Genomic DNA, 288,358 nt, shown 5'->3' on the forward strand with positions numbered 1-288,358 from the left:
GTAGGACAATAGTTTGTTCTTTTTTTCACTAGTGTACTGCCTCTCAATTCAGCTGCTGTTAATAGACTTCTCATTCATGAATTTTCTATTCTTGTGGGTTCTGCCTTGTATAGCACTGAATGGAATGTTTTTAATTGCTCATTGATTGCCTTCTGAGCTATGTAAAGACTAACTTACAGTGAGGATTTACTTCAGCCTTTTGGAACAGAATGTGAATGGTTTATCAGACTTCTCCCAATGATTTCATTGTGTTTGTCTGACACAGGATAGAATAAATTCTGCTTGATCTTAATGTAGTCTATTAACCTGATGCAGACATTACTTATAGTCAATGGCTACCACTCTCCAAAAGACAGAATATCCAAATTTGTCTATTAAACTGAGATCTTAATTTAACCCAGAGTTGGCTAAACACTTCCCGGCATAAGAGGTGGGATGCCACATTTGCCTCTGTTACTCCCCTAGTGCCGGTCACTTCTCCTCCTCCCCCCACTCTTTGGATTTGGAAAGAATGAGGGGAATGGAGAGGAAGTGTGGATGAATATAGAGTGGTGGGTGCAGTACGTTGTAGCCCACCTTTATCTAATTCTCCATACTACTGCTTCATTTCTCACTTTCTTTTAGAAGTCAGAGAGTGGGAGAAGGAGGAGTGATGGAAGTGGGTGGATGGATGGAGGTGGGCACTTTCCATCAATCCATGGCCTGAAATGACTGTAGACTGAGTTGGCCTCAAAGATGGGCTTGGCCTACTTAACCCAAGCCTCAGTGTTCAGACATTGCTGATTTATCATATAGGGTAAGGGATTGACTAACAGCTCAATCCTATACACCTTTACTCCAAAGAAAATCCTACTCTATTAAATGGGGGTTAATTCCAGAAAAGTGTGTATAGGTTTGCAGCCTAATGGCCCAATTCTAATCAACTTTCCATTGCTAATGCAGCTGCAATGTAGCAACAAGGTAAGGGAACAAAAATTCCCTTACCTTGAGGAGGCCTCCATCCCCCCTCCCCCGAATGCATCATGTGCCCTATTGGCACACCATCAGTGCTGGAATTTTGGTTTGGATTGGGCTGTAAGTTTGGTTTCTAGAATGATTATTTTTTCTAGCCTGACTTTTCCCCCAAAATGAGCAGTGTAGGAAATGTAAATCTGTTTATGCTTTTAGCAAGATTCCCATTTTATTCTTTACTAGAGGTAGATATCTTTTTTTTCTTGAAAGTGACTAATGTATTTGTCATGACAGTCATTTAATACTTGTCAGCCACCAATAATCTCTAATCTCAAAGACAACAGAAAATTGTTCTGAAATCACTGTCAACATAGTAGAGTTTATAATTTCATTGTAGGACTAATTAAATTAAAAGGAAGTCAACACAATAAAAATCTGCTGTTTTATGGTATGGCTTGCTCTTCAGCTGTCGAAACATGTAAAAGATACACATATGAATTATCATCAATGCTGACTGACAAGCTTTCAGTGGGCATGACGTTCCTGTTTAGTACTATTTAAAATATGCCTGTTGAACTGAATTTAGTCAGCTACTAATGTTAGCAAATAAGTGGCGGAAAGGTATAAAAGAGGTAGACCACATTCTCAAATGAGACCTTAGCCGTTTCTGCAGCCGTGTCACTTGATAATAGAAGACTAGAAAGGAATAGCAAACATCAGTACTAAAGAGTTCAGGTCCTTTTCCATTCCACACCCCTAGGTTCACAGGCCCATAGAAGTACCCACGTGCAACAATATTCTTCATACTGAATGATGGGGAAGTTTTTGCACATGTCATGGGCTTTCTTTATCATTATAAAACAGAGGAATGGTGTGGAGGACAGACTGGAGGTAGGAGGAAACAAGAATTGAAAGTGCATTTATTTCCGATGCAGTAGAACAGCAGAACTAGGGACAAGTCAGAACAGCCCCACTGGATCAGGCCACAGGCCCATCTAGTCCAGATTCCTATATCTCACAGTAGCCAACCAAATGCCCCAGGGAGCACACCAGATAACAAGAGACCTGCATCCTGGTGCCCTCCCTTGCATCTGGCATTCTGACATAGCCCATTTCTATAATCAGGAGGTTGCACATACACATTATGGCTTGTAACCTATAATGGATTTTTCCTCCAGAAACTTGTCCAATCCCCTTTTAAGGGCATCCAGGCCAGATGCCATCACCACATCCTGCAGCAAGGAGTTCCACCGACTGACCACACGCTGAGGAAAGAAATATTTTCTTTTGTCTGTCCTAACCCTCCCAACACTCAATTTTAGTGAATGTCACCTGGTTCTGGTGTTAAGTGAGAGAGTAAAGAGCATCTCTCTATCCACTTTATCCTTCCCATGCATAATTTTGTATGTCTCAATCATTTCCCCCATGAGGCGTCTCTTTTCTAGGCTGAAGAGGCCCAAACGCCGTAGCCTTTCCTCATAAGGAAGGTGCCCCAGCCCAGTAATCATCTTATTCACTCTCTTTTGCACCTTTTCCATTTCTACTATGTCCTTCTTCAGAAATAAAAGTGAGTTTTGAGAAGGGATTTGAAAGAAATGAGAGAGATGGTATCATACAGATGTTTTGGGATGCATTTCATGCATAAGGGGCAACAAGGGAGAAAATGGAGAGATATTTGAGGGAACTGGAGACTTTTGTCTCCGGGCAAAAGGTCATGGGGGATGTGTATCAGGATATGAGATTTGGAATGGGAGAGCAGGGGATCACTGGGAGCTTGTACTGGACCCAAGAGCACAGAGGAAACAGCACTGAGATTTATGGAAAGACATCACATGATCATTGAGACAAGAAAGATGAATTCTGGGTCGGGCACAGGGACTCAAGAGAACTAGAGAGAAAATTGCTCCAAGAAAGACAACTTAGGCTGCATTCCTAACCACACTTTCCTGAGAGTAAGCCCCACTGAACAAAACAGGACTTATTTCTGAGTAGACCTGGTTAGGATTGTGCCCTTACTCCAGTAACTGCCCATTACGAACAATATATGTTGGTGCAGGCACAAATGACCTGTCTACCCCTACTGAGAAGCAGCTTTTTAAATAGGCCACCCTCTTGCTTCAATGTTCTGTAATTCTGGCATCTCCTCCAGTATCTGAGGAAAGGATGACTGGGTGAATATAGAGTCCTGAGTACTGATTTCTTGAATTCAGTAACAAGGCAGCTAGCTGCTCAGTGAGGGAGCAAGACAGGCTTGACTTGCAGGACCTTGGATAGCTCCGTGTGAGCAGCCTGTTTCAGTCATGTCCACAATTTGACTGAGGCCTTAAAGGCCGTCAGGCATTTCCTACAGTTCCGATACTTCCAGGTTTCCTGGTCACCAGGACTGGAATTCAAGTTTATGCAGGAGTCATGACACTTTCTTACCAATTTCATCCTTCTTGGAGTTAGATGGTCATTGCTAGTCTTAAGGGTTGATGTGGCTCTGTCTTGATTGATGGTGTCTTCTGACTTGATGCCAAGAATATTGGCACAGGCTATGGTTCAAAATACCAAACACTATATGTTTTTATTCTGAAGTGGGGTAATATAACATAGCAATGTTCAATATGTATCAAATTTAGAAATTTTAAAATGAAGTTTTCATGGGGCGGAAAGACCTTCAGTCCCTGAGTATAACTGAATACAAACCTGTGAAAGGTTTGAAATTTTAAAATATGGAAGCATAATTTAAATGAAAGTATCTGGAATTAAACATGGCATTGTACTAATCAGTACTGCTAATTACTTCTTCAGTAATTCCAATATTAACTGAGCAAAGAGGCAGTTTTTTAAATTGGTGTCCTCTTTTATTTAGCAAGAGGAGAACAACTGTCTTTTCACCCCAAAATGGTTTCTTTTCTACTGGTTTGCTATGTAAACCACTTTGTGAGCTACTGTTTGTTGAAAAGCGGTATGTAAATAGCTTATTATTATTATTATTATTATTATTATTATTATTATTATTATTATTATAATATCCGGAGTTCATGGCTGAACACAGTCATGTTCTGGCAACTCCTGCGACGCCGCTGCAACCAACTGTATTGGCCTCTGCCTTTCCATTGGACCATTTCAGCGACTTGGAGAGGGGGGATTTGCTGCATGGGTAACAGCCTATCCTCCATACCTACTTTACCCAGGCTTCGCGCACTGGAGAGGACACTCTGTTCCAGAACCACCATTCAGAGTGTGACATCATAGTCTTCCGAGACTGAAGGATGCCAACAACATATTATTATTATTATTATTATTATTATTATTATTATTATTATTATTATTATTATTATTATTATTAAATAATTATAAAATTATAAAATAATTATAAAATAATAGGCTTGACAGGCTATAATAAGGTGCACTACCTTTTCATGGTGAGGGGTTAGAGTGCTTCAATGAGCCAAAAGGCTGTGTTGGCAATAGCTTTGCTACTGGTAGGATGACCCATGCCAAACAGGCTCTTGCTGAGAAGACAGACTTTAACCCATTTCTACCCAGCCCACAGGTGTACAAATTTGATCCCTGTTGCATATATGCAATGTTGGGCAGAAATGGCTTAAAGTGATCAATACCCATTCAATATGCTGAATTGAAAAAGGAAGTAATCTATACAAGATCAGTTGTTGCTCAGGTAACAAGGACCATGCAGAATGCTGGAGTCCTTGAGTGTCAGACAATAAACGGGCTATGGGACTCAGTACCCTCTGCCAGGCAACTAAAGGCAAGACACTGTAAAGTTACTAGAAGGCCAACTACAACAACAGCAAAAGAAATGGACAATGGACAACAGCAGAAGACAGAGCAATAATGGCTTGCTATGAAAACTGGAACATGACACGCCAGATTTAACTGTAGTTGAGAACAAATGATGCTTATTGATGTGGCCTTTGCAGGAGATCATCAAATTGAGGAGGAACAATTGGAAAAGATCACAAAAGACCTAGAAAATGAAATACAATACCTATGGGGAGAGAAAACAATAACAATCCCTATTGTCATAGGTGCACTAGGTGCAATCCCCAAGGGCTTTAAGAAACATCTGGCCAATGTAGACATTGACAAGATGACAGTTGAACAATTGCTATGAGCTACACTACTAGGAACAGCAAACATTATACAGCTATATCTCACCAGTTCATAATCTCTTGGGAAGATGAACAAGTGAGCACCCAAAAATCCCAGTCCAAACATCTGGTGGGCTGTAACACTGATGATGAGGTTGATAAGTAATCAGGTCCTTTTAACACAATTATTTGCTCACCTGTGATCTCTGTAGGAAAAATGTATTTTCTAGATTGGTACTGTGAGAGAGATGCTCAACTGTCAGTCTGACCAGCATTTTCTTCCCATAAGAAAGCAGTCTGCTGAAATTAATAGCTCTATTGAAATATCTATCCTTTGGGAGCAAGTGTGACTCATGTTTATAGTTCACAGCCAAGTAAAATGTTGTTCATCATCAGAATAGCCAGGTACTATATTGATGTACACATTTATGTCATGAGGAAAATGAAAACATCCAATAAAAAGTGGCCTTCTCCCATTGGTGGAATTTCTTCAGGGATGAATGTTGGGATGCGTTTTCCTACATCGTTTTTCTATCAACTGATTAATATCAATTCACTTTTATACCATCAAGCATATTTTAAGGATAACAGAAGTGTGACTTTATCCTTTTAAAGCAGAAGTGGGCAGCAAGGTATTGCAGAGCCATTGGTAGCTCCAACAGGTGACCTACAGAACAATTCTGTGCTTGTCTACTGTGGAAGACATTAATCTTTGCAACTCATTGTCATAGTATGTTGTGATGGTACCTGTTCTAGATGTTTTTAAAAGTGGATTTTACAGATTTATGAAGGTCCATCATAGGTTACAAGTCATGATGACTATATGCAACCTCAGGGTTTAAGAGGTAGTCTCTCTCTGAATGCCAGATGCAAGGGAGTGACAACAGGATATGGGTATCTTGTTGTCTTGAGTGCTTCCTGAGTCATCTGGTGGACTACTGTGAGATTCAGGAAACTGGACTAGATGGGCCCTTGGCCTGATCCAGCGCGGCCCTTCTTATGTTCTTCTTAAAGTAAGCACTCTTGAGTTCAATGGGACTTGTTCCCTGGTAAGTGTGTAGGATTGCAGCCTTCAAGTCACATAGACCTTTTGTGTGTCTGTGTCTCTTAGTGGTTTGATATTTTTTTTCCTGTGTCTTTCCTAGCAACCAACCCTATCCAGTTCAAATCCTATTCAACCTTGTTTGGAGTATGGGCAGGGAGCATGTTTGGAGAATACGGAACAAAGTGTACTACTGAGTGTGTGTGCATACGTGTGTAACAATTTCAATGTGAAAGTGTGAAATTCAATGTGAAAATAAGGCTTTCAGCAAGTGCCTCATTCTAGCAGGAAATTTTTATATATCTCTCCCTTCCCCCAGCTATTATCACTTACAACCATGAACCAAATTTCCATAGGTATTCTGTTAGCATTATCTGGTCGCTTGATATTCAAAGTTAATTATAAATGGCTTTTTTCATCTTGTATAGTATGGAAGTTAGTTAGTTAGCAATAACAAAGCTGTCATATATTATATATGATGGATTTAAGACCATGTGTGTTGAATACATCATATATTTCAGTTCACTTTTTTCTCTGCCAATAACTATTCTATTGGATACTAGATGAAGCTTGACAAAAATTTGCCATGTTATCCAGAAGAAGAGAATAATGTTGCTGTTCAATGATAAAGTTCCAATTAGTCCTACACATTGAAAGAAAGAAGCACTGCACAGACTGCAGGATCTAAATTTTATGTCCATGTGGAATATACCGTCATATGAAATGCTCTGCTATAATGAGACAAAAGAAACAAAGGTCAGGGATTCAGTGTAGTTGTGAAAGTTCAGGGCTCAGAAGGTCAAACCAAAAAGGAACACATTAACTTGTTTTGGACTGAGGTTTGATACTGCTTTTATAGATTTGTGAATGTGTGTATATATTGTGTATGTATGTATGTACACACACACACACACACACACACACACACACACACACACATACCTATGGGATGAGTCAGGCTGTCTGATTACATTGCGCTCAAGATTTCTGAGTCATGGCTTCAGCTAATCTACTTCCAGGAAATAGTGATCAATGCTTTATCTGCTTGATTTTTGCTGCTTGACCGCCAGGTTATGAATTATTAACTAATTATCAAAAAAGTATGCTTAATTTTGAAAATGAAGGGAGCCAAGGCTCAAATTTACCTGAATATCGCTTTGCCCCAGAAACCTTCCCATAACCCTACTGCTCACTGTATAATTTCCAGCATTTTTAATTTATAATTTATTATACATTTTTAATGTATAATATGCAGCATTTTTCACCAGTGGTTTGATAAAAATCTCAGCATTCCATGCTGGGGAAATACAAAATATAGAGGGATCAAATATTTTTCTTGGGGAAAAATAACAGACTTCAGGCAATTTCCCAGCTAGGAACACAGAGATAACAGATGATTCACCAGCAAACCACCAGTGAATTGAGGCGACATATTCTTAAGGGCCCTTGTAATTCCCTTGGGGGTGTGTGTGCATGTACAACACATGCACATTGTGAAGGTTACCACTGAACATGCCAAATATATAAATACTGTATTTATATAGAAAGCATTTATAATGGGAAGCATAGGAGGCTGTGAGTGATGAACAGATACTATAAGAACATAAGAAGAGCCCTGCTGGGCCAGGCCAAAGGCTCGTCTAGCTTCCTATATCTTGCAGTGGCCCACCAAATTCCCCAGGGAACACACAAGACAACAGGCACAACCTGCGTCCCGGTGCCTACCCCTGCATCTGGCAATCAGAGGCAACCTACCTCTAAAACCAAGAGTTTGCACACACCTACTATGACTTGTAACCTGTAAGATCTATCTGTTCTCCAAAATGTTCCCAATGATATCCTTTCCAAAGAGGATATTCAAGGGCTGGGGGATTGGATCCAGTATTCCAACTGAGATAAATAAGCACCACTTAGGACTCTGTGGATGGGACATTGGAGAATTGAACTAAGATCAAGGTTGGATGCCAACTAGGAAATTTATTCATTGGATGATACTTTCTGCTCTGAAGCGCTCCTTTCTCATAGCTGAACTAAGGAAATCATCAAGGCTGAGCATTGTGGCTGAAATTTGGCTTCAAGTTTTGGGCATTGAAAACTTTCTTTGAGAACTAGCTGCCACTTCTCTTGAAACCAAAGCTCCATCTCAGCTCAGTGTCAGCTTTGAGGATGATGGTTAGCAATGTAGGTGTTTGTGGTGGCCATTCCACAAAGTGAACCTGGTGTAGAAATGGTTTCGAGACAATATCAAAAAGTGGAATATACCTAACCCTAGCATCTGACAACCAGCCATCTCACACTGTCACTACAACTGCCACATCATTTTCTAGAGTCAAATGTTTCCAGCTTCTGCTCAACATCCATCACCAGGTGACAAGGCTGCCAAAAAGATCCTATGCTTTACCTGCCAGAATGTTGTAGAAATTCATCAAATGTCTGCCAATAGGCGTGTGTTCTTTTGCTGACATATAGCTGTTCTTTAGGCTTTGTGCTACTCACCAAAGGGAAATTTATATGCTGCCCAGTGCTGCTTCCTCTAATTTTGTAAAATAAATCAAAAACATCAGCAAAAGGATCAAGATAAGTGCTAGGTATGATTCTTATTCAGGGAAGAGTGTGGGCAGTTTTTTTGAAGTGCCTCACCTGAGCTTGGTTGCCACCAGGCCCAAGGAACTCAAAAAACCAATTTGCTTCTGCAGGTGGCTGCAGCTTAGAATTGAATTCTAAGTGCAGATGCTACTAATTGGTTGTTTATTCAGTTTGTCTGGAAGTGGGAAAAGACTGTGGTTTTGCTTCTGATAGATTGATTCACCACTTCCACAGGAAATGAAGAAGTATCCCCACTTTGCTTTTAGGTAAAAAAGTTTGCAACTCAATTAATGTTGCATCATGTGATGCTGCCTTATAGCACTGGTCCATCCAGCTCAGTATTGTCTATACTAGTGTTTCGTGGGTCGGGACCCAATAGGTGGGTCGCAAGCCAATTTCAGGTGGGTTCCCATTCATTTCAATATTTTATTTTTTATATATTAGACTTGATGCGTACTGTCCAGATCTGTACTTTGAACAGGCTACTCTGTATATGCTTTTAACAATGATAGTCAATAGGGCTTACTCCTGGGTAAGTGTAGGTAGGATTGCAGCCTAGGATTGTTAGAAATTTCCCTGCCTGATGATGTCACTTCCAGTCATGACATCACTTCCAGTGGGTCCTTGCAGATTCTCATTCTAAAATGTGGGTCCCAGTGCTAAAAGTGTGAGAACGACTGGTCTATAACAGTGGTTCTCAAACATTTTTCAGGACCCACTGGAAGTGATGTCATGACCGGAAGGGACATCATCAAGCAGGAACATTTTTTTACAATCATAGGCTGCAAACCTACCCAGTAGTAAGTCCCATTTACTATCATTGTTGAAAGTATACACACAGTAGCCTGTTCAAAGTACAGATCTGTAACATTTCCCCAAATGCAGTCAACATACAATGGTAGAAAATAAAATATTTCCCCAAATGCAGTCACATACCATGGTGGCATCTAGTCTAATATATGAAAAATAAAATATTGAAATGAATGGGGACCCACCTGAAATTGGCTCATGACCCACCTAGTGAGTCCTGACCCACAGTTTGAGAAACTAGTCTTTACTGACTGGCAGTGGCTCTCTAGGGCAGTACTCTTCAGCCTGTAAGTTGCACCCCTGTCCCAGTCACAACACTTCATATGGAGACATGGGGGCTGGGAGGAAAAAGTACCTGCACTTCCCAAAAGCTACTCTGAGGACTTCCCACCAGGGAGCCAATCAAATGAGGTGATACCACCTTCACTTGGCTGGAGCGTGACCCCACCTCTAGCAATGGGAAGTAATTGGTCAGTGCAATGGTTCTGCAATTCATTAGCAGAATTGAAGACATCACATCTTCTTCTCAGTCAGTTGCCAAGAGTATGGATGCACTGTTTCAGTTCTGCTAATGAGCATGCACCAACCAGTCACTTCCTTTGCCTGATCGCTCTAGCACAGTGGTTCTCAAAGTTTTTGCACCAGTGTCCACTTTTTAAAACAACACTCTTTTGGAACCCACCTAAGTTTACCAGACTTTAAAAAGTAGACCTGGAAAGAAATATTTTATTTATAAGTAATAATAGCTTGAAAGATCAACAAACATTTATCTCCCTATATTTACACATGCTTGCAAACTCAACTCCTTGTAGGGCAGTTAGCAGCTACAGTATCTGATTTTAAAATCGCTTCAGTTTCAATTAGTTATCTGATCATTCCATCACTCTTTGTCAACTCACCAAAAATCAGGCTTTGTGGTGGGGGACAATGGAGATAGAGCTTGCACAGCCTAGGGCAGTGGTTCTCAAACTGTGGGTCGGGACCCACGTGGTGGGTTGCGACCCAATTTCTGGTGGGTTGTGAGAAGCTGGCAGCAGCCATCTTGGAAGATGGCAAAAGACCTAGGCGGCGCCATTTCGGAAGTGGGCAAAGCCTGGGCATCACCCATTTTAAACTTCCCGGCATTGAGACGTAACTAAGAGCAGCTTGCACATGTGCAAAGAAAGCAGCGTGCTGCTTTTCCCCAGAAAGCATGCTGCTGCCTTCCAGCTGGACCTCCCTCTGCACTTGGAGGCTTCCCTCAGGGGGGCCAATCGCGGAGTGCAGGCTTGGATTGCAGGCAAAGAAGGACCGGGAGAGACGTGGACGAGACAGCCAGGCTTTTCTCCACCAACCTTTGTCAGCTTGGCTGCCTTGATGGGATGGGCTGCCTTGGGATTGCAAGACAAAGCAGCTCCCCCCCCCACATCTGGACTGGGCTGGAGAGTGTAGGCGGAGACCTGGCTTGGGTGAGTAGGGGCAGACCCGCGTGATCTCCCCTCTTGTGAACCTGCTTTGAAAGCAGCATCGGTGCTGCCACCACCCCACTGCCGTTCTCGTCCTCTGCATCACAACCTCTCTCCCTCTCTGAAATCACCTGGAAGCCACGATCCTTTTCTGCCCTGGCTAGCATGCCCTCTCTTTATATCTTTGCTGGGGTGAGGGGGGATCCCTGGTTGCCTGGCTGCCAAGAGAGCACCCAGGTGGTGGGGGAGGAGGGAGGGCAAGCCTGGCATGTGGGGGGGGGGAGCACCCAGGGAGAATGCTGCTCCCCCAGCTGCTTCTCTGATGTGCACCCTTCCCCTCTTCTTACTTCTCTCTTAGGCTGCAATTCTGTCTACTCTTACCTGCCCCATTGCCAATAATGGGAGTCAATTCTGAGTAGACGTGCTTAGGCTTGGGGGAGATGAGGAAAAGCTTATCTTCCTTCTGAGGGGGATACTACCGTTTTTATTTCCTTTATTTACAAAAGCTCAAGCTACTTCTTGTATTGAGGTGCATGAATAGGGTGCACTTGTTTCTGGCTAGTGCTGACACAGTATCAATAGCCACATCAATGTTGTTAGTTTCAAGCGCAATACAAGAAGTAGCTTGAGATTTTGTAAATAAAGACAGGAATAAAAACAGTAGTAAATAAATACACAAACATTTTGTTCCAGATGTTTTATTTTTTACTTGATAGCAATGGTAGTGAAGGCAGGGAGAATTGGAAGAAGCTTCTGAGCTGGAATACTGTCTCTTGTCATTTACAGTTTGAGTTTCTAGGCAAGAACTTCCTGCTTGATGACATCATTTCTGGCTCTGACATCACAGTGATGTCACTTCCTGCTTGATGACATCATTTCTGGCTCTGACATCACAGTGATGTCACTTCCTGTTTGATGATGTCATTTCTGGCTATGACATCACTTCCAGGTTGCTGACATCACTTCCGGTGGGCCCCAGACAGATTTTCTCAGAAGTGGGTCCTGGGCTAAAAAGGGTGAGAACCATTGGCCTAGGGGTTTAAAACCACAGTTGAAGACCCATGATGGGGAGCATAGCTAGGCATAAAGCTGGGGTCTCCAGAAGCCACCAGAAGCTGGGAGGACTGGCTAGCCCAGGAAAGCTGCCCACAAATGAGGAAGATTACTTTTGTGAACATTAACCTACTCCCCTCCTTAGTTGATGGAGACTCTAAGGTCCAATCAAGCAAAGACAAGGATTGTTTCACTCTCCCTTTTTCCCCCTCCCAGAATAAGAGTGGGGATGCCCCAAAAGAGGAGACCGAAGGGTGCTAGCCTAGTAGGAGCACAGCAACACAGAAAAATGCAGGGATAACAGGTCTGTTTAAGAATTTGCCTTGACAAATATATGACAAATAGTGTTACTGACACAGAGGACAAAGGATTGCCACAGGAGAAGATATAGATGCATCTAGCCTGAAAATGTTAAACATGCAAAGTATGCGACACATAAATTGTTCCCACATATTAAAGAAATTAAGCAGTTAGGTCTAATTATAAATTTTGAAGACAGTTATCTGGACTTAGATCACTGAACTTTATGGTTACTGTTGGGGGCAGAGAATGGGATGCCATAACTCAGTCTCATGAGAAGCACGAACATCACCGCTGCTTAACTAGGCAAAGAAACACTTTCCAAAGTGGTGATCCCCTTACTGTCTCTCTTCACCCCAGCGTAGTGCAAGCCTATGAATATCTATTCAGAAGTAAAGGTCCAATCCAGAGCAGTGCGTGCTGGCTCAACGCTGGCATGCACTGTTGCAAACGTGGCACAAAGACAGGTTTTTGGGCCCAGACCCGGAGCTGGACCAGCACGAACCCACACTGGGACAGCACTGGTCGGAGGACGGCGCTCCACTGCCCAGGGCTTGCTTGCAGCACCTGGTGGCAGAGAGATAAGTTGGGGTGGGGAGGAGGCAGGGAGGAGGTGTTCCCGGGCGGGTGGAGGGTGGGGGAAGGCGCAGAGGGGAAGCAAGCGGGGTGGGAAGGAGGCAGGACTAGCAGCACCCAGCTCCACTGAATCTGAAGCCTAGTGTTGGGCCTCGCAGCCTGACATGAGGAGTCCTTACTCTGTTTTCCTTACCCAGGGTTTGTTGACGAATGTCCCCTTCTCCTGAGGAGCTGCCGCTGGTTGTCTAGTGCGCTCAGGATGCCCTGGCAGCCGTTTTGGTGTTGTGGCAGTCTTATATATTGGGCAGCTTAGGATAGGACTGCCCATCTCATTGTGTTTGGTAGGGCTAAGTAAATGTGTATAGGATTGCAACCTTAGTGACTGCTTGCTGGCGTTTCTTTTGCATCTTTTGTAGATTTTGGGTGGGTGGAGAACCATTTTTCTGTTTATTTAGTGATGTCAATAGCTTTGTGATTTTTTGGGGTGGGTGGAACAGCAGCAAATAAATATTCTTCTTAATATTAAGAAAAGTATTTTTCATCTTATCCTCCCATTAAAAATAATAATCCACTAGTGAGGATTCACACTATCTTGGGTCAAGAAGGAATTGTGAGTAATATAATTCACCAGATGGGCATAATCAGATTTCAGTTTCTCCCAACGTATCAAAGAGCAATTCCTTTCTACTTATTCCGGAAATAATGTATTTTCCTTCTGCATGTTTTTCCTTCCCTTCCTCGGAGGAGCCTCAAGGCACTGAACCACTGTATTCTCAGAACAATCCTAGAAATAGGTTGTGATAGAAATGGATTACCCTAACCTAGAGGGTATAATGACTGAGGGAGGATTAGGACCCGGTTCCTAGTCTGACATTAGGAGCACAATCCTATGTGTGTCTACTCGGAAGAAAGTTTCATTGAGTTCAATGGGATTTACTTCCAGGTAAGTGTGTGTAGAATTGCAGCTTCATTCTCTGAAAGCACACTAGCTCTCAGGAATTGCCATGGTCTAAACATGAGATACAAGAAACACCTTGTGAAGCAATATTGACTGAAAATAATCAAAGAGCTAAATTAATCTACATTATTGAGATAAATTTAATTACAGTTAACACAAAGTATTGAGTGGGGTAGTTAGTTGCAAATAATGGGCAACAGTTGAAAACATGGGCATTTTTTATTTCCAGATCAAATCTGGCCCTAGAAAGGAGTGTACTGCATTGACATTTTATAAAGATGTTCCAATAAATTTGAGGTCTCAGTTGCATGTTTTCCGATCCTTGAGTTTTTAGGTAATGGTAACAATTTTGAATGATTGCCGAGTACATCATAATGTAAACCAAACCTGGCTATTTGATTATTTCTTATTGCATCACAATGTGAACTATTTATATGTGTGCAAGATGTCTGAGAATTTCTCACTGAAAAGTCCAAGCACTGTGAATATCCTAGAGCAGGGCTCCTCAGCCTTTTGGGTTTTTTTGCAAGTACTGCTGAGTATTGCTTTTGCAAGAACCACCTCATCCAGGAACCGCTGCCATGTGCAAGAATGCACAGCTCACTGCACAATCATTTCTGAAGCAAGGGAGAAGCTTCTCCAGTCGTTGCTGCCTCCTGGCAGGGCTGGCCCATCTGTGAGAACAGTTGAAACAGTTGCTTCAGGTAGCAGACTGATGGGAGGCATCATCTCTGTCCTCACACTTTGCTTCCACTCCGCCTCTTTTCTTTCCCAGGATTGAAAACAAAGAGGGGGACAGAGAAGAAGAGGAAATGTTGAGGGGAGGAGAGAGAGAACATTGGAGACTGGGAAAAGCCAAAGATGTCACATCATGAGGTAAGGAAGGAAGCTCTTGGTATGCTGCTTCAGGTGCCAAGAGATCTTGGGCCAGCCCTGCCTCCTGGTCTCTGTTCTCCTTTCCCAACCTGTTGTCTTCTGCAGGGCAGCGTCCAGTTCATACCTTATTACTGTGGCAGCCTCCTGCCCCAGCACTCCCACTTCTGATAAGTTGGACCAGACAGAGCAAAGGTACATGGTTCCATGGCAGCAAGTGGCACTACACCCATGCAGAAGAATTCTATATGGTCAAGTACCTCCAGGCATACTGTAAAGCACAACTTAGTGGTACTCATACCATTGGCTGAAACATACTGTTCCAGAGCAGGGGTGTTCAAACCCTGGCCCTGGGGCCACTTGCGGCCCTCGAAGTCTCTCAATGCAGCCCTCAGGGAGCCCCCAGTCTCCAATGAGCCTCTGGCCCTCCGGAGATTTGTTGGAGCCCACATTGGCCCGATGCAACTGCTCTCAGCGTGAGGGTGACTGTTTGACCTTTCGCGTGAGCTGTGGGATGAGGGCTCCCTCCGCTGCTTGTTGTTTCACATCTGTGATGCAGCAGTGGCAGCAAAGGAAAGGCTGGCCTTGCTTTGTGCAAGGCCTTTTATAGGCCTTGAGCTATTGCAAGACCTTAATTCATTCATATAAGTTCATCTTTAATATATTCATTTATGTGAACCTATGTAAATTTATTCAAATTTTAAATGTAAATTAATTCTTTTTTTCCCCGGCCCCCCGACACTGTGGCAGAGAGATGATGTGGCCCTCCTGCCAAAAATTTTGGACACTTCTGCTCTAGAGTTTTGGATAGGGTTGGTTTCTCCCTTGATTGGAAGAACAGGCATTTCTTCATCTTCTGGCAGAAAGACTGTGGTGTGTATTTTTATTTTGTTTATTTAATATCACATATATCCTGCTTTCTGCATACAAAACAATATATTCAGGCATTCCTCTCCCCACAGAGACAAACATGTAAAACCTTTCTCAGGCACCAATCATGTGTGTGGTTAGTCCTGCCCCCGATCAGTGTTTGCCTGTAGCAACAAGTGCTAAACACACGGACAAATTCAGGGTGTCCTACTCTTCCAGAGTGGCAGGCAAAGGAAAGATATCTCCTTGGGTTCAGTGATTTTTGCTGCTGGCCAGGACTGATCACTGGAAGTGCAGGGGTCAGACTAAGTGCAATATCATCAGCAAGCTCCCAGGAAGCGGGGAACAAATGGCCAAAAAAGACTAATGAGTTGACTTGTTATGTAATTTGGTAAGCAGTCATATGCATAATAAGAATTTTCCTTCTCCACATTAGTTTTCATAAATCTTAGAGACAATCTGTAAATCTATTCCAAATAGTGCTTAGAATAAATTTATGTTCCAAAGTCCTCAACATGCAGACTTAGAAAGCTGTTCCCAAATGTTATATAAATTGTTTTCCTTATGTATGCCAAAAAAAAAGTGTCAAACTTTTTTTTTTTTGCATCTTCCCTCCTTCATGACATAGTATCTTTAAAAGCCAGGAAACCTCACGGAGTTGCCACTGTCACCTTTTGGACTTTCCTATGACTAGCAGTTTGATCTGAACAGTATTGAACCTGCCCCGCAATGTGCTCAGGGCAGAGGTCTGCGATGGGCAAAGGTCTGCACCATGCCCCCCCCCTCCATACTCACCCAGCACAATGGAGCCTCGTGCAGTGTTCCTGAAACCCTTCTGAGGCTTCTGAGAAATTGGAAGTACTGCTTAAGACAGCGTCAGGAGCCTCAGAAGATTTCCCATGTGGTCCGAAACGCTGCACAGATGCATTTGCCCCCCTGCCCCCTTCCAGGCCTGCCATTGAATCTGAAGCAGTCATGAGGTTAATAGCTCTATATTAGAAAAAGCTTCATTTTTGCCTCTCAAGCCTCTGTTAACCGATTTCTGCCCAGCCCACAGGTTTACACATTTGGTCCCTGTTGTGTATATGCAACTTTGGGCAGAAAAGGCTTAAGGGTACTAGAGCAGACCAGTCAATTTTTTTTCTGGTGAGCGGACAATTCTAGCAACTGGGAAAAGCATATGGGTTTAGCTCTTTTGCAACTGGAACTAACGGTGCCAGAATAGGAATGTTGTAGATTCCCATCTCTGGTGCCAACTTTGCCACTAACCTCAATAAACAATTTCCTGATAATGTGAAGCATATCATGACCTACATAAAGTCTTGTTGAACCCTAAAGGCATGGTCCCTTAAACAAATCGAAATTAGCATAACTAAATGCAGGGCTGCCAAAGAACACCTGGCTGGTATGAGGCAGAAATATTGTCCCACCTTCCTTGATGATGTACCAGCCTCTGCTCCTCCTACTCTCCAATATTCTAGCTCAGCACTCTTCTCCACTCCATATTCTCCATTTCTCTCTGTCACCCTCTTCCTTTTCTAATCCAAAGAGTGAAAGAAGAAGGAGTAGGCAGACCAAGGTGGGTGATCCCCACCAATCAACGAGGCAAATGCTTCAGTTGACATCATGGATGGGCCAGTCCTGACTGCTGCCACATCTTATGCACCTTGGGCAGCCACAGGTGGCACCTCGGGAGAAGGGGACTTTTGTCCCTTTCCCCCAGGTAAGGGAAGTAGCCCCGCAATGGGGCTACTTGATTCACTGCCGACCAAAAGGCCGGCAGTGAGGTAAAAGCGTTCGTGTCGGGAGGCGAGCCCCACATGAACACTCGGGATCCAGTGGAGCAGAGCTTCACTGGTCCCGCCTCTCTCCCTCCCTGCTCCCTCCACCCAACACGCCTCCTTCCTGTCTCCTCCCCGTCGGGAGGCACTAGGCTACCACCGGCGTTTGCCCCAGCGGTAAGCCCCACAAATGTGCCTTATGGCATGTTTGTGACAGTGCGTACCAGTGGTGAGCCAGTATGCCGAGCCCAGGATTGGACTCTAAACCTGTGCTTGGGTTTAATCATTTTTGAGTACATATACTTGGCCCTCAGAAGACAAGGCTTGGCCCTGGAATAACATGCATAGTATTCAATATTTTGACATAGTTTTAGATGCATTTTTAGAGACAGTTAAACAGAATTTGTTCTACATCAACTGCCAATGAACATCAAGAGAAAAGCATTTTAGAGGGCAGAGTCTTTTTCTTCCAGCCCCAGCCTAAATTCTGTGGCTGAAACCATGCCACTATGCCAGTTCCCAGTAAGTATGACAAACTGCTCTCATTAAGCCAATTTAAAATAACAGCTTTATGGGAAACATATGTGAAACCAAATGTGTTTTAAAATTAATTTTCTATTGCTCTTTTGTGCAAATGAGCACGTTTTAATCAATGCAAATGTGATTCAGGAAAATTAGAATGCTTAAGACCTGCTACTTTTTGCAACAACTAAAGAATATGGATGGGTGATTCAGGGGTGCTACAACAGCTATGTTATTACACCAACAATCATAGCTATTTTGACTAGAGTACTCTGCAACTTTTTAAAGAAGGGAGAATAGCTTGGCAACTTCATTCTATGCTATTCAAACACAAACCATTCATTTCCTTGATATTATGAGAGGCTATTGATTGATTTCCTTGATATTATGACAGGATGATGCTCCAGCTGGTCTGTCAGCTCTGGTCAGTTCGTGACCAATGCAAGGATGAGACAGGGCTCAAAAGAGTCTCCTCATCCTCAGTAATGTGACAGGGGCCTTTAGTCCTCCCTTCTTTGCTTGGGCATGCTGCCTGCTCAGATGCAGAGCCAGTGACGTCAGTGAAGCTAGCTACTAACTGGAAAATGGAGGAGTCGTCGTAATTGCCAGGACCTGCTAATTACAGGTGTGCATCAATTAACGACAGGGATAGGTTCACAAATCCCTGTCATTGTGTGATTCCATTGTTAAATGAACATTCAGCCCCATCTAGTGATATGAGTGTGGTATAGCAACAGGAGCCCCAATTTAAGCTCCTCAAGGCTGCAGTCCCACTTGCCATAATGGGGATTACTTCTGAGTAAGCTTTGCCTCCGTGCCCAAAACTGGAATCCTGATCTCCTTGTTTAGCTCCCCAGGCTCTTAAGCAGAGGCAGCGCCAGCAACCCAAACCCCATCTAAGCTTCTCAAGGCTGCAATCCTCCTGTGCTTCCTTTCCTGGGAGTCAGCCCCACTAGCTGTAATGGGGTTCTGAGTAGGCTTCGCCTACATGCCAGCAACAACTTGTTAAGCAATCAGATTAGGCAATCAGCTATGCATGCTCATTGCATAGTTCATTAAGTGGAACAGCAGAAGCGATCTGGGCAGAGGGGAAGCAGTTCAGAGGCTTGTGAGCAGGGAGAAGAGAGCACTTTCCCTAAATTAAGGAAGGAAAATATCTGAAAGATTCTTGCAAGGTGTATGGGGCCAGTTTCTCGCTACAGCCTCTTCAAGCTTTGATCTCAGGCAACCACAGTTGTATATGCGGTCAGTTGTTAAGTGGACCGTTGCTAAGTGATGCATGCCTGTATGTGTTTTATCTTTCACAGGGGTTGCTTTGAATCTGGAAAAGGTGGTCTCAATTAACTTGGTGACATTAGACCAGGTTTTGGCACTTTATCCCAATGCGCAGGATGTTTCGTTCCCCTCTTTCTTTTCAGAGCCAGGGAGCTCCAAGAAGAAGGGGAGAGCCTGAGATGGCTGGTACTGCTACTGCTGGCTAAGGAGGTAGCAACTTTTGGTGTGGAAATACACTGTGTAAAGTGGGGGTGTGCCACTGCATGCACTGGGAGATCCTGGGCCATTCTTGAGACATTGCATCAGTTCAAATGCTCCCTTATTGGTATTTTCATTCTGAATTCTCTCTTAACCCATTTTTGCCTGGCCCACAGGTGTATTTGGTCCTTGTTGCATATATGCCACGTTGAGCAAAAATGGCTTACAGATTTGAAAATTTGTAGACCAAAATTTGCTTGACAGGCACACATGCAAGACACCATCCTTACTTGACCTATAAAGAAAAATGTCCTCACCCCAATTTTACATTGGATACTCTAAATCTGGAAAGAAACAAATGTTTGACAATTTTGTTTTAGCCTCATGTCAACCTAATTAGAAAGCTTGCAGAAATTCAAAGAAATAGTTTAGACTTAAAAAGATGTTTTATTATATCATGAGAATATTTCATTGAACATCTGTTTTTATATAAAAATTATTCTCTATATATTTTGACTCACTATACAAGATACTGTAAGAATTCAGCCATTGAAAAAAAAAATACATGGAGAAAATTCTGTTGACTAATGTCAGCATTTCTATGGTAGGGACATTGGTCATTTGGCTGATGCATGTGGAAGATGAAGCAAATGTCCATCAAATTTCATAGATTCAAGCTGGCGTCCTGACAATTTGCATTTCTGTGCAACCATTACATATAAAAGGTCAGGTGCCCTTGGTACATGATACATGGGAGGTCTGTGGGTGCTTTTCTTACCATTCTTCTTATTACTTCAGTGCAGCTGCAGCCAATTTGAATTTTTATCAGAGCATCAGTGCTGTGGAAAGGGGGGTTGAATCTTTTTCCTCAGACCACTTTCCCCAATTTAAAAACTGATATAGCTTCTAAGTGCCTTGTGGGGCAAAGGAAACCAGGGCCCATGAGAGGAGGGTGCAGGGAGCAAATTGTACCTGGCATCAAAAAGTGGAACCAGGAGCCAAAGAAGGCGCCCCAAAATTTTGCCGGGATCTTACATTTTGCACCCCCTGCACCCTCCACTCATGGGCCCGGGTGCGCTTACATTTTCCGATCGCACCCGGCCCCATGGGTGGGGGGTGCAGGGGGTACACTGTACCTGGGTACAGGGTCAAAAAGGGGGCCCAGGAGCCAAAGGACAGGAGCCACAATTTTCTGGGATCTCAGAAAATGCTTGCAATGTATTGTGTGAAGACCAGCATTCACATTTTGTGTAAGCTTACATCGTTTTATACTGCATATTGTAAATTTGTAGAAAATATGATCCAATGGAGAAGGGAAGGGTCCCAAAAGAAACTTTGCACCCTCTGACAAAATTTCTCTCAGCGCGCTGTACTTTTCCGTTCCCAAGTAGGACGGCCTTTTATAGGTCAGTGGGGAAAGACCTGGAGACAAGTGGGAAGCAAGTAGGCTGATCTGGGGTGACTGGTAAAAAAAGCCAGTACTATCCTTGTTTTTTTTCTTCATGGTGCAGAGCATTCAGGTGGCCAGCCTTGTGCCCAGCCCCCCCCCCCCCCCCCGCCACTCCTGGAATCCTCTAACTAGATTTCTTAGGGGAAAGACAGGGCTGAATGGGACCAGGGCTGACCTACAGCTTTCCCAAATCCAAACCCTCCAGCCCCTCGTGAGAAACCCCTTGTAAATAGGGACGTAACTGAACCCAGTGCCTGGCAGCAGGCTCAGAGATGCCCTTGCCAGAGGGGGGAGAAGTGCTTTGAAACTCCTGGGCTGCGCAAAGGACAATGAGGGTTTGTGCAGGAGGGGAGGAATTGTTAGTGGGTCTGCTGGGCCTGGGGACTACATTTCCCCACAGGACCTGCTGTGCCCTGGGACTCTGACCCCAAAGGGGGAGGAGGCCTTGCTGCAGGCTGGGAAAAGGAGGGCGTCAGAAGGCCTGAGCCCCGGGAGAGAGGGAAGCCCTGCCTGGGAGCAGGTGGGTGAAGAAGGCCCAGCGAGGAGTGGAAGTGGCAGGTTCTTGACTGCAGGGAGAGAAGGGAGCAAACAGTGCTGTGGCCTGTGGTTGCCCAGGCTGTGCGAGGGAAGCCCAGGAGAGAAGGGCCTGCTGGACTCTCCTGTGAAGTGAGGCCTGTGTTGGACTGGCAGCCACAGGCGCCTAGTTAAGGACCTTAGGCAGCCCCCTCTGGGGATCTTGTTCTGTGCCCCTCTGGTGATTGCAAGACCTCCCCAGGCCTCCCCTAAGAAATAATCTGTTCTGGTTCACCAGGTATTGGGGTGATTGCTGGACTCCCCTAGTAGTGCAGAGAGGTAAAGCTCCTCTCCCAACACTCCTCCGACCAAGGCAGCCTCTTCCTTCAAAGAAAGTTACCATATAGCCATCAGGACCAAGAGCCATGATGTTCCTGCATGAATCTGCCCAATCCCCTCTTCAGGCATCACCCAAAGCCTGGAAAGGAATTCAAGCACGTACATGAAGCAGGTATGCCGGGCCGAAAAACTCAAGGTTTCCTTTCTTTTCCAGATAGTAGAGAATCAAAGCAGACCAAACCTCATGGAGGAACAGAAATGGCAGGCCAGGTAAGGGAGATTTTCTCCCCAACTCTGTGCTATTCCTTCAAAGGAGTTTCTCTTCTCATTTCCACCTGCTGGCTGCTTTCCTTATGACTCCATTGAGTGTGCCTGTTGGTGGTGAGAGTCCCCCTGTAGAGTTTCAAAGTGAGTGTGTCAGAATAGTAAGCCCGAGCTGAAACCCCATTTTGGTTCTTATGCACTTTATGTAAACTTTGGTGCACCGTAATTCTTGCCAAAGTATCTACAACACAGGGTCCTTGCCATTATCTTCAACACAGAATCCCTGTGCACCATTGCTTTCCCTCTTGTGTGTGCATGTTACACGTGTTTTTAAAAAGTACTGCTGGTAATATACTGTAGTGCAGGGGCTAAAGTGAGTGAGTGAGTACCCACCTGGACAAGTCTCTGTCACAGTCGAGCAGCAATGTTTTTGAAAGTGGGAAAAGCAATGTGGATTATAGTGCATGAAAGCAGCTATACAATGTGCATGGTTCTCAGTCCTGGGTATGCTTTCCTGCAAATATACCTTGTTGAAAGCAGTGGGGCTTGCTTCTGGGCTTGCATGCATAGGATTGTGGTGTCAATTTGGGGATAGTAATGGAAGGAAAGGATCCTCTGAGCCTCCTTTCAGGAATCTTGGGAATCTTCATTGGAGCTGGAAACCCAAAAGGTGGAAATGGAAATGGAAATGCAAAGTTGAGAGAGAATGTATGTGAGAAGGGGCTGATGACTTGCTAAGAGGATATTTCTTCTTTTTCTTTCAGAGCCCATTTTCATTCACAGAGGTAGCTTTGTTTTTCAGCAGTGAAGAGTGGATTCTGCTGATTCCATACCAAAGGCAACTCTATGAAGCAGTGATGATTGAAAACTATGAAAATGTGACCTTTGTAGGTAAGGAGGATCCTTTGGCCCTTAATTGATAGATGTCCCAGGTAAGAACCACTGTACTAATGGATATTGCCAAGGAGCTGGTGGCCAGGCTGCATGGCTGCTGGTGACCTGGGTATGGCTGCTGGTATGCCTAGCAGCTCCATATCCAACCCAGATCTGGGACTCCTGATGAGGAGAGTAGCACCAACCTGATAACATGGTGCTGAAAATTAGCTGAAATTCCCTTGGCTGCCCTTTGTAGGAGGTGGACATGTTTTGGAGGGCACTTCCCCCTATGATTGGGCTCTCGTTTGGTGTACGAGGACGTGTGCGAGAGAGAAGTATCTGCAAGTAATGACTGATTCTTCAAGTCCCAAGTTGTCTGATGAAACCCAGGCCAGTAGCATGACTTTGAAACTGGACTGATGGTAGGATGCCTCAGATCCAAGAGGCCTAGACCATGCCTCCCTGTATAGACCCTGAGCCCTGTGTTACCAAAAGAACTGATTCTTAGGGAATACAATATGTATCGTACAGCCCTTTGGAAATGTAGGATCTTAGGCTGGATAACAGATGGCGTAATGCAGAGAAATATCCTTTTACGAGGAAACTCAGAGAATGATAACTTCCAATAAGATATCTTTGTTTTATTATGAAAGAGCAAAGATTGAAGTAATGCACATGGAGAGATAATAAGAATTCATTTCTTTGTCCTCCTAATAATTGAATACAGTGTACCTAGCTTTCATGATGGTTGCATGTGAAGTGTATTTGGTATATGTGGAAGAGATCAGGAAAAGGAAGGGGGTTATAGGGAAATATTTTAGAGGTTCCTGTTCTTCCACCCCAGCCACTAGCCACTAAAGACAGAGAGTATAGGAAAATGGTGGGGGGGGGGGGGAGAAAGAGAGATAGTAAAAGCAATTATAGCTACCTGTCCTGTAGAGAATCACCTTCCAGAGAGAGGGTCTTGTCAGCAGTGGACACTCTGACACAAGTGTGTTGGGTCTTGGAGTGATAAAGTTCTAATGAAAAATAGTCTACCTTATAAAGGTTTAGGAACATTGTGTTTATGTGTAGAGTTGGAAATAGGCAAGAGTTTCTGTGACTGTCAGATACTAAATGGAGTTTGGGGGATTCTGCTTTCATGTGTAGCTGTATACCTGAAGTTTGAATGGTATGTATACCTGGTATGTATAGCTGTATACCTGAAGTTTGAATGGACACAAGTAAGAATTCCTCCCAGAATGTGTGACTATGGGGGAAAAGGGGGGATTATGTAAAGCAACAAGAGTAAAGCAACAAAAGGGGGGATTATGTAAAGCAACAAGAGTTTATGGCTTGAACAAAGTCTAGGGAATGTGGCCTGTATACCAAGATTCCTGGGAGAATAGTTCAGCTCATATGTTGGCATCCAATGTGAAATAATACTGCTTGATATTAAAGTCCATAATAGAGCATAACCAAGTATAGAAAGAGAAAATCAAAGACAGAAGGGGGATTTTTCATGTAGCACCTGTGCTGGGACAACTAGACAATCAAGTGTTGTACTGTTACAAACCAGTACTAACTCCACAGTGAGCACTGCTGCCCATAGGTGGAGACCACCTGTGCCTCTCCCAAGGCAGGATACCTAATTGCCTGGTTGGCTGGGACACTACTGAGATGGGCTGGAAAGGGGGTGGGACCACACATGCCTATAAGGCAGACCCCATTATAAGGGATTTAATCAATGCCATAATGAGATTGTAATGGCAGGATACAAGGCTGAGGGCTCTGTCTTCATAGCCACTGGAGGACATACTAACCCAAGGAAGCTGTCCTTTTCAGAGGAGGGAGAAGGGGGCACTATATAACCCCCCTCCCCTCTCAATGCCCATCTTGGGCCACAGGAGAAGCCTTTCAAACCAGGTAGCAGCGTCCCTCACAGGTGGATGGAGAGGGATGACCCAGAGGCCCAGCATAAAAAACAATATTTGGTAACATTAAGACAGACCTTGTTCACATGACCAAAATTAAGGACCCAAACAGAATCCCCAAGGCCTCTAATGTCAGCATAAAAAACAGAGGCCAGCAGGAAGCATCAGTCCAACACAGGGGAAACCCCCGTCCAACCTAGGCCTGGGGCTTATTAATTAAAATAATTACAATGTTAATAAACATTTTAATAATAATAAAATAATGAAAATGAATAATTAAATTAATAATTATATTATTTAAAAATTAAATGCAACTTTGGTATCCGCAGATTTGACTTACCACAGATAGCAACGGATACTGGGGCCCACACTGAAAGTGTTTTAAAAAACAAAAACAAAAAAACAATGCCAAAACCAGTAAACCGGCTTTCCTACTTTTGCACTGCAAAACCATGCTGTTTCTCAGTCTTTAGAGTTATTTGTAGGGCTTAATTACCCACTTCTGTGTTGCGCAGAAGTTCCTTGCTCCTCCCCGTGGCACTCCAGAATTCATTGTATTGCATTCTGAAGCAACACTGGGAAAAGCAAGGAACCTCCGCACGACCTGAAAGTGGGTCATTAAGTCCTAAAAATAACTCTAAATGCTTGGAAACAGAACGTTTTTGCAGTGCAAAGTTAGCAAAACTGGTTTTGGTATGCTTTTTAAAACCACTTTCAATGTGAACTCTGATATCTACAGATTTCAGTATCCACGTGGGGTTCCAGAACAGAACCCATGTGGATACCGAGGTCACATGTAATATAATTTTATTGCTTTTAGTTTGTGTATTAGTGTCAGTAAATTATATCTTTGGAACCGGATGGCCTTCAAGTAATGTCCTATCCCCTTTTATTCTTATGGTAACAGTTTGAGGGTCTGTGTATCATAACCAAAGATGGCAAGATTCCTAGACTTGCATGTTTTTGGCATATGTAAATGTGCTGTGTCAGCTGCTATCTGTATCTCGGAACAGAGCTGGAGCCAGTAGTCGTTAGCACATCTCCTGGCAGTCTGTTGGACTTTGCTGCGAGCAGTTCGGAGGACCTGCAGGTTGCGCTCACTGGGACAGACCTTGTATGCTGCTTGAGCTCTCCTCTTTTCCTCAATGACTGGTGTCAACTCCTCAGAGTGGGCTTCAAACCAGTCTGCCGCCTTGTTGGTCTTCTTGCCGAATATGGACAAGGCGGTGTTGTAAACGGTATTCTTGAAATGTTCCCATCTGTTGGCTGCGTTTGCGTCGGCCGGGCCTGGAAGAGATTCCTCAAGCGCTTGTGCAAATTCCTCCACTTTTCTCTGATCCCGGGTCTTGCTGGTATCAATGCGAGGTCTTCCTTCCTTTTTCGTGTGATACAATCGCTTTGTTTGCAGTTTCACTCTGCTGCACACCAGGGAGTGGTCAGTGTCGCAGGCAGCACCATGATAACTGCGTGTGATCTTGATGCTGGGAAGGCTGGAGCGTCTGGTGAGGATCAGGTCGAGCTGGTGCCAGTGCTTTGATCTTGGATGTCTCCAAGAGACTCTATGTTGGGGCTTTGTGTTGAAGAACGTGTTGCTGACACAGAGACCGTGATGACAGCAAAACTCTAGCAGGCGTTGGCCATTTTCGTTCATCCTCCCAGTGCCAAACTGACCTAAGCAAGTGGGCCATGAACTGTTATCAGCACCAACTCTAGCATTGAAATCGCCGAGGATGAACAATGGCTCTTTTACAGGGATTTTCTTGACAGTGGTGGCCAGGTCATCATAGAATTTGTCTTTGGCTTCTGCTGGAGACGACAGAGTCGGTGCATAAGCACTGATGAGAGTGATAGGTCCTGCTGATGACTGGAGCTGCAGGGACAAAATTCTTTCACTTCCCACAGTAGGTGGGATGATGGATTTCAGCAGGGTATTTCTGACCGCAAAGCCAACGCCATGTTCCCTGGTTTCGTTTGGTGGTTTTCCCTGCCAGAAAAATGAGAAATTTCTCTCCTTGTTTGGGATTTTCTTGGGACCAACCTTGTTTGGGATTTTCTTCGCTGTCCTGCTGAAGCAGGCCTTTGGAACTGCAACAGAAGGCATCTATCTCCGGACCAGATCAGACGGAAAGCTCTTCAACCTCTCCAGACTGAGAGCAAAATCCAAAGTCCAGCTGAAATGTCTGCGTGACTTCCTCTTTGCCGACGATGCAGCTCTCACTACCCACTCTGCCAAAGATCTCCAGCAGCTCATGGATCGTTTTAGCAAGGCCTGCCAAGATTTTGGACTGACAATCAGCCTGAAGAAAACACAGGTCATGGTTCAGGATGTGGACTCACCTCCCTGCATTACAATCTCTGAGCATGAACTGGAGGTTGTCCATGACTTTGTGTACCTTGGCTCAACGATCTCCGACACTCATTCTCTCGATGCCGAGCTAAACAGGCGCATCGGTAAAGCAGCTACCACGTTTTCCAGACTCACAAAGAGAGTCTGGTCCAACAAGAAGCTGACGGAACATACCAAGATCCAGGTCTACAGAGCTTGCGTCCTGAGTACACTTCTGTACTGCAGCGAGTCATGGACTCTTCGCCCACAACAGGAGAGGAAACTGAGCGCTTTCCACATGCGCTGCCTCCGACGCATCCTCGGCATCACCTGGCAGGACAAAGTTCCAAACAACACAGTCCTGGAACGTGCTGGAATCCCTAGCATGTATTCACTGCTGAAACAGAGACGCCTGCGTTGGCTTGGTCATGTCGTGAGAATGGATGATGGCCGGATCCCAAAGGATCTCCTCTATGGAGAACTCGTGCAAGGAAAGCGCCCTACAGGTAGACCACAGCTGCGATACAAGGACATCTGCAAGAGGGATCTGAAGGCCTTAGGGATGGACCTCAACAAGTGGGAAACCCTGGCCTCTGAGCGGCCCGCTTGGAGGCAGGCTGTGCAGCATGGCCTTTCCCAGTTTGAAGAGACACTTTGCCAACAGTCTGAGGCTAAGAGGCAAAGAAGGAAGGCCCATAGCGAGGGAGACAGACCAGGGACAGACTGCACTTGCTCCCGGTGTGGAAGGGATTGTCACTCCCGGATTGGCCTTTTCAGCCACACTAGACGCTGTGCCAGAACCACCTTTCAGAGCGCGATACCATAGTCTTTCGAGACTGAAGGTTGCCAATACAATACAAATGTGCTGTGCACGTCTCCAAAGCATGCGTGTGAACAGATTGGTGGAAAATGCACAGGCAGTCATTAGTGAATTCCCATGGTCCCATTAGTGAATAAGCATGTGACTAAAGAACTGGTAACAATCAAGTATCCCTGTTCCTTTTGTCCTCATAGTGCATATGTCTCGTGAGCACTATCCTATACTCGTTAACAGTATCCTATGGAAGCAAAATACTATAAAAAACTGAGTTACCTGACCCTTTTGTCTTCTTTCTCCTTTCCTCCTCTGCCTTGTTGCTGCTGTGATCTTTCATTTGACCCATTGGCACCTTATTAAGTCATTGCCAAAGGGCCTGTGTGCCAAACCAGCACCCAGGTCTGGTAACCACTTGCTGCCCTTTTCCTTTCCAGCCGTCTTCCCTGTTTTTCTTATAAAGCATAACCAAAAGCACAACCAGGGGTCTGAACAGTTATCTTTGGCAGAGTGCCTTGCAGTTCTCTTCTTCTCTTAGGAAAGCAGCTCCATCTTTCTTGTCCTGCTTCCCTGCTTGAATCACTGAAGCCCCTTCTGCCTAGTTACATCTTGCTTTCAGACAGGGGGGACACTGGGCAATCTAGCCTTGCAACTCCTGCAACAGCAGAAAGAGACTGGGTTTTTTGTGTAGCCTCAGCATCAACCCACAAAACCCCCCTTAGCTTTCCTACTTTTTTGCTCATCCGAAGTGACATACTTAGTACAGTGGATCATGCTTATTCGTAGATCTGGCACCTGCAGATTTCACTATCCACTGATGTGGGAGTCTCCTTTGAAAAACGTTTCAAAAAGTAACAGTGAGTAAGGAAGCAGCCTTTCCTACTGTTGTGCTGGAAAATTGTGCCATTTGCAGGACTTTAGATCAGTCTTCTGAGCTCCTGTAAGTCGGGTCATGTGATGCGTTCTGGGACAAGCCAAGACCTGAGAGTGGCTTTCAGGACCTCAGAAGGCTGCTCTGCAATCCTGCAAAAGGTGCAGTTTTGCAGTGTGATGGTAAAGAAGGCTATTTTCTTACTCATTTATACTTGAAAATGGTATTCAAAGGGACTCCAGTATTGGCGAAACTGAACCCCTGTGGATACTGAGGGTGCAATCCTAACTTGCACTGGAAGCAGGCAGGCCAGTGAGCCTGCGCTGCATCCAGCACAAGTTTGGGGCCAAAAGCGGTGCAGCCTGAGGCGAAACATTTCCCCTTACCCTGTGCCGTGCTGTAGCAGCCCTAGTGGATCTACATGGATTTGCACCAAGGGACTTGCGCCGGCCCAAGTCCTCCTCAGAATTGCACCCTGAGGGACTACTGTACCTCTGTCTCTTCTTCCTGTGTGTGGGGAAAAAGGAGTATCTCCTTTTAGAAAACAGCTTTCATTCTATTTTACAATCTGTTTTAGGGTTATTTTCATTCTATTTTAAAAACTGTTTTAGGGGAGACTCATGTTCAGTTCCAGACCCCCTTCTGAGCAGATTCCCTTAACCAACACAGCAGCTGCTCAGTTATATAAAGAGTTCTGTTTGAGCAGCCAAAGCCTACACCATGGCTTCCTCATGAGGAAGCTGCTTGAACCATTCACTAACACTATACTATATCTCCAAAACTAGGCTATACTATATCTCCAAAACTAGATGTGATAGGGCAAAACGGATGCCATTTTTGGAATCGGCACCCCATATTCATATCAAACCACCATAAAGGTTGGGAAAAACCTTTCTGACCCTCAATTTTGTAGGCCTGTGTTATCAAGAACCATAATTCAGTCACAGTCTTTTGCTGCAGCCGGAACCTCAGATGCCTTTTGCACTTCTTTCTTTTCCCATTCCCCTTCCCACCATGCCACTTCCTTAGCCTCAGTTCCCCCTGGGTAAGCCTCTGAATTTTCCTACATCCTTCTGTCTCCTGTTTTTAGGTCACCATGGTTGCGCCAGTATGCTCTTTTTCTCTCCTTTTAAGGATTTCCTCACCACTCTCTTCTCTGAGCCTAGCCTAGCCTTACAAATGGCTAAGAAACATTGAACTGCTTTTGGATTTTTGATTCCCCTCCTCTGCTTTTGTAACATTATCGTCACAGTAAACGTTTGTTTGCCACCCCTTCACCTCCCTTCCTTCCCTCTTCCTTCTGAACCATTGAGCTGTGCCACTAGCCACTGCACAGGGCCTTGGATGCAAAAGGAATTTCCCCTGTGCACACAAGATTAGGTGGGTCTGAAAAGCACACCTGGTAATAGGCTGCACTGGTGCATGGAGGAGACAGTAATGGGCTAGGTCTAGAATGAAGAAACAGAATCTTAATTGATACAGTGTTCAGGTTGTTTTGCTCTGGAGAAGAGCCCATCTGGGAAGAGAAGTTCATCCTTTTGTAGATAGGTTTGCCCTCCCTCTGAAGGACCCAGTGCACAGTTCAGGCATGCTTTTGGACCCAGGGTGCTCCTTAAAGTCAGGAGTTATTTATATTCTGGATTCACTTTGGATGGTTCATCAGCTGTACTCTTTCTGGAGAACATTCAACAGTTTTCTATCATTCATTCCTAAATCTGAAATTTCAGAGTTTTTTCTTTTCTTTGTTCTTTTACAATTTTCATATTCATCCTTTCTAGTTGTGGCCTTTGTTTCTCCGAGATTCCTTCAGAAGTAAAGAAGCAAAATGTAATATTGACAAAGCCACTTACCGTTTAAGGTTGCTGTGGCTCTTTTGCACCCTAGTACTGGTCAGACAGAAAAAGTTTATGACTTTCTGTCACCTGGCCCTGGGCTGGAGCTTGGGCCTGGTCAGAGAAATCTTGCTGGGCTGATAGTTGGGAAGCCCTGTGGCCAGCAGGACAGTTGGGAGCACTGCCATTGGTGGCTGAGCTGCTACGGGCTGAGGAGCACACAGGAGGAGGCAGTGCCACGGATGCCAGCATTTGGCCAGATGAGCTGTCTTCTTGGAGGGCACTGGGAGGTCTACGTCACACTGGTGAGACTGGAAGGGCGGGGCTGGGTGCTGTGGCTGCCTGCTTCAAATGGGGCTGAGGGGCTGCCATGGGTGGTCACTCCTCAGGCAGTGACTACCGCAGGAAAGGCAGAGCCGCTCAGGAGCAAGCCATGGCATGTCCCTCACCCAGAGAAGGTCTCAGGGGGGCTCCAGGGATCAGAGGAGAGGCCAACACAGCCTCCAGACAAGCCCTAGAAAGCGCCACGCCTGCTGACCTAGTAGCAGTGAGGCTGATCCTAGGGGCAGCTCTGGGGCCCCAAACCAGATCCTGTGAGGGCTAATTCCAACCCTGGGGGAAAACCCGAGCTCAGGTTTTCTGTAGCACCCCCTCAATCCAGGGCCAATACAAGTAGCCTGACCAACCTATGCTGCTGCCAGAGGGCCTTGTTCCTGGGGAAAGAAAGCACAGCAATTCCTGTTAACATTTAAGATGGGCCCTTTGAAGTAACAGAGACCTGCATCTGGATGAATGGAAATTTACTGAAAAGATTAAATTACCTTTGAGTATCTGCTACCTGGCCTGGATCCTTATCCTGACAATGAGGGGGACCTCAGGAGGGCACAGCCATGCTTCACAGATTCCCATTAGACAACCTGCTCCCCCCTGACTTGGACCCTGGAGATCATGGACATCACTTCACCAACGAACTGCAGTTTCTTCCTTTGGTCTCTTACTGCATTTATTTCACCAGTATCAGTTTGGGACCAGATTGGAAGAAAAAGGGAGCAGACTCAGCCTTCACAGCAAAGAGTCCACAGAGCGGAGAAGCCCTATAAGTACCAAGAGTGTGGAATGACCTTCAATCAGAGTGGGAAACTTAAGCACCACCAGAGAACCCACACAGGGGAGAAACCCTATAAGATAAGTGCTGGGAGTGTAAAATGACCTTCATTTGGAGTGGTAATCTCATACACCACCAGAGAACCCACACAGGGGAGAAACCCTATAAGTGTCAGGAGTGTGGAATGGCTTTTAATCAGCATGGTCATCTTATAACCCACCAGAGAACTCACACAGGGGAGAAATCCTATAAGTGCCAGGAGTGTGAAATGACCTTCAGTCGGAGTAGTGTACTTAAGATCCACCAGAGAACCCATAAAGGAGAGAAACCTTATGAGTGCCAGGAGTGTAGAAAAAATTTCAATACCAGCAACAGCCTTATTCTCCATCACAGAGCCCACACAGGAGAGAAAATCTATAAGTGCCAGAAGTGTGGAAAGTTCTTCAGTCAGAGTGATTGTCTTATTTGCTACCAGACAACCCCCTCAGGAGAGAAACCCTATACAACTGAGGAGTGTTAGAATTGGTTTTGTGCTCAGGCAGGCAACAAAAATTGAGTCCCTTGTTTTCATCAGATACTGATCTCTGAAAAATTCCTGCTATTTCTGCAGTGTTTGTTGGAAAGGCAGATGAAGTACCTTGTTAGTTCTTGTTTTTCAAAAAATAAAATTTGTCATAATTGTCCTGTTATTATTTCCTCCAGTCTACAGACTGGGCTATGCTCAATCATTGTCCAAATTGGGGTTCAGCACCAATCACTATGACCCCTCAGTTTAGAATGCCTGGATTATATAGACTTCAGAAGTTGATTTCACAGATTTCAGAAATTGATACTTTCTGCTCCACTGTAAATTAGTTATATACAGTTTGCAGATGTGTGTCTCTATTGACTTCAGTGCATTTGGATTTAATGGACTTTCAGCATTAACGGGACCCTATTATTCCAGTAAATTGAGGGTTCAGTGTACTACCATCTTCATTTTCCATCATCAGGAAATGTTATAACCCAGTGGATCTCAAACTTTTTAGCTCGGGACCCAATTTTTAGAATGACAGGACCTATCAGGACCCCCCAGAAGTGATGTCATGGCTGGAAGCCAGATAATCAAGCAAATTAAAATGAATAAATAATTGTAAATAATTACATTAAAGTAAAACAAATAATTAAATAAGAGGAGATGAGATGGGGAAGCCAGCCATGTTCCACCAAGTGAATTATCTCTGTAGCTTGCCTACAATAACTTCAATGCCTTCCCCCCCCCCCCAAAAAAAAATCAGTAAGATTTTTAAACCTGCCCTATGCCCAGTTCAATTTAAGTTCTTATATTTAAGCCAGTTAAGTGTGATTTGGGATGAAATCAGTTTTAAATCCAGTGTGTTTTTTGTGAGTGCCAGATTGATCTTCCAAGCTTCCCTCCAAACAACATTAAAACCCCAGAGTGATGAAGAGAGAAAATTATGCTCCACTGAGGGGTGGGGAGAGGAGTTTGGACTTTCAGGACCTACCTGGCTATACAAGTCTAAAAAAGAAAAAAAATTACCTGCTAAAGCCTCTGTATTTATCCTTTTTAGTGTGGAGGTGGTGGCTGCCTTCTGGAGCTTTTGCTGAGCTCCACTTCCATCAGATCAGGATGATTCTGGTGGCCATGCATTCCCCTTTGCCTGACCTCCAACACCAGCCAAGGCATGTTTGCTTACTCGCAAATAAACATGAATGTGAAGCTTAGTTCTGCTTTCTGTATGGCTCAATACATTCATTAGCTTGGAGGGAGGGACTTATTGGGTTTTTTGGTAGGCTGTGTTCATTGGATCCCGACCATTCTAGTGGCACTGGATTCCTATCGGTCTGTCCTTTGCAGTGAACTAAGGCACACTTGCCTATTCATGAGTAAATGTGTGAAATGGCTCAGTTTCACTTAACATTGGGCTCCATACATGTCTTCTCAGCTATCAGCTTATCAGCTAAAGCTTCATGACCCACCAACAATCAGGTCTTGACCTACCAAGTGGGTCATGACCCACAGTTTGAGAAACCCTGTTATAACTAGGGGCAGTCTAAAATAATTTTTTTTTTTTGGTGAATTTCTGTGTTATCCTCAAAAAAAGAGAAAAGGCTGAAAGCAATGTTATTTGTTTTTATTCCAAATTAACATTTTAATCAATTTAAATTTATAACATCCTAATATGAGGGGACCCCAAAAAATTCTTACTCTCACCATGTATGTGTGCTAGAGAGCTGTAATTTTATATAACTATAGATGGGGGCCTTTATAATATTCATGCAAGTTTTTGGCATTATAGGTCCTGTTAAACCGAAGTTAGAACCACGAAAGTAAGAGAAGGTGTCAGACTGAACAAAATAGAGTATCGAGCCATGATGTGGTTCCTTCATCTTCAAGGGAAATCTGGGTAAACAATCCATGAGGAGATGTCAGCTGTGTGTGGTGAGATTGTCAAATGATGGAAATAGCAATTCAAATGTGATTGTACCAGGCTACAGGATGACCCACGAGAAGGCAGTCCATCGACAGCCACAGAACCAAGTGTGGTGGCAAAAATTGAGCAGCTGCTGCTTGAAGACAGGCATGTGACTGTTAATTTCTTAATGAGGGAGGTGAATGTTAATAGGGAGTCAGTCTACAGCACTTTGCATGACATCTCACACATGGGCAAGGTGGCTGCACAGTAGGTTCCCGGGTTGCTGGCACCTTTCCAAAAACAGCACTGTGTGGAATGCGCACAAAGCATTTTGAATCTCTACCATAAGAATGAGGAGGACTTTTAAAACCAATTAGGGGCCATGGAAGGATGCTGGATATATCTATATGACCCTGAAACCAAAGAAATGAGCAGAACATGGAAACATGCTTCGTCATTCACCCTCCAAAAAGGCGAAGGTGCAGTGGTCAACCAGCAAGGTCATGTTGTCCATGTTTTGGTCAACAAAGCTGCAATATTGACAGATTACAGGCGGCCTCTCTATCCACAGATCCTGTACCTGTGGTTTCACTTATTCACAGATTAAATCCACAGCTCCCCTGTGTGCATACCCTCCTGACGCACCCACTCAGGAGGCAAAGGGAGCAGAGCTCCTCTCACCTCTAGAGTGTCCTGAACCCAACAGAGGCTGCATGCTTCCATCTGCAGCCTTTGCTGAACTCAGAATGATAATTAAAGGCCAAAAAACACACCTTCTGAAAAACGCACTCCCTTCCTGGCCTCAAAATGCCCACTTCCCCACCTGGTCTCTGTCTCATTCCTCCCCCTACCTGCCCTGTTCCATCCACTTGCACCTCCCACCCGCCCCTGTGCTGCCCCAGACCAGCGCCAGGGATTGTTGCAGGGCCACTGGCCTTGCAAGGCATTCTGGCCTCACAAAATGGATTGTTGCATCCAAGTTATATCTGCATGCCATATATCTGCACGTGAATGAAATAAGCAGTTCAGTGTCTTGCCTTCATCTGAATCTCAGCCTATCGTATTGCCCAGAGAACACATATTGCCATGTAAAGTTCACATCCTGAATGAAGTGATTTTCCCCACAACAAAGCCGAAGCAGATTTCTAAGTAATTACATAAAGCTGGACTGATTCCTTATAATTAGTTTTGCTGCATGTCATCCAAGGACAGATTCTGTGCCTTTAAGGTCTCGGACGGCTTATCTTGCCAATCTTTTTTTGAATCTCAAAATCCAAAGAACAGGACAGATCATTAGGTATAGTATGGTGGCTAAGAGACTGGATACAAATCATGAAGTCTACAGATTGAATTTCCTTTTTTCTGTGAGCTCACGAGGTGCCGTTAGGGAAGCCACTTCCTAGCTAGCCTCCCTTCTGCACTATGGAAATAAAAGCATTCTCTTACCTTACAGCATTGGGTTGTAAGTATTTCAACAAGACAGTGCATGTGTTCTGAACAATCAAACACATGTTTGCCAAGTATCATTACCATGACCCTTCAGTCTTGACTCCAGTCATCCTTTTGAAAGGACTTCCACACCTGACTTGCAGTGATTTCCCAGGCTTCATTTCCTAGCACTGCATATGAACTTCAGAAGCAGGTACAATTGCCAGGCAGCTCTATGAAGAACAGTGCCATCACTTAAGATTTGCATCACCTGGTGCAGGAGGCCAGTGAATCACCCCTATGGGTAGACCTCCTCCCATGCAGTGGGCAGGGTAACACCTTGGGTGGTGGGCATGGTGATGTACCATCACTCTGCTCCTGCTAGTTTTTTGGCTATAACTTTTGATAGAATAGAGATATTCTGACAAGGTTTGTTTCATTGCATTCTGCTTGAAATTACACATTGAGTGATACGTAACATAATAGCATGTGAAAATAGTATTACATTACATTTGAAAATAGTATTATAAAAGCTGATAGCATCGGCCAAGGTGCGCAATTATCATGTGCAGTAGGTTGCGCACATTCCAGTTGTTGTGTACAAGTGTCTTGGATCAGGCCTGAGGCCTTTACAGTGACTGCTTGCTCAAGGTACCCAGAGCAACTTGCATATTTTCTGTAAGTAGTATTTTTTTTTCAATTTGAAGTTCTTAAGTGCAGATATTTAAACACCCTGATTTTGGGATGCAACTGACTAATGACATGAAAGCAGGGAACTGTTATCTTTACACAATTCTGCAGAAAACAGAATTTTTGAATTTGAGAGGTTTTGCACCTGCCACAATATTGGAATAATAACACAAGAAACAGTACTATGTTTTATCCAGCAGCATTCTAGTAGGCAATTAGGAATAACCAACTGTTACTATAAGCTATAACTTAATAGTTATTTTTTGCTTTGTTTAAATATATCTGAAGATATGCTTACTTTGCTCTCATTATTTACGTATCTTAACACTTACATATAAATACTTGTTGATCAAAGGGCAGATCTTCAGACAATGCAAACTAGATCAAATGCACCAAATGTAATAAGCCAAACTAATTTGCTTTGCATCTTTATCAGGTCTTTGTTTGTTTGTGTATAACTTGGGTTAGTCATGCTTCAGGCAGAGACAAGATTAGCTGGGCAAACCCAAATGAACTTAAATCCAATTAAAGAGTTACAGTTGTTTGTAGGTAGCTACTCTTGCAGTTGAAAGCACTACAGGAAGAACAATGTACATCTGAGACTTGCAGAACAGAAATATTCCATCACCCCTCACCCTTCAGAAACAACCCCTGCCACTCAGAAGAGCCAGGAGAAATAAATTATCCCACTGTGGGGGCAATGCTCCCTAGAGACAAACATATCTGATGTTACCTGGTCTTGACTTGAGATGTGAAGGCATAGAAGACCAATTTTCAGGCTTTTTCATCTCATGGCACACTGACAAGGCACTAAAATTGTTAAGGTACACCATCAGTTTTATGAAAAGGCACACAGCACTGTCGGCCAGGGCTCACATCCCCCAAAGGCCCTACTAAGAGCCTTAGTAGAGTCTCCCCAGAGACCCACGGCACACCTGCAGACCATTCGTGGCACACCAGTATGAAAAGTCTAGAAAAACCTTTTTTCTGTTTTTTTCAAGGCTTTAAAAAAATTTTTCCTATGGAAAAATATTGAAATTGTATGCATGGGAAAAAAATTATTATGAAATATTTTCTCTTTTGGACTGGTGAATGAAACGTTTCTTTTATTATAAGTTTTTATTACATATTGTTGCTGTCTGACCTTTACTCCTTTAAAACACTTTCTAATAACTTCTACAATATTAGGCAATTACTATTCATTTATCCTGCAGATATGTACAAGTCTCAAATCCTCTCACCTGCTCTAGATTCTTCCATCTTCTACAGCATGTGAAGAAAATTGATCTATGTTTGTAAATATACAATTGGCCATGAATATTAACATTGCCCTGGGACCCACCATAAATGACGCAAGACAAGATCAGCTCATTGGTAGGAATGGGTCATTTTATTAATTGCACTTCAAATTCACATTAAATCCTGCAGCAGTTCTTGACTAGTAGACTCCTCCCTTTTAGTGCAAGCACCTACTCTAGGGGAGACAGACCCCCATAGGGCATGAGCACTCTGGCTGCAATCAGAGATCACTTCTCACTGACCCCTGATTTTCCCCAACAATCCCTGATATGTGGGGGTCAAGGCAGCCAAATTGCTCTGCTCATTCCAAGCCATACAGCCTGGGGTCATTACTCAGCTTCCCCAAGCCAGAAAACCTCTTGAGATTGGTATTGGCTTCCTCTCTGATTTAAATAAGCAAAGGATATCAAAAGCAGATCTATCAGCAGTTTATATCCTGACAATACAGTATTTTTGTTCCCAAAATTGTGTTACCTTTGGGCATGTCCACCAAATATGACAGAAGTCAGCATTTGGATAAGAACACTATGGCCTGTTATTTTAATGTTTAAAAAAATAGAAGCTTTAATGAGAACATCTAGTGTGATGTATGACTTGACCCTGACATGGTGCAGTGGATGCAGCACAAAGTTGCAATTCAGCTGATCTGCAGCATTTGGGCTTTGCTGAGGCAGATGACGCCTGGGCTTTCATCTGTTACCCCCACCCCACAGCTTTATTATGAAGTCGCTAGGCATGATGGCATACTATACATTGGATAAAGCTAACAACAACAGCACCCCTATTCAGTCAGGGATTTGAGAGACCCTATCAGCTGAGGCCATTTCCTGTGGCAAACTGAATATCAGCAATGAAACTTTGGGCTAACCAGCTTTCCAGCACTAAGGTAAGGGCAATGCAGCTCCAAGGCAAAGGAACAAACATTCCCTTACCTTGAGGAGGCCTCTGTGACTGCCCCCTAAAACCATAAGAAGAGCCCTGCTGGATCAGGACAAAGGCCCATCTAGTCCAGCTTCCTGTATCTCACAGAGGCCTACCAAATGCCTCAGGGAACACACTAGACAACAGACACAACCTGCATCCTGGGACCCTCCCCTGCATCTGGAAATCAGAGGCAGCCTATCTCTACCTTTCACATACCTACCATGACTTGCAACCCATGATGAACGTTTCCTCCAGAAATTTGTCCAATCCCCCCTTAAAGGCATCTAGGCAAGATGCCATCAATACTTCCTGTGGCAAGGGGTTCCACAGACTAATTACACACTGGGTAAAGAAATATTTTCTTTTGTCCTAACTCTCCCAACACTCAACTTTCGTGGATGTCCCCTGGTTCTGCTGTTATGTGAAAGGGAAAAGAGTGTCTCTCTATCAACAACAACAACAGTATTTATATACCGCTTTTCAACAAAAAGTTCACAAAGCGGTTTACAGAGAAAATCAAATATCTAATGGCTCCCTGTCCCAAAAGGGCTCACAATCTAAAAAGATGCAATACCAGCAGACAGCCACTAGAAAAGACACTGCTGGGGTGAGGTGGGCCAGTTACTCTCCCCGTGCTAAATAAAAGAGGAGCACCCACTTGAAAAAGTGCCTCTTAACCAGTTAGCAGGGTTAAGTCATACATCACACTAGATGTTCTCATTAAAGCTTCTATTTTTTTAAACATTAAAATAACAGGCCATAGTGTTCTTATCCAAATGCTGACTTCTGTCATATTTGGTGGACATGCCCAAAGGTAACACAGTTCTCTCTATCTGCTCTATCCAGCCCCTGCATAATTTTGTTTGTCTCAATCTTGTTCCCCCTCAGGCGTCTCTTTTCTAGGCTGAAGAAGCCCAAATGCTATAGCTTTAATTCATAAGGAAGGTGCTCCAGCCCAGTTATCATTTTAGTCGCTCTCTTTTGCACCTTTTCCATTTCCACTATGTCCTTTTCGAGATGTGGTGGCCAGAACTGGACACAGTACTCCAGGTGCGGCCTTACCATTGATTTGTACAACGGTATTGTAATATTAGCTGTTTTACTCTCAAGACCTTTTCTAATGATCCCAAGCATAGAATTGGCCTCCTTCACTGCTGCCTTTGGGTCAACACTTTTATTGAGCTGTCCACAACCACCCCAAGATCTCTCTCCTGTTCTGTCACAAATAGCTCAGAACCCATTAGCCTATATGTAAAGTGCAGGATGCAATTTATATAGTGCAGGATGCAGCTTATATAGCCTTATATAAAGTGCAGCTTATAAAGCACAGGATGCAGCTTATATAACCTCTCTCTATATAAAGTAGTAAAGTAAGTAAAATAGCTTATATAGCCTATATATATAAAGTGCAGGATGCCGCTTAGCCTATATGTAAAGTGCAGGATGCAGCACACGCCCCAATGGCATTGCTGTGTCAGTGCTGGAAAGTTGGTTAGGATTGGGCCTTTGTGGCACTCAGTGCTCCCACATTGTGGCGTTCAGTCACAACAGAAAAAAGGTGCTACATCTCTGCATGGCAAGACCAATTGCATTTTGTGGGAGCACCAATGTAATTGATTTTATGTGGAAGCTGTATAATTCACAAAATTAGGCCCCAGTGCTATGGCGCCTTCCACAGATGGAACTAACTATCAGCAGAAGGTCATTCACTGCTGCATGTGTAGTGTCAATGTGCACAAAGTTGTGCCAGTTATATACCTGGTATAGGTTTGAGGAGACCCACAGGCCATCAGGTGGCCTATCCATAGGTAAGGGAACACTATCATTCCATGTCTTCTGCACATCAACTTATATCAGTGGTGGGCAAACATTTTGGCAGGAGCGCCACATCATCTCTCTGACACTGTTGGGGGGCTGGGAAAAAGGGAATTAATTTACATTTCAGTTTTGAATAAATGTCCATAAATTTCCATAAATGAATACATTAGAGACAGAACTTATATGAATGAATGAATTTTACTGAGCTTATTTATAATACACATGAGAACGATAATACATGCATGTAGAACCACATGAGAACCATGAACTATGAAGCAGAAAACACACAGAGACTATAAAAATTCATGCTCTAATTTGGCCACAGCTAACGCAGCCCGATAGTTGCAGGCCAGCATGGGCTCCAGCAGTCTCTGTTGGGCCAGAGGCTCATTGGAGACTGGGGGCTCCCTGCAGGCTGGATTGGGTGTCCCCAAGAGCCATAAACGGCCCCCAGCTGGGGTTTGTCCACCCCTACCTTATTTGATTGAGAGATATATTCTGTCATGTTTCTGTTGATAGGAAAACTTGTTTAAATAAAAATGGCAATTGTAATCCCACATCAGTCCAACTGGCACTGTGTATTTTGGAACACATGCAGGGCAGGGAACCTGGATGTGTGGTATCATTATTACATTTTTTGGAGGTCTGTTTTTGCAGAAGAACTTCTGACATTAAGTCTAGACAAGTGCCTGGAGAACTTGTTCCAGCACATTGTTCTCAGTGAGCTGGCTGTGAGAATATCTCTTTCTGTGCACTCTCCTGGTGTGGGTTTGGAACCCACATTGGGCCAAAGCTGCTGGTTCTAAACTCATGGAAAAGTACGGGCCACTGTATTGTAAGTAGCTTTGTGCCCGATTGCAATGGTGACAGGACCATTGTGTGCTGGACAACTGTGTCCTGAGCAAACGTGTGCTGGTTATTGGTGTCCCTGAATATTTGCACCCATTTTTTTGCATTCTGGTGTTGGTGCTGCAGGGGCAGAGTGCAACTGATATTGGGGTGTCACGAGAGGTCACAGCTGGAGCTGGAGAACTGGGCTCCCTCCAATTTCCCAACCTATTAAGGGATCCAGTAGCCTCAGAGATAGGCAGGGGAAGGGGGTTCCTTTACCCACTGGTCTTCCTCTCTGCCAGCAGCTTTGTTCAGGTTCACTGAATGGCCAGCATCCTACCTGCTAGCCAACCTCCTCCAGATTGCCCTCATCACTGGCTAGCCTGGGGTTATATGAAGCATCTCCACTCCCTTGCTCCACCTCTTCCTTCCAGCCAGGCTGCATAAGCCTGGTTTGACAGCCTTCCAGGCCCCAATTCTGTGAGCACTTGCTGCCTCTGCTTCTCTGGAACCTGCTGACAGTGACTTGACTCCCCTTGCCCCAGATATCAGTTGCCCGACTGGGCTTCTCCCTCATTCACAGTGGGACTGACTCAACTATGATCAAGGAGGAAGGGGTAGGTCTCCCGTGCCTCTTGCTTTGTTGGACCTGGCCCCACTGATCTGGTGGGAAGGCCACATGTTGCTGCTACTACCCCCATGGAAAAGCCAGCTGGCAGGGAGCTCAGCCATGTCAGGTGACCCGAATGAGTGAGGTCCTGGGCCGAATCCCAAACACCTAGACATTTGTATCTCAATGTATGTATATTTATATTAGATGTATTTTTTATTTTTTAAATGAAAAGTTAGGGTTATGGTTAGGGCTGGGATAAAAGGCTTTGGATATATAACATAGCGTTCTAGTGAGATGCAAATGACTGGGGAAAAACAAAAACCAGATGTGAATGACCAGGGACACAAATGACTGGGACACAATTATCCAGGACACAATATCCTAGTACTGATTGTAACATTTGATTATGACAAAATCACAAACCGCTTTCACTTTTACAATGAATAGGTTTGCCCCATTCTACTGTGACATTTAACTCAAAGTTAGGAACATGTATTAACCCTGCTGAAGAAATGAAAAACAAAAGTGTTCAAGGCAGAAAAAAAGGGCTATGATTTGCAGGTCTATGTTGACATCTACCACTTTATAGTACATTAAATTCCATTAACTTTATGAGTTTCTGCTCTTGCATTAACGTCAATGATCCTGCTGTACATTCATACCTGCAATTTAAGCCCTCTTGGCCTTCCCCTTGTTTGCCCTCCATTCATCTTTTGCAGGGGAAAAAAATGCTTCTGACATTCCCTTGCAGGAGAGCTCATTAGAAGCTAGAGTGGGCCAACAATCTTGCAGTCCAGCTATTTCTGTCTAGGTGAAAAGGAGCAGTTATTTGGTAGCACAGAAAGGGTCTCAGAAACAGATTGGCTCAGAAGGGTATAAAACTGATTGGTGACTAAACAGAGCTCAACCAGCATTGATCTAACACAGCTGGATAGGGAATTAATTAAATAGTTGTTAGCAACACCAACAGCATTAATAAAATAAGTAGCATTTATGTAGTTCATTTAAAGAGTAGAAAGAACTTCACACATACAATATTTATCCTCTACAGAGAATGAATATTACTATAGCAGAAGCAGCACCTTTGGTAAACTTGGAATTTCAATATATCATTATTGTAGTTATTATGGAGCCAAATGTAGTTCTCTGTGAAATAATCACATTCTGTGTGAAAATGCAGCTACAGTGCTGATGCCAGATTGCTGCAGGTCCTAGTGCAAAACCCTCTCTATTAGGCTGCCATAGGCTTACTACTGATGGGCAAAAGAAAGCAGCAATTCATCCCATGAGGAAATGGCAGAAAACCTGCAGTTACTCACCAGTATTAAGAAACTGAGGTCAGCCCAGCTGACCCTCTGAACAGCCTTTGGTAAGTGGCCAACATGGCCAGCTCCAGTACCATATCTGTGCAATTGGATTATGCCCAAGTTCTGATACCTGTCATTACAGTCCTTGTTATCTTCTAGAGTCAGGTTCCTGGAAAAACTAGTGGTTACCAAATTAGGGCCCAATCCTATCCAGTTTTCCAGTGTCTGTGCTGCTGTGCCAATGGGGCATGCACTGCATCTTGTGGTGAGGCAGCAGTCACAGACAACTTCTTAAAGTATGGGGTCATTTGTTCCCTTACCATGGAGCTGCATTGTGGCTGTACTGGGGGTGGAAAGTGGATAGGATTGGGCCCTTAGGAGATATTGAATCATTGAACCTATGGGGGAAATGGGGTTAGGTTCCATATGCTCTATGAACTTCATGAATCTTAACTTGAAGTATATGGGGCTGGGTAATAGCGAGCACTTATCAATATCACTAACATCTGATAACTTCCTCCTCTGTGCTGGATATCTCTCAACTTGTTGAAGGTTGCTGGTCCACCAACAAGAACTCAGAGTTCAGTAGTGGAGAGGGGACTGCTTCATCCACCCTCCTCTTCCACCTTTCTCTTGGCCCCTTGGCTTGCCCCAGGCCCAGAGAAGCCCTGAGGTAGCCTTCCAGAGGCCTCTGACAGGGCTGTGAAGGTTCAACTGGAGTCACTGAGATAGTATCCAAGATGGTGGGGCAAGTCTGGAAGTGGACACAAATGTGTCTGACGATTTCCACGGGCCAATACCAATGCCCATTTGATGTTGCACTGGCACAGTATTTGCAGGTAACAGAATCACAGATAACAGGAGTGAGCAGAACCTATATGTTAGAACCCTCTTCTTATAGAGTACATTTTCCCAAATGTCTGCTACAGAATGTTCTACAATAAATGATATAAAAGGGAGTGGTTACTATCACTAACTGAAGACAAGAATTCATTTGGATGTATATTTAGAATGGTTGTTAAAGGAAAACAAACACCATTTATTCTACCATACTTAATAACAATTCAATATTTTACCTTTCATTTCCAGATTCCCTGTTTTTAGCCAATTCCTATTCCCCCCTTTCTTTCTTTTTCTTTCTTTATTTTCTTCTTCTTTAAACACGCACACACCGCAGCCTGCCCTGATTGTGCTGCTTTTGGAAAGAATCCAGGCTGTGTTTCTCTGCAATGCTCCAGATGTTTGCAATAATGTATGACTGAAGTGAATGCCGGTGGTAAACAGATCCTTTTTCACAGGAAATACTTTGCATCTGACCCAACCGATTGTTCTTTGGGCAAAAAGAAAAAAAGAAGAAAGATATCTTTTTGCAGTTACCCAGCAAAGCTACAAACAAGTTATAAGATCTAGAAGCTTATTTTCAACTCATAGGTCCTATTCAGAATGACTTTGGAAACTATCCCTGGGAAGTTTTCCCCTGCCTTCTCCAGCTGCAATAAATGAGAGCCTTCCACAGCTGTCAGTCATTTGAATAAAGCTCATGCTGAACGTCCCAGTGCATTGTGAACATCAAAAGAGCCCTGGAAGTTCATCTTTGATTTTCCAGTTGCCAACTGGATGGCTCTTGAAAGCCCACAAGCAAGGTATGAAAGTGATGATAGCTATCTTCCATTGCTACCTCTGGTATCCAGTGGTATTCAGATATATTTAAGATACATAATGGATGGCTTTAAATGTTACCCGTAGCATGAACTCAGAGCAGCTACATATGTTTTTCAGGCACTATTCAAACCTAGACTGGCTTAGCTTTAGCAGGGTGGCATTTGCACATATCCTCAGATTCACACACAGTGCTTCTCAAACATCTCTGAGCAGGTATAAATTGAAATATTTGCAACTGAAATTAGAGTAAAGAACAACATTTTACAATTTAAAAAAAGACATGAAGAAAATTAATGACAAATGAAGTAAGTATTCTAAAGGTTATGGATCTGATGCTTTTTGAGAAAAAGAGGTAGAGAAGTGATAATCTGGAATGACAGATTATGCGACTGTACATTTGCATTTCACCTTCAACAGGAACAGCTCTGTAGCAATTAAAAACAAAAACAAAAAGTCACCTCCTATGTTGTTAAAAATGTGCAAATCAATTCTAATTTAATACAGATGTATTTGTATTACATCTGCAGAGGTTCCATTCTGAAACCCCCACGAACATTAATCCATGGATACAAGGGAACACCCTCTGACCCTCCAGATGCAAGGGGAGCTGAGCTACCTTCACTTCTGGCACTTCTGTTTTGAGCCCAGCAGATTCCACGTGTATCAGCCCCTGGCCTCAGAATGACAATTAGAGGTCAAAAAAATACTTCCTGTTTCTGGCTGAAAAATGGAAATGACATTTTTATGCCTTTAAAAGGCATTAGGAGGGCCAGGGAAGTCTTTTAAAGGCACAATAAGCCTAGTTTTAGGCTGAAAACTAGAAGTAGCTTTTTCAGTCTCTAATAGTAATCCTGAGTCCTGCAGAGCGGTTGGACATGCGTGGCCTCTGCAGAACACCCTCTGGAGGCACATGTGGGGGGCCCCATTGACTCAATGTAATTAAGTGAAACCATGAATACGGGATCTGTGGATATGTCCCCACCCCCAAATTTCTCTTTTAAAGTACTGAATAGGTCTGTTGCAAGGTGATCCCAGATGTTGCAGGGTAATCCCAAGCGTCAAAAGCAAACTCAGTAGGCAGTAGTGATCAAATCCAGGCCTTTATTGTAAATCCAAAGGTTGTATTCCAAAACACGGCGTCTCAAGGGAACATTTCCAAGCATTGAGAGAGTGGCAGAGTCCAAAGTGGGAAGCAGAGAAGCCTGTGTGTGAGAGGTGAGAGTGAGTGAAGTAGAGAAGCCTGTGTGAGAGGTGGGAAGAAGAAAAGCTGAGAATGCCCTCTCCAGCTTACTTTTATTACAATGTGGGTTCCATCCTTGAAACACATACATTTCTCATTGGAGACATTCCATTGGTGGGTTACAGATCACCAGTTGTTCAGATTAGGCGATCCCATACATACATCATATACAATTCACAGATTTTGAGCAGTCGGTAGGTGGTACTGCACTTTCAATTTTGCTCAGAATGACCTCATCTCATCATGACTTTCTTTTGGCCTTCGAAATGCAACTTACTTGCAGCTGAGAAAAAGGTTTTGCGGGCTCAGCTAAAAAAATTGCAGCCTTATGGGTTTTCTCTGGGAACCTGACCTTTGATGTTAACCCGGAAATACCTTTGATGTGAACCAGAAATGGCTTCTTAAACCCCTTTAATGCAGTTAGACCACTAAAACTTACTTAAAATAGTATTAGTTACACTTGTTTATGCACCAAAACTGGTTTTAAAATGAAGAATAAGAAAAATAAGAAAAACTAAGAAACATAAGTTGACTAATGTTCTTCTATATGGTATGGCTATAAGATGTAGTGTAAATACTGGCCATAATACTTTTTCCAGCATGTGTGTGCAATCTGTAGCTCTCAAAAAACCTCCAGACCGAAAATTCAAAACTGCAAACAATTTTGGGGTTTTTTTTTTCTCTTCTCCGGAAAACAAAGGACTGTTGATTCAAATGCATTCTTATCTACTGTGCCAAGAACATCTGCGGCACGTGGCCAAGTCCAGCCAAACGCTTGACTTTTAAACCGAAACTGTTTTTTTTCCTTTACTCTAACTTGCTTGGACATTTCTTCTTTACTCTAACTTACACATACAGACCGATCAGAAACATACGTTTCAGGTAAGCATACTATAACATAACTATGCCTTCTATCAGGTCAAGAACACAAAAACCATTTGTGTATGATTTGCAAGTCATATATAGTGTACTATTAGAAGGTACTCGTGCATGAAATAAACTATTTCAATCAGATGAATAAGTTCAGCAAAGACACAAGAACTAGCTAATAAAATACAGCAGTGTTTCTCAAACTGGTGGATCATGACCCACCAACTTGAGAATGAGTGCCCCTGGCACTTTGAGGGGTGGGGAAGCCTAATGTCACTGCAGGGCTAGCAGGGACTTTTAAAAAACTTACTCCTGCCCTCAGCAGCCTCTTGGGGGTGCAGGGAGCCCTGTGGAGCCCTCTGTAAGACTTCCGTGCCTCAAAATAATTAAAAAATGCAATTGCAACCCACTTCTGGGTCAGAATCACAAAACTGGAAGTGGGTTGCAATTGGAATTTTTTATTATTTTGAGGTGCGGGAAGCCTTGCAGAGGGCTCTGCAGGGCTCCCTGCACCCCCAGGAGGCTGCTGCAGGCAGGGGTAAGTTTTTAAAAAACCCCTGTGAGCTTGGCAGCAATGTGATCCTGTGGATTGTGTCGCTGCCTTCCCCCTGACCCCTTCAAGACTTACCTGCGGTCTCAAACTCCCTGTGAGTATGAGAACCACTGAAATATAGGGTACAACTCAGGGCCCAATCTTATCCAATTTTTCAGTGCCAGTGCAGCCATGCCAATGGGGCATGCGCTGCATCCTGTGGTGGAGTGGCAGTCTCTAGGGCCTTCTCAAGGTATGGGAACGTGTTCCCTTACCACGGGGCTGCATTGTGGCTACACCAGAGCTGGAAAGTTGGATAGGATTGGGCCCTCATTCTCATATAAATATGTATCTTCTATATTTTCTTATGGATTTTTTCTTATGCATACACACACACACACACATCCCTTAGCTTTTGAACACAATTGTTTGAACATGAAAAGCATTTCATGTGTATTACCTTGTGGAATCCCTACAGGAACTCTAGGGTGAGTATTATTATCCCCATATTAACCCCGGCTAACTGGTTAAGTCAAGTGGGTGCTCCTCTTTTTAGCAGGGGGAGAATAACTGGTCCACCTCACCCCAGCAGTGTCTTTTCTAGTGACTGTCTGCTGGTGTTTTTTTGCATCTTTTTAAATTGTGAGCCCTTTTGGGACAGGGAGCCATTAGTTATTTGATTTTTCTCTGTAAACCACTTTGTGAACTTTTTTGTTGAAAAGTGGTATATAAATACTGTTAATAATAATTAATAATAATATTGCGGCCAGGGCTGAGAAGGATTAGCTTGCCTGAGGTCACCAGGAGAGTTCATGACTAAGACTTGACTTGAGGAACATTTAAGCAATCAGGAGTGGGGCGGTAGATCAATGAAAGATCCAGAGTCTGTAGCTCAATTCATGTGGAAGGTCCCAGATTTAATAGCTGGTATCTCCAGCTGGGCTGGGAAAGATTGCTGTCTGAAACCCTGGAGAGTCACTGTCAATCAGTAAAGGTTAGTAACTCAAAACCTGATGGAGTCTGTGGGTTCTGTTGTAATTCTGAGAAGTACAGCAGGGCACTACCACAAAATGGCTGCTGAGGGTTATGGAGCCAGTCACAAAATGTATGTAATTCACTATGAAAGCTAAGGGGCGCCTCCATGTACAGTATATCTCTGAATACCAGTTGGAATTGTTGGAACCTCTGTGCATCAGATCCATCTAGATCAGGGGTGTCAAACAGAAGGCCCGGGGGCTGGATGTGGACCGCAGAAGCTTTTTATCCAGCCCTCAGGCTCTCAGCTGCTGAGCAGTGCTGAGATGTTACTGCTGAAAGGGCAGCCCCCACAAAAATTGGGCTCTCCCATACCTTGAAATATGATAAAGATTTGTGTGTTTTCTCTTCTGTCTTTTGCAGCTAATGAATTCCTAAGTAAGAAAAAGTACTTATTTTTGGTTATTACCTGTTCAGTGACAATACTTCCTGCCTAACGGCATCACTTCCGACCCTCGACAGGCATCATGAATGCCATTCAGCCCTCGATATGAAATGAGTTTGACACCCCTGATCTAGATAAATGTTTCTCAACCAGTGGTACTCATACCACTGGTGGTACTTGAGGGACCCTGGTATCTGGTGGCACTTGTGGGACCTCTTAGATCCCCATTGCCTGGCAACGAGATCAGCAATGCAATGCAACAAGCAGTAGTAAGAGTCTCAGCTCCTGTCTGCCCTTTTCCTGGTGTTTGTTCTGTTCCATCTGGTCTCCCAATCTAGAAGTAACTGGTGATGATATCATTACCAGTTACTTCAGGTGGTACTTCCAATAGGTGGACCGTACAAAGTGGTAAGTGGGGGAAAAACATTGAGAAACACTGATCTAGATAGACCAGTGGCCAAATTTAGTATAAGGTAGTGTCATCTGTTCACTTTCAGAACTATTCATGATACGAAAAGCTTGACTTCTCTTTGCCCAAGTTCACATGAGGTTCAGAGACAGCTTCCAGCAACAACATAAGAAACATAAGAACAGCCCCACCGGATCAGGCCATAGGCCCATCTAGTCCAACTTCCTGTATCTCACAGCAGCCCACCAAATGCCCCAGGAGCCCACCAGATAACAAGAGACCTGCATCCTGGTGCTCTCCCTTGCATCTGGCATTCTGACATAGGCCATTTCTAAAATCAGGAGGTTGCATATACACATCATGGCTTGTAACCCATAATGGATTTTTCCTCCAGAAACTTGTCCAATCCCCTTTTAAAGGAATCCAGGCCAGATGCCGTCACCACATCCTGAGGCAAGGAGTTCCACAGACGGACCACACGCTGAGGAAAGAAATATTTTCTTTTGTCTGTCCTAACCCTCCCAACACTCAATTTTAGTGGATGTCCCCTGGTTCTGGGGTTATGTGAGAGTGTAAAGAGTGTAACTTGATCCACCAGCATTACTCTAAGGCATGTTGATTTTTTCATTTGAAAAAGTAAGTAAAATGAAAAGAAGCCACTGAAACAAACACTTGGCCACCATACCAGTGTCTCAATCATCCAATTACTGATGGGCACCAACTTTGCTTAGCTTATCTTGTAAGAGTTAATGAGATCACAGTTGTTAATGATATGTTGTGTATCAGATATAGTTAATGAGTATTCATTAAACAGGTCTAACTATTTAATGAGTGTTCATTAAATAGCTTATTTGGATGAACTTTATTGTTTTGATCTGTTCAGCTGCTTTTTCACAGACTATCAGCAGGAAGTAACAATTGTGGGTGCTTTTCCATTTATGGCCCTCAGATTTCTCTAGAAACTGTCAGCTAAACAGTAGAGTGTTTAACTTTTTTTTCTGTATAAATTATCTTTTAAACAGAAAAATTTAAAATTATCTAAAAATGAAATGTGTAATTTGTGTCAGAAGGGTGTACAATACTTGTTCTTTTTCCTTATTCAATGTTTGAAGGCACAATCCTAACCAACTTTCCAGCACTGAAAGGCAGGATAATGCTGCTCTGTGGTAAAGGAACAAACATTTCCTTACCTTGAGGAGTCCTCTGTGATTGCCACACAGCTGCAGGATGCAGCACACACCCCATTGACACAGCTATGCCAGTGCTGGAAAGTCGGTTAGGAGTTGAGCCTGAGAGGCTTCATAATGACAGCTCAATTAACAGCTTGAGTTAATTTTATGCTCCTGTATGCTCAGGAGTAAGCCCAACTGAGTAGAATAAGGACCCAGTCCTACCCAACTTTCTGCAATTGATGCAGAAATGCATATGGGACATATGCTGCATCCTGTGATGATGGTGGGGTTAGTCACAGAGATCTTCTTAAGGTAAGGGAACATTTATTCCCTTACCAGCATTGTGGCGACATTTGCACTAGAAAGTTGGATAGGATTGGGCCCTCAATGAGCTACTGCTGATGAAACTAGCCTTCTGTCAGTGGAAAGCCCTCTCTGTCGGTGCTAGAGGCACAGTGATGACATGTGCAACAGGTCTAAGTACATAAACCCTGCTGGATCAGGCCATAGGCCCATCTAATTCAGCTTCCTATATCTCACAGTGGCCTACCAGATGCCTGAGAGACCACACAAGACAACAAGAGATCTGTGTCCTTATGCCCTCCCTTGCATCCAGCAAAGGTCTGCCATTGCAAATGGCTGGTCACCTCGTGTGTTCCACTGGAGCACCAGCCATTGCCAGAGGATGTATGTTGGCAGGGGTGGGAAGAAAGAGGGGGTAATGGGACATTTTGGGGGAGGAATTGGGGGAAGTGTTAGGGGAGGGACGGGTGGATCTGATGGCAGTTGCATATCTCTTTTTTGGGCTGCCCCACCTCACCCCATCCCACCCCCTGGCTCTCCTTGGATTTACTAGGTCTAAGGAGACCTATAAGAGAAAATATTTTCCCTTCTCACAAGCCACCTGATCACACCCCCCCCCCCACCCAGCTTGCAGTGGCAGGAGCATGGCAGCATGGCAGAAGTTAGGACTGGGCTATAAGACTTCCTTCTAAATATGTTTCCTTAAGATTGTAACCTCAGGCTGCAGCTTTATGTATACTTCCTTTATCAATTTACTTCTGAGTGAACATTCATGTTGCGTAGGGTAGCACTCCTTCTGAGATCAAATGAAGATAATTCTGAGTTCTATTCAACAACAATAGCATTGACTAATTTGGGAAGGCAGATGCAAGTAGAATGATTTGAAGATGACAGTGGATACAGACAAATTATGCCGTTTTTACCCCTCCACAATCCTCAGTGTAATTGTGGAAGGGAGTGCCTTTACGCTAACTTTACTGCTGATCAATAAAAGCCACCGTTCTTCACAACTCCTCCGGGAATTGTGCAAGAGTTAAGGACGAAAAAGCTCTGAAGAAGCTGGCTCTAAATGTTCTATTGTTTATCATCCCTTTAAGTATGTCTTTCAGAAGTCAACTGTTCATCAGAATAGCTCCAGTTTGTTGGACTACATCAGTTTGGTAGAACAGAGCTGCTTGCCTCTTAGGAATTCATAGTAAAACCAAAGGCAGCCGCTTGTAATGTAATTCTCTGAATAGCTTGGGCACATCTTATTATGGGAAATAATGGAGAAAGAAGGAAATGCTGCAAATTTGTAATTAAATTAATCTACTTGAATGAATTATTTGAGACGGCCTTCTTGCTTTCCCTTGAAGTTCCAATGAGTTGGCACTTGACAAACAAAAATGCACTCCTCCATAATTGTTTCCTAGTGCTGCAATAACAGCTCCTCCTAATTTGTTCTTGTTTCCTCACCTCTTGAAAAGTGTCCCAGGGACCTCTCGTTTCCTGTTGGCATTTTGACCATGTCCTAGAAGTTGCCACCCAGTTGTCCATTTGTACTCTTAGGATTGTGGTACTCTTAGGCCGCAATCCTAACCAACTTTCCAGCACTGACATAAGGGCAATGCAACTTATGGGTAAGGGAACAAACATTGTCATACCTTGAGGAGGCCTCTGTAACTGCCTCCCAACTGCAGGATGCAGCACATGCCCCAGTGGCACTGCTATGCCAGTGCTGGAAAATTGGTTAGGACTGTGCCCTTAGTTGCCAGAGCTCCCTCTAGGTCAGCATTCCTTAATCTTGGGATTGGGACCCCAATGGGGTAGAAAAGCCACAGTTGTGGGGTCACAGCAATTTACAGGATTGAAAAAGGTTGAAGACCACTGGACTAGAGCACCACCAGTTAAAGAGGGAGGCATCTGATGTACCCCTTCAAGTACCAAGAGATTGTCCCAGACCTGCTCAGCTTCACAGCAATTGTGCTAAAATAGCTTTTTCACTCATTCCAGGCTTCTAGTAACTTTTTCTGTTCTCCCTAATAAATGCTTCCAGTGAACAGTGCTGGGAGGGCACTGTTATGAAGGCATGTTAGGTGCGGGATCAGTAGTGGGGTCCCCTATCTATCTATCTATCTATCTATCTATCTATCTATCTATCTATCTATCTATCTATCTATCTATCTATCTATCTATCTATAGTTGTGGCATGAAAAGGGTGGAAGACTACTGCTCTAGGTATTCTTGTCACTCTCAATGAGTATTCCAGATGTACTCTATAGTTCCTTGATGACATGTCATTTAAGAGTCCTTAAATGTGCATTATTGCCTAGGGAACAATTATTTCCTCTTCCTGTAAGCCAGTAATACAGTGTACATCACCAATTTGTAATGATTCCTCATCCCCTCCCCCCATTTTGGATCACATACGACCCTCACTATGGGTTCCTATGAAAATACTAGTTGCCTACCATTGAGACAACCCTCATTCCTTTCACCCTCTGAGCCATAACGTTCCCTAGTGCTGATTATATGAAGGAACAGAGACTATATTAGCCATAGCATTACATATGATTAAAATTCACGGATGGCTACTGTCTGGGCTCAAGCCGCACATCTTCTCTAAGATTAAGTTCCTTTAAGTTCATTTAAATATTTTCTAATTCTATTGCAACATCCCCCCCCCCCGCTTTTCCAGGCTTTATTCTGTCCAGCTGGAATAAATCACCCCCGATCCCTGCGTAGAGGCTGCACCATAACTGACTCTTTTCTGTTTTTTCGCTCAAGCGCGAAAAGATCCCATAAAGGTGTCGCTGGAGAAGTTCAGAGGCAGTCCTTTCCACCACCCAAGGGCGATTTGATGGCCTCTCTGTCTGGAAATTTGCAGTCAGCCAGAAATCTGGGTGGGCAAAAAATAAGCCTACATCTCTCCGGGGATAAAATCATGGAAGTGGCTGGAAGCATCGCCCTCTTTTGGCTTTCTTTCCTTTCCCCTGACCTCGAAAACCACCGGAGGAGGAAAAGGCGTCCCGATCTGTTGCGTACAGCGGGGGATTAGCGGCAGCACGAGCCGATCGCCTTCAATCAGCATCCAATGGCATCATTTTCTGGTCTAAGTGGGGACTGCGCGCTGCAAAGAAGCCCAGAGCCAGGGAGGGAGGATGAGGAAAGCCAGTCTTGGGGAGGAACGATGCTTCCCACCTACTTTCTCCGCCTCCCTTGGCTCTTGCTCCCTCACACCTCTTTTTGCAGCACCCCGGTCACAGTCAACAGAGAAAAATAAACATTCTTCCTCTGCTTTCCCAGAACGGGGGGGGGGGGGCGGAACTACCCCCGGAGTATGGACATACGGTGCGTGGGGAGGCAGATGAGGCAGAGCCTCTCCACTAGAGTCCTTTGAAAGCGCCACCTCGGAGTGAGGTTCGCAAGCACACAGGACCCACGCGCATAGCATCGCGCATGGGTTGTGTATGCTTGCGCACCTCACACAGCGACGTGGGCACTTTTCAAAGGACAGAGGTGGGGAGGCTCTGCCCCTCACAGTGCAGCAGAGCTTTCCAAAGGTGGACTCATCTCCAGTCGGGAAGCTCTGCCTCACCTGGCGCTTTTCAAAGGACTCCGGTGGGGAGGCTCTGCCTCCCCATCCACCCACCCCACGCCCCGCCCTGGAGAAGCTGGGGAGGCCAAGCGGTGAATGCAGGACGGGGCTGGCTGGGGAAAGTTTCTGGAGGAGCGGCTGCTGCTCTCCTGCGTCTCCATCCCCTCCACGGCTTGTAAACACCGCTTGCTATCCGGGGATTAGAAGGGATTGCGGGGCTTAGGCGGACCATGTGGCGAGGGCTGTGAGGCGAGGCACGCGTGCCGCCGGCCGCTGCGCCCTCTGTGGGGGTTGGCGAGCCCGGCGCCCTGCCTGGTGCGTGTGTGTCGCCGTGCGAGCGAGCGAGCGAGGGAGGGAGGCAGGCAGGGAAGGCAGCGCAGGCGCAGCGCCCGCCCGTCTGCTCGCCTGCCTGCAGCCCGGGCTCCCTCGCTCCGCGCAGTTGCCGGGGAGTTGGATGGCAGCGCCACAGCGCGCCCGGAACGCAGCGCCGCCACGGGGACCCGCGCCCAAGATGCGCAGCCGGGACGGAGGCAGCAGCGGCCGCAGCAGCTCCGGGCGGCCCCAAAGGGGCGGCGACGGGCGTCCTGCCGCGGTGGTCCGCCAGCTCCCCTGACCTGCCTGCCTGCCGCCGCCCTCCTCCTCCTCCTCGCCCCCGAAGAATGTCCGCCAAGTCCAAGGGGACCACATCCTCCTCCTCCGCCACCTCCTCGTCCGTGTCCTCTCCGGCCGAAGGGCTGCCGGCAGCCTCCAAAGCCCAGGTGAAGGAGCAGATCAAGATCATCGTGGACGACCTGGAGTTGGTGCTGGGGGACCTGAAGGACGTGGCCAAGGAGCTCAAGGAGGTGAGTCGTGCTGGGGAGGCAGAGTCTCCCCACGTCGAAAAGCGCAGCCACCCTGTGAGGTGAGGCAGAGCCTCCCCACCGGAGTCCTTTGACAAGCGGCACTGCTGGGTGAGGTGGGTGCTTGGGCACCCCACACGCGTGAGGTGGGTGCTTGGGTGCTCCCCGCGTGGGTTGGGAGTGTTTGGGCGCCTCACAAGGCGGTGGCGCTTTTCCAAGGACTCCGGTGGGGAGGCACTGCCTCACCTGCCTCCCCACCCACCGGGGAGGCAGAGGGGCGCGGGAGAACCTCTTGCGCAGGCCCAACTCTTGGGGAACTAGGAGGAGGAGCGGCTGCCCGCGCGTCCGGCTGCTCCAGACTTGTTCCACTTCGGGCCAGAAATCAACTAGTGGCTCCCTCTCCGGGAGCGCGGGGTGGAAGAAGCCGGGCCAGGGCCAGTGCCCGGGAGTGGGTGGGCTGCTGCGCCCCACTGGGTGCCCGCTGGGCTGGCTCTCCCGGTGCCTCTCGTTCCAGCCCTCCGGGGAGGATGTGAGGGAGACGCGGCGGAGGCGGCGCAGCCTGGAGATGACTAATGGCAGAGTCGGAGGACTCTTTCCTCGCCCCCCTTCCCGATCCCCAGCAGGCTGGCTGGAGGCTGCGGAGGGGCGGCGGGAGGGGGCTCTCCAGTGCTTGTCCTGCGCTCCCCATTCCCGCCCACTCAGGAGTTTGGTGCGTAAAGAGGGGGGGGGAGGGGGAGGAGTTGTGTCTCCATCTCTTCTGTGTCAAGGGGCTGTGTGGGCATTTCTCCCCCTCCCCCCGCTCCAGGATCTGGGGAGCCAGATTTAGCGTTTAGTCATGGCTTGAGCGAGGAGACGCTTCCTTCTCCTTCCGAGGGTGGTGGTGATTCTAGTTCTGGCTGCGGAGGTTATTTTTAGGGAGGCTGGGGGGAGGTCGCCGCTTGGAGCCTGTCAAACTCATTAAAGTTCCTGTGCTGAGCCAAAGGGGGCATTCCCGGGGGGGGGGCGGAGAAGGCAGGCAGGCAGCGTCTCCGAGAGGCCAGCCAAGACTGCTCAGGCAGATGGATCTGTACTCGACCCAAATACTACTACTGAGTACAAGGTGCTACTTTGATTCCATGCACAAATTCTAGGACCGGGATCATAAACCTTTCAAAATGAAGGTGCAAGCCACGGTTATATTGTGCACAAGACTTAGGCTGCACTTACCTGGGAGTAAGTCCCATTCACTAAAATGGAACTTGGTTCTGAGTAGACATGCATAGGATTGGGCTGTCAGGGTACAATCCTAGCCACATTTTCCTGGGAGTAAGTCCCACTGGTTATAATGGGACTTAATGTGAGTAGACATGGATAGAATTGGGCTTCTGGAGCACAATCCTTTTCATGTCTACTCAGGAGTAAGACCCATTATAGTCAATGGCGCTTACTCTCAGGTAAGGGTGGCTAGGACTGCAGCCTTTGTTCCTCCATAAGTGGCTAACAACCCAGTCCTAGGCATGTCTGCTCAGGAGTAAGTCCCATTAGAGTCAATGGGGCTTTCTGCCAGGAAAGTGTGGATAAGATTGGGCTGTAACTTCATTAACCCCGTCACCTAAACGAATTTGTACCAGCTCTTCTATTGCATCAGTTGTCACTCTTTCTTTCCTGGTTTCCAGTGGTTCCTCGTGCCTGAATGATTTGATGTGATCTTTGCTGAGTTTGGAGGTGTGCCTGTAACAAAATAAAATCAGACATCTTGTTTTGCTGTGATGGTTGCAGGAAGTGACAGACTGTGGAGTCTTGAATGCAACAGAAGTGGGCAAATATCTGTGCAGGTTGTCAGCATAAGGGTTTCATTTCAGAAGGGTGTATCCTTTTTCTTCTTCAATTTTATCCAATTTTGACATTCTGAATTGGGATCCAGGGAACTCCCATGAGAAAGAGGATGGAAAGTAATGGCCCATTCTCTCCCTTTCACATTTTAATTTTACTTTGTAACAACATTTAACCTGCAACTCCCATCTGAACTGGAGAGCTGTGAATGACAAGAACAATTCAACCAGTAATGAGTTACTGCTCTGACTCTAAACCTTCTTACATGGAAATAAACGGAGGTTAACTTCCTAAAGGGATTCATCTGTAAATGTTCTGGGCTGGGGAAAAGAGTGTCAGCGGATGCTCACGTATGTGGAATATCAGTTCTGGAAAAAAAGTCTGGGTTTTCCTTTCAGGCATGAATTGCAGAATACATGCATCTATTTGTTTTAGGCATCTTAGAAACCAATATAATATTTCCTTAGCCTGTGGCAAGTGTCAGCTCCTGTAACTTAATTTGCAGACAGAATGCAGTTGCGGCGGAGATGCTCTGAATTAGCAGAATGTTGTGTTCAAATAATGTAACTTGTCTGTCCTCTTAGGAGCGTCCTCACATCTTCATTAGATTTTTGTGGCGCAACTGGTGGACAGATGGTTGGATTACATACTGCAGTGCCAGCCCAAAGTGTGTATATTGCTTTATAATCCTTCATATTATATTATACAAGTCCTAATCGCCCCCAACATTTGTTTTCTAGTTTCATTGTTTAACAGGTTTTTTTTTCCTGAGCAACTTTAGAAGGAATTTTTCATTTCCTGGCAAAAGTTGGCTTAGAGGTTCACAGACATCTTTTGTTACAGCTCAGTTATTCTTTCAGTACACTTTTTCTTGAAATATGTCAGTAGCTTTCGTGATATCTTAATGCACGTATTCTCCTGTGTGTGTTTCTGCAATTTCATGTGAACACTTATTCAAACAGTTACTCTTTAGTGTTCATATGAACTTATTCAAAAAATAATCAAAGTCGGCCTCTTGGAAAATTTTCAACTTGAACCAGAAAAATGACAGTGAATGAGCCAGTCACATCTCATGTGGCAAACAATTCCACATGATGACGGCTGCCACTTGAAAGGCCATCTTGCAGGCTGCCACCAGTGGAGCTTCAGAAAGTGCTGGATGGGTAGGGCCTTCGCATTTCTTCAGGTATCATGACCCTAAACCAGCAATTCCCAAACTGTGGGTCCAAGACCCACTAGTGGGTTGGTGATTTGTGAAACTGACAGAGCAGGTTAGGCTATGTGCAGCAAGTGTTATTCAAGCTGCACTGATGCCTAATCACCATTATAGCCACACCCCTTGGTATTTATAAATCAGGCAGCAGCCTCTGGCCTCTAAAAAGTTTGGGAACCACTGCCCTAAGCCATTTCTTGGCCCAATCCTATAGACCAAGGGTGTCCAAACCCTGGCCCGGGGGCCACTTGTAGCCCTCGAGGCCTCTCAATGCGGCCCTCAGCGAGCCCCCAGTCTCCAATGAGCCTCTGGCCCTCCGAAGATTTGTTGAAGCCTGCACTGGCCCAATGCAACTTCTCTCAGCGTGAGGGCGACTGTTTGACCTCTCGTGTGAGCTGTGGGATGAGAGCTCCCTTCACTGCTTGCTCTTTCACATCTGTGAATCAGCAGCAGCAGCAAAGGAAAGGCCAGCCTTGCTTTGTACAAGGCCTTTTATAGGAATTGAGCTATTGCAAGACCTTCATCATTCATATAAGTTCATCTTTAATATATTCATTTATGTAAACTTATGTAAATTTATGCAAATTTTAAATGTAAATTAATTCTTTTTTCCCCCAGTGTCAGAGAGCTGATGTGGCCCTCCTGCCAAAAACTTTGGACACCCCTGCTATAGACCCACTGCACTGGAGGAACATGAGTTCCGCTGGTGCACAGTCGCAAAAGTACACTTTGTCTTTTTGTAGTGAGAATAATGGAGTGAAATTATATCAGAGCTAAATAGGTGATATGAAAACATTTTGAGAGAATTGTAGTTCTCAAAAGGCAATTGGCTGCTAATGATTTACAAATACTATTTGGCTTTTAAGAATTTGTTTTAAAAACTAGGCTTGTATATTTCATGTGTTCTTTGTTACTCTCTTCATTTTAACGTTGATTTGCATGATTTGAACTCTAGAAGATGGGACAATTCTTTCTCTTGCCCATGCTATTAGCAAATCAGCAGGAAAGCCCCTTCTAAGATATGTGAGTAGATTTAATGCTTAGTATTCCTTCCTTCCTTTTCACTCTGATGTTGCCAGGCAATTCTAGTCTCTCCTTGCTCCACACATCCATTCCTAATGTACACACCAGAAAAAGCACACAAAAGCAAAGCAAGTGGGTGAGATGCCTTAAAAAAAAATCAAAGTTTACTGAGCAGCAAGATTTATAATGTGAACATCTTTGCAGTGCTGTATGAGAACTGGGCCCTGTATAATAAAGTTTCCCATTCCAGAAAGGGGAAAAAAAAACCCAGATTTTAGAGCATTTCTTCCATGTTTTCTTCTCAAGGTTGATTAAAGAAGCTCTCAAATAATGGAGCTGAATGGCTCAGCTGGCTCAAACCTGGAGTAGTATATTTTTTGGTGGGAAAGATTGTGCACATTGGCCTTCTTAGGCCTGGTGATGAGAAACAGATTTTTGTTAAACACAAATGAAACCTTGTGACTGGGTGGCTGCAGAAAATAAAGACCCTGCCTATGGCAAGAGAGAATAGGAAAAAACAGTATTTTAATTAAGAAGAACTTCTGGATGAGTAGGAAAAATTTGACTCATGGCCCAATCCTGTCCAGCATAGGAACCTCAGCTCCAAACAGCTACTGTTGGCATCCTGTGTTGGAATTGAGCAGTCTGGAGGTCTTCTCAGGGTAAGAGGACATTTGTTCCCTTGCCCCAAGTAATGCCCCAGCCTTCTCAGTGGGGCTTCTCATGTCTGTGTCAGCTATTTCTCTGGCTCATAGTTGAGAAGCCTCATTTCAGGCTTTCCAAAACCTGACATGGGGGATAAGATACAGTGGAGGAGGCCTCCACTTGTCCCACTTCCTTCCTGGGCCTGTCCCTACTCCCGTTCCACCCTCTGACTGCCCAGGAAAGCCTCCCACCAACGCCCTCCCACCACTTTCTCAATGCCCCCATGCTGCTCAGGACATACCAGCTCTCCACCAGTAGCCAAGACTTCAGCATCAACGGGGTAGTGCAGACCTTCCCACTAGCACTGTTTACTCCCCGGGTGGCACAAATGTTCCTTATAGCACATGTTCATCACCCAGCGCTAGTGCTGAGGCAGCATTGGTTTGGGCTGCCCATTTTATTATTATGGTGGAGCACTGCAATTTATTCTATAATCGCTTCTCCTTAATTCTGTGTTGATAGAACAGGTTGCACTTGCTCAGTGGAAGGGAATGGCACTCTCCATGTGCTCAGAGGCATTCTCACTGGAGTGAATCAAGTCGAAAGATGTGGTTGCGAATGTGCTTTGGCAACAGTTTGGTGTGTGGATGTACATTATTGTTATTATTGTTATTATTATTAATAACAACAACAACAACAGTATTTATATACCACTTTTCAACAAAAGTTCACAAAGCGGTTTACAGAGAAAAATCCAATAACTAATGGCTCCCTGTCCCAAAAGGGCTCACAATCTAAAAGAAGCAAAACACCAGCAGGCAGCCACTAGAAAAGACACTGCTGGGGTGAGGAGGACCACTTTCTCTCCCCCTGCTAAATAAAAGAGGAGCACCCACTTGAAAAATTGCCTCTTACCCAATTAGCAAGGGTTGCTCTTACCCAATTAGTTTGTGCATGGGGGTGATGGGAGGTTTTTGAAGGGGGGATTCTTTACAATTTGAAGAATATGTGTATGTTTTTATGTACATATTTTTTTTTGGGGGGGGGGGGCGGGTGTTAGAGGACAGATCAATGCATGGTTAGAAAGCCAAGAGCCTTGGTTAGTAAGCTTGGAGGATATTAGTGGACCCTTGTAATTATACAAGTCTTTCTTCAACTAAAATTTCTAGACTTTTTTTTTTTTTTAAAGGACACTATATAGCACCTGTATTGTAATGTTCCATGAGTAATATCAAAGCTTCTGTTCTGTTAAGCTTTGGATGAACTGGTATAATATCAACATCTATCTTATGAGAGAACAAAGTTATGAATAGAATATGCACAACAGTTCACCTTCTATGAAGGAAATAAAAAGTCAAATTGGGAAGATCCCTACAATTCCTAGGGACAGGGAGAGCTGTGTTGACAAGACTCGGGACTGAAATTTGGATGTAAGCAGTTCCAGAAGGCAGGGTAGCTAAAGGAAGAGAGTTTGGAGCTAGAGGATTGAAGGAAGTGATACAATAGGCAGTAGGTTAGATTGAGAAAATGAACTTGTGATGGAAGAGACGTAGACCTCAAAAAGACAGGAAGGAAAGAAATAAATGGAAGGCGAGACCAGTAAGAGGGAGGATTGAACCTAGATATTTGGAAGGCAGCTGATGTAAATCTTGAGTAGGATTGCTTTGGGCAGAGTCCATCAGAGAGAATGAAACACGGAATACTAGCATGGCAAGAAATGGAACAAGACTTTTTAAACTTCCCTTTGCAATGGTGTCAACTCACTCTTTGAACAGGCACAGCACTGTCATTGAGGGAAACTGGGATTCCTTCAGGTCTTGTCTCATCTTCCTCAGGTTTATAGCTCACATGTTGTCCACATCGGTAGCATTGGACTTCTGATAAATAAAGAAATGATATAAGTTAAGAATCTTTATATATGATGTCACCAATATGGAATTGGTATTTTATGGAAATCAAAGTCTAATTCTCAACTGTAAGCATGTTTACTAGGATGTAAGGCCCGTCAACTTCAATGGATGTAATTCTAGCTAGATGTATTTAGGACTGTAGCCTAATGGATTTTTTTTCTGAAGGAATTGAGTTGTTTGGAAATCATTATATAAAGCAACTCCTAAGTTCCTGAGTGAGACCATTGATCCATCTAGCTCAGGATTGTCAAGACTGACTGGCAGTACCTCCAAAGCAATTGTCAGGGGTTCTTCCCTGCTGCACTTGGAAATGTCAGGGATTGAACTGCAGACCTCCTATACCACTGAACTGTATGTAGCTCCTCCATTACAACCTCATCAAATTAGCATTGGTGTTTTGTTTTTTTCTTACAACTTCTTTTTTTTTATCTAAAGGGTCATCATAATAATTCAGGCATGTACTTCCTTTGTTTTCAGTTGAGGAATAAAGGCATTGAAATTAGACAGTACATTTTTTTTTCTCTTCCAGGTTCAAACTAGTTCCTACACTTTCCCCCCTCCTAAAGAATGTATACGTTATTCTTGTAAAGTGGAAACATATGTATAGCTCCACTGAACATTTTTGAGAATAACCAAACAGGACCTACACATGAAAGACACAGTATGCATAGTTTCTCTGTTAGAAATTTCACATTGCTTTGCCACATGACATGATTCTGTTAAATCAGGTAGCTGTATTATAATGATGCCCTGCATGTTTCTAGTGTAAGGCTAGAAGAATCAGCACAATATAGCAGCTAGTCACAACCCTAGTTCTGCAAGCTTCAGAATGATTGTTTTGTGCTATGTCATGTGGTCATTGAGTGCACAGGTCCAAACTTTGCCATGCTTGGATTAGTTTCTGACAAGCTGTCTTGTAAGTCTCCTCGCCTCCAGCTGCAGACTACAATAGTACAATTGAGGCACAAGTCTTAGTACCATATGAATTCCAAATAAGAAATAACTGTGAAAAGGCCAACTTTTTGGATGGGTAGTTATGGAACTCCATATGAAGCAGATAGAAATGAATATGATAAGATCTTATGCTCTTACAGCCCAATCCTATCCCCCCCCCCCCGCGCTGGTACAGCTATACCAAAATTGATGCTCTGTACCCAGGGCGGTGCTCATCAGGGAAAAGGGTAATCCCCTTACTCCTGTGTGAGCCTCCTTCTCTGCAGTGGGTTTCGTCAGACCTCCTCAGACTTGCGCTAGTGATTTTGCAAGTCCGAAGGGAGAAAGAGGGTGGGGAGGCTGCTTCTAGAGGGGATAGGATCCAACCCACTCCTTCGCTGCTGGCTTACCTCTCCTGAGGGCAGCATCTCCAATTGCTGACAACTTGTGCAGGAAGGCTCTGACCCTCCTACCAGCATCCTGGCAGTGCACTACTCAGTCTCCCCTGTGTTGAATTTTATGTTCATTGATGGTGCTAAATACTTAGTAGTAATAGTAGTACAATAGTATAATAGTAACTAAAATTTTGTACGTTTTCAAATATGACCTATGTGATGTCAGAAGTCATATAATACTATATAGAAAATAGCTGAAATTCTTGTTGGAATGGCACATTACTAAGTTCTGATTTATAGCTGTGGTTCTTCCAGATTGGCTGGGGATTTGATTGGTCCAGAAGGCTTTTTAAAGTACCCTTTTGAAGTGTAATTCCAGTCTCTGTTTTCCTTTTTCAATTCACTTCAAAAATGTTCAGATAACCTAAGCTCATTTTTGGGAGTTGCATGTAGAACAGTTGGGCTTGTGGATCCTTTCCTTTAATGCAGGGCTTTTCAAACTGGGGCGTTGCAACTTCCCAAGCGGAGGGTGCTGGCCATTTTCCCCTTAAGGGGTGGGGGCAGGGGCAGGGGGGAGGCAGTGACGCAATCCCCAGGATTGCATCGCTAAGGGGGGGGCGCATGTACTCACCAGTCCCTGCAGCAGCCTCCCGAGGGTGTGGGGAGCCCTGTGTGACCCTCCACAGGGCTCCCCAGCCTGCTGAAAGTGAAAGCGCAGCAATCGTGCTCCACTTCTGTTTTTGTGGAGGCAGTACGCAATCGCTGTTCTTTCACTTTTAGCAGATTGGGGAGCCCGGTGGTGGGTCGCACAGGGCTCCCCGCACCCCCGGGAGGCTGCTGCAGGGACTGGTGAATACATCCCAGTTCCTGCAGCCCCCTTAGCAATGCGATCCTGGGGAATCCTGGGGATCGTGTTGCCGCCTGCCCCCCCCCCCGCAAGAACTAACAGGCTGTCAAACTCTCCCTGAGAGTTTGAGAACCACTGCTTTAATGAATATACAGTATTATGTAGCGAGAACTAAGTTTATGGAAGTCTAGTTGTGAGAAAGCTATATGTTCAGTCACAGGAACTGAATCTTGGATGGGTTATGTAAGTTCAAAGGAATGCTAATACTAAATGTTCAACCATCACTTGTTGTTTTTATCTGTTGGCTGTTTGAACTCCATCTTGTTTGATTGGCCAGTGGCAATTGTTCTCAAATATTGTTCCTAGTCAGTCCTTACGATTAGAAATACCTGGACAGTTTTTAAGCTTTGTGTCTCTGCACCTTGCATGCAGGTTGAATCCTGGCAGCTCCAAGTAGGGCTGGGAAAGATCCCTGCCTGAAAAGCTGGAGAGTCACTGATCATTAGAGTTGACAGTAGTGACCTGGATGGACCTATGGTCTGACTTGGTATAAAACAACTTCCAATATATCTCAGGACCTTATAGGACCATGTCTAGGCTTGTGACCTGTATGGGATCATACTGAAATGTCACAGGTGTTTGCATATATATCATGCATGCATAGCATATCATGCATTATGATGGCAGCAGCAAGATTTTTTTTGTGTGTGTAAATTTTAATGGACACAATTGCAGCCATGTGGTGGCTGCATGCACGTTATTCTAACAGAGTTCAGCCAGGCCGCACGCATAGTGCTGCCCATTTGTTATTCCAGAAGTGAATTCATGAGAGTTGACATGTTCCTAAAACCTACAAGTTAAAGCAGGGGTGCCCAAACCTCGGCCCTGGGGCCACTTGCAGCCCTTGAGGGCTCCCAATCCTGCCCTCAGGAAGGCCCCAGTCTCCAATGAGCCTCTGGCCCTCCAGAGACTTGCTGGAGCCCACGCTAGCCTGATGCAACTGCTGTCAGCGTGACAGCCAACTGTTCGACCTCTTGCATGAGCTGTGGGACGAGGGCTCCCTCCACTGCTTGCTGTCTCACGTCTGTGATGCAATAGCGGCAGCAAAGGAAAGGTCAGCCTTGCTTTGTGCAAGGCCTTTTATAGGCCTTGAGCTATTGCAAGACCTTCATTCATTCATATAATTTCCATCTCTAATATATTCATTTATGTAAATTTATTCAGATTTGAAATGTAAATTAATCCCCCCCAGCCCCAATACAGTGTCAGAGAGATGGTGTGGCCCTCTTGCCAAAACGCCCCTGAGTTAAAGCATTGAATGTTGCAAGAAATGTAGCAAGGTAGGAAGTTGTAGCATTAAGAAAATCAATAGATAGTGAGCAGAGTCCCATGGGCTCTTCTATACTGCTAGGTCTCGAAGGCAAGGGAAAAAAGGTGACCCTTCTTATCCTTTTTGTCTTTCTATATATGCAAAGTATATATGGAAAAGTGAAAGTTCATCTTGGGCTTGTCAGGAGGTTTTAGGTTGGTAGTTTGGTGCTCTTCCGCTTCACCCAGTGAAGAAACGTCTTCAGCCTATCTCCCAATTTTAGAGCAGCAGAAACTGGGAACTGTTTCTGCTATCCCTGTGGACTGATTATAAAGTGTGTTTGAAATTCTTCAGAAATGTGAACTTGTAGCTGAAAGCAAATGACTAAAGTCAGAAGTAATATTTTGGTTCATATTAATGTCTAGTTTCTCTGAAAATTTTTCACCTGCAAGGCTTTCTTCTTTCTATCCAGAATTTGCAGCTAATACCATGCGTATTTTAGCTTTGCAGTTGATTGCACTGGAGAATTTTCTTACATTGCATAAATACTTTTTGGATATAAAACCTCATCAGCTAGAACAAATTCTGAAAGTTGTTTGTGAAACATTTGCATAACTTTTAATAAGCAAATGAATGAACCTTCCCTTTTTATCAAAAGGGAGCAGACATGGTAGCTGTTGCCAATAATCTGAAGAAATCAATTCAAAATGGAGAATATCTACGTTGTGTGGTATGCAGGGAAAATAATGGCTTCTGTGCATAATTATTTTGGCTTCATGTAAGCGTTGCCTACACTAGCAATTTGTTCAGTTGACTGCCTGCCATTAAATTTGTGGCTTTTGTGCCTCACTGGATTTTCCATTTCTACCTCAAACTTGCTATGTTTTGATTTAGTGAATCATTTTCAGTGTCTTAAAGTACTGACTATTCTACCTCAATAACCATTTGCAACAGGAAACGCGGGTGTCAGCTGAGGTTGAGGAACAGATAATATGCTCAGCTTCATATGAGAAAACTAGGATATGTTGTTCAGATGTGTGCTCTTTCCTTAACCAGTATATTTATATGGGTTATATAAAGAGGTTCTGTGGACCGCAGTGGTGGAAATAAAAATAAAAAGGGGAAGGGAACCATTGGGGAGACTGAGAGGAAAGATAAAAGAGCTCTGAAACTTGTTAGAGCTATTCCTAGAAATGGTGGTTCTTCTCTCCCAGCAGAGTTTTATGTACACAGACACATACATACATAGACACATAGTATGTTGCTCACGCTGACAGTAGTGCCACTTGTAGAGCTGAAATCATTTCACTATTGACATTGGCTAAGGAGGTAATAAAGTACTTTTTATAATGGGATAATATGAATAAAGATAGTTGCAAATCTAATTGCCTGTCTTGAAATACCATCTTCATGCTCCCTCAAGTACGAAATGAGCACTGCATCCTCTAAAAACTTATGTCGTTCAGATTTAAATCTTAAACTGAGGAAGACTTCCAGACTTTCTTATCTCATCAGGTGTTAGCCCCTCCCACTTGCTCACCACAATCTTCCAAACCTCCTCCTCACTTCTTTCCCATTTGCATCTCCTGGTATCTGTGGATTTGGTGTCCGCGGTTTCAGTTATCCATGGTTCCCATGGATGCAGGAGGTTCATTAGTGTAGAACGTGTAGAAAGTAAAGAAAGAAGGCCAAAATGGCTCTCTCTATCATCATGTAGCAAAACTGCTGGGTTTTTTGGGGGGTTCCTGGCAGTCTTCTGCGCTCCCCGCAGCCTCTTCCAGGTCAAGCAGAGACCCCTCCCTTTGCCCAGGCTTGCCCCAGAATGGAAACTTCATGTGGGAAGGAGGGGGGGAAAGGAGGAATTGGGATTTGGTGAGACTTGGAGACTCATAGGTCCTGGGCACATGTTTACATTTATGGATATTCCATTGTTCAATGTTTTTACATTCCTCTCTGGCATACTACACTATGTACAGTATAACAGCATTAGGTAACAGGCTACCATGGTGTCTTAACTTTCAGGTGTTATTTTGGGAGAAGTTTTCTGTGAAGGAAATGTCTTGGTAAGCCTATACAACTTGCAGGCTACAAATTGGTTATGGGTCATGGGTCAGAAGCCATGCCACTAAGTGTGGGAAGCTGTGGTTACATTATGTAGACCAGATGTTTCAAATGCATTTCATGGAGTGGTCCAAATAGCATGTATGGTGCCTGGTGAGCGTTTATTAAGCAGGTGATGGCCAGAAATAAGCACTTACTCACCTAGGAATCCATTAGCTGCAAATGACAGAAGAGAAAATTTGCAAATCTTGAACATAGAGAGACAGCCCAATTATCATGTGGGCTGCCCTTTCAGCTGTGCTGCTTCTGCTGAGCAGCACATAACCATCCACCTGACCTGAGCGGTACATAATCACTGTCATCTTAATGGGCAGTGGCCAGCCTGACTTAATTATAATGGCCACACCATCCACATCCTCCAATCCTCCCTCAACCAGCACTCACCCTCTAGTGCTCCTTCCCTCAGACACCACACCCTGGCACTAAGTTACTGACTTACTTAGAAGCATCACTTCTATCAGTAATCTGCACACCTTGCCTGCCTGGGGAGATTAGACAACAAAGGAAAGAGAAATGTTGGCATTAACGTCTTTCAGCTGCTATTACAATCAGGAGTCCAGGCATCATTTTGTGGCTCTTTGCAGCTTAATTATCAGAAGTCCAATTAGAATGCAGGTCAGATAAGGAGCTTGCTCCAAGCCTATAAGGTCCTTGTGCCTTATGTTCGACACCCCTGATATAGTCCGACTGAGCAACAGGTACATAAAGTTGTTGGTTAAAAACCCGATTCCAGGTCAAGGCCACTGCTTTTTTATGTCTGTGTGGAGACATTCTCCGCATGTCTGCACGGGCTGTCTTTATACCTGATTTGAAACTGTGGTGCCAGTTGTAACTGAACAGTGTGAATTGCGCAAAGGTAGTGTATATTTGGCATGGTTTTCATATATTGTGAATTTCAAGTGGATTCTATGATGGGTTTGTGTTAATTTCAGTGTGGAGTGGGCTTGCCATTTGTCTAGGTCAGGGGTGCCCAAACCCTGGCCCAAGGCCATTTGCAGCCCTCGGGGACCCCCGATCCAGCCTGCGGAGAGCCCCTAGTCTCCACTGAGCCTCTGGCCCACCAAAGACTTGCTGGAGCCCACACTTGTCTGACGCAGCTGCTCTCAGCACAAAGGATAATTGTGCGACCTCTTGCGCAAGCTGCAGGCCAAGAGCTCCCTCCACTGCTTGCTGTTTCACATCTGTAAAGCAGCCGCAAAGGAAAGGCCAGTCTTGCTTTGTACAAGGTCTTTTATAGGCCTTAAGCTATCGTGAGACCCTTATTCATTCATGGTTCCATCTCTAATAGTATTCATTTGTGTAAACTTATTCAAATTTTAAATGTAAAGTACTTATTTTCCCAGCCCCTGACACAGTGTCAGAGAGATAATGTGGTCCTCCTGCCAAAAAGTTTGGACACCCGTGATCTGGGTACTTGAAACCCAGTTGTGAATTTCTTGCTTGTCAGAACATTACTCAAAGTTGATAGCATGCATGGTCCAAGCAAGGTTATCTTTTCTGCTCTAAGTTCATCAATTGCATGTAGACAGTTTCATGATGGACTCCGAGTCTTTGATCATGATCTTTCTGTTAGCTGAAGCTCTTTTAAATTTATGACTGCGCTACTAAAATTATCGTTCTGCTCTGCATGCCTTCTGCTTGTCAGACCTTTCATTCTCCTGTTCATTCTGCTAGGAATATATCTGACAGATGTCTGTGTGCTATATCTTTTGATGAATGAATACTTTCTGGGTTTAGCTGAGTTCACACATCATGAAATCTGTTCTGGGCTCCCCCTGCCACCTAGAGCCAGTTTCACTGCACAGTATGTGAAAGTATGCTAAAAGTTCAGCAATGTACAGCTCTTCCAGATGTGTGGTGGTTGTAAGATAGAGCTAAGAAGATCATGCGCAACCCCTGAACTTTGCATGCATAGTTTATGATAACACATTTGTGGCTAAAGTGAAGCTGGATAAAATCTCTTTTGCCTGTAAAATGAAGCAAACTGTCAGGATTTTTGATTCCAGTAAAATGCCATCCTGAAAAGAAAGACCAGCATATATGTTTGGTGTAGCTCCGTGAGCTTCATGTAACCCGACAGAATGGTGCATGCTGTCACATTTCTGCTAGCTGTTTTGTTTTCTAAACATTTGTGTCAGCTGCAGTCAACCCTTCTGTGCAATGCTAGACTACCTCGAAGTGTAGTATATGGTACAACTGTGAGTTAATTAGAGCATATATAAATTTTGCTTTTCAAACAGAGTAATATTGTACAGTAGTGGCAAGAAATCCTTCTGCGCTGAAATGTCCTGTGTTCATGCAGTCTGGCAGTTGCCAGTATTGAAACAGAATACAAACAGTGGCAAAACATAGGAATGGCTGTGTTCTCCGTGGAGCCTATGGAAGTTCTGCTTTAACTGTGTTATGGTCCTATCTGCATTTGTCAGGAAACCAAGCTGAAATCAGTGGTGATCTAGCAGTACAAATGTGCTTAGAGATCAGAGTAGTAATTGAAAATGCTCAAGTCTAAACAACTGATAAAGCTGTTGTTTAATTGTGTGTGTGTCTGTGTGCATGCCTGTGTAGGCTTAAAAATGAAATTGGCTGGACTTTTTGCTGCTACATCCAGTCTTCTCATGGCAAAAAAAGAGAGAGCTGCATGCCTGCACAGCAAATGATAGTGTTGATCACTGAAGGAAAACCTATATACTGTATATGTAATTGGTGGGTATGTATCTATTCATCCAGCTGTACGATTTGTATACATAATCAAGTAGCTGATGTATGAAATATGGCTTCTAAGACCTTTAAAAAATTGTTATGTTTCAATCCTGACTCCTGGAGAACTATCAGTGATACAAATGTTTAAGCTATCAAGAACATGCAAGTGAGAACGCTGATTTAGTGGTTGTTTTTAGCTTTGTCATTTATGTGTGCTGATTGGCTCCTGTGCCATCGATCTGGGAGGCATGAAAGAATTGCTTTAAGAAGACAGGTGCATCTCCAAGAGATTTGGCAGAGCTGACAGTCACACAGTGCTAGGCAGAACATATGACTGTAAAAAGGCCCTGAGATTGATGTATGTAGGCCCCGAGAATGATGCATGTCTTGTTAAGACTCTTTGGTTGAATAGAAGGGTCTGGTTAATGTTGACTTGTCTAGTAGATATTACCAAATCTCATTCTGTAACTGTGCCCAGTTTAAAAGGACGAAATAAAACACTCCCCAGTTGATGAGGGAAGTCCTAGTTTTTAATTACTGTTTACTGTGCAGTCCATGGTTTGAGAGCAGATCTGTTTTTAGAGAGCAGCACAGAAGACTTCCACAGAAGTAGATACAGTAATACAACTTGAAAATGTTGTTGTTGGCAACCTTCAGTCTCGAAAGACTATGGTATCGTGCTCTGAAAGGTGGTTCTGGAACAGCGTCTAGTGTGGCTGAAAAGGGCAATTCGGGAGTGACAATCCCTTCCACACTGGGAGCAAGTGCAGTCTGTCCCTGGTCTGTCTCCCTGGCTATGGGCCTTCCTTCTTTGCCTCTTAGCCTCAGACTGTTGGCCAAGTGTCTCTTCAAACTGAGAAAGGCCATGTTGCACAGCCTGCCTCCAAGCGGGCCGCTCAGAGGCCAGGGTTTCCCACCTGTTGAGGTCCACTCCTAAGGCCTTCAGATCCCTCTTGCAGATGTCCTTGTATCGCAGCTGTGGTCTACCTGTAGGGCGCTTTCCTTGCACGAGTTCTCCATAGAGGAGATCCTTTGGGATCCGACCATCATCCATTCTCACGACATGACTGAGCCAACGCAGGCGTCTCTGTTTCAGCAGTGCATACATGCTAGGGATTCCAGCACGTCCCAGGACTGTGTTGTTTGGAACTTTGTCCTGCCAGGTGATGCCAAGAATGCATCGGAGGCAGCGCACGTGGAAAGCGTTCAGTTTCCTCTCCTGTTGTGAGCGAAGAGTCCATGACTCGCTGCAGTACAGAAGTGTACTCAGGACGCAAGCTCTGTAGACCTGGATCTTGGTATGTTCCGTCAGCTTCTTGTTGGACCAGACTCTCTTTGTGAGTCTGGAAAATGTGGTAGCTGCTTTACCGAAGCGTTTGTTTAGCTCGGTATTGAGAGAAAGAGTGTTGGAAGCGGTGCGCATTCGCCTCACTTTTCCTGACCCGAGGAGCCCTGCAGGCGCTCGCGCCCAGCTCACCGCAGCCAGGGTAGGCTGCTGCAGGGAATGGAGGGTGCACCCCAGTCCCTGCAGCCTGGCCAAAAGGGGAAGTGGGGCGATTGTGCAGTGCTTCCGGTTTAGCAGAGCGGGGCACGATTGCTCTGCTGTCACCTTCCCTGACCCGGGGAGCCCTGCCGAAGGTCACGCAGGGCTCCCCGCACCCCTGGGGGACTGCAGGGGGCTTGGGCAAGTGCACCAAGCCCTGCAGCCCCCCTGAGTGATGCGATTCTGGGGATCGCACCACTGCCTCCCCCCGCCCCCACAAAGACTTTCTGCGGGATTCAAACTCCCTGCAAGTTTGAAACCCGCAGAGTTAGGGGTATGCTTAGCCCATTGATTTCAGTGGGCTTTAGTGTGTTTAAGGGCACAAACCTAGCTTGCCCTTGGGTGGGTGCAAGTCCCTTGCGCCAGACCAGGAGGGTCATAAACATGTCATAAGGCACGTTTGCTCCTCCTCGAGAGTCTGCTGGGCCAGCCTGCAGAGGCGCACTGGTCTGCAGCGGCTGCGTCCCGCCTCTGCACCAACTCTTCTGAGTAGCCTTGTGTCGGCTGAGCTTGGCCAATGCAAGGCTCTGGGGTGGGGGGGGGTGTTCTGGGGCGGGGGAGGATGGGCAGAGGGCGGTCCCAGGAGTGGGTGGGGAGCTGGAGGTGGGACTGGGACTTGGCTCTTATGCCAGATCCCAACCCCTATTCCCAAGCAACGTGGAGTGGCTTCAAGCCCTTCCACTCTGCTCGGACTTATGAAATCTCTTGAGGTGGCGCAAATCCGAGGAGACACATAGGAGTTGCAGTGGCTTACCTGGTGGTAAGTGGAAGAGTTTCCCCTTACCTCTGGCTGAGCGACTTTGGTACCCTATCTTGCTCTAGGTACAGCGCAAGCCTTCTGGCTTACCTGTTCCAGCGCAAGATAGAATTGTGCTGCATACCTGTGCTGGATCATGACCACACTCTATTATTTTTCTCTGCTCGGCATTCAGATGCTTTCATTCCCTCCCCCCACAGAGCCGCTGGCAGCTGCCCTGTTGCACAAAGGATGCTGTGGCAGCCGTTTCGGCACTGCGGCAAACCCAGTTCAGGTTTGGGCTGTTGGAGCCCAATCCTATGCACATCTACTCTGATTTAAGTCTCACTCTAGTCAATGGGGCTTTCTCCCAGTTAAGTGTGAATAGGATTGTATCCTTAATGCTTCTTTGTGCAGATTGTGACAAATCACAGTTACTCAGTATCTTATAGGCTGCAATCCTAGTATACACCATGTGGTTTGGGGACCACAGGTGGTCCACGAGACTCTGAGAAGTGGTCAGCAAAGTCTCTGGAAAAAATACTGCTTTTGATCGCTTCCAGTGTCTTGCTGAGCAAGCAGTTTCCACCAAAGACCACCAAAGAGGGTGGAAACTGCCCGCAGCCACAACCACTTGCTAGCTGCAGCTGTGGGCAGTCCATTCTCTGTCCTCCCTGATAGTCTGTAGGGCAGTTCTTTGAAGACAGACCACCAGAGAGGGCAGAGGCCACCCACAGCCACATGTGTTCCATGCGATTCCAATTTTTGCCTCGGTGGGTCGCAGGCTCCTAAAGGTTGGGATCCACTGCTATTCACACTTACCTAGGAGTCAATCTATTCATTTATTTGCTTGTTAGTAGACAAACCGAATTGCAATGAGAACTGCTTAAAACAGGATCTGACACTGGGAAGGGGATGGAAGTGGAAAACACGGTTCGTTATTCTTTGTATTTGAACCAAGTTATTATAAGAAGATTAGCAGTTCTGAAATAATAACATTTTCTAATTTGATTGGTTAATTTGACTTGGTGATGTGATCTGAAGGTTTCACATAATCCTACATATGATAGTGTGGAAATTGTGCGTGATATGATATTGAAACTGTTGGCTTCCAGCATTTTATAGGCTACCCTGGGTCTGCTAATGAGATGACTCGTCAGTGAGCCTGCATGCAGGAGAGTAATTGCCAACTTCTGGCAGTTGCACAGCCGCTAATTATTTTTAATAGAACCCAAAGAAGAGATTTTTTCTATGCAGCATTTATGAATAATTGTTACAGTTTTTTCCTCAAATGCTTGTTTAAACATTGCTGTTCAGCTCTCAGTGAAATCTCTGGGCAGTAGGAAACTTTTACAAATAATAATAGGTTGTATAAAATCATTAAAAGTTGGTTCTTATTGCTTCATATTGGTTTTTGCACAATTTGAGCAATGTGTTAATCTTTATTAAACTTCTAACTTGTGAAATAATTGATGATTGTGGAAGTATCCCATATTACTGTTCAGGTCATCCCTATTATAAAGTTTCCCCACATTTATGTCCTCCACTTTTTGCAGACAAGACATAAAAATTCCCTGAACTCACAACCTTTGCCACCATCACCATTCCTGCATGATGCTTTTTTCTCCTTTCTACCAGCTCTCCTCCAAGCTCTTCCAAAGGGACAGCACTAGATTTTGCCATCACTGTGCTTGCACAATCTTTTATGCAATAAAGGGGTTGCACTGGATATTTAGATTTTGCCATTGCTCTGCTGTGTGATTTTATACAGTACAGTATCAAACAACATGGGCTCTATCCTGCAATAATGAGTAGCTCAAGAAATGCTAGTGGTATACTGGATCTGAAAGTAAGAGGAAGTGCCAAATATTACTTTGGACATAAAATTAGCAATAATTCAGGGAAGCAAGTGAGATGAGCATCCTTCTCTTATTGCTGGCATTCTCCATCATGCGCCGACAAATGTGTGTGCCATATGAATAATGCTGAACAGGTAGAATCCTAGACATGTATTAAACCATTCAGAGGTAAAGATTACACAGCCAAGAGGAGAATTAATGGAGAGGATGGAGTGTTTGCCAGCTTCATGACTTGAGGATCTGTATGCAAATGATACTGAAATCAGCTTAGCCCTCATACAAGAGAAGGCCATGACCTTACATGAGCACTTGAAAAACAGAGTTGGGAGAGGAAGAAACTGGAAAAGAAAAGCCATTCAAAGCAGTAGTAGTGTGGTTTCTTGACTTTAGGAAAGGGTATGGCTTCAAAGATGTAGAAATTCATGGAGATGATGTTGTCATTATGGTATATAATGTGGCAAGTTCTGCTTATGATGCCCTTTTAACAGAATTTTAAAAACAAAGATTTCAGTGCAGAAAGTAGAATTTGGTTTTGAAGTGTTTTGTATGTAAAATGTGATATTTCCTGGAATCCTTCTATGGAAAACAATGAGGAAATATTACTGTACATTTAAACATGACACCTTTTGTGTATCTCACACAACACACACATTTGAGTCCATGTGATTTCAAACTTAGTATTAAAAAATTTGAGCATAATGGTCAAAACATATGCCAGTTGCATCATTTATTTTATATAACTGAAAATTCCTGTGCAGGAGAAGGTCACTAATGTGATGATGCTAAAAAAACTATCTTGTTCTTATTATTTGTTGTTCCATATATCTACTATGTGGATTTGATTTTTTTCACTGAGAGAATAGAGTGTTAGGTTTCACATTACTGGGGAATAAGATTTTTCTAGAGTAACTTTTTGTTTTATATATATAAAGCTATTTTGCAGGCTGCAGTCCTACACACACTTGCCTGTTAGTATGTCCCATTGACATCAAGGGGACTTGCATATGAATAGACATGCCTAGAACTGAGCTGGAAGACTAGATTTTGTAGAGCAGGCTTGTTCTACGTTTGAAAATAAGAAGCCAAATGAAGTTCTGCATGAACACTATTGTGCATCTGTATAGCACTTTTTGAGGTTTGCGAAGCATTTCACATGGCTTATCAATGAATCTTTACAGTAACAATGGGGTCAAGTTAGTAGGTATTATTATTTCCATAATGCAGCTGGAGAGCTGAGGCTGAAATGGAGTGACTTGCCTAAGGCCACCTTGTGAGTTCATGGCAACGGTGAGATTTGAACCAGGGAAGTCCTGTCGTGCAAGTCAGGGTGCAATCCTAACTGCGCCTAGTTTTGCATCTTAGCCACTGCACTTTGAACCAGCCCAGCCATGAAATGAAAAATGTGGCTGATGTTAGTAGTGGTTGGTAAGGAAAGTGGCAAATTCAGAGTGCCCTCCACTTCAAGCCTGCTGCTGCCTCCATTTGGCCTACTGCAGACAGAGCCACATCAATTTGTTTTATGCTCACTAAAGATGAGTGGGAGGCAGAGCACCACTTCTTTCTCATGCCATCCCTTAAATGACATGAAGAAGGAGCAATGTGAGGGGGTAGGTAAGTCGATAACTGTTGCCTGCGCGACTGTTTTTTTTTGTGTGTGTGTGTTTTTGCTATGGCTTCTTTCCTACCTCAGTAACTTCTTCCTTGTGTGGCCTCTTGAAGTTTAAAGGGACTGTGCAAGGAAGGAGTGATGTGAGGGAGTGGGAATGCAGCCTTACATGGCTCCTTCATTGTTGTTCTCTACATACAACAAGAAGTGCAGGATCTGCTGGGAGCTCCCAGTATTGCCCACACTTTCTGTTTCCTCAAGAGGATCACATGAGAAGGTGGAAAGTAAGTAGCTCCATTTTTGTTATTGTTTTTTGTGCCAGCAGGTTGGCATCGGGCACCAGCTGTGACTTCTGTTAGGCTGTCCCTCACTATACTGCAACAGATCTTTAACTGAAATGACCAACTGGAAGGCCTAGAACAGAAGAGGTTTTGCTTGTGATGTGACTGACTAGGATATTTTTTTTAATTGATGAATAGACTGCTGACAGAGAAAATTACCATCCTGAAACGTGTAATTCTCTACTAATTTCTGAATGTTTAAAGCAAGTATGCAATGAGAAAATTTTAATCAAACTAATCTGTAAGAAAGAGCAAGAACTCAAGGTGGATTCATTTCCAAGATTATTTTTTTTTTAGCTTTGATGACCCAGTTTGAAAGATAGTGATCTGTTCTGAAAGAGTCTGTTGTCAGCAGCTGAAGACTGAGAAGCATCTGGAGGGGAAAAACTAAAGTTAAAGCAAAATCTCCTAAAAGCTCAATGCATAGATTTTAGAAGTATACAAGGAATGTTATGAACCCTTACATGACTTTGTTTCTAGTCCTTTACCTTGTAAAAGGTGCAGAACGAAATTCATTTTCAACCACATATGCTTTCCTGCTATTCATTAGCCTTTTGTATCTTTGAAAAAAAAAATGGTGATTTCCTTGTTGGATCCTTGGGGAATATGCATCTCTCATTTAGCTTAGATCAAGGGCTTGAAGTGTGCTTAAGAAGCATGGGATAGAACAACCTGCAAAATATCAGAACTCTAGAGAAAAGAAAATCAGCAAAAAACCATTTTATGAAGAGTTCTTTGTACTGACCTGGTAGGCTGTTGAATGGGTTTATTTTTTCACTTTGCATCATTAATCTGAAATGTTGATTTGTTAGACAGAGTAGTGCTGGGTAATAGTTAAGTGGGAAAAAAGCTAGGAAAAGCTACACAGTTGTAGTACAAAGCATTAGCAACCTGTCTAATTGGGTGATCTCCTGAGGAGGGGTCTGCTTTGCTTTTGAATTAAAAGTAATAAAGCACTTGGAAGAGGCAAACTTATCTTAGCTGAGACTTTAATACACGATGTCAGAAGTGGCTGAATCCTGCCACTAACAGAACCAGATTCAGCAAGTTAAAAGAAAGCCCTTAAACTCTTAAAAGCATCAGAACATGACAGGAAGAGCATAGAATTGATGAGTGCAGATTAAGGACCAGTGAAGGCATTATAAAAGAACCATACTGGGATGACTGAACAAGCTTCAGCAGGTCTTAACTCCACAACACAACACACTCCAGCCCCAGACAGAAAGGAACCATTCCAGTTTACCAGAGCAGTTTGATTTCCAGACCCCTGGAACATGGCTTAAGTGGATTAGGCACTTTAACTGAAGTAAATAAGTCCCTGGTTTGCATATAAAACCTGAGACATAACATGTGAGTAATTTATTGTATGAGGGATCAAGGTGATGACACTGTAATGTCAATACTGCTTGTGAAGAGCAATAAGCTCAGTACAGTATACTAAAGTGGTGGAAACTATTCCAGATCATTTTGTGAGGAAGAAAAATGTGTTTTATGAGCAAGCCAGATTTAACCACTGAAGTCAAGGACACTTGGAAGCAGCAGGCTACTTTATCAGTCTCTACATATGCTAGCAGAATCTTGTGAGCACAGTATTCTCAAAAACCACCTCATCAGAGTCCATCTTCCAGTTTATCTTCAGATGATGAACTGTCATAGCAATTATAATTGGGTTCTGCTTTAAGTTTTCTAAAGGCCAGTACGCAAGCTCATCAGTCTGAGTTGGTCAAGTAGTAGCAAAGAAAAACTGGAAGTGCTCTGAACCCTAATCAGAAGATTAGTCTCTCTGCATTTTGCAGACTGAAGGCAACAAAAAGAAAAAAAATGACACAGGGATAGCAAGCGCAAGTCATTGGCAGCAATTTTATTTCTGCAATGGATGCTACATTCTTTGCACGAAGTAGCTTTATTTCAGACTTATCGCTATTTGTGGGTACCACCACTATCATCTGAGATGGCAGTTGTGCACAAAGTGGGTAGTTAGCTCCCATAGTCCTGCGACAGTGGAGAACTTCTTCAGTTGTTGCTGTCTCCAGATCTTTTTTTCTCTTTACACCCTCCTTCCCAAGGAGTTATTCTTTTGAAGACAACCATACAGGAGCTCCCTGACTTATGTAAGCCTTGACGTACATGATTTTGAATTTTTATGAAGTCTGGGCTGTGTAAGAGGAGCCACCTGCACTTTCTGCTCTGTAAAGCTCTCCACTCACTTTGCTGTCTCAGCTGAGAAAGTTCCCAGTGCATTTTGTCTTTTGTTTAAACAGCCCCTTGCCAAGGGAGAGACAAGGTTGCTGTGCTCTGAGGATTGGAATGGAGCGATTTCTCCCCTTTCTCAGGAGAAAGGCTCTTAAAAAAACAAAACATGGAGTGCTCTCGGAAAGATACCAGTTTGTAGAGCAAAGTGAGTGGTGAACTTTTTAGAGTGGTGAGCATGGGAGGCCTGGAGGTAAACTTCTGTTGGGGTAGGAGATCAGTAGGGTGGCATGCTTGACAGGTTTTTGTGGATTATAATTTGTTGACAATGGAAAAGAAGATGCAGTGCTGAGGAAGGAATTTGTGTGTGTATGTGTACTTCTTGGTTGCATGTTCATTGCATTGCCTGTGAGCAGTGGGGTTGGGACGTGTGTTTCTTTGAGAATTAGTGAACCTGAGCACTGCAGTTTGTAGAGTGGAAAGACAGTATGGCAGTGAAAGAAGAACGAGCTGTTGCAGTGGGAAGGGAAGTTAGCTATCTTAAGATCTATTCTCTCTCCCAGTGCCTCTCTCAACCTGAAGAATTCTGGTTGTTATGGTAACATTCTTCTGAGTCTGGAGGCTCTGCTGTGAAATGCCAAGTGATGCAGTGGTAACACTTGATCCTGGATGAGTGGACCAAGCTAGCCTGCATCATGGAAGCTTGGTGCATAAGGTCAATCTCGTCAATCATTATTCTCTTGGTTTCTTGAGTTATCAACAGCCTAGACAGGGGACAGAGAGAGGAAGTTGTGGTTATTTTGTGTGAATCAATCACTGTTACAATCCAGAACCGAACTATTATATCTCTTCCATGACTAGTCCCTAGGTTCCTGCTGTTTCTGTGTGTGTTAATTCAGATCAATGCAGCAGGCAACCAACATGACTGCCAAATTAAGAACCAGTTACTTCATTGTCATGTCTGCCCAAAATGGACCTGCAAACACAAACCACTAAGGGAGTGTATACTGAAGTTCCCAAGACCAACAGTGTTACAACACTGGATCTGAGTTGGATTGGGTGTTACAATGGTTGGAGTTAACAACAGCTGCTGTTACAAGTATATGGGACTATCTCAAATGGTATCTCATGCCATGCATTATATAGGTCATACTCTTAATTTATCTGGTCATAACAAAGGAGTATCTAATAACTCTGCCACACCTAGAACACCATCATCCTGATTATTCTGGTCAGTAGCATAATCACCACGTGGGAACATGATCACCACGTGGTTGGGGTTTACCTTGACTGGGACATCTAAACTCCTTACAATGGTGAGGAGGTCACCCAATAAATTTCTTGGCTGCTTTGGCACACTATCCTCCCACACTATCCACTCTGGCATTTTTTTGTACTTAGACTAATCTGTGTTCCATCTGTTCCTTATTCCATAGCTATTTTAAATCTGAATTCATAAAATTCATGCTGAGACAAGACAAGACACCTTCATTGACATGTTTAAAATACAAACAGTGTAAAGCAAAAAATTAGCTGGAGGGCAACATAAATCAAAGAGTTCACCTTCAACCAGGCCTTGCTGCATCAATTCAGCCATTTGGGACCAACATAGTAATGCATCTCTTAATAATCATTTTTATATGTTTGGCCCCCCCCCCCAGAAAGCTCTTCATTAACCCCACCGAGTACGTATGTAGTTGTGTTCTGGTCATCCCAACCCCACATAGTGGCCAAGATTGGTGCTAAGTAGCATATACGAAGATCTTGGTGTAGTGTGCAATGTAATAACATGTGGTAAAGAGTTTCTAAATTTCCTATCCTACATGGGCAAACTCTATCTGCAGCTGGAATGCCTCTATATCAGCCAAAATAACTGCTCGGATGGGATGACATTGCATCTCGCTAGGGTAAACGCCCTCTATTCTTGGGGTCATTCCAAGAAGTCAAAATATTTAGGCCTTCTTCCAGGTAGAATAGCAAGGTGGAGATGTACTGGAGAGCAGGTTTTGTGGGCATTGCTATAAAGGTCCTGTTGCTCGATGTCAAGGAGCCTTTGTTTCAGGGTTTTGTAGGCCTGCTCTGCATCTAGAGCGCCTAGCAAGTCTAAGGAGAGCCCCATAGAACAGATTTTCTTACTCAAAAGAGCTGAGCCTGGAAAGAGAGAAGGATCGGGTAAGAGGCCCCAAATCAGGCTGCCTTGATCTGACAGGTGATACACTCTGAGCCAATATCTAAAAGACCTAAGCCATGCCAGGGTATCCACTCTGTGTTGGCCAGTTTCCAAACAAAGAGTTGCATAGGCTACATAATGTGGCACCCCTAGTATCTTATGTAAGAACATCACCTGCACTCTCTCAATTGTGCAGTCGAAGGCCAATGACAGGACGGGACTTCCATATAAGAGCTGGGAGATAGTTTTTGCGTTAAAGGCCAACAGTGCAGCAGGAATGTAGGAGTTACCCCTGGTGAAATGGAAATGCAAGATCGCTTGGGTTGAAACTTTGGCTAGATTTACTGCCATTTTACAATGCGTCACCCAAGAATGCTTGTGATGGAAATAGATCCCTAAATATTTAAACTCTCTTACCTGTTCAATGACCTTCCCTTTGAAAGACCAATAGAGAAATTTCCAAGATTTGCCAAATACTACTATCTTAGATTTATCAAAATTTAGAAATAGCTCATTTTTCTTTAGGTAGTCAATATATCCAGTTATCAAACGTTTCAGACCTGCCCTCGAAGTTGACAGTAAAACCATATCGTCAGCATATAGTAAGAGCGGGATATGATTGGGGCCTAATTTAGGGCTGTGAGCATTGTTAACAGACATTGGCTCTGAGAGGTTGCCTCTAAGGGAGACTCTAACCTGGCAGCTATTATCTCTATATAGCTTCCTAATTAGGATGAGGAGTTGTCTGTCCATCCCCATATGTGAAAGTTTACGCCACAGAATGTCTCTTACCACTCTTAGGTCACAGAATGTCTCTTACCACTGTGTCAAAAGCGCCCTTTAGGTCCAAAAAGGCAACAAAGAGCTGTCTATTAGCCTGGGCTAGCTGTTTGTTAATGAGATGAGAAAGAACCATACGGTGATCTAAAATGGATTTACCCTTTCTGAAACCTTCTGTTCCGGGCCCAGAATATTGTTCACCTTGATCCAATCCAATAATCTTGATAATAAATGTTTTGCGTACATTTTACTGATAATTGAGAGAAAACCTAACTGGCCTGTAACTTCCTGGTGTTCTTGTATCGGCCTTTTTATAAATTGGTACTATAATAGCTTTGGACCAGTCCTTCGGTATTTGGGCTGTTTTATCCACCATGGTGAAGAGTTGGGCAAGAAGAGGAGCCCACAAATCCGGCTGGACATCTAAACTCCTTACAATGGTGAGGAGGTCACCCAATAAGTTTCATGGCTGCTTTGGCACACGATCCTCCCACACTATCCTTTCCGGCATTTTTTTTGTACTTAGACTAATCTGTGTTCCATCTGTTCCTTATTCCATAGCTATTTTAAATCTGAATTCATAAAATTCATGCTGAGTCTTTAATGGTGCTAAAATATCATTTGTGTTACATGCTCATCAGATTTGGCTTACCTGTTTTGAATATGGAGAAATTAGATCAGTGATCTCATATTTCAGACACTTGAATTTTGTGTTTTGTTTTGTAAGGCATAGGATCAGGCTGTTAACTCTAGTATGTGTGTGAATTAACTGTGACTGACACCACCTGATGCGACTTATCACAACATGATTTTTCATGTCTAATGGAACCACAGTTCTGAAATGTAAATGATGAGGAAACCACTGCTAAAGGCAGACCATGGTGAAAAAAACCCTATGCATTGAAGAGAATAGTCACTCTTCTGCATACATTATAAACAGAAAAGGGCTAGTTACCCTGCAGATGCCTGATCTTGTCTGATCTTGGAAGCTAAGCAGGTTCAGGCCTGGTTAGTACTTGGATGGGAGACTGCCTGGGAATACTGGGTGCTGTAGGCTTATACCATAGTCTTTCGAGACTAAAGGTTGCCAACCATAGCTACTAAGAGCTGTGAAGGCAATAAACACCTTCCTTAGATTTTTCTTCAAAGACCTGGAAGATACAAAATATTACAAAGTTCATCTTTTAACTCAATAAAGAAAAATAAAAGAATGATAGCAAGATAAGAGGCACTGATTTGATCAGAATGACCGTCCCCATATTAAGCTCCTGAACAGAGGGCCTGACTGTGTCTGCAATCCTATGCCTCATTGACTATAATGGGACTTGCTTCTGAGTAGACATGCATTGACTTTGGGTTTTTCATGTTACACATGTATGAAACACATGCCCTGAAATGTTGGGAGGTGGATTAGAATAGAGAGGTGGGGAAAGGTTCAGGTATCTTTATCTCGTTGAAACTTTTCTGTTCCAAATTCCCCCCCCCCCATGATATTTTTCTGGAAGTGTAGCTACATGCATCTACTAAACATTGAATTCTTGTTTGTAAGGGTTTTATTTTTCAATTCTATTTAAAGAAAGTTCTCAAACATGCTGCAAAAAAGAAAAGGAAAAAAAAGAAAAGAAAAAGAAAAGAAATCAGTAGAGATGTCCTTCTCTCCATAATAAGCCTCCCTCACCTTTCATGCTGACAGATAGGCATCAAATTGCTACATATGATGGATATGATAAGCAGTTTGTAGGAATCAAACAACTTGAGGCAGTTTTCCCTAGGATGATGCAGATATCTCAACATTACGTTTGTACTACAATGAACCCTATGCAGACAGCAGACATTCCTAAAGGTGCGTCTCCACACCTCCACACATCAGAGGAGATGGAGGTGGCTTGATTCCAGGCCCCTCCAATGGTTCTAAATAGATTATAGGATGTATCAAGAGGATCATGGGGAAAAATTATATCATTTACATGGTGAAAAATTCTATAGAAGCTACTAACTATAGCCTTAACCATAACAGATGGCACATAAGACAATTTGAAATTCCTTCCCTGTGGCAGACTGGAATCTTTAATAGTGGCATGGTAGACCAACTCTTGAGGATTGTTAAAGAGAAAAGCCAGTGTGCAACTCACAAATGAAGGGGCACAGAACTCTTTGGATGGTCATCATGCTGCCAGTAATGGATGTTAAGAATCATTGTTCAAGTCTTGAGTCTTGAGTCTCCCTGAGTAAATATGGAAACTGTCTATTAAATATTTTAAGAAGACTTTACATAAAGTGACCACCTCAGAGTTTGTGGGCAGCCTATAAAAAAGGTAAGGATATCCTTTCCATGAGCCTTCAACCTTTCAATGAGCATGAGGTGATATTTCGCTCATGGACTTTTTTTGCAGACCTGCTAAAGATCACCTTGATTTATCAAGGGTGACCTGCACAAATAAGAAGGCTTCTATGCATGTATGTCCTGAATTCAATATCTGTGTGCAAAAGCTCTCTGTGTAGAATTTAAAATTCCAATCTTTCCATGTGATCATGAGCACAGAGATCCTTGTTAAACTGTGAAAAAAGAATATTTTGAGATGGAAGTGTTTGGAAAGACTTCATCTGATCATTCTGATAATGTATTTTTGATTGAAAGCATGGATGGTAAAGCTATACAAATCCCATGAGCCTCATTAATATTGTTGATTTTTATTATAACTTAATAAAGAAAACTTTTTTTTAAGTGGCTGCTGTTGAGTGCCTTCTTAAAAAATGAAAATCTGGCAAATCTCCCAGATAATACATCTGCTTTTATAATTAACACCTCAGGCTGAGGCTGGCCGTGATGGCGTTGAAGACAAATGTGATCGTTCGCAGCAGGTGTTCATCTCTAGCCGACAGTATATACAGAATCCTCTACAAATATGGCTGCTGGCCGGCTAGTTAGCAGATAAACTTGAATGAAAACATTGATGGCAGACTCAGATATGTTTCACTTTATTGTTCAGCTGACATCGCCATTGTTAATTCCTCAGCAAAATGTGCCACATGTCTACTGCTTTGTTATCCATTTTAGGGAACAAGCTGGAGAAAAATGAAGGTGACTTCATTTAGCTTTTGAGCAGTGCAATTATTTTCATCCTTGTTAAGTCTCTGGTTCAAATCTTGATAATACATATAAGTAGGTTTTAGGACATCCTTGAGAACTCTTAGAATCTGAAGGATTGGGGGGGGAGTGTGGGGGAGAGATTGCAACACAGATGTACAGAGACATAACATATCCCTCTAATCAACAGCTACTTTTTATGGCAGATCACTTTGTGCTAAGTTTAGCACTTCCACTAAATATGGCTGCCTTCAAAGCCCTGCTGCTACTCCTTTCTCTCCCATTCTTTTTATTTCTACCTTAACTAGGTCAACGTATGTGATACAAATTCCAAGAGAACAGAACTCATCAGGGGCTGAAGGAACCTTCCTCCCTCATGGCCAGTGCTGCTGTTTCAAATCTTGGTTTGCTATCTGAGTTTCTTCTTCTAGTTAAAAAGCTGAAGTTTGTCAACGAAGTTTTTTTTTCATAATACAAAGTATTAATTTATTATTATATTGAAAGCAACTTTCACTGTTGTGCGTAAGTCCATGTCTCTCTCAAGCTAGATCATGTCATGTTAACCATGGGCTAGCAGTGTCTTTGAACCAAGCCATAGTAAACTGAAATCAGTCACCCAGGCCTATGCAAGTTTACTCAGAAGTAAGTTCCATTAAGTTCAATTAAGCTTATTCCTAGAATAGGTTTATGGGATTGCAGACTCAGTTTATCTTTCTTTTTAAATATCATTAATGAACAGAACTTGCCATGACTATCTAAATATCGGAGGGGCTGTCACATGGAAGATGGAGCAGCCAACCTTAGTCAGAACCATATCTAGTGAAAGAAGTTAGTTATATTTTAAGTATAAGTAGTTATATGGGATGATTTTTTTTTTTAAGAGAAGCCCTGCAATTAGGGACAAAGAGTTACTCTACTTTAGTGCTGGCAGTGGTCATGGTGATATTTCTGGTGAGAAGAACCACAGCTCCTACCGTGTGTTGTGGCAGTTTTACTTCTTTGGCTGAATTACTCTAGTCATTTATGAGGACAGAAGATATTGCCTATTCTCTGGTGCCATTAAAGGAAGACATAGTGCCAAGCAAATGACAGAGAGAAAGCAATCACTGCCTGGATGTTAAACATATAGTGAAAAAGAACTTTTAAGCCATTTTTGTCATAAGCCAAATCAGATGTTCATTTTGGAATGAACAGCTTTATTTTTAATGTAAACGATTTGGGTATATTTACTTGAACCAATGCACAGAGATGTTTTCAGTTATATGTCAGCAGTTCAGATACTTTCCTGCTCATGGTTCTGATGCTCTAATATTAAGTGGAATGGTATGAATAAGCATTAAGTATCACAGCAAGTGCCATAAGAAGAGTAGATATTTGAGTGCTGGACACTAAATTAGTGCTTCTGACTCCAACAATAAAGACAATGAAACTCTAAAAGCACTTTTAGATATTATAGTTCCTAGCTAAACTAATGGCTTTGAGGTTTGATTACATGGGTTATTTAATTTTTTAAAAAAAGAACTAGAGACAACCACTTTTTCATCTTGACCCAGAAAAATACTGGAATCTGACAGTGTTGAAGTTTTTATGCAAACCCATGTACAAAAAATGTGTTTAGAGTGAACTGTAAAAATTTTAAAATAGAAGACTGCATGAATCATGTACAAAATTACAATGTGTTTGGAGCGAATTATTGAGGAAGGATGTAGCGTCTGCAAAGTAAAGCTCACTTAACCTGAAAATCACTCAAGAACTGGAATGTATTTTCATTTAAATTACATAGTTGATTAATTTTTGCAGTTTCCGTTGTGTCTTACTGTTTGTAGTAGGATGGGATCACCATTCCAGCTGAATATGGTTTGAGCGGTATAGCAACCATATACAACATTTTGAGGAGGCAACGTCTTTTATAGACTAAAGCAGGGGTCTCCAAGTTTTTTGGCCAAAGGGTTGCATCAAATACCTGGCACAGTGTCAAGGGCTGGAAAAAAAATTAAATATAAAATATAAATAAATACATAAGAGATGGAACTTAGATGAATGACTGAAATGAAAGAATGAATGGGCTCAAATGTCCAGGATTTCTCCAAGCACCAACATAGCCCAAGAAATAAAGCATACACACTTAAATGGATCCCCATTCCCCCACCCCACAAGCACAGCTCTGGTTGTGTTTGGTCAACTGGGCCAGAGGCTCTCAGGGGATCAGAGACTGGCCACGGGCTGGATAGAGGCTGGCCACCAGGCTGGGTTTTGGAGACCCCTGGACTAAAGGCTGAATGCTCCTTGTCTGCACTTCCCTACCCTAGGCATTGGTTGAGCTACTTTGATGTCAAGTAATGGTGATGGATACTCAGCTGTAGAGAAGAAATGTGATAGAATCTCTACTGTTTTTGCACATTCTATTAGGGAAGTGGGATTTGTTTGGCTAGAAAAAACCCTATGGAGATTAAAGATAAGAAGGGAAATGTCTGATGGCAGGAAGGAATGACTAGCAGGAAAGGTTGACCTGCATTGTAAAACAGAGTTGGAGCAGGGCTCTGGAGATATGGGGAAAAGTAAAGATTGGTAACTAGAAAGGTAAAATCATTTATAGCTCATGCTGTTAGCTGGAGAATGACAAGCTTCTGCTGCAGATCAGGCATGTGTTGGAGAGGGTCTGATGAGCTTTCCAGATTGCACTGTGAATGTGGGCAGCAAAAGCACAGATGCTACTCCAGCCATTTCCAACCGCTGTGCTGTGGCACACTGGTGTACTGAGAATGATCTGCAGGTGTGCCATGGGAGTTTGGGGGAGGGTCATTTATTAGTAGGGCCATTGGGGGACCACTAACAGCATGGTGTGCCTTGTCAATTGTCAAAAAACTGATGGTGTGCCTCGAAAATTTTAGTACCTTGTCAGTGTGCTGTGAGAGTGATAGTGGCCTCAGTGCTTCTAATGCCTCACTCTTGCAGTGCTCTGTAGAGGTAGAATGTCTGATTGGACTTGAAGGCTGAGTACTTTGCCTCATTTTCTAGATTTTAGGAGGTTTGTATCAATCGGATTATCTGTATTGGACAAAATGTAATACTTTTGTTCTGTTTGGAAGCTTTGTACATTGCTTTTCTCCTGCTTGTGCCTGTTTGAGTCTTCACATTTATATCTTTATAGCAGTAACATTTACATGAAAATCTTTAGTGACGCTCAAGCTCCATTCTGTTTTCAGTGTCTGTTTGAGAAGTAATTAATAATTGGTAGTTAGTTAGTTAGTAATAGCCAGATTACTTTTTAGCCATACAAGGTCCATTGTTCTGGCAGTCTGGATTGATTATCTCAAGTTTGGTATAATTTACACATAAACACTTTCTTGCTTGTACTTGGCAAAAAATCTTGAATTTTTCATAAAGGAAGCTAAAGCAAATCTAACTTCCTCAGGCTGTAGTTAAGTAATCAGTCTGTGTGCATGTTTTTTTTTTAAGTCCACATTCGAATTTTGCAAATAAACATGGTTTAATGTGTCATTCTAGATCTGAATGTGTAGGCATAATAGGCTGCTGAAAATCCTAAAAATAACGATTAAAATATGTTAAACAAAATAACATTCACCAAATCTTAAGCATGACGTGTGCTGTATTTTAAATAGATGCTTTTGCTGCTATTCTCGTACCAACTTCTGGGTGACAGTTGTATCTTTAGACGTAAAGATTGCCCACATACCCCAAAAAGAACATGAAACAAAATGGTGTGGGCTAAATGGGCCACAATTTATTAATGTAATTAAATCTGCAACAGGAACTAATTTGAAACTCCATTCCCTTTAGTGGTAGTTCCTATACTGGGAACAGCAGCCACTGTCTTTGTTCTTTTGGGGCATCCCCACCCAAATTCAAAGTCAAGGATGTCCTACTGACCAATCTCCAGCATTTCACCATCTACCTCCAAGACAACGATGGGAAGGGGGGTGTTTCAGAAGATATGAAATGCAGTCTTCTCCAATCCATGAAGCCTTTGTAAACTCTGCAATTCTAGCTCAAATTCACCCAGCACCTTGAGCTACAATGACTTCAGGGGTCGGTCTTGGGTCCCCTTTAACTAATCAGTTAACATCAAGATGCATGGCAATATGTTCCTGATAAAATATGAACCTGTCATCCATTCTTATCCATAGAAGGTTGTCATAGAATATCTAGGTGGTAGTCTAAATCACCCCCAGCCCCTCCCCCCCTGAACTCCCAAAATTTGGTGCAAATTGGTTGAGAAATGACAGAGATACAGCAGTTTTAACATGTATCTGAATCTGGAGGACCTTTCCCTAATACAGATGTCCCCCACATCTGTGGATTCACTTATCTGTGGTTCTTCAAACCCCTTTCACATCCCTGTGTACTCATTGTACTTATTTATCTTCATTTGCTTCCTGTTACAGAATGCTAGAGGAGGGACATGAGATGTAGCCAACCAGAACACTAGAGGAGGGAAATTTGAGGCCCAATCCTGTCCAGTTTTCTAGTGCCAATGCAGCTGCAATGCAGCCCAGATGTGTGGGAACAAATGTTCCCTCACCTTGAGGAGGCCTCCATGACTGCACCCCCACCAGAGGATGCAGCACACACTCTGTTGGCATGGCTGCATCAGTGCTAGAAAGTGGGATGGGTTTGGGCTCTAAGAGAATGCACAGGAATGTTTCCTGTTAGTATTCTGGTTGTTTCCCTCTTCTAGTGTTCTGGCTGGGTACTTCTTGCATTCCTCCTTTAGTATTCTGTAGCAGGAAGGGCTGCAAAGAAAGGCAAATGAGAAACAAAGCTAACAAGAAGGGCCTGCAGTGCCTTTCTTTGCAGCTCTTCCTATTACCAAATGCTAGAGGTGGGAGACATTCAGAGTGCTAAGAGGAAACAGGAAATTTAGGGACAAAACAGAGATTAATCTTGTTGTTTGCCCTTATGTGGTTTTTTTTTTTTTTTTTTTTGTGAAATAGCAACCGCAGGGACATGTAGCGAGTAGGGAATGGATTGGAGTGGATGTCCATGGTTGCAGTCTGGATTGGTACACTTTGGTACTAATTTTCATGGGAGAGAAGCTTCTCTTGGTGCCCGTGGCTCTTGGGCAAATGGCAGCCATGTGTTTGCATAACTAGTGATTTAGGCAGCAATCCTGCAACCTGCTGATGTTGAGAGGACAGTGTGGACTGTCCCTAGGTTTGTAGTAACTTGTCCTCCAACAGAGTGCAATCTGACAGGCCAATGAATGAATAAACCTTTATTAGGCATAGAAACAGGCCAATTACCTTCCCACACTTCACCTTATAGAATCCAATACAGTAATTTGTTTTTGCTTTCCTATGAGGGCACCTTCCACACTTACTCTCTTTCTACTAATGGTATAGGATATCTGTATAATAATAATAGCATATGAATAGTGCTTTTTGAGTGTGTGAAGTGCTTCGCATGCAGTATCTTGATGTCCTTAGAACAACGCTGTAAGGCTGAGGTTCTCAGTCTCCTTGAGAGAATGAGAATCAAGGTAAGTGTGTGCCGGGGAGAGGGTAAGGCAGCAATGTGATCCCCAGGATTGCACTGCTGCTGAGGACAGGAGGGTTTTTTTAAAATAAAAAACTTATCAGCCTCCAGTGCCAGTGTCCTGGGGGAGTCCAGGGGGTCTGAGGAGCTTTCTGCAGGGCTCTCCATGTCTCCAAATGTCCAAAAAAAGGGGGGGGGAAACCCCTGGCACTTCCGGTTTCGTGATAAAAATGGAAATGCCCAATTTTTTGCTTTTTAGACATTTGGAGGTGTAGGGAACACTACGGAGGGCTCCCTGGACCCCCTGGGATGCTGGTGCTGAAGGCTGGTAAGTAAAAACAAAAACAAACCCACCTGTCCCCAGCAGCAGCACAATCCTGGGGATTGCGTTGCTGCCTTCCCCTGCCCCTTAAAAAGACAGGGCTTTCCTGGCTCGGGTGTCACAACACCTCAGTTTGGGAAGCTCTGCTGTAAGGTGAGTAAGTATTATCGCAGTAAAGGTGCTGAAGCTGAGGAGGAGTGGTTTCTAGTGAGAATTCATGGCAGGCACAAATTTGAACTGGGAAAGTCCTGATTTGTAGTTTATGGCCCAATACTACCTACCTCTCCATGCTGGCATGGCTTCCACTGCATTCTGCATGGGAGTTTTGGCTGCAGAAGGTCTCCATGGGGTAAGCCTCAGCTGCCCTTTTGGGTCGACTTGAACCTGCGCCAGCAATATTGCTGGCGCAAGTTCAGATTGATACATGCCAACAGATCAGGTCCCAGAAGGAGTGCATTGCTACATCTGATCCTACCATTCTCCTGGGCCTGATCTGCCCTCCTCTGCCCCATCACTGTCCTGTTCCACCAATGGCCACCCCATTTAACCCCCTTCCCACCCTCCCCACCCACTGCACAGGCTTATTTCTGCTGGTGTTCTCTGTTGATCCGTTAGCCTACACAGGAAGACTCCAGCCTTTCTGACCGCATGCCAGCAGCTGGCACTACTGTAAAGCATGTTATGGCTGCTTTTCAGCAGCCTGTGCTGGTGGAATGTGCATTCCACTGGCACACATTTTAGATAGAATTGGGCTGTTAGACTTTTATTCATTCTTTAGGCTGGTATATAGACCATTATTTCCATCAGGGTTCAGTTGTTTCCATCTGTTTTCACCTTGTGAAAACATCTGTGTACTCCTGAATCTTGCATACCCTTGACCAACAGAACTTGGGTCAGTAGAATATACTTCTTTGGAGCATAGTACAAGCAAGAAAGCAAAAAGTCTTCTACATTAACAATTGCTAAAACAAAACAAAACAAAAAACAAGATCAGAACTACACATGATACATGTTATGAATTACACTGTGAAATGATAAATCATATGCTATTTAGACACTAACGTGGTAATGTCATGAGATATGAATTCAGTCACACTTGGCAAATAATAGAACTGACGTATGCATGTTCTTATTAATAGATTATTTAGAATTTGATTGTTTAAACTTTCATATTCTTTATCTTGCACCTGCCAGGATATTTCTGTCACATTCCACTTGATCACAGTATCTCAGTACTCAAAGAATAATTGTTGAACTGTTCATCCTCACACTTGCCGTGCTTGTCTTAAAAAATGAGCAAGCTAGCATGACAGAAATGTTAAAATATTAATTTTTGTGAGTAAATGACAGCAGGTGCCTGTCACCTTGTCTAAACCTGATATGCATTTAATAGGAATAAATGTGTTTGTACATGAATGCTTTTGTGTTGCAGTGATCACAAGGTGGTTGGAAAGTTTGTAGTTCATAAAAGTCAGCTAAGATAGCAGATGAAGGCAACAATTCTAACCACACTTTCCTGAGAGTAAGCCCCATTGAACAAAATAGGACTTACTTTGAGTAGACCTGGTTAGAATTGTGCCTGAAAACAGTCATTTTATGCTGGAAGTAGTTTGCTCCATTGAGTATTGATGTCACCTGGTCGAGGAAGTCACAGAAATAGCATGGTTCACACTGGCTACTATCTGTGTGACAGTGCTCATTCTACTTATCAGCACATTACTGCAATGGTGTCTGGAGTAAATATATGACCTAGTGATGCCTGCTTTGCAAGACTCTGTTTTCATGGTTAATCAGCAAGTTTGACATACTGTTTTCACAATGGTTAAAACAAAATGTGGGCAAATAAGTAAAGGTTGATATCAAAGAATCACTGGTTGGATTTTTGATTGACTGGGAAGCAGGATATGGCCTCTTCAGTAATGATGATTAGGTTATGAAGTTCCTCCCCCAGGAGTCAGAGAGCACTCTAGCTACAGGTCCTCGGGTTGGTGATTAAAACTAACCAGCTCATTGTGCTTTCAGTTAGTTTTGGGGTTGGTGATACTGGCTCTGTTCCATAATGATTTCTTGTCTCTGTGTATTTGTCTCCATGTGTTCCATATATTTTGTTTGTTGTTTGTATTTTAACACTTGTTGTAATCACCTTTGGGGTGGTCCCTTAAATGAGACTGAAAGGTAGGGTATACGTATTTTGAATAATTAAGTGTGAGGGTGAGGCAGGAAGAAGATGTATGGTGCTCCTTTCCATGTATGGTATTTAACAACAAAGTTCCACAATTCCCTTGTGCCAATTAATAGTTTATTGCTTTGTGTGCTGAAACAGTTAGCATCTGTGGTGCATTTATAATCTTGACAACTAATTTGCATATTTATGACATTTGTGTTCCCTCTGAGACAAAATCTGAAATGCTTGGAAAGTTATTCAGAGGAAGTTGAGCGTCTCTCTTTTATGCTATAAAAGGAGTACAATGATACTTTTGCGCAGGGCTTTTTTTGTAACAGAACGCACCAGAACGGTGTTCCTGCACCTTTTTTAATGCAGTCCCCTGCAGGAAAAAATGAATGGAGCCCTATGGAAAGTGAAAGTGAGCCGTATCGCATGTTTACTCATGAGTAGGTGTACTTGCCATAGTCCATCAGAAAGGGCAGGCTGAGAGGAATCCAACGGCACCAGAATGGCCCCAATCCAATGAATGCAGCCTCCCAAAAACACCGAGAAGGTCCCATCCCTCCCAGCTTCTAGCCTGAGCCAGGAAGGAAGCCACATGGCCGCGTTTACTCGCTAGTAGTCTGTCAGAAAGGGCAGCTGAGAGGACTCCGTCAGAATGGTCCTGATCCAATGAATGCAGCCCCCAAAAACACAAAAGGGAGAAGGAGGTCCCTGCCTTCCTCCCAGCTGCAGTCTATTGAGCCCTATGGAAAGCAAGCAGCCTCACATCACGTTTACTCATGAGTAGGCAGACATGCCTTGGCTGTTGGTCAGGCCAGGCAAAGGGGAATGTGAGGACACCAGAATGGTCCCGATCCCAAAGGACAAAAAAGAGGCTTCAGGTTGGTAAGGAGAAAGTTTTCCATTTTGCACTTGCAAAGCCAGGAGGGTCTTTTTCTTGATATGCCTGAAATAGAAGAACTTTAAACTGGGCACTGGGGAGGACTGGAAATCTCACTGATTCTTTTTTTTTGGGGGGGGGGGGTTATTGCAGGCAGGCTACAGAGTAAGCTCCATTGACCACTGTGGGACTTACTTCAGAGTAGACATGCATAGGATTGGGCTCACAGGCTGCAATCCTACCCACACTTTCCTGAGAGTAAGCCCCATTGACCATAGTAGGACTTACTTCAGAGTAGATTCACTTGGTGGAACAGGACTGGCTCCCCCTTATTTAATTATTTCTTTTAATTTAATTATTTATAATTATTTATTTTAATTTGCTTGATGATGTCACTTCTGGCCATGACATCACTTCCAGTGGGTCCTGGACAGATTGTCATTCTAAAAAGTGGGTCCCGGTGTGTATTGGAATCTCAATAGATCTGGAAAGGAGGTAGGCGGTGGTGTCAGCAGTGGCCCCTTTAAGGGTAAGGCCTGGGCTTCCAGGGAGTGTGCTGCACAGCTGCAGCCACTTGAAGGCAATAGGGCCCTTAATCTTTGACATAAGAAGATACAATTCAGGATGATAATTTCAAACAGATTAGCTAAAATAATTTACCCTTCCCACTGTGAATGCTATTATTAATTCAAATGGCCCAGAAAAAGATCCACAGACTTAATCAGATTATTCAGTTTCCCAAACAAGCACATTGTTCTTATGCAGGAAAGAATTATGGCTATCCCATAATTTCATCTTGTGCATTTTGTCGAAATTCTAGCTTTCTGCTTAAGCAAAATTCATAATAACCTGTTATAAAATGAGAATTAGAACATATGTAATTATGATTCATATCATTGGTGGTTGGCAACCTTCAGTCTCGAAATACTATGGTATATGCCTACAGCACCCGGTATTCCCAGGCGGTCTCCCATCCAAGTACTAACCAGGCCTGACCCTGCTTAGCTTCCAAGATCAGACGAGATCGGGCATGTATATGATATGAATCATATCATTAGAACATATGTAATGCTAGTTCTTTGAAGAGATATGGGCAACCCAATCATAACCTGCACTGGAACAGGCAGGCCAACTGGCCCGCGCTATATCCAGCACAGGTTAGGAGGTGGTTGTGGCGCAATTAGGAGTAAAGGGATATATATCTGCTTACCCCGTGTTGCATGCCAGCCACCCCTATGGGGCTACTCGGATCTATGCCAGCAGAATTGTTGGTTCAAATCTGAAAGGCCTGTGTATGGCTGACTAGAATGAGAACAGGATCCTGGTTAAGTTCTGGTCTTTGTTGCCCAGGATGGTCCCACCTCCCTCCCAGGCCTGGTCCACCCACTGGGCCGCCCTCTCCTGCCCCAAAATGCCCCTGTTCTATCCTCCTGCCACCGTCTCCATTCCCCCACGTTGGTCTCCCTAGGCCAGTGTGAACTTTCCCATTGCCGGTCTGGATCTGGCACCAGGAGGCCAGCACATGTCCTTGCTGCAACCTACCTGACTTGCAAGGAGGTGCAAATTTGCTTTCTGGTATGTTTATGACACTCCTTTAAGACGCCTGCAGCTCTGAATTGCTCTCTAAGTCATAATATTTTTCAATTTGGAGATTCTAAGCAAAAGCATCTTCTTCAGTATTTGTGACTCATATATTTGCGCTCTCTCGTTCTCTCTCTCGCTCTCTCTTTCACAATCTCTTCATTTTCATGAGTTCAGCCAAAATGCACGTTTCAGGTTTCCTGAGGTATTGCAAGCTTTCCTGAGGAGAACTTACTGTGCATGTGGGTCTGTGCAGCAGAAAAAAACTCAGGGAAGAAAGAAAAGGTGGTGGTGGTTTAGTTTTGGACCTGTGGGATTCCACTCAGTCATCCAGCAGGTTATATCGGTGTTACCTTCTGTCACTCACAATTTCTTGGTAATGACATTCTCTGTTGGCTGCCAGGGAAGAAAAGGGTTTCTTAGATTCCCTTCAGGTTTTAACTCCCAAGCAAATAACTGCTGTGATGATACGTCTCTTAGAAAGCCCTATCACAGCGTGTTGTCTTTCAGAACTGACACTCTATCTATTCTGCAATCTCCCATCAGCATCTCAGCGTGTTTTGGATTGAGCTTCAGCTTCTTGACCCCAGCTCATATCACGAGACTCACAGTCAGAAAATGTTACAAATATTGGAATGCTGTTATTTTTCAAATGTCAAGACCTTTTTTCTTTGGATTTAAAGCAGTGGTTCTCAAATTGTGGGTCGGGATCCACCAGTGGGCCACAAGTCAAATTTTGGTGGGTTATGAAACTGACAAGCTGAGAGTTGACAAGGAAAATGTATTGAACCCTATTGAATCTGAAATAGAGCACCATGCACATGTTTACTTCTGATTTGGCAAACATACCTCGCAGTCCAATTCTGAGCTGCCTGGGGATGGTGGCTGCAGTGGTGCCAAGAATGTCTCCCGCTGCATCCTGCGCGCCTCAGCCTGCCGTGGGCGGCACCTCGGGACTTTTGTCCCCTTCTCCCAGGTAAGGGAAGCAGCCCTGCAATGGGGCTACTCACTTTACCACCAAAAGGTTGGCAGTAAGGTAAAGGCATTTGTGTAGGCGCTGAACCCCACACGAATGCCTTGGGTCCGGTGGAGTAGAGGTCCACGGGACCAGCTTCCCTCCCTGGTATGCCTCCCACCCGCCCTTTCTCCGCCCCCTGTCTCCCTGTCACGCCTCCCGCCCAACCTCTCTTTGCCCTCCCCACACCTTTCCCCTCCCCGGAACACCTCCTCCCTGTCCCGCCCCCGCTTACTGTGCCACGGCTTGGCAGTCCGTGAGACTGCCGAGCAGTGGAGGATGGGCGCCCACCTGGCGCAAGCCCAGCACCGGCCAGTGCTGGTTAGCATGGGCGCTGGCCCAGCAGTAAGCCTCGCAGTTGTGCCTTATGGCACGTTTGTGACAGTGCACTCTGGGGGAAAGCCGGAGCGCTGAGCTCAGGTTTAGGCTCTCAGTCTGCTTCGAAGAGCAGACTGGGGGAAATGCAAGGCCACCAGAATTATCCCAATCCAATGAACTTGGAACTAACAAATGCTCCAGAAGGCAGTCTCCCCTCCCCCCACAATAGTAAAAAGAATGAAAACAGAGGCTTGAACAGCTGGTAAAGTGAATCCTTCCCCCCTTTTTAAAGTCTCATAAAGCTAGGTGGGTTCCAATAGTCATTTTATAAAGGGGTCCCAGTGCTACAGAGTTTGGGAACTACTGCTTTAGAGCATGTTTCAGAAGTGTACTAAGGAAAGATATGTAAGGAGGAAGTCTTCCAAAAGGCATAAAGGGCACTAAAGTAGACAGAAGAAATTAACTGCATAACTCATAACTTTGAGTTAGGAGTCTGTGCATTAAAAGCACTTTCCACTCTGATGGAGAATAAAGTTCTGTCTTTGCCATTGACTGAAAAAACTTTCACACAAAAAAGAAAGTTAGGGAAGGAATGTTCTTCCGTGATTGTTCTCATAGTGAAAAACTGTGGTTTCCTTCATTTGAACCAGGTCACTGTCCTCACTGAGTCTTAAGGAAGAATTAATTTTGATTTTTTTCTCATTTTTTTTAAACTGGTTTACATTACAGTTTTAAAACATCCAGACAGAGCAGAACTGGCCTTACATTTTAAAATGTTCGCGCTTGAGAAATTCAAGTTCAAAAAAGCCTTTGCTGTAACCATCAAATTATTATGTCCTCTCAAAGGATTCCCATTGATCTGATGTGACCAGCAGTTTCATAACAGTGACATTAAAGATGACACATTGAAGATTGTCATCATGGATTTAAACATATCAAATTGATTGTAAAAAAAAATCAAATAATGTGTATAGATTATGTCTAAAATCTCCTTTAGCTAATGTGTTCTGTGATATTTGCGATGATATGTTGCTAGAGTGAATGTTGTAAAAATGCTGTCTTTCTTGAATTATTAACTCACTGAATTGTAGAACTGAAATGAGAGGAAGTTTAGTTCTGTAGTTCTGATTTAAGATATCTGATAGATGTTCTTAATTGAGAAATTTGAACACACTTTGAAAGATCTACCCTTCCACTGTATCCCATTTGCAGACAGTTTCACTTCTGCAAATCCTATTGTGGATTTCACTATATTTCACTATTTCACCACAATCCTATTGTGGTTCTTCCCCCCCCCTCCGCTAGTACAGCTGCACTGAAAAGGTACATGTAGTATCCAGTGTGTGTGGGGGGGGGGGGCAGAGTGGGAAGCTTTGTAAGGGAAAGGGAATTTCTCCTCCATAAGCCTCCTGTCCTGCCGTGGCCTTGGACCTGCACGAGCTCTTTAGCTGTTGCAAGTCCAAGGAGACAATTGGGGTGGAAAGGTTGCTGCCAGAGGGGATAGGATCTGGTGCATACCATTGCTACTGAATCCACCCCATCCCACAGCTTCTCTGTTCCTCCCCATCCAGTTTCAACTATTTCTCGCATCCATTCTGCCCTCCCCCCACTCTGTGCTGCCTCCCATGGCTGGGTTACCTACTCTGGCAGGTGGCCAGCACTCTAGTGACATGTATTGGAAGGCTCTGGCCTTCCTGTCAACAAACCAGCAGCGCTGATTGCTGGAACATGCTTTACAACTGATTTTTGGCAGCCAGTGCAAATAATGAAAGGACCAAACAAAAAACAAAATGTAGATGAGGCAGTAAGAAGCAGTGATGGACCTGCTATTAAATCAAAGGGGCAAATGCCCCAGGCACGGAGTCTCATGCGCCTCTAGGACTATACGGAAGCCTCTCCGAGGTTCCAGACACAGTTGAAAATTGTGCTTCTGGTTTGCTGGAAGCACATTTTAAAACATCGGGGAAGCTCCAGGAGGCTTCCCTGACATGTTTGGGAGTTGTGCAAGGCTCTGTGCACCCCAGTTAAGTGGGGGGAGCGGATTTGCACTCAGGGGTGGCGGCATCCCACAGGGGATGCCATTGCGGACCTTTGCCGCAGGGTAAGAAGTCTTCCAGTGATGACAGTTTGAAAGTAGATTGAGCTGTGTGGCAGTCGTGACAATAAGTAATGGTGGCCAGTTCACACAAATGTCTAGGAAATCTGCCAAATATTTTCAGTTATTGCATTTGCAAAGGGTTCCTAGCTTATGTCCTGCCAAGACCAATAGGTCCCTAAAATACTGATTATTTTGAAGAGTGTACATTACAACATCCCTGAAAGATGCTTATCACTTCCTTTTTAAACCTTCACGACAATTATGTTCTCCTGTAGCATTGCTGATTTTTTCTTATATGTACTCTTTTGTCTTGAATTTATTTTCCCAAGACTTTCATTTTCAATTATTTTGGAAATTATGCTGCCCTATTCTCTTTTTAAAAAACAAGAACAGTCTAATATTTACATTTAGAACAATGTGATAGAAATCATACAAAGGAAAAAGAACTTGACTCCAGCATGTTTTTTTTTTTCCTGGTGGAGCTTTTTTGTTTGTTTTTTTATTTGAATTCTAGTTGACTTTAAAGTTGTGCTTTGGATTTTTGGTTTCCTCCGAGCTAATGGAAATGTGATTTAAAGCAACTTTTCTGAACTGTGTCTTACGACTGTGTCCCTAGACAGAGGAGATAGTTTTGGAATGGCATTGTGTTCTTGTGATCTGCAGGGCTTCAGAACTATATAGGTTTTGTTTGCAACAGCTCTAGGGAATCAGTGTACTTTTACATGACTGTGATTCTGCTATTAAAGTGGAAAGTTGTCCCCATGTCCACATGCTGTTTTCAAGTCTGTTTTACACTGAATAAGAAGGCAACACGAACATTTTAATCCCTGGATTCTTATTAGCATTGTCCCTAGTATTTGGCCAGAAGGTACTTTCACGTAGATTCACCTGATCTTATAGTGGCTACAAAATGTCATGATAAAGAAAGATTCTACAGTCTGGGCAAACAATGACACCAGCTTAATAAGAATGGTATTCTGAATTGTTTTGGAGAGGCTACACTTTTTACTTCCAAAAACTAGAATAATGTGTGGGTTCTTCCAGAAACCTTCTTTTGCAACTGGTTGCTGAGTGACTGAGCTGTGAATATGACCGATGGGTAAGGGTCCCAGCTATGAATCCCTGGTTCATATTGCACTTTTACCATGAACTCACAGGGTGGCCTTAGGCAAGCCTCTTACTTGCAGCATCAGCCCCTACCTGTAATAAAAATTAATGCTTTCCTTGCAGTGGTTCTCAAACTTTTTAGCGTTGGGCCCCACCTTAAAAAAAGGTTTCACTTTACCAGCCTCTCAAGCCTCTGTGACTATAATGGTGATTGGGCTGCAGTGCTTCTCCCCCCTCCACACAGTAGCAGGTTGTTTAACCCTTGATGCACATAGCCTAATCTGCCCTGTCAGTTTTGCAAACCACTAAAAATTTAGTCATGACCACATGACTTCAAAACCTGTCTGGGGACACTGTCCTAAGACGCAGTTCATAAAAGCTGCTTTAAATCACATTTCCATTAAACCCAAAATCCACATGATACATGGCCACAGATCCACTGTTTGAGAACTACTGCCTTATAGGTTTGTTGTTGTAAAGATTACCAAAAGAGCATCCAATGTAATGTGCTTTGAACCCCTGAAAGGACTATGTTGGTGATGGATGATGATGATGATAATAACAATAAAGTGTGAAAGGAAGGCAACAACCTTGTAAAATGTAGGGTAAACGAGCCTGTTCCTGAATGTTCTAAAGCAGTCTGGGTAGTCTCCTGTTTCCCATACTTTTTGCATGACAAGTGTTCACAAATGATAAATGTGTTAGAATTGGTGCAACTCCATCTACAGTCCAGAGAGAGCAGCGTACTGTCTGGGCAATGTCCTGTTTGGTGACCGAGACTTCTTGGGCAGGGAGGCTGCTTTCTGAGGGGACAGGATCCAGCATGTGCTATCAATGCTGAGACCACCTCTTCTCACAGCCTCCCTCCCTGCCCCCTGTTCCCCCTCTTCCCAGCCCAGTTTTGCACCCTGTCCCAATTCTGTCCTACTCCACCCCTACTGCCTCCCATGTTGGTTTACTTGCTCCGGCAGGTAGCCCATGCTCTAGCAGTGTGTGTGGGAAGGCTCTGACCTTCCTACAGGCGCTACAGCTGCATGTACTGCTGGAATGCACTACGGTTGCTTTATGGCAACCAGAGCTTGTGAAACGCTAGTTCTGCCAGTGGGGCAGCAGCCCAATAGGATTTGGCTGTTAGTTTTTTGCAAAACACATGCATGGAATTGCATTTTTTGAAATGTGATATCTGAATATGAAATGCCTAACTACGTTGTGCCATAATAGGCACTCAGTTTACTACAAGCTCACAGAATTGGCTTGCTTTCCTTCCACAGAACACAATGTTATCTTCTTTTTTGGCAAACTACACTAGAATTGTGTAACGGGTCACTCTACAACATCACCTCTATGCATCACACTTAATTTAAGCAATCTGCTTTGTCCCACAGGACAAGATTGTGCAAATTTTCTGGGGCAGAATGACTGCAAGATCCCTGAGAATTGGAGCTAATGCAGAATGATGTCTGTTAATTTTATCAGAATGATTATATAGCATATAGGTGTTATCCTATCTCCTTTAATTTAAATCTATACTGACAAGGGTTTATAAAGCAGCTATAAAATCTTGGCTCTGAAAAATAAATAATTGACTTATGAGCCAGTGCATTTAGAGGTTTGTTTTTAAGAATACTGGCTGAGGTGCAGAATATGTATCAATAATTATGTACTTAAGAGGATAGTATCAAGGATTGCTTCCACATGTTGTTTTAATGTAGGATAAGAATGCTCCAGCATGCTAGACCCATTTCTAAAAACATTATATGTGAATGTGTTTATAAGTTTGACTGCCTACATGAAATGCCTTCATATTGGGCAGGAATATGGGCAGGAGGTCTGGCTCAGTTGGTAGAGCTGCCGCCTTGTATGCCTGAAGATCTGAGGCTGCCAGTTCGAAACAACCGGAAGTACCTGAGAACTGAGGACACGCTGATATACTGATGAGCTGACCCTCAGTGGCAGAGAGGAGTTGCCGTCAAGTGGAGTGCGGGAGGCGAAGGACCAGAGAGAGACCAGACCGGGAAGGAATCCAGCTGGAACAAGGAGTTCTATGAAAGACTAGAACTAGTCAATTGTAAAAATCCCTACGGGGGGGGGGGGGGGGGTTAGAACAGTCTGCCTATGCAAACCGCCTTGGATTAAAGTCTGAGGAGAAATCTGATAACCAAAGAAAGGCAGTATATAAATACCTGTATAAATAAATAAATATATTAAGTGCTTGGGCAGGGCCCAGGTCTGATTTCAGAGGTGGTAACTTGAAAAAATCCTTCAAGCAAACAAATTCTCGCACTGCAGCTGTTGAGCTGTTAGAGCAACTGGTGCATTTCTACAACCTAAAAAGCAATGAGAGTGAATCCTAGAAAAGGTTCTAGGATTTTTGTTTTAATTACATTCAAAAGATGATTTAAAGAAGGGTAATTATTTGAGTGGCTAGCCCTCTTGTCTTTCAAATGAAGCAATTAACATTTCCACTGCCCAGAAGCTTGCCAGCATGTGTATGGGAGATAGAAAAAAGGAGGGCTTACAGTGAAGATCAAGGCTATAAAGAGTGGCTGTCATTGTTCCCTGCATTTCTCCTGCAGTTGTCTAAGGGAGAATACCATATCAGTGGTGGACCTGTTGGCTCGGAATCCGCACTGTGATTCTGGATAAACGCTCTCTGCAAGTACCTGGAGCCTCTTTAGTGCAACTTGGGCAAACAACTTTCCTACAACGCTAAGGAGAGAGATGCCACGGAAGTTGTTGCAGTCACCCCTGTCGCCTTTGTTCTTGTACAGCATGATGATGTTTGCATCCCTCATGTCTTGAGGTACTCCACCTGCTCTCCTGCTGAGACAGAGGATTTCATGCAGCTCAGTAACAATGATCTCTTTGCAGTACTTTAGGACTTCAGCAGGGATGCTGTCTTTTCCAGGTGCCTTGCCAAAGGCAAGGGAGTTCAGGGCCACGTGAAATTATTTTAGGGTTGGTTCACTGTCAAGCTCCTCCAGCACAGGCAGGCACTCAATGTTGTTCAGCGCTTCTTCGGTGACTACATTTTCTCTGGAATATAGCTCAGAGTAGTGCTGCACCCAGCATTCCATCTCCTGCGCCCTATGCTGGATGACTTCGCCTGTGGCAAACTTCAGAGGGGTAATTTTCTTCTGCGTTGGACCTAGGGCCTGCTTGATACCGTCATACATCCCCTTGATGTTGCCCGTGTCAGCTGCTATCTGTATCTGGGAGCAGAGCTGGAGCCAGTAGTCGTTAGCACATCTCCTGGCAGTCTGCTGGACTTTGCTGCAAGCAGCTCGGAGGACCTGCAGGTTGCGCTCACTGGGACAGGCCTTGTATGCTGCTTGAGCTCTCCTCTTTTCCTCAATGACTGGTGTCAACTCCTCAGAGTGGGCTTCAAACCAGTCTGCCGTCTTGTTGGTCTTCTTGCCAAATATGGACAAGGCCTTGTTGTAAACGGCATTCTTGAAATGTTCCCATCCCTTCATAGATCTCACAAAGGCTTTCGACCTGGTCAGCAGGGACGGCCTCTTTAAGATTCTCCCCAAGATCGGATGTCCACCCAGGCTCCTCAGCATCATCAGATCTTTCCACAAGGACATGAAGGGCACTGTTGTCTTCGATGGCTCCACATCAGACCCCTTTGACATCCGAAGCAGCGTGAAGCAGGGCTGTGTTCTTGCACCAACCTTGTTTGGGATTTTCTTCTCTGTCCTGCTGAAGCATGCCTTTGGAACTGCAACAGAAGGCATCTATCTCTGGACCAGATCAGGCAGAAAGCTCTTCAACCTCTCCAGACTGAGAGCAAAGTCCAAAGTCCAGCTGAAATGTCTGCGTGACTTCCTCTTTGCCGACGATGCAGCTGTCACTACCCACTCTGCCGAAGATCTCCAGCAGCTCATGGATCGTTTTAGCAAGGCCTGCCAAGATTTTGGACTGATGATCAGCCTGAAGAAAACACAGGTCATGGTTCAGGATGTGGACTCACCTCCCTGCATTACAATCTCTGCGCATGAACTGGAGGTTGTCCATGACTTTGTGTACCTTGGCTCAATGATCTCCGACACTCTTTCTCTTGATACTGAGCTAAACAAACACATCAGTAAAGCAGCTACCACGTTTTCCAGACTCACAAAGAAGCTGGTCCAACAAGAAGCTGACGGAACATACCAAGATCCAGGTCTACAGAGCTTGAGTCCTGAGTACACTTCTGTACTGCAGCGAGTCATGGACTCTTCGCTCACAACAGGAGAGGAAACTGAACGCTTTCCATGTGCGCTGCCTCCGATGCATTCTCGGCATCACCTGGCAGGACAAAGTTCCAAACAACACAGTCCTGGAACGAGCTGGAATCCCTAGCATGTATGCACTGCTGAAACAGAGACGCCTGTGTTGGCTCAGTCACGTCGTGAGAATGGATGATGGCTGGATCCCAAAGGATCTCCTCTATGGAGAACTCGTGCAAGGAAAGCGCCCTACAGGTAGACCACAGCTGCGACACAAGGACATCTGCAAGAGGGATCTGAAGGCCTTAGGAGTGGACCTCAACAGGTGAGAAACCCTGGCCTCTGAGCAGCCCACTTGGAGGCAGGCTGTGCAGCATGGCCTTTCCCAGTTTGAAGTGACCCTTGGCCAACAGACTGAGGCAAAGAGGCAAAGAAGGAAGGCCCATAGCCAGGGAGACAGACCAGGGACAGACTGCACTTGCTCCCAGTGTAGAAGGGATTGTCACTCCCGAATTGGCCTTTTCAGCCACGCTAGACGCTGTTCCAGAACCACCATTCAGAGCGCGATACCATAGTCTTTCGAGACTGAAGGTTGCCAAGGTTACAGTGAAGATGGAAACACTGCAAAGATGGAAGTACAGGAATACTGACAGGAGCTGCAGTCGCCTTCCTTCGTTTGTGTAGATGCATCTCTTTAGTACTGTTAAGAAGCAGTTACCACTAAGTAATCCCCCAGGTTCAAATACAGATTTTGTAGTTCCACTGGTGTAGCTAGTGGAAGAAAGGAAAGACTCTTTTCTTTTCATTTCAATTTCTGTTTGGTGTGGAAGATGTTGACGGCTACATGTGCGTACTTTATTCATGCTGGTTGTGAGAAAAAAATGGCCTATGCTGGAGAGAGAGAGAGAGAGAGCGCCAGATGTAGTTGAATGTGCAACACCTGAGAACAAAGACTGCAAACAAAGTTGTGAAACGGACGATCTTCCTCTCATCTCCCTTTGTCTCTGCGGTTAGTTCATCCCCCCCCCCCCCAAAAAAAACCCACCCTTAATTGATCCTATGTTATAATGTTACCTCTTGCAAAGGGGTTTCTGAGATTCACTGCAAAGGTGGGGAGTGGAAGCATGAAGTTTATTGGCTACTGTATGCAGTCTGTACAATTATAGCATGAGAAACCAATCATTTTGCACATGCAAAATGCTACCACAAGTATACCAGCTCAGCAGCTCAGTGCACATCTATTTGCACAATGGCTGCTTAGGAATCGTTGGGAAAAATGCTCCATGTGGCTTTCTGTGGCTGTGAAAATACAAGAATGTAGAACTCTACAGAAAGAAAATAAGTGCTTTGCACATCCCAAACAATGAAGACCACAAGGAAAGGTAGTTTAAGTAATTGGGAACTTAGAACAGAGTATTATACGACCTAATTTTGATAAGTATAGAACCTTAGGGTGTCTGAGGTGTAATGAAAACTGTCTTAAAGGAACTTGCTACAAGGAAAAGAAAAGACTTGGCTCTTCGTAACTACTCAAGTTCTATTTTGATGTGTTGGACTTCCTCCTCTACAACCATGTGAAATGTTTTTATATTAAATTTTTGGCATGAAAATTGAGTATGTAGATATATGTTGCTAGATTTTGCATTTCTTCATACTAATATTAATATGCAAAACATAATCATGGAAGCTGTTCAGGGAAGCATGAATAACAAGACAGCCTTAAGCAAATGTCTCTTTTTTATTATTTTAAAAGAAACATCTCTGGAATTGAGATAGGCTTAGCAGAAGGTATCAAAGAAATCTTGAAGAGGACTGTGCTTATATTTATAAAATATCTAGATAGAAAATCAGGTACACTGGATTCTGGCAACCTGAAGCTAGACAAATCTAGCTGCCAGTATGGTTTGGTAAACAGGAAGCTGTTCTTTGTTCCATAGTGTTGGGTTAAAACTTAGTTTTAGTTCATAACCAATTTCTGATGTCTCTACATCTAAAACTGAGTTTGAGTTAAAACAAAAAGGAATCGAACCTCTGCACAGAGTAAAGGGAAACAAAGGAAAAGAATGAGAGAGAGCGAGAGAGAGAGAGAGCGAGAGAGAGAGAGAGAGAGAGAGCAGAAGATTCAAGTGCCAAAATAGTCCCAGTTCTTTCTTTTTATATTTTCTATATATTTTATATTATATTTTGGTTAACCACATACTGCTGTTCTAAATGTAGCATTGCCAGACCTTCTTCATTTCCAGTTGCCTTAATTATAGGAATGTGCCTTCTTCTATAACGTGTCCATCGGACTAGTCATCAGATCAGCAACCATGGCATCTTTGAAGTGTGGCATTATTAGGGACAGAGTGGGAGGGAATAACTCCTTTTAGCCTGCATTCACTAATTGTGAATTGTGAAAAACGATGGTGTTTCTCTTCATTTGGGGTTGCCCCTGCTTTGCTATAATCTTAGAAGACCTTTTCAGTGGCACTGGTTTATTATATCCAAGCAGGATTCCAGTATTACAATTTTGCAATTTCACAGCTCTGTGAACTAATGGGAAGGTGTCTTTCTTTTTTTGTTTTTCCTGTGAGCTGGGGCTTCTGCTATAGGCTCCAGAGAGAACTTGATGCTGCCTCCTGAACAAACATAAGAGGAAGGAAAGAAAACCACCAGACATTCTTTGTGAAGGAAATACTTTCAGTCTGTTACCATTAGATTTTTGCAGAAGGCAGCATTGAGATGGTCCTAGCACCTTTGCAAAGTCTAACCAGGGCCTATGAGAGGAATTTATCAGGGGGTACAAAGTTTCTTCTGGGACCCTTCCCAAAGCGGAACAGGCAAACTGGGGGCAAAATAAGGCAGAGGGAGGGTGCTGACAGCCACAATAGTCTTTGGAGCCCAGGTCCACTAGGCTTCTTGATGCAGAGCCCAGGTCTACCCAACCATTTGGCACTGGCAGCTAGATAAAGTAATATTACAAACTAAACACACTCCTAAGTCTCTGTAAAATCTTTGAAATATAGAAAATCCATTGCAGAAAATTAGCCATCATCGTATTTAGGCTCACACTAGAATGGACCAAAATGAACTTCTACAGCAGCTGTAGCCCCACAGCTGGGTCCCTGAGCTTCTATACACTCCTTCATGGTTATGGAATCCACAAGCCAAAGAACTACTGTGGCAGGCCAGTTTCCTCCCAGGTTTGACACTGTGTAAAGGAGGGTCATGGATGCATTCCTGGGTCTGGTGTGCATGGCTTGCAGCAGCAGTTTACACTGCATGCACATGGTTGTGCCCTGGCATCATGTGCAGGCAGCGAGTTCAGGTGAGATGGGAAATTGTCAGATCCCAGGAACTTTCTGGGCCCCCTCCTTTGGTTCCTGGGCCCCCTTTCTGTCCCTGGGCCTGGGTACAAATTACCCTGTTTACCCCCCTCTCCTAGGCCCTGAGTCTAACAGTCCAATCCTGCGCTGCACAGGGAAAGGCTGCTGCCACATCCTGCATGCTCTGGGCAGCCACCAGTGGCTCCTCGGGAGGAGGGGACTGGGGACTTTTATCCCCTTCCCGCAGGTAAAGAGAGGTCAGCGGTGAATCAAGAGCCTCTGTGTCGGGTGGTGAGCCCAACACAGAGGCTCTGGATCTGGTGGAGTGAAGCTCCCACCAGTCCTGGCTCCCTCTCTCCCTGCTCCCTCCCCCCAGCATGCTTCCTCCCTACCCTCTCCCCGCTTCCCCCCTCCCTGTAATGCCGCCTCTTCCCACACACCCCCTTACCTCTCCACTGCTCGGCGGTCCGTGTGACCACCAAGTGATAGAGCATCAGGGGCTGCCCGGCAGTAGCCCAGCACAGCCCAGTAGCCCAGCTACCGCCTGCGCTCGCCTGGTGCTAGGGGGCCCACAAACCTGCCTTAAGGCATGTTTGTGACTGTGTATCAGTGGTAAGCCAGCACACACTGTTTAGGATTGGGCCCTAAGTCATGAGAATTCAACCACCTCTCTTTTTCTCTGTGGAGAATGGGGAGGAAAAGAATTTTCTCTCCTGTGTGGTTGTCTTTTGCCTCACTGCTGCCATTGCCACGTCCTGCAGAATTCCAATAGGGAAGGGAAAGGAACTACTTCATCTTCCTTCTATAGATAGCCATCTCCTATCCCTTTCTTCTTCTTTCTGCACAATCCCAACTGGCAACAGTGAAATGGTAGAACTCTCTCTCTCTCCCCCCTCCCTCTCGTCCTTAGAGAAATGGATGGGTAGTTTATATCTTTTACCTTTGGAATTTTGTGGGTGGGAGCTTGCGTCTGCTTCAAAAACCGAGCAAGAGCAAACACACTTTGATTTCTAGTTTCTTGGGAAAGGGAAGGGGAGGTTAATCAGGATTTGGCTTCATCCAAGTCCCCTGTCTCCAAGGTGGGATTACTGTTTCCTTGTAATATTTGATCAGAAATGTTGCATAAGAGCACAATGTAGTGACGTTTTAGAAGAAAATATCCTTGTTTGCAGCTGTTGAACTAGTTTGCCGCTATGTCAGTGAAAACTGAAACTACCATTTGGATTTTTAAAAAATCCATTAATTCACTGAGGATTTTGAGTAAACATGCCATACAAACACTATGCAGAGTGATTTGCTATCTCTGCTGCGTAAGCCAACAATTAGAAAATACCCTCTCCATCTCCTAGCCAAAGAAATTTATTTGTGTATTTAAAAGGGATGGAATGAAGTTCACCAGTCTTCCAGCATACAAAGCCTAATGTCTCAAAAAACAATAGCAGTTCAGTTTGAGCTCAAGGACATTTCCTATCAAATGCGTATAATAAATTTACCCTTTTGCTGAATGCTGTATACATTTGAATATGCAATAGTTGCTGAAGGCTTATTTCTGGGAAAAATCTATTAGGCTTTCATCACTGCACAAGCTAAGGGGATGCTGGTTTTTCAAGGATGCTGATGCCTTGCAGAACATAAAAAGAAACGGAGACCTTTGAAAAAGATTATACTTATTCGGGTTCTGGTGTTCTTTAGTAAACACATTTATTGAATATTGTCTCTAAAGCCTGAAAATTATTTCAGAGCAGAAGCAGCAACAAATTGTGTACAAGTCAATCTTTACTTAAGTGTACAATATGCTTATTTCACCTTGGAGGAAAGCTGCAAGGACAATGTGGACATAAGAGAAGACCTATGTTGCATAATTTGTTTCCAATCAAGATAAATTTGACTCTTTAGTATAACTCATGAAAGGCGGAAGTCATACTCCAGTGTTTTCTAGGTTGCTATAGATGATACTGTACATTAATGTCCACCATTATGGAACTCCTAAATATTGCTTAGCAGGACTACTTTTCTGCTTGTGTATAGCATTTGACTTCCTCCAGTGCTGTTTGAAGGCATATTGGGTGTTGTCATTCAGTCTCCATTATTGGAGTGGTTGGATGCCATTCAAAAATTTTGGATTATCTAGAACAGTGGTTCTCAAACGCTCTGGGAGTCTGAGAACCCGAGGTAAGTACTTGCAGGGACAGGAACTGGGATGTGGGGGATGTCCTGACTGCACCGCAGCGATCGCAGCACTGTGGGCACCCAGGTGCATTTAAGCATACCTGGGGGGGGGACTGTGCAGCCTCCCAGAGGGTCCTGGGGGCTCTCAGCCCCCTCCATGAGCCACTCCTTTGCTGCAGTGTGCTCCAGTCTGCAGTCAGAGCCCACTTCCGGTTTGTGGTCAGAGCTACGGGGCGTGAAACTTTCTAAACTGGAAGTGGGTTCCAACTGCAGATCGGAGTCCACTGCAGTGGATGGGAGGCTTGCAGAGGGGGCGATGAGCCTCCAGGATCCTCTGGGAGGCTGCACAGTCTCCCTGAGTATGTGTAATTGTGCCTGGGCATCCGCGGCACCGTAAGGGCATCCATTTATGAGTCACTCCCCTTAAGGGGAAAGTGAACCTTTTAGATTCCAGTGGTCAGTTGTGACCCATCACTTTGAGAACCATTGATCTAGAAAGTTGCTTGGTCCAAGACCCTGCCTCTAAACTTCATTCAGTTTTTAGAAATTGGTCTCATATGTAATCCAACTTTGGAACCTGATTTTTTTAATCATGATAGCAAACCTTGGGCCAGGATCCTAAAACAATTACTGTGAAGATACAACCATCTATGCAGTTGAGGAGAGGCTTGCTGTGCTTTGTGCAAGCATTCCCTTTGCCAGTGAGACATCATACTCTTCCGATTTAAAGATGGCGTGTCTCTTCAGCAGTAAGAATATCTGCAATGAACATGTGATGGAAAACGCCAAGTGTACAATAAAAATCTCAGGTTCACTTTTTATGTCATTCGTTTGAATCCCAAGCTATATTTCTACATTGTTCTAGTGATTTCACTGGCTTAGGTCCATAGCGACCCACTGTGGTGTGGGATGCTTACGGAGGTGTAAGGGAATTTAAATCTCCTTCTGCTTCCAAATCCTCCCAATCCACCCTGTATCTCTGGATACAGCATACCTGTTTTTGGCATGGCTGCACCAGCGGAGGGGAAAAAGACACACTCTCTCTCTCTTATATACAGGGTGAACCAAAAGTAGATGGACAGTAGGTGGAATAGGGTTTGTGTTAGGGTTATAACGATGGTGTTCATTATAACTATGGTGTTTGTGTTATATTATATTAAATTTTATAGCTAAATTTATTTAAATTTAATATTTTTTCCTTTTCAGATAGTTCAGATAACCCATAATGGCAAATAATTTAAATACTGATGCAAGAAAATGTGATCATTTACTGTCCACCTACTTTTGGTTCACCCTGTATATTTCTACTGGGGGATACCAAGGTTCTAGTCTCTGTAGGGTAGGCAATGTTTTTTTCTTTTGACAAAACTTTAGTTTTTCTTTTCTTTTTTAGTTTTTTCTTTTTTTATTCTTATGTACTGTTTTCCTCTGCTTCTGTACCTTATTATATATTTGCACTGGCTTACTCACAGATGCTGATGGCAGATGACTAGTTGAATCAGCATATAAGGTGGCTATGCCACATCTCCAAAACTAGAGCTGGTAGGGCAAAACTGATGCCATTTTTTGAATCAGCACCTCAAATATATCCAAGGTATAGCTTTTAAAGCACTAAAATTTGTGTTGGGCTGTGTAATTTTTCATCTCTGTCTGTCAATGGTAACTAAAACTCATTTAAGGTGCCTTACAGCAAACTTTCCCCATCAAAATATCAGTGCCCTGCTCATGCATGGATTGTAACATAGATAATGTATGAATGTAACATAGATTGCTCTATTTTGGATGGCGAATTGTGGGTAGTTTACAATCAGAAAGTGATCGTTGCAGCTATGTAATGGATACTGGTAAAGGCACAATTAAACATGCTTTTAAATCAAACGCAGTCTATAAGTGAGGATTTAATATGACCCCTTACATTTTTTAGCACAAATCTTCATGCTTTGCAAACAAAAAACTTTGTAGACTGTTTTCCTGCCACTTTGAAACCTAGGATATTCCTGCATTGTCTATTGTTAATTGTAAGTAGAGTGGTATCGACATAAAAGTATCAACATAAGACTCATTCACTTAATTTTCATTAGAATTCTGTTCTGGAAATTCAGCTGTACAATTTCCTGCTGTTGTTGGCACAAAGTAAGTAGGTGGGAAGACTTTGATTTCCTGCACAATTACTTGTGGGTAAAAACACACACACAACCAAAAACCAAATGTAATTAGGTCAAAGGGACACTAACTGCTTGGCATTCCTTGCTCTTATTTATCATTTTTTAAGTGCCTTCGGATGTTTCTGTTTGCAATTTGCAATACTTTCCGCTCCGATTTAGAGCCTGATGAGGCTTTTTGAAATAGATTTAGGTGTTTCCAGGCAGTATCCTGTGCTGGCCTTTCCCATGGGAACCCCAGCCTCTGCTGGCAGTTTGGGCACTGCCACCAGTACTGGGGGTTCAGGGATTGATCTGACCAAAAAGGCTTCCTGTTGGGCATAAGACCATTACCAGTCCCTGACTTGGCTTTCACATCCCCTCTGTTTCTAGATCTCTGGTGGGGTCTTGCAGCCCTGCCATCATTTGCACTGCCCTCCCACTTTGCGTGTGAGGCAGAGGCGGGAAAATGTAGGGAAACAATTGGCTGCCCATTGGAGCTGGGGGCATGGCATGGCTGTTGCGGGGGCTGTCAAGCTGCCTGGCTTCAGGCCACACTGATTTGGCAAGCCAGAAACGGGGGCCTGCTGACATACATGCTGAGGTCGGCAAGGCCAAGGGGTAAGCCAGGACTGCTCTGACAACACTTGTCCAGTTTGGTGAGTCTGGGTGGCGAGCCCCTTGACTTGTTCGAGCAAAGGCTTACACAAGGTTTTCCGATGTGGGTCTGAGTTGGCTGGATGCCTTGACACTTTGAGGTTGGCCGTGATAGGATAACTCAGTCCTTGATTGATTGACACTCTGAGCCAGAATGTGATACCTGATTGGGATCCGGGGGACATAGATGGCCAGCGCCATTTCCCCCAGGCAATTAAATGCCAGCATGCTGGGGAGTTAGATAGGTTATATCCCTGCTGCAGGTCTGTTGTTTATCAATAATGTTTAATTCATTCCAAGCCTATGCCTCGCATTTTTCTTTGAGGGGTACCAGTGTAAATCAGTCTGATTGGTAACAGTAGTACCCCAAATATGAAGCACTCCAGGAATGGATGGCAACCTTCAGTCTTGAAAGACTATGGTAGAAGCCTACAGCACCCGGTATTCCCAGGTGGTCTCCCATCCAAGAACTAACCAGGCCTGACCCTGCTTAGCATCTGTAGGGTAACAGCTGCTGCACTCCAGGAAGTATTTCAAAGAAGATAACATTTCCTATTACAGAGATTGAATGTACCATCACTGTTTGTTACAGTGTTACCGCTGTTTCTGGTAAGCTTGCTAGTATGTCTAGTCTAGCAGTTCTTGAAACAGGGATTACGACCATTCCACCCATATTATTTTTTAATTATGTTTTCATAATTTTTTTATGTTGTAAACTGCCTTGGTTGCCTTTTTTCAAACTGGAAAATGTGAGGAGCAAATGCGCTAAAATAAAAATAATTAAATAAAACCCTTCCCCCAAATTTGGAATTTAAACCTGGGTATCCCTTGGTCAAGCGAGCACCACATCTACTGTGTCACGTGGTTTATTTAGGACCCAGTCCTAACCAACTTTCCAGTGCTGATGTAAGTGCAATGCAGCCTAGAGGTAACAGAACAAATGTTCCCTTAACTTGTGGAGGCATTCCTGACTCCCTCCCACCCCCACCACAGGATGCAGTGTATGTTGGCATGGCTGCATCAGTGTTGGAAAGTTGGATAGGACTGGGCCATTAGGCATAATCTCTGTATTAATGGGACCAGTTCATTCACCTGTAGATCCTGCATAAATCCCATGCATACATACATGAAAGTATTCTCTGATACCTTTGGGCAACACCTTCTGTGAGATCCATAATCACTGTTTGAATCAGAAATTGCTTTTGACTGTATATTATTTTTAGAAGAACTGTGGTTGCAGTCTGATTGCATTCCAATCAGTTTTCTAAGTGCTCCACATTTTGTTCAGCCTGTACTCTAAAACTGGCCTTTTGTAAACTGGTAAAAGCAGGGCCACTCTACAGACTAGACAATGTGTCTGAGATCAGCGTTTTTGAGAAAACAAATGACCAAACCAGGCACTGTAGCCATAAAAAATGTGTCTGGAGAAAGCAATGCTGAATAATTCACAAAGGTACCCCAGAATTCTTTTGGGACATTGCTAATAGTATTCAGCAAATTTCTGCTCCTGTGTAAATAGAATGCATTTGGATAGCATAGTGAAAAATGAAATATGCTGTTAATTATTTCAGAAGAAATATGCATTCCTTGTGAATTGCTTGCTGAATTCAAATGAGTTATGCAGGTTCTTCTTCATTTTGGTAGCATCACCACTCCTCTTCCCAGAACGGCATGAACAATTTACTGTATAGTGATCTCAATATCAAAATGTTACTTTCAAGAAGAGTAAGTTTTAAAAAGGAAAAAAAAAAACTATTATGGTAGCTAGCAATTAATGATAGCCAGAGGGCTTCTGTATGTGCTGGAAATGTCTATGTCTAGGAGGGTCAAATTTTGACCAGTCGTGTAAAGAATCAGGTCCCAAGAAAGGATGATGCAGACACCAAGGCAAAGCATGATTGATTGTGTGCCCATAATAACCCCAGAGAGGAAAGATTAGGCATACAGAAGATTATACATTCTTTTACCATATGAAAAAAATGACTTTGTAGTAGTTCCACATTTTAGCAATGCCTATTAAATTCTCTCCGTCAGAATTTCTTTTGTGCTACAGAAACAGTTTCCTAGTTTCAAGTGCAATAAGAACATAAGAAGAGGATCAGGTCCAGAGCCCATGTAGTCCAGCTTCGTTCATCTCACAGTAGCCCACCAGATGCCTCAGGGAGCACACAAGATACTTGCCTCTTGCTGCCACTCCCCTGCATCTGGTATTCTCTTTACCCTTACACCCCCTGATGAGGGCACCAGACTGTGGTTTGGGCTTAACTAGTGCCATTTTATTAAACACAGGTGACCAATTTTTAGAACATGAAACCTACTGAACACAGTGAGACCAGTGAGAAAGGGAGAGAGTGTCACCATCACAGGCTCACGCTCAGTTTCGGTCTCCAGCCTGGGCTCCAAGGTTGCTGCAGTTTACATGTGGAAATCATGACCAAATGGGACTTTAGTCATTTGTTTGAAGTGAATGTTGGAAATGCACCTGAGCGTAGGTTCTGTGCTTATACTGGAGCCCCTACCCTTGTAGATGATTGTTGGGTTGACAGAGACATCATATCCACCACTCCCTCTTCTTTCACCCTGCCATTGGAGGGATGTGATCTTTTTCATCATGTTTCTTGACCTGTCCATTTAATATAGTTCATTAACTATGCAAACATATTCACCTATGTTTTGCTGACTCAGAACATTCTATTGTCAGTGTCTCTGGGTTTACAGGTACTTTCCCAGTGTTACCAAGTGCTCTAAGACACACATATTAGCATTACCAGGTGTGTGTGTGTGTGTGTGTGTGAGAGAGAGAGAGAGAGAGAGAGCACATCCTGAGGAAAGTGGAAGGGACAGTACTGTGCTCTGAAACTGACTTTAGCCTTTCTTTGGAAAGGGAAGGAGGGTGAGAGAAATAGATCAGGTGTCACTTTCATGACCTCAGAGAGAGGAAGATGTATGTGTAGATCAGCCTGAGAAGATAGTGGAGATATGTGAAATATTTTTCTTCAGGCTGGCTATTTGGCATGGCCGCTAAGGAGACTGGGTGAGTGGAGATGCATTAGCATTGGATGGTGGGAATTTCATGTTTTTTCAAGTACAGAAGGAAGCAAGAATTTGAAGTGAGTCTCAAAACCAAAACAGTTGTAACTTTCCTGCACAGGAGGTGGTGAGGCCTGAATGGGTCAGGGTATAAATCCTTTCCAGGAATCTTCCCATTCTCCAATGTTCTGATAATACCTCACCCCACAATGCCCTGCTTCACTGGATCCTGAACTCTGTGTCAGGCCCAACATGGAGTCTTTCAAGTCCATGCCAGCAAAAGAGCTGGGGCAGACTTGAGAAGATTCATTGCAGGGCTTGGGGCTTTCCCCAGAGGAAGGGGATGAAAATCCCCTTTCCCCGAGGAGACCTCCCGCTGCTTCTCGACACCTTCTGGATGCAGTGGTAGCCGCATTGGCACTGCTACTCCAGCAGGCGCCAGGAAGGTCAAGATTAGACTGTCAGTTATCCATGGATTGGCACCCCCCTGTGCCTATTGCAATACCTTTGTTTTCCTTTAAAAGCACTTAACTGAAGAACACAAAATGCAGGCAACCAGCGTGCATGCTAGAGGGAGATTAACCAAACATTAACAGGAAGCAGGAACTGTCTTAATTTCTGTTAACAGGCAGGAGGCAGGAGGTCTGGTCTAGAGGGTAGAGCCTCCATTTGCCTGAAGATAACATCCACAAGGTCGCCAGTTCGAGGCCACCGTGCGACCTTGAAGCAGCTGACAAGCTGAGCCGAGTTATTCCATCTGCTCTGAGCGTGGGAGGATGGAGGCCGGGATGAGGCCAGATCAGAACGAAACATCTGAATTGTTGTGGCTCTTGAAAAATAGAGCCTTCTTTCAATTGTAAAAATCCCTACAGGGATTTAAATTAGCCTGCCTATGTAAACCGCCTTGAATAAAGTCTTGAATAAAGACCAAGAAAGGCGGTATATAAATACCTGTATTATTATTTATATTATTATTATTATTAACATTCAGTTAGTCTCCTGCCTGAATAGTGGAAGCAGCCTGCATGTCATATTTTCAGTTAAGCAAGAATGTTCCATTGTTAATCAGGAAACACCCTTACTTCAAGCACTACTAAAGGAAAACGAAGGTAATGGGCACTGTGTGGGAGATGTTACTGGGCTGCTATTTACATGGGGCTCTCTCATATCTGCAGTTTCCATATCCATGGATTGGGTCCCTGAATGGAACCTCCTTGCATGTGGGGAATGCCTGTAGACTTTTCAGGAAGAAAAGGAGAAGAAAGAAGCCTTAAAAAAGAAAATTGTTTCCTTAACCATGTCTGGGTTTCATGCTCTTCTGGGTCAAACCTTGGCTCAAAAGATACTTATCTAGCATTCGTTATGAATAGAGGAGTTCTGCAATGTCAGTCTTGTCATAAGACACCAGGGATTGAACCTGGAACTTTCTGTATACAAAGTATTTGTTCTACCACTGAACTAAACAAGGTTGAGGATGCACTGAAAACTTGAAATCAGGATTGTATATACCCCATGTTGAAATCTTTGGCAGCACAATAGATGTCATGTATATAACAGGAAAGAAGAATATGGAGTTTGCAAACACTGGCATAAGGTCATACTGAGAATCAGTGGTTGATACTAACAAAATATATTTATTTTCCATACTTCTTAAAATTCCCATCCTTTGCTCTTTATTTGCAATCTTGACAACAGTTGTCAAGTTAGTATCAAAACAGATACTAAATCTAGGCCGCAGTCCTAACCAACTTTCTAGCACTGACATAAGGGCAATGCAACTCCGAGGTAAGGGAACAAACATTGCCTTACCTTGAGGAGGTTTCCGTGACTGTCCCCCAACTGCAGGATGCAGCACACGTCCCATTGACACAGATATGCCAGTGCTGGAAAGTGGGTTAGCATTGTGCCCATAGTCAAGCCCCATTCTCATTGCAATGAAAGATATTGTTAAAGTCTGTATTTTGGTTCAGTTGGTATTGGTCCAAGACCACCAATACTTGAGATGGCAAGCTAGAGATGCATATTCTTCTGATGCATATTCTTCTTTGTATATAGAAACCATTTTTCTTTTTTTAAAAAAAGCCAACAGATTCAGCTGAATAGAGTGCAAATTCAGGTCCAGTTTCTATCTCTAAAAGATCTGAGTAAGCGCAAATTAAGTTATAGCAGCCACTTGCACTACTGGGAACCACTCAACTCTTATAGTATGCAAGCACTGTTTATCACCCTCATTGAATGAAGAGTCTCCATGCTATCCATCATAAGAAATGTAGAAACTTGATAACCCTGGTCTATGCAGATAAGTGGTTTTTGTATGTTAAGGCAACCGAATGGAGCTTCTGCCACATGAAAACACTTCCAGAGCTTCAACATGACTGTTATTTAAAGCAAACTAGAGAGAAACTTGAAAATGTGTGGTAGACCTCATGATTTCCTGACAACTAACATAAAGAATGTTCTCAGATCCACAAAATTTGTGAAATATCCGTCCTTTTTCCTGGAGGTAACACATGTTCCAAAACCATAATTTAGATCTATGGTCAACATTTATGACTACCCAAACAAGGTTTCCCGTGACTCACTCCAAACCAAAGGAGGGGATGAGGAAGGAGATGGAAAGGAGGTTGGGGAATGATGGGGACTGGGAGAGCGAAGAGGGTAACCTCCCTTCTGTTCCATTGTCCCCTTACCTGTTTATAACATGTTCTAGATTTCTACTTTTTATTAGTCTATGGTTAATTTTGTAGAATTTTTCAATAACACAATATGATATGATGGATTGTGCTGTATAGTGTACAAAATGTATTCATTAAGGAGGTTTGACAGTAGAATTTGCAGAAAGACAGCCATAGCTCTAAGGATCTGTTCTCAACAGCAACCTCTACTTCCTAGGCTTTGAAAGGTTGAAAATTATATTTGTGTCATAAAAACCTTGATCTTTCTGACCTAACAGCAACAGGAGTTCATAGCCAAAGAAATTAGTTACAAACTGTGCTCCCTAATCATGTCTTAAGGCTATCTCTCCATGCTTGTGTCTGTAAAGGGCAGTGATATAAATTAAGCACTGATCAGTAAGCATTATCTTTGGGTTTCTATTTCTTGGTTAAAACTCAGCATGCAAATGAAACATAATAAATTCAGACATTTATCATTGAGAGCACCCCATCATTTTTCTCTATTAGTGATGCTGTGGATCAGGGGTGGAAAGAAAGGGCACTAAATATCCTGTAATATCTTGAATACAAATACATACCACTTGCACTAACCAATGGCATTTAATTGACTGAATAACAAAATGTTATAGTGGAGCTATTTGTTAAGAATTAGAATCTCCTCTGTGGTAGGCATTACTATAAAATCATTTAGCCCATGTATATATGTAAACTAGGAACATGGAAGGCACAAAAGATAATTTTAAATTTCACGCAGTTTTAGCCATCAGCTTAACTGAGATTGAAATATGTTTTCAGCTCTGTCCTAAACCAGTAAATCTCTTACAGAAACACAAGGTAATAAAGCGAAGTAGGGTTGTTGTCTGTTAACAAATTAAGCTTCAGAAAACTGATTACTGACCCATTTCCACCAGGCCAAACAATCAACTATACAGAAAAGGACATATCACACTCCCAGCAGAAAGTGAATTTTTTCAAGTGGTGATCCAAACTATTATTTCATTCCTATTTGTTCAGTAAGACCTTTATTGGCATAAAATACAGAGAAAGAACAGAACAAGACAGGAATGTACAAAGACAACACAACATAAGCATAAACATCAGTCACTGCCCAGAGTCCCAGGGCTCTGCCTGGCTATTACCCCAGATAAAAAGGAAGCAACATTATCCAGAGTCTCAGGATCAGGAGTGGAAAGGAGAGACTGAAGCATGGTTGAATCCTCCCAGCCCTGCATCCTAGCTAGCAATGGACCTAGAAATTTCTTGCGTGACACAACATGTAGCGGGCAGTAAAAAAAGGTATGCATTAAAGTCTCAACGCAATCCCTACCACACTTGCATTTCCTCTCTAAGTAGGGGATACTGCTGAACCTGCCCGTTAACAAGGCTGATGGAAGAGCGTTACACCTTGCCAGTGTGAAAGCTCTCCGGGCCTGTGGGCACACCAGGTGGTAAAAGAAGGAGGCCGGTTTCCCAAAACTGACTGGAATATGAAGATGGAGTGGAGAACGTGGTTCTGGCGGCACTAAACAGCTCTTGTTGTTCAATATCTAGAATTCTTCCTTTGACAATTCTGCAAGCTGCATCACAACCAATCATACCTAACTCTTCAGTGTCCAGCCCTATTGACTTAATTTTAGTTAGAAGATCAGTGATCTCAATAGGCAGGACTGGATTCGATAATAATTGTTGCATTAGATCAGAAGAGGTGGGGTTAAATAAAATCCTAAACCAAAATTTCAGAAGTCTTAACCATCCAGTAGTCATTCCTATTTGGCAAGACTTGGCAGACAAAGGGGAGGCTTGGGAGGGCACAACACATGTTAATTTTTTCCAATGAAGTGGAACATTTCTGAATTTTGGGGGGGGAGGGGTGAAATGTCTTAGCAGTGCTGGCGCCCCTTTTGTCTTTTTAAGAGTTACTTAATTCCTTTCCCTCACATCCTTGAATTGCCTAATGAAACCAGGAAAGCCAACACCGAAATAATGTTCGTTTTTTAAAAACTGGCAAAAACCAAGCTTCCCATGATGTTTTCAGCACAGTTCTCAAACAGCAAAGTGTTTTTGTTCTTCAGTTTAGTGCAGTGATTTTCAACCTTTTTCATCTCATGGCACACTGACAAGGCACTAAAATTGTCAAGACACACAATCAGTTTTTTTGACAATTGGCAAGGCACACCACAATGCTGGTGGGGGGCTCACATCTGCCAATGGCCCTACTAATAAAGGACCCTTCCCCAAATTTCTGTGGCACACCTGTGGACCATTTGCAGGACACCAATGTGCTGCAGCATACTATTTAAAAATCCTGAGCTGCCAGGCACACAGGGTTAGGGCTAGCACCAAAATGGATGCTGCAGCATCTTGAGTGTGCCACGAAGCTGCTGGTGGCTCCTCGAGGGAAGGGGACATTTCCCCCGGATAAGGAAAGTAGCCCTGCAATGGGGCTACTCTGTGCGCTGGCAATTAAGCCAATGCAGAGTAAGGGAGTCCCTTGTTGGGCTGGGAGGCCTGATGCAGGGCTTTTGATCTAGCAGAGCTGAACTTCGCCAGTCCTGCCGCCTCCTTCCGCCATACCTTCTCCCTGCTCTCTCTCTGCTCCGGAACTCCTCCCCTCATACCCCCACTCATCCCTCCATTGCCTGGCGCTCGCCAGGAGCTCCAAACGGCAGTTGCCAATCCTCTGCCTGGCACTGGCTCAGCACAGGCTCACGCTGAGCCAGCACCCATGCTGGCCAGGCAGTATGTGTCACAGGCATGCCTTACGGCATGTTTGTGATAGTGTGCACTGGTGCTGAGCAGGCACACTGTGTTCAGGATCAGGTCCTTAGTGAGTGTATCAGGCTGACTCAGACACAGTTCAGAATATGTTGCTCAAGCTACTGTGTCAGTAAATGAATAATTGTAGATCATGTTATACAAAATATCAGTAGAAAGTGCAATATCCCTCATTTTCATTGTCAAGTGGTTAATGGAAAACAGTGCTTGCATGTACATTGGGCAGAAAAAAGTCAGTGATAATCTGTTAACTGTGATTTTTTGAGTTGAGGAGAAATTCGATGTTAGAGAATGTTAAAATTCACATTTTAATTCCATTTGCGTTTTGAAAAGTTTATAATGTTTCTTGTTCCTAAGGAATAACCCTGTGACTCACCTGGTTTACATTAGGGTCAGAAGTCCATTCGTCTTAAAGTGTATTTGAACATTAACATATAACAGTTGAATAGAAGATCTTGTATAAGAGATCTTTCAAAGATTGATTTATAGAGCATGGAACTAATTCAGGATCCACACTGTTTAAGATGACATTAAATGCAAATTTAACAAGGATCATTGCTTTCAACTGTAATGAATGCTGAGTAAAGCTAATGCAAGAAGTAGACAAATCAGTGTCTGTGTTTTGGATGGTTCCATTTGTTTACTTTGTGGAGAAAAAATTCTGCTTAAGTGTCATGCTTAAGTGTCTGGGAGTTAACAGAAGAGGTAAGCCAAAGTAGTCACATCCCTTAGGCCAAGGCAGTCTTCTCAGGCTGCAGATGTGTGGGTGCACCCACCATCACCCACCCACTCTCCTCTACTGCTGCTTCTCTTCTGCCTGCTCCCTGGATTGGGAAATGAAGAGGAAGTATGGAGGAGAGGAGAGCTGTGGGCTAGCTAGAGCATCTCCAGTGCCCAAGTCCACAACTCTCATCTCCTCCACACTTCCTCTTTCACTCCATTCCCCACTTCCATTTCCAGTCTAGGATATGAGAGGAAACAGTGGAACATCGCCAAGTAAAAGGGGGCAACTTTTGGCAAGTCACCTCAGGTACCAGGAAGTCTTGGGCCAACCCTGAGAAACTCTTACTGTTACTGTGGAAAGTACCCTCCTGCATCTAACTCTCCCCACCATAATTCTCATTTCAAGACGTCTCGCATTTCAAAAGTTTCTTATCCAATTCCCTCAAAGGCTAATCAATAAAGAAAAATGTGCAATTTGATTGCATGCTGCATGATTTAATTTATTAGGCGTTATGGGGAGAGAAGAGGAGAAAGCAAGAGATCACTGCTTTTGGTGCCAGCCATGTGGTCTTATGACTAGTTTCAGCAGGAGTGCGTAAGAGGAAAATAAACTCTTTTTAAAGTACAGAAGAATTACAAAACATCTGTGGTGAAATGGCAACATCGAAAACACAAAAGTATTCAGCTGCGCGCGCACACAAAAGAACTGAATTGCTAGGATTTTACAACAAAAGTATTTGTTCAGCCTTTGTTATGCAACTTCAGTTAAGAACATAAGAACAGCCCCACTGGATCAGGCCATAGGCCCATCTAGTCCGGCTTCCTGTATCTCACAGCGGCCCACCAAATGCCCCAGGGAGCACACCAGATAACAAGAGACCTCATTCTGGTGCCCTCCCTTGCATCTGACCTTCTGACATAGCCCATTTCTAAAATCAGGAGGTTGCGCATACACATCATGGCTTGTACCCCATAATGGGTTTTTCCTCCAGAAACTTCTGTATTTTGCCATTTCATGCACTGAAGCTGTATTTTGGAATCCGTCAGTACTTTAAAATAGGCTACTGCAACTAATGCATACTAGAGCAGGCTGTAACAACAGGTGTGTTCTAAAAATTTTCACATTTTAACAGTCCAAAAAACTAAGTGGCAGGCTATCCAGTGCTGGCTCAGCAGGGCTGCATGCTGTATCCCACGCCGGGATCTGAGAAGGCTGGAGGTCTTTTCATGGTGACATTTGTTCCCTTATCCCATGTCAAGCCCCAGCCTGCCCAATAGGGCTACTTAGTTCTGTGCCAGCAAATCACTGGCACAAATCTGAGAAGCCCCTTGTCAGGAGGGGGGAAAGCTTAGGGAAGGGGAATAGGATTCGTCGGAGTTGTCCTCTGTAGATCCCAACCCATCCCGGGTCTGATCAGCCCCCTCTCTGCCTGCCTAGCACCCTGAAACACCCCCTCCACCTCCATTTTGCCCTCTCCTGCTCCTGTACTGCTTGGCACTGTACTCACCAGTGCTGGTGGCCGTTGGTCTGGATTCATCACAGTGGGGTAGTGCAGGCATTTTCACGGGTGCAGCCTACTCACGCACAAATGTGCATTATGGCACATTTTCAACACCCACTGCCAGTGCAGCGCAAGATTAGGATTGGGCCATTAAGCACTTAGAAGACCCACTGGTTAACAAAAGTGATTTTAAGCATATTGAAAGCAATATTCATTGTAGAAAGTTGCCTGGATTGTACCCTACATTACTTGTGTATTCTGTCTGTCTACTACTGAGGACTTAAGTTACACTGTTCACTGGAGAGGGTTTTTCTTCCATGAAACTGCTGGGCTTTGATACTTCATTGCTCTTTTGTCATTAATAAGACTTTCAGTCATTTGTCACAGCTGGTGGCATTATTGTATTTCATTCTTTGTGAATATTTCTGTCAAATACCAATTGAATTTTGCCATCTTATCAATGTAATTAATTGCCTTGGCTGCTGCTATGGATTCTTTGCTCTTATCCATTTCAAAGCTAATAGTTCACTTCTAGTGTGCCCTGCAAATGGAAGTGCACATTTTGTTTTAATCTTGCCTTTTTCCTTTGCGCTGATAGCACTCTTGACATTCAGGGACGTATGGTGTGGCAGCATGAGCACTAGGCCTTCAGAGGAACGAGGAAGGATATGATTAACTTCACATTTTGTTTCTATGGAATTAATTCATGCTTCTCAGATGGAACTTTTTAATGCTAAAGTCATTTGCCTGCAAAGCTTCCCAGAAGTTTTCTGGCGAGAAGAGACACAGCTGCTTTCAGGCATGCGAGAGCTGCCCTTGTATAATTTTCAATGTGCTGCTACAACTTCAGCAGGGAGTGCAGCTTGAAAACCTGGGCTGCTTCTTCTGAACTACCATAGATACCTATAGTATATGAAATTTTTGCCAAGTAATCAAGCTTGCACACTCCCAGTTATTGCACACTCCCAGTTATGTGTTATGGGTTGTATGTTGTACGCAGAGCTTCTGGCTTAACATGCCAGACACCTTAAAGGTGGATTTGATTCATGGTTCAACCTTTTTCACTTGCATATCCCTTGGCAGCCCATTTCTATAAATTGTACTCTTCATATTAGCAAAATGTTTGTAATTAATAATACAAGCCCTCATCTCCTCCATATGAAAGCCCGGACTTCGTGTATTTATCGCAGTGTTTCCTCTTTTTATCTGTTTGAAGAACAGAAGACTCTGCCTTTGCACTGTTTTGCACCAGAAGTGTGCTGAGAAATTCTGGGTGACTGACCACTTTTCATATTATGTTTCAGCTTTTTTACTGTGCTGGTTTTCAATCACTGGTGCATACATGAATTGATGACCAAAAACTAGCTTTTGGTGGGGCTTTCACAGCCAACTAACTACCTCCCTTCCTGCCTTGCTGGTCCTTACAAGGCATTCTGGAGCATGACCTGCCTTTTTCTGCCATTATTCCATTCTTTTTCAAGTACCCCTAAAGGTCCTGTTTTGTGCTCCTGGGAGTACATGAATCCCAGGTTGGGAACCACTGTTCTACTGGTATGTTGTTTACAGTGCACAGATAGTGTTTAAAAAAGGTGGTGAAGACCAGTATTTAAAAAAGAATAAAAATGTATCTTATGATCTTTTACGATGTTTTTAATAAATTAGTGACTGTACAGTTCTTAGGTAACAATTAGTGGTAGGTTATTTTTCAGGATCTGGCCTGGGGTAAAATCAGACAAAACTATAGTCAGACGGCCCCCTAAGTTTAACCCCCAACTTATCCAAGGGTAAAAGAAAATTCCATGATTGTTGGCTCAAAATCTGCCCTCAGCTTATCTGTGGAGTCGACTTATAGGAGAGTATCTTCAGTGGGCCTGTGCTCGTGGTCAAGAGATTAACTTTTCCTGTTATCCTCTTTTCTCCCATCTGATTTTGTTCAGCTGCAAGCTGAAAGTGTGACTGGGATGCTTTTCTACTTTGTTTCTATTTTAAGCATGTTTCTGTTGCTATTTCAATATACTTTAAAGCAGGGGTGTCAAGCATAAGGCCCCCGAGCCAGATGCACCCCCTAGAAGCTATTCTCTGCCCCTTTTATAATTGGGTTCTCTCATATCTTGAAATTATGAACAAGATTTGTATATTTCCTCTTCTGTCATTTTCAGCTAATGAGTATCTGTGTGAGAACAAAGTGCTTATTTCTGGCCATCATCTTCCTAACAGTGCCACTTCCTGCTTAATGATATCACTTTTGACCCTCAGCAGGTGCCTTGAATGCTGTTTGGCCCACTATATGAAATGAGTGTGACACCCCTGCTTTAAAGGCTCTCCTTTGTTTTGGCGTTTGGATTTGGATTTTAAAACCTAACAATTGCCTTTCTCTAAGGAGGCTGCTTTAATTAAAGGGCAGTCACCTGGAAAAGCATGGTCTGTCACTGAATATATACTTGAGCTCTACTTGAGCAGGGTGATGTGGGACAGAATAAGAAAAATGTACATTTTTGGTTGAAATTTTAAGATACTTTATAGGCATTTTAAATACATTATTATATTTATAGTCCTAAGTACCCTGGAACTCTAATAGCTTAAGAACTTCCTTCTTCCATTTGAGTCTGTTTCCAAGACATCCTCAAATCCATTCATTAGCTCACCAAGGACTGGTGCTCTCCCCCCAGTCCTCTGATGAGCAGGACACTTGCCACCACACAGGTCCCTTTGTTTCCACTGACATTTTTGAGAAGGTAAGAAAGCATAAGAGTCAAGCAATAGAGGAAACTCTTCTGCATATGCCAGTGCTTATGAGAGGAGAAGGACTCTCTCTCTCTCTCTCTCAGGCCCTTTGAGCATGCTAGATGATGTGGTGGAGGGGTGGGTGTGTTGTACTAGCTGTTGGTAATGGCTGGCTCCTAAGGGCCCAATCCCAAACCCTCCCAGCGCCAGCACTGAGCTGTAGCTCTAGCACCGCGCTGGGTGCTCTAAACGTGCCATAAAGCATGTTTACAGCACTGGGAGCACAGTGAGCAAAAGCCAGTTGGCGCTGGGCCCAGCACTGGGTGGCCAACACAGAGGGAGCACCTGCAGTAAGGGTTTCTGGGCAGGAGCGGAGATGTTCTGGGGCAGGGAAAGACTGGGTGGGGGAGGAATTGGGGTGGGAATGCTCCATGTTGGGCTGAAAAGCTGGACACAGAGCTCCTTTGCAAAATAGCTGGTGCAGATTGGAGGAGACCACTGCGGGGCCTGCACCCTTACCCAGGGAAGGGGACAAATGTCCCTTTCCCCGAGGAAACTCCACCACTGCCTTGGTGCTCAGAGGATGCAGTGGTAGCCATTTCAGTGCCTTTGCTCTTCAGTTGCACTGAAGTTTAGGATTGAGCTGCCTGCTATTTGTGAATCCCTGCTGCCTGATCTCAGACTTGAGATCGAGTCAGCTGATGATCTCAAATCATCACCTGAAGTCAACTCAGCATTGCTCCTGTCCTTGGAGGTTTGGAAGCTGGGTAGAATGGGAGGGTCTTCTTGATTGACTGGTGCTCTTTCTGAAAGCTTTGCTCCTGGGTTTATGAGATGAAACTGAAAGCTTCTTATTTCAGTCCTTGCTTGCTTATTTATTTCAGCAGTCATTGCAGTGGTGAGGATTAATTTTTTAAAAAATCTCTTGTTCTCTTCCACCTGTTGTATGATGGCTATGATTATTATACTATTTCTTCATATTCTATGTTGGGCTGGTTATATTCTACAATTCAGGATCTAGCCAAGATCCTAGGAATCACAGAGATATCGTTGTAGGATTCTTGCTGCTTCAAGCAATGTTGTTTTCTGAGCTGGTGTAATTTGCTCAAGGCCAAGAATGTCAATGTGTTTCTTCAGACTTCTAGGCACTGCTCCAAGGGCTCGGATGAGGATGACTACCATTATTCAGCTGTTTGATTTAAGATGATGGTGATTGTTTTAGATATGTATGTTTGGTTTTGGTATATTTCTGCTTTGTTGTGGGTCATTATGGCTGTTTTATTCCAAACAGTATGAATATTGCTTTGATAAATTCAGAGTGTTGGTATAGCATAGTGGCCAAAGTCTCCATCTCACAACTTACCTTTGCTGTGAACCCATGAGATCCTTGGGTAAGCCTGCCAGCCTCAGCTCCCAAGCTGCAGTGTGGGGATCAGAATACAGTCAGTCTATATTATATGCAAGGGTTACTGTTTGAGGTCAATATGTAAGCCATAATCTTGTATAGTCAAAACTCCCTTAAAGCCTTTCCTGCCTTGAATCCTTTGATGTGTACAGAGAACTTGAGGGGAAGGGAAAAAAGTTTTTTTTTTTTGCCTCTACTCTGTACTTTCTAGCAAAGCTCTGTTTATGTCTTCTTTAGAAACCAAACATGAAGGGAAGGCAACAGTTCCTTCTCTTAACTGAATTCTCTGTGATCTGTAAAGAACTCATTGCAAAGAAGTACTTCTGCTTCTGCAGAAGTAGCATAGGTCTTTAAAATCATGGTTTTAAAAAGAAAAAAAATTCTAGAATTCCTAGAGAAGGTGTTTTTAAATGAAAAAATATAAGGAGGGCTGGGAGACATTTCTGGAATCTTATTTTTCCCTGAGTCTCTTCAAAGGAACAATCTCTATTCTTCACAAAAGAAGGGTAAGAAAAAAAAAGAGCCATGCTTATGTAGGAATCTTGCATTATTGGCAGTTCTCTACATTTTAGAGCTGAACAATACAAACTGCACCAGAATTTGTTTTCACTGCCAGCACTTGACCCAAGAACGGTAAGGAAGGTTATCAGAGCATGGACAAAGAGCAAAGATTCCAGGCAACTGTACAAGCATCCTCCAGTAACTGTGGGGGATACATCCCTGATTCCCCATGGATACTGGAAACCGCATATAAGAGGGGACCCTATCTCCGCGGCCCATTATGTTTATGTGGATTACATTCTCTCGAAGGGATAAGATGTCTTGCTCGAACAAACGCTATAAGCAAAAAGCTTATAGCCAGATGAGCAGGCAAGCAGCGTGTGGCCTAGAAGGAAGACGAAAAGTGAACGTTCACTTCCTGCTTCCTGTTTTCTTTTAGTCAAACAGATTAGTCATGATGGGTGCAGGGAACCATGGATAACCAGAACTGTGGATACTGGATCTGCAGATACCGGGGGATACCTATAATTGTTTTTCAGAAATGTCTATAATCAATTCAAAGATAACACACAAATTTTGCAGACCTCAGTGTCTAACAGAAAGAAATGTTAAGTCGTTTTGAGGAACAAACGTACGTGTGAAGCTAAACAGCCTTGTATATTCAGTCTGACTTGGGACTGCAGCACGTAGGAGGGGGTTAACCCTTGCTCCATGACATAGCTGCAGTTCTGACAAAAATGTTTGTGTTGGTGCTAGTGGCAGTGTCCCTTCCAGTGAAATAGCATCTGAGGATAACCATTTTTATTGTAACAAGTCTTCATTAGTTGTGATAAGGATACACGGTTTTGGGAGCTTGTGTAGTGTAGTGGCTATGAGACTAAGGGCGCAATCCTAACCAACTTTCCAGCAGTGACTTAGCTGTGCCAATGTGGCATGTACTGCATCCTGTAGTAGGGAGGTAGTCAAGGAGGGCTCCTCAAGGTAAGGGCATGTTTGTTACCTTACCTTGGGGCTGCACTGTGGCTAGGCCAATGCTGGATAGTTGGTTAGGATTGCACCCTAAACGATGAATCTGGGCTTCCCTGGTTTGAAACTTGCCCACTCATTAGGTGGGCAAGTCAGTCTCTCTTAACTCAGCCGCAATCTGGGGGTGGCAGTACTTCTTAATTACCTTTAAAAGTTGTAAGGATCATATTGTGGTATTACAAGTGTAATTTATCATTTCCAGACTCCTTATGAATTCATAAGAAGCTGTAATACTTCCTCCTCTACCTACTGGCCAGTGGGAACAGGTTGCTCCCAAGCAGGGGCATCTGACCAGAGTCATCTGTTTGAATTTGCAGTATTTGTTCTTGCAACAGCTGTTTGCTATTGATAGAGGGGGGCAGCCCAATCTAAACATGTTGCTGCACCAGCACAGGCCCCCTGCGCCGCAAATGTGCCATGAAGCAAGATTGCTCCAACTTGGGAGCAGGCTGTGCTGGTGTAATGACATGCGCTGGCCTGCTGGCACCTGTTCAGATTCCCATGCAGGTGAGTGTTGTGACAGGCAGTGCAGGGAGTGGGAGAGGGTGGCAGGAGGGTGTTTTGAGGTGGGGAGGGGTGTTTCTGGGCAACAGGGGGGTGGAGCAGGGGAGACTTGGGCCCAGGAAGGGATGGGATCAGCAGCGGCAGCACATGCCTTACCTAACTCCTGCTTCTGGGCCTTGGAGTCTTACATGGTTTGCTAAGAATTGTGCCAGATAAATAGCTAGTGAACATGTGTCTAGCCTAGGGTTTTCAGACTTCACAGGAGTAGAACTCCCAAGATAAGTTCTTGTGAGGGGAGGGGGAAATGGAGTGATATGATCCCCAGGATTGCATCGCTGTTGGGGGGCAGGGACTGCCTTTTACTTATATAACGAAGCAGCAGGCTCCACGGGGGTGCGGGGAGCCCCATGGAAGCCTCTGCAGGCCTCCCCAAGCCTCAGAAAATGTAAAAATAACTATCACGATCCAGTTCTGCTTTTGTGATCACAAACCTCAAGTGAGTCGCAATCATTATTTTTACATTTTCTGATGCTTAGGGAGCCCTGCGGAGGTTTCTGCGGGGCTCCTCACACGCCTGGGAGCCTGTTGCTTCATTATGTAAGTAAAAGACAGCTCCTGCACCCCCAACAGTGGTGCGATTCTGGGGATTGTGTCACTCCATTCCCCCCTCCCTGCCCCTTAAAGGTGTAAAGGCAGAGGGACTCAGTCTGGTGTGTCTCAACACCCTGGTTTGAGAACCTCTGGTCTAACCCCATAGGGCAGGCTAGGGTGTTACATGAAGTAAGGGGAAAAATATCCCCTTACCCCAATGTAGTCTCTAGCAGACTCCCAACCTTCTTAGGATACAGCACAGGCCACTACGGCCTGGCTGTACCAGTGCAGGTTAGGTTTGTTCCCTTAGAAATTTAGTTGAAATTGTTCATATGCAGTGATATAATTTTGACTGCAGTAACTAGATGAATTGAGTAATTGATTTTTCTTTTGAAGCATAAACAGTTCCTGAAGAATTGACAGAACGGTGAGTCAGGATAACTCTGGGAATGGGAATCTGATCAAATATAGGAAATAGAAGAGTAAAAAAAAAAGTTCTATTCTCACTAGTTTCTCTCTCTCTCTCTCTCTCTCTCTCTCTCTCTCTCTCTCTCTCTCTCTCTCTCTCTCACTCACTCTCACTTGGGGTGGGTGGGTAAGCAAGCAAGAGCACCTTCAAATGCACTGGAACTAATCCTATGGAAGCTGAACTGAAATTATTTATGTGCTTGTGAAAAATGTTCTTGTGGACAGATCCATCATTTCTTATGCTTCTTAGCCACTAGATGCTCTTTTAACCTGAATTAGAATATATCAGAATGACTGATCTGCAATAAAAAGAATCCTGTGCTCCAGGACAGGTTTTTTTTCCCCCCTGCAATATCCCTTTGCCTAGTCAGCAACCTTCTTTTCTGAAATTGGCTTTGCTAAAGTAAATGTTGTGTTACATGGAGAGCTTGTTGCAAATACACCTTTGTGAATGGCAGATATTTCTCAGGTACCGTTGGTTTGTGAGATTTCTATAGAATGCTTATTGAATTACATTAACAGAGAAATGGATTTAACTTCAAATTCTATTTTAACTTCTTTGAGATTAGGTTGGAATAAGTGTGTCCCAAAGGACTGTAGTTTAGATATGTAGTCTGTCATTAGGATGCACTTACTGGGACACCCCCAACTGTGAGAAAGCAAGCAGTACCTAAGGTGTCATTTACAAACCATAGGCCTGTGACTTGCACATTGATTTCAGCAATAAATTACCTTCAGACATCTTAGAATGCCTTTGTTAAAATTAAGTTTTTATTCTGTTATCACAGCAGTGATCCTCGCTCTTTGAATTTTAAGTTCTCAGATTTTATGTTTACCCCAGTAACTGGGCAATGGGACATCTTTCAAAGTGGCCAGTGAGGCAGCTTTCTTATATTTAGCATGGGAAAAGCAACTTTCCTTACAGCCCAATCCTATACATGTCTACTCAGAAGTAAGTCCCATTAGAGTCAATGGGGCTTATTCCCAGGAAAGTGTGGATAGGATTAGGCTGTCATTCAGTTCAACGCAGGGTCCTTCGCTGTGGGTCTTGCCAGTGTATCCCTTGTATCTTGTGTTTTAGGTTGTGAGACTCTTTAGGACAGACAGCATTTTTCTTCTTTCATTGCTATGTAAACCATTCATTTAGTATTTCTGTTTTGAGATTTAAAATACCATTTATACTGTATGGCCATGAAGACAGCTTAAAAGGCTCTGCAGAGAATTTTTTATTATCTTGGTAGTCAAATCAAGACAGAAGTGGAAGAAATTAGGTTGTGATGCTGTCTGAATGATCATGGGATTTAATTGAGAATGTTGGCATCCCTATATGATCAAAAATGTACAGTATTTCTTGCCCTTACATCCCCCAATAAATGCATGAGACAAGTTTTTTGGCATATGAATTGGGTCATATCTTTAAATAAAAACAATCGTAAATCTAATTCAGAAGTGGTTTCTGTCTCCCAACTCCTCCTCCTTTCAATGTAATCATCTGTCCTAGAAGAGACAGCAGACATCACCTTTTTCCCCTTACAGGCATTTCCACCCTGATTCTAAGCTGCAGACAGTTAATTGACCGTCTGAGCTTATCAACAGCAACCTTTCAGGATTGAACTGCATCGTCTTCCCCAAACTGGAAAGCGTTTGAGGTCAACTTTGAAATCCAAGTCTGAGAGATTACCAGCCACCCTCTCTGAGTCAGGTAGCATCTAGGGATTGGTTCTGATCCCCCATCTAACCCTACTTACCTTAGAATGCCCACTGAAATCCCTCTTCCCACTCTCTGGACCACACTATACCTGCCAGGTATGGCCCACCTGCCTAAGGAAAGAACTCAACCCAAGAAACAATCCAGGGTAGGTAGAATAACCACTCACCAGGGCCACTAAGGAAGATGGCAAAAAATACCCACTCAATTCCAATAGGCAACCAGCTACCAGTCTCAGACTACCTGAGGGCAGATGGGTGGGAACAAAATGCTGAGGCACTCTCAGGGAAGAGGGAAGCATATAGCAAACAACGAACAAGTCATGCCCCTCTCCTTGAAAGCTTCCAATAAGATATCACCAGCATCAGCCTGCCCTTGCCTCACATGAAGGCAGGGCAAGGCATGAATGCCCTTGCCCCCAAAGGGGCAGTATGCGTTCATTATTTGCACATCTTCAATCACAGGCATAGCATCTTAGTTGTGACCCATAAATTTCCCTCACTAATTCTGCAAAGGTTGATGTAATTGCGTTGTCTGTATTACACTAGTACTGAGAAAATTACCTATAGCCATTCTCTGCTCTTTGAAGAGAACAGTTGCATAGCCTTGAAGGTCTGTGAAATGGCAAGTAATGCAGGGTGTTCGCTTTCAGATTATGGTAATGTAAATAATTTAGAAGCTTCAGAAGTCTGGATTGCCATTATGTTTCTTCTTACATGAATGCCAACAATGTGCTATACTTTGCAGTATGATAAATACTTTTGCCCCTCCCTTTAATATCATCAGCTTTTTGGGTACATCACAGGGATGCATCACAAAGAAATTGTGAATTCTGATATCTTGGATTCTGTCATTAACAGTAAATAGGCATGCTCAGAATTTCATAAATGCAACAAGTTCTGAGCAGAGGAGTAAAAGCCCCATGAAAAGAAAATTAATCTCCTGTTACTATGCATGTCCATGCAGAGACTCTGATTACTACTGCACTGAAGCTCACCTAGTTGTAAATGCCATAGAAAAATACCAGTTTTTAAAGGAGTAGCATAATTTTAAAATGTGTGTTGGGCTTTTATTGCCAGTGATAGGGCACATAATGGTATCCAAACTCATAAAAAGAACCATGTAGTGAGAAACATGTAGTGAAAAAGTTAACTTCTATTTTATTTTTTAAGCGAGAGATGCAGGGTTTGTTTTATTCACATAAACTTTAACTGAAAGTAAAGGCAGTGCAGCACAGAAGAGATCCAGGTGATCCGACAGGCTAGATTTTTGTCTTCATGTCTCAGCCAATGGCTAATCAAACATCATGTCCATTAAATACTGCTGTAGTGGTATGCGAACTACTGCCAGAATGCAAACAGTTGTCTGTGCCTTCTGTTGTAAATGTTCCAGTATTGGTCCTTGTGAGAATGTCACTAAGCCCAATCCTGAGCTCTGCGCACTGGCTTACCAACGGTGTGTGCTGTTGCAAACATGGCGTAAGGCACGTTTGCGAGCCCTAATGCCGGGCATGCGCCCATGCTAGCACAGTTTAAGGGCAGGCAATCATAATTCACTCTTAAATAGAATGCAAGCTGCCAGTCATCAATACTCTGTGACAAGAAACTGAGCTGTGCTTTAAATGATGTAAGCAACTTTTTCAAACTAGTCCAGTTTTATTCCTCACTCAAGACTTGGTGATATTATCTTTGTCTGGTGCTGGTAGAAAACCCTGATTCAATTTAATGTAATACAGCAGAATGTCATCCAACATAAGAGGTAAAATCTATTTTGTTGCAATCTAAGGCAAATATTGACTTTTTTTTTTGTCCTCTGTACACATCTATCTCTATTGAGCATTTGTGGGTCTAAAGGTGATGCACTGCAGACAAGAAAAGATCTTTTTAAGTGTGTTTGAAATTCTTTGATGTTAGCTTATGTGTAAGTGCCTGTCTTTACTTTCAGGCTGGCCTGTTCATTATTCACATACTCAATATTTGTTTTTCCCTGACCGGTCTTTCCCATCTGTATACAATGGCAATATCTCCAGTTTATTTTTTTAATTCTCTGCACGAACTAACCTTTGCACACAAGGTGGAAACCTCAGCTTTTTTAAAAGTCTGGAGAGAATTAAGTGTGCTGCAGAACACTGGTAAGGAGCTCTACAGCTCTGCCCAAATTCTTCTAAACATCAATATGTTTCATACAGCGTATACTTGAATAACTTTCTTCTACTCCTGGAATTTTAATTATGATCTCAAGGGTTTTGTAAGCTTCTTGCAAACTATAATCCAATCGTTAGTGTATATTACCTCTTTTTCCATGCACAGTTAATGGCAAGCATCTTGACAATTGCATGGCAATCTACACCTCAGATTTAGAGCCCAATCCTACCCTACCCTCCCCCGCTGATACAGGCACACCAAAAAACTGCCACATTGTATCTAGCGGGGAGGGGGATTAGGAGATTTCAGCAGGGAGGGCATTTAAACTCCCTTACCCCTGTGTAAGCCTCCTGTCACACAATGGATCTCCTTGAACCTGTGCCAGTGATGTGCCTGTCACATGCTGAAAGAGCTTGGTTTTTTAACATCTGAGTTATAGATACATTTGTCTATATGCGCATGCTAGCTCAGGGGTGTCAAACATAAGGTCCACAGGCTGAATGCAGTCCCTGGAACCAATTTATCTGACCCCCATTATATTTGGGTTCTCCCAGCTTGATTATTGGGCTCTCTCATATCTTGAAAGTAAGAACAAGATTTGCGCATTTTCTCTTCTGTCATTTGCAGCTAATGAGTTCCTATGTGAGAACAAAGTGCTAATTTCTGGCCCATCAACTGCTTGATGATGTCACGTTCTACTTAACGATGTCACTTTCGGCCCTCAGCAGACACCATGAACACTAACTTCAACCCTCTGTTTGAAACAAGTTAGACATCCCTGTGCTAGCTCATGTATGTGTCGTACTTTCATTAATTACAGTTTTGTCAAGTCTTAATTGGATTTCTTTGTTAATTAAGTAATATAGGAAATGTGCGACTTTTTGCCCAAACCAGGTAAAAGCCCAGGTAGGTAAAAGTAGGTACAATCTGTGACTACTTGGTATAGGCACTGATAAAATATTGCATGTAACTAGTACCCAAAGGCTTTGAAAACTATTGTTCTCATACTGAAGAGACAATACTAGCATTGATTTTTGTTTAAATAATCTTGTTTGTAGAGATCACATTATAACCAGGCAAGGTGTAAAGTTTCCTGAATACACCTCACGGAAATGGCAGCAACTACAGGGCTCAGTAGGACTACCTCAAGCCCAGAGATGCAATGAAATTTGAGCACCTTCAACTGAAATGACTTTGTGTGTGTTGTGATGCATATTTCAGCTGCTTTTTGATGGCAAAAGGTTCTGGTTCTTATAATTTGTAGGATTTTTGTCTCAAATGTATTACTACACACCCAAGGTTTGGAGAAACTCCATTTGGAGCCTTGTTTTATGTAGAACAAATAAGGTGAACCCCTGCTAATTGGGTAAGAGGCACTTTTTCAAGTGGGTGCTCCTTTTTTTAGCAGGGGGAGAGTAACTGGCCCACCTCACCCCAGCAGTGTCTGTTCTAGTGGCTGTCTGCTGGTATTCCTTGGCATCTGTTTAGATTGTGAGCCCTTTTGGGACAGGGAGCCATTTAGTTATTTGATTTTTCTCTGTAAACCGCTTTGTGAACTTTTAGTTGAAAAGCGGTATATAAATACTGTTAATAATAATAATAATAATAATAATAATAATAATAATAACAACTGCCTTCATTGTGTCTACTGAAACCAATGATAGGCCATGGTTTGCCTGAATGGTTTTGTTCTGTTATGGAAAGCCCTGGGTTACAGTCAAAGTTCTGAAGAGCTGATGGTGTGCTTTGTTGGAATAGCACTGAAATAGAATTTTTTTTTTAGTACTGAAGCTCACAATAAATATTACACTTGCCACATGGTTGCCACCAGACTCCTTGACCACTTGGGTGCCACAGCTTGTTTGAAGCACCACCCAGGAAGTTTACACTGTTTTGAATCCATTAGAAAATTATCGTGGTATGGTTAAAATTGGCCCAAACTGCTTGGTTGTGCTCCACAAAGCACCTGAGTGGAGACATTCACATAGTTTGTGTTTCCAGCAGTCGTCATTTCCAGGATATCACATGAAGCTGACCTGGGAACACGATGGTTCCCAGGTTTGCCTTAGAAGGTTTGCCTGCTGCTGTAATTATTCTTCCTTGTGATGTCTTCCATAGAGGCAGAAAACATTTTTGCTCTGTATTTTATTGAAAATAAAACAAGAACCTACAAAGATTTTTCCAGCCCACTTGCCCACATATGCACGTGGTAGTTATTTATGGCACGTTGACAGCTTCTTTGGTTTTTGCAGAAAGTTTTCTGCCTTGTTGCCTGGAGATGACTTTTTCTGGTTGCTGCATCCCTGCATCCACTAGTTGAGCAGCTGTTTGGTCTGTGCGGGCAACTAATTGTGAGTTAGATCCATGATGGTTCTGATAAGTGAAAACTAGTGAGGAGAAGTGGAGTACACGTACCTCTCATTTTACATGTGTTTGATTTAAATGTTTTTGGAAGAAAGTGCTTGTTTAATTAATACCAACATCTAATTTATACTCAGAAATGTTTGGTCAATACAAATAATATGGACAAACTTACCATGTGCTCCCATATGTCCGACTGGCAGCCATCCCTGTCAATGATGTCACCAGCTGATGCCAATCCCCCAAATCCCAGTAAGCCTCCCTCCTCAATATTCCACCTATGCCATCTTGGGCAAGTAGAAGGCACCAGGTGTCAACATAAGTGTTAGCTTTTACAGTCAAAGGTATTTTAAAGAAACAATGTTTTTGTCTTTACTGTTTTTTGTTTATTTGAGAGATTTATATCTTGCCTTTCCCATGCCGAAGCAAATGCCCAAGGCAGCTTACAAAGCTCCATAGTAGAGTACAAATTAGTTTATTATAATAATTGTTCTGTGGGCAGCTCATAGAACCCTTTTCCTCTAGATGGAATCCTTCATGGTGTGGTCATGATATCTGGCATCTAGGTATGCCTTCCAGACTTCCAGCACTTTAACTGTTTTTTTCTTTATTAATGAGTAAGATAAGTTAATAATGGCAGTCATAAATGAACTGTAATGTGTGATGTAGACAGGTGACTTTTTCCCCTCACCTGTTTTAATGGAAATGTGTAAAATCCCTCAAGGGAATAGGGTGTGGTGTCAGCAGTGGCCCCTTGCTCTGGCAGGCAAGCACAGGGTTAACACCAGGGCCTCAGATTGCAGTGAGTGTGCTGCACAGCTGCAGCCACTAGAGGCAACCAGATCATTGAGAGATAAAAGCAGCACCTGATGAAAGGAGAGTTGTGTGGCTGTAGAAGGGAAGGAGCTTGGAGGAGAGAGAACTAAGCAGATTGATTAATGGACTGGCTGATGGACTACTGGACCTGCTGACTTACTGATAGACTAACTGACTAATGAACAGATGGGTGAATGGACTTCTGAGGATTGCAGGAACAGAGACTGCTGGAGACCTTAGAGATTGGTGTGTGGCTGCCATGCCTAATATCTGCTGAGGACCAAGTTGTTGCTGTGGTAGCTGTAGCTGCTGGCAGGAGAGGGGAGGAAGGAGGAACTCCGCAGGTTGAACAGGCAAACTACCCTGGTGGTGGGCTCCAGCAGTACTGCAGTGCAGAACCATTGCTGGGGAACACGGGAGCGAATTAGCTTAGAGTGGGCATAGGTTCTCTAGGCGAAGCTTGGACTGGGAATCTGGCAAAACACCTGTACTATTTACTTACATTCTTATGTAGGTAAAAATATTTTTAATATAGATGTTTGAGATACATACTGTTTTTCAACAACATAACCATAATGTAAAATGAGAAGTACCTGTACTCTACTATTCAGATCAATGCAGGGCTGGCCACCCAATGGCTTTTAAATAACACAGGCCAACACACATTTTGCTTCCTTAAACGTTACACCAATTCCTGGGTATATTTGGAGTGCCAATTCCAAAAATGGCATCTGTTTTGCCCTATTACGTCTAGTTTTAGAGACATGGCATAGCCTCATTAGTGAATGGTTCAAGCAGCTTTCTTATGAGGAGAAGCCTACACCATGGCTTCCTCATGTGGAAGCTGCTTGAACCATTCACTAATGAGGCTATACTATATCTCCAAGTATATATATATATATATATATATATATATATATATATATATATATATATATATATATACTATATATCCCTGGCCCATAGCCAGGGAGATAGACCAGGGACAGACTGCACTTGCTCCCGGTGTGGAAGGGATTGTCACTCCCGGATTGGCCTTTTCAGCCACACTAGACACTGTGCCAGAACCACCTTTCAGAGCGCGATACCATAGTCTTTCGAGACTGAAGGTTGCCAATACAAATATCTCCAAAACTAGATGTGATAGGGCAAAATGGATGCCATTTTTGGAATTGGCACCCCAAATTCATATCAAACCACCATGAAGTTTGGGAAAAACTTTTCTGACCCTCAGTTTTGTGGGCCTGTGTAATTAAAGATAATTGGATATCCCTATGCTGTTTTTGGCCTTCACTGATGTGTTTACATCCCATTCTGTTACTGATACTACTGGTGCCAAGGTGAGGTCTGCCACTGCTGTCTATGAAAATAGTTTGCAGAATGACCTCTTAGCTTCAACACTGCAAGCTGCAGGCTTCAGATTTGTATGCCTCCTTGTTTTGGATTCAGGATAAGATTTTAACCTCCACTTGCTTGTATTCCTCTATACCAGTTGTTGTCAAACTGTGAGTCTGGGACCAACCGGTGAGTTGTGACCCAATTTTTCGTGGCAGGGCAAATTAGGCTATGTGCATCATGGGTTAAATAAGCTGCTACTTGGGAGGGCGCACTGCTGCCTAATCTCCATTATAGGAGCAACATTTATCAATCAGGCAGTAGCCTCTATGGCCTCTAAAAAATTGAGAACCACTGCCTATGCTATGTTGTAGATATCAAAACTATAACTAGTACTGCTTGCCTTCATTACCACAGCCAGTGATCACAGGCACCCACACACATTGTTCTCCCCACCCCCCAATTATTTCCATAATATCATTGGTTTATGTCACACAAGAAGTTTTATGGTGGAATGAGGAATTGAACCCAGATTGCTCATGTCCTCATTGGATATTCTAACTTATATACCACTGACCCCTTTAAAAAAGGAAAAAGAAAAAACTTTAAAGATTTAAAAGTGAAGACTTTATAAAATCTTCTAAGCCCCCAACAGACATACAGACACAAGTACTATCACACTTACCTACTTCATTGGTGGGCTGGCTCTGGTAGACATGGCTTGTGGGAACAGAAGACAATGAATTGCGATTGGAAAAGATTCTCCATTATTATTTGCAAGCATTCACCACTATGTAGGTGAGTAGGGAGAGAAATTGTGTCACTTTGTGGCTGACAAGGAGACCTGCAGTTGATTGGGTCAGAATGGATGATAAATGATTTGGAGAACATTATCAAAGGCATGGTGGATTGGATGGATTTTTCTACAGTTTTTGTCAAAGTCATAACATCAGAAATTTCTTCAGTGGTGTCACTAATCTTTGCTGTCCAAGGGGCTAAATAGTCCATCACAATGCCTTTTTGGCCATATTCACAGAAATTGTTGTAATGCATTAACTGTAATTTAATGGTTTGAGCACTCTGTTGTAGGCAGATTTGCAAAGTCTCGCCTGAACTTCAGTTTCCAGTGTGTACAACTGCAGTTCAGGGGCCAGTAGCTTATTTTACAAAGAACTTTTTTGTGAGTGTCAAAGTAGTACTTAGAACAAATAACTTGTACCATGGCTAGAACTGATAAAGGAGAAAATGGTCCAAGAGGGATAGTGTGTGTGTGTTTTTTTAAGCAAGATACTGAAGGCAGAATTGAAAATAGTTCCCATGACAAGGAAATTTGGGAAATGTTTAAGGAAATGAGTGTAGCTACACAAAGAGCTTTCTTGAAAAACTGAGCAGCAAGAGGAACACGAAGCAGGACAGTTAAAGCAACAACACACAAGCATAGCACACTAGCAGGAATTATGTCAGAGACGTTAAAGCACAGAAGGATCTGAAGCCAGTGAGAGTTGTCAAAAACAGCAAAAGGTATTTGTTGTTCTTGTTACATCTGAGAGAAGAAGAAAGTCGAGGAAGGCCTGTTGTATGGAGAAAATGGACTAGAGATGGAGAGAAGGCAGAGCTGCTCACGTTTTATTTTGCATGTGCCTTCCAGCACAAGGGGAAGTTGGCCCCACCTAACAGCTTTGGAAGTCAGGATACATAAAGAGATTGTTAGGGAACGCCTAGTTACTTGAAAGAAATATAAAACCAAGGGCCCAATCCTATCCAAGTGTTGATGCAGCCATGCCAATGGTTGTGTGCTACATCCTGCAGTGGGGGGGGGGGGGGGAGATCAGAGGCCTCCTCAAGATAAAGGAATGTTCCTTTACCTCGGGGCTTTGTCAGTATTCGAAAGTTGGATAGGATTAGGCACCAAATGAACTACACCCCAGGGTACTGCAGGAACTTTTGGGTGTGATATTCTTTGAGAAATCTGAAGAACAAGTGAGGTGCCCAAGGACTGGAGAAAAAGAAATGAAATTCCAATTTTTTATTGAGGGTTACCCCTGCTAACTGGGTAAGAGGCACTTTTTAAGTGGGTGCTCTTCTTTTATTTAGCGGGGGGGGGGGGGAAGTAACTGGCCCTCCTCACCCCAGCAATGTTTTCTTCTAGTGGCTGTTTGCTGGTGTTCTTTTGCATCCTTTTAAATTGTGAGCCCTTTTGGGACAGGGAGCCATTAGTTGTTTGTTTGATTTTCTCTGTAAACCGCTTTGTGAACTTTCTGTTGAAAAGTGGTATATAAATACTGTTATAAATAAATATAAATAAATAATAATAAAAAAGGAAGATCCGATAAACAACGGACTGTCCTGCCTAATGTCAGCACCTGGAAAGATCCTGGAACAGTTCATTAAGCAGAATGTCTGTGAGCATTTAGAAAATAATGGGGTGATTTCTAAAAGGCAGCATAGGTTTGTCAAAAATGAAGTTGCGCCAGACTAATTTCATTTTCTTCTATGATAGAGGAACTAGTCTGGTAGACTGTAAGAATGCCACGATCATGGTTGTAACTACATTTCAACAAGGCATTGAACAAAGCCTCCCTTGATATCCTTGTGGATAAAATGGAAAAATGTGAATTAGATGGTACTACTGTTAGGTAGATTCAAAACTGGTTAAACAATTGTTCCCAGCAACTCCTATTAAATTACTCTATGTCAGCCTGAAGGAATGTATTGAATGGACTGCCACAGGGCTCTGTCTTGTGCCCTGTGCTGTTCAACATTTTTATAAATTAACTGGATGAGGTGGTAGAGGGAATGCTTATGAGATTTGTAGATAATACAAAGCAGGGTTGAGATAGCTAGCATCCTGGAAGACTGAATTAGGATTCAAAATGATCTTGACATACTACACCAGTGAGCCCATATCAACAAGCTGAAGTTCAACAGAGACAAATGTAGACTCCTGCACATTGTTACAAAAAAACCCAGAGGCATACATAACATGATTTGCAGAAACCTGGCTTGGCGGCAGCATTTGTAAGAAAGATCCAGATGTATTAGACCCAATTCTATCCTCCCCCACCCCAAAACTGATGCAGCTGCATCAAGAAAAGGACAAAAGATAGGAGAGTATGTTGACTCCATTTTTATATATCTCCCCCCCCCCAATAGAATCCCATGGGCTGTTTTGTGGGGTGAGCTAATCAAGGAATCTGTTGTGGCTTGATGGTCTTTGATGGTTCATCCCTGGTCCTAAATGGGTACTGCTATTTTTCTGCCCCTTGCCAAAGATGCAGCAGTGAACTTCTGATGAATTCTGGAGGCTGACTGCTTCATTAGCATCGACTCCTTGATTGAATTTGGTGAGCGGCAGTTAAGGTTGGAGACCTTTCTTTTGTTAACAACTTTGTTTACTGGGAAGCTCCCAGCATGTGGATTTTCTTCACAAGGTCAAATGTGCTGGTCAAGCAAGGTGTAGCTGCCTATCAGATCTTCAAAGATCGAAGTGAGGCTTTCTTCAAGCCAGGCTAATAGAGTGGGTGATTGTTCTGAGAATTAAAACTTGGCTTCTTCCTGGCCTATGGGATTGAGGCCTCTTGCCACCAGTCCTGCTTCTAAAGACATTGTACTTCTGGTAAGTATGCAGTGCCACATTTGTATGCCATGATCCTGTATTAAAAAAGAAAAAGTATGCTTGTCAGGCAACAAGGGCTACCCATCAGGGAGACTATAGTTGCCTGCACCGACCCTAACATTCTAGGATGTGTTTCATTTCATATTGTATCCTGCAGGATAATTATTTTTTGTTTAGAATTTGTTGCTTTATTCTTTAAATTTGAGTAATTAGGTTTATGGATTTTGGAATTATATAGTTAAGGCTATAAGAGTGGTCACTTTTTTGCAATTTATTTTCAGTATAGCAAACAAATGGTTAAAACAAAGCTAGGTTTCTGTTGATATTAAATTGAGTTATATGTGGTTCCAAGTAATGTCAGAATGATTGGACTATAGATCAATGTCAATCCAATTCAATACACTCCAGAAGATATAAAACATGGATCATTTTAAGCCTTGAAAACGACAGGATAACTTAAATCACCCTTTGTTTTATATTTGTTTTCTTATGAAATGTATGCCTTAAACATTTTTCATATTAGCATTGACATTTTTAATACTATATAGTACTTACATAATGAAACACATATATGTATGAAAAAGGTATGCTTTAAAAATCAATTTATCACGCCTAGGTAACCTTTGCATCTTATTCTCCCTCTTTCATCTTTTGGGCTATATATTTGTTATTGCGACTGCAACAATTGCACAGTATAAGAAACATGTATGAATTTCAGGACCTATTCAACCCTAAAATTTAAAGTATAACTGTTATATAATAATTGTGACTGGAATAGTAGTGTTCAACCCATAATTTGCTTTGTCAGAACTGAAAGGAAGACTGACACGTACTGCTTTGGTAATTTATCTGGCCACAGGTTTATTCTAAGTTCTGCAAAAAGTTAACAAAGGCAAGCAAGAAAGTAACAATCAGGCAGATATCCAACAGAGTCAGTACTTGTTCCAGACAGTGTTCCAAAGACAAGTTCAGACTGAGCTTGTGAGCCCCTGTCCAATCTCAAACGTCATGGATATAAGAGCTTCACTTTAGAATTTGTAAAGACTTATGTGGATGGCTGTGGAGTATCTTTACTCTGGAATGGAGAATTATCAAATATAAAACTAATTCCAGAACCAGAATAGATCAATGCCAACAATTTTGGGAAATAGAGCCATCTGATCTAGTTCAGAATGCAATTCAAGTGTATTAGGTAATTGGGTAAGAGGCACTTTTTCAAGTGGGTGCTCCTTTTTATAGCAGGGGGAGAGTAACTGGCCCACCTCACCCCAGCACTGTCTGTTCTAGTGGCTGTCTGCTGGTATTCCTTGGCATCTGTTTAGATTGTGAGCCCTTTTGGGACAGGGAGCCATTTAGTTATTTGATTTTTCTCTGTAAACCGCTTTGTGAACTTTTAGTTGAAAAGCGGTATATAAATACTGTTAATAATAATAATAATAATAATAATATTAATATCCAAATTCAAGACCGACCTTCCTTTCTTTCTCCATCCCTTATTGTACCTAGGCTGTGAATAAGTGAGTGAAGTGCATTTGGGACCGAATGTCCCCGTCCCCCCCAAAAAAACCCCTTTCCAACCATAGTCTTCCAAAGAACTCAGAATGATCTTTCCGCATGTTCAAAATAAATGTCATATTCAGTTCATGCATACTACTTGGGGAATAATATTTAGGGAAGGGTCAAATTCAGCAGCAGCACACATTCTTTGCATGTAAGATTTCATCTCCTTGCAGGAAAGAGAAAAATTTTGTCTGAAACATGGGTGAGTCATTGCTACTCAGAACTGACAATACTGAGCTAGATGAGCCAGAGCCCAATCCTATGCAACTTTCCAGCACTGGTGCAGCCACAATGCAGCCCCAAGGTAAGGCAACAAATGCTCCCATACTTCTGTGACTGCCTCCCCAACACAGGAAGCATTGCATACAGCATTGGCACAGCAGAACTGGAAGTGGGAAAATTAGATAGGATTGGGCCCCCAATCATCTGAGTTTGCATAAAGCAGCTTCCACCTGTACCATTCATTTTTCTTATAAGAAACACATGGGTATTTACAACCACTCTACCATGTTCTATAACCTATAGGCTGTTGCACATATGGCTTTTATTTTTTACTCTATCCACATTAGCAGAGTGTCTCACAACACTGGCATCGCTAGGGGGTGCGGGGTGTGTGTGTGTGCGCCGCACTGGGTGACGTACCGGGGGGTGCTGCGCCCTGGGGGAGGACTGCTAACTATGCAGAGTTAGGAGCTACTGCGTCTTGCCATACACCATTGGATGTGGAATGGCCAGCAGAGTGCGGTGCAAAAAACAGAATTGAAATCACTCCTTTCGTTCAAACGTTACGGCCAAAAAACCGGAAGGAAAAAATACATGGAGCCGTATGGAAAGTGAAAGTGAGCTGTAGCGCGTGTTTACTCGTGAGTAGGCGTACTTGCCATAGTCCGTCGGAAAGGGCAGGCTGAGAGGAATCCAACAACACCAGAATGGTCCCGATCCAGTGAATGCAGCCCCCCAAAAACACCCGAGAAGCTCCCCCCTCCCAGCTGCGAGTCTGAGCCCGAAACAAAGCCACATGGCTGCATTTACTTGCAAGTAGGTGGACTTGCCTTAGTCAAGGCAGGCTGAGAGGCAGGCTGAGAGAACTCCAAAGAGGTCAGAATGGTCCTGATCCAATGAATGCAACCCCCAAAAACATGGAGAAGGAGGTCCCCCCTCCCAGCTGTGAGTCTATGGAGCTCTATGGAAAGTGAAGCAGCCTCACATCGCGTTTACTCGCAGGTAGGCAGACATGCCTTGACTGGTGGTCAGGCCAGGCAAAGGGGGGAATGTGAGGACACCAGAATGGTCCCAATCCTATGGAGCTGGAGTGCAACAAATGTCCAGAGGCAGCCCTCCCCCGCCCACTAAAAAAGGACAAAAAAGTGCCTTGAACTGGTAAGGGGAAAGTTTTCTATTTTGCACTTGCAAAGGCAGGTGGGTCTTTATCATGATATGCCTGAAATAAAAGAACTTTAAACTGGGCACTGGGGTGGCTGGAAATCTCACGGATTCTTTTGGGGGGTTGTTATTGCAGGCAGGCTACAGAGTAAGCCCCATTGACCACTATGGGACTTACTTCAGAGGAGACATGCATAGGATTGGGCTCAAAGGCTGCAATCCTACCCACACTTTCCTGAGAGTAAGCCCCATTGACCACAATAGGACTTACTTCAGAGTAGATTCACTTGGTGGAATAGGGCTGGCTTCCCCTTATTTAATTATTTTATTTTAATTTAATTATTTATAATTTATTTTAATTTGCTTGATGATGTCACTTCTGGCCATGATATCACTTCCAATGGGTCCTGGACAGATTGTCATTCTAAAAAGTGGGTCCCAGTGCTAAAAGTTTGAGAACTGCTGCAATAAGGTGTTAGTAAGTTGACACAGGGTGTGTGTGTGTGAGACTCTACAAGTTTTCAAAATCACTAAAATCAGAGTTTGGAGGAATAAGACCATCATGTTATATATCAATCAATGCGTAATTTCATGCAGAATGCAATGAAACAAACCACATTGAAATATCTGTGTTATAACAAAACGTACAGCCATAAACTGGAGGGGCAGGGCAATGGTACATCACCACACCCACCTGGGGCGTTGCCCTGCCCACTGCATGGGGCACGTACAGGCGTTGCCCTGCCCACTGCATGACGTACAGGCCTCCTGCACTGGGTGACTCGAATCCTAATGACTGATTCACAATTTTCCACTTTTCTTACATCTCTGAGTACAGTAGATGAATCCTGGAGAATGCAGCACTAATGAATGTCAAATTCCTTGGAGTCCGTTCAGATTGCAGTTTTCGAGGAAATAGAATGAGCAAAGGATTTCACTGAATGGGAGGAGCAAAGTTCTGCCTGCCAGAAGTTTGGCTTGGTTCCTTCCTTGCAGGCACACACAAAAGCCATTTTAGCAGAATTCTGTGTGCCAAGCAACGGCAGAAGAGAGCATGAGGTTTAAAGTGGAAGGAAAGCCATGGGGTCTGTAAAAATAGTGAGATGAGGTTTGTTGGTTTGTGTTTGTTAACAATGTCAGACTCCTTTTTGTTGAACAAAAAGTATATTTAAATAAAACACCCCAGAATCTCCAACCAAAGTATTTTTTTTAACCACATGCTGCTCTAATTAAACAGACTAGTTATGTTCTTGTTTTCTACACAGGCAGTGGAGTGTGGCAGAAGGGTTGTAACCAGCTTGTATATGTGTACACACATGGAGCTGGGTGAAAACAACGTGAGCTAATGTAGGCAATCCTCCTTATTAAATTTTTCTTAAGAATAATATCACCTTTTGGATTTCTGTTAAAGAGGAAAATCTGTGAAGCTCACAACATAATCTCATGTATGCCTACTCAGAAGTTTCACAGCCCAGTCCTGAGCTGCTCAGCGACAGGGTTGCAGTGGCGCTGAAAATGGCTGCCGTTGCAGCCAGCATGCCCCAGGCAGCCGCCACCACTCCTCAGGGAGAGGGAACTTTCCCTTTTCCCCTGGGTAAAGTGAATAGCCCTGCAGTGGTGCTACTCGATTCTACGAGTACCTGAGCGTCAGCATAGAATTCAGAGCCTCTGTGTTGGGCGAACAACCTGACACGGAGGCTCAGGATCCAGTGGAATAAAGCTCCACCGGCCCCACCTCCCTCCTGCCCTGCTCCCTACCCTGGCAGCCTCCTCCTTGCCCTCCCTCTGCCTCCCCTGCCCCAGAACATCTCCTCCCCACCTACCTTTCCGCTGCCTGGCAGTCCATGCGACCGCTGAGCAGCAGAGCTCTGGTGCTCCGTTAGTGCTCCACTGGCGCTAGGGACTGCAAACGTGCCTTATAGCACATTTGTAACAGGGCTGGTGAGCTGGCGCACAGTGGTTAGGATTGGACCCTCATTCATTTCAGTGGGACTTACGCCCAAGCAAATGCATAGGACTGCAATCTCATTCCAGTGAGAATTATAAAGTGGGACTGGATGGTAGGGATTTTACAGAACACATTTCAGAAACCACATTCATATAGTAAAGGTCATAGATAAATGCTAGTTGCTTTCTATGCAGCTGTGGAACCATTAAACTTGGAACAATTGATCTCTTCCTGTCAAAATGCTGCTAAAACAACAAAAAATTATTATGAGTATTTAATATTTGTTGTATCAGTCATAGTATTGTGAAAATGAAGTCCATTTTCCCCCTTCCAGAAAAGTCATAGGTCAGAAAAGCTAGAACACCAGTAACTACTGTATCTTTCTAACTCAACTATAATGATGATGTTTATCTGTATGCATTAGGCAGGAGGAATACAGGAAAATGGTAGCACTGTAAATATGTCGTGAAAGTCGTATTGTTTCAGTCTTTGTAAAATTTACACATCACAAGAAGAGTACACTCAGAATGCTTCTATGTCATTGTAAATCACTGCCTCCTTTGAAAATATAGACTGAAATTAAAAAAAATAGACATGCTCAGTGGTGTTTTTTTTTTTTTTTGGTCTTAGTCCAGCGGTTTTCAAATTCTCAGGGAGAGTTTTAACAGAGGCGGGGTGCGATCACTCCGCTTTCGCTTTCAAAGCTGTGGGGAGCCCTGCAGAAGGTCACGCAGGGCTCCCCGCACCCTTGGGAAGCGGCAGAAGGCTCAGGTAAGTGGACCCAAGCCCCTGCAGTCCCCCTGAGCGATGTGATCCTGGTGATTGCGCCACTGCCTCCTCCCTGCCTCCAGTCTGCCCCTGCCCCTTAAGGGGAAACAGACCAGGGCCCACACGCTCCAGTTTTAAAAGCCCTGCCTTAGTCTCTCCTCTCCCCAGGCTGGTGACTCGGTGCTATTGTATTCTTGATTGCTAAGTGGTGTCATGCAGTTTTAGCTCAAGCAGGGAGCAGACCCAACCACACACCAAGGCCTCTGCAGCAGAACTATAAAACAATTAGGCCTGCAGCTCCTCTTCCAGCCTGGCTGTTAAAGCTACCGTACATAACCTATGTGAGTCCTATGTGACATATCATTGTGGATATATCGTGCAATACTGTATTACTGTTGTATATATTTTGATTTGGGGTGCATTAATTTCATTGCGGTTTGTTTCCTATTTAATGTGTTTAGTATGGATAAGTGAATAGTTCTCTGTGTCTTTGTTTTCTCTGTTTAACTCAAGTTATTTGGATATGAATCACAGTTTTGGTATGTGAGGCATTTAATCTGCATTTTTCATTCAGCATTAGATGCTCAGGAGCAGCCTTTAAAGCAGCAAAGCTTGTGCTGTCTGTTGAGCATCTGCTCCTTAATTTTCTTTTAATGTGAAGGAGTTATAAATCTATATATAGATAGTACATATGTTTCCATTTTGCAAAGGATAAGATTTGGGGTGCAAGCTGATTTGCCCATGAACATGGGGGGGGGGGAATGTTCACATTATTACTGTTGCAGCTATGAGAAGATAGCTTTTTGAATTAGTCGGTAGGGTTCTAGGCCTGCTTCTTCCTCTTATAGACTCTGCACATTAGCAGTTGTGTGGTGCTATGGTTTGGGGAGTTTGTTGTAGATTTGCTCCATCTCCCCGTTCATTCACGTTTTAATTTGTTTCCCCCTTTCGTTCCCAGTCATTGGGACTTGGTCTGCATGAAGCTGCCTGTTTGCAAATTTGAGCCTTCTGTTGTTGGCTTTAAGCCCTTTTTTGGCCAGCAGTGGCTGCTGGGAATATTTCCATGCACTGTAATGAGGGTTGAAACTGTGGTTCAGTGGTGGAGCAACAGCTCTGCATGCACCTGGTCCCAGAGTCATTCCCTGAAATTCTTAGATAGCATAGGGAAGACCACAGCAGAAACTCAGAAGGGCTGCTGCTAGGCATGGTAGACAGCACTGAGCTCATGGTTACAGCATTTAACTAAACAAGTGGTAGCTTTATATGTTAATTTTGCGTTTTTTCCTACCTGTGTGATTTCTCTGGAAAAAGTGAGTTTCATCTTGCATATGGTAGGCTGTTCACATTAGCCAGCCCATCAGTTATGACCACAGTTATCACTGACTTTCAGTTGACATAGGGCGCAATCCTAACCCCTTATGTCAATGTTTTCCAGCACTGGCATAGCGGTGCCCATGGGACATGTGCTGCAATCCTGCAGTTGAGTGTCACTCACGGAGGCCTCCTCAAAGTAAGGGAATGTTTGTTCCCTTACCTCAGAGCTGCATTGCCCTTATGTCAGTGCTGGAAAGCACTGACATAAGGGGTTAGGATTGCGCCCATAGTATGTTTTCACTGTTGGTCTGTCTGCGCTGATGCTCGCAGTCCAAAATATTAATGGACCTTTCTAGGCTGGAATGGGGGAGAAGTGAAAAATGTAAGCAATAAGGAGCTGATTTTAAATCAAGGATGCATGTGTAATATTAAGCTGGGTGTATGGCCTCTACTGGACATGCACGGCAGAATTTTTTTGGGCCCTGTGAAGCTGCCATAGGAGAGTTGTCAGAGGTGTTTTGAGAAGGTTCAGGGAAGATATTGGTGAGCCAGGCTGCTTTGAGTCTGTAGTTGGCATTCAGGGTTAATACAGCAAGAACAGTGGTCTGTTCTGCTCTTTGTTCACGAAGGCCTGAGCCTGGCACCCATTGTGCAGCAACTTCCAGATGTACATAAATAGGCTTAGTCTTAACCAATTTAAACAAATTACCCCACCTTTCTCAGGCCACTAAGGGTAACCGCAGGTACATTTATTCGGGCACCAGCCAAGTTGTAATCCTTTGCCCTGATGCACTTTAGGTCTAATACCTTCAGTGTGGGTGACTTTAATATAGATAAATGCTGCTAACTTGCAGACCTCAAGAAAGCTTGTGTGCCTGGATACTTTCACAGACTCTTTAATTTTACCCTGAGCTTGGCATCCATATTAGAGCAATAGTTAGAAACACACAAGAAGAGCGAACAGCTCAGTTTTGACTAACTTGAATAAATCACCCCACCTTTTTCCGGCCACTAGCTGGCAACTGCAGGACCATATGTTTATGTGTAACATCCAAGAACTTCTGCTGTATGCACTCGTATGCTATTTGGTCTTGTAGCAGCAGTGAAAGACGCTTTAAATACAAGTAAATATAGCTCTGCCTCCCATGTGGCAGGCATAGTGCAGGACAGGGAGAGGGAGTGGGATTTGGTGTCCAGCTTGGATTTGGCTACCTTGTTTAGGGTAGATGAAGCAATTTGGTTTCCTTCACCCCTTTTCAGGGCATTGTGGTTTTAAAGAAACAACAAAACCTTAATAGACTGTGTACCAGAAGGTTTTTAAAGATGACATTGATGACTTCTGACATGGTTTATGTATTTTTTTGAATTGTTCTAAGATGGCAGGCATGGTGGAAATATGAATCTGCTTGTGTAGAGTAGAAAAACTTGTTCCCTGTTTCTGCTGTCCTTCCCACATACTTCTGTCCCATGCATCAAGTTGATCTGCCATGCTGTATGTATCTAATACGTTATTAATACCAAAAAGAAATGTGTGATTCTTTATAAGTTACCCTTCAAATTATTTTTGCAAGGGATGCTTCAAAACGCTCTTCATATGAATTTCTGCCTAGTTCCTGAATTACCAGTTTGTGCATCTACATTCAGTTTTTTCATTGTTGGCTTAGGGCAGTGGTTTTCAAACTCTCTTGGAGAGTTCGCGCTGCTGTAAGTCCTTGCGGAGGCGGGAGGGAGACAGCGGGGGTGGGGGGAAGATGTGATCCTCAGGAGGGCTGCAGGGACTGGGATGCACTCACCAATCCCTGCAGCAGCCTATAGGGGGAGCGGGGAGCTCAATCGCTCCACTTTCACTTCTAATGAGCTGGGGAGCCCTGCAGACGCTCACGCAGGGCTCCTCGCACTCCTGACAGGCTGCTGCAGGGACTGGTGAGTGCATCCCAATCCCTGCAGCCCTCCAGAGCAGTGCGATCCTGGGGATCGCGACGCTGCCTCCTCCCTGCCTCCCCTGCCCCCGTCCTGAAAGGGGAAAGAGACCAGGGCCTTCAGGCTGGGGCACCGCAATGCCCCAGTCTGAAAACCACTGGCTTAGGGCCAGATGGCTGCACTTCTAAAGTTTTCCACTATTTTCAGTTTTTATCTCTCTTTTTATGTTTGATAAGTTAGTGATGGACATGAGTGCATAAGCGTTTTGTTTAAAATGCTATGCAAAAAGGAATGTGGATGTTATTGCATGATGGCAGTACATATTGAGTGTGGCAAATCATGGATGCACCAGAGACAAACTTAATTGTAAAAATTTTCCAAGTTTAATTGGAAAATACACAGAGTGTAAAGTAGGACATGTACAACCCATGAGAAAATGACACAGAATGGGGGACACTTATCTTTAATTCTCAATAATAATGTCTAGTGACACTTTTAAATGTTTCCCTTTCATTTTATTCAAAACAGTACCCTAGTGTTTAATCTTTAAAAAAAAAAAGTTAGAAAACTTATTTTTTATCTAAAGAGATGGGCAACAGCAAACGAATAATTTCTTAAAACTGTTTTGATAGAAATGTCAGCTTTCTCAGATTTACTTGGAACGTTCTCTAACCCCACCTCTGGTTCCTTGTTTTTAAATTTAGCAAAAGTGTGTGGATGCTGTTTCTTGGAATCTTGAACCAACTGATGTGAAAGAGCACAGAGGAGTCATCAACCCATGGGGCAAAGATGACAGTTCTCAGAACCAGCATGATATAATGGCTAGGTTGTTGGACTATGACCAGAAAAACCCAGGTTCAAATCCACCCTCAACCATGGTTCATATTGGGTCATCCTAAGCTAGTCACACAGTCTCAGTCCAGCCTACCAGCAAACAATTTATGCAACCCTGCACTCTTTGAAGGAAGGTAGAATAAAAATAAATAGGGTATTCTAGTCCAGGTATGAGATCCAATTTACATATTGCACATGAGTGTGATGGAAGAATTCTGGACTGCTCCACTGACAAACAGTATTCTCAACTCCATTGTTACCTTGGAGGGGAGATCCTGCTAATTTTCCCGAGTTTCCTAAAGCAATTACCTTTCTCAGCTCACAATGGAATATCCTAGTAAGGCCCAAGATAAACAAAAAGCCATCAAGAGGCATGTAGATTCAAAAGCTTGGATTAGTCTAAAGCAGTAGTTCTCAAACATTTTAGCACCGAGACCCAATTTTAGAATGACAATCTGTTAGGACTCATTGAGAGTGAGTCATTAACCTGGAAGTGAGGTCATGGAAATGATGTCATTAACCTGGAAGTGACATCAAGCAGGAAAATTTTAAATAGCCCCTGTATGACAAAATCAAATCAATCAATCAAGTAAATTAAAAGTTTAACAATAATTTTAAATTATTTAAAATAAAGAACCCCCTCCCCAAACCCCTAACAGTTGCTGATCTGTTTTTAAAAATTCCCCAAACATCCCAAAGGCTGCAATCCTTTCCACACTTACCCGGGAGTAAGTCCCATAACACTGGATTAAAGGTTCAAAAGAATTATTTTCTCTCATAACAAAAATTTACCTTAAAAGGGACTTAAAAATGGGCCCATTGAACATCCTCCTTATGAACTTCTCCCTAGGAAGTTATTCTTGACTCCCTTGCTTCACTTCTCTCTGCCGCCCCACCCCCGCCTATGTATCGCTCATATTGATGACACAACTTAGTGTTTACTTCTCTGGCTCTTTAACAGTCTTTATCCACTTCCTAAAAGTGTATGTTCCCATCTGTAGATTATGTATTTTACTTCTGCATATGTAGTTTATTTTTCACTAGTACAAACTCTCCTTTCCCCTTGCCAATACTCGTCTACTTGTTTCTTCATGTTTCATACCTGCCCTATAGGAAGTTAGGTTTTTCTCTGATCCATTTCTTTGTTTAGCAGAGATGCGGGAAAAGATGAGCCCGGTCACAGCAGAGTTGAGTTACACAAAGCATTTGTGCTGCAAAATAAAGCAAGAGACGCAACTAATCATGGCCCCTTAGGTAGAGAGATGGAAAAGCTAATGAAGAAGCTGATGAGAAGTTTCATCAAAATAGGAGAGAGCAATCTACAAGTATTTAAATTAGAAACTAAACATGTGACTGCTTCCCCTACTTGTAGGGATTAACATATACCCATCCACACACACACTGTTGTTGTATAGCAATCTAGTTCATATGCCATTGCTCTTCCAGCATTCACCCAAACAACAAATACCGCTTTAGTTGTAGCTGTATTGTGTGTGTGTGTGAACTCTTTTATTGCATTTACATTCTATTTCCCTCTCATTTTACATTTACTCCCTCAATAAATACTGCTTCTTTTACCCATAACCCCGTCTCTCTCATCCTTGGAAAATGCCAAGCTCTGTTGAAATGTACCATTAACCTTTGGTTACAGTCCTTGCGCATGTGTTTATTCCCCCATGTGCGCATGTTATTACACAAGTTCTAAAGCATGTCTGGTAACACTTGTTCTACATAATCAGCTTGCCCTGCATAATGTGTAGGTTGTTTTTCCCAAATGTCATACCCTAAACATTTTGCATATCGATATGTGCACTAAAGGTAACTTCCATGTTATTTTGGCAAGCCCAGATACTTGCTTCCTAAAAGACTGAAGTGGTTTTCCGATTTTAAATGCCAGTGTAATGTTAGGAAGATAGTATTTTCTGTCCATTTCAAATAGTGTGCTTTTGGAATCTGTGCTATGGTAAATTTATGCCTATGCATTCTACAAGATTTTTTTTTTTTTAATATTGTGAACCATCTGGACATAAGTAATACTTTGGAACTGCTCAGTTTTTTTCCCTCCTGTAAAGCAGTTCTACATTGGATTCTTTTGGAAATTACATAGCTTCATTGCCATGCTTCTTAAGAGAACGATATTTGAATATTGCTTGCCAGTTGATTTAAGTGGTTAACCTTTTTTTCCTATTTAGGTTTATATTGCTTTGTATATAAAATTTGTCTTGTACTCCATTGTCCAGTTCAGATTATCATTTATACATTCATGGTTTGCTCATCTCCTCTTAAAACTCCCTCCCTTTTGAGCTGCATAGTGCATCGTCAGTGTCACCGTTCCAGTTAGCCCTTTTGGTTTCCCTCTGCGCTTTCAGTCTTAAGCCCTTTTGATTTCTCTCTCTGTTTTCATTTGGATTGTATTTGTTGGGTTCTTTGCTGCTTTTTCTGTTACTGTTTTTGTAGTATTATATTTCATTGCCATTTATTGTGGGTTTAATATTTAAGCTACCTTCAGTGCCTTTTGCTTAAAAAGAGAAGATACAAATGTTTTAAAATAAATACATACATTTTCATTTTTATATTTTTTAGTGCCATCTCTTAAAAGATCTTCTGCAATAAACCTGCTTTCAAAAATCATTCTATCCAAGCCAAGAGAAAAAAATCATTTAGCTTACAATTTCACTGTGACTGTAAACCTGGAAAGATAGACTCAGAATTTGTTACTGAGAAGTTTAAAATTTTGTTCCTGTGGAATATAGAAAGAAAAGGATATGCACAGATTTAGGGGACAGAATAAAGGAAATTTAGTATGCGGAACTAAATGTTAAAAAGAAATATGCGTATTAGCAAAGGTCCTTGTCGGTTGGCTCCCTTTCTTCCTCCCATTGTTACCAATCTGTATCACAATTTTCGTTTCGTTTTCATGCAGGTGGTCAGTCAGATTGATACACTGACTTCGGACCTCCAGCTAGAGGATGAGATGACTGACAGTTCTAAAACTGACACATTGAACAGCAGCTCAAGTAGCACAACGGCATCCAGTTTGGAAAAAGTCAAGGTGCGAGCCCATGCACAGCTCATTAAACCCCCAGCTCATCCGTCTGCCATTCTGACAGTACTAAGGAAGCCCAATCCACCACCACCACCTCCGCGGCTGACTCCTGTGAAGTGTGAAGATCCTCACAGACCAGTTACCCCTGCCAACCCCGTAAAGACTAATGGAACTCTACTGAGAAATGGAGGTTTACCAGGAGGACCAAATAAAATTCCAAATGGGGATATATGTTGTATACCTAACAGTAACTTGGACAAAGTTCCAATGCAGCCTCTGATACACAGATCTGAAAAAGACAGGTGTCCACAGCCTGGAACACGGGAACGGGTACGATTTAATGAAAAGGTGCAGTACCATGGCTATTGTGCCGACTGTGACGTTCGGTATAATATCAAAAACAGGGAGGTTCACTTGCACAGCGAACCAGTGCAATTGCCGGGAAAGCTTCCTCACCAATGTCCTCCCTTGCCACCACCACCTCCTCCACTACCTCCTTTTCCACTAGAAAATGGAGGGGTGGGAATAAGCCCCAGTAGTAGCTTTCCACCTCTCAGACCTGCAACTGTGCCTCCACAAACTGCACCAAAACCCCAGAAAACCATCTTGAGGAAGTCAACCACTACAACAGTGTGATGTATCCCACTTGGAAAAACTGTTTTGTTTTTTCTTATGTATAAACGTAAAAAAGGTAATGAGCACTTTCTACTCAAGCAATAAAAGCCCAAATATATTACACCCTTTCTTCTACAAAGTGGCATAAAAGAATGACATGGTAAGTAGGAACAAGACTGTTTAATGATGTTGAATGCACAAACCAATTTTCACTTTTGTAGAATAACAACAATAATTATTATAATAATAATTGTATAACAGTAACAATAATAATTGTGCAATAATCCATGCTGCAGGTATCACTGCCATCAGTGATTACAGCAGATACCTTTATAGCTTAAAATGATGTTAAAATTTCATTTGGGAAGCCTTCTATGTGCTGTAGCAATGATGAAGTGTAATTTTGTTAGAAATAATGTGTACTGCAGGATAGGCTTTATAATATGTTATACTTTCAAAATACATTTTTAGAGAGGTAATATCAGGGATTCGCAAACTTTGTTACTGCAGCCCCCCCCCCAAATATACAGGTGCATGTATATATGTATACATGGTTTTTTTAATCTGTGGATGTATCTCAGTGTGAATGGGGGGATTCAATTCGCACACACCTTTGCCGCCTTTGCCCCGCACTAATGTCTCCCTCTGTTTCTAGGCAGCCCAAAACATTGTAAAAAAGCTGTGCCTTGTGCAGGCACAGAAGTAGCCCTGGAGCCATGAAAGAGGCTCTGGAAGATTGTGCACCTTGCACAGGAAGACTCCTTGGAGCCCCTGAGCCATCAAAGAGGCAAGCACAGAAGACTGCAAGAATCCATGAGAATCTTGTGGGGAGAGGGGAAGCCAAGAGAAAAACCTCTGCAGCCAGAATGGGTGCAGCAAAGAGGAGCTGTCTGTCTGTCTTACTCTCACTCAGTAGTAACAGAGGGGGATTGCTTTAATAAACCCACAGAGCGTTTTCCTCCAGCTTGTTTGATTTGCCTTTCTCAAAAATGAGAAGGAAAACTAGGCATCCTCTGCCGAATTCCCCGCTCCTTCAGACCGAGATGCTGCAAGCTCTCTGTGCTCCAGCCTACACAAGCAAAACAGCCCAGCAAGCAAGTCTTCTGAGCAATCCCAAGCATTAGATTTAGGCTACATTCCTCTCCACATTTTCCTGGGAGTAAGCCCCATTGACTAGAATGGACTTCTGAGTAGACACGCAGAGGCTTCATCTCTGAGGCTGCAATCCTCCACACTTTTCTGGGAGTAAGCACCATTGACTACAATGGGACTTACTTCTAAGTAGAATGCAAAGGACTAGCTTCTTAAAAGCTCAGCATCCCGCCTGCGAAACAAACAGGGACAGCTAACAACAGGGAGGGCTGAGTACGGGAGCGGGGACGTGGTGAGGGGGGAGGCAATTGGGAACCGCTGCTTTACTTTTCTTTCATCCCCAAGTGTCAGGCTGTAGCACTGTTTGCTTAACTGTACGCAATTTGCATAACTCCATGCAATTTATGTAAAATCACATGTTTCTGGTTGATTTGGCACAACACAGATTTTCCCAATTGCGGAAGTTTCAGGGAAAGAAAATCCCCTGCATTAAAAGGTTCCACCTGTATACATTTATGCAAACCCCCCCCCATTACAGCTATTGATTTAATTAGGATTAGGTAGGCTGGTAGTTGTTAAATAAAACTCACACTTACCTTTCCTGCAGTTCCCACCCAAAGCTTAACTTTCTCTGTCTAGCCCCCAGATGAAAAGATCAGCCCTTCTGCACTCCTTCAGAAATGCCATATTTGAGAGTGGGTGCACTGAAATCATGATGTGTTGCTAGAAGGGTAAAAGGGAAGGGAGGTGATGGAGAGGAGGGGAGTTGCTTTGCAGACATAGTGTTCCTATACCTGTTCTCATACAGGTCCAGAGGAGGAAAAGCCCTCCCTATTAAGTGCAAAATGGACAACTCTGAGCTAAGCCTTGTGCTGCAGAACAGTGCATCCTCACAAGGTGTACAAAGACTCTCTTACCACTGCTGCAACTCACTTTTGCTTCTTACACCTCAACATAGGGAGCCTGATCTGGTTCAGGGCACTCCAGCAGTGTTTCTGTTCCTCCCAAAGCCCTCCTCTAATTCTTGGACTTCCTTCTATGACCCTTCTGAGGATTGCAACACACACTTTGACATATCTGGTTATGGGATTATACAGAATGATACGATACTGCAAAGATTTTGGATGTAGAGAAGAACAGAAATGAATAGAATGTATAGCAACAGCAAAGGCATGTTCTGAAATATTGTAGCTGTAGCAAGTTATTGTTTTCTCAACACGAAATAAGCGTGTATTATAATTCGTGTTGAGAATAAGCGGCGCCTTATTCTCAACACGAATTCTCAAAAATGCGGAGGCTGCTGTTTGACAACCCAGCTGTTCCTCAAGATCATTTATTTTAAGGCCTCAAAGAGCAACTGGTGAAAACTACAATATTTCCCTAGAAATAAAATATATGATAGAATTACATATTGACATAAAAGGACCAAATACAGATATGTGCCCCTTAGCGACATTCCGGCCAATGCTGGATCGCATATGCAACTACCACCACTGGTCATGTGGTCGTCGCGGGGCATGTGCCCCAAGTCTCCAATGGCAAGGGGAGCTCCCACCAGAGCTTCCCAGAGGCAGCGCACATATGCTCGCTGCCTCTGCAAGGCTCTGACTGCCCCAATCACGCAAGAGACGTGATTTCCGGTTTCCTCCGTGAAACCAGAAGTCGTGTCTCTCGTGTGATTCTGGCAGTCTGAGCTTTGCAGAAGCAGCAAGTAGACGCACGCTGCCTCTGGGAAGCTCAGACGAGCCTCTGGAGGTGAGGGAACCAGAGCATCCCCTCGCCTGTGGAGGCTTCGCATTGCGTCAGGCCTTGCTTGACAACGGGGGAGGGACAGACAGGACAGGTCCCTATTCCTGTTGTTAAGCGACGCTTGACTGTATTATGTATTTCATAATGACAGGTCATTGGTAAAGTCTTTAATTTCTAGCTTATTTTTCCTGTTCTTCACAGCAGGGTTTTTGCCAGGTTCAGGTGTTGAAACACTTGATAAGAACTTTGAAGATGAGAGAGCCTGGCCCAAAAACAAATATCAGCATTCAAAAAATGTCTGTCCTCTTCATATTTGGGTGAATTGGTTATTGGGGGAAATCTTCCTGGTGCTTACACATGTTGCAGAGTCAATATTTTATAGTATAGAGCTTATGTGGAACTCAGTGAAGTGTTCCCATAGTAAGCTTTTTAAATTTTGATTGTGCTTGCAATAGGAAATGGTTATATGCAATTTTAGCTCCAGTAGAAATTATGCAAAAGGTTTCACCTGCAAGTTAGTTATCTGGGAATAGTGTTTCTACGCCCTTAAAAAGAAAAGAAAGTTACAAATAATTTCATTGCCCTGAAATGAACTTCCATGAGCAGAACTCAACTCATGGAACAGGGTATTCCCATCTCCTCCTTTCTGCTGCAGTTCCTGTGAGCCATCATATTAAACATTTGACAAGGTCAGATCTGAAAGATACATTTTATACGATTCAGCCAAATTTAAACACTTTTAAATTCCATTGATTTCTATGGGAAAGATCAAGTACCTGTATATCTCTTCCTTTGAAATGAATAGAACTTGAGTGTGCTAGGCTGCCCAATCCACTGCCCAGGCTGCACTGCCTGCCTGGGCACCTGCTGTCAGAAATGTGCCATGAAGCACATTGAAGTGGTCAGGAGGGGAGAGGTGCCAGCAGGGAGTCTTGCACCATTCGACACTGGGCCTCTGCACCAGCAGCAGGAGCTGTGCATGCGCCCAGTGGTAAGTGTCCTGCCTGCATTTCTGGGCAGGGGTATGATGGCCCACAGGGTGGTTGAGGCCCACAAGGGGGGCAGGAATGGCATTGGCGGCTGCCAGCAGATCCTATCCCCCTTCCCATGCCTGAAAACATGACACAGGCTACTTGAATCTGCGCTAGCAATTTCACTGATACAGATCTGAGTAGACCCATAGGGGCTATGGGGGCACAACATAGGTAAGGGGACTTCTGAGACTTCTGGCTGCTGCTGCTCCTACCCTGGGGCAGTCAGGCTGCATAATGATTGGACCCTGTCACTAAATCATTCCAATAATTCACAATGAATTCGCCGTTGCCATTTGCTTTATATCCAAAACTATCCCTATATAAGTAACAACAAAGTTAAAAGCATAAAGGTTGTATCCTAAACTCCTGTATCCTCAGGCATATTTGCCTTAATTTAGGAGTCGACCTTATGTTCTGTTCACATGTAACAGTGATATAACTAATAATGAGCACTGTGCGCCCCCCTATGACAAACCTGGGAAACACCCAAGCATTGTGTGTGGAGGTGTCTCCCCAGTCTCCCCCCTGCATGCCACCAATTTCATCGACACCCCCTGTGACCTGGCACCTTGGGCCTGCCCCCAGCCACTCCCTTCATCTGCTACTGCAACGGGATGGTGAAACTAGGTTGACCATATAATTTAGAACATATTATCATTGAAGGAAGACCCATAGCCAGGGAGACAGACCAGGGACAGATTGCACTTGCTCCCAGTGTGGAAGGGATTGTCACTCCCGGATTGGCCTTTTCAGCCACACTAGACGCTGTGCCAGAACCACCTTTCAGAGCGCGATACCATAGTCTTTCGAGACTGAAGGTTGCCAATATATTATCATTGGTGCTATGTTTCTGTACATTTTGCCATTCATGGATTGTGGCCTACACTCATTATATATACATTTATTTAAATCATTTATACCTCACCTTTTCAAAAGCTCAGGGTGGCTTGTAGTACTTGATAAATACATAAAATACAGAATAAAATTCAAGTAATTAAACATTTAAAATCTTAAACATAATTTAAAAAGCCAGTGTAGCTTTCTAAGGAGCGATAGATGGTGGTATTCTAAGAACACATAGATGGTGGTTGCTAAAAGTACACAACATAATAAATATATGGGCAGCCCAATCCTGAGCTGCCCTGTGCGCCCCTGCTCGGTGGCACCACGAGGGCTGCCGTCGAATCCAGCGCCTCCCGCGCTACCGCAGGAGGCACCTAGGGAATACGGGACGTTCGTCCCCTTCCCCCAGGTAAGGGAGGCAGCCCCACAATGGGGCTGCCTCCCAAAGGGCGCCGCTAAATTAAAGGCACTCGTGTACGACATGCAGCCTCCACAAGCGCCGAGGATCCTGCAGAGCAGAGCTCCGCAGGTCCTCCTCCCGCCCACCCCCAGGCATGCCTCTGGCACACCCCACTCCCCACCTCACGCCGGCCTCCCCGCCCCCTCCCCGCGTCACGCTGGCCTCTCCTCTCCCCGGAATGCCCCTTCCCCGCCCCATTTGCCGTTCTGCAGCCCGGCGGTCGCAAGCACCGCCAAGCTGCGGAACACGGGCACCCGCCGGGCAGTGGCTCAGCACCAGCCAGAGCTGAGCCACCTCCAGCGGGAGCCCGACAGCCCCACAAACACGTTTGCAACTGTGGTCTGCGCTGCGGAGGCGTGGTGTGGATTATAGGATCGGGCCCTAAGGCAGCAAACGCATAAGTACACAATAAAAGCAATTTAAAAAGATAATTTAAGACTCCCATAAATTAATTGGGAGTCTTAGGATTCATAATTGTATGTAACATAGATGCTACCATGTCACAGCCATATAAGTGTACAATAAAAATTGTAACAACACTTTTACTGTGCTTTTGAATTAGATTTGGTATTTACAAGCTCTCTAGAGAAGTATTAAGAAGCTTATATGTCTTCTGAAGGTTAGGCTGCTTTGAGATGCACACAATGGCATTGCCCCCGAGATAATTCTAGTTTAATCATACCACGTGCACAATTGAAGTTCCAGTGAACTGGATGATATAATGATATGCCTTGGGCACTTTCCATACATCCTGTGCAGGTTTACTGAGAAGTGAGTCCTACTAAGTTCGGAGGGGCTTACTCCAAGACAAACGTGCTTAGAACTTCAACCTTTGTCAGTTTATTTGTTCATGCAAGACTAGTATTGTTTTCTAAATTACATGCTTGTTTTATCTCAGCAGTAAAAAAAAATTTTTGGTAAGAGTAAGTAGTTGACATTGAAACATCTTCTGTGCAGGTACTTTTAAAAATGCTAGTTTGGGGCACCTGGTTTGTTGATTGTTAACTATACACAGAGTATGCTTTAACATAGGGGTCTGGAGAAGAATTTCTGGAGGAAATGTAGCTAGAACAGGGTTTCTCAAACTGTCAGTCGTGACCCTCTTGGTGGGTCGTGACCTGATTGTGGGTGGATTGGGAAGCTACAACTGACAAACTGATAGCAGAGGTACAAAATGAAATGATTCCTATGGAAAGTGATGATATGGTGCAAAATGAAATGATTCCTATGAAACTGAGCCACATCACGTGTTTACGCATGAGTAGATGACCATGCCTTGGTCCATTGTGAAGGGCAGGCCGAAAGGAATCCAATGCTACCAGAAGGGTCCAGATCTGATAAATGCAGCCCCCCCAAAACACCTGAGATGGAAGACCGTCCCTCCAAGCGGTCAAATATTTTGAGCCCTATGGAAAGTGAAATTAAGCTTCACATTTGTGTTTACTCATGAGTAAGCAAACGTGCCTTGCCTCATCTGGAAGGTCAGATGAAGGGGAATGCAAGGCTACCAGAATGGTTCAGGTCCTATGCCCATGGAGCTCAATAAGTGCTCCAGAAGGCAGCCCCCCCCCAATAGTACAGTAAAAAGAGACTTGAGCTGGTAAGATTTTTTTTTCTTTTTTAATTTTGCCAAGCTAGGTAGACCCTGAAGGTGTATAATTTTAAGAAGTGGGTTCCAGTGCTAATAGGTTTGGAACCACTGCTTGATCTGAAAGGGTTGTTGTCTTTTACAGATTCTTCCCCCCCCCCCCCCCCGATAGTGGAACCTCATTTCCTCTCTTCCTCATTCTGGGGTTTTTATGCTGTTTAGAGGGAAGCTTTCAATCTCAATTCAATCCAAACAAAAAACATGTTCGATTCAAAATTGATTTTGTCCCAAATCACACTGAACTGGCTTAAATATAAGAACTCTAACTGGGCACTGGGTTGGGCTTGAAAATCTTACTGATTTTTTATTAAGGGGGGCCTCAGGTTATTGCAGGCAGGCTACAAAGAAAATTATCTTAGTGGAGCAGGGCTGACTTCCCCATCTCATCTTCCCTTTTTTAATTATTTGTATATTTAATAATATTTAATTATTAAATAATTATTTAATTATAATTTAAAAATTTAAAACTATAAATTTAAGTATTTATAATTATTCATCTTAAGTTATTTATAACCGGCCATTCTAGGGAAAAAGGCACAATTTCAGTGCTTGCCATGGGCAATTTCAGTACTTGCTGCATTCTCAGGAAAGCACTTCCTGTCTGATGATGTCACTTCCGACCATGACATCACTTCCAGGGTAATGACATCACTTCTAGTGGGTCCCGGACATATTGCCATTCTAAAAAGTGGATACCGGTGCTAAAAGTTTGAGAAACACTGAGCTAGAGTATGAACTAGACATTTACTTATACCAAACCAACCTATTATGAACTTTAAGGCAATTGCTGAATATGCCAGATAGATAGATCCAAAGCTGCTAAAAAATAAGAAGCGGTCTGGATTTCAAAGAAATCAGTCTATCTTGCCAAGTCAAAGCTGTTGCCAAGTCAAAGCAGTTTAAGCAACCACAGCCTGGACTGGGAAAAGTATCTTTTTTTGCTTACAAAGTTAATGGGAAGCAGGTGAGTCCACTGGTGTTGCTAGGGGGTGCGGGCCGTACCGGGTGATGTGCAGGGGGTGACGCAACCTGGGAGAGGACGTGCTAACATTGCAGCATTAGGAGCAACCCCATCGTACCATACACCGTTGGATGCGGAATGTCCAGCAGAATGCAATGCAAAAACGGAATTGAAATAGCTCCTTTTCTTCAAAAGTTATGGCCAAAAAATCTGAAAGAAAAAATGAATGGATCCCTATGGAAAGTGAAAGTGATCTGTATCGCGTGTTTGCTCGTAATTAGGCGAACTTGCCTTAGTGCATCGGAAAGGGCAGGCGGCGAGGAATCCAACAACACCGGAATGGTCCCAATCCAATGAATGCAGTCCCCAAAAACACAAAAGGGAGAAGGAGGTCCCTGCCTCTCTCCCAGCTGCGTCTATTGAAATGAAATGAAGCCATGTGCTGGCATTTACTCACAAGTAGGCGAACTTGCCTTAGTCCGTCGGAAAGGGCAGGCTGAGAGGACTCCAAGGATGTCAGAATGGTCCTGATCCAATGAATGCATTCCCCAAAAACATAAAAGGGAGAAGGAGGTCCCTGCCTCCCTCCCAGCTGCAGTCTATTGAGACCTATGGAAAGTGAAGCAGCCTCATGGTTGTGTTTCCTCGCGAGTAGGCAGACGTGCCTTGGCTGCTGTTCAGGCCAGACAAAGGGGAATGTGAAGACACCAGAATGGTCCTGATCCGATGGAACTGGAACAACAAATGGATGGTCCTGATCCGATAGAACTGGTGCAACAAATGCTCCAGAAGGCAGCCTTCCCCCCCCCCCCACTAAAAAGGATAAAAAAGGACTGGTAAGGGGCATGTTTTCCATTTTGCACTTGCAAAGCCAGGAGGGTTTTTATCTCGATGTGCCTGAAATAGAAGAACTTTAAACTGGGCACTGGGGAGGGCTGAAAATCTGATTCTTTTTTTTGGGGGGGGGGGTATTGCAGGCAGGCTGCAGAGTAAGCTCCACTGACCACTGTGGGACTTACTTCAGAGTAGACATACATAGGATTGGGCTCACAGGCTGCAATCCTACCCACATTTTCCTGAGAGTAAGCCCCATTGACCACAATAGGACTTACTTCAGAGTAGATTCACTTGGTGGAACAGGACTGGCTCCCCCTTATTTAATTATTTCTTTTATTTTAATTTAACTATTTATAATTATTTATTTTAATCTGCTTGATGATGTCACTTCTGGCCATGACATCACTTCCAATGGGTCCTGGACAGATTGTCATTCTAAAAAGTGGGTCCCAGTGCTAGAAGTTTGAGAACTGCTGCAATAAGTTGTTAGTAAGTTGACAGGGTGTGTGTGTGTGTGTGTGTGTGTGAGAGAGAGAGAGAGACTCTACAAGTTTTCAAAATCACTAAATCAGAGTTTGGAGAAATAATACCATCATGTTATATATCAATCCATGTGTAATTTCATGCAGAATGCAATGAAACGATCCACATTGAAATATCTGTGTTCTAACAAGAGGTACAGCCAAAAACAGTGGGGGCGGGCCGATGGTACATCACCACGCCCACCACCTGGGGCATTGCCCTGCCCACTGCATGGGATGATGATCAGGCTTCCTGCACTGGGTGACACGAATCCTAGTGGGTGAGTCATCCCTGTATTTGCTCAGGCTTCTCTGTTGCTGTAATAAATTGATTTGCTCTGCTTATGCTCTAAAATCATTTGTGAACTTCTAGTTAGAATTGGAACATGGGTGTGCTGAGGATAGGAGTCACTGACTGTAGTGAAGGCCAGAAATAGGAGGCTGTACTGCTGATTCAGGCATTGGTCCAGGAAGGGGAAGATCTGGCAAAAGCAATGTTCTGCTGAAATATGCTTCAGAGACTGTAGCCCCTAGGGTCCCTCAGCTTCCAAGTGGCAATTAGATAAATTGGGGATGGGGTGTAGCAGACAACCTGGAGGCATGTTTTCTTAGTATGTTAGTACTGTACATATCTAGGATGCATTTGCTGCAATTTATATGATGCAGTAGTCGGGAACTGCTATGCAAAGTGTAGATTCATTGATTACATTTTTAACCAAATGTTTCTGAAAGCTTCAGGTGTAGAATTTGTTCTCATTATTAAACTAAAATGACTTGATTGTCACGTATTATATACCATTTTGCATGTCAACAGCCTAGAGAGCTTGTCTGGCTTCTGAAAGTTAAAGAGAGATGGACCTGCTTAACTTTCCACTTGGCTCAAATTTGGTGTCATTTCAAAAATCAAAGGGTTGTGGGCAATCTGTTTAATTGCCCAGCTGTTTAATATAATATTGCATGTGATGTTTCTGCTTTAGTCAGACTCCACATGTAGTATTGTGTTGAGTTCTGGGTGCCACAGTTTAAGAGGGTTATTGGCAAACTGGAGGATGTCCTGAGGAGGACAACTGGGATGGTGAGGAGTATGGAAACCATGTTCCTCAAAGACAGGTTGAAGGAATTGGACATACTTAGTTTGGAGAAGGAATGTTTAAGAAGTGACATAATAACTATCTATAAATATCTGAGATGCTGACATGTGGAAGATGCCACAAATTTGTTTACAATTACCACAGATAGTAGGACCAGGACAAATGGGTTTGAATTACAACAAAGATTTTGATTAAATGTTAGGAAGAACTTCCTGATGTTACGAACTGTTCTGCAGTAGAACAGCTTGTCATGGGCAAAGGTAGACTCTCCATCATTGGAGGTCTTGAAGCAGAGGCTAGATAGCCATCTATCAGGGATGTTGTACTTATTGATTGTCAGAGATGGGCTCAGTTTTGTACATCTCTTCCAGCATTATGATTTTGTTTGTATGTGGTGAATGTAGGCAGGTGTGAGATATCACAAGAATATGCATGCAAGAGTCCATAATGTCTTTGACAAGCCTGCATGTGCCCACAGGGATTTTTTTATTTTCCTTCTTTCTTCTTTTCTCAACGATCATAGAAGCTACTTTTGAAACTTCTCCATTCAAAAAAAAAGATTTGCCACGTGGGGCTGTTGTTCAGAAAATGGAACTTCAAAGCTGTCTTAACTGCACATCCAGCTACACTGTCTTTTCATTTTTGGTCATAGTGTTTAGTATGAAGATGAAAGGTATTTTTCATATCAGCTAAGTTTTTTTCCCCCTTTCTCTCTTCGATACTAGTACATATAGAAAGTAGGGAGAAAAAACTGTCCTGTTAGTATTTTTTGTACTACCATTTCTGTTTAAAACATATCTGTACAATAGAGACAATCCTGTTTGACCCATGTAACTGTTCGGATGTCATTGTTTGTTGATGATGACATGTGACCTATAAGGCAATGAAGACCATACTGGTGAAAGAGCCACTATTGAGCTAGTGTCTGCTGGAGAAGCTGAAGGAACAGAGTTGGCAGCCAATCATTTTTAACATTATTTTAAAATCATTTTTAACATTTAACATTTTTAATCATTTTTAACATTTAACATTTTTACAGTGGCTTGTCCTTGCATCTGTGTATTGAATGGCAGATCTTGCTGAGAAGAGATTGCTTTTCACTTCCTGTTTCACATGGCACATGGCAACAGTAGTTCAAGCACTTGCCTTTCCTAGGACAGAATGGCAGTGGGGAGATTTGTCTAAAAAGGTGTAGCATGTGCCTGTATCTCATCTATTCTGGAGGGATTGAAGGAGGTCTCATGAACCTTTGAGGAGTGTGTGCATTTCATCTTTGGATTGCAGTGAAAGAAAACCGATTTGCATCACTTTCCTATAAACCCTCATGCCTAACCATTTTATAGCACAAGCTGATGCATGTCTATTCAGAAGGAAATTGCATTAATTTCAGCAGGAATTTCTCCCAGGCAAGTGTGTATAGGATTGCAGCCTTATAGTCCAATCCTTTTGGGCAAATCTGCTGGTGGAACAAGTGTTCCAGCAGAAGAGCCTGCCTTAGAGCAGTTGTTAAAGCCTCTCCAGCAGCGTACAAAACCAGGGAGCCTGGAATGGCCTCGTATGCAGTGACAGGTACCACTACTACTCCAGAGATGGTAGCTGCACACAGGAGTAGCTTGTCCCAAAGTGGCCCCTGCGGCACGGGAAAGATTTCTTTAGCTGCTGCTGCTTCTTGATTTCTAATTTGCTCCTTCCCCTCCTTCCCCAAACTGAGGATCTTCTGAAAGGCTATGTAGCTACATAGCCACAACTACTGGTGCGCTGCTGCTCCAACCATTTCCATCTTCATGTCCAATGAAGTTCGACCAGGCAGGGCAGTGCCACATGGTCCCCCTAGCAGTGGGACCAAGTGCCACTTTTCTTACTGTGAAGTTCCAGCAGTAGTACTAATCACAGTGGCTGAAAAATGCTCACTTATATTCCTGTCTTACATGAACAGTGAACAAGAGTATAGTCAGTTCCTTTTCATTCAATCAGTGCCTTTTTGTTCCATTATGAGCAAATGAGAACTGTTATTAAAACTTCCTTATCTGTTGAAGAAGTTGCAGAAATAATTTTGGCCATCTTAATATAGATATGGGATATCTTGAAATGGCTTCTTTAAGATGTAGCCAATCTGAAAAGTGTTCACAAATTAGACACCTTGACATTTTCTGCACTACATTTAAATGAACTTTGATTATTTCCTTAATTGAAAAAGAAGAAGTGGTGAGTCTTCTTCCACTCTTCAGGAAGGAAATAGCTAATTATTGATTAGCAGTACTTTCAGTTCTGTACGTAAAAATAGAAAAATGATACAAATGCCAGAATTAGTTCTAGTGAAACTTATACCACTTAGCAGATTCTTAACATGGAAGTTGAGAAAGGTGAATAACAAAAGATACTTGGAAAATCTCCCTCTAACAATGTGTGGGCTTTATTGCATTTCTACTTTTTTTCCTAAGACAGTAATACAAATATCCTTTCATTTGGTTACCTAAAACTTCTTTGTGTTCACTGACTGGTGGTAGTAACACCAACCATACTTACAGGCCAAGTAAATGCAGTCATAATGCCCAGTCATTGAGAAGCCACCCAATTGTAAATATGGCATCCATTTTGCCAGGAATAATTTTCAGTTTTGTGCCTTTTCCCCCTTCAGTAACAACAGATTGCCATTATTATTGTGTGTTTTGTCCTCTTTGTAGGAGTATACCTCAAGCTGATTTTTCTAACTCATTGTCAATTCTAGAGATGAAATGGCAGCAGCTTAGCTACTCCAAGAATATGCCTGCAGGAAGGGATGTCATGTGTGTGTGTGGGGGGGGGGGGCGAATAGAGAGCACATGGAATGGAACATTTTAGTAGGTTGCTGGGGGCAGGTATGCACATGAAAGAAAGAGCATGTCAAATATGTTTCTGTATTAGGGTTAGGGAGCATTGAGTGTGTGATACTTAATTGGTGTGTTTCTGTTTTCAGCATTTGCATTTTATGGTTTAAAGTGGAACAACAAGGCACCAGTACTATCACAATTAATAATATAAACTTTGGGGGAATATTCAAGTATGCTAAATAGCACCAGATTTTGTGGGTGACTTGAATTTACAGTGACAGCAGTGGTTTTGCAGGATATAATTAGAACCTCACATGTGACCAGTCAACTCTTCAGTCCACTATATGTCTGAAATAAAAAACACAGCATCTCGGCTACCTTCCTTAGCATGAATGCTGACAGTATCGAGCATCTCCAGTTGGAAGGCAGCTAGCGTGACCTGCATATTTGAATACTGAAATTCCATCAGATTAGAGCAATTTTTGCAGCACTGCCAGCAATGCTGAATTTGAGCCAAATGCTCAGGCACAGAATCTGCCTGATTCTACAAAATGGTATGGTTGGCGAGCTGCATAGAATGACCTGTTCTATCTTACAAAAAAGGACAGAATCTTAGACTGTGAAGAGTTGTCTATCACTGCCCTTTTTGGCTGTGGATGTCATACATTTTACAACGCTTTTCCTTTGTTGTGAAAAGAGCCCAAACTTCGACACAGCTTTTAATCCTGGAAAGCATGGGGAAGGGCAGAGTAAGAGCCCCATCAGATTGCAGTCGTTAAAAGCTTAAGAAAAAAGTTTTCTTGCAGATTTAATTCAGCCTCTGAAAGGTGATTTCAGTATACTCGGGATCTGCTTGAATTAAGGAAGTAAAACATGTTTGAGGCTGCAATCCTGTGTGTTGCACAGGAGAGTAAGCTCCATTGAACTCAATGGGACTTACTTCTGAGTAAATATGCATAGGATTGGACTGAGAGTCCCCTTTTGGTAATTCAGTGATGCTGCTGTAGACCTTGTGGATGTGATGGTAGAGGCACACAGCTGGTGTACCAGAGATTCCCACACAACCTCAGGTACCTTGCAGGTTATAGTAATCCAAAAAGTGATAGTTGCCACTACCAGAAAGGAAGGGCCCAAAAATGGTTTCCTTCTCACATCATCTGTTAGTTGAAAAGCGGTATATAAATACTGTTAATAATAATAATAATAATAATAATAATAATAATAATCTGTCATTCAGGGCATGCCCAGTTACTGAAGTTCCCTCAGTTTGTAAGACAGTTGTTATAGGTGTGATGGGAAGCTACTTATCTGACCAACCTTTCCACTTTAGCCCCCACATTTTCCTTGGGTAGCACTAGCCCTGCACAGTCCATCAGGGAGCAAGGGGCACTGGCCCCTGTGCTGCCTGGGGCCAGGACCACAAAATGCTGCCCCCTGCCACTGAAGAGATAGCCATCCCCCCACCGTCACATCCAGGGGCCTTCTGAGGGCTCTAGAAGGCCTAAAAGTTACTTCTAATTTTCATTCGAAAACCAGAAATTGAGTTTAAAGGCACTCCAGGAGCCTTCCTCATCTCCCTCCCGCCAACCTTCCTTGACCCCATATGGAGGCCTTCAGAGGGCCTTAAACCCCACTTCCAGTTTTTGACTGGAATGTCACCTAATGGACATTCCTAATGACTGGAATCCTAATGACTGGAATTTGACCTAAAATGTCACTTCTGGTTTCATCTGAAAACCAGAAGTGGGGTTTAAAGGCCATCTGAAGGCCTCTGTATGGGGCTGAGGAAAGCAGCAGGGGTGGGGGAGTCAAGGAAGGTGCCCCATGGCACCCTGGGGTATTTGCCCCCCTTGGAACCCCCAATATAACAGTGGCAAGGGCGGTGAACTGGATAGAAAGAAATGGCCAAGGGTGCAATCCTAAGGGGGTGTTGGGCTGGCGCAAGTCCCTTGTGCCAACCCAAGAGTGTTGCAAAAGTGCTGTAAAGCACTTTTGTGCCACTCTGAAGGGAGTTCGACTGGCGCGCATTCATGCACTGGCCTCCTCAGGCCGCCACGGACCCCAGATGACAGGTGAGTTACGCTGGTCAAGCTCATCCAACACAGGGGTCGGGGGGGCATGGAGAGGAGGCAGGAGGGAGGTGTTCCGGGGTGGGGGGAGAGAGGGCAGGCAGGGAGCAGGCAGGGAGGCCTGACCCCCGTTTCCAGGCAGCATGGAGCAGCCTCTGGCTGCTCTGTTCTGGTTAGAACTGTGCCACCTCCTGAGGTGGCTCAGATCTGTGTAGACCTATTGGGGCCGCTGCAATGCAACACAGGGTAAGGGAAAGCAATTCCCCTTGCCTCAAGTTGCACTGCTTTTGGACTCAAACTTGCACTGGATACAGCGCAGGCATGTCAGACCTACACGTGCTGAACCAGAAATGCACACCCTGTTTCAAACCATCCAGGTCTTCAACATAGGATTTTTATACCTTTTGGATTGGCTAATCCAAAGCTGAAGTTCCTGGGGTCAGCCCCTTGTACTTCCCCTTGGCCATGGTCTGGTGTTAGCAAGTCTCTGCACGGTACTGACCATTTTTTTTTGCCTAGCCCTTTGTTTCACTTAGGCTTGGGCCAGACTCTGGCACATCCTACCCAAGCTGTTCCTGTGTACATGCATATTAAAGGGTCAGGATAACAGAGATGTACACACTGACTCATCCCAGCCCACTCAACATTACTCATGCATAGGGCTTTGCTATTAGACTGAAGAATTTGCATTCACCACAATGTTCTTTCTAAAAAGAAAGTTATTTTTTTTTAAAGCTGACTTCTGCAGCAGGAAAGGGGAGGTGAACTTACTAGCTGTTTACTTTTTGTCTGTATGTAACTGTTAGACATTCAAAACATTTTCATTACTGGAAATGTCTTTAGGCAGCATATATTGTAGCTAACCCATTCTTACCAAGCTGCGCTGCTGTGGATATAAAAGCCGCCGTCGTGCCTATTTATTAGAGCACAGGTTTGGTTGCTGCGTTCATCTACTCTTTATTTCCCCTGAGCCTGGAAACAGGTTATTGCATTAATAAATAAAGAAAGCATAATTGTGTAGTAAGGGAACAGAAGGTTAGTTTGCTGAAAAATTTCACTGACATTTTATATGTGGCCTGTGTAGCTGACAGCAGAACAATGGAATCAAATGGCTTTATGTTTCGCTTTATTGAAGTAAACATTAAGGAAACTGGATTAGCATTAAGAAGTCACCTGGGGAATGGTAGTAGAAACTGCAGTTCACTTTCAATTCCCCCATTTAAAAACATCCTCATTTTTTAATAGTTGAAATTTTAGCATTTCCAAAAGACACACCTTTTATCCACCGTCATTATGCGACGACACCGTCATAGTCTGTGCTACTTTGTGATGTGATGTCTCTTCAGCATGGTGTGCTTTGCATTGGATTGTAGAGCAGGTGGCAGGAGGCCCCACAAAGTCCTGCACAGGAATACCTTTGGCATGTTAGGGCGCAATCCTAACCCCTTAAGTCAGTGCTTTGAGGTAAGGGAACAAACATTCCCTTACTTTGAGGAGGGCTCCATGAGTGCCTCCCAGCTGCAGAATGCAGTGCACATCCCATTGGCACCACTATGCCAGTGCTGGAAAGCACTGACATAAGGAGTTAGGATTGCGCCCTTAGGCTCCTCCACCTCTCCAGGATTTTTGGTGGCAAATGATGGACAATAGCTCCCTTTCACCCTTGCAGCAGCCCATAGAAGCATCCCCTAGAGCAGTGTTTCTCAAACTGTGTGTTGGGACCCTCTAGATGGGTCACGAGCCAATTTCAGGTGGTTTCCCATTCATGTCAATATTTTATTTTTAATATATTAGACTTGATGCTGCCATGGTATGTGACTGAATTTGGGGATATGTTACAGATCTCTGATTGCCAGATGCAGGGGAGGGCAGTGGGGCACAGGTTGTGTATGTTGTCTTGTGTGCTCCCTGGGGCATTTGGTGGACCACTGTGAGATATAGGATGGTGGACTAGATGGGCCCTTGGCCTGATCCAGCAGGGCTCTTCTTATGTTCTTAGATCTGTACTCTGAACAGTCTACTATGTATTTGTTGTTGGCAACCTTCAGTCTCGAGAGACTATGGTATCGCGCTCTGAAAGGTGGTTTTGGAACATCATCTAGTGTGACTGAAAAGGCCAATTCGGGAGTGACAATCCCTTCCACACTGGGAGCAAGTGCAGTCTGTCCCTGGTCTGTCTCCCTGGCTATGGGCCTTCCTTCTTTGCCTCTTAGCCTCAGACTGTTGGCCAAGTGTCTCTTCAAACTGGGAAAGGCCATGCTGCGGGCCGCTCAGAGGCCAGGGTTTCCCACTTGTTGAGGTCCACTCCTAAGGCCTTCAGATCCCTCTTGCAGATGTCCTTGTATCGCAGCTGTGGTCTACCTGTAGGGCGCTTTCCTTGCACGAGTTCTCCGTAGAGGAGATCCTTTGGGATCCGGCCATCATCCATTCTCATGACATGACCGAGCCAACGCAGGCGTCTCTGTTTCAGCAGTGCATACATGCTAGGGATTCCAGCACGTTCCAGGACTGTGTTGTTTGGAACTTTGTCCTGCCAGGTGATGCCGAGAATGTGTCGGAGGCAGCGCATGCGCATTTTCCTCTCCTGTTGTGAGCGAAGAGTCCATGACTCGCTGCAGTACAGAAGTGTACTCAGGACACAAGCTCTGTAGACCTGGATCTTGGTATGTTCCGTCAGCTTCTTGTTGGACCAGACTCTCTTTGAGTCTGGAAAACGTGGTAGCTGCTTTACCGATGCGTTTGTTTAGTTCGGTATCGAGAGAAAGAGTGTCAGAGATCGTTGAGCCAAGGTACACAAGGTCATGGACAACCTAATTCTTTTAACAATGATAGTAAATGGGACGTACTCCTGGGTAAGTGTGGATAGGATTATAGCCTAGGATTGTTAAAAATTTTCCTGCTTGATGATGTCACTCCAGTCATGACATCACTTCTGGTGGGTCCTGATAGATTCTCATTCTAAAAAGTGGGTCCCAATGCTAAAAATGTGAGAACCACTGCCCTAGAGCACCTACAATGCTGCAGGGGTCTTGTGGGAATACTCCTGTTTGTAGATTGGGATGTCATATACAAAAGTGGCACAAGTCTTTCAGACAACTCATTCAGTCTGTCACTGCTGCTTTTGGTATTGGATGTTTATGAGATCAGCCTGGCCAAGTAGGCCCTCTGATGGATACAGACTGTTGGCCAGTACCCAATCTTTGACTGAAAGATGCATCACATCAGATTCTGCTCATGGAAGCAAAAACCATGTGACCAGAAGCAGCAGCAACAACATTAAATCGTGTGAGGTCTTGCAAGGGGAAAGCTGGTACTTATCGAAATGTTTGTGGCAAGTATTGAAATGCAGAAGTGAGGAAATAACTGCCTACATTTGGCAGACTTTCAACAGAGAATGCTGTCAAGTTTTGTGTTGTCTAAGAACCAAACCTTCCTTCATCTCTAGAACTTAAAACTTGAAGAAAGAGTTGACAGAAAATGGTTGATAAGTGTTGACATTTCGAGGTCATAAGTTATCACAGTTTAAATTTGTTTCTTTTGGTTTTTCAATTGTTTTCTTTTGTTCTTCCCCCCCCCCCATTGAGCAACATCATAACCAACATATTGGTAGCTGAAAAAACAAAGTGACCAATCAAAGACTAAAGCTGGCATAGGTTGGACTCTGAATTTGAATATGAGAGCAAAACACACAACCCATCTTGAGGTACAAGAACTAAGTATTTCAGCAACTATCATGAGAATTAAAATAAATATTTCATTGAACAAACATTTACAAAGCTTTCCAAAATTGCAAAGCCATGAATAAGTTGTTTAGACACAGTTAATAATGTAATCTCTATGCAGATGTTACAATAATGCCAAGAAGTGAATGAGTCTTATATTGATAAAAATGGAATATTGTATCTTTCAGAAGGAGGCTAGTGCTTTCCTCTAATTGATTTGCATCATGAAGAATAATTTGTAGTCTCTGAAACAATAATGTATTCTCAACATCAGAGAACAAAACTTGTATCGATATGATTGGGCTAGAATAATACATTTTCTGTTTTCAGGAGGATATATTACATCTTCCAAAGGCAAAGCAGTTGTGACTGTTCTTTTTCATTTTTTTTTGTTTTTTTGTTATGGAGCTGAAAGAATGTGTGTATTCAGTTCCTTAGAAGTGCTTCTTTATTTCAAGGGAACTCTGGCAATGAAAATTTGAAAGGGGACAAATTTGCACTCTCTATACTCCTGTTACATCTACTGGTCGGTCCATAGGCAGCAATCTTTCCTGCACCAGCTTAGGTGTGGCTTCTCAGAAGTAAGTCCATCTGTGCTCAATGGGGCTTATTCACAGGAAAGTGTATTGCAATGGTTCTCAGACTTTTTAGCATTGGGACCCACTTTTTAGAATGTCAGTCTGTTGGGACTCACCAGAACTGATGCCATTGACCTGAAAGTGATGATGTGGCTTGAAGTCATATCATCAAGCAGGAAAATTTTTAATACCCCCTCAAAAGGCAAAATCAAATCAATTAATTAAAAGTTTATAATAAGTTTAAAAAATTATTTAAAATAAAGAACTAATCCTCCCAAGTAGTTCCCCAAACATCCCAAAGGCTGCATGCAATCCTATCCACACTTACCTGGCAGTAAGCCCCATTGATTATCATTGTTAAAAGCATAATCATAGTAACGTTAAAAGTACAGATCTGTAATATATCTCCAAATGCAGTCACATACCACAGTAGTATCAAGTCTAATATTTTTAAAAATAAAATATACATTGAAATGAATGGGGACCCACCTGAAATTAACTTGCAACCTACCTAATGGGTCCCAACCCACAATTTGAGAAACAATGGTAAATAGGATTGCAGCTCTAGTTGCTTATCTCTCCCTTCCCATCCTAACAGTCTTTAGGGCGGTGTTTCTCAAACTGTGGGTTGGAACTCACTAGGTGGGTCGCGAACCAATTTCAAGTGGGTCCCCATTCATTTCAATATTTTATTTTTAATATATTAGATGCTACCATGCCATGTGACTGCACTGGGGAAATGTTACAGATCTGTACTTTTAACAGGCTACTCTGTACAGTAGTGCCTCGCAAGATGAAATTAATTTGTTCCGCGAGTCGTTTCGTTTTGCGAAATTTTCGTCTTGCGAAGTGCGATTTAAAACAAACCCCAAAAAAAATTTGTCTCGCGAAGCACGGCCATAGAAAAATTCGTCTTGCGAGTCACCAAAAAAATCGCAAAATGCTTTCGTTTTGCGAGTTTTTCGTTGCGCGAGGCATTCGTCTTGTGAGGCACCACTGTATATGCTTTTAACAATGAGAGTAAATGGGAACTTACTCCTGGGTAAGCGTGGGTAGGATTGCCAAAAATTTCCTGCATGACATAACTTCCTGTCATGACATCACTTCTGATGGGTCCTGACAGATTCTCATTCTGAAAAGTGGGCCCTGGTGCTAAAAGCTTGAGAACCACTGCTCTAGGGTAAAGAAGTTGTCTGCCCAATAAGGTGCATGCTTTCTTTAGGACATATTTGATTTGCTGACTTTGACTTTGCTGACCATATGACTTTAGAGAACCTAAGTTATTCTGCTGTTCTTGCTTCCTGAATAATTTCAAATGATAAATTTTAGTCTTGATCATCTGAAGTTGGTTCATGTTGTCCAATTTGTACAATACCCAGTCATGCTTCCACTTCTTTTTGATTTAATTGACAAATGTGTAGGAACAGTGGATGCAGATGCAGTGGTGGATGCAGATAGGTTAATGTCTATATTCGGCTGAATTTTCCTGGCAGAATGTCCCTGTCTTATAGCTAAATAAAGAAGAAGAAAATTGAAAAAAATAATTGGGTGAATTGTTGAAGTAACATGGACAAATATATTTTCAATGAGTGTGTGTGTGTTTGCGGAAACATGCTACTGATACACTGTTATACTTGATTTGGAAAGGTAGTTTTATCAGTTAATAACATTAGGGTTTTTCTTTTATTTTCACATTTACAATATATGGAACATACCTTTCAACTAAGACAAAGTTGAAAGGTATTCTGTTGTCTAACTAGCCATCGTTAGAGTTGTATCCACTGTCCATTTGGGAAAATTTTCAGTATCCTGCTAACCGGGCTAAGGGCCATTTTTAAAGTAATAGTTCTTGTCTGTTTAGCAAGAGGAAACGAACTGTCCCTAATCTTCCCATTGTAGCAGCTGTTTGCTACTGTCTCCTTTGCATCTTTAGGTTGTGAGTTCTTTGGGATGGGGAACCAAATTTATTTATTTTGTTTTGGAAACTGCTTTGTGAACTTTTTTTAATTAAAAAGGGGTATATATACATTACTTTAAAATAATAATACAACAGTAGAGTTCTGAAGGGTACAAAGTACCCATCTGTGAGCATTGCAAAGCTACATGGGCATTTAGGGAGAAAAAACATGGTGGGCTGAAGCAACTGGCTAAAACCCTCTGGCGGATGCTGGCCCACAAAAATGAAAGAAACCGTAGAGAACTGCCACTTAGCTGCCTTTCTAAGGGTCCCTTCAAACGTGGAACTAGCCCTGGACATTACATACTATAATGGGCAGGGAAAATTGTTACATTTTCACTCTTCTTTTAAACTCACTGTGTAGACGAGAATTGGACTTCAACTGTGGCTATAGGTGTATTGGGTAGGATATTTTAAAAAAAAAATTATATTGTGCGCACGCGCATGTGTGCAACTTTAGGAGGAGACTTTTAATGGATTATAGAGGGTGACACCATTTAAAATGGTATCTTGGAACCCTAATAGAAATATACACTCAGTTAATGTTTAGCTTACTAATCATGTTCATGTAATGAATCAAAGAGATCAGCACTTCCTGCTGTAGCTGCAGGCAACTGATGTTCTTTATTTCTGATGAAAAATGGAAAGTAGCAGCCAGCTTCTATTTTCAGCTTGTTTAGGGTATTGCATAGGCATACAGTACTTATTTTAGTGCTAATGCACTTGACTAATGCAATGGGTTTTTTTGTACAGTATCTTGGAAGCACACATTCCAAGGACTGAATTTGCCAGTCTTTCAAAAAACAAGCAAGCAGACAAAGAAAAAAATACTTGACCCAGTTAATTTGTAGTATCTTTGTATGTTGCTTTCTGATATGTCATGATCAAGTAAAGGCTGAAAAAGTCGATTTTAACTTGAATGAAAAATTGTGTGCAAGTGGAACACATAATGTATAATATTTCATACTGGAACATAAATGTCATGCAGTCTGGTTCAGCGCAAACACAATTCAATAATTGTTCATAGGTAATAAGTCATTGTGGCTGATTAAGTACAATCAGTGATGCTGCTCCACATTTGGCAGTTGTTAGTTTACAATGAAAGGGAGGATTGTTTAAGAAACAGCATTTTCAAAAGTTTTTCTTTGAAGAAGAAACTTGACCTCTGGGTAAAATCTTTAATTCTTCGGTGGTTATTTCTGATGCATCTCACATGTAGAAACAGAGAGTCCCTGAACAGGGACTTATGGCACAATCCTAACCTGGAGTTACGTTGGTGCAGTGACGTTGGCCTAGGTTGTCGCAAAAGTGCCATAAAGTGCTCCGTAACACCTGGCAAGTAAACCTTGCCAGCAGGAATGCCAGTGTATCAAAAAGGAGTGTCCAACGGAGCAGGTGAGCACCTGCCAGGCAACGCAGGGGTGGGGAGGGGTGTAATGGGGTAGATTATCTTAGGGTTAGCAGAGGAGTCCCCCACCATATTCTATCCCCCTTCCCAGGCAGGGAAATCCTACACAGGGCTTCTTGGACTTGTGCCAGTGAAGTAGCCCCATTGAGCAGGCTGGAACTCTACATATGGTAAGAAAACAAATGCTCAATTCCAACACTAAATATGGCATGGGCCCTGCAGCCCTGCTGTGCCAGCGCTTGAAAGCATTGGGTTGAAATTAGCAGTGGCCCTAGCGCTGGGTAAACACCCTGTGCATTGGGTCTACGCGACCCTAGGACTGCGTGGGAAGCCTCATTGAGGCTCCCGTTGCAGTCGGAACGTGTACGTCCGGTTTTTTGGAAGTACAGTTTAAGACCACGGGGAAGCCTCAGAAGGCTTCCCAGTCGGTCTCACAGTGGCATGAGGCTCCATTGCACTTAGAAGGTAGGGAGGTGGCTTCATGTGTGGGGAGGGGAGACATCTCATGGGGCAGCACTGCTGACCTTTGCCCGGGAGCGGGACAGGGTAAGCCCACTACTGGTTGTCATCCTCCTTGGTTGAGGTCTATATTGTAACTCTTTGGTACTACATTTGAATTGATTCAGAAGCAGTTTATTTTGTTGATTCCTAGAGAGGGCCATGGCTAGGTTACAGTTTTAATCTGTTGGTCATAACTTCTCAGATTTCCTGTAGTCTCTTTTTCTTCTCAAAATGTTTCTGTATGTTAGATAATGGTACAATTTTCTCTCAATACTTCTAGCAGCCACCCCACTCCCCATAATATTTCTCAAATTCATCTTCTATCTGTTAATACTTCACGTACCACTTATTTAGTTATTGTAACTTTTTTAAAAAAACTTTCATTTACTTCAGTTCTTATTTTGCTACCTACTATGTTCTTTCTGCCCATTGCTCTGACCACAGATCTCTTTATTCTCTCAAGCTCTTATATTTTTTCAGAATATAAAAAAGTGGGCCCTCTTTACCAATGGAATTAGGACCCGTGGATTTGATTATCCACAGGTCCTGAACCCGGGATGTTGGCCTGACTTGGACCCTCCAGAGGTGACAGGCCTCAGAATGCCTTCTAAGGCCTTCGGGAGATTTTAGAAGGTCACTTCCGGTTTTTGGGGAAAATCGGAAATGACATTTTAGGCCTTTATAAGGCCTTCTGAGGCCCAGGAAGGCTTCCAGCGCATGGCCTCTGAGGGCCCCAGAACTTCCTCTGGATGCAACAGTAGTACAGCTCCTGTTGCCTCTGGAGGGTTACAGGTGCCCAGACCCACTGATTTTATCATCCACGGGTTTTGGCATCCACGGGAGTTTCAGGGATTCTGCAGGACACCCTGTACTGTAAGAGTTGAATCCTAAGAGCACATGCAGAAGAAAGGTGGCATTTCACAATGTTCTCCTTGTGGTTGCACAAGCACATTTAGAAAGTATTGTGCAACCATGAATTTGAAATCTTATGCCCACCAGTGACATGCTGCAGACTGTGCTCTGCAGTGCAGAGCCTACTCAGGATACCATTCAGGTTTCTGTGCGCAACAGCTTTGCCGTCCAGTGCATGTAACCTCTCTTCTACAGCAGAATAAGATGCAACCCTTAGATTCTTATATGATTTGTTTTTAAGATTCCAATTAGCAAGGATAATGGTAGCACTTTAAAGGTATATATTAGACCAGTGTTTCTCAAACTGTGGGCCAGGACCCACTAGGTGGGTCACGAGCCAATTTCAGGTGTGTCCCCATTCATTTCAATGTGTATTTTATTTTTAATATATTATACTCGATGCTACCATGGTATGTGACTGCTTTTGGGGAAATGTGACAGACCGACACACACACACGCGCACACAGTTAATAATAATAATAATAATAATAATAATAATAATAATAATTAATGATGACATCACTTCTGGTGGGTTCCTGACAGATTCTCATTCTAAAACGTGGGGCCTGGTGCTAAATGTGTGAGAACCACTGTATCAGACAATACTATGAGTATAGTATTGTAAAAATGTTTCCAGTTGTAAAATACTATGTAAACCACTTTTTAAACTACTTTTGTTGAAAAGCGGTATATCAATATTCTTAATAATAATAATAGTGTGTTTGTGTGTGTTACAGTAGGAACATGAAATGCATCAGAATGTGTCTTAACTAGGAAAAACGTGAATTTCCCCATGCCTGTTGGGAGTTTCTGGTTCTAAGTAGTACACATACAAAGGTTCGGAGCATCTTTGGAGCTTCTAGCTCTGAATGGTAGGAACGAGATAGTATTGCACGAAAATGACCAGTTCATTCATTTTCTGACTGATCAGAGTATGAATCTCCTAAGACACCTGGGAGTTTCCAGTTTTTACTAATTGGAACGCTAGAGACGGATTCCAGGTTTTGATAGTAATATGTGTAGATATATGAGCTATACACATACAGTATAGTGGTTGAGTTATAACAGAGGACTCCCAGGGTCAAATCCCACCCTTAGAGCTTATTGACCATGACCTAGCAGTCTCTGACTCAGCCTAACCTATCTCATGCAGTTGTGAGACTCAAATGGGAAGAAGATCATATGCACAGTCTAAGTCTAAACTCCTTAGAGCAAAAATGAAAAATAAGCTTATCCCTAGTATGTATTGTGGTGAGGGGAGGAGGAACTGGGTATCCGTTTTGTTCATTTAATTTTCCTTGAGTCTGTTTTAGGAAAAGGCTTGTAAGAAAAACAAATAATTTTTGGCATAATGATAAAATGGCAGCAGAGGGGGAAATGATATCAACTAAACTTAGCAAAGAGGTCTTCAAAAATCTGACCGCATTACTTTCATTGGGATATTGTACAGTTCATTCACAGTGTACATAAAAAGGTAACAAATACAGTACTTCTGACAGAAGACATTATATGTTCAGGGAGGAACAGTTATAATTGTTTTAACAGTAATGAGAATACATTAGAAATTTTTTTTTCTGTTTTGTACTAAGGCTCTTTGTAGACCATATAGGTCAAAACAGATGGTCTGCATCAAAGCAAGTAATTTTACAATGCTCCCATAATGATTTTGGTTAAATCCCCCAACATGTGTATAGAATTTGTTTCAGAAACACACAACTTTGAGAGCTGTACAATCTGAAAGGCTTTCAAACATTTCCCACTGGCTTAAATTGCATATAGTTCTTACATTTGCCGCTGTTTTTTATTTTGTAAATCTTGCAATATGTACTCAAACGGTTGCAACAAAATGCTTGTGCAGCAACATATAACTGTTTGAACTGTATCTTTGGGAGAAATTGGGAGGATGAATTTTCATCCTCAGAAATGAGTGGACACTTTTTAAAGTTGTGTTTCAGAACATTTCATTACAGCCATTTAACAGCTGTAAAACACCTTGACCCAATATTCAAAAGGTATGTTACTATTGAGAGCATTGCTATCACAATAGCATTTGCCTGGATTACTAAGGTGTTTAATATTTCACAGATGAAGACAGACAGAGCATAGGTTTATGATACTCTGGTTTCAATACTAAGGACCACCGCTTCACATCTTCCCTTCACACACAGTTACATGTTGCTGAATGCTTTGCTTCATCTAGTGTAGCTTGTACTGTACCAGTTTGAAGTCTATGAGGCTGTTCATTCTGTTGACAAAAATTATAGTCAAAAATGGTTGTCTATCATATTAGGAATTCAAAATGGGCCTCACCAGGCAGGGTGTGTACCATGTGTGGTCTTACCATGTGTGGTCATGCGCACACACAGGTACATGTACATTGCCTATCAAGCTAGTACAAAACATCGAAGATCAGGAGAGTACACAAAATCCATGCAATCGGATAGCACCAGCACATGAGCCAAATTTTACCTACACACAAACCCCATGGTTGATATTCACTCATACAGTACCTTGCTAGGCAGACTGTAGAAGTTAAGAGAAACAGAATTGGGGGGGTGGGTGATAGAACTTAGATACACCCCAGTAAAAAGTCAGCCACCAATAGACCCACAAAACAAGTTGCACACATGAGCATGGGCACACACAGTTTTCTTTTTTACTATAAGGAAGCATAACAAACAGAATACAAGTTTAGGATGCCCTAAACTTAGCTTTGTATATAAAATGCAAGAACTCTTTGTTTACCATGATAACAAAACAGCATTACATTATTTAGTTTTGAAGCAGCTGTCACCAGGATATTGTAAATTGTGCAGCTGAGGGAAATCCGCCACCGTGTGTGTGTGTGTGTGTGTGTGTGTGTGTGTGTGTGTGTGTGTGTGTGTGCGCGCGCGCACGCCAATAAGGGAAATTAAAATCAAAACTTATTTTAAAACACACTGAGAGAAAATAAAACTTTTTTCACATCTACACATGTAATTAAGCCAGAAAGAAAACCTAAAGAAACAAGTCACTAAGCAGTCATAGAGTTAGGAAGGAAACTGGGAAACTAAAAAAGGAATACACAAACTGGAATATTTAGCATTCATAATATAATATTACAGCGTAATCTTATGCATGTTTACTGAGAAGTGCTACTACATTTACCATGTTAGAGATTAAGGGCCCAATCCTAAAGAGTACATGCCGGCTTACTATTGGTGCACACTGTTGCAAATGTGCGAGACTGCCAAGCAGCAGAGAGGTAGGTGAGGAGGGGGGCAGGGAGGGGGTGTTCCAGGGGGAGGAGCAGGGCAGGAGGGAGGCGGGACCAAGCTTCACTGGATCTAGAGCCTCCATGTCGGGCTGGCTGCCCAACATGGAGGCTCTTGAGTCTATGCCTACTTTCAGGTCACCGTAGGATTGAGTACAGGGCTACTCTTCTCACCCAGGGGAAGGAGACACAAGTCCCCTTTTCCTGAGGAGAAGACGGCAGCTGCCTGGAGTGTGCAGGATGCAGCCATTTTTTGTGCCACTACAGCCACATGCACCAGGCAGCTCAGGATTGGGCTGCCCGGATGCAATGCTGTTTATGGATAACTTTAAGAAGGTGGATCAACGTGACTTGCATCCATAGCAAGCTGTAGGGAGGAGGTTCAGCCTATGGAAAACTATGTTATATGGTGCTGTGATGGCTAAAAAGGTTGATTTGTACTGTATATTGCAACATGAATGAGCTAAGGCATCCAAGAAATACAATTTCCTGAACCTTGTACTTAATCATATTTAAATTCTATTTCTTAACAGCCCAATCCTATGCTGTATTGGGTTGTTGCGCGTGAGGGGTCAGAGTTTTGTTGTCACAAAATGGCCACTGACAGCACATGGGGCACTCTGTCAGTTGCCGTTTTAGGAGCGCAAGTGGCAGCAATGCTCTCTGTTGGTTGCTGGACCCTGCTGTGGCCACTGGTAAGGTAGGGGTAGAGAGGGGTAAAACTGAGCAGGGAGGGGGCAGAATGAGGTGGGGAGACGGTAAGAGGGATGTGATGGCACACGCTAGATCCTATTCCCTCGATCAACTGCCTCTCCACCCCCTTTCTCTTCTTGAACTTGTACCAGACAAAGATATAAGTAAATTTTATTGTTTTATGTATTGCTGCTTGTCATTTACATTACATGAAAAGAGTTGAGCATTGTTTTAAAAAACATACACGTACCTTTTCCTACAGCAGTGATTCCCAAACTCCTATGGAGGGGTTAAGGCAGCAACACGATACCAGGCTTGCACTACTGCAGGGAATGGACAGGGGTGTTTGACACTTATGTCTACCAGCTCCAGCGGGGAGGGGTAGCCCCATAGATGTCTCCACAGGGCTCCCTAAGGCTCCAGAAAGGTAAAAATAACTATCGGAAACCACCTCTGGTCTTGCAATCAAAAACCAGAAGTGGTTTCTGTTAGTTATTTTTACCTTTCTGGAGCTTGGGAGCCCTGTGGAGACATCCATAGGGCTACCCCTCCCCGCTGGAGCTGGTGGACATAAGTGCTCCAAGCACCCCCTTCCTGCCCGACACCAGTGTCAAACACTCCCTTCCATCCCCCGCAGCAACATGATCCTAGGGATTGCATTGCTGCCTTCCCCCTCCCTGCCCCTTAAAGGAGCAGACAAAGCTGCTTGCCAGGCTGGTGGTCACGACCCACCAGTTTGGGAACCACTGTCCTAGGGCATTAACACACTTGTTCATTATATTATAATAGACCAAGTTTTCAGGAATCTAAGATGTTCTTCCTCTGAACGTAAAACTGTTCCACGTGGATTCCTGATGCAAGAGCAAATCTTGTTGAATAGTTCATCATCCATTATCAGAGCATGCATTTTATATACAATCTGGTTCTCCTTTGAGCAAGTGAAATGCATAAAAATGATTAGGTAGTCCAAGTAATATCACATAAATTGTTCAGACTAGATGAGAGCTTGGAGATTTTAATACTGGATAAGCAATGAGAGAGAGAGAGATAAGGTACTTTGGGCAAGCAGCAATGCAAATAGCTTAGAATTACAGGAGAGCTTCAGTTTGATTGCTGCCCAAGTTAAAACTTTTTTTAAAATGGTCATTTAAAATTACATGAAATTGAGTTTTCATTACTTCCTAAGACCAATTCATCTTGCAGAGATGGAGGCGGTTTTAGTAGCTGGTTTAACAGTCTTTTGGATATAAAACCTCAGGAGAATAGCATACAAACTGAGCCTACTTATCCACAGATTTTGTATCCACTGATCTCACACAATGCAGGACTCCTGGACCCATGTTGAGCCAGATTCGGCCCAACAGGGAGGTCTGGAAGTGACATTTATAAGGCTTTTGGAGTTCCTGGGAGGGCTCAAAACTGGAAGTCAAAACCTAGAAGGCTTTCTGAGCCCATTGAAGCTTCCATGGATCTCAGAAGAGGGTCTAGAGCTGCGATTTTCAACCTTGTTCATTTCATACCACACTAAAATTGTCAAGTCACACCATCAGTTTTTTGACAATTGACAAGACACACCATGCTGCTGGTAGGGGGTTCAAATTGCCATACTAATAAGTGGCCGTCCCCAAAGTCCTTTGGAACACCTGAGGACCATCTGCAGTACACCAGTGTGCCATGGCACAGGGCTTGAAAATCACTGCTCCAGAGGCAACCAGAGCACAGCTCTTGTTGCCTTCGAAGGCTTTAAGGGGTACCTAACCACAGATTTTTTTATCCACTGTTTTTGGGTATCCACGGGGGCCTGGGAACAGATCCCCCGTAGATACGAAGGCACCACCTGTATTCTGTTAGTGATGTGCACATTTGCTACATTTAAGGGATCCTCAAGGCAACTTAACAACACTTTTAAAATACTATCCCATGCAAACAGAAATTGTAAAATTCTATTTAAAATAAAATAAGAACAAAATAAAATACAGAACAGAGGCAGCATGATAATGAATATTTTGGTCAAACCAACTGCGTAATATATATACATTTTCCATCCTAATATATTCACTATATCATCGTGTTTGCTAACGTAGCCAGGTAATTTGACATAAGCTTTTCATTTTTCACCGCATAAGAACTTCATTATTCTGTGAAAATGAAGCAGTACTGAGGCTCAGCTAAAAGTATTGCATATTTCATCGTATTTCTACTTTTGACAAGTATTCTTTTTCTTCATGAACTCTCCTGTTTAAAATCTTTTTCCTTCAGCCTATGGAGTGCAGCAGTGGCAACACAGTGCATGCTACATCCTAAGTTGGGGGGAGGGAGTCTACCAGATGGGTTAGGAGAAGTAACTAAAAATATTTTTACTTTCCAGAAGCTGCATACTTCCAAAACACCAGCGATAGGGTGGTGGAATAGGATTGGGCTGTGAGTCTGTGTATCTAATACATGGTGATTATTACATTTCTTCTTGTCATCTTTGCTTCTTCTCTGTTGAATAGTTCATTTCCTTTCAGAAGTTCATTTAACGCATTTACAGCCCAATCCTATGCGGGCTGTGGCACTACAGTACAGGGGTGCTGAACTGGCTGCCGCTGTATCCCATAGAGCCAACAAGCCAGTCTGAAATCTCCTTGGGGTAAGGGAACGTTGGGTCCCTTACCCCATGTTAGGACCAGGCAGTCCCTATGGGGCTACTTGGCTCTGCAGCAGCTCAATCACTGGTGCAGATTGAAGTAGCCTTTGTAGGGCTTTCAGGTGCAGCAGGGGGATAGGATTTGGCAACAGCCTCTGCTACTGACCCTGCTCCCTCCCAGGCCTGAAACACCCCCTTCACCACGCTCCCCCATCCAGTTACACCCCCTCTGTGCCTTCCCCCCACCCTTCTCTGCCCCAGAACCCCTCCCCACCTGCAGTCGGAGCAGCTTAGAGGCCCAGTGCCAACTGGCCGCTCCACTGGCACAGTCCCTCTCCTTCCTGCTGAAACGTGCCTTGCTGCATGTTTTGAGACAGCCATTGCCAGGGCAGCATGCAGGGTGCTGGCGCTGCCCAAGCATAGGATCAGACCCTAAATTTTAACATTTCAGACATTTCGTAAAGAAATGTCAAATCTGGTTTCCAAAAAGTGTTTCCATTTGGGTTGGCAAATTAAGGGGACACATGCAATGGGGAAATTGGTATCCATCATGAAATTGGTATGAGGATACAATACGGTAATTCAGGTATGGCATGAGTAGCTCTCTGAAAGAAGAGCAGGCTACGAAGATGTAGAAAAGCTGTAGCTTTTTGAGATTATTAAAATCATAACCGTGAGAAACTTTATTATATCTTAAGGCTTTATTAGGATATGTAAACTGAAAGAGCCATGATTCACCCCCTTCTGACACCCATAGTTTCCTTGGCACTTTGGAAATCTTGCAGATGTGTTTATGGGTGGCAAGTAGCAGGCATTGTTTCTTGTGTGTTTATAAGGACAGAAATGATGGTACTTGGGTATAGAGCCAGTACAAGTGTCCCACCGTCCACAAACAGTATACCTTATTAATCATTGTGTCAGTGCTGAATACTTGGAACCTTGGAAAGATTTAATGAGTGCTTAAAGAGAGAGGGAGAGAATTAAATGTTTTCTTTATTTGTTCATTGTGTAGCTTGCCATCTCTTATGTTGTCAGGCCTAGACTATTTCCTCCCACTTGGTAGTAATTCAGGAACTTGCTTTTTGTTGATTACTTCAAGAAAAAAAATATATATGAGCCGTGAAGAAAACATAACCACAATAGTAAAAAACAAAAATGTATCCCAGAGGAATCTTATTTCACAGTTGGAAGTGTGTGTGTGTGTGTGTGTGTGTGTGAGAGAGAGAGAGAGAGAGAGAGAGAGAGATTGCAATACAGGTCATGCGTCATTATCCACTGGGGTTCTATTCAGGAACCCCCAGTGGATAAAAAAATCAGTGGAAAAATAGCCTTAGAGACCCACTTCCAGGTGTCTTCCTTCTCCATTGTCACCCCAGAATGCATAGACACTATACCGCATTCAGCCTCTAGATGGGGTGAAAAATGGAATCTAGTAGAATGAAATTATAGTTATTTAACAGCACAATGGTAGGAAATTAGATTTTGATGCATTTTTCCTTGTTACTAAACCCCATGCATGATCTGCCTAAGCTTAATAGTTGTTTTTTAAAAATATTTATTACACTTGGGGGTTGATTGGTTCTTGATCCAGCCTTGGGGATCAACACTCTTTGGGGACAGGGAAACATTAATTTACCTTGCTGTATGAACTGTTTTATGAACTTTTTGTTATTGTTGAAAAGCAGTATACACTCTTCCCACTTTAGTTTTCCTATACAGATTTTCACTTATCCTTACTACACATATGAAGCCCGTCCCTCTTCATTCATACCAAGATTTTTGATATAAGGTCCGGGAATGGTAGGCAAAATGTTCTCATATTACTTGATGGGTTCATCTCCCCTCCATGTTGAGCTCTGGAGACAGAGAAGGGGTTGAATTTGTCTTACATACCCAAGAAGGAGTTCCCGGAATTTGGATTAAATTGTGGATTTTTACTTCTGGTAGGACAGAGGTTCAGAAAGGACCCCCTTTCTCAGGTGTGCTCTTGCAGACTTTAGGGTAAGTGTTCTTCAGGCCGCTTAGAGGACCAAGCATGGCTAGAAAAGAGAGCCCTCTATGTAAGATACACTGCCTGATGAGTACTGCATCCCCGACTTTCAAGGTGCATGATTACATGCTTCCTTTTACAGAGTACCTGTTCTTATGCTGTGTTTCTACAATTACTGTAAATATGGGTCCTAAAGAGCAGAAGATGGTTTTTTTAAAAAAATGGGAAAAGTAGAATAACAAGGGAAATGTAACAAAGTTGCTCCTAGTTTGCAAGTATAACTTAAGGTGCTAAACCATTGTGTGATGCTCCAACTTCAGAAACATTTTTATCATTAACTTTAACACTTTATTTAGGCTGTATAATGTTGTTCTATTTTACTGTCATGCAACTTTTTCTTTATGGTATTAGGCATTTAGGGTGACTTTTGGGTGAACTTGGAATAACTGTGGAATGAGTTGGAATTTTCCCATTGAAATTAATCTAATAATTGTACTTTTTATCCAGATTTTCACTGTAAGGGCTGTTTTCAGGATCAGATTAGGTACATATAAGGAGGGAAAGGTGAATCAGTATACTTAATAATATTTAAAGCAGCCATATCAAGAGAAATTAGATTCTAATGGTTCCATGCCCAGCCGCTACCACCCTTTCACACAGCCCCCGCCCCCCCGTTTGTTTTGCTTTGCTTAACATCCAGCCTAATGAAGATTTGAAGAACTAAAACTGAATCTTCTTTGGTTGGTCCTCATAAAAGGTTTTTGGACTTCTTTTTCTAATGGACCAAAGTGGCTATCCTTTTTTATACCAATTATTGCTATTTTCATTTAACTGTCAGGATATAACAGAATGTAATTAGATTTGTTTAAGTACATGCTCATTTGTTGTAAGAATGATTGATTAGTAAGGAGTTGTGTGAGGCAGTGTTGTGATTCAGCTAGTAATTTTGGTCTCAAACACTACCCACAAACATTCACATCTTCAGTGATTAAGCAACTTCCTTACTGTTCTCTTGATTCAAGCAATGAAGGCCAAAAAATAAAAAAAAAATAAAGGTGGAAGCAAAGCTTCAAAAAAGTGTGCAGAATGTAGGATTTATGGAGCGGTAAAAAAAAGTCCAAAATGCCCAACACATTTCAAAACATGCCTTATTTGGAGACACCAAAGTAGCCATGACTCAGAGAAGAGTGACAGTATGAATCACCATGCCTAGTGGAATTTGCTGCAAGTATCAAGAGGTTTTCTATGCCTTTGATGAAGGACTATTCCAAAACACATTGGGTATTTTGAATTTTTTTAAAACACATCCCACATTCTGTGCAACTTTTTGAAATTTTGCTTTTCCTCTTGGTTCTTGCTTTTGGTGCTGTTTTCTCTTCCTTGTTCAAGTCACAAAAGCACAGTTGATTCCATACCCTCATTTCCTCTGCTCAGGATGTCTGAAACCATCTGAAACATGAACCAGGTATGATGCCATTGAGAGTGGACTGATTCAGATATTACTGGTTCCTCTTCATACATTTGCTGGGCAAATGTGCATGCCCTGCCCCCTTCCTGGAATATTGGTATTTTGGCTAATCATATGAGTATTGAGAAGCATCAATGACAATTCCTTTTTTTTTTTTTTAACCATGGAAAAAAGATGTGGATCTTTTGCAAATTTGGGGAAACCTTAAACAACAGGATGATTTAGGGCCCAATCCTATTCAACTTTCCAGTGCTGGTGCAGCCGCAATGCAGCCCCAAGATAAGGGAACTAATGTTCCTATATCTTGATTGAGGCCCCTGTGACTGCCTCCCCACCATATGATGCAGTGCACGCCCCAATGGCTTAGCTGCACTGGTACTGGAAAATTGGATAGGATTTGGCGCTTAGATGGCATATCACTTCTGTGCCAGGGAGAGGTGACTTTGGGCCAGTGCTCAAAGCCATTTATATCATCAGAAAGGCTTTCCACTGTTGTAAAATCAACTCTGGTGGATATTTTCTGTGCTCTGCTGCAAGAGGGGTGTAGTGCAGGCAGGCTTAGGTCTTAGAAGGGAGAGATCTGCCAATATCCTAATCCATTTTGTCCTGACACGCCTTCTTCACTTGAGCCCAATCTTGAGCCCAATCTTGAGCCCAATCTTGAGCTCTTCAGCACCGGTAGTATGTGCGTGCTGACTCTGGGTGTCACAAACATGCCATAAAGCATGTTTGCGGCACCCAGGGAGGAGGGAGCACCAGTGCTGGGCCAGCACCTATTGGCACTGAGCCTGAGCACTAGGAGAAGAGCAGCCAGTAGCACCACCAGGTAGTCTTTTTGGGATGGGGAGGGACCAGCCCTGGAGGGGGGTGGGACCAGTGGAAGCCTCCTCCATTGGATCCTACGTTGGGCTCAAGTACGCACCGACAAAATAACTGGCACAGGCTTGGGTAGCCCCATTGCGTGGCCTGGGGCTTTCTTCAGGGAAAGGGGATGAAAATCCCCTTTACCTGAGGAGACCTTCAGTGTTCTCCCTGGTCCCGGTGGATACAACAGTAGCCATTTTGGTGCCACTGTAACCGGCAGTGCCAGGGAAGATAGGATTGGGCTGCCTGACTCTTGACTGGAATGATTAATTAATAAATATTTATTAATATTTTTTAAAGTTTTCAACTATAGTAACTGTTCATTTGAGTAGGCTCCTACCGTGAGTGAAGAAGATGGCTGAAGCAACCTTGAGATTATGCAGGTCTTTCCGCAGAAGTGTTAGAAATTATACTGATGGAGGTGTGGCAATTAAGGCAACACTCCCAAATGTGCTAGAAGAAAGATTTCCTAAATGACAGAAAGACACCCACCCTCTTTTAGTCTTTGACAAGTCAGACTCTTCCACATAACTTTGGAAAGTAATAGTCTGTGTCGCTTGCTTCATCATTGAAACAGTTTTTTTCTCAGGGGGAATAATTTTATATACTTTTTTATGTCTTTATGTATTTATGTCTGAGCACCATGTCTGGATAAAAATTAGATATGGAGCCTTACCTGCAAAAATTCTCTGAGCAAAGTTTGAATAGTAATTTTTTTTTTGTCTGTCTCTGGAGGAGTTGAAGCTAAAGAATATAGTGTTTAATTTTTGGTATATCTTTCTGATAGAGTTGCATATACCTTTCCCAGTGATACAGCATCCTATGAACGATGCACTGGCTTTTAAAAAAATAGATGGCTGCAGTTTAATCATTAAAATGTGATTAATACCTTTCCTTGCAAGATTCTTCAAGGCAGATTATGTTGAATTGCATAAGCAATTTCAAAGGATTCATCCCCTGATTTATTGGGGCAATTTCAAATGCAGCCCGATAAAGATGTTTAATCAATAATTGTGTTTGCATCCAGTGAACTTCCTGTCACCATCTTAACCTGCTAGGATACTGGATCAGCTTCTGTTTTAGAAACAAATAAATTATATGGATTCCATTAACCCATTGACATCAGTGGGTCATGTTCTAGTAAAGATGCCTGTAATAACATTGTAGTACTAAGTTTTTTTAAAAAAAAATTCTTTTGAGGAATTTCTAACATGAAAGATTTTTGTGTGTGTGTGAATTAAGACTCTATTGTAAATGACTGCTATTGCCCTCTTTTTCGTTACTAGAGATTGTAATTATTTTGTGTGCCTCAGAGCAGTTTGCTAAATCTTTTCATTGGGATAAAGAGGGGATTGTAATGTTTTGAGAGATGTAGGGCGCAATCCCAACCCCTTATGTCAGTACTTTCCAGCACTGGCATGACGGTGCCAATGGGACGTGTGCTGCATCCTGCAGTTGGGTGTCACTCACGGAGGCCTCCTCAAAGTCAGGGAATGTTTGTTCCCTTACATCAGAGCTGCATTGCCGTTAAGTCAGTGCTGGAATGCACTGACATAAGAGGTTAGGATTGCGCCCGTAGTCACTTGAAACCTGAATCCAGTGACTAGACTTCTCTTTAGCTAGAAACAGATAAGAGTAGGCAATCTATGTTCGGTGTAGATAGGATTATTATTATTATTATTATTATTATTATTATTATTATTATTATTATTATTATTATTATTATTATTATTATTATTATTATTACTAACAACAGTATTTATATACCGCTTTTCAACTAAAAGTTCACAAAGCGGTTTACAGAGAAAAATCAAATAACTAAATGGCTCCCTGTCCCAAAAGGGCTCACAATCTAAAAAGATGCAAATGAATACCAGCAGACAGCCACTAGAACAGACACTGCTGGGGTGAGGTGGGCCAGTTACTCTCCCGCTGCTAAAAGAAGGAGCACCTACTTGAAAAAATGCCTCTTACCCAATTAGCAGGGGTTCTAATGACCAAGGGATTTGCCTTGGTCATAGTCTCTTACAGTATTGGCATTGAAAAGGACCTTGAAAGTTCATCCAAACCCTTCCTCAGCGCAGATAAGACCTTTTATTACCCAACCGTACCCCCCCACCAGTGCAGCCCGTGCAGCACCACTAACTGAGTGCATACTGCAAGTTTTTTTTTGGTGGGGTGGGGGTGGGGGTGAAGGAAGAGATCAGATGGCCAAGGAGAGAAAAAAATTGGTCTGGGTCATGCTTAAATGCACACAGTGTCATGAAAGCTTGTAAAACAAATATTTCAGGCAATAATTGGATGGTATCACATGATAGGAATATACAGGTGAGCACTGCTTTGCGATGCTCCGACCAGCGGTGGACTGCATGTGCAACACTGTTGCTGGTCCCTGTACACCCCCCAAACCTCCAAAGCCAAGGAGAGCATGGCTCTCCTCACCTCCAGAGGCTTTTTTGAGCTTCCTCGGGAAACCGAAAGTCATGTCTCTCACATATCTCACACAGTTCACGTATTCTGAGCCTTGCAGAGGCAGCGTGCCCTTGCGCACTGCCTCTGTGAGGTTCAGAGAAGCTTCCAGAGGTGAAGGGAGCTCAGCTTCCCCTTGTCTTTGGAGGGTTCGTATAGCGTCAAGCCTCGCTTGGCAACAGGGGTGCTGGTCTGCGTCCCTGTCGCTAAGCGACAGACACACAACTGTATACCAAAAGAGGTCTGTTTGGAGCATTGAGTGTCTAGAATGCATGTCTGATAATGAAAAGAATTAAATCTGGATGAGATCAAAGACTCTACAAAGTCTCAAGGGATCTTTTTGATATCTGAAGGGTCACTAAGTATCCAAGGCATTTATAGATGTTTTGAACTGTAACTTTCATTAGTTAAACTGCTAAACTGTCCATTGTTTCCAATCATTTGTGTGGCTCAATCCTATTCAGATGCCACTTTGACCAGATGCCACCCAGATGCAATGGCCACTGTATCCTAAGCCTCTCCAAGCAATGCCATACTAGTGCGGCCCTCCTAATAATGTTGACAGTGTCCTTCTACCAATGATGTTGTCCATATGCTGTCAGTGTCCATTACTTCTCCATTGTTCCCTGTAGGTTTTCTCCTACTTACCCAAGCTCTGTGGTTGGCATAGGTGTTTCTTTTTTCTTTCTGCATCGGAGGTATGTCTGTGATCAAAAGGGTAGTTAGGATATGGCATGTGTGGACTCCTTGATCCTCCCATGTCCATCCCACGTTACACCCCTACATTTTGGTCTATCTTCTTGGTCTATCTCCAATGCAAGTTGCATTGGAGTCTGAATTACACCAGCTTGGTGTTTTCCACCATTACGCTGCATCCATCAGCAGGTGGAATTCTGTGCCAGTGGGGCTGTCACTGTGCTGATACGTGGACTTAATGTTGGTGTACCTTGAGGATAGGATTGGGCTGTTAGCTTGTTATCAGTATGCCAGCTGTCTCTGGATATTCAGATATGTAACAAAATGCAGTGTTTTATCAATCCATGTCATAGGATGGATGTAGCAGCTTCATCTGTGCTGCTGCATTGATTTTTGTCATCCAGTCTTCTTTGTCAATATAATCCTCTGATCATTTCAGTGATCTGTCTCATGTACACAGTGAAATGCTTCAGGAGGACCTTGAAGCAGCAAGAACACCATCTGGGGCTTGCTTTGAAGAGCTTAAATGCATTTATGGTGAACTTCATCTTGTATTAAGCCCTAAAAAGGATCTCATCCTTTTCAATGTATAGACATTAGTTTTGACTTTGACTTTTCAGACTATTCTGTTCCAAACAGCCTGCAGTTTGCAATACATAGAATCACTGATTTCAATCAGGCCTTCATTAGGACGTCCTACATCTAACTGGGGTGAGCTGCCACACTTTTATGTGGGTGTTCAGAATGAAAATTAATGGGAAGCCAGTGATATCCTTATAATCAGCCAACGCTTCTAGAAGCCTGTTGCCATGAGTCCAAAAGTCTTATCTGTTTTACCGTCTGCAAATTGCTTAGCGTTGGAGATGTGTATTTCGAAAAACAAAGCCTGTATTTACTTATAGTGGGCGCCTTCCTTTAATAATAACTTGTGTGTGTTTTCACTCGTGCTCTCCAAATACCCTGACAAGCTCACAAACATAGTAGCTAAAGTGGGATTTTCTTTTTTCAGCACCACTGGAGCATGAAAAGCTACTAATAATCTTGGAAAAATCCACTCTGAGCCAAGGAAGCTTTGTTAGAGTGAGCAGGGCAGTCCAGGAAATTTGGGGTATGACTGCATTTGGGATGGATGGGCCTCCCTGCTTTTGGGTTTTTTTTTAAAAGACATTTTCCCATTCTGTATTTCCTAAGCTGTATTTCTTTAAATGGCAGTAGCCCATGCCACACACTGAAAAGCCTGAATTTCAAAAACTTCTTCAGGCAAATGGGTGGTAGTGCATGCACTGGCCCCACTTGAGCAACGGGTCTGGCAAGGTGACACTTCATTCTTGACTTATGTACAGCTGCTGCCAAAATAATGAATGGGTTTCTGGCTAAAAGAACTGTTTTAGACACACTAAAGCCGGTGTGTCTAACATAAAGCCAACCAGCCGAGTGCCACCTGCGGAAGCTCTTCATCTGGCCCTCGGGCTCTCCCAGCACCACCATCAGCTGCTCTCCCTGCACATGCCTGATCTCGTCTGATCTCGGAAGCTAAGCAGGGTCAGGCCTGGTTAGTACTTGGATGGGAGACCGCTTGGGAATACCGGGTGCTGTAGGCTTATACCATAGTCTTTTGAGACTGAAGGTTGCCAACCAACCAGTTGCAGAGCTGTGCTGAAGTGTCACTGCTGAAAGGGCAGCCTGCATGATAATTGGGCTTTCCCATATCTAGAAAATATTATCAAGATTTGTGAATTTTTTTTTCTGTTATTTGCAGTTAATAAATTCCTAAGTGAGAAATGGCTACCACTGCATCCTGTGGGCATCATGGAAGCTGTCAGAATCTCCTCGGGGGAAGGGTACATTTGTCCCCTTCCCTGGGTAAGGGTGCAGGCCCTACAGTGGATCTCCTCCAGTCTGCACTGGCTTTTTTGCTGACGCAGACGGGCAGAGCTCTGGATTACGCTTTTCAGTCCAAAACAGAGCATAGGATCTGGTAGAGGAAGCCTCCACCAATACTAGCACCCTCCTGCCCATGTTTCTTCCTTGACCCAGGGAGGCTTACTCCCAGGAAAGTGTGTGTAGGACTACAGCTCACAGGAACTGGTGCCTGTCTTGGTACCTGTTCTTGGTACCTGTCTCTTTCACTGCTTTCTGAATTCACTATTTTGAGCATTCAAGAACTATTATGTTATTGACAGTGAAAGATTTAGCATTACTGAGTTTGAAGACATGGGGAAAACAGTCTAAGACACAAGCTACATTATTTCACGAAACCAAGAAATTCAAATTCATTTGTATTCCTTTGTGGTAAAGATTGGTGGTTGAGAACAAGGAAAAATTTGACTGCTGTGCAACATTTCTTTACAAACAAAATGCTGTAGGCAACAATTAAATGGCTTAAAATCTCATTAAGCCAAATATGAAAAGGGGATATGTACAAATGTCTTCTCTGTTAGCTTTCTTGTACAAAGAAGTTTGGAAAAACAAGTTTAGTTCCACAAGATTTGTTTATTAAATATATAGCCTGCCTCTCTAGACTAGTTTGCATCATCTAATCTACACTTAGATTGCTTGAAGCAAGGGAGAGTGATGTAAAATAGCTGAAAGTTCTGTAAATGCCAAAATGAACAGAACTGCTCTGAGGCTGCAATACTATGCACACTTTCCTGAGAGTTATCCCCACTGAAGATAGTGGGACTTGCTTCTAAGCATAGGATTGTGCTGTAAGAGCCCAGTCCTGAGCTCTTACTGCTGGTTCTCTGCCAGCGCTGAGTGTCATAAACATGCAGTAACATGCCGGCCCAATGAGAGAGCTAGCCCTGTGCCAACCAGCATTGACTAGTGCCAGTGGAACACCAGTGCTCTGCTACTCAGTGGTTGTGAGGACTGCTGGGCGACAGAGAGGTAGGTGGGGGCGTGGGGGGAGGTGGGGAGGAGGCAGGACAGGGGGCCATGGAGAGGGTGGGGAGGAGGCATGCCGTGGGAGGGAGAGGGGCAGGAGAGAGGCGGGACCAATGGAGCTCCACTCCACTGCATCCAGAGTCTCTGTGTCGGGGCTGTGGGCCTGACACAGAAGCTCTTGACTTTATGGCAGCACAAGGGCTGCTGCAGAATCGAGTATCCCCATTGCAGTGCTACTTGCCTTACCTGAGGGAAGGGAATGAAAGTCCTCTTCTCCCAAGAAACCACCGGTGGCTGGCTTTTGCACACAGGATGCCGCTGCAGCCAGTTTGGCACCACAGCAGTCCCGGCGCAAAGGTCAGCTCAGGATTGGGCTGCCTGGCTGTAATCTTCTACACACTTACCTGGGAATAGGCCTCTTTGGGTGCAATCCTAACCCCTTATGTCAGTGCTTTCCAGTACTGACATAAGGGCAATGCAGCTCCGAGGTAAGGGAACAAACATTCCCTTACTTTGAGGAGGCCTCCGTGAGTGACATCCAACTGCAGGATGCATCACATTCCCCATTGGCACCACTATGCCAGTGCTGGAAAGCACTGACGTAAGGGGTTAGGATTGTGCCCCTAGTATATCATGGGGCTAACTTCTGAGTATAAGACTGTATGTATAAGACATGCACTGTATAAGTATGTGTAAGATTGCACTGTCAGTTGCATTATTTCAGAATTGACTAATCAGTCAGGAACTCTCTCTGTGTATAGTACAGTATATATGTATGTATACAATAAATAAAAGCAAGGCAAGTGGAGAGCTGCCAATTCACTCATTGCCCATTCTGTTTCACTCCAGGCTGAACAAATAACAGGTTTCACCTTGTCAGCTGGAAGATAAACTCCAATGAGAAGGATTTCAAACAGTATGAGTTGCTTGATGATTCCAACATTTTGAAAATAAACCATAAACAATATAGCTGCTGTTGAAGACTGCAACTCTTCTGAGCATTTACGTTTCTGCCCTTTTCACTTAAACAGCTGCATATTTGTGGTGGAGGCTCCAAGGTGCTCAGTACTTAAAAGCTGAGTTCACGGCACAGTGTTCTAAAGGGAGAAAAGGGGAAAAGCATTGACTGGAATCGGGGTGAATGAGACAAATGTTGGGCTCTAAGGTTAATATTTATGGGCCTCGACCTGCCATTTGTCTTAACTGGCAGATTGCCCTGAGTAGATGAATATAGAAGAAAAAAATGTCAAAGTTTGTTTCTGTGTTTTCTGTTCAACTACAGTTTAAAGGATTCCTTCCTGTCCTGTTATACCCCAAGCAGAGGCCTGTAAATTCAATATCTGCCAACATTCAAGTTGCCGGTTTTCCAAAAATGACCCTGTTTTTCCATGGTGATGGTGGTTTTTCTCTGGAATAGACAATGGGTGGCAAAGTTAATCTCAGGTCATTTGGAGGCCATGGCTGGACACTGCCCACTTACCACTGGACTGCCCCCATAACCCATTTTTCAAAGATTAGCAGTCTTGTGACACACCAGGCCTTACTTCAGAAATTCTAGTGTTTGGATGCAACCAACCTGGAAACTCTAGTTAAAATACAAGATCTTGTGTGCTACATGTGGAGGATACCCTTGGACTGAAGCATGAAAAACTTGGGTTCAGGTTTCTGGTGACTGTTCTGATACAGTCATATTGTATTCAGCAATCATATTAGTTTTGGGTAGGGATGTTTGAAAGTGGTTTTATTTTTTCACATATTTCTTTATTTGTAAGGCAGAAAGCCATGTTATGTTTTTTTATTCCAAGTTCTCATTTTTATTAATTTTAAACACTTTAAAAGTGTACTAGGTGGGTGATATAGTGTCAGCAGATGCAGCCATAGTATTATTTCTAACTGGAAAAGTAATCTGTTTTAATTTCTGGAAAATATCTTAAATGTGGTGTATTGTGTTTTTAACAAAAACAAAAAAACAAAACTACTTATGAGTGAGGGCTAAATGATACAGTTTTCATGTGATGAAAGGAGAATAATCTGCTATATTTAATCAAACTGTATAACTCATTTTGAATGTGATTCAAAGCGTGTAACAGGGCTTGAGGAATTTGGTGAGAATCTAGGAGATGGCCCAAATATTTAGCAGCCAAGCAAAATTTTCAGGTGTTAAAATTGCTCCCCAACCATCAATCAATTGTATAAATTCAATTTTACATATAGACATGGCCTTTCCCAGTTTGAAGAGACACTTGGCCAACAGTCTGAGGCTAAGAGGCAAAGAAGGAAGGTCCATAGCCAGGAAGATAGACCAGGGACAGACTGCACTTGCTCCCAGTGTGGAAGGGATTGTCACTCCTGAATCGGCCTTTTCAGCCACACTAGACGCTGTTCCAGAACCACCTTTCAGAGCACGATACCATAGTCTTTTGAGACTGAAGGTTGCCAACAACTAAACATTTAAAAAGGACATATTCTATGCCTGTGATGGTAGGAAAACTTGACTGTCAGTGTGACAGTAAAAAGATTTAAAGCTTTGATCCAAAAGTAAAGAAATAATGACGTCATTTCAAGAATTTTTCTTTCAAGTTAAAAGGTAAAATTCATGATTCTAAGACTGTAATCCTTATACATGCTGATCAGAAAAGTAAGCCCTTCTGAACAAAGTGGGGGTTACTTCTGAGTAAGCATGCATAGGATTGTGCTTTAAGGCTGTAATCCTATACACACTCACCTGGGAGTACATTCCACTGAATTTACTGGGTTTACTTCTGACTAGATGTGTTTTAAAACACTCTCTCCTCCCCCTCCCCCACCTTTTTCCTTTCCTTCCCAGGTGGAGAGAGAGAGAGAGAGAGAGAGAGAGAGAGAGAGAGAGACATGCCTAGAGAACTATTTGAGGGAGGAAAGGGAGGCTGTGTGCTGCATGTGGCACCTCTCCAAGCATGTGAGAGAATTCCCTCCATAATTAAGTTCCTTCTTTCTCCTTCTCTGTCTTCTCTTGCTGCTGCTGCTTTTTCAATGATGAAAGCCAACAAGGCGCTAGGAACAAATTTTGGGTCACCCTAGTGACCTGAATTTGTTGAGCCCTGGCTGACAATAATAAACAATCATATATCTCAGAGGTTCTCAAACTGGGCCATTGCAATGCCCCAGCCTGAGAAGCCCTGCCTCTGGTTCCTTAAGGGGTGGGGGAAGCAGGAAGGCAGTGATGTGATCCCCAATTTCAGGCTGCTGCCAGGGATGGGAGGGGGTCTTTTTCACTTACCTCCAGTCAGTGCTGGAGATCTGGGGGGTGGGGATCCAGGGAGACATCTACAACACTCCCCGTGCCTCTGAACATCCAAAAACAAAAAATGGATACTTACGGTTTTCATCAGGAAACTGGAAATGCGTTTTTTTTGTTATTTTTACATGTTAGGAGGTGAGGGGAGCCCTGCAGAGGGCTTCCCGGACCCCCGCAGGACTTCAGTGCTGGCTGGAAGTAAGTTTAAAAAAAAACCCCTCCCATCCCTGGTAGCAGTGCATTCCTGGGGATCATATCACTGCCTTAACCCTTCCACTGAGCACACTTTCATCGGGTCTCAAATTCCCGAGGAGTTTGAGAACCATGGATATTCAACCACCGAAATCCATGATGTGCATGCATAATATGCATGAGGAAACTTAAAATTAAATAGGCAAAGAAACACTTGGAGATTGAACAAAGAAATCCAGCAATAAATCAGGGGTCCATGAAACTATTCAACTTTTAAAAAACCAGTTCTTGACTGAATGTCTTAAGAGAGAGCAAGGAAGGTGCATTGGGTAGACATGCAATGAAATTGTTGCCACCTGCCACATCCTGTTCAGTGGCTGCAGCTGGAGCAGGGTTTCTGATGGTGATTAGAACACATGAGTAGCATCACTGTTGAGAGAGAGCACTGCCGGACTTAATTCCCTTTCTAATTGCACTGGACCTGGGCAAATTGCAAACAACTTTGTGGCCTATGATTTAAAAAAAATACTCGTATTTGGCATAATAGTTCTTGCACTTACCACTTGGAAGGACTTAGGCCAGGGGTGTCAAACATAAGGCCCGGGGGCCGGATGCGGCCCGCGAAAGCTTTCTATCCGACCCTCAGGCTCTCAGCTGCTGAGCAGTGCTAATATCTTACTGCTGAAAGGGCAGCCCTCATGAAAATTGGCCTCTCTCATATCTTGAAATATGATCAAGATTTGTGTATTTTCTCTTCCGTTGTTTGCAGTTAATGAGTTCCTAAATAAGAAAAAAGTGCTTATTTTTGGTTATGACCTGTTTAATGACATCACTTCCAGCCCTCAGCAGGCATCATGAATGCTATTCGGCCCTCGGTATGAAGCAAGTTTGACACCCCTGACTTAGGGTTTCCATTAATTTCACTCAGATTTTTGGGATTGTAGGGCTTTGCCTTGGTATTATCTGTAATTCAGTCTCACTATGCTGCATATTGTGTAGAAGAGTGGGTGTCAGGCAAGCATCTGGTTCTTCACAGAGTATGAATTCACACATTTGTATATAACAGGAACTAGATGGGAGTTACTTATGTAATGGGAATAGCATGACGCAGAACATCTACAGATAAGCTTGTATATTTATAAATAGGCAGCAGTCATGACGAAGGAAATGATACTTTCTATAGATGGAACAAACATTAGTACCTTAAAGCATGTATAAATAAATATAGGGATGTAATTTGAGAAACTTCAGGGAGAATTTCATTATATCCTGTGGTCAAGACTAGGCAAAAATACACTTTTTTAATATTAATATTCTTTGAAGACTGGAAATAGAAAACAGAAATGATTGTTTATATTGAACTTTAAAATCCCTGTTCATATAACACAAGTACCCAACTTTATTGAAGAAAAAAAGACACTGCTACCTTTTTAAACATCCCCCGCCCCCAGGTAGAAACAAAGAACCAATATAGCTGCAGGGCAGCACTATGGATTCTCTCTTGGCTCCTTGCATCAACAGAATTTCTAATGAAGCTCCAATTACAGAATATTCATTATTGATGATAATAAGCGAATCATAAAGAATGTACTTTTGCATTCTGAACTCACACAGTCAGAAGCTGTAGCAATCTAATAAAAAGTGTAAACTTTGCACCTTTGAAATAAGGGTGGCATGAGACCTTGTTTGCAGATTGTTTTCAAGAAAACAGAGTTGTGGTGTCTGTGTGTGTGTGTGTGTGTGTGTGTGTGTGTGTGTGTGTGTGTGTGTTTCATTATATTCCTGCTTGTCCTAAAAGGAGCTCAGAGTGGGATAAATGGATTTTCCAATTTTATCTCTTTACAACTGTCTCTGAGGAACTCAGGTTAGCTTCATGTCCGAGCATAGCTCCCTCCAAGTCTAACACTCCACCATTATAGTGGGCTTTAGGGGACAGGGTGGGCAATATAATATGAACAGAACAAATAAAATTTCACACCCCATTACATTTCTGGATGTTACTGAATTCAAGGATGTTGTTGAATTCCATCCTTAGGGTCATAAAATGTTAACTTTTGAGGCTTTTTTCCAGGTAGTTATGGACTTTCATTGTTTTCAATGGAGGCATATCCAAATGGACCAGTTGTCTACTCATCTTTCTTCAATGAAATTTCCTCACACCTGGCCTTAAATGGTGCTTCTTTGCAGGCCTCAGTTGTGAAACATGTGAATTATAAGGGAGCCTTTGACCCTGTGTGCATTTCCATTATCACTCAGCAACTATAAACTGCCTGTTTCAATCTAGCTTAGGCCTCACCATTTTTATGATCCATCAAGCTGAATGCAGCCCAGTGACTTTGTACTGCAGCCTGCCAGGTTCATTTCAATCCCTGTTGTTTTTGTAGTCCCAGAAAACCTCTTGTTTTTCTGCCCTTGAGCCCTCACTGGCTGCCATACATGATTGTTTGGACTGTGGTTGGTTTGTTAAGTTGAAGTTATGTAGGCCTAGCTTAATGTCACACCACAGAGCATTCCTGGAAGTGTCTGGAGGCCACTTATGTCTGGAGGCCACTTCCAGTTCATGCCTGCAACCCACTCCAACCCATTGGCTTCTGCAGACCCCAGTACACCTGTGAAAGCAACCTGGAACTACCACTAGCTATTACAGGCACAAACCAGAAATCATTTCCAGTTGTTTCCTCAACATCACTTCAAGGTGTATAATATGATACGCTGTTGAAACTCTAGGTCAGTCCGTATGGACCAGTGGTGTGGGTTCAAGACTTGCTCCTATCTCCATGATAAGTCTGTGATATGAATTAGTCTTGTTGCTGGTAACAGAGAAATGGGTTTTAGATAACACTTGGGATGATCTGAGATGTTATGGACAAAGCCACGAGAACTATCTTGCAGAATTTGCCTTGTAACATTTTAGTTGCCTTTATGTATACTTGTCTGTAGATAAAGCATCAAATGCATTAAACTCATCCTTAGAAGATGGGCTTAAGGAAGAACTAAAAGCAGCCCCGAACAATTAGGGTGGGCAATTTAGGCCAGGTGTTTAGCACACAGGGGGTTAATGCTTTCCACTACCTCTGTTTTCATGCCCCAAACACCCCAAAACAGTGTGTTGTCCCCAAAAGGGCTGTTTTTCTTGGGGAGAATCACCAGTTTGGGGGGAGTGATTTTTGGTTTGAAAGCCTTTTACTATCCTTTTAGCATCCCATGGAACTCAGTGATTGCCTCTTCTTGCTTGCACCTGGCTCTCTGGGTTTTGTGGGGAGTGGAGGAAAGCAACCATTTTCCCTGCGTTCTAGGAAGTCCTTAAAAGGAAGGAGCAAGCTCCCCCATGGGGCTTATGTTAGTAGCAGGTGGGCATGTCTTGTCCAACATGCAGTATTTTCCTATCTTCTCATTCATTCATACATAAATGAATGTCATTCACTTGTATAGAAGCGTGTAAAGATATGCAACTTGGGGCACCATTGGCAGGAGGTCTGGTCTAGAGGGTAGAGCCTCCGTTTGCCTGAAGATAACATCCGCAGGTCGCCAGTTCGAGGCCACCGGCACCATGCGACCTTGAAGCAGCTGACAAAGCTGAGCTGAGTTGAGTTATTCCATCTGCTCTGAGCGTGGGAGGATGGAGGCCAGAATGCGATACCAGATCAGAAAGAAACATCTGAATGTTGTGGTTCTGGAAAGATAGAACCTTCTTTCAATTGTAGCAATCCCTACGGGGGTTAAAATAGCCTGCCTATATAAGCTGCCTTGAATAAAGTCTGAGGAGAAATCTGAGGACCAAGAAAGGTGGTATATAAATACCTGTATTATTATTATTATTATTATTATTATTATTATTATTATTATTATTGGAATAGGGGCCGAAGTTTTCCCTCATCCGGTATGATAAGGCATTGTCTCAGCTCCAACTGTGTCCAAGATTACAACCCACTTTCTTTGTCCCACAGAACTAAATGAAAGCCATTGAAAATCTAAACTGGAGCCTTTACTTTTTGTGTCTGGATTACAGTTTGACCATTCTAGACCACAACACTTTCCGGTAACCTCTATGAAGATCATGTTTCAATAGGCTGCATGTAAGTATATACATATGTTTTATAATTTATTTGCTCTTCTTTCTTACAGCTCCTTCAGGCTGGAAGGAATGCCAACTTTTGGAGGCATGTTTACCAATTTTTCCCCTGACAGATTCAACGTGGCAACTTCTTTCACGCCAGATTGATTATAACAACCAGGACCCTTCTTAGAGCATGGAAACCTTGAGCCACAGCACAACTGATGACTGGTGTAATCTGCATTAAACCATCGGCCTCATACCCGACAGCAATGAGCTGAATCCTGACAAAAGCCGTAGCCTTAAGTACCATTCACTCTAACAGAAGAAAAAAGAGGAGTTAAGATCTTGCCCCCATCGCAGGAACAGCCAGTTCTAAGCCTGTGATTATGGAAATCAATGATCAGAAATTGAGAACTGCCAACAATAGGCATGTGGTCCAGCCAGTGTCCAAAAATTGTTCAAATATATGTAGCTCAATGAAGCATTTAAATGACTGCAGAAAAAGATCAGTGTATTTACTCCCAACAAAAAATTACCATCTTGTGTGGAAAGAGAAGACCTCTGTTGTCTCTTGTGCAAATTCAAAGCCATAGAAGAGAGGGCCTGTGAAGTAAAATGCTTGAAAGGATGTTCCCTCCTATCCTCTGTCCAAATAATTCAGCAGTTACAGATTGCATCTCAATGCACTTCTAATGTTTGCACTGTCACTTCCATTCAGGGGAATGATGTTGGCCATCATTTGCACAGATGGCCACATGAAAATTTTTGCCCACGGGAAGTTGTATCTTGAGGGGCTTCTAGAGGAAATAAAAAAAATCCATTTTAAAAGTGCAGAAAACGTAACACCCTTCTTGTCCCTTCATAGCTGGAATCCTTCTCACAAGGAAAATTGTCACTTCTTAAGATGAAGAAAATTTAAATAAATCAACAGGCTAACATGGATTTCAGAATGGATCCAATTTTTAATACATTTTTCTATCATTGTAACAGCGAAGAAATTGACCTACATAGCTCACATGTTCTTAATGAGCATTGACAGTATCCTCCCAGTTAATACAAGGGGAAAAAAGATCCCATTTGTACTACGCATTTGACACATTGCATTTTTATAGCCAATTATCTGTCCTTCATGGGAAAATGTACCAGCTAAACAGACGGTTTCAGTTTATTTTTCTAAATAAATGTGGTGTTTGTATTGTTTGCAATCACTTATTTTTGCTGATTTTCATTGTTCACCCATGTTCTCCCCTTTCCAGTTTCCTTCACCAGAAAGGGAGACTTAAAGACAAGAACCAAAACACATGTTTTGCCATGTTAAATCATAATGATTTGCAGACTGAGAGCTTTAATATAAATGTTATTTGTAGAACTATAAAGTATATTTCTACTGAAGAATATGTATGGAAACCCAGAAAGGCTGTATTTAATTTTCAATTTCAGTATATAGGTTATTTTAATATTCCCAAGGAAGTATTTAGTTAATATAGTTTGTGTTAAAAGTTGTGATGTAAGAGCTTGATCCAGAAATGAACTGAGTTTCCAGCAGTGAGAGTCACATCAGAAATGATCATGAGTGTGCATGTACATAACATAGGCATGATTCAGTACCTGGCCTCTGCACGTTCAAAAGGATTCCAAGGGTCAAGTACATAATGCTGTTGGTACTACTATCCAACTCAAATGAGCAGTGCATACAAATAGGACCTTTGCTTCCATGTATACACTAGGTGTGTACCTGCATAGCAGGTCACTATTTTGCAGTAGGAGAATCTCCCCTCCTTCACAACTTCTGCAGGGCATTGGCATATGGGTCAGTTCTTGTGTGTGGGACAATCTTTGGACCAAATAGCGGGAGCCTGGATGACATTGGGTAGATTGCCAATGTGCAGTGGTCTATTCCACTCTTTTCCAATCCAGGATGCTGTCAGGTGATGCAACATCCCTAGTTAGAACTGAAGCATATACCCGCCATGGTTTATTCCTCTCACTGATCCAACAGGTCTGACTGGTACAGGGTCCACGTACAGCTACAGAGCTGTATTTAATGCCACACATACAGATTGGTTGGCTCAGGTCCTTAATTTACATAGAACTTTCCATGAACATGATCAACCCCAATCCACAGGTAGTGGAGATGGTGCATTTATTGTGCTTCTTCTGGAATTGTTGCAAAAAGCTTTGATTCGACCCTTTTGAGTCTTGCTGTGGCTTAAAGCACTTTCACAAGTGATACCTTTCTTCTCGAATGTGTATTCCTGAATGTTGCCAATACAAGAATAGAAAGTGGAAAAGAGCCATTTTGAAGCTAAATTATTCTGGTTAAGCCATTTCTGCCCAACACTGCATATACGCAACAGGGGTCAAATGTGTTTATCAGTGGACTGGGCAGAAATGGATTGATATGGCCCTTTCATTTGATTTATGCACACATCAAGTCAAATAAAAATTTAAGTTCACTTCTATAAACTTCCTTAGAAGTTAATTTGGAAAACAGATTTGGAATTCTCAGTAAATGTATTTTGAGCCTTTAATATTTTTTGCCATCACAATATTTTCTTCATAATAATGAGGGCTAGAAGCTTACTTGTTCTTTTTACATGAAATGTGGGAATCTCAGGATTCTAACAAATGTCCACTTTTGCAAAAACATAATGTGGGAACTATATGCAGCCATATGACTATATGTTGTCCATCCCTGCTTTAGCTTCTCATAAACTAAAATATCTTTCAATATGGTTTGGTTCCTAAATTGTGCATGAGACATGATACCAAGTATCTCTTGCATAGCAGGGATTTATTGCCAAATGATAACATGTGGTGCTGTTAAAGATGCCATTGTTAAGACCTGATACTATTTGGGATATCAAAGAGAAAGAACTTGTTTGTCTGATAATCTCATCCATTGCAAACAAGAAGAGTCACTGTATCCATCCAATGCAGTATTTTGTTATCAAGTTATAGTTTGATTTGATGCTAGAGTGTTTTGAATAAAAATATATATATTTTCCTTTTTCCAGAGTTTTCTATCCTGTGTATAATTTTATCCAAAATAGAGGCCATAAGAGAGCCTTTTGGTACCAAGTGCTCTTAAATCACTAGTGCAATGCAGTCATGCAAGATTATGCTCCAATTCAACAGTGTGTACATCCCTTCCTGAAAATTGTCAATCCAGATTGCTGATGGAGGCAATAACAGTGCTTACATTGGTTAATAATATAATCTCCCTGCATTTGAAAAGTTAGCACATCAAAGAGCAGACTAGTCTAAAACGTATCTTCCTATTGTTAATTTTTTGTGTGCAGTGGGGATGTAATCTATTTTTGCTTTTTTAAAATGTGTACCAGCACTCAGATAAACTTCAGTCCATAGTCACAAGTAGTATAGTATAGGACTTGGGTCCCGTTCTTTTTTCATTCTGCTGCATATGGCCACAATTTTTACATGATTATTGAGCTGTATGATGGTTTTGTCAATTTAGTGACAATGTAGGGGTGCAATCCTATACACTATTTCTTGGGAGTAAGCTCCATTGAATACAATGTTTGAGTCGACTTGCATAGGATGTGTAAGATTGTGCTTACAGTGTCTTGAATCTGTTCTCTTGCATTCATAAATTAGGGAGTTTGTGGCCATCTGGAAGAAAGAGCTTCCAAAATTAGAGAGGAGCAATTAAGGGTGCTTATTCTGTGTCATTCCCCACATCATGTTATTGTATCGAGGGTACCAGAAAGGACCAACCTTAAGTACTTAACCAGATGTTGCATATCCTAATCTTAGAATAACTCTTAGCCTTTTGGATTTGGACCAGAACTTTGGTTGAATTGTGTATGGTAGCTCACTGTGGGAAAGTTCACAGTGGCAGAGCATGTGGTCCGCAAGGCACAGGGTTGTGCATTCAATCCCTGGCATTACTTGGTAGGGCTATGAATGAAGCTCTGGAGAGCTGCTATTAGTGAAGACAGCTAAAAGGAGCAATGGGTGTACATTTTCACTGTGTTCTGATATACAGTGATAAATGAATGCTTTCAGAACAATTAATGAAAGAGAATCTGAATCACAGCAATATGTTCTACCCTTAATTAGTTCTGGATTTGCCTATATAGCATTTCAATAGAGATCTCAGTATGAATACTATGTGACCACTGTCTACTAGAAGTTACACTAGAATTAATCCACTAAGTTTGCGTGCGTGCATGTGTGTGTGTGTCATTTCCACATTTAACTGAAATTTAGGATGAAGCAAATTTATCCAATCATGCATTTACAACACTAAAAATGCAGAATCCCAGATATAAAAATAATGTTGAAGGTCCATTAATTAGACTGCAGTATAAGAATAGCTAATAAGGGCCCTGTAATATGGTTAATTATAGTAATTTAGGTTAATATGCTGCATGTTAAGAAGATATTCCTTTGGGATAACAGCTCAACATAGGAAAGCTTTGCTTTCTAAAGACTTTTGCTACCAGATCCTGACATTTTCTTTGGAAAGTCTTAAAATGCACTGTTTACCAGTGTACATTATGTAGAAGCAAACCATTTATTTAGTCAGGAGCCACAGTTAATCACTGTTTCCTGAGGAGTGTACATTGTATGATATATATGTTTACTGACATATTTGTCACATTCACTCATTACATTGTTAGGCATACTCTTTAAAACATCTTACGGCCCAACCCTATCAATGGCAGCAGAACTAGCGTTTTGCTGTTGAATATACAGCATCACCAAATGCAGGGGGGCCAACAGTGGAGGCAGCAGGTGGCTTCCTGAATGTACCAACCGCCCACCCAGGCCACACAGGAGGAGATAAGGCAATGGAGGGGGCGGGTCATGGGCAGGGATGAGGACATTTGGGGATGTTTTGGGGTGGAGAAGGGCACAGGAAGAGGTGGTTCTCAATGGCAAAGGCCCATGTTGGATCCTATTCCCAGTTTTCCAACAAGCCAAGTACCCTTTCTCTCTTCTGATGTATGTCAGCTACAAAGCTGGCGTGGGTCCAAGGAGACCTACAGGTTATCAGCCTATCCAGGAGACATGTAAAAAAAAAATTCACTTCTCATTGGTCTTCTGATCACCCCCCCCCCCAATAGCATACAGTACACTCTCCTTTAGTACGGCCACATTAAATGGAGTGGTGAGGGATAGGATTGGGCTATTAGGTATACAACTTTTTAAAAAGTTGTGAAGTAGCTCTAAGAAAGTTAATCTTTGGTTATCAGTTGAGATTTTCAGCTTCTTTGGCTGGATCGTGCCCTTAGTGGAGTAGGCTTCATATTTACAAAATTGCATTCACTTGAAAACAGCCTGGGGTGCTGACATTATCAGAAACAGCAGCTTGTTTGCAGTAATGAAAGTATGGCGAAGGCACACTGCCCAGAGGAACCAATACCCTAGCTTGACCTGGTTTACATCACATATTCTGACAACCTGAGAACAGAAGATCAAGGAAAATAAGCTCGCTTGCTCCTGCCAAAGTACTAATGTAAGTACAATTGCATTGATGCCATGTGAACATTTTGACATATTTTGGAAATACATAGATAAGCATCGCATATTTCTTTGAAATCATTTCTACTTAGTATTTTCTAAGCCAGTGGGAAAACTCAAGTGGGAAAACTTACACGATCAAGGGCAGGAGGTCTGGTCTAGAGGGTAGAGCCTCCGTCTGCCTGAAGATAACATCCACAAGGTCGCCAGTTCGAGGCCACCGGCACCGTGCGACCTTGGAGCAGCTGACAAGCTGAAGCCGAGCAATTCCATCTGCTCTGAGCGTGGGAGGATGGAGGCCAGAATGTGAAGCCAGATCGGAATGAAACACCTTGAATGAAGTCGTTCTTGAAAGAAAGAACCTTCTTTGAAATTGTAAAAATCCCTATTTAATAAGGGATTTAATAAAGCCTGCCTATGTAAACCGCCTTGAATAAAGTCTTGAATAAAGACCAAGAAAGGCGGTATATAAATACCTGTTGTTGTTGTTGTTGTTATAAGGACCCAATTCCATCAAATACTTCCCTCTCTGGCCAATGAAGCTGTGCCAAAAATGAGCATGCTGTATCCAGTGGGGGGGGGGAGTGAACTGGGAAGCTTCGGAGGGGAAAGGGGAATTACTTCCCCTTATCACCCCATAAGCCTCCCATTCTGCAATGGGTCTCCTGTTTAGCTGGCACAAGTCCAAGGAGAAGAAAGGGGCAGGGAGGCTGCAAAAAGAGGGGATCAGATCCCGTGTGTGCCACTGCCACTGGATCCACTCCCTCCTGCAGCCTCTCTACTCCCATTCCTCCATCTCCCCATCCTGTTTCATCTTCTCCTGCCTGCCACCATTGCTGAGGTACCTGCTTTGGCCTCTTACGGCAGCACTCTCAAAATGGCTGCTGACAGCACTCCATACGCTCTCAGCAGCCGTTTTGTGGGAGCCGAAGTGTCTTCTGCTGTTGCAACGTGCTCCAGCTGGATAGGATTGGGCTGTAAGTTAATTCAAAGACAATAAACAAAGACAAAAAAAAAGACAAAGGCAATAAAATGAGACTAACACACAATCCAAATAAAATAAGAACAGCGCGGGGGGGGGGGGAACAGCCGCAATGTAACAAGGGCTAACATTCAAGGCAGAAAAAAAAATCAGTACAATTAATTGATTAAATTTAACTGGAATGAAAAGGTCCTCACTCCTTTTCAGAATGGCAACACAAAAAGGACAATCATTCAATCAGCCAGTGGCAAAGCTAAGGGGGTGCAGGGGGTAGCAATTGCACGGGGTAACAAGCTTTAGGGAGGCAACAAGCTGAGCTTGACACTAGCGGCCAAAATTGTGAAAACCTTGCTATTTACAAATAATATCATATTATATATCATTGGAAAGGTAATTCAGAATGCAGTGAACCAAACCACATTGGAATATCTGTATTCTATCAAAAGTTATGGCCAATTAACCAGAAAAATGAAAACACCACTGCCTTGTGGAACAAAAAGTGTATTTCTTCAACTCAAAACAGACCTATGATACTGATTGTTCTGAGAGCCAATCAGATGTTATTATGATACAGCATGGAACCAGTAAGGTGTAAATATGAATCAGCTCTCATTTCCAAGTATCATAAAATAGTTATCCCTGCTAACTGGGTAAAGAGGCATTTTTTCAAGTGGTGTTCCTCTTATGTTTCACCAGGGAAAAATAACCATCCCTCTTCATCCAGCACAGTGTCTTTAACCAATAAGAGGAACACTTTTATTTATTTACTAATTTAAGTAAATTTGATTTTGCTGTGGAGAGGAGGGCAACAAAATCTTTGACCCCAGGTAGCAGATAGATGCCATAGCTATGCCACTGACTGGGGGGAGGTGGCAGAGCAAATGGGTGGCAAGCTGCTGGGAGGAAGAGGCAGGTTTCCGTCCAATTTTCACTTTTTAAAAAGCCCGGGCATGATGTCACTTCCAGTTGTGAAATCACTTCCAGGGCATCATTTTGAGCTTGGCACCAGGCTACATGATCACTGCAATCAGGAGTGAATTCCACAGTCCAGGCTCCACAACAGAAAAGGTCCCGTCATGAGTCACCACTACCAATGTTTCTTAAAGTGATGACACATGCAAATCATCACCAGGATGCAGGTCACTTGTTATCTGGTGTGCTCCCTGGGGCATTTGGTGGGTTGCTGTGAGATACAGGAAGCTGGACTAGATGGGCCTATGGCCTGATCCAGTGGGGCTGTTCTTATTATTAACAGTATTTATTAATTAACAGTATTTATATACCGCTTTTCAACTAAAAATTCACAAAGCGGTTTACAGAGAAAAATCAAATAACTAAATGGCTTCCTGTCCCAAAAGGGCTCACAATCTAAAAAGATGCAAAAGAATACCAGCCGGCAGCCACTAGAACAGACACTGCTGGGGTGAGGAGGGCCAGTTACTCTCTTATGTTTCTTATGTTCTTATGCAACATTACAGGGCAGGCAGATTTGTTTGGGGGAAGATGGTCTTTCAATGATCTAGTATGCATCTGAGTGATACCAAGTTAGTCTTTCTCCTGGCATACACAAGTAATAGAATTTAAGCTGTTTTTCTCTTATATTAAAAGGCCTACATACTGTACTATTTTCTTCTTATGGTGATTCCCATTGTTCTCTGTACTGAATTCACTTCCTTAAAATAAGCTGCAAATGAACAACTGAAGCAAGAACCTGTATCATGCTAATTGATACAGTGCTAAAGCATTCATTAGTACTTAATTGCTATTAAAAGTGTTTCAAACACTTTTGGTGTTAAATATCAGCTTTGAGTGAGACATTTGTGTCAGGCAAATGACATGGGAGTAACAGGTTATATATCCACAAGTTCTGCGCTGTGCTCCCGGTCTGAATCATGGCTACTGCTCCAGATGAAACTCAAGCTTCTAAATTACATGACACATTTAACACCACATGTAGTACATATCATTTGTGTGATAATACATTACAAATGATTTTGAGTGTATAAGTGCTTCCCATGTTTTAGCTGGATGCTAACTTTACAGCAATACTATAAGAGAGAGAAGTGATGCAACTTCCCCATATTGCAACTTCGAAACTGACAAGTAGCGATTGCTTAAAGCAGTGCTTCCCTCTCATTTCACCATCATAACCCACTTTGTCAGCCACAGTGGCTGCAGTGTGTCCCAGAATGCCTTGTGGCTTCCAGATAATGCCCAGAATGCCTTGCAGCTTCTGGGTTGTGCCAATGTGCAACCCACCAAGATCCAGGTCACAACCCACTGTTTGAGAACCACTGACTTATGGCCAGCTAGTGAGTTCATGGCAGAGGTGAGATCTGAACTTGGAAAGACCTGCTTCTCAGCCTAGTCTGTTACCCACTACACTAAACCACAACTCAGCGGCCCTGATCAAGAAAGGACTTGGAACACACAATCACTTGGTATTTATTAATTTAAAAAAAAAAAAACAGTTCAAAGATCTTTCTTCAGCATTGTTTGTTTGCCTGTATACAACAGTACAGGTTACCTTCAGCTATAGGGATAATGAAGCTGAGGAATGTCAACTTTTTGAAAACTTAAATATTAATTTAGTCAAAATGTGTGTGGCTAAAGAATTGCCCTCATCCTATCCATGCTTTCTGGATCTACTACTGTAAAGGATGGATTTCTAAAAAAAAAAAAAGGTCAGCATGAACGGTCAACCACAATTACTCCTGCAAAGATTTCAGAAGTAAATAGTATTTTAATCCATTCAGATTGGGTTAGCTAAACCTAGGATTAAAGAGTGGGGATTCCTGCATGCACAAGTTAAAACCATTTTTATTCAGGATTTAGTGAAATCTTTATGCCAGTGTTCTGAAAGGATTTATAGCTATTGTTACAAAGAGTGGCAGTGAAGGCTTTAAATCATTTAGCAAAGGACTTGTGTATATGTTAATCTTTAACCACGTGTAGTATTTTAAACACTGTTTTAAGCATTTTAAGCACTAATGCTATTCTGAATCTGGAAAATAATGAGAAAATAAGGAAAGGGAGTGCAGTAGCAAAAGAAATAACCTGACCGTAGCAAAAGAAATAACCTGACCGTGATTTCTTCAACTAAGACTGAAATCCTATGCACACTTTCCTGGGACTAAGCCCCACTAAACACAATGAAACTTACTTCTCAGTAGACATGCATAGGATTGCACTGTAAATAGGTTAACACCCCATAGCAAGACCATTAAAATGTTTGGAATATTCTTGTGGTTAAGAAAATTGGCATTTGCAGAGAGCAGCTTAATAACCCACAGAACAGCAAGACTGCAGCATATCAACAGATAGAAAAATTCACCACTATATGTCTGCCACAATGATTGTAATTTTCCTTAAACACAATACAAGAGACATCTGTGTGCCAGTTACAGCATGTGGTGTACCTTAAGGCAGCACGAAACTTCACAAGAAATCCTTTGCTGACTGAGTTGGTCTTAAAGGCCATTATTTGAAGGAAGACCAAGAAATCCTTTGAAAACACTGTCTGAATAATACGCTGGCAAAAATAGCAGCTCTATGTCAAGTTCCCAGTGAGAGAGCTCGAGGGTCAAGCCAGTGGTTTGCCCAACCTCTGAGTACTAAGGATTCCTTAACATTCCCACCAAACATTCAAAAAGCTATCATAAAAACTGAAAAAGCTGGTTATTGCTTCTCACCACCCCATGTATCATTCCTTTAACCCTTGAGGTGTGTGCTTATTCTCCCCAAAAACCTAAAATATACTTTAGTGAAAACATCGGAGCCTACGTGAACTGCTATGAGAAGACTGGCCTAATATTTTTGATTATGGGTTGGTTTGGGTGATACTGTACAAGGTCACTATCATCTCCCCCCTTCCCCCCCCCCCAAAAAAAATAAAGATGTGTATGAGCACAAGCATTCCATTTCCATTCTTCTAATTGCCTGATGGGGAGAGACTCCATTGACCTGTCCCCTCACTCACATTGTGAGGCTTCAATCCTATGCAAATGTACCTGGGAGTAAGTCCCTTGAACTCAGTGGAACTTACTTCTGAGTAGATATGCATAGCCTTTTGCTGTAAGCCAGGGGTTCCCAAACTGGGGCATCGCTATGCCCCAGCCAAGGAACCTCTATCTCTGCCCCCTTAAGAGGCAGGGCAACAGAGGTGGCAATGACATGATCACCACGATCCCACCACTGTGGGAAGAAAAGGCTTTTTACAATTTACTTGGGGGTTTCTATAGCTCTCCAGAGGGCAACGAACCCCTCTGCAGGCCTCCCCACACCTCTAAACTTCTGTAAACAGAGAAAAAGAAGCCACTTCTAGTTTCTGGAAGTAGACTGTTTACTCTATTTTCTCTATTTACCAAAGTTTAGAGGTGTGGGGAGGCCTGCAGAGGGGGTTGCTGGCTTCCTGGACCCTTGGAGAGCCAGAGCAAACCCCAGATAAGTTAAAAAACAAAAACAAAAAACCTTTCCTCCCCTGTGTCGGTGCAGTTGTGGTGATTGCATTGCCATCCCTCCCCTTCCCTGCATACACTTACCTATTCCCAAAATTTCCCTGAAAGTTTGGGAACCTCTACTGTAAGTGTTCAGACTGTTTGTGTTTGGGAGGTTGAGATTACCCTCTCCTGTCACTGGGGAACTCCAGGAGCAGGCAGTGCACATTAATCATTGGGTCCAAGAACAACTTTAAAATTCAGGCCAAAATATTAGGGGCAGAATCTGGAAATTTGTCTTTGAAAGGATTGCAGGATGGGTTTCCCCTGGGCTCAGTGGCTGGTTACTTACCATATCTGTAGCCCAATAGGGGCCCAATCCTATCCAATTTTCCAGAGCTGATACAGCTGCAATGCAGCCCCCTAGTAAGGAAACAAACATTCCCTTACCTTGGGGAGACCTCCCTGTCTGCTGCTTCACCACAGGATACAGCACATGGCATGGCTGCATCAGTGCTGGAATGCTGGATAGGATTGGGCCCTAGGTTAGTTATCCTTTAATATATGACATTTTAGCAGGACTCTGTTGGTGAAAGTGTGTTGAGGATTGTACATTCGTAAGTCATGCAAGACAATATTATCCAAGACGTGGATTGGTTTTCATTTCAAATTGGCAAATGCAATGCTTAAGATTTTTTTTCCTTTCCAGTAGATATAAAAAATCTGACAGTCACGCGCATGCTACACTCTGCTTTGAACATATTAAAAATAAATGAGTGTTAGAACTCTAACTCCATCATTGGGGCTCAAATAATTTCCTTCACAGTTACCTTGCCAGTGCCTCAATGCAACTTCACTCAGCTGGGACATTAGCAACAATTAATAGTTAATGATTATTACCAGGACTGCATAATCGTATCTCCCCTGAAGGGAGAAAAATGTTGTCACTTATGACAATTGTAGGAGGAACTCAGCAAACCTACCTTATCAGGCTCTGCAGCAGCTGTGCATACTGCAGGGGAGAAAAAAAATCTTAATATGAGTGTAAACATCAGAACTTTGGAACATGTAAACATTTACTGGTAATCCTTAATATTTGGTGGGCTGACTGGCAAATGTCAGTGAAGTTTGTACTTTATTCCCTCGTCTACTGTAAAGAAGTTCAATTTGACTTTGGCTGGGGCCCAAAATTGATTCCCAGTGTCTTCAACCCACTGATAACCTTAAGAACATAAGAACAGCCCCACTGGATAAGGCCATAGGCCCATCTACTCCAGCTTCCTGTATCTCACAGCGGCCCACCAAATGCCCCAGGGAGCACACCAGATAACAAGAGACCTCATCCTGGTGCCCTCCCTTGCATCTGGCATTCTGACATAACCCATTTCTAAAACCAGGAGGTTGTGCCTACACATCATGGCTTGTACCCCATAATGGATTTTTCCTCCAGAAACTTGTCCAATCCCCTTTTAAAGGCCAAGACAGTTCACCAATATGCAGAATCAGTCAACTGACAAAGTTCTAACATTTTAAAGCTGATATTAAGCATCCCAGCGTTTCCTCATTCATTTTGTTCCTACAAATAATGAGAAACTTGTGAGGACCACATGGCCAGTTTGGTGGAAAAGTCATCAAAACAATACTTCTATGGAGCTTCCAATGAAGGAGCTGGATCTGAGAGATTCGCTCTCTGCACTGTATCCCGGAATGCTAGCGTGCTTTCATTTAGCACTCAGTTATTTCATAAATCAATAGTCTGCCTTTCCACTTCCAGGAATATATACAAAATCCCAAAACCACCAGCAGAATCAAGAGCAACCAAATAAAATAATCAAAAGCAGCTGATCTGTATGACAAAGCATTAGGAGAGATGAACCATCTCAAAAATAGGACCACTATTGTAAATGCAGCACCACAACAAAGACACAATTATAAATAAACCATAAAATCAAAACCGTGTTTTAAGAAAAAAAAATAGTTAAGGAGTAACCTAGCCTATCCCCCAATATTCTAGTTGTCGACGTAGAGGGTTTTAATTTAGTAATGAGGAACATTTGGCTTAGGATAGCACTAAATTTTATATGTTTTGAAATAGCAGGTATTTTGAATTCTGGTTTTATTGAAGAGGTTTTCATGCCTCAGATTCATACAATTCCCAAATAAAACTCTTCAGGACACACTCAGAAGCTGCTCTGGTTAAGCTCAGACAGAAGTGAAAGAAAATTTCCCTACTTTTTGAAGCATTACAGCTCCAGAAAAGCTATTATGCATCTGTTTTGAACATATAACTCAGCTCCCTAAGGTATTCCCAAAGGGTGTGAGATATGATCATTCTACCATCATGTCAGAACATGCAAATAAACAATTCAAAAAATTATCCTCCATTTGGATCCAGCAAGGACTTATCCCTATCTGAATATTGATTGATTTGATTTGCTTTGTGCCCCACTTTTCTCCCCGAAGGACACCCAAGAGATTATTGGATCTGAATAAATGTTTGTATATGCTAGTGAGACCAGTTTCAGGGTCAATATGCTAAGAGCAGGTGGTGAGGCCCATAAAGTGTCCACTCTAAGTTCCTGCACAGGCACAGCCCACATTTGTGTAGTGCAGAGGATTAGAAAATGGTGCAATTGAGAAGTTTTAATGCTACTATTGCTGCTTTCAATAGAAGCCAGAAATGACTAGTCTCTCACATATCAAGGTATACCAGGGTTCACCCCTTATGAAGGAACCCAGAGGGCACCTTGTCAAGGGCACCTGTAAGCATTGATTCAGCCCCAGGTAAGGTAACCCGTTTAGCTCTGCTGATTCTTGTGGGCTAGAAACATGATCATCAGGTATTTATTTCTCTTATTTGCATGTGCTTGAAATCCCAGAGAGACTGGATTTAGATCAAATGAACAACTGGTTCATTTAATCCAAGCTAATTTCCTCTCCCCCCAAAAAATACACAGAACAGCCAGTCATGACAACTTATGTACAATACCGACCGTCTGCTAAAACACTAAAGGCACTGCTAAATTTAAAAAGAAACTGCTAATAAATTAGAAAATAGTATGGTAATCCGTGCATTCAAAGAATCTGTGCATTCAAATAAATGTGGTAATCTGTGCATTCAAATAAATCTAGCCCTGTCTCATTTCACTAACCCTTTAAAACAAAACCATCCCTCAGAATTCTAACTGCAATTTATACAGATGAATTTTTATGTAAAGATATATTGTCAATTAATTTCCCCTCCCTGATGTACTAGTATTTCCCACTTTGGTGGATATACAAACATAATCCCATCCAGCTGGTTTTTGCAATAAATAAGCAGGCTGCTTTCTATGCATGTGGTATTTATATTGACATAAAAATCAATCTTCCCAGTTCAATTACTATATTTATTCTGGTAAATATTACCCAATCTTTAATCAAGAAGCTGAGCTGCCATGCTTTGAAAAATTACTGAGTGAAAAGCAAGTATATTTGCCCAGGTTATATTTTTTTCTCCACACAAACTAATCAGGTAATTAACTCATCACTACAAGGAATTTAAAATTGGTGAGGTTTTTTTTTGGGGGGGGGGGGAGGTTGGTAAAAAAAAACACTCCCCATGACATTCTTATCTATTATTTCTCAATAGCCTTGGTAAAAAGGGGAGAAATTAACTGCCTGTTTACATCAGTGTAGCCTTAATGTCTTATACTGGATTACCTCAGTATATAAGTAGTCAATTTTGTCTTGGTGCGCAGTTATAAAAGCATGAATTGGCCATGTGGGGGGGGGTATTTGTGGAGGAACAATGGGCTTTTATCAAGTTAAAAATTGTAATTGTGCTTCCTCTCTTACACCAGAAAGAAGATTTATTGTTCACAGTATCTCATGCAATTCTAACCATCTGGCATTCCTTTATGAGGGGTCAGCATTGTTGGGAAGCTACTCAGGGTCCACAATTCACTCCTGAGGCCACCTCTACGCCAACCTTCATGTGGTGGTTGTGGCAGAACAAGTGCCTCAGGACCCACCACCCAGATAGGTTGGCACCTACAGAAGGCAGTTTGCCATGGGCCCCTGAAACCTACAGAAAGTCTTCTTTCTGATGTAGTCCATGTTAAGAAGGCAATGGTTGATAATATCGCTTTGCTCTTTTGACGTACGTACTTAACTATCAGACAGCCATCATGAAAGTGCTGGAAAGTACTTCATGACAGCCTAGCAGTAGCAGGCACCAGCATGAAAGCCTGCGCAGGTGCTCAGTGGCATCCTGAGCCAGCAGAAGAAGTACCAGGAGTCAAGGAAGGTAAGTGCCATACCGAGAGGCATGGAGGTAGAATGGGGCACAGGAGGGCTGGGAGAGGGTGTAACGAGGTGGGTAGGCAGTGACCAGGGTGGGCTGTAGGTTGGGGTGACCTTGGGGTATTTGTTTTCCTCTTTCCATTACACAAGAGCTGCTGCTCTGCGGTAACTACATATAGCATCCAGTTATAGGGTCTTGGAGCTCGTACGTACAGCCTCTGGGGATTAATTTCAACCTCATTTTCAGTATTCCTAAAAGGAACTTTAGAGCCTCCTTCCAAGTTGGATTGATTTCTCATACAATGTTCCACCTGGATCCAAACGATTCTTCTGACTAGGAACTTTACTCTTGTGGCTGTCGGGTTTTTTCATTTCTAATGACTTTCAAAAAGGCCATGAAAAAAATCCTTAAGACTAAAAAAGAAAGCAAAGAACAGACTAAAACTGAGACTGTGGAACACAGAGATTCAAGGCAGAGCCAATATTACTTAATATCTTCATTAATGCACTGCAAGAGGGAATAAACAAGAATTTAATGAAACTGTGGGGACTTATAAATTGTGAAGTCTTGTGCAAATTCTGATCAAGTCTGTGGAGTAATAAAGGAGGCTGAAAGTGATTAGCTATGTCTGAAGAATATTAAAAAGTAGGCATAATTTGACAAATGTACATTGGGAACAGATGTACCTGCTCTACACTACACATGCAAAGGAAACAGGATACCCATCTGCAGGGGCAGTCCTGGATTGTATGGGCCTGGATTAGCCATCTTTGTGCATAGCGCTAGAGGAGTTTGTGAGGGAGCGAAACCTCCATCAAGTGGAAGCTTTAACAGCAGCAGCTACTTATCTCTTCCAAATAGAGAGATGTGAAGGCTGGCTAATGGGGTCATACAGCTGTATAGTGCCAGTTGGCAAAGAAGAAAGAATTCTCTGGGAAATATTTCAGTGGATGCACAAAACACTGCATCTGGGCCTCTAAGTGATAGTGATCCAGAAAAGAAATGTGACAGCTTTCCCGCCTCTCCTTCCACCGTAGCACTTTCCTGTGAGAAGCACGAAAGTGTGAGGATTGATAATACATTATGGGTGAGCCCTTCAATCCTCATTGCTCACTTGAGGGGCAGAAATTGCAGTGCTGTAGCCCTCTCAAAAATGCATCTGGAACCCCTCCCGCCTGAGTGCGTGTGATGTCCTCAGAGGAGAACAGAAATGAATTTGTGCCGAGGGTCAATTAAATGTCAGACATTCATAAATAGAGGTCAGGGACGTGCAGTGCAGGGGTAGCAGGTGAAGCAGAACCACCTCATCGTAGTCCATGGAAAAGCACACAGCTGCTCCACCTGCTTACACCTGAAGAGGCTTTCCTTACACCTGAGAAAGCAGATGCAAGGAGAGCCCCCTCATGTGTAAGGAGGCAAGGCAGCTGCGGCACTTTTCCATGGGCAATGATGGGGCAATTCTGCCCCACCTGCCGCCCCCACACCCTTGGTAAAGGTGTTTGTTTCCGGTGACTAAGATAGAGTTATATCCCAAGTCATACTGTACACAATGGGCTTACTTCTTCTGAGAAAAGAAAATAACACTGTTTTCAAACAACTCTATTTGTAAGAGAAAAATCAGCATTGTCAACTCCATTACTGAGAATTAACTGTGCCCAATAAAGATGGGGGGGGGGAGAAGAGAGCAAGAGAGACTTCAAATAATGATAATAAATGCGAGCAGGACCTTTGGTTAATCTCCTGAAATCAGGTTCAGCGTTTCTCTAACATCCATCTTCCTGACAGGGACACAAGCTGTTCTTGGTGGCTGTTAACAGACAGATGAAATCTCCTTAGCTGCACCACAGCATGTGAAACATGTTGCAAAAAATGTGAGGTTGTGAACCGATCAGCTTTGCAGTATATTATGAAACTGACAACTCAGAGATGCAATGCACCAACATGGTGGGCTCAATCCATCAAGCCTTACAGCTGCATAAACTCCATTTAGTCCAAAGCAGTGATTCTCACACATTTAGCACCAGGACCCACTTTTTAGAATGAGAATCTGTCAGAACCCACCAGAAGTGATGTCATGACCGGAAGTGATGTCATCAAGCAGGAACATTTTTCACAATCCTAGACTGCAATCCTACTTGCCCTTACCCAGGAGTAAGTTCCCATTTACTATCATTGTTAAAAGAATATACATAGTAGCTTGTTAAAAGTACAGGTCTGTCACATTTCCCCAAATGCAGTCACAAACCATGGTAGCATCAAGTCTAATATATTAAAAATAAAATATTGAAATGAATGGGATCCCACCTGAAATGGGCTCACGACCCACCTAGTGGGTCCCGACCCACAGTTTGAGAAACACTGGTCCAAAGGGATGGAGGTTTGTACATTGTTCCCATTGCGAACATTTTCACTTCACACTGCAAATTTTCACTTCCAAGCTAACGCTTGGCAGGCTTTTTGATGCTTAGGAGTTCCAGCAACTTGGCTAAGGATGAAAGGATTTCCTCGATTCTCTTACTTTAGTTTTCCTTTGGTTCACTCTGTTCTGTATTCTATTCCTCCTGAATTTCACTAAAGTCAAAGAGTTTCTGAAATAAATTATGTGGGGAGGGGAACAGTTTCACCATCCCTTTCAACACGCCCAAATTCAAGCTGTAATTTTCCTCTGTAGTGCACTTTGATGCAGACCAAGCATTGTCAATGCAGACAACTAGAAAAGGCATGAACAAACTGAAGAGCAACTCAGTCTTGCATGTTTTGTGTGTATGTTTTAAAAGTTACATAGCAGGGGTTGCAAAATATGGCGAAACCATATAAGTGTAGGGTGAATATTACCCCACCATAATTCTAATCCTGATGACAGCCCCCCCCCCCCCCAATTTCTAATGGAAAGAAAGTTTCCATTAACTTTCAGTGGAAGCTTTTTTTTTCCTATTAACTATAGATTGTGTGAGGGAAATAGATGGTTTAACCTGTTGTAAGCCGCCTTGAGTCCCTTCGGGGAGAAAGGTGGGGTAAAAATAAAGTTGTTGTTGTTGTTGTTGTTGTTGTTGTTGTTGTTGTTGTTGTTGTTGTTGTTGTTGTTGTTATTGTGGGGAAAAGTCCTACCAGACCATCCTTCTTGCACCATACTATTTAGCAAAAGAAAAATCCAAACAGACAGGGCCACATTACACATCCATCATAATGTGTGATAAAAGAAAGAAACTAGGAGCTGTGGCATGTTGACCATGCACACTTTTCAGTTTAAAATTTAGAATTTTTTTTTTTTAAGGAACAGTAGGGAATTCTGACTGCCTCAGCTCCACTTTAAAAACCAAGAGCTGAGACCCCTACAACATGATCAAGAGAGTGCACAGCTGAACTCACTGTACAACTCCACTCCACTTCAAATGAATTAATGGCTTGCAAACCACCGCTAGGAGAAAGGGATTGGTGCTGTTTGCATTTCTTGGAAACACCTAACCTCCTTGTATCCCAGAGGCTTATTGCTGTTTATTTGAAAATGCCCTTAAGCAAGTTGGAGCTTTTTACAGTACAGTTGCAGACAACTACATAGCAGAGGGCAAAGGGCACACAGTTCTAAATCTGGAGCATGTTTTAAAGGGATTCAAGATAAAGCATACTAAGTTTGATGCTAATTTTGACAATTTTGTACTGATGAAATTGTGGGTAATTCTTCACATGTGTTCACAACTGCTCAGGTTACTACAGTAACAGTAGTAACAGATGTTCTATTCATAATAATTAATATCACGTGCTAACACAATGCATAGGGCTGGTTCAGATGATATTGTGGCCGGCCTTCTCAATCATGTAGGGGAGGACAGTTACCCTGAACTGCCTCTCAACATGTGGATGAAATACTACTTGACTAAATACACCAAGGATTATTTAATAAGTAGCATGTTGAGGATGATTTGGACAAACCATCTCCCCTACTCCACACAATTAGGGATAAGTGACAGAGATCCAGATGTGGGAGATCCCCCACATGATTTGAGCAGGCAAGTAGACATATTATCTGATCTGGGTCATATTCAATTCCTAGATTATACAATACCTCTACTTTCTTACTGCCCCTCTAACTACTTCATAACTTTTGCTCCATCTCCCAGTGTCTCAGGTATGTTTGCCCTCCCCACTTGGCAGGCAGGTTCTTTTCAAATTTCAATTCACTTTCCAGTTCTCACTATCTTATTTGGACGCTAGCTACGTAAACAAGTTACAGATTAAAATAATAATAATATTATAATTACCACTAACGTCGCTGCCTAGAGAGCTTACAGAAAAGGGGATAGGAAAGGGATTGAGTAGAAAGGATAGGATAGAACATAGGTTCTAGGATATGCGCAACCTCCTGATTGTATGCGCAACCTCCTGATTGTATGCGCAACCTCCTGATTTTAGAAATGGGTTAAGTCAGAATGCCAGATGTAGGGGAGGGCACCAGGATGAGGTCTCTTGTTATCTGGTGTGCTCCCTGGGGCATTTGGTGGGCCGCTGTGAGATACAGGAAGCTGGACTAGATGGGCCTATGGCCTGATCCAGTGGGGCTGTTCTTATGTTCTTAACAGAGTCAGGTGGTAGAGCAAAAGCAGAGAGCAGATACAGCCAGGAAGATTTAGGAAAAAAATTTCAGTGAAGGAAGAGAAGAAAGGAGATGAAGAAAGGGGGAGGATTCAGCAGATGTTTTAAAGTACTTTGAAATTTTAAAGTACTATGGGGAAAGACAGAGCAGGCCTTAGGGCAAGTTCACCAATTCAGTCAAATTGCAGCCCTCCCCCCCACACACTGGGATGGCAAGCAGAATGCCCACAGCTGCAGCTGGCATCTATAGCTGACACTCTGGCATGAAATCTTCCATTCTGAGGCATTGTGAGGAGAGTGCGGTGAGCAGAGCACTGCCACTGGATGGCTTTCCTTCCCTCCCTCCCTCTAGTTCTGGGTCCAATTGGCTTGAAATTGTTCCTCTTGAAAGCAGTTGGTGGTGACACTCCTGCTGGGTGCCTCACCACTGCTGCTCATCCTGGTGAGTGGGGGGGGGGGCAAAAATGTTTTGCATTGGGCCCCACAGCTCCTAAGGCCAACCTTGGGGAAAGGCAATTTCATCTCTTCTTCTTTAGGAGATGCCCAATTCTACATATCTGTTCCCTTCACATTTGATAAATAGCTTAGGTAATTTCCATGCAGGCATCCTTACCCAAGTACAAAATGAAAAGTTTTGTTTAAAGGAACAATGTTCACAAAAATATGGTCAAGTATTGTCATGGACTCAGGGAATAAAACAAACCACGCTGCATAACCCACTCCCATTGGAATATCCCATTCTAGAATGCATTGAAACTAAGAGCCTAATCATATGCATCTCTGCTCAAATGTAAATCATTACAGACGATGGGGTTTACTCCCTGGTAAGTGTGGATAGGATTGCAGTCTTGGTGGATTAAATTTGCTATGGCTAGCACTGTTAATACTTCAACCATTAGTGAAAAATGAGTAAAGAATCAGCAGCCAAGAAAACAATATATAATTAGGAAGACTAGGGACAATATTGACTTCTGTGCCTAAAAGCACACATATATTATAGCTGAGTGAATAAATAGAGACAGTTCCCCTTTTTCTCATCTGTATGCTGTGTGACAGCGAAGCCACTGCATGCTCTGTTGCCACAGTCTGTCAGACTTTAATGTGATCAATATTAGTACATTCCATATGATTAACACTCACCATCTTAGCAAGTTACAAGCAAATCCAACATGACATTGTTTCTAATCCTTTATGTGGCTGTGATATGGTAGTGTAGTTTGAAATGGTAGCGTAGTTTGAAATGGGAGAATATTACACGACTTGGTGTAGAAGTGACATTGCCCCATGCAATCTGACAAGTCTGGTCGACTTTCATTAACCAAAGCGGGCTAATGAAAAAGCGGGTTCTGCAAGTACAAAGGTGAAAGCAAGAATATATCATGACAAATGTGCAAACGGAGGACTGAAACAGCAATAGCACAACTGTCTTGGGACAAATTAACATGCAGATGTACAAACGGCACTGACGGTTTAGATAAGGCATCAGCATTCACAGGGCAAGCCAAACCATTTTCTTTCCACATGGCTCATTCAAAGCAACAGGGTAAATACTGGTTGCCAGTTAAATTGGATTTCATCACCCTTTGGAGGCACCCAATTAGAAAGAGCGGATTGGAAACAGCAGGCATTTGCACAGTTGGTGTGGTCCGCAATCTTTAGTCAAGGCATTGAAAGGCATGTTTTCTCAGATCCATTTCGTTTAGCAAACGTAGTCCATTTGCTTATGTTCATAAGCAGGCTGATTTCATTAGGCCTCTTCCACGGGATGCAGATGTACTTTCTGGATGGCTTACTACACCCAGGACATGAAGTAATGAAACATCTCTGTCTTGTGACAGCAGTTCATAGTTCACGACTCTTACTTTCAGCCAATTAAACAGAAGAAGCTGATAGTATCCAGAAGCTGAGGCTGAAAATCAGCCACTACTCCAGTCCACTTTGCCAAAGAAAAGGCTAGAAATGCAGTAGTAAGAACATAAGAACAGCCCAGCTGGATTAGGCCATAGGCACATCTAGTCCGGCTTCCTGTATCTCACAGTGGCCCACCAAACACTTTAGGGAGTACACAAGACAACAAGAGACCTGCATCCTGGTGCCATCCCTTGCATCTGGCATTCTGAGATATCCCACTTCTAAAATAAATGGTTGGGGAGCGAATAGCAAGATTTCTCGTCAAGGAAGATCTTTGGCTCTTTGGCATTCTGTGTTTCCTGAAGGAGACAGTGATAATCACACAGTCACCAGCAGACACGGGGACTTGTGACACGCAGACTTGAGAAAAGTCATGAAAACACACTTTTTGGGACTCGTGGGCACTTGAGTCATGTGAGTCAATGACTCGGGCACTGACTTAGGACTGGGAGTTTTTGCAGGAAAAGAGGCATGACTTGTAGATGCATGAGTCACAAAAACTCATCATTTTGGGCCTAAGACTCAGAAATTCAGCTTTGTGTGTGTGTGTGTGTGTGTGTGTGTGTGTGTGTGTGTGTGTGTGTGCTTGCTCACTTTTTTTTTTTTTTTTGCCACTTCTGCATTGCCCAAAAAGACTTTGTGGGCAATCTGGAAGCTGGCATCCAAACCAGCATGAGCAGCAGACTTGGTGGGAGGTGGGTAGGTTGGCTCCAGGAGGCAAGGGCTGGGGGTAGAGGGGAGGAGGGAGGCTGCACTAGGATGCGGGGAGGAACCAGAGGAAGGTAGGGGTAGCCAGGACATGGGGCTTCTCAAAAAGGCTCAAACGAGATAAAATGACTTAAAAAATGCCTCTAGATGAGTCATAAGTTATGACTCATTTGTGACTCATGTCAAGGGGGCAGAGACTCCTGACTTGGTACTGTGGCTCCAGCACATTCTTGGTTACTATAGATACTCCTATGATAATTCATTACCCTGCAGGATTGGTGTAGGTCCAACTCACACACAATCACCTTTGTGTTCCCAATCATCCCTGCCACAGGTGGTCAATATCACATGATAACGTACACATAACAAATGTTATGTTCGTTGCCTTATCTCACTTTTTCTTAAACCAAGAAGGTTTTAAAAAAAAAATAAATTATATGTTATATGCTTCATACATACTGCACTCAGTATTGGATTCCCTGCTGATTCTTCAATCATAGACTGGCAATCAAATAAATTAACATGTAATCACAGGGAAGTTGGTGCATAATAGAGATGTTTGAGAATGCTAAGATCTTGGTTGAGGCAAAGTAGTGAAGAAGTGATGGTTCAGCCACTTGGCAGGGCACACACAAAACAACAGAGCATGCACGAGAATGCAGAAATGTAGAGGCATACGTGACAAGATAACTAGACAGTTATTCAATCAAGCAGCACCCCATAAGTAGAAAGCTAACAGCCCAGTCTGGAGCTCGGTGTGCCAGTTTACCACCAGCGTGCACTGTCGCAAACGTGCCATAAGGTACGTTTGTGGGCCCTTGCGCTAAGCGGGTGCTTGAACACCACTGCTCTGCAATTTTGCAGGGCAGTCAAATGGCTGGAGGCTGCACAGCCAGCTGGAGGTACCACCAGCCAGCATAACCTCTACCCTCTTCCACTATCATGGGCAGGTTGGCAGCAGGGGCAGTTTAAAGAGAGTCATGGGTAGATTGGGGCGGGGAGTGAGCTGGGGCAATTTGGGGGCAGGAGTGGGAGACACTCAGTGGCACTAGCCTATGTGGGATCTTAAACCCCCTTCCCAGCCTGGATCAGCCACCAGAGTTTTCTCAGGCTTATTCCAGCTATAGAGCTGGCATGGTCTGAAGAGACCCACTGGAGACCAGGTGGCCTACAGGAAGGTAAATAAATATTTTCTGTACTTACCTCTCCTGGACAGGGCAGGACTCTTGCCAGTCCATAACTGGCATGCTTTTTAAGCAACACTGCATGCCCCTGGGCTAGTAGGCAATGGGGCTGGGCTCTCAATATTTCAACTGTTTTGTGTAACATATTTCTACAATTTATCATAGCAATTTTCTGGCCAAAAACTGGAAATGAGTCGCAATCATGATCTACAAGATTTCTGAGGCACAGGAAAACCCACAGAGTGGGCCATGGACTATCCATACCCTCCAGGGAGGCAAAGAGACCCCTGGTAAGTTTTTAAAAAGACTTTTTTGCCCAGCGGCATGGTGATCATGTGGATCTCATCACCACCATCACCCCACCCCCGCAAGTTCTCATGAGGTCCTAAACTCTCTGCCTTAATATGCCTTAAACTCTTCTTTCTCTTAATACTAGCTAACACTCTCTGTTGCTTTCCCTTCATTCATCCTTTTCCAAACTTGCTGCGTGCATGCAATTCTCTTCTGTATAATATTTGTTTAGTTAGTTCTCTTTCACACTTCAAGAACCTTCTCAAGTTTTACAATTTTTTTCTTTTTTTTCATTTTCATTTCTCAGTTTCTATCACTTTGCTCTGATTTTTCTTAGCCCAGGAGCTGCCGGTTTTTACTTATCTCTGGGCTTATTTGTAACTGTTTTATTTAGATTGTACAGCTGTGAGCACAGCTTTTCTCTGATTTTATCTATGTACAGTACCTAAAAGATTTGCAGTGCTTGTCAGCCCCAAGCTACCAGCTAATCCCAGACTGTGAAGATGTGAGGGTGGGCGGGCTCTGTATCTTTCCTCCAATTGGGGGCCCAGGGCAAGCAGCTCTCCATAGTGCTCCAGCCTCCCCCAGGCCCAGTTCAAAGCAGATTTGGCTTTATTTCTCCAAGCCCAGGAGCTTCATGTCTTCCCTGAAGGAGTGGCACAAATTTGCATCTCCTTCAAGAGGTTTGGGCAGGGCCTCCTTGCACCACACCCCAGAAGGAAATGAGCCAAGGAATTGGGTTGACCTGGACCATGGCTATATTGGTTTCAAAAGCAGAGTGGTTTTCCAAGTAACCAACTAACCTAATAATAATAATAATAATAATAATAATAATAATAATAATAATAATAATAATAATAATAATAAATAACTAGGTATTTATATACCGCCTTTCTGGTCATAGGATTACTCTAACTTTATTCAAGGTGGTTTACATAAGCAGGTGTTTCTAAATCCCTCAGGGGAATTTTTACAATCTTTCAAGAACCAACAACATTTCAGATGAATCTTCCTGGTTTGGTCTCACTTCTGGCCTCCAGTTCTCCCACACAGGCTGACAAGCAGCTCCATCTCTCACTTGGAGGGCAGAAGAAGAAGACACTTCTTGCTCACAGCAAGAGCAGGTGGAATCACTCAGCTCGGCTTGTCAGCTGCTTCAAGTTCTCGCCATTCTCAGCTGTTCAGGGAGCTGCCGGTGTCCTGGAACTGGCAACCTTCTGATGTTATCTTCAGGCTAACGGAGGCTCTACCCTCTAGACCAGACCTCCTGTGCAAATCCACAACAAAGGCAGTGCAGGTTTACATCTGATCAGGTTTCTGGATGGTAATCCCTTTACTCATATCCCCAGCTGAATCTCTAGGCACAAGTAGCATCTCATTGACCAAACTGTTTAATCTTCCATTGTTTGTCTAAACATGAGATTGTGCTGTTCAAGGATAAGAACATAAGAACAGCCCCACTGGATCAGGCCCATCTAGTCCAGCTTCCTGTATCTCACAGCGGCCCACCAAATGCCCCAGGGAGCACACCAGATAACAAGAGACCTCATCCTGGTGCCCTCCCTTGCATCTGGCATTCTGACATAGCCCATTTCTAAAATCAGGAGGTTGCACGTACACATCATGTCTTGTAACCCGTAATGGATTTTTCCTCCAGAAACTTGTCCAATCCCCTTTTAAAGGTGTCCAGGCCAGATGCCATCACCACATCCTGTGGCAAGGAGTTCCACAGACCGACCACACGCTGAGTAAAGAAATATTTTCTCTTGTCTGTTCTAACTCTTCCAATACTCAATTTTAGTGGATGTCCCCTGGTTCTGGTGTTATGTGAGAGTGTAAAGAGCATCTCTCTATCCGCTTTATCCTTCCCCTGCATAATTTTGTGTGTCTCAATCATGTCCCCCCTAGGTGCCTCTTTTCTAGGCTGAAGAGGCCCAAACGCAGTAGCCTTTCCTCATAAGGAAGGTGCCCAGCCCCGTAATCATCTTAGTCGCTCTCTTTTGCACCTTTTCCATTTCCACTATGTCTTTTTTGAGATGCAGCGACCAGAACTGAACACAATACTCCAGGTGTGGCCTTACCATAGATTTGTACAACGGCATTATAATATTAGCCATTTTGTTCTCAATACCTTTTCTAATGATCCCAAGCATAGAATTGGCCTTCTTCACTGCCGCCGCCCATTGAGTTGACACTTTCATCGACCTGTCCACCACCACCCCAAGATCTCTCTCCTGATCTGTCACAGACAGCTCAGAACCCATCAGCCTATATCTAAAGTTTTGATTTTTTGCCCCAATGTGCATGACTTTACACTTACTGACATTGAAGCTCATCTGCCGTTTTGCTGCCCATTCCGCCAGTCTGGAGAGATCCTTCTGGAGCTCCTCACAATCACTTCTGGTCTTCACCATTCGGAAAAGTTTGGTGTCATCTGCAAACTTTGCCACCTCACTGCTCAACTCTGTCTCCAGGTCATTTATGAAGAGGTTGAAAAGCACCGGTCCCAGGACAGAACCTTGGGGCACACCGCTTTTCACTTCTCTCCATTGTGAAAATTGCCCATTGACACCCACTCTCTGTTTCCTGGCCTTCAACCAGTTCTCAATCCATGAGAGGACCTGTCCTCTAATTCCCTGACTGTGGAGTTCTTTCAGTAGCCTTTGGTGAGGGACCGTGTCAAACGCCTTCTGAAAGTCCAGATATATAATGTTTACAGGTTCTCCCACATCCACATGCCTGTTGACCTTTTCAGGAAATCTATAAGGTTCGTGAGGCAAGACTTACCCTTATAGAAGCCATGCTGATTCTCCCTCAGCGAGGCCTGTTCGTCTATGTGTTTTGAGATTCTATCTTTGATGAGGCATTCCACCATCTTACCCAGTATAGATGTTAGGCTGACCGGCCTATAGTTTCCCAGGTCCCCCCTCTTTCCCTTTTTAAAGATAGGCATGACATTTGCTATCCTCCAATCTTCTGGCACTGTGGCCATTTTGAGGGACAAGTTGCATATCTTAGTCAAGAGATTAGCAACTTCATTTTTCAATTCCTTAATAACTCTTGGGTGGATGCCATCAGGTCCCGGTGACTTATTGATCTTTAATTTATCAATTAGGTCTGAAACATCTTCTCTTTTAACCTCTATCTGACTTAATTCCTCAGTCAGGAGGGGCCGTTCGGGCAGCGGTATCTGCCCGAGGTCTTCTGCAGTGAAGACAGATGCAAAGAACTCATTTAATTTCTCTGCCATCTCTAAGTCTCCTTTTATCTCCACTTTCCCTCCCTCACCATCCAGAGGGCCAACCGCTTCTCTGGCAGGTTTCCTGCTTCTAACATATTTGAAGAAGCTTTTATTATTCCCCTTAATGTTGCTGGCCATGCGTTCCTCATAGTCTCGCTTGGCCTCCCCTATCACCTTCTTACATTTCTTTTGCCACAGTTTATGTTCCTTTTTATTCTCCTCATTACGGCACGACTTCCATTTACGGAAGGAAGCTTCCTTGCCCTTTACGGCCTCTCTAACTTGGCTCGTTAGCCATGCAGGCACCCTCCTGGATTTAGTGGAACCCTTCTTTCTTTGTGGTATACACCTCTGCTGGGCCTCTATTACTGTTGTTTTAAGCAGCCTGCATGCACTCTGGAGAGATTGGACTCTTTTTGCCTTCCCGTTCAACCTTCTTCTAACCAGCCTCCTCATTTGAGGGAAGTCCACTCGTCAGAAGTCAAGGGTTTTTGTTAGAGATTTGCCTGGTATTCTTCCCCCGACGTGCACGTCAAAACAGATCGCAGCATGATCACTGTTCCCCAATGGCTCTGTAACACTGACATCTCTAACCAGGTCCTGTGTACCTGGTTATTAATATTATTAAATGCAGAGTCACCTGTCCTCTGGTGGGCTCCATGACTAGCTGCTCTAAGGCACAGTCATTTAGCATGTCAAGGAATCCGGTCTCCTTTTTGTGACCAGAACACAAATTGCCCCAATCAATATGAGGATAATTGAAGTCCCCCATGATTACAACCCTGTTCCTCCTTGTCACCTCCCTGATCTGTTTCCTCATTTCAAGGTCCCCTTCCGATTTCTGGTCTGGAGGACGATAGTACACCCCCAGTATTACATCACTCCACAGGCCTGGTAATTTAACCCACAGAGATTCTACGGTGGAGTCGGACCCACCTTCAATCTCTACTTTGCTGGATTCTATCCCTTCCTTAACATAAACAGCCACCCCACCTCCAACATGCCCCTGCCTGTCCCTCCTGTAGAGTTTATAGCCCGGGATTGCGGTATCCCACTGATTCTCCGCATTCCACCAGGTTTCCGTTATGCCCACTAAGTCAATGTTTTCCCTAGTCACCAGACATTGCAGTTCTCCCATCTTTGCTTGGAGACTTTGGGCATTTGCATAAAAGCATTTGTACATGGAACGCCCCAGGGTGGGCTGCTTATTCGCTCCTTTGTCCCCACATCCTCTCACTGTGCCAAACCGTCTATCACATCCCAAGATATAAAGATACAGCCAAATCCTGACTTTTATGATAGTAAAAGAAACATACTTATTGGGCAGTCCAATCCTATTGGGCTACCTCACTGACAGAAATAGCATTCCAGCAGTGCTGGCTGCTGTAAGGCATGTTCTGGAAGTGTGTGCTGCTGGAGCACCAGAGGGAAGCACTGGAGCATTAGCTTTCTAATAGCAAAGCATTCCATGGCTGTCTTTAGTAAGTAACCTTGTAGAAAAAAGCTTGATTTATGGCACACTCATATATGCATTGGAGCCATGTTGTCAACACACCATCTCTCATCATGCAAATCAGATGCTTCATCCATGTGATGTTATGAGGGCATTTTCCAGCAGAAAAGAGAAGACACATTGTTTTCTTCCAAATAATTATTGAATTCTATGCATATAATGAATTGGCGTGTGTCCATTTCTTTAAAGCTCTGTAGCTGTAGTCCCAGAAGCCCTTTTGAGATGCATAAAAGTGCTTGGGTATGTATATAGCTACAGCTGTTATTGGTTTTCTTAGAGGCCATTTCTGAAGTTTGCCTGAATTTCCGGAGAGACTTGTCAACACAATGGGTTGTTTTTGGAAAGGGGATTTTAGAAGTCCCTCATTTCTGCAGGCCTCAGTGTGTGGTCTTTGGATTCAGGCTGATAGAATTTTCCAAGTTAAACAATTGAAGAACTTCACTGGGTGTGATGCTGTGGCGAAGGGCATAAAGGGGAGAGCAGGACTACGCCTTTGGCCCTGTCCCAACATAAATACAGGCCACTTCCCTTCCCTGCCCTCTGCACATTTAGCAGAGGATCGGAAAGTGGCACCTATCTATGTACAGCTGGATGCATTCAGGATCTCCATGCCAGATGGAGTTCCATGCAATCTTTTTTCCCCACTGGAATAGAAAGTCTGCACACATGCATACTAGACAATATGTGTCTAGGTGCCTCTTCCCAATGCTCTTCTGAACATGCAGAAGTTGGGGTCAAGAGTATAGCGACCCTGCATCTTCTCTACAAGTTTATTATTTGTGATGGGATCTGAACAGCCCTATTATTTATTTTAGAACTTAGTAAGCCAGATACAGTTATTATACTGCTACCTACAATTTTACTAAGTAGTCAAATGTTTGATGCAAGGGTTTCTTCACTCTTCATGACTCACCGAGAAAATGCTGATCTTCAGCCATGTACTGAGTTCTGCCAGACCTTTGGGACCAAGTAGCAATCAAAAGCAAGATACCTGTTGAGCTACTGGTGGACCGCAATACATAGGAGGCCGGCTGTGTTTGGCTTGGTGGACCAGTAGTTATGATGGAGTGGCATGATGCAACTTAAATTCCAGGATGTACCAAGGTGACATTAAAAGAATGTATTTTGCAACCGAGAAGTAATTGCTGGAGAAAAAGGTCATTTTTCAAAGGTGAGAAATGTGTTGAAAGCCGAAGAGTTGAAGGCCCTTGGAAAAGCCAAATCAATAACTCTTAATAATTGCTGTTACAGTGGCACATGCGTCTGTGCAATTGTTGTGGAATTTGTGCATTCTTAGAGCAAACAAGGAAAAATGCTTCTGAGATAAATAGTGTGTAGGCGTCTTGTTTGTAAAGTGCACCAAATGTTTACAGTGATTCACTGCCTCCTGATCTCATTGGAGAGATATGGGTAGGACAATGGAAGATTAAACTGTAGGAAATGATCATTTCTATCAGTGTGATTTTTCAACTGTGTTTGGAAAAGATGTTCAAGGACCATAAATGGCTACAGAACAATTGGAATCGTTGCTAAGAGTGTGCTGTTATGTATGATATTCATGGTGTTGACAAGCTTACATAATGGTCATTGAAGATGCTCCCACCTGTCCAGATGTCTAAGCTTTGTACCATTTCACCTAATTATATATATTTTCCCCCCATCAGTAGGTATGCAGATCTGTTTCCAGTAAATAGGTGGATCTCTGTTCGACAATTGCTATGTGATTACAAAAATAACACTCTCTGCTCTTCAACTTCTACCAATTCATTCTGAATGCAAAAAAGCTTGAACAGCTTTCATGGGTCTTTACAAGGTATGGGACAACAATGTTAACAGTACAAGTAATTCATTTTAAACAGCTGTACGGCATGGAAAGTACAGCTCCTCCAACCCCACCCCCTGCAAGCTAGCAGCCTTTTCCCTCAGCCTTGGCTAGAGTGGCACGGATCAGAGCTTGGGCTATCACAATTGGAGAAAGACCCAAAGCCCAGCAAAGATGACAGCCGGGGTGGGGGTGGGGTGATGCAGTGAACTGAACAGGCATGATATCCGGGGCTCCGGATTTCAGCCTGTTTCTCACCTCTATTACTGTGGGTCCTTTCCCCTGGGGGCTGGGGATAAGAATAGGCCCTCAGTTTGGCTGTACTTGTCATAAGAGGCGACTAAACAGCCACAGGGTAGATGGGACTCATCAGCCTGGGAAGGCAGCTCATCTGAGAGAAGGAAAACTCTGATCCCAAACCTCCACTGCCTTGTGGCTACATCCAGTTATGGAAAAGGCTTCAGGAGTCAACCTCAAGGCAAAATCTGGAGCCGGAGTCCCTGAGGCAGTTCATGGCTGAACACAGTCACGTTCTGGCAACTCCTGCGACGCCGCTGGAACCAACCGTATTGGCCTCTGCCTTTCCATTGGACCATTTCAGCGACGTGGAGAGGGGGGATTTGCTGCATGGGTAACAGCCTATCCTCCATACCTACTTTACCCAGGCTTCACGCACTGGAGAGGACACTCTGTTCCAGAACCACCATTCAGAGCGTGACACCATAGTCTTCCGAGACTGAAGGATGCCAACAACATACTGTGGGTCCAGGATATCCAACGACTTTGCCAGGAGAGGTTTAGTCATCCTGACGGTGATACCTGAGTACGTTGGAGCCCAGCTGGGGGCTTGCTTCTCAGGAGTTGGCCATTCAAGGCAGTGGGGGAGGAGACATGAAATCACAACTAACTGCAAACCCCTGTGGAGATACCATCTACTGAAACAGATACCATCTATTGAAAGAAGATACTTGGAAGAACAAAGTAAGTGCTGTTTGTGTTATGCAAATCCCTGCTTTAAACAACTGACTTTGGAAAAAGGAGAAGGGGGGAGGTTTCCTCCACCTCACCGTTGATTTTTTAAATCTGAGAAGAGACATTTGAGTTTTTGGCACTATATGGAGTATATCAATACAAGTTTACAAATCTGCAACCCTGTATGAGATATGAATTTTATTGGATGTTGAATTCTGGATTATTTGAGCGCGGAAGGAATTCTTATCACTGAGTGGTGAGTTGAACATTGTTTGGTCTGTGGGAAACTAAATGTTTACATTTCTTAGCAAAGAGATTGCCCGGGACATCTAGTGGACTAAAAGAAAACTGTAAGGGAAAAATTATGGATTAATCAGGAACAAATTGGGAAAATTTATTACAACAAAAGCTGGAATATTTGCTTGATATGAGTCAAGCAAACAAGTGATCCAAATTTTACAAATCCAAATTAGTGTGGAAACCCTAAGCCAACAGATAAATAAGCTCAATGAAACGGAAGTTAAAGCTACAACAATGAAGAATAATGACCAACAAGTTGAAATGACAATTTTAATGGAGATACAGAAAGATGGGGCAGACTGGAAGATAAGTACCCAAAAGGTATTGGACCAGAACGGGGAAGAGACATGTCAACCAACAAGTGTAGCTGACCAAGAGATTGACCAAGAGGAGATGACCTGCCAGGATCTGGATTTATTGGCAGGAATAAGAAGACTAAGAAGAGGATGTATATCAAAGCATGAACTCTTAAGAGACAATCTTGTGAAGTTTATCAGGAAAAAAAGATGGAAAAAAGTTTAGAGATGATATGCAAGATTTGAATTGCTATTTGAATTCAAGATAAGGATACGATTTGGTAGTGGTGTAATAATTGTTGTGAGAGAAGGAAAAATATATCTAGTTATTTTATAGGTCAATTTTGATGAACTAGGTTTAAATTTGTTTGATATTGTTTTGGAGTCTATAGATGGGGAAATGATATGAAGGTAGAAAGTTAAGTTTAGAAAGTAATGGATTTATAATTGTTTATAATTAGATTTATGATAAATATTTAGTAGTAATTTTGTATTAGAATAAGCTGTATTAATAAAAGAGTTTAAGATTTTGTATTTTATAGGTTAATTTTTATGAATCTAGATTTAGATGAATTTTGATAGTGGTTTGGTAGATTTGTTTATAATTAGATTTATGATAAGGATTTAGTAGTAAATTTGTATTAGAATAAGTTGTAATAATAAAAGAGTTTAAGAGTTTATTGAAAGAAGGAACATAAAGAATGATGGGAAAAGAAGGGGAGAGATAATTATGATGATGAAATGGTGAAGTACATACAATGTGAAACAGGGTTTTTAGAAATGAATATGTATTTTTTGTATATCCCTTTTTCTTCTTTTTATTATTGTTTTCCTTCTTTCCTTTTTTTTCTTTTTTGACTATATAAAGAGATATAAGAAATTATTGGTAGACTGAATTATTAATTAATTGGTATATGGTACCCTGCAACCTCAATGTTTGTATGTATGTGTTTTTGTATGTGTATTTGTTTATCTGTTTATGAAAAAATAAAAAAATAAAAATTTAATAATTAAAAAAAGGATGACAGCCAGAAAGCATATGCAGGCTGTTCTTGGTTCCTAATACCGGAGAGAGATAAGAAATGTGATCTTACAATGTCCTTTGGATTTTACGACGCAATCTATTGAGCTGCTTTTTCCAAGTACATTTTTCAAAACAAGAACCTTTTCCACATTTTATTCTGTGAGTTCTGCATTTTTCATGTGAATTTTGAATGTATGATAGGAAAACTCATGTGTTTTTTGATATCCGTGAGTGTTAAGTCCCCTGAGGAGATGAGACAGTGCACTTGGCAGGCTTCCTTGTGAGGCTTCCACTGTTCATCCTCCCCTTGACTTTGGCTTTTAAAGGCAGTCTCTCCTGAAAAGAAAAAGAAAATTCTTGGTTTAATAAAGTTCTAAAGGACAGAGTGTGTTTTTGTCTAATAGGATGGGTAATGGATTCTAATTATATCCAAATGTAACCTGTTTATGTAACCTGTGTATGGAAAAATTTGTTATGTCAAACTTGGCTCAAGGTACCTGAGTCTGGGTCCCTGAAAACTGTAAAAGTACTGGATATGCAGGTGAGCTAAATTTTCTAATAACAGATCAAAAGAATAACTATAGGTTGCTGCTTAAATGTCTTATACTATATCTGCATTCAGGTCAAAGTATCAGAATTTCTATCTATCATCAAAAGCATTACAGTTTTTGATTGAGATTATTTCATGTGTGCAGATATTCAAGAGCAGAAGAACCAAACTTGCTTCCAAGCAAAGAATGGGGGTGGAGCCATAGATCAGTAATGAGCACATGCTTTGCACACAAAAAGGACCAAATTCAATCCCTGGCATCCCCGGGTAAGAAAATATTCTTATTTGAAAACCTAAACAGCTGCTACTAGTCTCCGTGTACTGAACTAGATGGGCCAATGGCCTGACTTGGTATGTCAGCTTTATATGTTCATGTTCAATAGAAGTTGAGACAGTGGCGGGTCTGGAGGAGGGGAAGGGGGACAAAAGCCCCAAGTACTGTACCCACTTGGTATTGTGGACCGCCTCGGAAGCCCTACAAAGTACTGTTTAAGTTTCCCAGAAGTACTGTTTAAGACATGTGGGAAGCCTCAGAAAGCTTTCTGTGTTGTTCCTAATGCTTCATGAGGCTCCATTGTCCTGGCTAAGTAAGGGGGCTGTGTGGTGCGGGGCAACAGCATCATGACCTTTGTCCCAGGGCGCATTGAGGGGCAGGTCCATTACTGAGTCAAGAAATTTTTTTTAAAAAACCATAGCATTTAAGGGTAGATGGCCCAAGAATATTTATTTTGCTAAATTCTATTGGCAGAGAAAATCAGACGAGTATGCAGTAGTCCTGTATTTGGTTACCTGGGAGTATGCCACATTTATCAAGTAAACATGAAAATGATTTGACTATTAGTCAGAATAACAGCGCAATCATAGGCATAATTATGCAGAAGTAAAACCCAATTGTTTCAATGAGACTTACTCCCAGGTAAGTGTGTATAGGATTGCAGCTTAAGCAGGTTTACTTCTGTGTAACTGCGCATAGCTTATGCTCCTTTCACAGTGGAACACTGCCAAACCTTCCCCAGTACTGACCTGTAGTTGTATCGCAGTTCAATTCGTAATCCCCGGAGTCTTCTTTTGGTAATTGCATTTGTCAACTGAATGCTCCAGTGGAAGCTTCATAATGGAATTGGCTCACGTTAAAACTTTCAGTATTTATTCTGTTTTCCAATTAATGACAATTTTGCTTATAATTATGAGAAACTCAAATCTTCATCTTCCACTTATGAATTCTCCCTGATACCAATTCTGGAAAAAAAAAATTGATACATCATATTTGTAGTCCAAATATATTTTCATGTTGCATCCCAAGCAAAACAAAAATGTAGGCATGAACTTTGTTTTTTGTTTTTTTAAACTTGCCTTGTCTTTAATATTGATAACACCAGTGATGCTAGAGACATGCCTTTATTTCAAAACAAAAGAACATTATCTTGTCCTGTAAAATGTTGTTGCCTTAAAATAATGACATATAGAGTAAGAGGAAGGAAATGGATCCTTGGTAGGAATATGTTTATTCTGGATAACTCACAAATAAAACAACAGGCAAATCATATTTTGGTTACACAACTGGAGAACAAAATCTCATAACAACATCTGCAATAGGCTGCTAAGTACATTTCATTTAAATAGTGAAGGATCACTTATTAAAGAAACACTAATGAGACTGACAGATTTGAAACATCTCCAGCTTTGGTTGGACATGCTCACTATTGACATGATCTGAATTGTTGAATACTGAGCTGATAAGCTGATAGTGTTTGGGCTTAAAGAAATAGGGTTATATGCAGAGTGCATCCATTCGAAATTCATTGGGAACCCTACCAACCCTGTGATTTTTCAGCTAATTATCAAAGGTTTCAATACAATTGTGGCAGAGTGGTATAATGAAAAATATTGTTTGGTATTTTTGTGTGTGAATTGTCTCCTGTGTTGTGGCACAACCTTCTCTTTCATCATTATCAGAGAGAGAGAGAGAGAGAGAGAGAGAGAGAGAGTGTTACTGTTTCGTTTTTCATTTAGACATGACAGACTGGGGTATTTCTTTTCCGCCCAAGTAATTTTATGCACTGATCTTTGTGCTTGTGGAAGTTTACTTCCCCAAGTAATGAAAAACATGCTTTTCATTTCCAAGTAATGGCAGGCATGGGAATGTACCAGGACAAGGGTTCTCTCCATGTTGCCTCTCTACATTCAGAAAGAAAGAATGTTGCCTCATACATGGAATGTTTTTCCTCCTGTATATGTCAAGGGTAACTTGTCATATTGTAATACAGTGGAAAACTTCTCAAAGTATATTGGCAGATTCAGGTACTGGCAGGCAAAGTGGGCAATAATTTAAACAATCTGGTTTAAACACACACACACACACACACACACACACACACACACACACACACACACACACAGAATCTTATTTGGAAAGTGAACTGTAATGAAATTACACAATGAACTTCCTTTGGGTTGTGTGAGTAGCATCATTTCATTAGATGCAGCCTTTCTGTGTGCAAAGTGCTGTATTTCAGAACAGTGCTTGTGTGAATATTGATTTATCTAGTGTCTTCTGAGAGGTGATTCACATTAAGAGGCAATGATTCAGCCTCTTTCTCTCTCAAGTGGATCCAATATCTGGGTCAGGAGGACTTGCTGCAAGATAATAAAATATTTCTTTTGAAAATCTTGTTAGCCACTTAGTGGCTCTAATCCTTAAAGGTTGTGTGAGTCACTTTAGATTTCCCATCCCTCTCCACCTGCCAGCTACTTCTGTGCGACTGAGAACCCTGTAATGTAAAGGGTAGAATACTTTTTAGAATTTCAAGAGAAACGAAGGTCTGAAGGTCTGGAAATTCTTTTGATCATATGAGTATTTACCCACACGTTCCAGACAGGCATGAAGCAAGCTTTATAAATATTTGACATTGCTTTCCTTTGATCATTTACACTCAGTGAATTGTGTCTATTTGTTTCATAATACTGCAGCAATATTGTATTGGCAACCTTCAGTCTCGAAAGACTATGGTATCGCGCTCTGAAAGGTGGTTCTGGCACAGCGTCTAGTGTGGCTGAAAAGGCCAATCCGGGAGTGACAATCCCTTCCACACCGGGAGCAAGTGCAGTCTGTCCCTGGTCTGTCTCCCTGGCTATGGGCCTTCCTTCTTTGCCTCTTAGCCTCAGACTGTTGGCAAAGTGTCTCTTCAAACTGGGAAAGGCCATGCTGCACAGCCTGCCTCCAAGCGGGCCGCTCAGAGGCCAGGGTTTCCCACTTGTTGAGGTCCATCCCTAAGGCCTTCAGATCCCTCTTGCAGATGTCCTTGTATCGCAGCTGTGGTCTACCTGTAGGGCGCTTTCCTTGCACGAGTTCTCCATAGAGGAGATCCTTTGGGATCCGGCCATCATCCATTCTCACGACATGACCAAGCCAACGCAGGCGTCTCTGTTTCAGCAGTGAATACATGCTAGGGATTCCAGCACGTTCCAGGACTGTGTTGTTTGGAACTTTGTCCTGCCAGGTGATGCCAAGGATGCGTCGGAGGCAGCGCATGTGGAAAGCGCTCAGTTTCCTCTCCTGTTGTGAGTGAAGAGTCCATGACTCGCTGCAGTACAGAAGTGTACTCAGGACGCAAGCTCTGTAGACCTGGATCTTGGTATGTTCCGTCAGCTTCTTGTTGGACCAGACTCTCTTTGTGAGTCTGGAAAACGTGGTAGCTGCTTTACCGATGCGCTTGTTTAGCTCGGTATCGAGAGAATGAGTGTCGGAGATCGTTGAGCCAAGGTACACAAAGTCATGGACAACCTCCAGTTCATGCTCAGAGATTGTAATGCAGGGAGGTGAGTCCACATCCTGAACCATGACCTGTGTTTTCTTCAGGCTGATTGTCAGTCCAAAATCTTTGCAGGCCTTGCTAAAACGATCCATGAGCTGCTGGAGATCTTTGGCAGAGTGGGTAGTGACAGCTGCATCGTCGGCAAAGAGGAAGTCACGCAGACATTTCAGCTGGACTTTGGATTTTGCTCTCAGTCTGGAGAGGTTGAAGAGCTTTCCGTCTGATCTGGTCCGGAGATAGATGCCTTATGTTGCAGTTCCAAAGGCCTGCTTCAGCAGGACAGCGAAGAAAATCCCAAACAAGGTTGGTGCAAGAACACAGCCCTGCTTCACTCCCTTTCGGATGTCAAAAGGGTCTGATGTGGAGCCATCGAAGACAACAGTGCCCTTCATGTCCTTGTGGAAAGATCTGATGATGCTGAGGAGCCTGGGTGGACATCCAATCTTGGGGAGAATCTTGAAGAGGCCGTCTCTGCAGCAATATATACGTATACCAATTGTGATCACTTCTTTAAGCAAAGTTCTCCTTTAAATTTAATGTCGTGTCTGTAGCTACTATGAGCTTCAAAGTTCCTGGTTTGCATGTCGCATAAGCACGACCAAATATACTCATACCTCAAGGCACCGAAGGAAGGGCACCTTTGCCATGTCCCTCTCATATGAGGCAAAGTAGGAAAATAGAGCAAAATAATTGGAGCAGGAAATGAGGAAGAGGAGTTAAGCCCTTGGGAGTTCACCCACCCATGCAAGAGAATATTCTGTAGTTAGCAGGTTGCCTTTTCAGAGCCCAGTAGGAATTATTTTGCTCTTCACCTAATTGGTTTGTGATGAAAAGTCTTGGTTCTTCCCTCCTATTCCAGACTGTTTGAAAGGGTGTGATGCTTTAGCCGAGTCAGTCACAAGTGTCAGGGATGCTGCAGAATGGAGATTAAAAAGAGGAATTGGTGTGCATTGGATTGTCAGTGAAAGGTTTATAGCTTGGCATCAAAGCAGGAACACCTGAAAGGGGAATAGACAGTAGCAGGTGGTCTTCTCCAAGAAAGGAGCCTGCACAAAATGGAGATGAGATTGGGGTAGTAAGAACACACTGCAAGATGCACAGGTGAGTTCATTCCATAATTCATGGCTCATTATAATCCAACCAGACTGTCTTATTCTTGGAGTATGAAGGCAAAATGTTATATAACTAACAGCCCAATACATCTGCCATTTACAGTGGTGGAATTCACATTCAATTGTTGTAAATGGTGTGCTGCTGCTAGCATATAGGAGCCACCAGCAGAAACAGCCAACAGCCCCCCATGCAAGCCAACAGCCCATTCAGGCCACACCAGTGCAGGTGAGGTGGCAAAAGAGCTGGTTGTGGGTGGAGATGGAGGAGGGCAGGGGTGGGGAGTGGATTCCATCAACAAAAGCATACACCAGCTCCTATCCCAGATTTTCCAACCCACCCTACCCTAATATATTTTTTACTTACCATTCTCTAGCTATCTCATTGCCACTCCAATAGCACCCAGTGTGTGGTCTGTTGGCATGGCTGTATGCTATGGAGGAGAAGGGGATAGGACTGGGCTGTGTATGTTATGTGTTGTTGATGATGATGATGATGAATATTTATATACTACTTTTCTAGAAAAAGCACAAAACAGTTGAAATAGTGAAATAAGTGACGACCTAAAGAAAGACATAAGGGAGACAATGGCAAACTTCTGGAGGATGTTATGCTGTGATGATTAGGGAAAGTTGTTCTCCTAATGCTCAATATAAGAGAACCATGACTTTAAAAATGCTTCTGTATTAAAACATTAAAGATTCTGTCTCCTCCCAGCCTTTAAAAGTCAATTTAAAACCCATTTCCAGCCCTTCCCTCAATATGTTAGACCTCATATTTCCTTGACATCTCAAATGTGGACAGAAACAGAGGATAATGGTGTTACACTGTGTTGTCAAAGAGGAGTAAGAGAAATGACTCACAAGCCCTCTTCAGATGTTATATAAAGCACTTCCATGAACATGTGGATGCTGCCCCCCCCCCAACACACTTAAAGCATTTTTTCTGCATCAGTAAATGCTGGATTGAGATCTTTCCCATGCATTCAAAACACCAAGCTCTCAGAATCACAATCATGGGGAGGATCTCTCCGCAGGTCCAGCATTTACCAATGCAGACAAATGCAGTAAGAGTGTTTGGGGGGGGGGGAATGGTTATGGATTACATTGGGAGCAGGGTTCACTAGCACTTCCAATCACTTGTTCCTGCAGACAAACATTGTGAGTGTTATGGAAGGAAGGCAGGGCTATGAAGTTTTGTGGTGATAGCACACAAGCAGTGTTGGCAACCTTCAGTCTCGAAAGACTATGGTATCGTGCTCTGAAAGGTGGTTCTGGAACAGCATCTAGTGTGGCTGAAAAGGCTGATTCGGGAGTGATAATCCCTTCCACACTGGGAGCAAGTGCAGTCTGTCCCTGGTCTGTCTCCCTGGCTATGGGCCTTCCTTCTTAGCCTCAGACTGTTGGCCAAGTGTCTCTTCAAACTGGGAAAGGCCATGCTGCACAGCCTGCCTCCAAGCGGGCCGCTCAGAGGTCAGGGTTTCCCACCTGTTGAGGTCCACTCCTAAGGCCTTCAGATCCCTCTTGCAGATGTCCTTGTATCGCAGCTGTGGTCTACCTGTAGGGCGCTTTCCTTGCATGAGTTCTCCATAGAGGAGATACTTTGGGATCCGGCCATCATCCATTCTCACGACATGACCCAGCCAACGCAGGCGTCTCTGTTTCAGCAGTGCATACATGCTAGGGATCCCAGCACGTTCCAGGACTGTGTTGTTTGGAACTTTGTCCTGCCAGGTGATGCCGAGGATGCGTCGGAGGCAGCGCATGTGGAAAGCGTTCACTTTCCTCTCCTGTTGTGAGCGAAGAGTCCATGACTCGCTGCAGTACAGAAGTGTAGTCAGGACGCAAGCTCTGTAGACCTGGATCTTTGTATGTTCCGTCAGCTTCTTGTTGGACCAGACTCTCTTTGTGAGTCTGGAAAACGTGGTAGCTGCTTTACTGATGCGTTTGTTTAGCACACAAGCACAACCCCCCCAACCATTTGCTGCACTTCAATTAACATCTGAAGAGGGCTTGTCTTAGTCTATGATCTAAGCCAGACCATGTTGGCTATCACTTGTTCAAAAGAAAATTGCTCACTTTCAAGTTTCTCCAAAGCATTATGTGATGACCATGTGATCCAACTTACAGGATTAAGGAGAAAGAAAAACAGTCCCTTTCTTTCCTCATATGTTTTGGTGAGGGTTGAGTGGGCAAATTCGAGCTAGGGAAGTTCCTTTCTATATTTGTTGCTGCTGGTGAAGACATGCAAAGCAAATGTATTGTCGCTATGATTAATAAACTCAGATTTTATTTGGAGACTATTCAGTGTTCATATTCATCTGCTATGCTGCATTCTTGTTAATTTGATATAGTATTTATTGCTCATGTTTCTCCAATGAGCTTAGAGTGATATTCTTGGCACATTGCCGCTTTATCCTCACAAATCATCTTGTGAAATAGGTTAATTAGAACAGCAGTGGTTTTCTCCAGGGGCATTCAACAAGCTTTATGGCTGAGTAGGAATTTGAACCCAGGTCTCTTTGGTCCAGCTTCAGCACTCTTATCAGTTATGATACACAGGTAGCTATATATTATTGCTACAATGCGTCACCAAATCTGAGACAATCACTTTTTTTGAGTGATTGGTTTGTAGTGAGAAAAGTCAGTGCATTGATGTGATTTACCGGTGCAAGCCTATACATGTCTACTCAGAAATAAGCCCTATTAATGGAATGGGACTGACTCTCAGGTAAGAGTATATAGAATCACGGCCCTAATTTGCTCCCCAGTTGGTCTCTGAAAAAGATAGGGGTTTAGGTATGAAAAAGGAAACTCAGAGAGGAAACCAAAATGCTTTCCCCATGCTTCTGGCATGTCAGATTTGAAATGAAAGACTCATTCTCCCTCCTGCGCTGTTTTCCTGCTGGATTGCTCACTCCGGAAGCTGCTTTAGTTTGATCCTGACTTAATGAAGGGCAAGGATACCCTGCAGTATTTTCTGCCTTAGTGCTAACTTAGTGCCTTCTCTGTGAAAATTCATCCACTGAATACAGCTTATACACTTCTCTCTTCCCAAGGTGGGAAAGAGATGTAAAATGAATTAACATGCATCCCTATATGGGCAATATGAGGGTGAGCCCAACCTTGTGGAATGCCTTCCCACTACAGGCTTGGTTGGCTCCTACCAGATACTCTTTTAGCACCTGACTTTTTCACCTGACTTTTGCAGGGGGGTAGAGTGGAGTGAGTATAATGGTGGTGGCTGGGATATGTACTCGTAGTCTGGTTTTTCAGTTGGGGATTTTGACTTTGCTCATGCTGCTCTTCATTTTATTTTTGTTTGACGTTTGATTTTTTTTCTTTTCTTTTATTCTTTACTGTATTTGTGAGTTGCCTTGGGTTATTTAAGGGCAGGGAGGGTGAAGCTAAAATGTTTCCAAATAAAAACATTAAAATGCCCAGGTGAAAGTCTGTGCCCTTTTACATTTTTTCCTAGGTGGGCCGAACCCTTTGAAACTGGAGAGATGATTAGGCTGATAGAACGAACTGCTGAGGATCACTGAAGCCTGATCAGGATAGTGTATCATATAATTATGAATCTGCATTGTGGGTGGGCACTGGACACCTATGGCATTGGGCATTGTGCAAAGAGCTGTGGGCAGAGCTTCTTCCTGTGCACCAGGGCATTGCAACAATTTTTTTTGCAGGTCTTGTGCAACCCCCCCCCCCTGCAAAAAAAAAGCCAGTCTAGCAAATTACCTGGAACTGCAGTGAGACCAGGAAACTGCAGCAGCAGACATGGTGCACTCTTACAAAGGAGTTGGTATGTGCCTGAGTCACAGTGGATCCTGGCCACAGTCATAACTTTAGGTGGTGGGACAAGGAGGCTGTATGACTGATACTAGGCATTTATGACTGCGCTAACCACACTTTCCTGAGAGTAAGCCCCATTGAACAAAATAGGACTTACTTCTGAGTAGACCTGGTTAGGATTGTGCCCTATGTTTCACATTTTTATACTGCCCTTTCTCCCAGGAGCTCAGGGTGGTGTGCATAGTTGCTTCCCCCTTTTGTCCTCACAACAATTCTATGAGGTAGGTGACAGTGAGAGACAGGTGACTGGCCCAAAGTCACTCAGGAAACTTCATAGCTGAGAAGGGATTTGAAACTGGATCTTTCAGGTCTAAGTCCAACTCCCAAACTACTACTCCACCCCTGGCTCTTAAAGCCACATTTGTTGCCAAAATGGCACACAAAATTGCATACGAGATAATACAATATGGGCAATAAGGCACAGCTGTGACACTCACCGCCAGCTCAGTGCAGGGGCTGGCTCAGTGCCAAGTGCCAAGTGCCATGTGCTCAGTGCCTGTCACATGCCACCCAGAGCTCATCCCTTGCTCCAGGTGGCAGAGAAGTGAGTGGGGGAAGGGGGGAGGAGTTCTGGTGTGGGGGGAGGGCAGGGGGAAGGTGGGACGGGGTAGGGAGTGGGATGGGAGGGGGCAGGACCAGGAGAGCTCTGCTGGATCCAGACCCCCATGTCCACTGGTCCAACACAGAGTCGCTTTACTCTGCACCAGTGAAATAGCCAAGAGAGCCTCACTGAGAGAGTCAAGAGTCAAGAAGCCCCACTGGGGCCTGTTCCCTTACCCAGGGGAAGGGAGTGAATGTTCCCTTCCCTCAAAGAACTACCAGCGGCTGCCTTATGGCCATTGGATACAACAGCAGCTATTTTGGTTGCCTCTGCTCCGCTAGGTGCTGGGCAGCTCAGAATTGGGCTGTATAGCTATCAAATATTTTTAAAGCTATGTATACTAGGCTTTTAAGTAATGTGGACTGTATAGTTTTTCCAATCCCAGTCTTTCTAAATGAATAACAGATATTTAAATAGAAACTTGGCTGAAGACCAGCAGCAGATAGGATGGTTGTGACAGCTACCTGCATCCTCCTCTTCTACCTTCCATGGGGCCCAAGATTGTGTGGCAAACTGATGGGTCATGTCTCAGGTATCCAAATACTATTTATTGTCCTGCAAAAGAGTAAGAGGTATAACTGACTTTAAACATGTATGCCAGTTTCCTTAAGGTATGGCAGTCTACAAATAAAACAGAGTAGAACTGGATGTTTCTAGCACCAGGAACAGAGAACACAGTGATGGGATTAATGGCCATAGCCTAAACTCTTAGTATTAAAAGGGCAGCAGATTTGCTATTCAGTGCACTGCATCCTCACAGCTAAGTAGTCTGTTGTTGTTGTTGTGATCTGACTACTACATTTATATAATTGCTTATAATTATATATGAGATCTTAATATTTGGCACTATGTAGACTTGAAAAAGTGGGAGTGATTCATAGAGATGAAAGGAGACAAAAAATTAGTCCAAATTATCTCTGGGATCATCAAACTACTACTGAAATGTCAGTTATATGTTTGTCATAATGGCCCAGAGATCCGCAAATGGCATTAATTTCGACTTTTAGAACACAAATGAAAAAGCAGTTCTGAGTTAATGCAACCATTATATGTTTCCCTTGGGAGCTCTTCATTCCGTTAATCTTTCTAGAGCCACAGACCTTTATGCATTTAAATGGCTGTAACTATGTTTATATGTAAGCAACTACTAATGAAAAACACTTAAATAAGTAGAATAATAATTAAGACTGAAACATGCGGTGTACCCTAATGAGTTCATATATCAAGGATGCAAAGAGCTATTACTGATTTTTTTTTAAAAGACTTCTTCAAGAGACTTGGTAAGCCACAGACCTCCCCTCCTTTCCATAATTATAATTCATAAATACAGAATCCGACCACATTTTCATTTGAGCCACTTCATGTTAGCTAGATTTTATTTGGTCATTTGATCAGAAATAAGCATTTCCTTTACACAATAGATACAAATTCTACTGAAAAAGCAAACATTATATGGAACTCACTCTGTAAGATTAGGTAAGAAAGGCCCAAATCCTAACCAACTTTCCAGCACTGGCATAGATGTGCCAGTGGGACGTGTGCTGCATCCTGCAGTTGGGTTGTAGTCACAGAGGCCTCCTCAAAGTAAGGGAATGTTTGTTCCCTTACTTCGGAGCTGCATTGCCATGTCAGTGCTAAAAAGCGGGTTAGGATTGTGCCTTAAGGGTCCAATCCTATTCTGGATCAGCCCAAACCATGCAGCGGTGCTGGCATAACCACTGCTGTATGCTCTGGGAAGGCCAGGGACCAGGCAGTGCCTTGGCCTCCAATGGGCCTACTCAAATCTACACCAGCTCTTTAAGCTGGCATAAATTCAATTGGTCCACTGGGCCGTGCTGAGCCTGGGCCAGGGTGTAGGATATTGGCACTGCTGTTGCTGCTGATATCTGCTCCCAGCCTGTTCTTGACATGCCCCAGTTGGTCCTGTTCTCTGCCCCAATCCTCCCCTGGAATGCCCCATCCACTGACTTACCTGGTCTAGTGGGGGCTGGGCACTGGCACATGCCCAGGTCTGTCAGCCAATTGGGTTAGTGGTCCCAGTGACAGAATGTGAGTTCTATTAGTGAAAGGCCTGGATAGGATTGGGCCAAAACTGTAAATCCCATGCATAGTTATCTGGAAGTAATCCCCACAGAACACAGTGGTACTTATGTTTGTGCTATAAGCACAGATCTGATATATTTTCCATCTGGATACTGGGCATGAAAGTTTCAATAGAATTTATTGCTTTGGTCTTTCATTGTCAAATTATATGCTATTTAAACCATGTACTTGGTTTCTTTCTCTTAATGTTCAATAGCAGCTGGATTGGGCCCAGATATAGACTGAGATTGTGTTTTACCCTGGCTCCTGCCATTGTCCAGGTCCTCTCCTGTAGTGGCTATTTGCCAGGGAAAGCCATTATTTTCAGAGCCAATGGTAGCTTTCCCCCCTTGAAAATTACAGTAGATTTATGGGTGGCCTGGCTGGTGGTGCTGCGTGAAGTATGGCTTCCTGAATAAAGTACAAAATAGTGTCCTTCCCTTTCTTGCCATTGAAATCACACCCCCAATTCCCCTTTCATGCAAATTCCTCCCCTTCTTTTCCTATGAGAAAGGGGGAAAACAGCAGGGCACCGTGTTGCCTTCCTTCCTCTACAGGCCATCCATATGGGGTGGGGCAATGCTGGATGAGCTGCTGTGCTGCCCTGAGAACTGGCTCACAAACAGCCACCTGAAAGAGCCCAATTCATCCTGCTTCAAGGCATGGCTGGCCCTTGCCCTGATCCAGATTGAAACCACAGCAGGAAGTAGGGTGAAAGTCCTTCTCCATCAACACAGCCACTGATCTGACTACAGCAGTGGTTTTCAGACTGGGGCATTGCGACGTCCCAACCTGAGAGCCCTGGGTATTTCTCCCTTAAGGGGAGGGGTGGGGGCAAGGCAGAGAAGCAATGCTCAGCATCGCATCTCTGATCTGAGCTCAGGGGTGCGCTGCCACTCACCCCTGTTTTCACGATCGCAAAACAGGAAGTGGTTGCAGTCATCCTCTGGAGGGCTCTGCGCTGCGTGGGGAGCCCTGCTGAGGCTGGTGTTGGGCTCCCCAACCCCTGGGAGGTTGCTGCAGGCAGAGGTGAGTACCAGTGCGCCTCTGCACCCAGATCAGAGGCGTGATGCTGAGCACCGCATCTCTGCCTTCCCCCCGCCCCCTGCAGCCAACACTTAGTGGCTCTCAAACTCTCCTAGAGAGCTTGAGAACCACTGGACTACATAACTATTTAACACACCCACCCACAGATACACACAAGCCCACACTTGGAAAGCATGTGCATCAAGTCATGTGGAATATGATTCTCAATATTTGCCACTTCTGGCTGAGTGAGGTTGAGAACTGGGTAATTCCAGAAAATACTGCAGATGCTTTCCAGATGTTGACAGCACTGAGCTGAGGAGACCACAAGAGATGCCCAGGCAGCAGACAACAAGACAGAGTTGAAAACCCACCACCAAAAGCATGGCTTAATTTCACATTCAGGGAAACATCTGTTTTCTCTGGGACCCATTAAACCCTTCGCAGTAAACTGTGGTGTTGAAAATGCCTTACAAAGTGTACTTGATGAACCCCAAATGACACAGGGATGCAGGTTTTATGGAGCCACTATAACAAGGAAATATGGAACGATGCCTGCCATAATCTTTCATTGCTGCCTGGCCAGGTCTAGCCTGTGAACTTGGCTGACCAGCTATGAAAACTGGGCTGGAGTTATCCACCTTCTAGCACATTAAACAACCACAAAACATGGAACCAGACTGTTGAAGAAGGTTTATAAATATTTTACTGTACAGCCCCCAGAGCTTTGTTTATTCAAATGGCAGAATGAAACGCTATAGCTTCTTGTGGATCCATAAGCCCACTTGGCAAAGCATATCATGGTTTGCACAGCTTTACAAGTAATAAATACTATTGCCACCTCTTCAGCTTGCAGCTAGTGGATTGCAGGGTTGGATGCTTCACCCTTCCCTGCACATAGGAAAGTAGCAAGTTAGGAAGAAGGGGTCAGCTTAGCCCATTTCACAAGAGTGAGATTTGTTTCAGTATGAAGGAGCAACTGCCTATTCTGTGCCTCGATTGCTGCTTGAAGTGGTTCCGTATGAAGAAACCATCAGTAATTATGGAAGGTATGAAGCTGCCATATATCAGCTTTGGTCCAGTTAGCTCAGCATCAGCTGTCATGAGAGGACAGAGCCAGCAGGAGTCTCTCTTGTGACCTGTGACTGTGAGAGAGTGACAGACTCACAAGCCATACAGCAGGAATGTGGAGGAGTATGAAAAGTCAGCTTCAAAGAAAGATTAACAGCTTGGCTGACCTGAAGCTGCTCTTGTCGGAAGCTTGGAAGGCATACCCAGATGCCAGATATGATGACCATGTCATGAAGGATTCCATCTGGAAGTGAAGGGCTCTAAGAGTGTTCGTAGAATCATTATTGTAAAAATTCATTTGAAATAAAGATGAGTTTAGTATAGTCTGCCTTTGTAAACCACCTTGAGGATGTAAGACTCTCACCATGTGTTGTGAGAGTCAATGAGAAAGGCAGCATACAAATGCTGTAATTATTATTATTACAATAATAAAGGGGTCAGAAGATAAAAAGGGACAAGTACTTCCAGCTGCCTGAACAGGACTCTCAGCCCAATCCTAACTAGCTAGGCCACATAGACTATGCTGTATCCCACACTACTTGGGAGCTGGCTGAAGGTCTCCTCAGGCTAAGGCTGTAGTTTTCAAACTCTCCCGGAGTTTGAAACCGCAATAAGTCCTTGTGGGGACAGGAGGCAGCAAAGGTGGGGGAAGGCAGAGATGCAATCCCCAGGATCGCGCCACTCAGGGGGGGCTACAGGAAGTGGGGTGCACTCACCAGTCCCTGCAGCAGCATCCTAGGGTGCGGGGAGCCCTGCGCGAGCCTCTGCAGGGCTCCCCAGGTCAGCAGCAGTGAAAGTGGCGCGATCGCGCTCCCTCGACCCATATATACCCACTAACCACCTCCAAAATACCCTCTCACCACCCTATCCCAGCCCCTGCATTGCTTCATGGCGTACGTACCTCCAGGAGTGGACCTGGATCAGGATGTGGCACTGGCAGGCTGGCACAGGCCATCCAGTTGGCATAGTCCATCCCACCAGCGCAGCTGACTCCCAAGTAGCTGTCAATGTGCATTATGAAACATTTGCAACACTCTACCCTAGCGGAGTGGCGGCCACACCTGTGGAAGGGTGAGTCAGGGTTGTACTCTCATCTTCCTACCAACCAAGATTCAGACAGAAGCAAAGTCCATTCAACTTTGAGTCCAGTTACATTGGATATTTCCTCTGATTCCCCAGCTCTTCTCTTCCTAGCCTCTGAGTTCACCACCCTTTGACCCCTGTTTTAGCTACAGCTTATGGATGGCATAACCCCTGGGGGCTGGGGGATAAGAATAGGCCCTCAGTTTGGCTGTACTTATTGTAAGAGGCGACTAAACAGCCACCGGGTAGATGGAACTTGTTAGCCTGGGAAGGCAGCTCATCTGAGAGAAGGAAAACTCTGATTCCAAACCTCCATGCCTTGTGGCTACATCCAGTTATGGAAGAGGCTTCAGGAGTCAACCTCGAGGCAAAATCTGGAGCTGGAGTCCGAGGCAGTTCATGGCTGAACAGTCACATTCTGGCAACTCCTGCGACGCTGCTGGAACCAACCGTATTGGCCTCTGCCTTTCCATTGGACCATTTCAGCGACGTGGAGAGGGGGGATTTGCTGCATGGGTAACAGTCTATCCTCCATATCTACTCTACACAGGCTTTGTGCACTGGAGAGGACACTGTTCCAGAACCACCATTCAGAGCGCAGTCTTATGAGACTGAAGGATGTCAACAGACGTGGATGGCTGAATAGAGCCTTCCTCCCAACTAGATTTGGAGCAATCTAGTGACTAATTCAAAGTTTCTCTTTCCCCAGAAATAGTTTTTGACTCACCATTTCTTGAAACTGCATCTTCTTCTTTTTTCTTTCTTTTTTCCATTCTTTTTTTCCATTCAATTCTTTTTTTTTCCATTCTTTTTTTTTCCTTTAGTACTTTTAGTTTAACTTTCTAGGGCTGAACTTTTGACCCTGAAAAAGTGTTTCAACTGAGTAAGGCTGTGCCGATGGGAGGCTGATTCCTCTTTATGTTAAAAGACTAGACAGGCTTGTTAAAGCAAAGGAAAAGGGGTTATTGGGAGTAAAAATGTGACACGGGATAAACAGACTGTCAAGTTCTGTGCTTGAGATCAAGAGACAGAGTTCAAAAGCAATTATACGAATTCTAATTAGGCCTGCCCTGGCTTTAAATAATCCATTGACAATTCAGTGACCTTCTGGCACTGGAAAGGAAGATCTTAGGAATTAACCCTATCCTGGCTTGGCATTGCAGTGGTCATCCTGGCTTGGCTGTCATTTTGCAACTTAACTCAGCTGGTCATCTGACTTTAAACCCATTCTGGGGAGACTAGCCCTGCTGGTTTCTGAGATACTGATTTGAAATTAACAGAAATTCCAATTTCCTGCTTCTGAGTCAAGTGAGCAGACTGGACCAACAACTTAATGTGAGATAAACTCAGTGGGAACCAACAAGATTTTGGCCAAAGCTAATATGCCCCTGGCAATATCAGACGGTCCTGGGACTTCAGTATACATTTAAGTGGGGGGGGGGGATTTTGTGTGGTAGACCAGAGCTCTGGTCAGAATGGAAGATGAGACAAGCCGATTCCTAGGTCACTTGAGTGTACCCAGAGAACTGTCATTCAGGGGAAAAAGTGGAGTCCTCAGGAGAGGGAAGCTTGTTTGTGACAGTTTATCCAAACAGATTTCCGAGGAAGCCTCGTATGCTTTTAATAGCAGCTTCAGAAGTGAAGTTCCGCTGAGCTGAACTCATACAATGGGAAGTGTGCTTTTACATCCTCCAGAATTGTTTTCCAACCTGGATTGAAATCAAAGTTGGAGAAGCATTCCTGGCTTCCCTCACCAACTCCTGCAAGTCTTCAACATCCCCAAAAGACCATTTGGCCAGAGTCCTCCATTCTTTGAAAACACCCGTCACTTACTTCCCTTTATTTATCTGTCAAGAGAGGCCAATAGCAGAGCACAAAAGAGGGGAGGAGGGAAACTGTCCTCTTCCTGCCTCCCTCTCCATCCCTCTGATTGGGTAACTGTTCACAAAGTGCAGAGCACTATGAAACAGGTATTTTTTCTGGGAGCTACTGCTGTTAGGAGAAGCACTTTGGGTATGGTAAGGGCTGACATGGAGAGGGGGGAAGCCGCAGCTGGCTCAGAGAAATAATCTGAGGCCCTCCACCTTTTTTTCAGAAGTACTCAGATAAATTCTGGCCCAGTTTGAGGTTAGCTTGGGAGAGCTCACCAGTTGTCTAACATGAAGTCATTTGTACATCTGGATGATGGCACCAAAACAATGCGAAAACACTGTGAAGTCGTGTGACTCCTCTTCATATGGAGAGAAAGTGGGATTAAAACTATAGCAAATATACCAATAAGATATGAACATTGTGAAGTTAGCCAACACAAAGCCCTGCAAACTTCTTATTGCATGTTCTCCTTCAAGTAATGCAGTCACCATTAACCAAATGCACAATTAACTGGAAATCTACCAGCATCACTACTTTGTCATCTGTGTATCACCACTAGGAAAACAGAACCTCCTTATTCATAGCCCCAGTTTTGTGGAATTCATTACCTATGTAGGCCCATCAAGGGATGGGAACTTGACTCGTAAAGACTCAACTTGAGTCACGAAAACACATATTTTCACGACTCGTGTTAACTCGAGTCACGGATGTCACTGACTTGGACTCAACTTGTAACTTGGGGCCAGTGACTCAAAAAAGAGTCATGAATCCAATAAACTCGAGTCCCAACTCGCTTTTGTGTGTGCCTGCAACTCTGTTTTGTGTGTGTGTGCTTGCTTACTTTTTTTTTTTTGCAGCGCCTGACTCGTGCCACAATTCTTTTCTCATAATGACTCGAACTTGAGTGAAAAATGACTCTACAGCAGCTCAGGGTGGGTCGTGACAGCTGCCTGTTATAACTTGCGAGTCTACTTGTCTCAGAGGGTTGGAGACTCGCAACTTGAGTCACGACTCAGTGCAATGACTTCGGCACATCCCAGGGCCCATCTGAGGCCAAGTCTCCAGATTTGAAGGGAGAAATGTAAAAGTAAAATATGTTAATTCAGGAATCATGAGTTCCTTGAGGTATTTAGTGAGACCTATGGATTCTGACATTTATAATAAGAACATAAGAACATAAGAACAGCCCCACTGGATCAGGCTATAGGCCTATCTAGTCCAGCTTCCTGTATCTCGCAGCGGCCCACCAAATGCCCCAGGGAGCATACCAGATAACAAGAGACCTCATCCTGGTGCCCTCCCTTGCATTGGGATTCTGACATCGCCCATTTCTAAAATCAGGAGGTTGAGCATACACATCATGGCTTGTACCCCATAATGGATTTTTCCTCCAGAAACTTGTCCAATACCCTTTTAAAGGCGTCTAGGCTAGACGCCAGCACCACATCCTGTGGCAAGGAGTTCCACAGACCGACCACATGCTGAGTAAAGAAATATTTTCTTTTGTCTGTCCTAACCCGCCCAATACTCAATTTTAGTGGATGTCCCCTGGTTCTGGTGTTATGTGAGAGTGTAAAGATCATCTCCCTATCCACTCTGTCCATCCCCTGCATAATTTTGTATGTCTCAATCATGTCCCCCATCAGGCGTCTCTTTTCTAGGCTGAAGAGGCCCAAACGCCGTAGCCTTTCCTCATAAGGAAGGTGCCCCAGCCCCGTAATCATCTTAGTCACTCTCTTTTGCACCTTTTCTATTTCCACTATGTCTTTTTTGAGTTGCAGCGACCAGAACTGGACACAATACTCCAGGTGTGGCCTTACCATCGATTTGTACAATGGCATTATAATATTAGCCGTTTTGTTCTCAATACCCTTCCTAATGATCCCAAGCATAGAATTGGCCTTCTTCACTGCCGCTGCACATTGGGTCGACACTTTCATCGACCTGTCCACCACCACCCCAAGATCTCTCTCCTGATCTGTCACAGACAGCTCAGAACCCATCAGCCTCTATCGAAAGTTTTGATTTTTTGCCCCAATGTGCATGACTTTACACTTACTGACATTGAAGTGCATCTGCCATCTTGCTGCCCATTCTGCCAGTCTGGAGAGATCTTTCTGGAGCTCCTCACAATCACTTCTGGTCTTCACCACTTGGAAAAGTTTGGTGTCATCTGTAAACTTAGCCACCTCACAGCTCAACCCTGTCTCCAGGTCATTTATGAAGAGGTTGAAAAGCACCGGTCCCAGGACAGATCCTTGGGGCACACCTTGGCACACCCTGGGGCACACCTTGGGGCACACCTTGGGGCATAATAAGTTTACCACCATAATTAGCTTTTTCAGAGAACTTAAATGGTATGTTACTTTTGTTGCAACATTTTGAACTGGGATAGCCTGAAATGGTTGTAAACTGCCTAGAACATTTAAACCAATACAATGGAACAGAAACTGAGTACACCAAACTAAACTTAAGATGTTATCCCCCTCTCTGAATCTTAGACAGAGGATATTGGCTATACACAAGAAAACTGTGCACATAAAAGCTAACAGAACACAAAACAATATAGCAAAAAAGAAATCTAAATGTTAACAGATGGGTTCCTTCCTATCTTTTCCTACAATGAAATTCAAAAAGTCTTCACTCTTTATTTCATCTGGCCCTTGGGGAATGGCATTTTACTGTAGACTTGTTTTTACTTAATTTGATTACTCTAATTTGTTTGATCATTATCTTTAAAATGTTACTCCTTTTTCCTTTGCAATATAGTTCTAACAATTTCAAATTGTTTGACGATAGGCCTGGGGCTCTTGGATACTCTTCTTAATAACCCATGTGAGTTTGTTTACACAAGCATTTATGGCAGGCAAAAGCCTTCACAGCACCCACCTATTCTTTGCCTTCTTTGGTAGTGAAGGATTGTTTGTTTGTTTGGCTAATTCATTCCCACGTGCCCATGTTTATAAGTAGCTCTATCCCAAAGGATTTTGGAAAAGCTAAATTTCTTCAGACTGTAATGAAGAAAAAAATAGTAGAGGACAGAGGAACACTTTCATCAGAGCCATCATCAAATAAAAATGGTAGGGAAAAATACAGTGATTTTCTATCACAGCTGCATGGTCTTAGGAACAGATTCTGAAGAAATATACAAGGAAGAGAGGTCAGATCTACATTTGTTGGCAAGCCAAATGACAAAACAAGAAATGAGTTCTAAGGCAGGCAAGTGGAAGGAAGTCCATGCAAGCAAACTTTCCTGCCTCCTCCACAACATAACTGCAGTCCAATTTTTATTTTTATTTTTTTTATCTTTTTTCACATTTTTAAAGCGCCCTTCCTCCAAGGAGAAGCTCAGGGTGGTGTACATAGTTCCTTCCCTCCTTTTGTCCCCACAACAACCCTGTGAAGTAGGTGAAGCTGAGGTGGCTCAAGGTCACACCATAAGCTTCATGGCTGAACGGGGATTTGAACCTGGATCTTCCAGGTCTAAGTCCAACTCCCAAACCACTATAATATTCTGGTTTCCTCCAACCTTTGCAAATTCACTTCAGAAAGTCGTGATACCCTCCCAAAAAGGATAGGGTGGGGTAAGGAGAGCTGGAGGAGAAAATGAGGATTAGCAAAGGTGGAATCCTCCATTTTCATCCTTCTATTTTCACACAAGCCACATTGGACACAAGCCAGTGATTTCATGGGAAAATTCCCATTGATGAATTGTCTTTGCAGATAAGTTCTCCCCATTGAGTACACTTTCTCTGTCAAAATCACACAAGGGGCCAGTGCTGCAAGGTGACTCATAAAGCACCATTTTCCCAATTCAATATCATTAAAAATGGGACAGAGAAGAGTAACTGTGACACCCTGGTTTTCAAGGTGTGTATGTTTTGTGTGTGTATTTATAATAATAATAAATATTTATTTCTATGTGTTTTCTGACTGTGTCATGTGCTACTGCACTGGCTTGTGCGTTGCAAGCTGAAGCATGTGCTGCTGCCTTTGTTTGTGAAAAGAGAAAGAGAACCAGCCAGTATAATTTCACTGAGGTTGCAATCCTAACCACACTTTCCTGAGAGTAAGCCCCATTGAACAAAATAGGAGTTACTTCTGAGTAGACCTGGTTAGGACTGTGCCCTGAATGTGTCAGCTGCTGGATTGCTGGTATAATGAAACTCTTCACATCTACAATAGGTTAAAAGGATGCGGAAGAGGCTTTTCTTTGAATATTAGCAGTCCAGCCCACCCATGAGGTAGAGTCAAGTAGCCACTTTGAATGCTAGCAAACTGGCGGGGGGGGGCTCTCCACCCCCCCCCCCACTTACCCAGTCAATTGTCCCATTGTCTTGTTCTTCTTGGAGAGAGAGCAACAGGGTCAGGGCAGGGGGGGTGCTTACCTCCTCCTCTGGTGCTGCTGCTGAATATCAGAGCAGTGGAGCTTGAGGGGAAGGTGGAGAGCTGCTGCAAACCTGTCCCCAATGGCTGCCTTAGAAGAAGAGCCATCAGAAAGAGAATTGGTGCTTCCTTACTTCCTCCATCCCCCAGTGCAAGGGGAACAGTGGTGACAGAAATGGGGAAGGGGCAGGGTACAAGTGTGCATGAAAACAAGGGAGAAATTTGAGCACCACCTCAGATGTTGGCTGGTTTTGGGCTGGGCTAACAGCATCCCACATTATCAAGGTTACCACCAGGATGTGCAAAGTGTCTTTAACCCTCACCTTGCACCACCAGGTCTTGCAATATATGAGCCCAGACACCCCACACCCTACACATTATAATGATAGCTGTTTTGCTAGTTCAAAAATATGGTCTTTTCTCCATTTCAGGAGCTCTTGTGGCCATTTTTACAAATGGCCACCTACACAGAAAAGAAAAATAATGAATGGAAGTCTTCGTAACCACAAGTCTCATTAAAAAGTCGCCTGCGGGTGTATAGTTCTTTCTGCTTTTTTAGAGATACAATAATTTGCTCTTCTTAAATGGGCTGTAACTCAACATAAAAATTATAGCAAGCTGATTCAGGATGACCTTACAATCTAGTATCTGTGCCAACCAATATATTTCCTATAGTGCGGATTGGCTTGAAGTAGCCATAATTAATATTTTTAAATTATGTTTCTTGCCAATGGGTATGGCTGGCAAGTCTGCTGCGTTTTCTTGTAATTGACTCTCCCCCCCATCTTCTATTAGAATATAATCCAGTGGAAAAGTTAGAACTAGAGAGAACCTTTTCAGTAGATGGGTTGGGGCTGCTGCAGCACCAACAGCAAATTGCACAGCAGTACTTACAACCCAATCCTAGCTAACTCCCCATGCAGTTATGTGGCAGAGGTGTGGCTTCCACTGTATCCCACAGGGGAGTTTGAGCTGCTGAACATCTCCTCAGGGTAATGAGACATTTGTCTCCTTGCCCCAGGGTAAGCCCCAGCAGTTGTTATGGGTCAACTCACTATTGTGATATCATTGATGCAAGCCCATATGGATTCATGAAGGTAGATCAGTCCTGGGAAAGGGGGTGGATTTGGCGGGCACTGTTGCCACCAAACACACCCCCTTCCTAGGCTTAATCCACCCATGTTGAATTAAACTGCAATGCAAATTTGCTATGCTATCACTCATCTGCCCTACTACCTTTTGTGGTGATGGTTTTTTGGAATACAGCAATCACTTCCTCTCTTTCTGACTCCAGGATGGGCACCTGCTCATTGACCTGAGCTTCAGCTGCCAATACCATGGTAGCTGTACAGATGCTGACATCCATGTGACGCTCCCAGAGGGTTTCGCTGAGTGCATCTGGTTTTTGTCTGGGAAAGTAGAAAGAGACAGAGGCAGTAGAAGAAAGGGGCTTACATCAGTCATAAATTCCACAGGAGTCAGAGCAAAACAATAAATGTGTTTTATCTCCCCCTCCATTGGCAAATTCACCAGTGGGCGTTTTGCACCAGTTCTAAGTTTCATTCCAGCAAACTTGGCTCTTTAGGGGTCTGGGAAGGACTCATTTTCACTTTACCCTGTTTTTCTAACATTTTACTGGTCTCATTTTGCTGTTAAATTTAAACCCACAAGGTACATCAGCAATCACAAATAGTATTCCTATACAGAATACAAAGCTTTTTTCCACCCCTTTAAAGCATGAACAAAGGAGACCTAGCCAGTGTAATGTCTTTGAAAAATCATAATGTGTGCCTTAGTCAACTGGCCCTTTGGAAGTTGCCGATTCAATTTGCTCTTTAAAACAAGACCAAGAATGTCAGCACATAAGTCATAAAGTTACAGGCTGTAAAACCCATTATTGTCTTTCAGCCTTGTATAAAGACAGCAATAAGTTGAAACAGTAAACTTAGATGTAATTATTTCTCCAGCTGAACAAAAAGACAGAGTTATGTCAAATAGAATGGAAAGTTATTCTGGAAACTGTCGGGGCCCAGGCACAGATGCTGTTGCTGGTGGCAGTGAAACCAGCCCAGGCTGCAGTACCCTGCAGGAAAAAGTAAAAACAAAATGTAGCTCATGCTCAAGGACATTAACACATACCTATTTCTCTATATCTATATCAGCTTCCAGCTCTTACAAGATTCTGTGAGATTTGCTAGAGCAGTGTTTCTCAAACTATGGGCTGGGACCCACTAGGTTGGTCGCAAGCCAATTTCAAGTAGGTCATGTAGCACCTAGCTCAGGGCCCAATCCTATCCAATTTTCCAGGGCTGGTGCAGCTGTGCCCATGGGGCATGTGCTGCATCCTGCAGTGGGGGGAGAGTCACAGAGGCTTCCTCAAGGTATGGGATCATTTGTTCCCTTACCTTTGGGCTACACTGTGGCTTCACCAGTGCTGGAAAGTTGATAGGATTGGGCCTTCAGATGCCATTGAAAATACAGAGCTGAAAATACAAAGTACAGAGCTGCTATGCAGGGCAGGCTTGCAGTGGGAGAGAGGCATGGTGTTTTGCCCTGAATAGGTGGGAAGATGGGACGCTGGAAAGGGGGGAGGACTGTGTGGTTGGATAAGGATCCAAGTCTGCTTTAACTTCCAAGCTGGAATGTTTGAATTCCAAGCTATGAAAAATAACAGCATGAGCACACTGTGTAATAGAACCATTGGCTGATAGTGACAAAAGTTTGAAGCCTAAATTTGATCATGTCACTTCAGGCTATGACATCACTTCTGGTGTATCCTGACAGTTTGGTATTCTGAAAAACGGGTCCCAGAGCTAAAAAGTTTGAGAACCTCTGTGCTAGAGGCAATCAGAGGCAGCGTTAGAACAAAGCAAGCTGGGACATTAGAAAATTCACTGCTGGGCCAGGCCTTCATCTAGAACACAAGAGGAAAAAAATGCAATTGCTAGTACGGCTGACGCCACTCTCTTCTGCCATGGAGAGCAAATGTGCAAGGTGCTCACTACAAATATGAATTGGACCAGCATCAGGCCACCCTGGCTGACACTGGGAGCTGCTTGGGGGACAAGAGGCACTCCTGGCTTAGGGTGCAAGGCCACTCCAGAAGGACCCAGCTGTGGGATGGTAGGGGCAGGGCACAAGGATACTAGACTGGTCCACCTTTCTCCCGCCAATCTCCAAGAGGACCAAGGGCCTGACCCGTACCCTGCACTCCTGGGGCGGCGTTGCCGCAGCTCCTACTGACCCGCGCCTTTGCAGCCTTTGGAACCCCCCCCCCCCCGAGCCAGATGAATTATGGGCTTCTGAACTGTGAACAAAGCCTACCTGAGGGGCTTGGGGCCCAGTGATGTAATTGGGTCTTGTTAAATACTTGACAAAAATAAATCGCCTTTGCCAGTACCATCAGCACTCCCAGTGGTTCTTCTCAGGACAGGGTAAGACTTCTGCTGGTTGTACATTCTTGCATCCATGCTTGCCATCCCAGGGGGAGGGGCAACGGGCAGCTATGGATGTACAGGCACTTATCCCACTTTTCTTATCCCTGGGGGTTAACCCAAAGCCAATCAGAGAATAATACTTAAAAAGTCAGAATAATATAAATACATGTAATAGATATTAACTTACAATATAATTTAAAAACAGTAAAATAGCTATGTTGCATAATTAATAGCTCATTCAATGACTAATTGAAAAGCAAGGGTAAAAACAACAACCAATAATCAATCAATGACCATGGAATAAATGTTCTGTGACCTTGAAGAGACCTCTGCAACTTTCCCCCACCATAGGATGCAGTGTATGCCTCCTTGGTGTGCATGCATCGGTGGGGGATTTGGTGAGGATTAGTGCCATGCACCACAAAGAATTACAACTCCCAGAGTTCCTTAATTCCTGCTAGCATTTCCTCTACTCAAGTAGGCAGAGTGGCAACAGGACAGGAGCACTGAACATCAGAGCACTGGAAATCTAGGGACAATGAGGTTGCAGTGGAGGGTGCAAGAGCCAGTTCTACTGACATGGTTTTCAGAACCCCCAACTGAGTTTGGCACCTAGTCTTCAGAGTGCGTAGAAGAACTGACAATGAACAGTGCCCAAATGGCATTTGTCAGGTATGGAATACACCTGACATAAAAGCATACACACTCTTCTGCATTGTCAGGCTACAGATATTTACTCAACTGACAGTTCAATCCTATTAGGCTGATCCACTGGTGGAATGAGCATTCTGCCAGTGGAGATAGCCTTAAAGCACAAGTGCCTTCAAGTCACAAGAGCCTCTCCAACAGCATGCAATATGCCAGCAGGAAGGCCGGAGCAGCCCCATGCATGGCAACTGACTGTCAAAAACCCACCATCCCAGGTATGTTGGTGGGGGAGGCAGAGTGGGGGGAGGGTGGAACAGGTCCGGGAAGGGGCCAGGTTCAGTAGCAGCAGCATCTACCAAATCTAACTCTCTTCCTGGATCCGATTCCCAATTCAGGTCCATGTGGACTTGTGCCTGCGATTTCACTCGTGTAGGTCTGGCTAGACCCGCCTGGGCCTCAGACGCTTATCCCCAGGTAAGGGAACAAATGTTCCCTTACCCACTGGAGTCCTCTGAGACTACCTTGCCTGCAGGATGCAGCACAAGTCTTTTTTGGAATGGCTGCATTGGTGGGGGAGGGGGGAAAAGGATAGGATTGGGCTGTAACAACATAATCTTATGCCTGCTTACTCAGAAGTAAATCCCACTGTGCTCAACAGAGCTTATTCTCAGGAATGCATGCAACAGATTGCAGCCTAACAATTGTATTGCAACTTTCATTCCCCCAAAAGGCATTGCCTCCTCCCCAATTAGTTGAAAACCACAGTAAAACAACTGACAATGAAACAATATTAAATGAATGATACTATATGAAACAAAAATTGAACCACTGCAGAAGTACCACAAAAAACTTAATAAACAAATAGTGCATTTTTAATAAACAAAAGTTATTAGTGAAGCAGTTGCTTGCTAGGATGGAATGTAAAGGCTGGCTGAAATGGCCAAATTGCCCAAGTATATTAATAAGGGAAGGAAAGAGAAAACTGGCATCTTTCTGCATGGCTTTTGGTCCCCATATATGAAGTTTATGAAAATCAGATCCAATTCAAATGCGAGTTTATACAATCCCTTTGCACTGGTGTTATATAATGTTGCTTTTGAATTTGTTTGTGTTTGGATGTTTTTAACAATTTGATGGTTTATCACTCTCTTCCGTATATATATATGTTATAGAAATGATGCAGGTTAAATATATCGGGCATTTTTTTTTCTGGCCATATTCCAGTTCTAACTGCATAGTTAAGCGTTAAACAATCGCATTCAGATATTAAAATATTGATGGATTTCACATATTTTATTTAAAAAAATGGCTAATCCATGTTTGAACCTAGATGAGATTTTTATTTAGGAAAGTGGTTAACAGTATGCAAGGTGGTGACCTATACTTTTTTTTTAAATATGATTTTATGTAACAAGTGTTGGTTGTGGTAATTCACGTAGGTTCACCCTGAGTTACAATGGGGAATAAATATAAATGAATGTCAAATGTAGGATTTTATTTATCCGACTTTTGGATGACTTTTTTCATGTGGATAAAAAAGAACCAAGTAATCAAAAGAATTCATTTCCTGAGAGGATTATGTGGATGCTTACATACTTCAAGAAAATATGTATTAAATGTTGATTGGATATGACAACAAAAGAAAAATTGCACACAAAAAAGTGGTACCTGTTATAATTTGCAAAGCTCCCTGGTGTGTTAGATTTTCTCTTTTGTTGCATGAGGGGCCAATCAGGATAGGTGAGCAAAACTGATCTTCTGTAGATGACTGGCAAAATATCCTGGAAAATAAAACTGGCAGCTGTTGACAGCTTCTGTAATGTCGGTAATACACTTCTGCAGTGTACCCAGCTACCAATGCTCTTAAATGGGCATGTATGGGTGACAAGTGGCCCCAAGGGAAGGACTAAGTCACAGGTGGGTGCACCCCCTCATCCTAAAATGATGGTGGAATTCTTTCAGGGACAGATGGGCTGCCTGATGCCACACCTGATCCTCCCACTGCCAAACATGCCCCCAAAGACCCAGAAAGAAAGAAAAATGCAACAACTTACTTGGTTCCTTCCCATTCAAACTTGTGTGACAAAACAGGAAGTGCAGGTTATGCTGGGAACTCCTAGCATGACCTGCATTTCCTGTTTTATTTAAAGAAATTGCAAGGAAGGAAAGAGGTGTGTGGACAGGGAAGCAGATTACTGTTGTCCATAGAGTATTTTTCAGGCATTTTTCCCTACCCATTCACCTCACTCTTTCCTCTTGAAGATCAAAAGAAGCAAGTTGATGCGACAAGCTGGGAGGGAGGCAGCCGCAGACTCAGGATGAAGAGCATGCAGGGTCTCCTGCCCCACTACCAACAGCTGCTCAACGCAAGCCATATAATCCTCTTCATGGATTGGCTGGTTCCACATTCTTGGCAGAGCAGCACCAACAGAGTTGTAGCCATTTGTGGTATCTGCTCACTGTCCCCAGAAACATTGCATAAAATACCATGTATGGCATTGGGGGAACATGGTGGGCTACAATTGGTAGAATGTAGTGGTTGTGTGGCTCCTCGTCCATGGAGAATGAAAGAAATCTGTGCTCTGCTAGAGTACAGAATGGGAACTACCTAAAGGACACGCTGGAGGTCACCTTGTCAACAGACTCTGAAATCTGGAGCTGATCATGTGCTCACCTGTACTCTCCCTGTGGACTGAACAGTGGCCTCAGTCCTTACTGATCTCAATTGGAGGTAATTGAAGCCATTCCTTACAACCGCGACTAAATTGCCTACTTTTTTGGGTGATCAAGCAACAATTGCCATGATCCATCTGCCCTCTGAGTCTGCAGCAATGAAGAAGGGTCATTAACCATTAATCTAATCAACAAACGAATAGTAGGCCAGTTGCACAGAAAGGCACTCTGAAACAAACACTTGTAAATAACTTTAGAGGGTATCAAAGGACAGGGCACACAATTCCATTCTGCATGCCAGATTAAACCCAGTGGAAAGGCAGATTCCACAGAGACAGTAGTGTACCAAGGGTGGGGTGGGGAAGCAGTCTACCCAAGATGTCCAATATGCCTGGTGTGTCAGATGCGCCATTTGACCTGGACTCCTGAGAGTCCAGGTCAGACCAGATCAGTGCCCAGGTCAGAGTCCAGTAGACCTGGACTGCCCAGAGAATCTCAAGATGGAGGCCAAGTGTACCCTGTGCTTTATATAAGCCAGTAGACCTGACCTCTGCCAGGGTATCTCAAGGTAGAACCAGGTCTACCTGTGGCTTTAAGCAGCCTGCCCTAGGTATCAGTTATCCTAAGTATGCCACTGTACAGAGGTATTAGGTGAAGGATTAACTCATAAACATCCCTAGTATAAATGGGCTTTCTTCTGACTGAGATACTTTATGGGATGGAGTTTCAGCCACTCTCCCTGCTTTGTGGAAAGCTAAAAAACTCCATTAACAAGTCTCTTGTATGGAAAAATATGAAAATATATTCTGTCAGGCTGTATTTTGTTAAGGTTCCATATTTTATTACGTTATACTTTTTCTCAGCAATAATGTCCTGAAGTAGTTATTATCATGAACTATTGGAATATGCCACAGGTGTATTATGAAGAAATACAAATATTAATACAAACTGAACTGATGGCCTAGACGGTTCCATTAATACATACCCTGCAGTGTTTCTTTATAATTGTTAGGCAGCGGTAAAGCAAATACACAGCACTGGTAATGAGATAATAAGAACATAGGAAGAGTCTTGCTGGATCTAGTCCAGCTTCCCGTATCTCACAGTGGCCCACCAAATGCCTCTGGGAGTCAACTGGATACCTGTATCCTATTTCTACTCCCTTTCATCTGGCATGCGGAGATAGCTAGCTCTAAAAGTTTGCATGTAGTTATCATCATGAGAAATCATTTGGGCAGCCCCGTCCTAACTCCCCTTTGCCTGCTCCAGCAGGAAGGCCTGGTCCATCCTTGCATAGACCTGGCTGCTCGTCACTTGTGGATATGGTCAAGGCCATGTGCACTAGCAGTGTCACATTTGACAGCAGCAAAGCAAATGATGCTGGCAGAATGCACATACTGCTGGCATAATGCGCCATTGGATTGGGCCAATATTCCACTCAACTCTATTTAAAGAAGAGATTGAGTCTGGAATTCTTTTAGGAACTATAAATAATTAAGGGAAATACAGAAATGTGTCTAAGAAGAATGATGACAGAAGGAGGAATGCTCTTGTTCTAGACCAGGAGTGTCTAAACCCCGGCCCTGGGGCCACTTGCGGCCCTCGAGGACTCCCAGTTCAGCCCACAGGGAGCCCTAAGTCGCCAATGAGCCTCTGGCCCTCCGGAGACCTGCTGGAGTCCACACTGTCCTGACGCAATTGCTCTTAGTGTAAGGGCAACTATTTGACCTCTCATGTGAGCTGTGGGACAAAGACTCCCTCCACTGCTTGCTGTTTCACATCTGTGATGCAGAAGAGGCACAAAGGAAAGTCTGGCCTTGCTTTGTACAAGGCCTTTTATAGCCCTTGAGCTACTGCAAGACCTTCATTCATTCATATGTTCCATCTCTATTATATTCATTTATGTAAATCTATTCAAATTTAAAATGTAAATTAATTCTGTTTTTCCTGGCCCCCAACACAGTGTCAGAGAGATGATGTGGCCCTCCTGCCAAAAAGTTTGGACAGCCCTGTTCTTGACCAGCAATCGATGGGGAAGAGACAGCTGTCCTTAAAAGGCAAGACCAGCAAGAGCAGCAGTTGTGGCAAAGAAGGGCTCCCCAGGCAGGAGGACAGTTTAGGACACCTATCTCCCCCCTTGCCCTAACCTACCTCTCTGCCACCTGGTGGTCCAGGCAACTACCAAGTGGTAGAGCATCTGCTTTCCATCAGCACTAGCAAAGTGCCGGCTGGCACTGGGCAAGTTCCGGTGCTGGGCTGGTGCTAAGTGCTGTTTAGGATTGCGCTCTCAGACAGGCGCAGCGTGTCAATCTTGGGCAGAAAAGATACAGGCACAGGTGCTTTTTTTCTTTTGCATCAGGAGCCTCGGAAAGTGTCTCTGACTGGTGTTATGGCTATAAATTCAGAAATGCAGCCAAAACAAAAGTTCTTATCAATTCCCACAAGCCTCACAGTCATTCTGCTGATAAGGGGTATAAGCCAAGCCCTTCAGATTTAAGAGAGGTTTCAGGTCCCTTTTCTGCGGCTTTACTGCACAGAGTATCTAGGGATGGTTTTCAGCTAATGTAAAAGAAAGACACCATGGGGGTGGGGGGGATGCCTTGTCATTGCCAGTTATGTTTCCTGTCAATTTTGAGCTAGGATTGATCATGAAAATGGCACTGAGTATTGCAGTGATTGACAGGACTTTGAAACGGAAGAGAAGTAAAGGAGCCTGCTGCTGTGTGATACTTTTCCCCCAGTCGAGATGTTGGGATTTTCATGTGAGAATGCTGCTGGTTATGGCTCTTTATATTTTACAGAAATCACACAGGAGGATATGTTAAGGAATGCGGGCAATAAAACGGCAAGGATTAAGTGGAGATTTTTCCTTTACTTCCTCATGAGTCTATATACAAAACTTTCCTCTAAAGGCCACTTTAAAAAAATTAATTCATTATTTGAATAGGGCACATACATGAAACAATATTTCTTGACTAAATCAATCAAATATAATAATAATAATGATACAGGTATTTATATACCACCTTTCTTGGTCATCAGATTTCTCCTCAGACTTTATTCAAGGCGGTTTACAAAGGCAGGCAGTTCTAAATCCCCGTAGGGATTTTTACAATTGAAGAAAGGTTCTATCTTTCAAGAACCACAACATTTCAGATGGATCTTTCTGATCTGGTATCACATTCTGGCCTCCATTTCCTCCCACACAAGCTGACAAGCAGCTCCTTCATCTCTCACATGGAGGGCAGCCAAGACGCTTCTTCGCTCACACCAAAGAGCAGGTGGAATAACTTGGCTCGGCTTGTCAGCTGCTTCAGGGTCTCACCATTTACAGTGCCAGTGGCCTCGAACTGGCAACCTGCGGATGTTATCTTCAGGCAGACGGAGGCTCAACCTTCTAGACCAGACCTCCTGCCAAATATTTCTTGTTACAAATCATACAAAATCCTTATGTTAAGAACTGACAAAATTACCTTTTCCAATCAAGTGATGAAATGTATCAGTAGCATAATCATACAAACAAAAAGAAAAGAAGAACTCTAATGCTGATCACTCTGGGATCACAGGTTGCCCGGCCATGGCCTTGCACTCAAGACTCCTTCCTTCAAGGAGAACTGGATGCAGCTTGATACACAGGCTCCCACCCAGTGCAGCATCCTTGTTTTCTTCCGCCTGCATGCATTTTTTACACCTGCCCACTCGCTTGCCCTTTGGTACAGTCTGGGTTTAGTTAGTCACTGTTTGGGGTCAGATAGGAATTTTTTCTGCCCACCTGATTGGCTCTTGGTGGGGCAGTTTCTTGCCTCAGACTGTGGTTGTGGATGTGTTTTCCATTTTCTTTTCTGTTCTACCTTACCTCCTTGGTTCCTTTATCTTGCAGGCATTGTAGGCTCAAAGGCATGACAGGGCCACTGGTGTACACCCTAGGGTCAGCAAAGGCAGGGCAGAACCCACTTCCCACTCCTCAGTGATTTGGTGGTGTGAGGGGCTGGATGGGTTGTCCCTGGCCTGGATTGCAGGGTCTGCCTCAAATGCTCAGTGGCTCGGGGTGGCTCTGTGCAATACGGCTGTTTTTGGCCCATGGGGTTGACTGGGATAAGTCGGCATGGCCTGGCAAGGGGTGTGGCTTTGAATCAGGGTGGTAATGCCCAGCCCAGGGGTCAGATGGTCTTCTAGTGTCCCTTGAATTATCCAGCCTTAATGGTTACGTTAATTGCTGCAGGTCTCTTAAGTTCTCACAATCTATTATCTGTATTTCATAGTTAAAGTCGTCAATTTTCCCATTTTTTTTTGTCTTGATTGTTCATTGGGGGTGCATGGGCAAATGTAAATTTGTCTATGTTGCTTCAACAAATCCTCTGATTATTTATTGGCTGTTTCATCTTCTTTATTTGGAACTGGAAAAAAAAAATCCAGCAAAGCTTATTTTCTGTGGCAGAAAATTATAATAAATCTGTGAAGATCTAAACAGAACTGTAGTAAAACAGAAGGTCTCCTAAAAGGCTTTCAGTTCAAACCAGAAACTCTGAGGACAAAGTGTCAAGCACACTTCACGGGCAAGGAATTTTATAAGATTGATGTCACTTCTGAGAAGGTGGGGTCTGCAAGAGGATCTCCCTGAAGCAGCTATTTTTAGCCTTTTTCATCTCACGACACACTGACAAGATGCTAAAATTGTCAAGGGACACTGTCAGTTTTATGACAATTGATAAGGCACACTGCACTGTTTGGGGAAGGGAGCTCACAGCCTCCAATGATCCTGTTAATTAATGACCCTCCCCCAAACTCCTGCAGTACACTTGTGGACCATTCATGGCATACCAATGTGCACAGTGGTTGAACATTTTTGCCTTAAGAGATGTTATCAGACTGGCAGAATCATGTGAGGAAGATAGTCCTTCAGATACTTTGATCTTAAGCCATTAGGGCATTAAAGGCTAAAACTAGCACTTTGACTCATGTCCAGAAACAAACTACCAACCAATGCAGCTGAAGCAAGAGAGGCATGACATGATTATACAGCCTTTCCCCTGTCAACACTCTCTCAGTAAGAGTCGGTACTATTTGGAGTCTCTGAAAGGTCACTGAAGACCAGTGCTGTATGCCTGAGGGTTGGGGGCAGGACTTTAGCAGCCTAAGGCACAGCTTGCTGTTTTGCTCCCATTACCACCATCAGCAGCAACAGCACATGGACTTTGAAAACATGAAAGTAAGGTATGAACAGAGCTCCTGACAGTCACAGAAGAATCCCCATAATCACACACCTGAAATACTTGGCTCTAGTGTTTAATAGAAATGTTTTCCACTTCCAAGTTCACTATTCTTTGTGCAAATGTGTTTCATATTGACCAGAATAATTGTGAAATTAATGCAGCAGTATTCGAAAGACACAAAAATAGTTCATCACCCAACTCGAGAACCTTCACATCCAGGAAGACATAAAAATATGCTTGATAGGTGAGTTCTCTGCAGCTCCTGTGGGTCCTGATGTCCAAACATACCCAATGCTGTAGACGTCATGGCAGTGTCCAAGATCTAAATGGAGGCACCTTTGCATGCTTGTGTAGTGTCAACAGTGGTGTTTGGGAGAGAAAATGAAATAAAAGTCTCCATGCAAGACATTAAAAGTCTGAATTTAAGGGAGCTGGGCCTGATTCATGATGGGATATGAGGAGTTCAAATTTATGGGGTTAGTTTCTGAAGCTACCTGTTTGTGCTATCGCTATCAAAAATGGACAATCTCCCCTTGAACTTAATCTCCCATTAATTTCAAGAAAGCTGGCAGTTTTGCATGAGCAAAGCAGTGCAAACGTGGAGCTACTGCTTCTGTTAAAAGGAGCAGGGAAGGTCATGTTTGTACTGCATTTTGTTGTGAACTGAGGGCGCAACTGTACCAATAGGGGATGAAAAAAGTAGCCCGCAATGGGGCTACTTGATTCTCCGCCAACCCCTTACGGCACGTTTGCAACAGTGCGCGCCAGTGTTAAGCCAGTGCACACTGTTCAGGATTGGGCGGTTAGACCCAATCCTGAGCTCTTTAGCACAGGTGGTACAAGTATACACATCTGTGGCACCTGGAGAGGAGGGGCTGCCAGCACTGGGTCAAAACCAGTTGGTGCTGAGCCTCAGCGCAGCTCAAAGGGTTGGCCGGCACCCCAGCAGAGCTGGCCAGCATAAAGTAGTATCAGGGAGGCAAGGAGTGGGGAAGGGAGAGGAATTGGGGCGGAAGGGCATGGGACTGGCAGAACTCTGTTCCACCAGAACCTGAGCTTGTCAGTCAGGTCACAAGGCTCTCAACTCTACACTGGCAAAACAGCCTCTGCAGGCTTGAGAAGCCTCATTGCGGGGCTTGGGGCTTTCCCCAGGGAAGGTGATGAAAGTCCCCCAAGGAGACCTCCAGCAGCTGCCACATAAACTGATTTGGCACTGCTGCACCCGGCGGTGGCGCTGCCTTTTGGACTGGGCTGTTACTTCCTAGTAAGTGTGTTTAGGGTTGCAGCCTAAGGGTGAGCAAGCAAATGGGGGATAAATTAAAAGATATTGAAGGATAACAGTTTGAAGAGCTTGAAAACCACTCCGGTATGAACTAATTTGGTTTAACTTTCACTTTGCAATATTCTTTCAATGATCACTTTGTGCAATTCATAAACCAAAGCTCGGTCAGAACCCCCAAGCAGAGGTAGCTAATTAAGTACTTTAGAAACAAGGTTAATTACATCAGTGGAACTTAGGTGATGTAAGACCAAGATTAAACAAGGATAAGTACACAAATTAGAAAAGAGATCCCAACATGCTTTTTGATGACCACCTTCCTTCTTTTACATTGTAATACTTCTTTGATTCAAAGTTTGATTTCTCTGTGTGACGACAGTGAATATAAGAGTATTTCATTAAATTCCCTATCTAGAACTGTTTCTTTTTTATGAACACAGTCTAATTGCCCTGCATTCTTAGGAATCTTTCCTCCCCTGAGCATTAGTGTTCTAATATGTTCCTGGCAAATGAGCAAACTTTTGTTTATCAAGTATTCCCTCACTTGTTCTTTGGGCACTTTGTGCTTCTAAATCATTTGATCCCGGGAGGTGCCAGCAGTTGTTCTGAATGCTTCTTGATGTTTGCCCCTGTTTTGTAAAATGAATTACAATTTTTCTTTAATCTTGCAGCCAACATAGATCCTTTCATGATAGCTCTGTTCCTGATTTTAAAAAGCTAGGTGAAATTCATGGAGCTAAACTAAAGTGAGGGCTAGTGGAATTGGCACTGAGAGTTTTCCTCAAATATTAACCCATTATAATTTTTGCACTGAATGTAGTGAACTAAAGGGGGGGGGGAAGCATAAATATTTTCCCTAAACCTCTGATATGTAAGATTGTCCACTTGGCTAAGGAGCTGTTACTTCCTTTTTTCCATCTCCTATTTTGTCGCTGAAATGTTTACCTAGTTAGGACTTCTTTTTCCCACCATGATCTCAGCAAGTCAGGAATCATATAGTGAACTTCATAATGTAACGATGTTATGTGGCCAATCAGGTACTGTTATGTGTGATGTCTCTGAGATGAAACAAAGCTCACACAGAGTGAGGATTATATTTTCTGGGCAGTTCACATGAGTGATTAAAGCCAATCAGATGTCACTGAGGACAGGTTCGGTCTTAGGAGCTGCGAGGCCCAATTGGAAACACTTTTGTGGGGCCCCCTTCTAATAATTTTTTTAGCTCTTAGATTGAATGGAGCCAGACCAAGAAAAAAAAAATCTGTTACTTCTGTACAGGTGGACAGGACTTCTGTACCCTTAGTGGTACAGCGTACACCCAGCCCGCAGTGCTCCCCGACTCTCGCCCGTTGCTGCTCTGTCTATAGCAACCTGCTCTGGAGCGAGACAGAGGAGAGGATAGCACTGGGAGCTGCAAGGGCAGGGAAAGAATGGGCCAATCAGAAGCAGCAGTGGGTGGAAGGGTGGTGCAGGGCTCCCACCATGAGTATGACCCAATCGGGCGAAATTGCTCCAATTGCCTAAAAGCCGCCCTGACTGAGGCCAACAGCAATTCTGAATAAAAAGAATAACACTTTCACAGCATAAAAGATGGCGGCTGCCTTTCCATTCATCCCAAAATGTTTATGACTTAATCCTAGTCTATGGCAGAACTAAACAAAATTAAGGGAAAATAATTTATATCATATAAATTGGTTTCATTATTGTACATCTTTTTATATCACATATGAAAAAAACAAAGTATCAATCTCTCCCCTTCCATCTTAAAAGAATCAAGTCAGAGCTGCAGCCTGTGTAGGTCTATGAAACAAACGGCCCAATCATATGGGCCATTTATGCCGCTGGAACAAGTGTGAACAGCTTTAGAGCTGTTGCAAACATGACAGTGCTGGCAAGCATGGCCTAGGTGCAAGCAGCGAGCAGCAGGGTCTGCACAACAGTGGACAGCAGATGCCCACTGCCAACAGTAAGATCATGCAGGGGTTGGGAGGGAGGGGTGGAGGGGTGGAACAGGGATGGGTGGGCGGAATGGAGAAGTGATGGAACAGGGAGGAGAGCTGATCAGGCTTGGGAAGTGGGCAGGTTTGGCAGTAGCTGTGTCTGCCAAATCCTAACCCCCGTCACTGATTCTCCTTCCCCAGTCAACATGGACTTGCGCCAACAGTATCTCTGGTACAGGTCCAAGTTTACCCATGGTGACTTATGCCATGGGAGGGAACAAATGTTCCCTTTCATAAGGAGGCCTCAACTTGTCCTAACTCTTCTGTGGGATACAGTAGATGCCACATTGGAGCCACTGCATCACCACATGGGGTGTTAGGTAGGACTGGGCTTCAAGTCTTGGTTTCATTATTTGGTTTACATGAACTCCAAAGGAAAATGGTAAGTTTTGGGCACATGGGGAGGGCTGGACAGTATACGAGAGACCATATGATCAGTTTGGTGCCTAAATGCTAAGCTGCAAGAATGGGACACTAACAAAATTGTTATGATTTGTCCTGCTTTGGTAGCAGAAAGTCCATTGTGCCAAACTTCACAATTCTGAATTGCAATGAAACAATTCAGGGAGCTTATGAAATGGCAATCATCCATCACTCAATATTGGGGACGACGACAAATACAGCACTTGCCACAAAGGGGAATGGCATTAATACTTGTATGTGATGTCACATTTCAATGTTCTCTCTTTACACCTCAAATTTATCATTGTTCCTAATAGAGTTCAATAATAATAATAATTGTTCCTATTTCAAATCTTTTACAGTACCATGTTAATATTTAAGAAGCTGTTACCCTGCAGATGCCTGATCTTGTCTGATCTTGGAAGCTAAGCAGGGTCAGGCCTGGTTAGTACTTGGATGGGAGACCGCCTGGGAATACCGGGTGCTGTAGGCTTATACTATAGTCTTTCGAGACTGAAGGGTGCCAACCAAGCAAGTTTCATTTTATCTATTTCAATCAGAAATCACTAACAGCACAATTCTATGTGTGCCTTCTCAGAAGTAAGTCTCACTGAGTTTAATGAGACTTCCGCTCAGGTAGATATGTATAGGATTAGTCACCTTTGATTGAAGTACTCTGGCTTAACCGGTCCAGAATAAGGTTAAAAGATCTTGAGCAATCGTTAAGAAACTACTTGTAGGATGGGTTCAAGTTCTGTGTCTACAGTAAATATTTCTCTACTGTGCCTTTTTAATTAAGAGAGAGATTTAACATGGTTAATAATTGAAATGAAGATCTTGAAAAACTCCTGAGCTATTTCATAAGAAATGCTACAACACAGTTTCCTAACATACATGCTCTATTTAATCTCTAGTCTGACAGCTTGTCAAAACTAATTACATCTAGAACTACGCGGCACAAGAGGTCAGTGAATTGGTAGGGCCTCCAAGAATCTACAAGGATAAATTATTTACCAAAGATGTTTCTAGTAGAAGATTGAAATTAATTCCTAGGCAACAGAAGGTTGAGGAGGGACCAGGACTAAACACCAAGATAGATTTCTCACTGTAATGAAGGAATCACAGCTTAACAAATCAGTATAGCCATACACAATGTGTCTGAAAATCCTTAGTTATCATTTTGGCAAGATCAATCTATTAAAGATTTTGAAACCTAAATTTGAAGTAGGGACATGGCACTAGGAAAGAAGGTTATGCGGCTGTTGATCCTTATGCCAACAGGGAGCATTTGAGACACCACAGTTGCAAGGTTGAATGCAACTGAAAACTTTCGATATCTGAGTTAGGGCCTGGTGATGTTACAAGACCCTGCTTCAGAAATCTTGGAAAAATGGGGTAGGGCCTGATAGCAGCCGTGGACCTCCGCAGCTCCGTGCCTGGGGCAACGCTCCGCAATGGCGTTGCCCTGTGGGCATCGCCGCCCCCCATGCAGAAATCCTCCCACCCTTACTCTACAGAGGCTTACGGAGCCTCGTGTGACCTCCACCCATGTCGGGGAAGCCTCTCTGAGGTTCCCCGATATTATAAACGGTGCTTCTGGGAAACTGGAAGCACATTTTCCACCTACATCGGGAGCTTCAGAGAGGCTTCCTTGGGGTCCTAGCAGCTGGCACCTGGGGCTTTTGCCCTGTTGAAGTCTATGGCAGGTAGCAACTGCCTGATAGGGCCCAAAAATGACCTTAGACATTTTTATCTTCTGTGTGCCTGAGGAAAAAAAGAAGAAGAAGCAACTGGAAAAAACTTTGGCAAACTGGCACCTCTTCTAGCAATGGTAGCTGCAAATTTAGAAGCAAAATAGAAATTATATAATGGAAAAGAAACTTATGGTCGAAGGGTTTGGAGCTGTGTGATGATGAACGCAAGAACAACCGAAGCTGGACTTTGAGCACCATAACAAGATTCCATTAATCCACATTATCAGATTGACCAGAATAAAATACTGTTGTTGGCAACCTTCAGTCTCGAAAGACTATGGTATCGCGCTCTGGATGGTGGCTCTGGCACAGCGTCTAGTGTGGCTGAAAAGGCCAATTCGGGAGTGACAATCCCTTCCACACTGGGAGCAAGTGCAGTCTGTCCCTGGTCTGTCTCCCTGGCTGTGGGCCTTCCTTCTTTGCCTCTTAGCCTCAGACTGTTGGCCAAGTGTCTCTTCAAACTGAGAAAGGCCATGCTGCACAGCCTGCCTCCAAGCGGGCCGCTCAGAGGCCAGGGTTTCCCACCTGTTGAGGTCCACTCCTAAGGCCTTCAGATCCCTCTTGCAGATGTCCTTGTATCGCAGCTGTGGTCTACCTGTAGGGCGCTTTCCTTGCACGAGTTCTCCATAGAGAAGATCCTTTGGGATCCGGCCATCATCCATTCTCATGACATGAACAAAATATTAGCATTGCAAACTGAAGAAGTTACAGAAAGACTGTTTCTGCCTTAACCAACAAGCATTGCACGAGAAAAGTAAGTTCTTGGCCAAGAAGCTTGGTCCAAGAAACTTGTTTGCATAAATTCTTTTCTATATTTGTTTATGACCCACTAGAGCTTGTAAGCTATAATCTATATCTCCCGTCTTCATCATGTTTTTTGTACTGTATTGCACACAGCCCCTGATTCAATTTGACACTACCCAGTGAAGTCTTTTGTTTCCACCTGAGCAAGATTTCACAGAGCGGCACTAACACTTTTTCTCTAGTTGCTCCCACCTCTTTGGATTCAAGTCAATTTATTAATTAAATAAGGCTATCAATTTACGGCTCTTAATCTGTTGCCTACCTTTCGATGGGAACATCTTCAAGACAGTTTAAAGACTGCAGCGCTGATTGGAGAGCCACTCTGATTGATTGGCTGGCTCCACGTGAGAACGAACATGAGTGCTTATGAAGTTCTCAGCCCTGTGCTCCATGTTCACTAATGAACCTGCTTTAAAAATAAAAACATTATCAACATTAAAAGCACATGAGGGCAGTGTAGACTAAAAAATAATAGAGATGGCACCAGGCAAATATACCTTGAAAGATAGTTCCATGTTTGGGTACCACCATGGAAAAGGCCCTTTTCTGGTAACCGTCCGCCACTGTTGGTTGGACATGTAGACAGGAACATGGGATAATCTGCAGACTATAGGTGCAACCCAATTATGCACTGGCATAATCAAGCTGCAAGGCTTGCACTGTATCCTACACAAGTTAGGAGGCAGTTGGATATAACCTTGGGATAAGGAGATGTTTTTCCCCTTACCCCAAGTAAAACCCCAGTGATCCCTATGGGGCTTCTCAGATCTGTACCAGGTGTTTAGCTGTTGCAAATCCAGGAAGCCTGTGTAGGCCTGCCTGGTCTGGGAGTGGGCGTTAGGATGCAGCATGTGATGCTAACCCCGCCCCCTTCCAGGCCCAATCTTCCCCTGTTCCAACCTCCCTGCCCCAGAATGCACTATCTCCACCTCCCAACCAACCTCCCACCACCCTCTTCCAACTCCTGCATTGCCCAGCATGAACTTACCTGTGCTGGTTGCTGCGGGGAGTGAAACTGATACCGGCAAGTTAGTGCATGCCTTTGCGCTGGCACTGCCAGCTCCCAAGTAAGCACACCTGTGCCTTACATCACATTTATGACTCTTGGAGCAGGCATAGGGAGGCCTGCACCAGCCCACCGGAACTTCAGGATTGATTTGTTAATTGATAGACAGGTTAATATAGCGGAAGGTGGTCCTTTTAAAAGAGCAGCATCATAGCAATTCCAGAGTATCATTAGCCAAATGAGAACATAGTTTACAGTAGTTCTGAGACACTGGTGGGATCTGTGCACGAAGGCCAGAAAAGAGGTATAGACTGAGAGTGTCTGACTTTTCCTCACAGATTTAAAGAAGTATTTCCTAAATTGAAGCAGGACCCTGAAATTGACTTTAGCAGCTGGGTTAGGTTATTTTGGAAGCCATCTCAACCTTCCAGAACATTAGACATGAGCGATGTTGCTGCTCAGGTTAAGCAAAGTTAATCAGCTATAAACCCGAAATACTTATATCACTGTTTTGCAAACTGTGGGTTTGCAAAACCCACACTTTCTACACTAGGTGGGTCACGAGCCAGTTTCAGGTGGGTCCCCATTCATTTCAATGTTTTATTTTTAGTATATTAGACTTGATGCCAGCATGATATGTGACTGCATTTGGGGAGATCTGTACTCTTAACAGGCTACAATGTATATGCTTTTATCTATGATAGTCAATGGGGCTTACTCCTGGGAAGTGTGGATAGGACTGTAGCCTAGGATTGTTAAAACATTTTTCCTGCTTGATAATGTCACTTCCGGCCATGACATCACTTCCAGGTTAATGACATCACTTCTGGTGCGTCCCAAAAGATATCATTCTAAAAAGTGGGTCATGGGCTAAATAGTTTGAGAACCACTGGCTGATATGATTATTGATTAATGGGGATATAATAATATTTCAGTAATGACCCATTTGCATTCCTCAGTTGCCCCTTGGCATGAAGGGCTGGTTGGGTAGTCCTTGACCTGGATCACCTGGTCTGACTCAAGTGCTCACCAGCTTTGGGTAAGCTTGCATGGTGCAACCCTTACAGGGTTGACTGTGATAAATTCACCTGTCCCTGGAAAAGGGGCACAATGTGAAGTTAAGGTAGGAACATCCGCATGAGGTCAGGCTGCTTCTGATGTCCCTTCAGCAAGTTGCCTCTGCACTGTCCTCTGTCTTGCTTAATTGCTGCTGGTCTCAAACTTTTCCTCTCTGTATATTACCATTAATAAAAGTGGCCCTTTCACCCATAAATCTGACTGCATGGTCACTGGAGAGTGCACAGGCAGTGAATACTTTAAGCCATTATGAAAGTTATTGCAATTTCACAGTTCTTTTGAAGCTGTTTGGGAAGATTTTTCTTGGTGCTTTTCTTTGTACTTTGTACTTCAGTCTAGCATTTTGTGAGTTTAATGTAAGTTACATTTAAACAATGCTGAATGTATACATTTACATTTTTTCCAAAACTTAAAAAGATATCAGTATGCTCTTATTTTTTGTTCCCTTGTTAGATTTTCATGTTGTCATTCCCCAAACGTTATGCATTGTTAAGAGAATACATATTACAGGACTTTGAAGTATTTATTTCAGCTTGAAGGGGAAAGAAAAAGAAATAATGCTTGGGATTTCTCCCCCCCCCCCCATTAACTGTCATGGAAGCTTTGCAGCTCCTGTGGCCTGTTACTTCAAAGGAGAATTTATACAGTGGCAGGCCTCGGGAGGCAGGGGGCAAAAGCCCCAGGTGCCACACCCATGAGCCTGGCAGGGGCGGCACCACTGCACCCACTGCCCTGCCTCCAACTGCCCTCTGGATCCATTGTTAAGCAGTCTTAAGCAGTACTTCCAGAAAAGTGTGCTTTACGGCACTTTTGTGATGGCTAGTGATGGCAGTGCACACACTTTGCCAGTGCAAGGGCTGGTTAGAATTATGCCCTAAGCTAATTTCTGAAAAAGACATTGTCCTTATTAAGGCCTGCAAATCTGGTACTGAATCTTGTGTCAAATCTAGTGCAGCTGATTCTCTGTCCAATCACCTATGAAGCTTTTCTGTTAAGGAATTGTCATCCTAAGAACTGCAGAAGAGTTTCATGCATGATAAGATGTTCTGCTAGTTTCTGAAGATTGCTGTGCTTGATATCAGATTATCTACCTTTTTTTCTTTGTTTTTTTGTTTTTGTTTTTTTTTGGCATGGGGATTGACCTTGTTGTCCAAGCTAAACAACAGAATAACACTGTTGGCTGATAATACTATGTATCATGTTGAAGGATGAGCAAATGAATGTACTCCCTGACAGAGTAACTATAGCTGACATTATTGGGTCCTGTAATAAAGTTGCCTGAGTAAATATGGGGCAGAGTTCACATTGGGGTTTCTAGCAGGGTCTGCAGGTCTTTGTATAATTATTGTATTATCATACAGGCTGACCTCATTATCCAAGGGGGTTCCATTCCAGGATCCCCCATGGATAAGGAAATCTGCAGGATTTGGGGGCCCTTTAATCCTCTGGAGGAGAGGGAAAGATGTTTTGAGGGCCAGGGAGGCTGTGTGCAGTCTCTTTGGCCCTCAGAATGCCTTCTAAGGCCGCTGGGAGGCCCTAGAAGGTCACTTCTGGTTTTTATGAAATCAGATTTCCCCAGCCCTTCGAAGGCCTTTTAAGACCTTTAAAGGTTACTTCTGGTTTTTATGAAAAATCAGAAGTGAACTTCTAAGGCCTCCCGAATGTCTTAGTAGGATGTGACTGGCTGGATCAGACACACCTTAGTCCTATCGGGATCAACAGGATTAAAAGGTCTAAAGCCTTATTTGTTTCATTAGGACCTGTGTGTGTGTGCTCTCTCAGGATTATGCTGCAACACTGCAAAAGCTGTAGAGCTTAACTAATACATTTTTGTCTTAGTTCTCTAGGCCTTTGGGGGAAAATTTTCTCTGTTTCATATCTTGTGAGAACTCTAATTGTCTGTTTTCTCCCCTAAGATTCTATAGTTTCTATTAAGACCATGCTGAACCATTAACACAGTTTGTTTAATTTTCTGTGTAGAACCAATATTACTTCTATATTTCACCAGTGTTTTTGGAACACTCGTCAAACATTTTATTTTTATTGGGGCTGTAGATACTCCAGACAAGCCCTAACGGGGCAGCTGGAGTGTTGGCTGAAATTGACCTGCAGCCCCAAGTGAGTCCTCAAGAAACTGCCTGGAATATAAAGAGCTGTGTAAACTTTGAGCTGGTTAGCTTTGAAGGACCTGGCTCAGCAAAGCACCACAGCCTCAAGCCGGAGAGAAGAGCTTCTACTGCCATAAATTTTTAGAGGGAAGTTCTTTTCCCTCTCACACAACAACAGAACCAGGGGACATCCTCAAAAATTGACTGATGATAGAGTAAAGGAGTTAGAACAGACAAAAGAAAATGTTTCTTTACCCAGCATTTAAGTAATCTGTGGAATTCATTGCCACAGGATGTGGTGATGGCACTTGGCCTAGATGTCTTTAAAAGGGGATTGGACACATTTATGGAGGAAAAGTTTATCAGAAGTTACAAGGCACGACGGGCGTATGCAATCTTGAGCGCTCTGAGACATCTGGTTAGATACAGGAAATTGGATTAGGTGGATCCTTGTCCTGATCCAGCAGAGCACTTCTTATGTTCTTAAGTTATTAGTGAGCAGTGAGAATTGAGGCAGTCCACCTGGAGGTATTGCTGCCTTTTCCTCAACCTCTTCCTCCACCTCTTAGCCAATCTGGCTGCTTAGGAAAGTAGCCAGGTGGGCAAGGAGAGTTTATGTGTGGTGATCCAGAGCCCACCTCAATCCCCACCTCCTTGCCTTGAGCTGTGATGCTGGCTCCACCCCCCCTGCTGTCTTTCTTGAGATAGGGAACCTCCTAGCATGCACCGCTCTTCTTGTGCACTTCAAACAAGACAGCATGGAGGAAAGAGGCAGTGCCGGAGCTCAGGGTAAGGGGGCAGAGCCCAGATTGCTGTTCTCTGCCTCCGCTCGCTCCCCATCCTCTCTTTGCCCCACTTGGCTGCTTTCCTAAACCAACAGCCTAAACAGCAGCCTAAACCATCTTAGCCAGATGGACAAGAGTAGGAGGGGGAGGTAGAGGCAGCAGCAGCAAAATGGGCGGTGGTGGGGTGCACAAGAGAGATTTAGGGGGTGGTGGGTCTTCTCAACCTGTTCCCAAGCTCAGCCCTAGTTCCCTTGGAAAAAGAAGGGAAAGTACTTTCCAAGATCATCAAACTAAGCAAAACTTAGACTATGTTGTTTTTATTAATCGTGACCTCAAACAGCCAATTCCACATTTCTATGATTTAATTTAGTAGTAACAATCCTCATTTAGAAGAACATTCTGGCTATTTCCCCCTGAGTTTAGGAGCAAATTCCATTGTTTTTGTTTGTTTATTGATTGGGTTCTATGCATATCCACCTACCTATATCTTCAATGATGTATTTTTTTTCCTGAACTGTTTCCCCTTATTGCCTGATACGGCATGTGTGTGCGGATTGCAATTTCCTACAGAAACACAGTTACAGATATATATTTTTTCTTTGCCTTTTTCAAACTTTATATCTCACAAATGGAGCATCGTATAAAAAGGGCACTTCTAGCAGAACCAATATTTGATTCAGTGGTTTGTTTTTTAAATTCTGTCCCCCAAAATGGAAAAGAATAGCTCAGTTATTATAGGGTAAAGAGGCCTGCATGTACTGTAAACAAAGCATAGCACATAAGGCAGGGAATGCTGTGGTAGTCTGCCAGGTTTAATTTCCAACATACATATGGATGTACTGTGAAACTTACTTTTAGTCACTTTGAACTGCCTAACATTAGCATCTGGCTGCACATATTCTTGTGCAGAAAAGTGCATAAGCTGAGAAGTGGATAAGCTGAAAAGTGCATAAGCTGAATGCACATCAAAATACATGTCTGTCAAGAGAGCGTTCCTCTGAAAGGCATGCACATTGCCATGCACAGTTAGTCAACATACACACACTAGTCTGTTGCTATAATTTGCATCGATTTCTACAACTGCTCTTTTACAAAAAATTCAAAACAAACGACATGAAGATTTGTTTTCTTGAAACTCAGCTTCACCACCACAAACCTGCCTTAACCCTCCTTGTATACTTTCTCTTTCTTCAGCTCAGCTCAACTCTTCCCTCTATGGTTAAGCTCTGCTTTGAAGGCAGGAACAAGGAAAGGTCTGCTGTCAGCTGCTGAGGTCAGACAATGAACTGCCTCTCTTTTTTGTCCATTAGTCTTGTTCAGGGGTGCCCAAACCCCAGCCCTGGGGCCACTTATGGCCCTCGAGGACAATGAATCTGGCCGTCAGGGAGCCCCCAGTCTCCAGTGAGCCTCTGGCCCTCCAGAGACTTGCTGGAGCCCATGCTGGCCTGATGCAACTGCTCTCAGTGTGACGGCCAACTGTTTGACCTCTCACGTGAGCTGTGGGACAAGGGCTCCCTCCACTGCTTGCTGTTTCACATCTGTGATGCAGCAGTGGCAGCAAAGGAAAGTCTGGCCTTGCTTTGTGAAAGGCCTTTTATAGGCCTTGAGCTATTGCAAGACCTTTATTCATTCTTGTAAGTTCCATCTCTAATATATTCATTTATGTAAATTTATTCAAATTTGAAATGTAAATTAATTCTTTTTTTTTCCTGGCCCCCAACACAGTGTCAGAGAGATGATGTGGCCCTCCTGCCAAAAGGTTTGGACACCCCTGGTCTTGACCATTCTTGGGTGGAGACTCTAAATGCTAATGCCTTTGCCACTTCTGGGATACATGAAAATAAATATATAAGTCGTAATCCTTATATTTTTTTCACTGATTTGAGAAGACAACATTGAAAACTCCAGTTTCACAGGTACTTACCTCAAAGCTCATGTCATCTGCAATTGTAAAGCAAAGAACTGTATATTTAGAACCACTGTGCAGTGCTGGCACCAGGTTGCTGGGGGTTCTCAGGAAAAAACCCTTATGCTGGAAAAACCCTTGTGCGCCCTAATGGGTGCTACCGCTGCCAAAGAACTCAGGCTTCCGGAGTTGGCTGTCCCAGGACTAGAATCTCTGCAATCAGAAAATAAGGTGGATGAGTCTGAGGAGGAAACAGAGGTGTGACTATTCTGGGGAAAGAGCCAGGATGCTCCTTTTCTAAAAACCCCAGTAAAAGGGATACCCCAGATTAGACTCATCTCCTTGAATTCAGAAGACTCCTGTGCAGAACCTGCAAGGGATTGAACATTTAAGAAATCAGAGATCAACATTTAAGAAAGAGATAAACATTTAAGAAATCAGGCTGACTGAGCACAGCTGCATCTTTTGTCCCTTTGGGGTGCCAGACTATATACAACTATACCTGAAATGGGATGATGGCCCACCTAGTTGGACCATCCGTTGAGTGTGGGCCTTCAACTAGGGCCCAACTTTTCTGACTCATGCCATCCTTGCCAACATGTTGAAGACTATAAAGGCACCATGCCTTTGTAGACATAGTCTTGGAACATAGAAGAAATATAGTCTTCTCTATTGTAGACAATAGTAGACTCTACTCTAGTGTTGGAGTAGAAATGAAACTTCCCGAGTAGAAGTTAAGCCAAATTGGAATTAGGTCTGAAAGTGAGGGCCAAAGCTTTAGGCTCACCACATTTTCATGGTAGGGAAGGTGATAATGGTAATGGAAGTTCAAGTTCTATTGTTTATTTTTTCTGTTTGAGTTTTTCTGAACAAAAAGTAAGAAGTTGCTATCACGCTGTGGCAATTCTGTGAAGTATCTGATCTTATGACCCGTTTAGAGGATTAAAGAATGCTTTGGCATATTGGGTGATACAACAGTGTGAGAAACATAAAGAACAGAAACAGCCAAAAAGAAAAAAGAAAAAGAAATCAAGGCTAAAGATCAAAAGCAAAGGATGCTTTTAAGGCATTCTGTCCTGCCAGTCATAAAATAACAAACTACTTGATAGTAAAGATGCAAATGAATGGGTAATGAGGCTCCTTATAGCCTGGCCTTTGCAGTTAATATTTAAGTATCCAAATCAAACTTAAATGATCTCATAGTTTGCCACAAAATGATTAGCAATTAAAAACAGCTTCATTAGCTATGAAGAACACAATTTTGATTTTAAGTAATCTCCACAGGGCTGCTCGCTTCTGTGAAATGACTTGTATATGTAAATAGGTCTAATTTATTGGTCATTACAGTACCACTGCAAAAGTGCTTCCCTGGGCTTAACTTCTAAGTCCTGATGGTTAGAAGCACCAATCATATTTCTCACTCAGATCACATGAATTCTATCCCTGCTAGTGTCAGAGGCAATGATATCATCATCATCATTGCTCTGATGTTGGTGTGGGAATTTTTTAAAATTTTAAATTTTTTGCAGTGCAAACTGCTTGTGAACTTTTGTTGAAAAGTGGTGTGTAAATATTTTTTAAATGACAATAATAAATGATAATGGCAACGTTTCACTATCCATTTTATGAATCCTGGACTATGAAATACATGTCTTGCATTAAGTGATCCATAAAACTCACCAAGAGTGATCTGATGTGAATTTCTAACTACAAATAAAACAAAATGTTTCTAGTTATGTAATAGCCGAATCCTATAAAAAGTGCTCTGCTGGCGGAACGCATGTACCACCAATGACGGCAGCAGGATAGAATAGAAATGCCTGGATTCCAGTGCATGTCATTGTTGCAAGGCTCTGGTTCGCTTCATGATCATCGACTGTGAGTGGCCTAGGCTGGACTTTAAGTGAATCCAGTTCGAAGAAATAGATTTAACCTTACAATGGATTAGTTCTCTTTTGCACCAATGCAACTGCACTTCAGCCAGTGCAAGGAACTTGCCCTGGCCTCTCCGTGCCAACGCGGGCCGAGGGCCGAGCTTGGCCAACACAGGAGTCTGAGGGTCATAGAGAGGGCAGGGAGGAGGTGGGAGAGAGGCAATAATTTAGATGATCAGGTATTTAAATCCTGGGCTGAAAGGCAATGCATTTACGTTGTCAGCATTCTCAGATTACCCATTTGTTAACTGCATTCAAAGATGGATCTCAGAGTACTGGGTGGTCTATCAAGTGAAATTTAATTTGCATTGTGACTAAACAGGTGGGGAATAGTACGGCAGCCCTTCTGAATTCCTTTTGAAAGATGACAACTGGAACTTTTAAAGTTAGCAAGCTGTAATACTCTGTGCTTTCTGTTAATCTCCTGCCCAAATCCAGTAAATTGCTGTGTATGTGGAGGCTGTATTGCAATTTCAGACACTGAACTGTGCATGCAAAATGTATATATATGTATATGGAGCTTCTACATGCAAGAGCTCCATATGTGCATTGAAGCTCTTATAAAGCTTTAGAATTCCATGCATAAGAACATTTCAAAAACAATGGCTGCTTTAATATTGCACCTTTTTTTAAGAACCAAGGGCACAGGGCACACACAAGATATCTGTTGGGTAACTCTCTATTCATGGAAAGGGAAGATCTAAATCCTGCTTGAAGCCAGGTGCTGGTTTAATCAGGTGCTATCTGACGAAGGTAGCAATCTTGTGGCCTATAAGATATTTCTTTTCATCTTAATAAAAACTGTGTGCATCAAAACAAAATACCAATCTAATTCAGACTTTTGTCTCCAACCCTAGTCAGTCCAGTTCTTCAGGAAGTTCGCAGAGACGGATTGATGACAGTATCTTCAGCATACTTTCTTTGCCCCAGCATCTGTCCAAGCATGAAGGTACCATTTTTAGTCACTGTGCCTAATAGCCCTGTATGGGCCTATTTTTCCCTAGTCCAGCTGGAGTGCCATTTTCCCTTGTTTATATATCTTTTGCCTGTGAGGATAAATGAACCAAACACATTCCTGGAGTGATAAAAGCATCTATAAGATTGGCCCTGTAACAAATGACCTCTTGTTAGGTTGTCTCATGCTGTTTGGCATAATAGCATAGCATTTCCCTATTCTTAAATCCAACCATGCTATATCACTGCTGGAGAAGACTGTCATTTACCAACAGGTGGTTTGCAATTAAAAGAAAAAAAAACTTTATCTGTTTCTTAAGTATCTCGTGTAGGAAGAGCATGGGATTAATTGCTTGCTAGCATAGTCTTTCCAACTTGCCTGCGTGATGAAGGCAGCCAGGTGGACCCTTTGCCCTTTGGAAGGGGAAAAACAAAGATCAAGCTCAAAACAGATTTTGGAAGGCTTTTCTCAAGTGATCCTTCAAGTGTTATTTCTACAGAATTAACATGCTTTATTGATTTTTCACAACATGTTTTCCTCATAGTCTGTTGAACATTCTTTGTCGCAGACATGATGGACAGTGAAGTTTGGGTCATAAAAGAGATCAGGTTGCCACATTTCTTCTTCTACCGCAGTGATGGGAAAACATTTTCAACTTGATGTTGGGCATGCATGCTGCACACAAAGGCTTCCTGTAGGAATTTGTCCTGGGCAGGACTGTCTTGATCAGCGGATTAAGACCTTAGATTAAGACCTTTATGACCCAATCCTATCCTTCCCCTTCTACTGCTGCAGTAACCCCAAAAAGGCACATGCTTTATCCAGAGGCGGGAAGGGACAGAGTGGGAGGCTTTGGAAGGGAAAGTAGATTTAAATTCCCTTATCCGTCTGTTAGCTTCCCACTCCTCAATGGATCTTCTCAGACCAGCAACAGCTCTTTAGCTGCACTTTAGCAAGTCCAAGGAGAGAGAGGGGGGTGGGAGAGGCTCAAAAAAGAGGGGATTGCAAGCAAATTCCCTCCCTCCCACATTCCTCCCTCCTCTTTGGGAGTGAGTGCCTTTATATGCACTACCCATCATACTAACACATTTTCTAATAATTACTTGAGAATTTATGAGGTGGGTTGTTTGAACCATTTCCCTAACGTGCTGCTAATCATTTGAAGTATTATCACTTCACCATTCACAGTAGAAGCAGTACATATAGTGGGGGGTTTAAGCAAACCACCCACCCACCCACCACACAATTAAGATAAAAAGCTTTGATGTGCTGAGAAATGAGGGAAATGGGCCTAGAGCAGCAGTTCCCAAACAGGTGGGTCACAACCCACCAGGGGAACCGAAAATGGACCATTCCCCTTTAAAGGGAGTGGCCCAGGAATGGGTTCCCGAAGCTCCACAACGATTGTGGCGGCACAAGGACCCAGGGATATTGTAACGTACAGATGAATGCTGAATTGAGGGACCTTTGGTGACATGGCCAACAGGCATAGGGATCAGTGGCATGTGGCTAGCCAGCATGCTCCTTTTAGCCCCATCACATATAGCTGATGGGGCTAAAACCATTGTGTCTGCAGAGGGCTATAGACAATTATGGCTGTAATAACTACTGTGACACATCCTGCATTTGTTTCAGTGGTATTTATATGGAACCTCTCTGTAAGTCTCTTTGAAATGGCTGGGAGTTATGCAGGTGCAACTCTTGGTAGATTATTCCAAAAAGGTGCACTTGTGTTTATCAAGAAAGGGTCAATAATGTATCTGAATGTAAGAATTCATGGACCATTTCCAGAAAAGAGAGAGAGTTCCTTGCCAAATAAGCAATATGTAGCTTTGTGACCAAACTAAATAAGTTTTTGTCAATGATTAATGAAAGAGCATACAGTAGATAATGATTACCTGGACCTTTTCTATTTTTGCCATGCCATTCTATTATTGTGAATAGATTTTATATTAATACTGAAATGCTGCTCTGCTCAACATATGCAGGAATTTAAGAATGAGACTAGAATTACAGATTTGTTATTGCAAATGTGTGATAGCCACCACAAGTCTCATAAATATAGTTCATTTTATTTATCGACATCTTCTGAAAAAAAGAAAGTAGCAAGCAGATTGGAGAACTACCTGAAGGATGCATGCTGGTACAACATTCAGGTAGAAGAGTTGTACTGGGTATATTCTAGAATTTATTATGTTCCATATGCACTCTTACATGATTGCCAACTTGTGT

At 43.3% G+C, this 288,358-nt stretch overlaps 1 protein-coding gene and 1 pseudogene across 2 annotated transcripts; both read left to right on the top strand.

Moving 5' to 3' along the window:
- Positions 1-54,526: 54,526 nt before the first annotated feature.
- On the top strand, positions 54,527-206,626 carry PRR16 (proline rich 16). Of its 2 annotated transcripts, none has more exons than XM_066616058.1 (3): positions 54,527-54,997; positions 154,246-155,143; positions 203,719-206,626. In XM_066616058.1, exons 1-2 carry the CDS (start codon positions 54,815-54,817, stop codon positions 155,002-155,004), a joined length of 942 nt encoding a protein of 313 aa, XP_066472155.1. In that variant the 5' UTR covers positions 54,527-54,814; the 3' UTR covers positions 155,005-155,143; positions 203,719-206,626. The 2 variants fall into 2 exon arrangements, with proteins under 2 accessions (XP_066472155.1, XP_066472156.1); XM_066616059.1 differs by lacking the exon at positions 54,527-54,997 and adding an exon at positions 57,398-57,473.
- On the top strand, positions 194,722-194,839 carry LOC136643143 (5S ribosomal RNA; annotated as a pseudogene).
- Positions 206,627-288,358: the final 81,732 nt, after the last annotated feature.

The sequence above is a fragment of the Tiliqua scincoides genome, chromosome 2 (assembly GCF_035046505.1).
Source record: "Tiliqua scincoides isolate rTilSci1 chromosome 2, rTilSci1.hap2, whole genome shotgun sequence".
NCBI lineage: Eukaryota > Metazoa > Chordata > Lepidosauria > Squamata > Scincidae > Tiliqua > Tiliqua scincoides.

Coding starts and splice junctions, on each gene's coding strand:
- PRR16 (XM_066616058.1), top strand. CDS start 54,815: ATGTCCGCCAAGTCCAAGGGGACCACATCCTCCTCCTCCGCCACCTCC. Junction 54,998..154,245: donor TGGCCAAGGAGCTCAAGGAG/GTGAGTCGTGCT, acceptor GTTTTCATGCAG/GTGGTCAGTCAGATTGATAC.